This window comes from Brachyistius frenatus, unplaced genomic scaffold (genome assembly GCF_029030835.1).
Source record: "Brachyistius frenatus isolate BFR_SWC_R1_liver_20210118 unplaced genomic scaffold, ASM2903083v1 Contig_30, whole genome shotgun sequence".
In the NCBI taxonomy this organism is placed as follows: domain Eukaryota; kingdom Metazoa; phylum Chordata; class Actinopteri; family Embiotocidae; genus Brachyistius; species Brachyistius frenatus.
The window spans coordinates 236,928-512,500 of record NW_027210629.1 but is presented as its reverse complement, the minus strand read 5'-3'; the positions used below and the strand labels follow the sequence as shown (position 1 = coordinate 512,500).

General features: G+C 39.9%; 12 protein-coding genes and 1 long non-coding RNA gene across 24 annotated transcripts in view; 5 read left to right on the top strand and 8 right to left on the bottom strand.

Annotated features, from left to right (window-relative positions):
* Positions 1-36,206: 36,206 nt before the first annotated feature.
* Positions 36,207-95,261, bottom strand: stpg2 (sperm-tail PG-rich repeat containing 2). The gene is made up of 14 exons (XM_069699420.1): positions 95,132-95,261; positions 94,508-94,611; positions 93,934-94,101; positions 91,955-92,113; positions 88,399-88,514; positions 86,853-86,964; positions 83,027-83,134; positions 76,551-76,710; positions 72,930-73,093; positions 72,397-72,489; positions 49,686-49,851; positions 45,911-46,026; positions 37,126-37,323; positions 36,207-36,408 (listed from the first exon to the last, which is right to left on the bottom strand). Exons 1-13 carry the CDS (start codon positions 95,229-95,231, stop codon positions 37,159-37,161), a joined length of 1,731 nt encoding a protein of 576 aa, XP_069555521.1. The 5' UTR covers positions 95,232-95,261; the 3' UTR covers positions 36,207-36,408; positions 37,126-37,158.
* Positions 95,262-97,576: 2,315 nt separating this feature from the next.
* bri3bp (bri3 binding protein) lies at positions 97,577-103,747 on the top strand. The gene is made up of 3 exons (XM_069699425.1): positions 97,577-97,905; positions 99,040-99,142; positions 99,767-103,747. The coding sequence occupies exons 1-3, from the start codon at positions 97,729-97,731 to the stop codon at positions 100,186-100,188; spliced, it is 702 nt and encodes a 233-aa protein (XP_069555526.1). The 5' UTR covers positions 97,577-97,728; the 3' UTR covers positions 100,189-103,747.
* Positions 103,748-104,524: 777 nt separating this feature from the next.
* wdr31 (WD repeat domain 31) lies at positions 104,525-113,536 on the bottom strand. The gene is made up of 10 exons (XM_069699399.1): positions 113,274-113,536; positions 111,485-111,556; positions 111,029-111,161; positions 110,699-110,773; positions 110,426-110,570; positions 109,446-109,546; positions 109,204-109,271; positions 107,734-107,875; positions 106,982-107,144; positions 104,525-106,871 (listed from the first exon to the last, which is right to left on the bottom strand). The coding sequence occupies exons 2-10, from the start codon at positions 111,529-111,531 to the stop codon at positions 106,669-106,671; spliced, it is 1,077 nt and encodes a 358-aa protein (XP_069555500.1). The 5' UTR covers positions 111,532-111,556; positions 113,274-113,536; the 3' UTR covers positions 104,525-106,668.
* Positions 113,537-116,791: 3,255 nt separating this feature from the next.
* LOC138621390 (guanine nucleotide-binding protein G(q) subunit alpha) lies at positions 116,792-135,988 on the top strand. The gene is made up of 7 exons (XM_069699398.1): positions 116,792-117,824; positions 125,810-125,994; positions 129,274-129,428; positions 129,597-129,725; positions 130,484-130,613; positions 131,401-131,554; positions 131,842-135,988. Exons 1-7 carry the CDS (start codon positions 117,689-117,691, stop codon positions 132,030-132,032), a joined length of 1,080 nt encoding a protein of 359 aa, XP_069555499.1. The 5' UTR covers positions 116,792-117,688; the 3' UTR covers positions 132,033-135,988.
* Positions 135,989-137,964: 1,976 nt separating this feature from the next.
* gna14a (guanine nucleotide binding protein (G protein), alpha 14a) lies at positions 137,965-150,489 on the top strand. Its single transcript, XM_069699424.1, has 7 exons — positions 137,965-138,386; positions 146,696-146,880; positions 147,310-147,464; positions 148,391-148,519; positions 148,631-148,760; positions 148,887-149,040; positions 149,761-150,489. Exons 1-7 carry the CDS (start codon positions 138,263-138,265, stop codon positions 149,949-149,951), a joined length of 1,068 nt encoding a protein of 355 aa, XP_069555525.1. The 5' UTR covers positions 137,965-138,262; the 3' UTR covers positions 149,952-150,489.
* Positions 150,490-151,200: 711 nt separating this feature from the next.
* Positions 151,201-191,263, bottom strand: vps13a (vacuolar protein sorting 13 homolog A). 4 transcript variants are annotated; one of them, XM_069699402.1, is made up of 76 exons: positions 191,133-191,263; positions 189,972-190,015; positions 189,837-189,879; positions 189,653-189,748; positions 188,607-188,708; positions 185,797-185,906; positions 185,502-185,561; positions 185,278-185,337; positions 184,862-184,942; positions 184,430-184,487; positions 183,866-183,993; positions 183,610-183,716; positions 183,314-183,485; positions 182,864-182,926; positions 182,214-182,346; positions 182,008-182,102; positions 181,679-181,821; positions 181,158-181,359; positions 180,950-181,064; positions 180,357-180,493; positions 180,065-180,197; positions 179,609-179,726; positions 179,099-179,237; positions 178,269-178,377; positions 177,970-178,145; positions 177,333-177,489; positions 177,089-177,168; positions 176,920-176,979; positions 175,927-176,125; positions 175,609-175,725; positions 175,328-175,431; positions 174,873-175,040; positions 174,374-174,681; positions 174,126-174,273; positions 173,454-173,625; positions 173,094-173,218; positions 172,788-172,957; positions 172,282-172,538; positions 171,758-171,936; positions 171,474-171,617; positions 171,066-171,275; positions 170,776-170,919; positions 170,433-170,534; positions 170,019-170,171; positions 169,664-169,922; positions 169,157-169,317; positions 168,831-168,934; positions 168,370-168,682; positions 167,218-167,354; positions 166,664-166,958; positions 166,182-166,286; positions 165,870-166,016; positions 165,317-165,448; positions 164,970-165,103; positions 164,361-164,429; positions 162,516-162,648; positions 161,832-161,889; positions 161,349-161,520; positions 160,770-160,917; positions 160,456-160,602; positions 160,185-160,266; positions 160,012-160,081; positions 159,616-159,730; positions 159,403-159,516; positions 159,043-159,188; positions 158,852-158,933; positions 158,550-158,663; positions 158,230-158,305; positions 157,416-157,579; positions 157,177-157,222; positions 156,839-156,962; positions 156,417-156,531; positions 153,182-153,267; positions 152,505-152,628; positions 152,267-152,341; positions 151,201-152,030 (listed from the first exon to the last, which is right to left on the bottom strand). In XM_069699402.1, the coding sequence occupies exons 1-76, from the start codon at positions 191,230-191,232 to the stop codon at positions 151,980-151,982; spliced, it is 9,819 nt and encodes a 3,272-aa protein (XP_069555503.1). In that variant the 5' UTR covers positions 191,233-191,263; the 3' UTR covers positions 151,201-151,979. The 4 variants fall into 4 exon arrangements, with proteins under 4 accessions (XP_069555503.1, XP_069555501.1, XP_069555505.1 ...); XM_069699400.1 differs by having other exon boundaries at positions 182,008-182,346; XM_069699404.1 differs by lacking the exon at positions 164,361-164,429.
* Positions 191,264-193,255: 1,992 nt separating this feature from the next.
* Positions 193,256-194,563, bottom strand: LOC138621364 (C2 calcium-dependent domain-containing protein 4C). Its single transcript, XM_069699351.1, has one exon. The coding sequence runs from the start codon at positions 194,561-194,563 to the stop codon at positions 193,295-193,297; it is 1,269 nt and encodes a 422-aa protein (XP_069555452.1). The 3' UTR covers positions 193,256-193,294.
* Positions 194,564-205,047: 10,484 nt separating this feature from the next.
* On the bottom strand, positions 205,048-206,208 carry foxb2 (forkhead box B2). Its single transcript, XM_069699350.1, has one exon. The coding sequence runs from the start codon at positions 206,088-206,090 to the stop codon at positions 205,131-205,133; it is 960 nt and encodes a 319-aa protein (XP_069555451.1). The 5' UTR covers positions 206,091-206,208; the 3' UTR covers positions 205,048-205,130.
* A 6,290-nt stretch (positions 206,209-212,498) lies between these two features.
* On the top strand, positions 212,499-248,750 carry LOC138621393 (protein prune homolog 2-like). Of its 9 annotated transcripts, none has more exons than XM_069699405.1 (21): positions 212,499-212,831; positions 218,539-218,640; positions 219,131-219,333; positions 219,864-220,030; positions 221,858-221,992; positions 222,326-222,414; positions 231,110-231,259; positions 231,634-231,965; positions 232,077-235,640; positions 237,382-237,900; positions 239,569-239,657; positions 240,061-240,282; positions 240,641-240,820; positions 241,222-241,296; positions 241,439-241,538; positions 242,038-242,169; positions 243,115-243,201; positions 243,540-243,638; positions 244,280-244,321; positions 245,885-245,917; positions 247,488-248,750. In XM_069699405.1, the coding sequence occupies exons 1-21, from the start codon at positions 212,793-212,795 to the stop codon at positions 247,513-247,515; spliced, it is 6,387 nt and encodes a 2,128-aa protein (XP_069555506.1). In that variant the 5' UTR covers positions 212,499-212,792; the 3' UTR covers positions 247,516-248,750. The 9 variants fall into 9 exon arrangements, with proteins under 9 accessions (XP_069555506.1, XP_069555507.1, XP_069555512.1 ...); XM_069699406.1 differs by having other exon boundaries at positions 245,885-245,924; XM_069699411.1 differs by lacking the exon at positions 237,382-237,900.
* Positions 248,751-249,872: 1,122 nt separating this feature from the next.
* Positions 249,873-252,477, bottom strand: LOC138621398 (beta-1,3-galactosyl-O-glycosyl-glycoprotein beta-1,6-N-acetylglucosaminyltransferase-like). The gene is given in 5 exon segments (XM_069699423.1): positions 249,873-250,679; positions 250,682-250,709; positions 250,833-251,237; positions 251,903-251,996; positions 252,124-252,477. Coding segments are annotated over 5 exon segments (1,290 nt in total). The 5' UTR covers positions 252,432-252,477; the 3' UTR covers positions 249,873-250,224.
* A 7,431-nt stretch (positions 252,478-259,908) lies between these two features.
* Positions 259,909-260,599, bottom strand: LOC138621362 (uncharacterized). The gene is made up of 2 exons (XR_011310941.1): positions 260,476-260,599; positions 259,909-259,994 (listed from the first exon to the last, which is right to left on the bottom strand). It is a non-coding gene; the product is annotated as an uncharacterized lncRNA (long non-coding RNA).
* A 5,043-nt stretch (positions 260,600-265,642) lies between these two features.
* On the top strand, positions 265,643-270,940 carry rfk (riboflavin kinase). Its single transcript, XM_069699426.1, has 4 exons — positions 265,643-266,034; positions 267,212-267,363; positions 269,796-269,898; positions 270,144-270,940. Exons 1-4 carry the CDS (start codon positions 265,953-265,955, stop codon positions 270,320-270,322), a joined length of 516 nt encoding a protein of 171 aa, XP_069555527.1. The 5' UTR covers positions 265,643-265,952; the 3' UTR covers positions 270,323-270,940.
* Positions 270,941-273,870: 2,930 nt separating this feature from the next.
* Positions 273,871-275,573, bottom strand: part of pcsk5b (proprotein convertase subtilisin/kexin type 5b) — a 75,713-nt gene continuing 74,010 nt past the window's right edge. The window contains exons 35-37 of the mRNA XM_069699415.1: positions 275,171-275,271; positions 274,753-274,951; positions 273,871-274,301 (exon numbers count right to left, since the gene is read on the bottom strand). Coding sequence (XP_069555516.1) covers positions 273,871-274,301; positions 274,753-274,951; positions 275,171-275,271 — 731 coding nt within the window. The remainder of the gene's footprint in view (positions 274,302-274,752; positions 274,952-275,170; positions 275,272-275,573) is intronic.

The window sequence follows — 275,573 nt, the reverse complement described above, 5'->3', positions numbered from 1 at the left end:
CCAGGCAGAATTTCCTCACTTTAATAAATTGTCCTCACTCTTTTTAAAGACCCCTTCCAATGAAAATCAAGTTTTTAACCTAGTTAACCTGCTAGAAGACACATTATGAGTGACATCAGCAGTCATCACCATGGCTGGGCATTTCCTCTTTGGAACTGTAGTGACTGTCTGACAGTCTCAAAAACATAGATCCAGACAGCAAAGGTTTCATATGTCCAATCCCATCAACCATCGAGCTGCCGTCTCGGGCTTCAAGCGCACGGTGAAGGGGTGGGTGGAGATAGAGCTATTGACTTAATGAAGGCAAAGGTGTTGCGTTACATCTAAGCCACTTGTAAATGTGCCCACAGACATGCAGTATACACACACAGGTAAAACACCTTTCCTGATCCTTTAATCCTTATGCTGCCCTTGTGCAAACTGACATGCGTTGGTGTTTCTGTCCCTGCAGTAAACATATGGGTGCCCAACTCCCACTTAGCTCTCATACATACCAACCTTCTTTTCAGTTCCTTCACATCATTTGAAGTGACAAGATGGTAACCGCCCGTTAACACAGCATACAACTTACCTAATGCAATCACCGAAAAATACATAAACGCATATTCTAAAAGGAGTGAGTGCCAAGACTCAGCAAGTGTAGTTGACATGAATGTTCCTAGTCTCTAATTTCTGTCACAGGAAACAAAAGTACCTCAACAGGAGAGGAGCAGTGACTCATAACACAAATGGCCTTCATATATTGTGAGGAAACAAAAAGACCATGAAAGAAAGACAGACAGACAGACATTTCATCTCATTAACTTCATGCTTTCTCTTTCCCATAGTTTTTGCTTTTATCTGTTGCCTCTCCATACAGTTCCCTCGCTCACGTAGTTTCTGTTCTTTCTTTTGCAGATGTCCACAGCCATGGAGCTGCATGTCTCTGCTCTATGATTGTCGGCCCCACCAACAGTTCATGTTTTGGATCTCTAGGCTGTCCTTTTCTCTCTCTGTTCTCTTCTCACCCCAACCAGTCCAGGCAGATGGCCGCCCACCTCTGAGCATGGTTCTGTCGGAGCTTTCTTCCTGTTAAAAAGGATTTTTTTTCCTTCCCTCTGTTGGAGGTTTTACTCCCTTAATGAGTTTTTCACTCCTCACATTGTGGGAACCGTTGAATTGTTGGGTTTCTCTGTATAATGCTGTAAAGTTCTGCTGTATGGACTTTAATGTGTTAGGTGCCATGAAATAACCTGTGTTGTGATTTGGCGCTATATAAATAAAATTTATTTGAATTGAATCGAAATGGCTAAATTAGCACGTTGGTTCTTAAAATACAACTCTTAAAAAACTGTTTCTTTTTGAATCAAGAAGAACAAAAAAACTTGACCTCCAGTGGTGGCTGGGGTTCGGATGGTAGAGCAGGTTGCCCATTAATTTTAAGGTTGGTGGTTCAATCCCCAACCCTGACCTTGGATGGTAGCTCTGTTGCCATTAGTGTGAGTCTGAATATAAATGTGTGAATAGGAGGCAAAAGGTGATTTCTAAGTGCAGACCATTTACAACAGGCATTTGTGCCTTGTTGGTTTCCATCCCTAATTCACACAGGATATCGTGCAGTTAACATAGAAAATGACGAAAAAGACCCCAAAAATATTCTTCAATCCAAGTTTTATTACAAATTTGAAAGACATGTTTAAAATGCTTTTTTTTGTTGTAATTAATTAAGTTATTTTTATGAAAGAAAAAATAAGATCAGTCATGTAAAAATAATTACACCTGAAAAGTGTGAGGGGAAAAAAAAAAAAAATCATAAAATAAATTTGTTTACATCCTCTGAACAGTGTTTTCTGATGGTGCTACTTGTCCTGAGGGGATACTGATGCATAAAAATGTATTCATGGCAAACGCAGAAGGGAAGGGAAGAGAAGAGTGGAGCTAAAAGATGAGAGAAGAAAAGATATGATACTGATGTAAGGCAGAGGAAGAGACGCGCTGAGCAGATGGTAGTGTGCTCTCAGGTGTATGAAGACCTGCAGAGACAGATCTGTTGCACAGAGGGATGGAGGCAAAGATGCAGAGATAGGTGAATAATGGGAGGGACTGAACAGGAACGGAAGGTAGTGAGTAAGCCACAGAACATGGAGCGAGTCGACAAAAAAAAAAAAAAAAAAGCTTAGAGGAAGAGGAGGACGGAGGCTGGCGGTGAAGGAGAACGAGATCGGAAGAGAGGACGGAGCGGAAGCTGGCCGCAGTGAAGGGACGGATGGAGGCATGGTGAGCAGGTTAGAAGTTGAGGTGAGAGAGAGCGGGATGCAAGGTGACCAAAGAGATGAAAGCCAAGGGCTGGAGGGAGAGAAAGTTTGAGCAACTCGGATCAGTTGGCGAGGTGGAAGGAGGGAACGATGCAGAGGAAGGAGGGAGATAGAGGATAAAAGAGACCGTATGAGTTCTGGACAGCAAATAGATTAAAGAAGGAAAAGATATAGATATGGAGAAACGGACGGAAGAAAAGCAGAGAGCATGGATGAAAGGGAAACAGGCCACTTAAAAAGAGTAGAAAGGAGAGACTGAGGGGAGGGGCAGACAGATGGATGGAGAGAGGATGTCAGATCAGTTATGGTGGAAATGAGGAAAAGTAGGAAGAACTGACCAAAGGCAAGCTATGGCTGTAAGGATGGAGAAATATGAGGAATAAAACAAACACAATCACAATATATGCAGCTTGGCCTCCTCTTGTGCTCCTAGTCATTAAGGAAAGTTAACCAGCTGCTGCTTCCAATTTAACATACAGACATGTGACTGTTATCAATCCTCTCATTTAACTCTTTGCAAGAAATCAAATTTCCCAAAATGTTCAACTTTTCCAGTAACCATGACCATAATTGTTTCCTTATATTTACCCTGGGGCTTTCTGTTGCCTAAAAGGAAAATTTCAAAAATTTTTGAAAAACTGCTTTCTGGTTTCTTGCCGAGAGTTACATGATGACATTGATTTTATATCTGTATGCAAAACATAAAGCTAAGCCAGTGGCCTGTTGGTTTAGTTTCACACTGTCCAGAGGTACTGTTTCTTAGCCCTGCCGTCAAACATACAGTTTATTTTAGGACTAATATCTAATTAATGATTGGATTATTTGTAGATGGACCACCAGGAAACTATTAAGAAGGAACGACTTTAGCTAATTACAAAAAGTATTATTGACTTTGTATTTCATGACAGAAGTTGAATGGGAGTCTATGGAGCCAGAGACCTTTTTGAAGCTAACCCCTTGTGGCATTCAATGATATTGCACTTAAAGGCTTCAATTTTCAGGCCTGGAAGCTACGTCCACTTTTATGCACAGTCTATGGTTCGAATTAAACAATTCTTAAAAGAAATGACTTATACTAACATGTTCTATTACAACTGTGAGAAACCAAGACTCTCTCCACCTAAAACGCCCTGACAAAAACAGACCGGAGAACACAGTGATTCCCAAACTGTGGACTGACTCCAGCTGGCGGTATGGAGGAGCCTTGTTGAAAGGCCTTACGCTTCCACTACAACTGGCCCATGTCCCAAAAACTGTATTCTAATTTAATCTTATTACACACAAAAGCTTTACAAACACACCTCACAGTTGGTAATCCTTTAAATATTTTAGAAATAAATAACCACGAAGGATGTCGCATCATGTCCAACATGGAATAAGACTAGCTTTAGCTTGACACAGTTGGGTTCAGCGATCTGATCAAGACTAATGAGAGGAATTTTGAAATGGCTAAAGGAACCAAAAATACAAGTCATGTGAAAATGAAAGCGACAATCCTAGAGAGCGCTACAAGCTGCAAACAGTTGTTTCTACATACCCCCTGCTGATTTGTGAGAGCTGTGATTAATAAATGTATTCTCTGATTTTGAAACGGTACTCTTACACTGTTATTACAAAACATTTCTGAGGCTATTGTATGGTTAAATTAGTGAATTTCAATATATGAAAAAGAACTGCTGGTACCTGCAGTGTGAGGTGGTACTCGGGAAATTAGGTTCAGTACACTGTCTGGAAAGCTTGTGAACTTTGGATGTAACACACATAAACACTAGATGCACACATCGGTTACAACATGCACACTTGAAGCAGTCAGCCATCTGCTCACTCTCCCTCAGTCACTCTCTCCTTTTCCCCCTTTCTGTTAAGGTAATTTTATACAGATGATGAACTTCTCAATGTAGCTGTCAGAAATCACTTCTACATGCCTGTTTTCTGTGTCGTGGAGAGTGAAATAGAGTTAGACGGGTAAGGACAGACTGACAGAGAAATCCCATCCTGTGTTCAGCATGAGTGTGCCTTTTATCTTGCTCCCTCTCATTTGTGAAGGTTTGATCAAAACAATTACCGACGTGCACAAGGACTGTACTCGCATATACACACACATAAACATCAGTCATAAAAGTGGACTTCACAGACTGACACACACCAACACAGAGTCTGTCCCACATGAAGGCTGTCTCAAAGCGTGAGGACATGCTGATTGATTGGCGCCTGGGGGAAGCTGTCCCTTACCATTAACATCTCCCTGACTGTGGGAATGTGCAAATAGATATTTTGCCACCAACAGTGAGTGGGTATGTTTGAGCATGTACAAATGAGGGGTGTGTCTGTGTCCTATTACTGGCACTTCTGTGTGTGTCTGTATTTTCAGTTCCCCCCCCCCCCCAAGATATTAGCATTTCAGAGATTCTCCAAAGAAAAAGAAAGAATCAAAACAATGTCACTCCACGATCCAGTAGCTGCTCTGGACCTTGTGATGAGATCACATCCTCTTCTTCAGCTGAGTTTGTCCAGTTATAGAAGTGAAGGTGTTTAGATTTTTTTTATTTTTCTCAGGACTCCAAGAATCCATCTATGCTTAAAGTTAAATCTAAGAGTTAAAAAATAAACTTTTGAACTTGGAAACAGAATTGTAGTTGACAAAAACCTTCACTGAAAAGCTTCAGAACACCTCTCTAAAAGGCCTTTGTGGTGAGATTTTTCAATCTCAAAATCATGATCATGTGCTAAAGCATCCAGATAAATTATCATCCACTAAAGTACATTTTTGGCTCAAGTTCAAATTTGGAGCCTTTCACCCATGTTATTTATAAACAAAAAAACTGCCAAGCACTAAAAGGATTTTTTGTAATCTTCAACAATCATAAATCTATTACACCTTTGACATCTAAAAATATTTGGAGTCCAGTAGTTATTGATAAATAACTTGTGCTCATAAGTAATTTGTCCTAAAAGTGTGAGTGCAGCTGTATTTTAACATAACGGCGCTCTCATATTATGAATGGACCTCCTAAATATACAGGAAAAGGACATTCACTGCATTTGTTCCCCTCGCCTCAACTGTCTTTATCACAGTTTGGATGCTACATTAAACGCTCATCAAGTCTTCCGTGTTTACCTTTGTTAACAATTTAAATAATTAGAGGATAAAAATGACTAATTCATGCACACAAAGTGCTCATTACTTATTAAATTGTGTGCAGTATGTATCACAGACTTTTCAGGTTTGCTGCGTTAGTTCATACCGACAAGGAGACATGAAGTGTGAAATGTGGACATGATCGGAAGCAGACTAGTATTCTGTCAAAAACACTATGTCTGCAACTCTTTCCCCTGTAAATTGCATTATCAAGTAAGCATTGTTCTCTTATTACTTTATAGTAATCATATAATAAGCAAAGCTTATCTTTTTTTACATGAAAACATAGGTTTAAACTGGAAGACAGAGCATTTTGCACACAGGCCTGTAATGTGCACAACTGTGGAAAAGAACACCCACACCCCCAGAGGCCAAAAAAGCCCTTCCTATCTACATGTCAAATTTATATTGCTTTGACCTTTTCCCTGCGGTCCTCCTATTTCCGAGTGCATGCAAAGATTCACTAAATTGCTGAGGTATGCACCACCTTGCTTCTCTCTACACATTTGGATAAAAGGATGATATGGGGGGGTGGCAATATCTACACCCGCACTTTCAGCTCTTAACTCATACAGATGGGACACATGAATGGCAAACTGAACTCCCTGGAGCATTTTTCTTCTACCGTTTGTTCCACAGTAAATAAATGGACAAATATATCAGTGGTTTGAAAACTGGTTTGCTATTTTTGTATGTTTGTGTGCTCACTGTGTGGTTTTGCTTAAATTTGTGTGATTTCTCAAGCTGCAGAGAGGTCTGTACTTGTTTACCCTCGGCTTTTTTTTGTAATGATAATGTTTTTGGTGTAGAGTCGAAGGTAAATTGGAATCGTGATGAACTGACATTATCTTGCTGTGACCACAACTAACAAGCTACAATTATTCAAAGGGGCCTTTGTAAGCAAATAATTAGTTTCCAGGACAAAGTGGACAGTTTCTATCAACCCACACCCACAAAGAAGCAGCATCATTCTCTGCTGTCCACCTGAAGGTCACCAGATGGGAAAGTGGTGGAGGTATAGTAATTAAACATTTTGACATACAGTTTAGTGAAAAGAGTGGGTTCAAATGAAGGAAACAATGAAAGTTGTTGTAGGCACACTGTAGTTGTTTAAAAAAAAAAATGTTTAAGAGCATGTCAATTACATTTCAATTCAGTTTTATGTGTGTATGAAGTCAACTGTACATTCCTTTTTCTTTTCCCATGTAGAATATCTGCCAATCAGTCAATATCCTGGTCTCGCGTTACCTTTTCCACACGCACAGACTTCAACGCACAGACTCATCGACTTTAGCCAGAAATACTAGCAGAGGCAGCTTCATGCCTAAAATGAGGTTCTATTGTAGTTGGAAGAAAATAAATCCTGTTTTGAGTATGATATCCCTTTACTTCCCATTCCAGCTCTCGTATTTCCATGATCAAATGTAGTTTGAAGATCAGACAGACTTGTCTGGAATTCCTCCTGGTTAAAGATCTTGTATTGTGTGACCCACCAATCAGTCATGTTAGGTGCAAACCACAACAATGTCAAGATTCCCGATGACAAGACAGCGAGTAGTGTAGTGTGAGCAGTACAGCGATCTGATGGCTTTAAAAGTCATTCACTGCGTGCTAGGCTTAAACTGTAAACTGGAGCGATTGCTTCAGACTTGTGTCAGTACATCCCCCAATCTCCTGTCACCAGTTCATGTTTTGTCCCTCCTCAAACCACTAAAAGGTGGGTGGGTACCCAACAGTATTGACCTGAAGCTGAACCCCACAAGCCTTTGGTACCCAGTCATCTTGCCATGATGAGTTGGCCCCTGACCAAATTGCTCCTATCTTTACGCCTGCCCATTTTCTCTCGCATCCAACACACTGGTTGCGTTGTTATGAGATAATCAGCGTTGCTTCATCTGCGAGTGATCTTTTGGCTCATCTGTGCTTTCTACCATCTGAAGCAGTGTAACACAAAGGTTATTCTCTGTTTGTTAATCCAGTTGGAGCAAAGAGGAGGAAGAGCAGCGCTGTCTGAGTCAATCAATGTCACAGATGACTGTTTCTCACCGTCCTTTGATTCAATGTCCTCTTGTCACTCCCCCAGGGACAAGTTAGCACATTTATGTGAATGTACGTCTGTGTGCGACCTGAGGCAAGTGCCAGCATCTATGACCGGAATTCACCACCTCCAAGCGTGACACATTAGCTAGTGGCAGCTGAGGGCAAGGACACTATCTAAGGGTTACATAAAGGTCTGTGTGTGTGAGCGTATGTGCATTTTTACTACTGCATGCCCACACTGTACTGTATGCGTCAACAGTCCATGACACAACTGTCATTTAAATATGTCTCAAACATTTTTATTAGTAATTTTCTATGAATTATTTAACATAACGGAATTGTTTAATAAGACATGGCAAAACCATGAACCCTGATTTGAACTGCCACAGCATGTATTAACCATTATTAAAGCTGTATTAAACTGGTTTGGCCTCCTGCTTGCAGTGATGACTCGGTGAGCTGTCAAAATGTTGCTCCACAAAAACAATTTATGGAAAAAGGTGTCTTTGTTCTACCCAGTTGTTGGAAATTGGAAAACAACGTAGAGCCAAAACTTTTGTATGAAATGATTTTTTTTTTAACCGACATATACTGTAATCATGTCTTGGCATGTTGGGACCTTCACTCAGTCAATCTCAGCAGATTTTAGTGTTCAATTGGAAGAAATAACCAACTAAATGGAAAAACAAACATGAATGTTACATCTATAGCGGTGTAATATGTTTGTCTTTTTATGATGAAATTCTGTACCAAACCACTTAAACCAAGAGAAATTCTTCATCAGATCAAACCAATGATGAACTGGGATCACTTAGGCTGAATAGGAGTCATTTGTTTGCCCTTTTTTTTTGGAGGGCACTAAAACCCACTCCACTTTATATTAATAATCCTCAATCGACCCGTTAAAAACTCCCGATCTGAATTTAAAGAGCCTGTTGGCTGACATTGACCACTGAGGACAAATAGAACCGCTTTACCAGTTTTATTCACCTTCAGATAAAGAGACCTCTCTGCGGCATGCACTTCAAGTTTACCACGAGCCACAACACAAACGAATAAAGACAGATCCCCGCGCAAAGCATAAACACCACCTGCTATCCACAACCAACCTGGCTTTAACCAGCCAATAACAGTCACCAGTGTGCACACACAAGCACGTTAATACACATGAACACACTCACATGTATGCACAAAAATAATGCTGACTGAGAGAAAGAGATGAACACACACACACACACACACACACACACACACACACACACACACACACACACACACACACACACACACACACACACACACACACACACACACACACACACACACACACGGATAAGAGAATACGCACTCCTGCCAGGTTGGGCTCTCAGTAGGGTTATGGAGAAAGCGGGATGACTGGTGATGTAAGTAGCATAAATGCCTCGCTTCAATTGAATGGATCAAAGTAGGTCTGCAGCACTACTTATTCTGATCTATTGTTATAATGAAATGACTTGAGAATACATGTTAAGGGCTGCTCGGAGAGAAGAGGGAAAAAAAGAGAAAAAAGAAAAAGAAAAAAAAAACTGCAGAAAAGGAACAGAGCAGAGAGGAAGATAAGGAATAGGATATGCCGGGCAGGTTAAATGTGGTGTGGGGATACACAATAATAAAGACGTCTTGCTTTGGAAGCTTTAGTGCTCCTGTGAGAGCTGCAGACACAAACAGCAGGAGGATTATATACAAACCTTAGACCTTTCTTCTGCTCTCTGTCCTCTCTGTTGCGGGTTTCATCATGTTGTGGCTCCTCTCTTTTCACATCTTTATTTTCACGCTTGACGCTCCAGTGATGTTTTCTAATGCCTTCTTCCGTATACAAACAGCTAAGCTGTTTTTTTCCCCTCGATCTAATCTGTGTTCTGGTGTACTTCTGTTGAGTCTTTTCTTGCTCTGTCTCGTAATACAGCCATACTCACTCCCTAGTTTAAGACATTCTAAGATACAATGAAAGCTATGCAAAATAACAATTACTGAGCACCATCATCATGACTACAATCATCAAAGTTTTCATCATCGCCATATAAATTATCCTATCCTCACAGACGTCTCAGTCGTTTGTTGTCCACCTGTCGTTGTTCATCTTCTGGTCAAATTTGTCATGACGGCAGTAATGTGGGTCGACCTGTTTGCCCATCACTTTTGTCAGCATCTACTGGATAAAGTCAAGATTTACGGCACCAACAGGATTGTTTTTAGAGATTGATCATCTTCTGACTTTTACTCCGGAACATCTGTGAGTGTCAGTCACGCGTCCGTCAGACAGAGGATTGCTGTGAACTTTGACTCTGGCCAATACTTTTTTATTTGACTAAATATATGAAAACCCCAGTCAGTCGCAGCTTATTATAATTAGCAGTTTTTGACATGCGAACACTAATGTGGTGAACATCTTAAATACTATGACTTCCAAATATTTACTACTGATCACTGATGTCACTGTTAGCATGCTAATGTAAAGCTCAAAGTGTTGTTGTGCATATGTGTTGGTACACATAGCTACTGGCTCCCAGTCTTCTATAAAGTACAAGAGCCATTGAGCATTATTTAATCGTCATACCACTTCTGACTAATTAAAATACTCATTAGGCTTTGCGATTTCATAAAAGAGATTAAAAAAAATCTTTGAAAACTACTGATACAATGATGCTATTTTCTGCAACAATGATAAAATGGTAATTTAATTATAATTTGGAAGAAACACATTAAGAAATGTCATAACTTGATAATACGGTATATTGTCTGACGTCTAAAATGAACTGTTCTGTAAAGACAAGATATACGTCAGCCTAATTGAATTGCCTCATTTCCCGCACATGGTTTTGTGTGTGTGTGTGTGTGTGTGTGTGTGTGTGTGTGTGTGTGTGTGTGTGTGTGTGTGTGTGTGTGTGTGTGTGTGTGTGTGTGTGTGTGTGTGTGTGTGTGTGTGTGTGTGTTAGAAAGCTGTCACCCTCATTAAGTGTGGTGACCGCTGATAAAGATGATAGACACTGTTTATATTACACTACCTTTCTCCCTCTCCTTTAAATAAACACATAGGAAACACTTTAATTAAAACACACACACACACACACACACACACACACACACACACACACACACACACACACACACACACACACACACACACACACACACACACACACACACACACACACACACACACACACACACACACCATATTCTTTGCCTCAAATTACCTTTAAAATGGAGGCAACTTCTGGTTGATCTCCGCTCATACATAAACCTGACCCTAAGTTGTACGTACTTCTTCATGTGATGTCATCATTATTTTGTCGTTTTGGTTTTACTAAATCAAGGACACACGTATGCGTGTATGTAGCACGTCTGTGACAAAGTAAAGTTTCTGAAAGATCTGAGTTTAGAAAAAGTTACTGAAGAACAAAGCAACCTGATAGTGTCCCCTCCTCCCTTAGGCTCGACGCAAAGCAGGCACTTGGCCAAAGAGACGCAGAAAACAAAATGCTTTTTGTGATGACACACACACACACTTTTGATCAGAACAGCTTGTCTAGTGACTAATACACAAATCTTCACGGACCATTAACTTGCTCCAATTAAAACATGGAGCAATATGTTGTTTTCCTAGCAAGAGTTTCTGGATACTCCTTCATCAGCCCTCGGGGATGACACCTTGAATCTATTTCTGCGTCTTATCCCTCCGGTCATTCACATATGGTTGTTTGAGGCTTCTCATTGCTTACAATATGCTAAAGGAGATCTGGATACTTTAGAAAGCTTTTACTTGCATGCAAACTAGACATAGGAAATGAGAAATGAGAAACAAAAGAAAAAGTATGACTTTGTACATTTTCTCCAAATTTGCATAAAGTATTGTAGTATTGTAATCCTAATTTATTCATCAATGTGTGATTTTTTTTTTTTTTTTTTTTTTAAAGGACCTTAAAATCAATAGTCAACTGTATGCCACTCATTATTAATGCAGCTCCCTCCTTCTGCTCCCTCCCCATTTGCTTCACAAATGGTTGAATGGCATTTGGCAACTGTCTTAAGATATGTTCAAGGGTGTAGTAGATTGCCATCACAATATGGTTTGAAATGGTATTTAAATTGCCCATGCAGCACAATATGGTGTCAGATTTATTTGTCAACTCTTATGAGACAAAACTGTCACATCCCATCAGTCATCTCGCCCTCTGTTGTTGCTCATTGGTGACTTGATGTTTACTTTGTGTTTGGTGAGAAAGAAAATGCTCGTATGATAGCAAAAATCCTGACCAATGGGCATCATATATGAAACTGTCAACAGATTAAGGAGCTAATTGTTGCAGCTGATGATGACAACCATCATTCATTGGAGAGGTTGGAAACTTTCATATAGGTAAAATGGCTTTATATAATATTCTTCACATAGTTTTAATTTAAGATTTTTAATTATTCTTGCAGCCAAACATTTGATGACATTTCAGGTAATCAGTCCATATGTCATCACCCAAATGCCGCTTACTCTGGAGTCATAACACAGTCTGCTCATCTTCTACTAAAGCAAAGTTTTACATGTCAATACTTTAGAAACCCTAAAGAATAGTAGCTTCTAATGTTGGTTGTTCTGGAGTCTGAGTTATCACCACTAATACTCCTTTTATTGTGAAAAAATGGTTTCAGCTACTGTAAACCACACACATTGACATTTCAGTTGTAGGTCAGGAAAAATTATTTGAAGTTTCCACTAACTACAGGCATTAGATCATTTCCTCAAACTTATGGAACAAAGTAAAACATCAGTCTAACCCTTCAAAAATGCTGTGGCTTGTTTGTATTTCTTTAAACCCATAACAATAATATTAGGTGTCAGTTATTGCTACTATAAATAGTGTCAGGGGGAACTTGTTTTGGTGGGACATTTGCACATTGGGAGGTGAGACTTGGCATTAAAACAGATAAAGCCACGCGAAAGAACCAAGCAGGCCCGTCTTATTTCATGATCCAAATCTTCAAAACTTGCCATTTTCAGTGTGTGGGTTGCTAGCTCAAAGGTTGTTGTTGCTATGGGGACGGCAACACGCAGAAATCAGAAAAGAAGGAGAATGTCACCGGAAATAGTCGACCGATGGCATCATTGGCTGCAAACTGGACAGTCTGGAAAAGGTGGTGGAGAGGAGGACGTTGAGGAAACTATTATCCATATTGGATAATCCTGACCACCCTCTCCACCACCTACTGCAGGGACAGCGGAGCACTTTCTCCAAAAGACTCCTCCAGCTCCGCTGCCACAAGGACTGATACAGGAGATCATTCCTGCCCACTGCAATCAGACTGTTCAATAACTCACCTCTGGCAAAATCCATCACATAACAATAACACCGTTGTTTGCTTTTCTTGGTTGTTTAAATATTTTTTTAAAAAGAAAAGAAATTGCACTGTTGTTTAGTTAGTTTTAATTTAATTATTATATTTTATTTTATTATATTTTATTGTATATACTGTGCATTTTTATATTTAATATTTTTTTTTACTGTTATTTTATTTTTTTCCTGTATCTATAAATGCTGCTGTAGTGAAAGAATTTCCCCTTGGGGATTAATAAAGTAATTATCTATCTATCTATCTACCTATCTATCTTATGCCAAAATTATACATTCGGCTAGTCAGACTACCTCATAAATTTCAACTAGGAATGCTTACTCAGGTGTGGGTCCATTTTAATGTTAGTGTTATGTCAGAGTCTGAGGTCTAGGTCTCAAGCTAGGTTTCTTTTGAGATGGGTTTTGTCAGCTGACAATTTATGACGGTATGTCATCATAAACTGTCACTAAATGATTAGTCTTGAATGACGTATGCCACACACTGTCGCACAAGGAAGCACTAGGTGATATAAATGGCCGTAAAACATTGTTTTTGCTTATTGTGCTGGATGTTTAGGCCAAAGCCGATATCTCCCGTATGTGATGGGAGATGACAAGAATCTTCAAGGTTGTTAAAAGAATATGGAACAGAGCGCAGCATGCAGTCCAAAGCCATGGGAAGATGTCAGCATGTGTGCGTGTGTGCGTGTGCGTGTGTGCGTGTGCGTGTGCGCGCGTGTGTGTGTGTGCCCACATTTGAGTGTGTCAAAGAGAGAGATCAGGTGTAGCATAATCTATTTGAGAAAGACAGGTCTGGGGATTTACTCCACACTGAGCTTAGCTCTGCAGGGGGTTTAAGGGTTGTACAGACACACGGCACCATTGGTCATGATGAAGGAGGCAATTTGAAGTTTCACTCTTATTCTTCTGTACAGTTCAATATGCAAGAGAGAACAGCACAGTCCAAACACGCATAAATTGTGGCTGATATAGAGGGAGAGCGAAAAACCGAAGACGAATAGAAAAGGGGAGACATAAATATTACCAAAAAATGTTTTTTTAAGAAATAAAAGTAACATCTCCTTCACCTCTCGCACTTCTGAAGTTCACAGAGGTATTTTATTCCTCAAGACAAAAAAAACTCTTCAAATTGTGAAATATTTCTTCTTCTTCGAGCTACTTTGTCATGCTAACCTTGTCTGGACGCTTTACTTCACATTACAGATTCAGCACTGCAATGAAATGCAGTGTGACTGCAGTGGAGGCACCGAGTGCCTCATAGACGGCAGAGTAATGCATGCAAGAGGAAAATTATAAAGTTGTGGATATAGGATACAGGTATAAAATGGGGAGAAACAGGTGGGAGTGAGAAACATGCTTCTGTACAGAGAAAATCCAGCCAGCCATCGTACAATCTTGAAATGTCATGTCAAAAAATTTCTAATAACAGATTTATGCATGCGGACAGACAAGCCAAAGAGATAGGGAGAATAAGTAGAAACATAATGTACTTCATGAGTTAACCGTTGTGCTTTCAATGCTGCAGTATGTCTTAAAACGTGAATTTAAACGACGTACATAATGTAAGCATCATGCTGTTATGTAAATTTGAAAGTCAAGCAAGAGAAAAATCCAAAAGTTTCATGAGGATGCATGAGCCTCCATCCCTGATCAATAGAAGTGATAGCTGCCAAATGGTTATCACTGTCATATTTAAAGCAACAAACAAAGCTGAGGGTTTGTATGCTTGGCTCAGTCAGCCGACAAACACCTGAAAAAGTAGCAGTAGTAGTGGACTAAGCTTCAGAACAACCGTAATGGTCGAAGCATTATAGCAGCACAAGTAGAGGCACCAAACAATCCGTAAAACAAAATATCTTCATCTGCGTCCCTCTAGGACCACGTACTGTAGGAATCCATAGTTCCTGTTTGCGAGCGTGTTTGTGTACCTGCCTCATACTTATGGAAAGTGTCTTGTATACAGTACGTGACTCGAGGGGTGGGGTTGAAACAGACAACTGGTCAAAGTGTCAAAGGGTCACTTCCCTGGTCAGATCATTAAATTTCCACGTGCCCAAGAACACCTGGCTGGGGTTGAGCAATGGGTGGTCTGCTATCACCTATTATTATTGCTAATGCTGTGTTACAGCTGGTTGGGGGTAGAAAGGGCAGATCCCACATCAGATCATTAATGCCTCCTGCAGAGCTGAAGCAGAGAGGGGGAAGAGGAGGAGGAGGAGGGATGGAGCGAGTTAGTGAGGGAGATAGACAGGAAATGTCATCTAAACTTCAGGAGATCTGCGAAGGACTCACTACCTTAAGGCACATTTACACACCTGCCACAGGATTGTGGACATGAACACCATGCACAACGGTACAACACAATACTTAGAAATGGGCCGACAACAAATGTGCCGGCTTTATTAAGCCGATACACATCGGAGGAAATACAGCGTGACTTCGATTCAACAAAGAGAAATAAAAAAAAGTCACTCCGTTTAAGTGCCGCTAGGCAGCGGTGTGATGCTGTTTGAAGCACCGCAGGTTGTTGTGGGTTTTTCATGTAAAGTGTGATCGTCTGACTTCAGGCACAACACGTTCCTGCAAATGTTTCACAATAAAGGCCTTCTTATGGGGGGTTTCTTTCTTACAAAAGGCTATAAGGGCTTTTAGTTTGAGAAATAAAGGAAGTGTTGCATTTCTACTGACCCATGATGTAAAACTGACAACGCAAATGATAGCAGATCATAACAAGGCTTCAAGTGAATCAGTTAATACATCTTGAATGGAATTATGAGTAATATGACCATTCCATTTGTCTTTATTGGCCCTCTTGAATAAGACACACTTTGGATCTTCAAACAGATAAAATATGTACAGGAATTTCCACCAGATCAAGTAAACTGAAAACTGTATTTCCTCAATTAGAGAAATAAGTGGTAGAGCGGCGCTCCGGTGTGCTTGGTAGCAGAGTGTCATTTCACAGTTCCTATTGGCGGTGCGAATGCAAACAGCAAAAGGTCTTATAACCAATTTAATTCTGGGGAAAACTCTCCGGGGGGTTGATCTTAGAACTGTTTGGTCCGAAACGCCTATATTCGTACCAGCCGAGTATCAGTGAGGTTCACTTCAGGCAGAAGGTAAAAATAGAGTCACTGGATGGGATCTCAAATGGATGGTCAACCCGAAATTTTGCAGATGGCTATGTGAGCCAAAACATGGTACGCTTTGGGGTATGGTAATATACATCCCAATATCTTATTTCTGGCCCGCAGCTGTTCTGAATAGATTCTCTAAATATTGTTCATCAGTATGTTTTGCAAAGAAATGTCACAACCACAGACAACATGCAGAGAGAATTCTCAAAGATTATTTGTGGACGTGTCCTTTGTTGTTGCTATTTTAAATTTTCATCTATTTTCACGATTCTGTCTGTAATACCGTCATCACAGAAACTTTCCAGCTCTGCCTTAATGCTACCATCAGTTGCTGGTACATGCCAGGTGTCAGTCATAGAAAACACTTGGCCGAACAAAACAAAACGTTGCACTTGTTGTCACCCAGACTGAATCTTTTTTATCTCAGACGTACAGGGAAGAAAAGGGGAAAGGACCACAAGTGCAGGTCAATGCAGTCTAAATTTAAGGGTGAAGGGTCACTGGTGAGCCTCAAAAGGCTATGCTTTTGGGGGGGCGTGTCTATTTGAATGACAGGCCTGTGACGCAGTCAGATTTCCGCCATCAATTGGCGGAAATCCTCGGGTGTCAGTGGTGTTCCAATCAGATCGAGTCAGATCTATTCCATTCAATTCAATTTTATTTATATAGCGCCAAGTCACAACATAGGTTATTTCATGGCACTTAACACATTAAAGTCCTTAAAACAAGACTTTACAATATTATACAGAGAAACCCAACAATTCAACAATTCCCACATAAGCTAGGAGGGAAAAAAAAACCTCCTCTTTAAGGGAGAAAAACCTCCAACAGAGGGGAAGGAAAACCTCCCTCTTAACAGGAAGAAACCTCCGACAGAACCAGGCTCAGAGGTGGGCGGCCATCTGCCTAGATGTACCGCTTGCTCGCCCGTTCGTCCGTCGCCATCAAGCCATTTTGGAGCCAGAAGTGACCATTTTTGGACAAGCTGGGGAGGTGCGAGCGGTGAATCTGACTCAATTTGATTGGGAACCAGAGGACACTAGCCCACCCACCTATAGCAAAAAAAAAAACGTACTGCACCAAAAGCCTGTCAATAAAACAGACACGCCCCAAGACGTTGTGCTTTTTGAGGCCTATTAGCTAATTAATTATGGGAATATTTTCAGATGGACCGCCAGAAAACTAAAAAGGAGTGACTTTATCAAATGAACCCTTAATGACTTGTGTGAAAAAAAGTTATATATTTGTGTTTCATGAGAGAAGAGACGTCCACTTTTATATACAGCCTATGGTCTGAATGCAGCCTGGTACTGGACCTAAAGTGTGTATGGACTCAGCCTTCTTACTGCATATTGCACGTACATGTTCAAATTAGGTTCCATTCACTTTTCCTCCCCGTGTATTACTTGATGGTTGTATCCTTTCTTTCAAAACCGATTCACTTAAATGTAAACATGCCGGCACTTCTGAGACATTTTGTTTACATTCAAAAGAGAAAATTGCACAATTGTACACATACCTACATAATTTACATGCCTGCCTGCCTGCCTGACACACACTGCCTTCCAACCAGCCCTCACGAGTCCATTAACGACCACTACAGGAGATAATTGAACTGACAACAGAAAAAAGATACATATCGTGTCGACAAAAAGCCCTTCCACTGATCAGTGGGGGTCAGAGAGTGTGCTTGTCAATGACTTGCAATAAAAATGGAGAGAGAAATTGAGAGAAAGAAAAGGGGGTATTGAAAGAGAGAGACATCAATCTTCTCGGTGCCCCCTGTGGTCCAGGGTACCTGTCCTGTTTCTGACATCAACAACCAAGCCTTCTGGGTAGTAATCAATCAGTCACACTCCGACAAGCTGGCGGAACTGAATGGTCTGTGTTAGTGTGAGCTTGTGTATGTATATGTGTGTGTGTGTGTGTGTGTGTGTGTGTGTGTGTGTGTGTGTGTGTGTGTGTGTGTGTGTGTGTGTGTGTGTGTGTGTGTGTGTGTGTGTGTGTGTGTGTGTGTGTGTGTGTGTGTGTGTGTGTGTGTGTGTGTGTGTGTGTGTGTGTGTGTGTGTGTGAGAGAGTATTCAAGTGTATGAGTGTGTTAGAGTGGAGGGGGCACATTAGCCAGGCTAAGGATGAGTAAAAACAGAGATAATGGAGTGTGGAAGGTGGGGAGAAAGAAAGGCAACTGAGACCTCGGTGTGAAGGAGGAGAAATTACAACAAATTAAAACAAATTACAGTACAGAAACAACAATTTAACAAAATGATGGAGAGATTGAATGATTAAGAAACCGGAAAGAATAAAGGAGGTGGGATATAGAAAACTGAGACTAGCCATTTTGTTTGCATAAAAATCCCTCATATCTCTCTTTATGGAATTGAACTGCTGTAATTAATTGTCCACTTTCTTTCACAGTTTTTGGCTTACAGGGATGGGTGTTCGTTATACAAAATCAGAATAACAACAGATGTTTGAGTCACATTTTCAGGGGCTGTGTTGTCTAACAACACGTTTCACTGTGTATAATAGAAACGTCATCAACACACCGTCTCGCTTTCTCCCGATAATGACGTGCTCAATCAGATATTACACGGGCTTCGTACTAGAGGAGCAGGCACAAAGTAAAGTGGCTCCACCCCGGTGAAAACACTTGCGTGGATGTCCTGGACTTATGAAACTCCATTTTCTTTGAGCTTCTCTGAATAATTAGTGATTTCAGATGAGCAGCTCTTACAAATGCTCCTTCGTGTGTGTGTGTGTGTGTGTGTGTGTGTGTGTGTGTGTGTGTGTGTGTGTGTGTGTGTGTGTGTGTGTGTGTGTGTGTGTGTGTGTGTGTGTGTGTGTGTGTGTGTGTGTGTGTGTGTGTGTGTGTGTGTGTGTGTGTGTGTTGGGGTGGAGGGGGGGGTTACTACAGCTTTAAAACAATCTATTATCAAGTTTGCGAATAAAGTTATTGTTTAGTTCTTGAAACAACCATTGTTTCAAACTAGAGATTCACTAAATTGGGTTGTGCCATTAATACTCAACACACCTCGTATCTACTATAGTAAACATTGAGGCAATGTGTAAACAGGTTGCTAGGAAACGTTTGTCATGTCATCTAATTGAAACCTCATCAATGTGAATAGGAATTCAACGTGGCATCACAAGCTGTAACAAGTGCCTCTTTTACGGGGGAAATGATGGATTAAAGTCATCAAACCTTTGTAAATAGAGATATCATCATTTAAATGCACTTTAATCAAGTATCAGATATGACAAACATATTTCATAATCCTTCATTCATTCGTCAGTCTAAACTAGTCATATAAAAGTTAACACTGGCTTTCTCACTTGGTTCCGTTACCTCTGCAACGGTTACACATGAATATTCAGCAGCAACTCATCTCAACATAAGTAACTCTAGAGGAGACTTAGTAGAAGTGAAAAGCATTGTCAGCACACAAACATTCCCCTTAATCATTGTTTTCTTTACTCCAATTCTTTTGTCTTCACTACAATTTTGTCTTTTTACAGAATGTGGTCTGAAGTGATCAACTAGGCTTTGGGTCAAGAGGGCAATAAAAGAAAGCTGTAAGAAGTGAATGTGAAATTGAAAAGTTTGTTTTCAGTTCAAAATATATCTGTAATGTTGTATTCTGCTGAGATGTCAGTTTTCATGTTTTCTGAGTCTCCTTAAAGCCCCTTTGTTATCTCCCATTGAGACCTCCAACCCGGCAATACAATAAACTGGTCCTCGTAAATCACTAAGGTTCTCTATTGAATTAGCTCTGCAGCCAGATCAAATCTAGCATAATTGGTTAAATGCATTATGTTGATTAATCGGTTCTTTTGGCTGTAATAAAGTAACAAACAGAACATGGAGAGCGGATCATTGTTTTTTTTGTTGTTTTCTTCTTTGGTCTTTCATACTAAGAAATCTTCACGAATAGTTGGTTTCCCCCTCCTTTTTTTAATGTCACTCTCTCAGTCGGCTCTCATTTTTGATTGTTCTTCCACTCTGTATCTCAGGCTTCCAGTAAAAGCTCTTTCGACTGCCACCCCCTTCTATCTCATTATCTTCCTCCTGATCTTCTGATTCATAGGCTTTTAGGAATGAAAAACTTCACAAAGCCACAAAACTGCCCATTCTAATGAAGAAATTCACATTCTTTTTCTCGCTAATCACAGCACCGTCATCAGTAAAAGCTACTCACAGGCCAGGCTGTATTTAAAGGAATGCTATTGTGCTCTGAATAATGTTATAATTACTGAACACTTTTTAGAGAAAGAGCCACCTTCTTTTATTCCAAAGACACTGTGAATTTGTGCCACAGCGGGGGAAAAACAATTTACACTTGTCAAGTACTTCTTCAGCAAAATAATTTGCAAAAAAAATACAACTTTGGTTTTGTTCCCCACTGGTTTGGTCCTGTGGATGTTAGGTGTAGCAGGAACAGATGTATATTATGCCTATGCTTCACAGTGTCAGGGGTAAGCTGGATTTTTACTTACTGGCTCAACATGTAGGTGACAAATGTGGAGTCGATTTTTAACTTGAGCAATCTTGTTCTTGTGCACATTCGTAGTGATTGCAAAAATTTGATTAATTGTTATGCCGTATTATACTGTTCACGCAAACCAGACATTTCCTGCTGCTTCGTATTAAAAGCTTCCCACCTTCTCTGGAAGACTTTGACTGAGAAACGGACACGTGGAACTGCTAACTTCTTCACAAAGTGCTAACTAACGGTTATAAAACTATATTTATAACATTTGAATGATTTGGGCCTGTTTTACATTAAAAATGTTGCAAGGAAGAAATAACAGATGTTCAGTCCAGTTTTGGCAGGCTGCAGACACATCATCAAGATAAAGGACAACTTTTCCCTGTCGTCCTCTTGCACACTATCTGTGCTATCAGAGGATCTGTAACTTTAAGCATCCATCCAAATTCTAAACATCGGAATAAATAAAACCCAGCCTAAAAGTCTGACAAGTGTTGGAATATTGAGTGTTTCCAAGTAACATTACTGATGGGAGCATTTGGAGAATCAGGGATTTGAACTCCAGATATAACGAAGCTTTTGGTTCATGAGCCAGTATGGGCAGTCACGATATATAACATACTCAGTCACATTGGTTGAAGCAATATAGTTCAGGTTTGGGGGATTTCATTCCCTTGTTTTAACACAGCTTTAACACCCATGCTAGTATAACCCACTTTGTATAAAAGTATCCTCTAACGGATGCCATATGAAAGCTGAACTATTCAGTGTGCTGCAAAATTGACAGCAACATTTGTAGAAACATTTCTAAATGTCTTCTGGGCATGAAATATTTTACAACTCCTGTGCAGCAATATTATAAGACATTGTAAAAAATAATTAATAACATGATGATCTACCAAAGTGAATGAATACTTGAGGAAAAGGTTGTGTGGGTAAATTGTAACTCACTGAAGCTCTATTTATTCTAATGCAATGCAATGGAAAAAGTTCATTCAGAGACTACATACAAATCTGGCCTTATCTATTGCCTAAAAAAAGTTTGCTGTACCATTCATCTCATGGCACATTAGAATAAATATTTATCACATGTATGAAACATTTCCCTTGTCCACAGACATATTGCACACTCTGCTCCTGCAGCCATCATTTGGCAGCCGAGCATCAAGCCTACTATCCAATATCCATCCAAAATATCAATCTGTCAACTGACCAAGAGCTGCAGTGCAGTTATTCTAATGAGCCCTGCAAGCTTTGACAGCTTTTTCCATTAGAAACAGGCCTCTCTCTGCACCACCATCACAAACAGACCTATCTCTGTCCACGTCCTCACGCAGTCATGATGCTATTTGACAAATTATGCTCTTACCAGAGTCCTTTGGCAAGATACCAGAAGTATCTATTCCCTAAATAAAAGCTTTTAACAGAGAGTATCCTTCTCCACTTTAGATCATATGCAGCTCTTCAGTAAGATTCCGTCTGTTCTGTCCTGTTTGCTGCTTTTTCACCTTTTTTTGTTTTTTTGTTTTACTGTTTTGCAGCAAAGCACAGACAGATAGATATTTTCATTATGTGTTACAGAATACATTTGAGCCTGTTCCTACTATAAAAGGTTTATCCCATTATGTCAAACAGGGTCTCTCCACACCATCTTTGACCATTTTGTATAGACCGGTACTGCAGTCATTGTACTGAAAGTGACTGTATCATACTCATGTCACTGTCACCTCAAAGTCCTAGTGCTCAGAGACACTCTCTAAACTCCTTGTATACCAAATCAGCTTTTCAAGCTGACATAGTGGTGGTGACATGGTTCATGGTGACATGAATCAATTCAAACTTGTCTCCAAGTGGAGACAACTTGTCTCCAAACATGTGCTGTAAAGCATTACACCTATTGATGGCAGACTTGGAAAATACCTGCAATGACAAAGATCCCAGCTGTGTAACTACAACAAATGATGTTTATCAGAATTGAGATGCCGAAAACTTTTTTTTTTTTTTAGCTGAAAAGAGTAGAAAAGGCTGAGGCCAGCTGGACCAAACGCTCAGCTCTTCATACAGAAAGGAAAAGTGACGACAACATGTGAACCGCTCAGACGGATTACAACACGTGTGACACGCTAGCATCGTCCTGGACTGGCTATGATCCAAAATTACAATGGCTGCTTAAAAAAAAGACCTACTTTACAGAGAAATAAGCCACGACGAGAATCTCTATCACCCAGGGTCAGCATAAGTCACTGAAAACTGCATTGCATCAACCATTTAGCCTTGTAAATCAGAAACCTGCAGACAGTTGCTGCAACTCTATCACCAACAAATGCTGCATGGACAGCTATCTACATATAAACAGTGCACAAACTGGTATACATTGGTGTGTGCAAGTTTAAAAAAAAAACAAAAAAAAACTCTGCAATGGACCCACAATAGCCAAATTTTAATACACCAAAAAAACAAACCAGAATGATGTAATCTGAATGACATTCAAAACCATGTACACGTGATGCACAGTGAAATACTGTGCACATGTTGTGCACACTGTTTCTTTGTCGTTTTGACACACCCATTTTCTTTATGATTAAAAACAGAAAAACAGATACACTCACACACACACACACACGCGCGCGCGTAACACACGCACACACATGCACACACGCGCACACACACACGTAGCATGTCACTGATTGTTAGTCTCAGGGATGATATATGATATGTCAATAGACAATCAATATCTTGTCTTGTTGGGTAAATAAATGTAGTAGTCAGCCAAATGGTGATGGTGGCTGTATTAAAAGTTTATAATTTCACACCCATAAAGTCAAAAACAAGTTGTCTTTTAATTAAAACATATTTTTTGTTATTGAAAAAAAAACTTGCTTCTGTATCTCCCTCAGCAGACACGTACAAGTCATAGCAAATTTAAATTGACATCTGTTGTTTGTTTCTTTTTTTTTCTTCTTTTTTTTTAAGTCTTTTCTGTTTTTTATGCCTCATTTCCCTTGATTATTTCTAATTTATTTTAACTGTTATTCTGCTGAATCATCTCATTACAACAAGGGAAGAAATATTCCAACCAGAAACTAAACTTTTTTTAGTTTTAGTTTTGAGACATCATTATTCTGTGTCCCGTCATCGGTTAGGAATAGAGCTTGGGCGACTGCTGGACTGCAGAACAGCCGCAGTTCTCTGACCAATCACTCGTTATCACTTATATTCATGTGATACCTTTTGACAAATGAATCTGCAATCCTTTGCGGATCAGTCAAACATCAATTCTGCTGTCAAGAACTATTGACACTAATGATCTGTGATGGAAGGAGAAGGGAGGATATCGTTTTGTAAAACAACACGGGCACACACAGACATTATGGCATCCACACTCCTAATAAAACAGCTACACTCAATATTTTTATACTAACAATGGTTGTAGTGACCCAACTCTGCAGCTCTATGGAGCGTTTAACATCTTTGAAATTAACATTTTGGTTTGACAATTCGCCTCACCAATCTCATCAGCATCATCACCAGCTGCACAGGTAGCTGTTTTAGCAAAAAAGCTGTAAAAACCAACTGCAAACTGTACACAAAGTTATCAGCTAACTGGTAACGACATCAGAACCGTTATCACCTGTAGATCCAGCTACTTCCCTCAGATGTTGGTGGAGAACAAATATGGAGCTACGACAGTGACAGTATTAGCCTTTAATTTACCAGGTAACATGAGACTATGTGAATGCTAATGTTGGTCTGAGTCTGCATACATAAACAACTGCTGTGTATACTGTCAAATACAGACCGACCTGACGGGGTAAGCTTAATTACCATTGTGTGAAAATGTTTGGCCTGAACAAGATGTTCACTTATATATGAAAGTCACACACTAGTGTTTAAAGAACAATAATATGTCAGTCTTCTGTTTACAGCTTGTATCCACTAGCCTCAATTAGTCCCCCCCCCCCAAAAAAAAATGCAGTAAATGCACATTTAACACAAGTCAGAAATTATAGGGGTGCTACCATTATACAAAAAAACCTGAAAACGAACAAATACACATACAAATCAAAGGTAATAGCTCCGATGACTATTTTTCCAGGACATGAGGTAGTTACCATGAGGTAGGACTGAAACTGTACAAACACCGATAGATCTTAAGTACAAAGAGTTATAGGACTTAAATACAATTTTGCATCACAAAATCTGCATGATGCTTCATCCTACTTGTTGTTCAATGCGCTCATGAATTTATTTGATTAAAATCCATTCAAATATTCATTTGTTTGTGATGAAAGCCAACGTTCATGCCATCTCTATCACAACCACAGCCGAAAATCACTAGGTGGTGGAACATCAATTTTGGATACAGAGTGAGTGAAATGAAAAACATTTCAAACAGAAAAGCCATCTTCCAAAATTCAAGGTTTAGAAACTGCATTGTAGTGACACTGATGTAAATTATGTAGCAGCTCATTTCAATGCATGTCTGGTTTCATAATTCATAGCTATTGTCACAAAGGCAGTGTTTATTTACTGGTAATCCTGAAATCCACCTCACATGATTGCACAAGCACACATGTAAGTACGACCGCAGATAAAAAAAAAAAAATCCAAGTGCAGCTGGAAGAAACAAAAACGTGATTGCTGACAGCAAAATGAAATAATCAGAAAGGGTGAAATGAAAATCACATCTTCCTCATTGCTTGGATGTGAAATAATGAAATCCACTTGACCTTCAATCTGTTTGGTGCCTTCAAGCCCTTCTTTGCCATATCTGTCCATCAAACTCGTATAGAGACACAGAATGGATCAAGTTCCCATTTCATTTCAAGTGTGTGTTGCTTTGCATTTTCACAGAAAGTCATTATTTGGCAATCTGCTTCAAGCTTCAGTAAATTACAATAAAGTCACTTTTGGGCACAAAACAAAGACATAGAATCAAATCAGACCCTTCGCAGGTATCATGCAAGGCCAAATAAGGCAAATAAATATACACGTGTTCATTTTGTCTCCACGCCTACATAGCACACGGGTTCAATCTCATTATTTCAGAGAGCTGCTTTTCATCCTCCCCATCTTCAGATTCAGCTGACCTGACTTTTCAGACGTTGTATGTTTGTTACTGTCCTTTAACCTTGTGCATTTGCCCCCGATGCTCCCTCTAATTCCTACTCATATCCACTTCCTTTCCATAATACGCTTTAGTGACCTATGATCTCAAATCAAATACTGAGGCATCCGCGCTGTGCTGACACAGGCTCACCTCTCCGCTGTTTATCACTAATTAATATGATTTGTTCTCCCACCTGTTTTCATCATTTCTATTATTCAAACACTCTTCTGTGCATCCCTCAGCAAACATCGCAACTGATGTTTGTTGTTTTGACGCCAAGTGGGAACTAAAATAAACTTGGTTTCAAAATGAAGAGTTCCTATTGAACTTGAAAGAGTCTAAAACGAGCTTCTTATCCGGATGGAAGATGAAAGTCGTGTTGAAAAGTGGAATCAACATACACTAAACTTCACAACACACAGGCACACAGGCATGTTCAAAAATGAGACATTTGACTTTTCCCAGCCCTAACTGAAATAAAGATAGGGCTTCAAAACTGAAGATGCTGTAGTTGGTCTTGTTTCTGTGGAGGATATTGAAAGCAAGTGCTAATCAGGATGCGGTTTTCGTTCATCTCTGTCGCACACTAAGAACATTGCCCTGATACCTTGGTACAATTTTAGAGAAGACGCTTTGATAATGACACCGGGATGAACACAGACGACTGTGCAAATGAAATCAGACCTCTGTTCTTTAACTCGAGTCTCCTGATGAAGGAAGACAGCAAACAGAAAGAAATATAGCAGGAAATATAAATAATGGGATAAAAAAAAAAAGATACTGAGCAAATTATCACAGTAAGAGTAACTGCAAAACACAACTGGTTCTATCAAAACATGTAAATTGGGTAGGCAATGAACTAGAGCTGAAATGGTTAATTAAAATTGAAAGAGAATCAAGTAAGAACATGTTGATTGTCTGAAGCTTCTCAAAAGGGATGAATGCAGCTTTTGCCCGTTTTATATCTTTCGAAGCCGAATGTCTTTGGACAACTGGACAGACAAACGAAGGCAATTAAAAGATGCAATTGAAGAATATAGAAGCGTTTTTTTACCCTTTCTATAGACAATTACTCAATTCATCAAAAATTAACTGAGGCATTAATGAAAATTGTTGTCAGTTGCAAAATTATGATGAAGAATCACGCGAGAAAATATAATTAAAAGCAAAATGTACCATACTTTCTTGACTGCAAACAAACTAAAGTCCTCCACCACAAATCTGATAATCGATTTTTTTTTTTTTTCAACCAGAAATGTGCTCCAGTTTTAGCTCTTGTGTTCTGGACTGCTTATCGAACTGAAGATGTCACGTCTGCTCTGGATAACTGCAATGGATATTTTTCCACACACAAAAATGAATAATAAAATATTTTATTGACCCATTAATCAACACTAAAAACAGTCATATACAGTGCAGCCCTGCTCACTCATGCTGTTTGCAAACCTTAGTTTTACAGCTAAAATGACTTGATCAATTACAATTAACCAGGTCCTATTCAACTTGTAAATAGCTTGTCCTTGGGAAGACTGTGCATTTAGATGGGTCTTACAATCTTAAAGTAAGTCTACAACACAGTCCGTTCAACAGATGAATAATAAAGCCAAAGGAACAGATCTGTGTCATATACTCTGGAAAGTCATAATGATGAGAAGAATATCAGTTTGAATAATCATGAAGATTTGTTTATGTATATTTATATATATGTATATTTCAAACTCAACCACACACCTACAAGCGGACCGTCTCTCCTGTGATTCACTACTTTGCATGATTTGCCGCGATACAACGCTCCTGCTATCTGTTTGAGAACGCGTCCCGATAATGACACCGAGATGAGCGCAGCAAAATGTGGAAATGAAATCAGACATCTATTCTTGAACTATAATGCCCTGGTGGGGAAAGATAGATGAGGATGAGGAGGAGGGGGAGGAGGAGGAGGAAGAGGAGGAAGAGAAGAAAGAGGGAAGGTTTGAGAGGAAGAGAGTGCAAAGGTAAATTAAATTCAAAAGGAGAGAGGAGGGCCAGGCAGCAGAAGGTGGAAGAAATAGAAATAAATCAAAAGTGTGAAAAATAAATTATATACTGAGGAAAGATGGTAGAAAAAAAGAGAGGAGTAGGGGGAAGATGTGTGAGCGAGATGGTGGTAAGTGGGCTCTGAAGAGGAAATCAGTTGCTTTCTAATGGGTGCTGATTACATCTCCTCCTAAATGTCAAGAACATTTTCATTTAAAGCGCCCTGCTACTTAAAAAGGCATGATGAGAGGAAAACCCAGACCACACACACACACACTTGGGCTAATACATATAGAAACACAGGCCACTGATTCACAGGTAGATACAGGAAGGCAAACACCGGTAAGCAAACAGCACAAAACTGCTGCTTGGTGTGTCAATCATTCAAACACCGATCACTGTGTGTCCATGAATCATACAAAAGTGACACCTCAGCTAGAGCATATGTTGGCCTCATCAATAAAATCTGCACATGCACACACACACTTCTTTATCCTTCATTTTCAACCCACCCTCAAATCTGCTCTGAACCAATGAGGCGTTTCCTCCCACAGGGGTTTGGTAATGACTGCCAATCAGGATCACTGTAGCTCTGCCCAACAGCGCAGACCAGGAAGATAGATGAATGGCCAAGAGGCTCCCACTGCACTGGAGCAAACACAGCTTAGGGATAGACTCAATATGTCACAATAGCACACACATGCTTCAACACGCACACGCTTGCGCGCGCACACACACACACACGTGGGAAACGCTTGGTGTGTGTGTGTGTGTGTGCGTATGTGTGTGCGCGTGTGTGTGTGCGGCTTCAAACACATGAGCGCATTCTCGCAGTGTCTGAAACACAACATTTTAGGTTTTTACTACTTTAACAATCCTTTCACTGAGTTCACTTTCTCTGTTCAAACAACTCTCCTTTTCTACATTCAGCTCAGTCACAGTTAATCTCACATCAAAGAGCCACTATTGCAAACAAAACACATATATCACATCTCAGAATCTATTGTGGTACTAAAACACTGATGCAACAGGCAACACGTCACTCATTACACAAGTAACAAAAGATCCAAACAACAGATAGCATTACAATATGTGTCAGTATTAACCTAGTAGCATCAAGTTCACTTATAATTCAGTTATATATAACCTTGATTCTACTGCAACAAAAAGAAGAGTCCTTATTAAATGGTCTGTGATGTGTTACAGCATATATCACAGAAATGAATCAGCAATTCTGTTAAATAGCTGTTTTGTTTTTTTACACCATTATTGCTTAATTTCAACTGCACAAAATAAAACTATACTAATTCCAGCAAATGTAATACAAAACTAAAAACATGTCCTTTTGATGTAGGGTAGCTAGTAATATTATAAGCTACTAAAGGTTCAATCACTTAAGTTTTAGACAACAGATGTAGATTGAGTAGCCACATCATTACGATAGAAACATCTGGATAATCTGCTACACATTCAAATCAGAAGCCCGGCAATAAATGCAACATTTAAAAATGTATGCATTGCGGGGGTGTGCCATATCGAATCATTCACAATTATATTGTTATAAGTTTGAAGATGATAAAGAAATTCAAAGCATGGTAATGGTAATATAATGACTTGTTGATGTAATAACGCCATCCCATTACACCGTGTAACAGTATAAAGTTATTACGTCATTACTCACAGCAACAACCAGCCTGGCTGAAAGCTGATGTATTTTATACAGAATCTGAATCTCACTCGAGTTAGTGCAGTCTAAAAATGCAAGTCATTTTTGTGTTGTTTTTGCTGAATATTTTCAGGTAAACTCTTATGTTTATGCTGACATATAAAAATGGAGCACTTATTTTGTTGCACTTGTTGGTTCTTGAAATCAGTAATAGAATACTTTTCAGAAATAGAATTACTTTTTCAGAATATCGTCATTGCAGCAATACCCCAAAACATCTTCAGAATTCTTTAGGGCCATATCGCCCAGCCGTAATGCAGTATATGAAAATGTGTCTCAAATGTTCATCTCTTGTAGTGTATGTAAATTGGGTGGTCAAAACATTACAAACACCGTCACGCCCACACTATGGCAAAACTACAAAAATAAATATACTCTAACGCAGCTTAATTGGGAACAGCCAACTAATTAATCATGTAAATCAATAACAGGAAGAATTGGGTCTGTTTGAGAGCAAAGGGAGGCCCTGTTGTGGATTACAGTGTTCCTAATAAAATCCTCAGTGAGAGTATCATTACGTAAATTAATTAAGCAGCATAAACACTTCACTGATCTACAAGGTTATGTCCACATCAGAAAGTATGACTGCATGTTTACACAGGCCTAACTACAATATGCTTGTCAAGCAACCAACTACCAGCAGGCCGGCAGAGGCCGAGCCACGAATCACACACAGCCAGCGGGTTAATTCAAAAGTCAACGCAGAATTGAACAAATGTAAAATATAGGCCTAATTGTAGGCAGCGGCTTTAAGAGCTCAGCAACATGTAGAGTACAGACAGTAACATCAATAAGAATGCAGTCAGGAGGTAAATACTCAGACAGCCGTAGACAAACAAGTAACCGCCAGCAAACAAACCAGCCGGCAAAGACAGGAGATAACTCTCGCATTTGACGTCGGAGTCCATTTTCCTGTCCCTCAAGGAGAGTAATGGTCCATTTGAAGATGTAGTCAATATCCACAATGCAACGGCATGGTTGTTTTAGTTTGATTGCTGAAAAAAACAAATTCCCGATTTCTTCCTTTGATCGCTGCTGAAGCGAACTTACTACACGGTAGCTGTTGTTTGCAACAGTGGAAATAAAAGCTCCCCCTGTCAATTGATTTAAATTATATGTCTTGACTGTTGTAAAACTATTGACTTCAAAATATGAGTGACAGTGTCGTTGCAGGAGTCCAGCCACAGTTTGTAGGCTACATTACACTGACTCCGTCAAAATGTTTGAAACTCACTAAATCAAACAAATGGCTGCAATGCCAGGTTCGACCACACACATTGGAAAACATTACTCGAGCATTAGGATTCAGAGAGGCGCTGTTTCAGAGGGGTTTTTTTGGTTTCTTGTGGCGGACCGCAACAGCAAGGCAAGTGTCCTTTGGAGCAAGCCCTACGAATAAAAGTATTCTTCTCCTCCTTTTTCTCCTTCTTCTTTTCGAATTAGCCCACCAGCATAGTGTATTTAGTTGTCATTTCTTTGTTCTACCTTCTGACTTCCTTGCTTTCCAGGTAGACTAATTACTCTCCTGGTGTTTGACTTTTGCCAATTCCTGTTTTTTTGCTTTTTTTTTTTTACCTGCTCTGTGTTTTTGGTTTGCCTGAAACTTGCTGAACTATGTGAGCAAAGCTTTCAATTTACTAAATCCTCCAGCTTTCTGTGTCGTGCCTTTGGGTCCTCCCTCTTCCTGTGAACTATTGTGACAGATGATAATTTACATAATTACCCCATTGGAGAAATGGCTTATTATGGTGTCACTTCAAAACCACCTTAACACATCTGTGGAAATATTGCAAGGAATAGTTCAGGTCCCGAAGAAGCGGGTAGAAAAAGCTTTACAGTGGAAGTCAAAATGACATCTGGAATCATCACCTGAGAAAATGTGGTTTTATTATGTATTTTGCAACTGTGTAACAAAATCAATCTTCAAATATTCATTAGTTTGATTTCGAGCACGAGTTGTAGAAGTATGAACAGAAAAAGAATTAACCATCGCCTGTCCCCAAGTGGTCCAGTGAAGCAGCTCCTTTGTGGACCTGTGAACGTACAACAGTATGTTTGTGGAAGGGAGTAGTCTTAAAGACAAAACAACAAGTTTTATTAATAGAAACAAGGTATTGTAAACTCTTATTGATTATATGTTTCTCTGTCATTGTCAGCAACGTGTCTCACTTCTGTAGTTACACTATTAATAGTAAAGATATGAGCTGCCAAGTGGAAAAAACAACTTAAGCAAATGATTAAGGCAGCTCTTCTCGGATACAAATTTAATAATTAGTAACTCACAGCATGCAGGTGGAAAGTGAGAAAACAGGGGAGGGCATAGTGGTGGGTGGAGAAAAAAACAGGATGGTGATGAAATGACTCAGAGTTCGTGTGAGAGGGAGAGAAGGTGAAGAAAGTGGAGGTAATGCTGCCAAGATTATACTTTTTGTATTTGAGGTTTTTGGCCAGGAGCTGTTAATATGTGAGAATCATGCACGCATTTTTATGTCTTTAATTAATCAGGAGATCGCTCCATGCACCTGCACCAACACTTTGGGAACGCGTATCAAGTTTTTGCCCTGACAGAAAGATGGGAAACACAGAGGCCATCAAAGGTTTTGACCTCAATCAAACCAGGACATCGCATCTTATGAGGCCGATCTAATAGGGCGCGAAGAGTGGTCATCAATAATCCGAACAGTGTTTTCCACGTGATCCAAGAACAACAAAACTGTGTTTATTTTGAAATGCTTCACCGTCACGAAGTTGAGAATATATTTGGTAAATCTCTGTGTTGACGAAGTGTCTAACAGCTGCCTGACTAGTCATCATTATTCATCATCGCTACATTAAGAATCATCTGCAACAGCTGCAGACTTTCAGTTGAGCAGCAAACTGCCACTGATTGTAACCCTGTCTTGTTCTTCTCACTGTATCTTAATGAAGCCTCACATCTATTCTGCCCTTGTCAGCACTTGTTAACCTACACATTGATTCTCCTGCACTACTGTACATCTCCTTTAATTAAAGACACCGGCTAATCTGGCTTCCCACCAAGCTGTGTTTGTGAGCACGTAGCTGTCATCTCAACATGACTGAGGCTAAATATAGCCAGTTACATTTACATGTATTGACGAAATGAGATGTGAGGTCATCAGAGGATTGTTAAAACTAGTTTGACACCTGCTGACTTTCACCAAAGACTTTTAAAAGATAAATATTTCAGTGTACAGAAATCTGGGCTCAATCACAGTAAAAAAATAATTATATTCCAAATATAATTTTGTTAAGACCCACTGAGACAAGGGTGGATATAGACAAAATGTCAAATATTTTGACTTCAGTCTATGCATCTTTTAACCTGAGGCTAGACTTCAACTTGGAGAAAAAGAAAGCCTGAACCAGAATAAGAGAAAAAATGCAATGCAAGATTTTATTTTTCTCATGTGAAACCATAAAACCACATTTGTATTTTAAAGAGCCTTTTAATAAACTCTAGATTTTAAAGGCATAAAAGTGCTAACAGTAAAAATAAAATGCCCAAACAGGTTAACAAGTATGGGCTTTATGATCACAACTTATGATTACAGCAACTGAATATGTCAAAGAATAAAATGTGGTAAAAGCAGAAAAAAAAAACCACCTCTTTTGTTGTCCCTTTGTTGGGAATAAATCATTTTTCTACAATATGTTACCCTTAAAGAAGAAACTGTTGATGCAAAAGAAAGAATCAAATATGCCGTCACTGTGGTGAACTGATTATATAAAGTCATCCGAGTAATTTTTTTTCCCTCTTTGAACAGTTGAAATGCAGAGATGCCTTTACAAAACTATTCTTATTTCAGAATATGGATATTAATTTAATGTTAGGTTTGGCAAAAAAAAAAAAAAAAAATTCTACATTTGCTAACAACATATTTGGACAACATATGCACAAACAATAAAAACAATTATCTCCCAGAGTCAGTTATAGTCTGGAAACAAACTGCAGCATTAGCAGCTGCTGCTTGTTTGCATGTGTTTCATGTGTCAGACTCCCACTGTAAGCAATAAAAACCCTGATCAGCTTACCTCTGTTTTACAATTATCAAGAGATCTCTCAGGGACAGCGTCAAGTTTCAACAGAACTAATTAGATCTAATAAGGGCTCAAAAAGTAGAACCAGCGCTTGGGTAAAGGAGGCAATAAAAATGCTTTTGCCTCACAAAGACAGTATGAATAGTCTTCATGAGGGGACAGCGGAAGGACACAACACAATATGCCTTCATCCCACACGAAACATGTGTTGGTGCTGTGTGAGGGATGAGAACCGAACGGGAAAAAGGACCCATGTGAGCATCGATCACTTTTATCCCCCTGGTCTGTTTGCATATTTTAGACCTATAAACAACATGAATGATGTGCCGTGTAATGCACCATAATCGAGATTTATTCAATCTTGTGCGGAGGGGGTAGGGGAAGGAGATGCTCGCAATCCGAGGATCAGGAGCGGCTGTTGTGGCCGTGTGTGTGCGTACTTGGGTGTGCGTGCGCACTGTGATTTATTTGATTTAATTAGATCGCCGATGTAAAACAGCTCGCAGGGAAAGAAAAAAAAAAAAAAAAAAAAAGGTAAAAACGAGTGCCGAGAGAGGCATAAATAACACCAGGCTCTTATCCCATCCACTCTACCTTTTTTTTTTTTTTTCTTCCTCTGCCTCTCGCTTTCTTTCAACTCGCTCATTGTTCGTTTGCCCGTATACAATCTCTCATTTTTTTTCTCCCTCTTCCACTTGTCTCTTTTTCACTCACCTCATCCCCCTTTTTTTTTTTTTACTTTCTTCTGTCTCAGTTTTACTTCTCACCAACCTCCCCTGCCCCCCGCCTCCCTCTGCTCCGCTCCCAGCTGAATAATGATAGGGGGTAAACACCTCATTAGGCTAAAAGGCCCACAGGAACAATCAGAGACACGGTACTCTGTCGAAACTGCTCCTCTAAATGTTCAGAGAGACATTTTGAACACTGCAGGACAACGAGGCATCCCACACAGGAGAGGGGGGAGTGGGTGGGTTGAGTCATTCAGTGGAAAGGTTACTTCAAATCAAACGACTGAACTGTATCTTGACAACAAGCCTCTACCTGCACAGTGTAATGTGTGCGTCTTCTGCAGGTTCTTGTTGTTGCAGCCTTCCTCCCTTTCTTTGTGTTTAAGGATCGAGAACACACACATTCACAGGCAGCCACGAATAGCTGATTTATGGTGAGTGATCAGCGGAGAAAAGCAGCATAAATCTACACTTTTCAGTTGGAACAGCCAGTATGAGTGGTTTGACACCGTGAACCGCCTGCATCACCTCATCACAGCCAACCATCTCTACAGATATGAGGTCAGGAACTTATTTCACTTCATCTTTCATCCGTTTTCACATATATATATATATTGCCGGAGTAACTTTTATTCCCTCTTTTTTCTACCTTTCAACGTGATGGACTTTCCAACAAATATATCACCGTCCTTGATTTGAAAAAGAACGTGTCGCCACTGCTCTGTGGTGTATCTTAAGATTTCAGCGACCTCTGAATCACAGAAAAACAAGGTGTGCCCTTGTGTTTGACCAGAGCTGTTCTGTGTGAGCCCACTCAGTCGAACGTACGAGATAAATAAAGGTACAGTACAAGTAAAAAGACACATCCCATTTTACAGTGAGGCAAATGTTTCATCATGCCAAAGCAAGGCTCATTACCACATTATAGCTTGTTTGTTTACAAAAATTGAAGAGTAAAAAGGACAAGTTGAGAGACGTTATGTGCCGGATTTTTTTGGGGGGGGCTGGCAAACAGTCTTCACTGTGCGGTTGCCAAGAAATCAGCAGATAAGGTATAGTTTCCCCCACCACTACTCCACACAACTTTCAACGCTCTTCTTGATTCTCCAGCCGACAGGAGTTTGAAAGTATCAGAGCACTGTACACTTAGTATTTCATACTAATGCTGCAGCCACACATCATCTCTGGATGTTCAGTGAAACCAAGTCTACAGCACCAAATAACTCCATGACAACAGATGAGCTACCACAAACTAAACGTTGTGTGTAGATTCAGGAGGAGGATGTACATGCAGTTGCTTCTTTGGGTTTAAAAGTTATGCGACATATACGCTAATCAGCCAAAACATTAAAACCATTGGTGAATCCGAGTGAGAGGTGTTGTTTTATTTGAATGAAGACTTGTTATTTGTGGCGCTGTTGAACTGCACTGGGCTATACTGAGAGGGCATCCCTAATATTTGGTCCCTTAAAAGATCTAGGATGATAAAATGTTAGGAACACCTAAGTATTCGAACTGAGTACAGTTTAACAGCACCACAAATTACAGTCTCTAAAATATATCAACAACAACTTGTAATCCTTATGGAGGGAGGATTTACAGCTGGGCTGTTGTTTTATAACTTTACCCGCCAGTGGTGTTTAATGTTTTGGCTGATCGGTGCATGTGTTTGAAACAAATAGCGAGGCTAATTTGATGTATGAGTAAAGCATATCAGCGTGGCAGAAAATTGGAACCTGTTTTTTATATGACTTTAACAACTGTTTCTTTAGTAGTTATCACGGATATCGCATGCACTGGTTTGTTGGCATTAAATAAAACATGATTTCTGACAACCACGGCCTCAGGAAGCTAAGACGCATCCTGTGCGAGTTCAAATCGGGCTCAAGGCACGTAATCCCGTGCCACTGTTTACCCAGCTGTCCTCTTATCAGGCAATACAACCAGAAAAATCGTCCCACCACTTTGTCTCCTTTATGTCAGATTGGATCTTTTGATTGCTGCTGTATGAAAACAACGTTCCCTGTGGACAAGACGTCCTTTTAAAGAGCAACATAGTATGGAAAGACTCGAGGCAATATTCAGATTAATGGCTTTTTAATTGTTATTGATTAACAAAGGGGTTTATAAAGAGGGAACTGATCCATAAAAACAGCTAAATCAGGGTGTCAAACTTGTCATTACTGGAAATAAACAATGAAGGAACAATCAGCTGTAGATACAAGGCTCACTGTACCTATTTGACTTAACACACAATAAAGACCAGTCTTCTTCTTCCAAACTGGTGCCTAAAACAGAAAAAAGTAAAAAAGAAAAGGTCTGTTAAATTTTAGGTTGAAAAAGTGACAAGTTATTAGCTGTTCGAATTAGCCAATCAACTGTGAAATTTCCTGTGAGGGCAATTTCTAACTCTTGAAAAACTGAAGACTATTACCAGAAACAACAGCTCTAGGGATCGACTCTGTGCTGCTATTTATATATATATATAAATTTTGAGCTTAGACACACACACACACACACACACACACACACACACACACACACACACACACACACACACACACACACACACACACACACACACACACACACACACACACACACACACACACACACACACACATGCTAAAATGAACCGATTGGACAGGCTACGTTGGTTAACTAGGAGTAGAAACAATGTAATTCAAACAGAGAGACACTCAAACAACCTATGACATTTTTCAGGGATTATTGTCTTTATCTAGCCTGTTTAGAAATCCTCCTCAAGTTTATTTTGAGTTCCAATACACATTACCATTGCAATAGCTAGAGCTCACCCCATTTCCCTTTATTTAATTCATAAACTTAGTAAAATTACAATTTAATAATTGAAAATAAGCTCCCTAATTATCTATTATACATTCAACAGGAATGGATGTAACCATGAATATTCCTGAGAAATCAGCTTTCCCCAGACTATGAATTGAAATGTGATGACCTTAAGGCTGACCGTTTACCCTACTCACCTTTCACCTCTAAACTTTGACCCACAAAAAGCTCTAAGAAGGGCTGGTGGCGATGGAGGCGTTGGGTGTGACAGCGTTGGTCTTGTGGGCTGTTAGACACCCAGTGTCCACACAGGAGGAACAGCAGGGACTCAGAGGGTTGTTGAGCGTCACGTTGAAGGTGCCCTTCAGCACTGTGTTCATAATGCCTGGACTCAACTGGCAGAGACACAAACAGGGATGAGAGATGATGAAGGTTGATGGAACTTAAAAGCAATACTCTATGGATGTGTGGATGTACGCACGATTTTAGCACACAAAAAAAGAAACAAAACAACAACAAAAACAATTCCACAATACAAATTTACATGTAGACACAAATGTACGGCGTGGTAAATACTGGAAATGCCGACATCAAAGTTTACACTCTTGGGTTAATAATAATGGTTGCGCTATTGGTTTGTTGTATATAATATATATAGATATTTAATGTACTGTATATATACTGTATGTACTGTGCATTTTATATTTTATATTTATATATTTTTATTTTTTTATTATTTTTTTTATTTTATTGCTTTTCTATTATTTATTCTATTGTTTCTATTATTGCTCCTGTATGTATGCTGTTGTGGCGAAAAAATTTCCCCTCGGGGATTAATAAAGTATATACCTACCTACCTACCTACCTAAAAAGTAAGAACAGGAGAGAAATATTCCATTTCAGGACAGGTGTTAAGACAAAAACATATAAACACAAACTTTAAGACGTTCATGGCAATGTAGACAGAATAAAGAAGGAAGCAAACACAAAAGAATACATGGATAAGTAAATGTGATGATTTATTTAATTAATACAATCACCCCCCCTTAAAACAGGAGTTAATCAACTGTTCCCGGTGTTTTCCACCAATCACTTTGGTTTTTACTGCATTTAATAGTCTAAAGAAACGTCATAGAAACTGTGTACAGTGTGTGAGCCTGCTCACCAAAGGCTTTACAATGTCTCCCAAGAAATGGAAACACAAAAAAAAAAGGTTCCCACAATGTGTTTGCTCCCCTTACATCACCTCAATGTCGTTCACCTAACTATATGTCAAAGTATTGGGTAAAGCATATTATTTTCACTAAGGTGTATTGCCAGCCGACCTGTCCAGGGTGCACCCTGCCTTCGCCCAAAGTGAGCTGGGATAGGCTCCAGCCTCCCCCCCCCCCCGTGACCCTTTTTATATATACTATTGAATTGATTAACTTTAACTTAAAAAATAGCTCAGAAAAAAATACATGTAGAGGATTAAACAACAGTGAGCTTGTTCACACCTGGAACCAGCATGCGTCCGGTGTGTTGCATAGATCAAAGGACAGGTGTGAAGGATCGCCTACTAAATAAGCAATAGAGTTAGTTTTATTGTTCATTTAGCCACAGCAACCCGCTCAAACCCGCTGGCATGATGAAATAATCGGAGCCGGAATCGACATGATCGGGTTGCAGCTGACGGTTTAGGTGGTCAGTTACATCCTTGAGTGTTCAGGCATTTACAAACATGAGATACGTAATCAGTTTTTTTTATTGGTGTCACATTAAAATGAGGCTCTGGTGAGCAAGGCTGATTTCTGTGCCTTCAACTCCTCTCTCCTTACGTTTCTACATGTTTTCACGTGTTTGATGTACTTGTTTGTTCACCCAGGACGCATGCTAATGTCAGGTCTGACTATGCTAAGTGATCACCTAAGAGCAGGGCTCAACTCTTCCTGATGTGCTTCGAGAGAGAGAGAGGTCATTGAGGTTGAATTCACAAGCCTGACACACAACAACTCACATGAATTATGAGTCTGTCAGACCCAGGTTTTACCACGGGGAACATGAAAAAATCCTACATTGTAAAAAAAGAAAAACACTGCATGAACTTCAAAGTCTGACCTTAAAATCACCTCACCATAAAATGTAGGAAAACAGAAGAAGTTCTCTATCTTTCTTTCTCTCTCTCTCTCTCTCTCTCTCTCTCTCACACACACACACACACACACACACACACACAGAGGCAAAGATGCAGACATACACACACACACACACACACACACACACACACACACACACACACACACACACACACACACACACACACACACACACACACACACACACACACAGAGGCAAAGATGCATACAGATGCTGCATGTACACACAGTTAACTTATCATCCTTCCCACCCAAGTACTGCCTGAGTAGCCTACCGCTTGTGTGTATAAAAGCCCCCCCCCCCCACACACACACACACACACACACTACCTTCCCCCAACCTCCCAGCACACATGCACACATCAGTATGCCAGAGGTGCCTCAGCAGGATTTAGGCACACTGCCGGGGCTGCTCAGATCTCAGTATTGATCCCAATGGGAAAAGGGTTGCAGGTTCAACTCCAGGTCACCCTCGGGGTTACCCAGGAGGTCGAGGGGATGGGGAAGATCCCTTGGAAGTGACGACACCATCGGCATGGCAATGATGAGGGAGATTACGGGATGTTTCACCGGGTCAAAGAGGTAGAGAAGGGAGAAGGGATTTCTGTGGGTTGGTGACTGGTGGGGATGATTATGTTACTCAATATGTATGCAGACATATACAAGTGTGCACGTGAGCACAGAGGACGGAGGGCTGGATGCAAAGTCTTTCCCATAACACACACACACACACACACACACACACACACACACACACACACACACACACACACACAAAGGAGGCTGATTTTCTATAGGTGCATGCAGGAATTTGCACATTGACTAGACACAAAGCAATGCCTTTATCGCATACAAACATGCCCACGAATTCACAAATCACTAAACAGACCCAGTCCGTATAGCTACAAGTAACTTTGTTCATCAGTGCCTTTAAACATAACCAGTTGATATTAAATAAGGGTTTGGCTTGATAAAAAAAAAAAAAACGACATGTTTAGAGACAGATTGCGGTTAAAATGAAATGATGAGATGGGATGTCAATCACATCTCCCAGCCATCCACGGAAATTCTCCCGTCACAGAACAACATCACACCAGCTCAGGCTTTGGTACTAAAAAGGGATCGTCATTAGGTTGCGTGAAAGCAACACAGCAACACACAGTAGGTCATTTTGAGCATTTGAGATCAGTTGGATTTCATCAGTTCAGTCAGCCAACAAGTTCAGATTCAACTGTAATGTGAACGTAGGCAGCATCAGTGTTTGACTTCTCGGCTCTGACCATGTCACTGACAATAATTATTTACCACCCTGGGGAACGTAAACACAGTGGACATGTTGAGGTGGATGTTGAGGTTGAGGTTCAGGCTTCTAAAATGCTCTGAGAAAATCAGCAAGTGACAGCATGACTCTCAGGTGAGCAGTGTGCTCCAGGCATGAGGCAAGAGAGTGAGCGCTGATGACTTCAGGGCGCCGAGTTGAAAAAGGTGCATTGCATATGTGCATTAGTGATTTGATTTAGCTGTCTGAACTGTGGTAGCTTACAGGCCTAAAAGAACATTCCAGGAACGTTAGATTCACTGTAATAGAAGAGCACTGCCTGTGTTTACAGTCTACAATAAAGATGGCAAGTGCAATGATAGCCACTTTTATGGAACAGCAGGGATTAAAAGTAGAAGTATGAAGACTCACACCGAGAAAGCCCACGTGAAGGCATAAACAGTGCACCGTTACAAATGTCTGATGAAATGTCAGCTCTTTTAAGGACCCCTTCTGTTCTAACTCATAATAAATGTCAAATAAACTTCTTTGTATTTGGCAGGCTTATATATCTCTGCAAAGATCACAGCATTTAATTATTTGTTTCTGCTCGACGTCTGCTCCCTGTGTCTTTTTATATTCACCCGTTCCATTCACACTCCTGTCTCTGTTAAATTAAGCCCAACCAATAAGAACAGTGTCGTGTGTGAGAAAGGCAATCAAGCCTACTTTCCAGAAACAGGTACCGCACACGGTGCATTTAATGGGAACACTAAATGAACCCTCACTGTGGACTAATGCCGCTCAAGTAGACAGCTTTGTGACACCACGCACATATATGGATGAATGCACATGCACACACGCTGATGCTGAAATAGCAACTGTTCCATTACACGACCGTCTGCTTCCGACTGCAGACGCTCAGAACACATTTTCAGCTGTTGAATTTAACAACCCTCTTCAGCAACTCAATTTGCTGCTGGCTGTCTCACTTTTTCTCGTCCTCCACGCATTTCCGCCACCTCTTCGACACCGTCTCACCGTTTCTCTCACCACTCCCTGCCTCTCTGCATCGCTCTCTCGTCACGATCACCCGGCGCTCTGCCTGCTTATTCTCCACTCTCTATTCTTTCTCCTCCTCTCTGCACCACTTCATACCATCTTTAACTCTGTAAGGCCCGTGGTGTCATATAGATTCACAGTCACTCAGCTAATCACTGAGGTGAGCGCCTAAGCATGCGTTACACTGGAAGGAAAAAAAAAAAAAAAAAAAAAAAGATGTGAACTTACTAAATCTAAACTGAGCCACACGATGGCTCACTCACAATGCGACGCATCAATCGATGGGACATGAAATCACAGCATGTTTTATATTAGTGTATGGAGCTAATTATACTGTGCATATGAATGAGCTCCACGTGAACATCTGGTCTTTCATCCAATCACAGGAAATATGTTCGTATGGCTTCCTGCAACAGATGTCATGGAGAATCTCCATTTCAGCTTGAGACATAAATTTATGACAGAAAGCCTGCAGTACAAACCGGAGGAGTGGAACCCCCCCCAAACATTGGAATATCCCTTTAGTCATAAATTGCCAAAGACATTTCTGCCATTTGTAGTTTCAGAAGCATCGCCAGCTCAGTTTAGATGTGTAGGAGGGGTTGCAACGTATGTTTCTCCATTGAGCTATTATGTACTGAATATGTGCTCATGCAGATGAGGGGGACTGGGGACTCTTCAAACTCACATTCAGCACACTGGAACAGTAGCCAGTCTTATGCAGTGTCTCTACTGCATGGGACCGGCTCAACTCTATTCTACTCATTTCAGTAGCAGGGACTTTTGGGGATTTTGTTTTCCAAAGAGGATAGTACCTCCTCAGTGTAGATGACCACTATCGCAACGCCACATGAAACTACTGTGACGTCATCTTCGTCGTGACACACACACTTGTTGGATCCCTTCATTGGCATTCAGATGAAGGAATGTCTGCATCTCCTCAACTGACCACAGCGTGGTTTTGCAGGTCACCATTTCACGATGAAGTCCAGTGAATAAAAAAATAGCTGTCGCTCAAGTTGTCCACAATTACCCATGAGTGATGATTTTAGTGACGGTTGTCTCTGACCACTTGGTGGTTACCATTTACTGTCAAACTTGCATGTCTTTGGACTGCAGAAAGAAACTAAGATGAATCTAATATAGGGACAGGAAACACAAGCAAACTCCACTCAAAGAGCGTCTGACCAGCCAGTGGAGCAGAACCTAGGGCCTTATCTACAGATCTGAAATTCAGGTTTACAGTAGGTGGCATCATTAATTCCATAAAAAAAAAAGTCTGGTTTTAAAGATCTAATCATGTAACCACACTCCAACAAATTTTTGCCAATTATCTGCCAACATTAACTCTCTCTGCAATGACTAAAGTGGCTCCACACAAACACTTGATGAGTCAAAATGGACGATTTTACTTGAAATCTAAAACAAGGGGAGGGGAAGGGAAGGGACAGGAGGGGATGGGACGGGAGGGGACAGGACGGGAGAGGAGAGGAGAGGAGAGGAGAGGAGAGGAGAGGAGAGGAGAGGAGAGGAGAGGAGAGGAGAGGAGAGGAGAGGAGAGGAGAGGAGAGGAGAGGAGAGGAGAGGAGAGGAGAGGAGAGGAGAGGAGAGGAGAGGAGAGGAGAGGAGGATCATATTAGATACTTCAACAATTTTACTAGCTGCTGTCAGTGGAAAAATTCCCACAGCTACAGTTTCCCTTGTAAAAGAAAGAAATGGAGCAGAGAGACAGCATGAGAGGCAGAGGAGGTCAGAGAGAGCAGTGATAGAAGCACATCCACAAGCATCCATCCACAAGTTAGAAGTTAGAGAAATGTACAGTACAGTGCAAAAGTTTAGGCACCTTGATGTCTCCGATTCTAACTATCAGGGAGGTGCCTGACTCTGGCCAAATCCCTCACACGGCATGACACCCACCCCCAGTCTACAACCATAAATCAAAAAGTCATAAAAAAAAAAAAGAAGCTATATTTAGTGACAACAAGAACACTAGGTTCTCCAGAAACAATTGACTGTCTGAATCGACAGAAGAGCTGTGCCAAGTTCTCCAAGATGACTGGAACAACCTCCCTGACAAATACCTTGAAAACTGATGCTGTTTTAAAGACAAAGGGTTGTTACACCAAATCCTGATTTGATTTAGCTTTTTTATGTTTGCTATGCTTTGAATAAAAACTGATAAATGAAAATGTGTCAATATACATGCAGCACTTTTGCACAGTATATGAAAAATATATGCAATGCATTCTGCTTAAATTACTGAGGTTTACTACTTACACAGTATGTATATATATATATAAATAAATATATATATATAGTTACTATAGTAACTGTGATTGTATTTGCTTTCTCAAGTTTTTAGCTAAGTAACATTAAAATGAATAAAATCCTGTGAGAAAATGAACTCTCACATGCAATTGTACCTAGGTCAAGTCTTGTTGAGTATGATGCTACAAGCTTGGCACCTATTTTTGGGCAGTTTCTACCATTTTTCTTTGCAGGACCTCTCAAGCTCATGTTTTTAGCTAAGTAACATTAAAATGAATAAAATCCTGTGAGAAAATGAACTCTCGCGTGCAATTGTACGTGGGTGGACACACAAATGCACCCGTTGCTAAGTTATGATGCAATTTACATCGAAAAGGAGGAAGTTGCTATTTTACATATTTAGAAAAGCCAGACTCATTACATTACATTTAGCTGACGCTTTTATCCAAAGCGATTTACAATAAGTGCATTTCAACCGTGAGGGTACAAAACCCAGAACAACAAGCATCATCCAATCATAATGTAGTCATTATAGGGTGTACACGGGGGTTACAAATATTAAAATCTCATAAAAACTTCCAAAAAGCCGACAGTTCTCACCCCTACTGTGCTGATACACTCAGTTATCTCAGCCACCACTACATTGTTTCCCTGATGTTGAGATTTTGTAATCAGATTTTTTTTTTTGGAAGAGGGCAAGTATTTTAAAAAGGATACTTAGAACACAGTTGGAAGAACCATCTGTCTATCGCTATCTGGCACATGCTAACTTCAACCAATCAGGTCACAGTTGGCTGTGCTTCTTGCTGTCGTCACACCTAAACCACACCCGTAACTGCCAGTAGGTCCTCCTCTGGACGCTGACAGGCCCAGACCACCACTGGTTCAGTCACAAAAGGATAACTTGAAGTCTCATGATGTAAAATATTTTGAAAATTTAGAGTCAACTGAAATTCAGTGTTTTGGGGTTTATTAAGGCTTCTTTAGTTTCCCCATCAGAATCCTCATTAAGCATGTGTTATTTGAGAGCTCCTGCAAAGAGCAAAGCCTTTTCAGCAAAATCAAACTGTATAACCATTTGCAGTAAATTACAGCAAATTATTTCTCACACTATTTTAAAGGTCAGAAATTCCGTCGTAAAAATGAAGCATCTTTAAAATAATCTTCATCGGTGTGACGAGCAGCAAATGGATCAAAGGACAACCCAGGACAACAACACACACTGTATAATTGAAGCAAATTGGTTGTGACACCCAAACCACATTTACATAGCTAAATAATCAAAATATATCAGGGAGAATGAGAAAGGAGGGACATAGAGGTGGAAACAGGCGAAGCAGTGAGAAGAGAGACAGACAGTGAACTGGGGAGGAGAAGACAACAGAAATGAATCTACTCAGAGACAGCAGGCAGACCGGGAGACAGGCAGACAGAGAAAAAGAGAAAAAAAAGAGCTCCGTGATAACATTACACCCATGGACATGAACATGACAACGAACTGTGTAGTGAGGCTTGAATCAAACTGAGGTTTTGTCTTTGATGTTCACCAGTCAAAGTCAGCAGAGACTGGAAGCAACATTAGCTCTTTCAATCACCTCAGACACACACAGCACCAGCAGCTGAAATCCAAAGATGTAATTCCAATTAAAACACTCAAATAAAGCAGACAGATTAGACTCTGATTAGGTTTCATTACAGGTAAATCATGCTTCAACCACAACGTGCATTTGTCCCTGTCAGCAGTCTATGGTGGCTGCAACTTTACACTTTTCCCAGTTTAATTCACCCAGGCAGGTCAATTAGGAACAAACTCTCCCACAAAGTGAAAAGCTGTCTCGAGCAGGAAACCATATCATTCAACCTCGTGTTGTTGGTGGAGACAGGTCAAAAGCTTTGGATTTTTTTTTTTTTTACAAAGCAATCAATTCATTCTGCACAGCTCATGGTCACAGAAAAATATGATAGATTCTTAGAGGATTACAACATAAGCAGTGCCAGACATACAGTGTACTGCATCTTGTACAGACACCAGACACACAAACTGTGAAAGCAACATCTGTGTACACATACATCTCAGCACACTCTCATTTTTAGTTACCTAGAGACACCTTAAAATCCAGGGATATACATGCTGTAAATACACTTACTGTATGTCCTTCAACTTGCTAATGCTGAATGTTGTTGTCATGTATAATTGAAGTTTAGTAGGAAGTAGGAATGTTTTACAGGACTGACATGTAATCATAACAGCATCATTACCTGATAAGTGGCAGGTCCAGGGTTGGTGTTCATGGAGTCCTTGAATCGATTCTCTCTGGAGGAGATCAGAGTCATCTTTGAGAAGGATTTCACGCTGGGGTTGTACTGGCCGGGGCCTAATGAACACAGACAAAAGCTAAGCTTCAAACTACAGAATTTTATATTGAGCTGAGTCAGGAAAGGCGAGCATATACCCACAAGCATACAATGTGATGCAGACATACTGCTTCATTTGGGCCTGATTTACTAAGATCTCAAATAAAGGGTATTAAATTGCGTGTTTATTCCAAAGGTTTGCACATATATTTTGCACCTGTTTTGCAGGTGATTTACAGAGAGTAATTGCTTCTTTGATATAAGTTGCAAATCACTCTATTTAAATGAGGTATTTGCGTGTGTCATTGCTGGACAGACGATATGTCTAAATAATTCATGCCTCTGGCATTAAAAACTTCTACAGAGGTGGAAAATCACGTTCTCTACGTATTCTTTAGTTTCCTGCGTCTGCTTCTCACCACGATAAGAGCAGCCGTCTCCCCTAATGTGCGCATCTGATTAATACATTCCTTTCAGTCGTACTAAAATACACAACAATCACTTCTCCTATTTAGTAAATATAATTGTGGGTGCTAAATTTATGTATTTATATTTCCTGTCCCAGTACTTTGCACGTTAAAGTGGAAATGCCCAATATTACATATGTATTCAGGAAAACACGCAAAATCAACGTGTGTTCAATTACACATTTGGAAGACGCAATCCTTACTGCACGTCGTTAGTAGATCAGCTTGGACATTTTTTTGCAGGTGGTGTGGAGTTTGCACAGGATTTTACACACACAAACCTTTAGTAAATCAGGCCGTTTGTGCTTTACTGCCTGGCACCCAGACATTATATAGAGTTCACTCTGTATAGGTCAATGAAAAACTGCTCTGAGGTGCTTTCAGTGGCTGCTGTACAGATATCCATGCACATACAAACACATTAAGAAATACCACAAATATACAGTGCATCCGGAAAGTATTCACAGCGCTTCACTTTTTCCACATTTTGCTATGTTACAGCCTTATTCCAAAATGGATTAAATTCATTTTTTTCCTCAAAATTCTACACACAATACCCCATAATGACAAAGTGAAAAAAGCTTGTTTAAAATGTTTGCAAATCTATTAAAAATAAAGAACGGAAATATAACACGTACATAAGTATTCACAGTCTTTGCTCAATTCTTTGTTGAAGCACCTTTGGCAGAAATTACAGCCTCAAGTCTTTTTGAGTATGATGCTACAAGCTTGGCACCTATTCTTGGGCAGTTTCTCCCATTCTTCTTTGCAGGATCTCTCAAGCTCCATCAGGTTGAATGGGGAGCGTCGGTGCACAGCCATTTTCAGATCTCTCCAGAGATGTTCAATCAGGTTCAAGTCTGGGCTCTGGCTGGGCCACTCAAAGACATTCACAGAGTTGTCCCGAAGACACTCCTTTGTTATCTTGGCTGTGTGCTTCGGGTCGTTGTCCTGTTGGAAGATGAACCTTCGCCCCAGTCTGAGGTCCAGAGTGCTCTGGAGCAGGTTTTCATCAAGGATGTCTTTGTACATTGCTGCATTCATCTTTCCCTCCATCCTGACTAGTCTTCCAGTTCCTGCCGCTGAAAAACATCCCCACAGCATGATGCTGCCACCACCATGCTTCACTGTAGAGATGGTATTGGCCAGGTGATGAGCGGTGCCTGGTTTCCTCCAGACATGACGCTTGGCATTCAGGACAGAGTTCAATCTTTGTTTCATCAGACCAGAGAATTTAGTTTCTCATGGTCTGAGAGTCCTTCAGGTGCCTTTTGGCAAACTCCAGGCGGGCTGTCATGTGACTTTTACTGAGGAGTGGCTTCCGTCTGGCCACTCTACCATACAGGCCTGCTTGGTGGAGTGCTGCAGAGATGGTTGTCCTTCTGGAAGGTTCTCCTCTCTTTACAGAGCAACGCTGGAGCTCTGTCAGAGTGACCATCGGGTTCTTGGTCACCTCCCTGACTAAGGCCCTTCTCCCCTGATTGCTCAGTTTGGCCGGGCGGCCAACTCTAGGAAGAGTCCTGGTGGTTCCAAACTTCTTCCATTTACGGATGATGGAGGCCACTGTGCTCATTGGGACCTTCAATGCTGCAGACATATTTCTGTACCCTTCTCCAGATCTGTGCCTCGATACAATCCTGTCTCGGAGGTCTACAGACAATTCTTTGGACTTCATGGCTTGGTTTGTGCTCTGACATGCACTGTCAACTGTGGGACCTTATATAGATGGTGTGTGCCTTTCCAAATCATGTCCAATCAACTGAATTTACCACGGGTGGACTCTAATCAAGTTGTGGAAACGTCTCAAGGATGATCAGTGGAAACAGGATGAACCTGATCTCAATTTTGAGTGTCATGGCAAAGGCTGTGAATACTTACTGTATGTACATGTAATTTTTTTTTTCATTTTCTTTTTTAATAGATTTGCAAAAATGTCAAAAAAAAACTTTTTTCACGTTATCATTATGGGGTATTGTGTATAGAATTTTGAGGGGAAAAAATTAATTTAATCCATTTTGGAATAAGGCTGTAACATAACAAAATGTGGAAAAAATGAAGCGCAGTGAATACTTTCTGGATGCACTGAATATAGTATACTCAGTTTTTCAGGAGAAAAAACTGTACAAAGCAATTTCCACTTAGGGAGGGAACCTTCACACTAATTTCAGAGAAAGGCCTCAAAAGGAAGAAAATAAGCCTCAGGGGTTTATCCATTACACAACATTGCTTCTATAAACCCTTTATATTTAAAACTCTAACTGAAAACCCAAAATTTTCAGCAATTATGGAAACAACTTTTACAATCGATTTTGAAATGGTTTGATGGACCCCTCGGCTTTGGATCAGATTCATTGCATTTAGAGTTATGATAAGACAAATACAGAGGAGGAATTCATCACCAGCCCAACACGGTTTTACCGTAAGAAAGCAGTAGGTGCTCGGCTGACCTAACGACTAAACGCAATCAACTTATGATTACACAAACAAAGGGTGACATTCAAAGTTACAAACAAACATGAGCCAACGAAAAAATTGTAACTGCACAATAAAAACACCTTGAGCAATTGCTAATGTCACAGAGCATTATGAGTGGCACAGTCTTTAATTTATGTACGTGTGCTTCAACAACAATGAATAGTTAAATGCTCTTACTATCATCAGAAATGTGATCTCAGCAGACCCAGCTTGATGGGGAATATAATGTTCCCTAATGTTCCACATACTGTAGGGCTGTTCATAAATGCAAATTCAATAATGGACAAAATAGATTGTATGTGTGTGTCTACGCGTGCATGTGTGTCCATCTGTTTGTGTCTGCATATTTGCTGCTTCAGTGTGTGTGTGTGTTCTTGTACAAAGAAGAAACACTTCTGCAAACAGTCCAAATCTATTTATATGCAAATTGGATTTTGGTTAAACGGTTTGGGGTGCCTCATGGGTTGAGTCCCTTGGTGAAATGGGGCTAGTCATAAATTATCCAAGTAAGTCATGAATCTATCAATTTTGAAGCAACATTTTTCAATGGGAGTGTAACTGAGGTAAATATTAGGTTAGAGGCCCACAGAGATGGAGCTAATTGGACTGCATGAGGGTGAAAGGGGGGAGTTGTACAGTTTCAAAATGTTCAAAAACACTGAGAAGAAAAAAGGGACAAACGAACGCACAGACAGACAGATCACTCTTTATGTAATGTTGTTCAGTGTGTACATCACCTGGCACGCTGGGGTCATATCGTAGGAAGATATTTTCTCGCAGTGCAGCAGAGAGGAAGCAGCTCTGTCGTTTCTTAGCTCCTTCACCTCGGGGTTCTTGGTAAGAGTGGCCATTAACCTTCTCAAGTGTCTGAGTCACATTGTAACTGTTGGGTGGAGGAGAATCCTACAGGGAGGGGAGGGGAGGGGAGAGGAGAGGAGAGGAGAGGAGAGGAGAGGAGAGGAGAGGAGAGGAGAGGAGAGGAGAGGAGAGAAGAGAAGAGAAGAGAAGAGAAGAGAAGAGAAGAGAAGAGAAGAGAAGAGAAGAGAAGAGAAGAGAAGAGAAGAGGAAACGACGAGAGGAAACAACGAGAGGAGAGTTTTAGTTTCCATGCATATGTACATGACAAAAGTAGTCTTCAACCATGCTAGCAGCTCTGTAAAGTGATACCAAGGCATGCTTCTCCACAAAATGAAGAGCAATGACAGACACATGGGTGATTTCCAACATATCATAGGTAATTTCAGATATATAGCCATAACAATCTTGTTCTTTAATGAATTGCTAATAATTAAGAGCCAAGTCGTGGAGGCACCCTTGCTAATATGAACAGGTAATGGATCCCAGTTGTAGAAATTTAGATCTGAAATGGGAAATGGTTGAATCATGTCACCTAGTTAGAAAGTTGCTCTACCACTGCTGCAGAGGAATCTCAGTTACTGGGGATTTGTCTTTTCATTTTTTTTTTTTTTTTTTAATAATTGATGTCTAAGGCTGAATATAGCTGCACAATCCATTTATCCTAAACATAGCAGAGCTGTCATTTACCTCAAACTGTCATTTCCCGACTGCTGTTTTCACCGTCCCCTCCTAGATAGCCATCCATCTTTAATCATTGCTAACCCAGGCCATTTAGCTTTTCATTATAGACACAGCAGGAGGATAAGGAGGCAAGCACAGCAGGTGCACGACAATACAACTTCACAAATGCACAGAGATAGTCAATTTACAGGCTCACACAGAAACGGATTCTGTGTGACGCTGAAAGCATCTGAGGCATTTCTGAGAAGAACCCGAATGATAGTGAGGAGATCTTTATCCCCTGTTACTGTTTCCTATAGTTCAACTTGGTGTATGTCTTGGTGTGTGTCTGTGTGTCCACACACCTGTGGACACACACACGTGGACACACACACGCACAAGTACACGAAGACACACGCACCTGCCGAGGAGCCCTATGGTTCGTAATTATACCTGAATATGAAAAAACCCACTGCTCGCAGTGGTAGTCATCAACTATTGACAGCACTCAGGTTAACTTTAATTACACACTCTCGACATTTGGACAGCTTAATACTTACCTTCCTACCTGTACATTCACACACACAAACACACACACACACGTATACACACGCACACACACACACACACACACATACACGTATATATATATATATATACACACACACACACACACACACAACTTTTCTGTCACATTGCCCTTGACTGAAAAATATCTCAGCGCATATAGACTGTAGATGCCAGATACACATTTGTGGCAGGCAGTCAGCCAGTGACAAAGAATAACTGAAATTAAATATTGATGTGATGCTAGCACCAAGACAGGTCACAAATTTTGACTTTATATTTTTGATGCATGCAAAAAGTTATGTATAAAATTAAAGTCATAGTTCCAGCTTATCAAGACCATGTAGAACTGGAAATAGAGCATGAGAAAAATCATTAAAACAAGTCTTGGTATAATACTGAATAAACTAAGAGGTAAATACTAAATTTAATGGGATGCACTGCAGCAGAAATGCATCGATTGCCTGCATACAGTATGTCCTGAATTTGATACTGCAAAGGCACAGGGCAAATTAATGTTATGAATGAGTTGAGCCCAGCTAAAAATCCATGTCAAGCAACTAGTCAAAACAGATGCAGAAACAGAAATTCTTTACCCATCAAAGATTTACAAACGTAACTGAAAAAAAATATTTGCATCTGAAGTTGGTTCAAGCTGGATCTGACATTCTTGATAAACTTTTAAAAATAAATTATAAAAACCACAAATTCAGTTTCCAAACTAATATGTTAACGATGTAACTGTATAACTATAAAATGTGTTCACATTCTCCCCTTGAATAATGGGCAGAAATGTGTTTTTGCAGAACATCATGATGTCACAATAAAGTTGACCCATGACCTTGTGAATGTAAAATGCCATATCTTCTAAATTTCACTGCCGTGTTGGAGTTTTCCCCGGAGAACGAGAGGGTCACCTGCGGCCGTGTGTCTTGGACACTCGGGTGAAGAAAGGAGCAGAGCTGTCAACTGATCACCAGCTGGTGATGAGTTGGATCAGTTGGCGTTGGAGTGGGCTGGAAATACCTGGCAAACCCAAACATGTAGTGAGGGTGAACTCGGATCGTCTGGCAGAGGCCCCTGTCCTCCAGAAGAACTTCTCACACACCCCGTGGGAGGTTGGGCACCATGTTCAAAGCCTCCATTGTGGACACGGCCACGAGGAGCTGTGGTCGTAAGGTCATCGGTGCCTGTCGCGATGGCAACCCGAGAACTCTGTGGTGGACACAGGGGATGAGGGAAGCTGCCAAGCTAAAGAAGGAGGCCTTTCGGGTCTGGCTGGCTCAGGCGACTCCTGAAGCAGCTGAGAGGTACCGGGAGGCCAGAAGGGCTGCGGCTGCAAAACTCAGGTGTGGGAGGAGTTCGGGGAAGCCATGGAGAAGGACTTTCGGTTGGCCTCAGGGAACGTCTGCCGGAAACCAGTGGATTGCTCCCTCCGGGTGGGGACGGGGTGTCTGCCCCCAATGAAGGAGTTGAAGTATCTCTCGGTCTTGTTCACGAGTGAGGGTGGGGCGGAGCGGGAGTTCGACAGGCAAATTGGGGCAGGCACTGCACCGGATTGTTTTGGTGAAGAGGGAGCTGAGTCGAAAGGCGACGGTTTTAATTTATCGGTCGGTCTACGTTTTCACCCTCACCTATGGTCATGAGCTCTGGGTAGTGACCGAAAGAACAAGATTGCGGTTACAAGCAGCTGAAATGAGTTTCCTCTGCAGGCTGGCCAGGCTCAGCCTTAGAGATCGGGTAAGGAGCTCGGTTATCAGGAGGGAGCTCGGAGTAGAGCCGCTAGTCCTTTGCGTTGAAAGGAGTCAGCTGAGGTGTCTCGGGCATCTGATCAGGATGCCTCCTGGGCGCCTCCAAATGGAGGTTTTCCGGGCACGCCCAACTGGCAGGAGACCTCTGGGCGGACCCGGAACAGGCTGGAGGGATTATATATCCCAGCCAGCTTGGGAACGCCTCAGGATCGAGAATGCTCGATCTGCTGCCACCGCGACCCGAGAAAAGGGAAGGATGGATCACTTCTCCATTTTATTCTGTTAAACATTTGTGTGAAATTTTGTCATAATTAGCCTATGAATTTTTGAGTTATGGTCATCCAGTCGCCACGGTGGAGGCATAAAAATCTCATCTAAACAATACAGCTGAACAATCCTTCTGTTTGTCATTGTAGTGGCGTTCTCTGTGCAACCCAAACTGTTCAAAGTACACAATTCTGGATCACTTGCAATGAACAAGGAGGAAGAATTTCCAACAGTGTAAAAAGTATCCTATATTTCTTGGCTATTGGAAAGTGCCAGCTGCATAACTGGTGATTACACAATATTCTAGTCATTCTATCCAAAATTCAGCTATTTCTTGTCCTGAAAATACATTATGATAACTGATTCTTTTCTGTCTATTTCTACCTGCAGTGATGTAACTAGAATGTTTCTACAAGGATCAGCAGCATATTATATTGTAGCATTTATCAAGGTAAAAGATACTAAATGAAAGAACATTCTCCATTACATGGCCAGCCTCAAAAGAATAATAAAAAAAAAATGCTCACACAAATTGTGATGTTTCTTTATCTTCTTACAGTATAGCATTTCCTCCACATCATTCTCTCCCACTAATGACTCAAGTACACCTGACAGAGGCAATACTAACGATATGGTGGTATGTGCAGTGACAACTTTGACTAATGGCCAGCCACAACTTGTGTGCAAGTGTGTGCGCTAGCATTACATCTCATTCTTCATCCTCTCATTACTCTTAAAATCTTTCATTCTTCCTTGCAGGGCAAAATGCTATTTTCAGACTCTGAAATTCCATATTTCACATCTTTGCACTAGAAATATATATTTTGACTGTGTATGTGTGCTAATGAGTGTGTGTGTGTGTGTGTGTGTGTGTGTGTGTGTGTGTGTGTGTGTGTGTGTGTGTGTGTGTGTGTGTGTGTGTGTGTGTGTGTGTGTGTGTGTGTGTGTGTGTGTGTGTGTGTGTGTGACACATCCAAAACACCTATTACATATCCACATATTCATTAAATTAATCACTACTTCTGTGCTCTGACAGGCTGAGCTCTGATTCATGTGGCATTTTCATCTTCCCCAGTTAAAAATAGATTTGGTAGTTTACAATGAGTATTTGGTTTGGCTTATGGAAGCTAAAGCTTTGAAAGGTTGATGCCACCCTGAGGCTTATTTATGAATCTTTTCGGAACTAACTACATAAAACTGAAGTCAAACTTTCCACTGTGAAAAGGTAGATGTGCTGGTAGTTTGTGTTTTAAAAGCTGCAAATCCTTAAACTGGCTATTGCACTTTATCCTCAGTCTGCATCCTGTGCGGAGAATGAACAGGCTGGATTTCCCTGTTTGGAGTTTAACAAATAATAATGGTTACTTAGGATAAAAGAAACTTATTTGAAGGCAAGAGGAGCAGCATTTCAAGAAAGTCTGTACAAATACTGAACAATGAGCACATTCCTGAATTCATGGTTAGTTTGGTGTACCATGCAGCTGAACTTAAACATGAAGTAATATCGGTCAGTATTTCTCTCTTTTGCAGTTTATAACTTCAGTTGTTGTTTTTTTTAAACTTGTATAAGCTCAGCGTGTTTTAAATGTTCTATAAGTTGTTTCCTCATGTTCAATAACACTGGTTGACAAAGACTTTCTCCCATGTAACAAAAAACGTTATTTACGTACTTTTTCACACTGTATCTAAACATGTTAAAGGGTTTTTTGGTTCACCCATAGCATTTAGTTTTATTATACTCACTCGGACATGGAAAAGGGGTACCGATGAATGTTGATCCCCTTTATGTTGGCAAGCTATTGCTGGATACAACAGAGGGATGTTCCTGAGGCCAAATATAGGTGAAAATCATTTACTTTTTTCAAGTAAGTTTGTACATATTTTAAGTGTAACAACACCCTTATTTTTGATGAAGTAATGTAAACTCTGCGACTTAAAAACCATGCCTGATAGAAAAATTCAAAAAATATTTAAATTGAGCATAAACAATACTAAAAGGTTTGCCTATATCAGTTTGTGGGACAAAAACAAGTCAAATTGTGTTGCCTGGTGTTATCCTGTCCTCAGCTCAAATCCAAGTCTTCAATCATTTGCCATCTTTTGTACTAAACCAAACAGGAAGTATTCAAAAGGAATTCCTGCAAAGGTAAATGTTGGGATGCATATGCAACAATGAGTACTATGATGGGAAATCAAAATGTTCAGAGGCTGCTACTGCTGTGTGTGAATGGTAAATGGCACCATGATGTGCACGGGGTAGAGGGAAGCTATAACCTTATGACGTCACTTGATCAACATCAGCATCTGAATTACACACATCTTTGTGGCCATTTATCCGGGCACATCTGCGACTTCCCTGTATACCTGAAACTTTAGCAGAGTGCTAATGAAATTTTATGTCAAATTTTTTGGGGAACAGAAAGAAGTGGCTGGAAGCCAAATCTGGTGAGTAGGAATGGTGGGGAGCAATGACTGTGTAGTTGCATGCGAGAAACGTATGCGTTTTTAATGCACATTGCCATGTCGGAGAACCCAAGTACCATTGCGCAAGAGTTCAGGTCGTCTGCACAGAATATTTTCTGTCAGACACCTCCAAACCGCACAGTTGAACTTGGTGTTGACAGTCTGACCCTGGGGAGAAGAATTCACAGTAACGAATGTCAAAGAAAACCTACCTGGTTGCGTTCCTGACTTGATGTGCCTTCTTTGCTCTTGCACATTGAAATTTTGCCCCTTTTGAACTCGATTGCCATTCAAAACACTTCCTGAGTTAGACACAACATTTTATGTGCGCTCTCTGCTCACGCAACACTGGTCACAAAAACGTGTAACTCGGGTCCAGATGTTGCTCAAGAAACAGAACTCTGAATACTTACTCATGAAGTCTACAACTTCCAACTGCTCTTTGCACATTACTGTGCTGTACTCAGTTCAGACAACATCACAACAGGAGCAGTCTTTGATTTGTTTGATTGTCCCTCATAAATTCTTTGCGCCTTTTTCTTTCCTAAAAAATAAGCATTTTGGTCAGTTTTACAGGAAAGGTACAGACAATGTGTCTACAATGAGTAAAAAAACATCCAGAATGTGGGTCAGAATTGGGAGGTCATGTGTAAGATTTCAGCTTTCCGAAGGCACAATATAATCATAATTATATCTGTGGAGACAGACAGCATGGTTTATAATTCATATCAGCTTAATTATCGTGTAGAAGCTTTAAGGTACATGGCCTTTAGAGCAGTCCTTACTGTCTACATACAGAAATGCTTCTAGCAGATACAGAATTTCTGTAACAAGCATGACATTGAAAAAACTTTGCTGGGGCACCACTTTTTGTTTTACTGTTTAATTGTATGTACATGTGTTGTTTTATATTGTGTAACAAAATAGAGTCATAATATTAAAATACAAAGTGAACACACCATTTGTTTGCTTGTTTTCCTCCCAAAATCGACTATCTCTGCCATTGTGTCATACGCACAGCTGGTGTCTCATCACAGAGCCTGATAACCATCTGTCTGATTTTAGTAGTGGAGGTATGGCTGGTGTCGTAAGGCTTTAATGAGGTTTTAGACAGGTCTTCAATGTAGATGGAATGACAGAGGGAAACCATATGGGTCCCATTCGCTTCCTGTTCACACTTTATAGACAGCAGTTAGTCTAACAACTTGCTGACAGCTACAGTTTTCTGCTGTTCTGTGGTCCTATATATCTTGCTTTCTCTTTTATATATATTTTATCTGTGCCTCTCCTGGCTTATTTGCTGTATATTTGTCCTTCTCTCTCTTGCTCTTCTTTTTTCTCCAGCCATCATTTTTTTTCTTTTTTTGCTTCCTACTGCTTTACCATTTTCTCATTCTTTGTTTACTCCACTTGTCTTCCAGTAGTCAAAAACGGCATCCTCCTTCACATGTTTCCTTTTCTTCATGTCTATCATATCAACTCCTACCCTTGCAGACTTCCTCACTCTAAGTGCTCATCTGTCTCCTCTGACAGATTCATTTCTCTCACTTCACAACATCTCATGTGACATTTACATCTACACAAACATAGCTAATCGGATTCTGAACGCCAGTGTGGAAGGATTCCATTTAAACTCAGATGGACCACAGTGAGGCTAAGAGCAGTCCATTCTCAAACCAAGGCTCGGCCATCTCCTTCTGACTGACTTGTGTAAGCTTTCTGTGGAGCATGGCAGGTTTAGAGTCCTCAATAAACACTGACATCAACACCTGGGACCTTCCTGATCTGCGATATATCCAGCAGTGGTCCAGAAGGCCTGGTTGAATAAACACCAAGCCCAGGCCTTACACCTTCTTGGGCTTTGCTCTCCCCGTCGTCCCCCTGGCCGCCTGCCCAGCTGACTGTCTGCTTGGCTCCTAAAATCATCACCTGCTCCTAAACAGCTGTCCGTAGCCAAACACACACAAAACACACAGCTGCTGCATAAAACGAGTACATGGCCACATCTGCACGCAAATACACTATACACACAGCTGCTGGCCACAGCTGGTGCCCACGCTTTGGACAGAGAAATATACATGTAGGCATGCACATGCACACAATGGACACAGCTGCTTACCAAATGTGTCTGCTTCATCAACATGAGGAGAGAAGCGAAGAGAATGAAAGGCAGAAACAGAGAGAGACTGATTAACTGAATGACGCAGCACAAAGTCACGAGAAGAGAGACAAAAGAGTCAGAAACGGACAGACCAAAAGATGAAGGATTTAAGGTGAAGGATTTAAGGGGGGGGGGGGACTGTAAAGATAAAAAAAAAGAAAAAGAAAAAAATGAGGCTGAGAAAACTGCCAGTAGAAGTAAAACAGCCCTCAAAGACAGGATCAATTTAAAGTACCAGGCCGGGTCACATCTCAATTCCCCTAATTCAATCCAGATGCAGAAAATAAGTTTTTAATTGGTTTAAATACTGATCTCTATTCTGGGCGGTGTCACAGGTCTACAGGTATCTGCTGACGATTCCATTATTCTCAGATAAATAAATACAAATGTGATCCAATCTCTCACACGATACTTCCAAAAGCAGGTCGATACAAATGAGATTTGACAGACAGTGCGTCATTCCAACAGTAGTCAGAAAAGGTGCTTCTAAAAGGCTTCATTTATCTAAATTGTGGTATTTTACATTGAGCTCTGTAAAAGCTGCTATCTGACAATATTTCTTAATCTGACTGTGCTACTGATTTAAAACACAAGAAATAAACAGGCGACACATGAAAGGAGACATTATCTCTTGTGTATATGCGCCAGCTTTTTCCAAGACAGAGCTAATAGAAAGAGATCAGTTAAGCCTTCTCAATGCAGTGAACACAGTTTGCATTGACCCAAATGTGGACTTTCATTCTACCTGATGCTTTGGCAAGATCTTCCTCTGAAAGAAGATGGAAGTTTGATCATTGCTCAAATGAAACACAATATGTTGTAAGCAACATTTTCTTCTTAAGCTCAGAAAAGCTGGTCTGACAAAAAAAACTCAAACTCAAATCAAGCTCCATAAAATGCTACAAAGCAGACCTCGAGTTGAGAAATATTGGTCAATCACTACATGCGTAGGTTTTCCTGGCATCCCTTGTCCTACATACAATCAATTTATGGTCTTTCCCCAAGCTTAACCAAATAGTTATTTCAACCATAACCAAAATACGCCCCAATCTTAGCCAAGTCTTTTTTTGTCTAAACATAAAGATGTTCTGTGGAGTCTTCTTTTATACAAGGAAAGGCTGTTTACATTTAGAGTTTCTAACCAATATGTGTGGGTTTGGGGATTAAAAACTGTGTTGACTTTGGTAAACTTTTGCAAACACACATTTTTAAAACATTTTAAATCATGCACTGTTTACATCCATGTTTGATTGATTGCCTTTTAAGGTGCAACGCTATGTTTCTTGGCATGTTATCACCAATAACTTGTTTTTTCAGCAGGAACGTGTAGTGTTTTCACTGTGTGCTTGCACACGATACAAACGAAATAGTCTTACTTACTAACCAGACTGTAGCAGTGATCGAAAAAAACCTGCCAACTGACAAATGAAGTACAAATGTGTCATTTAGAAAGGCATATTTTCTGTTGTTATTTACATGCAGGTATTAAGGCCCGATGGTTTCTCTTTGAAATATTTGCTACTATTTTGGCCTGAAAATTTTAAACAAGCATGAACCCTTGGTACCAGTGTGTGCTATGCACGATAGATGCGCGACGAATGGTATCAAATGACGAGGCTGCACACAGGTAGTGAGAAGGTATGGCATCTACAAAGGCTCACTCTCGAGTTTGATGAATGTGCGAGCTGTTTGTTCAAATTCATTTGTAAAATGTCTTTTATTTGGAGTCAGTTTTTCAGTTGACTTATTTTATAACAGCAAGACAGCAGCGTGGTGACAATAACCAAAACCTCAGAGCAAGAGATGAAGACAAGAATTGCTCTAACCATATGTGATCTTTTCCTTCAAACAATAACTTAGAGAGCATCCCCACATCATAAAATCTGAAAGTGCTCTAGAGGCAAGTTCTCCATCTGTGCCCTATCACACATTTTAAGACTGTTTTGCTCCGTCTTTTCTGTCCGTCTTCCCTCTGATGCTTTCCTTTTATTGGGCCTCATTCACTAACAGTGCATAGATACAAATCTATGCTTTAACCGTGCGTAAGAACACGGGACGCACAAATCTGGGTTTCATCAATATTTTCTTTCCTGAAATTGTTCGTACTCGGTGAACAAATTTAGGATGACATTAGACAATGCGTACGAACAAATGATGACTGCCTGAGAAAATGTAAAGATACACCTTTTAACACATCAAAACAAACGGCATTCATTAAAAAAGGATTTAGTAAAGGACAATCTTGAAAACCGTTAATATACTAATGCATTGACTAAATGTATTAAATAGGCTAGCCATTAAATTGACGCCATTTAATCCTGTTTCCTTCGTTTATTTTGGGTCTGTGATGCGTTTTTTTCAGTCAACTTGAATATCGAACCATTTTTTAACCCTATGATCCTAGGCTATTTTATTTAGGGTAATTTCACTAGCTTCACTTTTAAGCTCATATACTGGTCATTGTTGGGGTTAACCATTCACCATACGCTACTGTGATATTTGCTAATACCTCTGTCGTAGTATCGGCCCATAAATACGTTGTTACCATTATTTTGTTCATATAAAGTGGGATGTAATTTCAGACAGTACAGAGGTCAGCTGTGATTTCAAAACTGGACTAACTGAAAACACTTCGTGTACAGAGGAACGCTGGGTTTAATCAGAAAGGGTACATTCTGCTGTTTATTTAGATATCCAGTACGTTGTGAAGCGATCGGGAGTTTGGGAATTATTCAATTAAAAGTAGCTGGGTGGAGATGGATGTAGCGCGTCATGCAGTGTAACGACGACGCAACTTCGATTATCTCCGCAACGCTTCGTTACACAGACGAGGCACCAACACTGTGCAGCTTTCCGGGGACATCCGCTTTGTCTGTGTGATGAATATTGGCTGTGATATTGCGGCCATCGGGTTCACAGGGTTACCCTGTGCCACGGTGCGCACTTCAGGGTACACAGCAGCCTCAGTAACAGCAGCCTACGCATCATCTTTTTTTAACCATAATTACTCCGGAGGAAACACTTTTGAAAAGTCTACCTTTTCTAACTTGCACCGCAAACACTATTGTTTCAATTTCCGCAGCTGTGAAACTGTTCTTTTTCATTTTTGGTTCCATCTCTGTCAACTTCTCTTCACTTCAGCGCTTTCTTCATGAAGCTGCAGACAAACGTCTGTCCTTATATGGAGAAACGGGGGCGTGTTAGTATGCTAATCGCAGAGCGCTGACACGCGCCTGTCAATTTAGAATTATTCTGATTCACTAACATACGCAAGATGGTGAGAACAAAATTGGCCGGAACGCACGTGTCATTAATCCCACGGTGATTTTGCGTGCGCACTCACTTTGTGCCAAAGTAAGAACATTTCTACGCACATATTAGTGAATGAGGGCCATTGTCTCCATGGTCTCCACTTTCACTTCATCTTTTACTTTACCACCACCCTCCTCCTCCTCAAATCTCTGAACATCACGACAGATTGGAAACAATGTACTGGACCTATTGAATATTATATTTGCATTAGTTATGAATAACTTAATATGAATATGTTCCACTCAAGGGAAATTAAGCTCACCACACCTTAACTAGAGGACAGGTGAGGTCAGAATTGAGCATCAGACCATTAAGCATGTGGTAGACTAAAAATTCAGTAAAAGATGAATACACAAACCATGAATTACATTTATTCACCATTAACCTATACTGGCATTTCACAATAACATATTGTGGGGAACATATTGCATATCTGAGTCAGCTGCTAAACAGCACCGCTTTGTACTGTGACCCTGTGCAGACTTTTGATTTTCTACTTATCGGATTTTCTACTTATCGGAATTTCTACGGCACCATCAACAGTCAGAATTTAGTATTCCAACAGACAAAATGCCACCAATTCAAATAAAAATACTTGATTTGTTCATGCCCTGTGGGACAACAGAAAGAAGTGTTCCCTGATTCGACATCCCAAATGGCAGGATGACACCATTTGTCAGGCCCTTCCCAAACTGTTCAAAAACAAACCTGTTCCATGAAATGACTTCACATCTTGGTCAGTTTAAAGGAAAGAATGTGGTTGGGGTCAAATTTATACTTCAGTAAGAATAGGTGACCTCTGTCATCATGGTTTTGCTCATAACCAGTGGTAATAATAATTAAGATGAAGCAATATTGACAGAACAGGAACAGTAGTCTCCTGTGTCGACCAATTTTATCTCTGAGGACTTTGTGGCTCCATAACAACATCACACTACTTCCTCCTTTACTTCTGATGGAAAAGAGAAATGACTTTGCCCAGAAGCCTTTATCACTTTAACATAAACACACATTGTTTTTTGACATTAGCTGAAACAACTGATGACTCACAGCCTTTTGCTCTAGCTCTGTTAACTAGCTCGGACCATTTATGTGATCTGAGCATCAAACTTCACTTATATCCAGTAAACTGTTTGAATGACAGACTTTTTTTTTTTTTTTTTTATCAATCCGAGACATCTTTAAATGGACGGCAATTTAACATCAATTCAATTGAAAAAGTAAAGCAAGAAAATGACAATAAAAGCCCAGACAGAGGCTCTTTAAGAGGCCAGACAAAAGCCTAAAATAGTCCCTAAATAATAAATGTAGAAGTGAAACTGAGACATACAGTAGATCAGACTAAACCACTGGACCTGCAGTTTTTACTTCAGACCGTTATATTTACTGTAAAGGGTAAATCTATTCTGAGACTCCAGCTGGAGACACATGGAGCAGAATACGCAAAGGAAGGTAATTGAATCATTTAAATATATTGGATTTTATTTATGTCATTTTTGACTGAAAACCATATTCTCTTGTCATCAGTTTTCATCCAGTGGCCTTAATGTCTAAAAACTAGACACACGAAGGGAAAGATCTGGATTAAGAGAGTTTTAACATTGCACGGTGTCTACTAAGACCTGCCACGAGTCAGCCAGCACTTGGTGGCTCAAGTGTTTAACATTAAGTGCGTTTTGTTAGACTTCCTCCTCCCTTTGCTTCACAGGTGTGAAGGAGGAAAGCAGGCAATTTCTTGGCAGGCTTATGATAATATTGATGGTGTCAGTGTAAGTGAATTGACTAACTGAGTTTTGTCCTTTAAGCTCATAACCAATAGTAACTCAGTAACCTCGATCATACCAGGTGGAACCATTAGTGATCCTGATTTACTGTGCGCGAGCAGAAAATATTTCAACTGGAGACAAAATGTCACACAAACCGAGACGAATGATTAGACAGGCGGGAAGGAACGAGGGAAGAGAGAAATCCAAAGAACTGGGGTTCCTGGTGAAATCAGTCAGAGGCTGAGCTAAACAAAAACACACAGGCACACTCCCACAAACAGTCTCTGCATGTGTTGCTAGCCAGCTTACAGCTAACATACACACTCCTGCGCAGCCATGTGCAGCAACGATGAACACACGCCTTTAGGCCATGTTAAGACATCAGAACTGCGTGAGAACATGTATCCCACTCATAGTTTTCAATGACGCACTGCTCTGTCAACAACAAAAAATAAACGCTGTCAACTAGCATCTTTATCCAGCTAAGCACTATCGGTCAAATTCAAAGAAGAGCATATACTTGCCAGAACAAATTGCCACAGTTTGCCTCATAATCACAGAGATGGAGGATTGAACAATTGTTTCCGTGATAACTCTTCAGAGCTGTAAAATAGTTTATAATTGTATTATAAAGAGCTGTGCAGTTGCGGCTTCTGATAAGCCTTCAAACTCATGAATCTATTATTCAAATCAGCCTTCCTCCCACACCAGTGAAGCCCTTTGTGTGTGTGTTGTTTTTTTTGGTGTTTTTTTTTAAATCAGCGCTGTTTTCAGTCTGAATGAACAGTTAGTAGATAAGGAGCTGTGTAGCTTTTAGCTTTTAAATGCTGGAATTCAATTTGGCTTAAAGATTATCCGAAACAACTGAGTTAAACTAATCAAAACACAGTTGTGCTGGGGCTTTATGTTCGGACACAACTGGTGAGGCAGAAGGAGATCGGTAGGTAGGCACGCAGTTACAGACTGGCAAACTAAAACACAAATCAATATCATTGCTTGTCATTTCCTTTTTAATTTTGTTTATAGCTACAAGCAGATGAAGGAGAGTGGGCAGGGTGCAGGAGAAACAAAAGAAAAAGGGAATAAAAATCTCTCTTAATAAGAAATACTCAATACAACTACTGAATATGACAGCAACACCCGTATGTTCCCTCTGACCTCCTCTTGAAATCATTCATTTCTATCCATTAAATTTATGAATGGTTCAGGAGATATGCAGCAGAGCATGATGGGAGTGTTATTGTCTGAAGCCTCGGGGTGAAAGTGTCACTATAAGCACTTCTTCTTTCTTCTCATTCAATCACTTAATTGTGCTTATATGTAACTGGTGTGTGTGTGTGTGTGTGTGTGTGTGTGTGTGTGTGTGTGTGTGTGTGTGTGTGTGTGTGTGTGTGTGTGTGTGTGTGTGTGTGTGTGTGTGTGTGTGTGTGTGTGTGTGTGTGTGTGTGTGGCACCACATTATATGTGTATGCATTCATAACCACTCGCAAATGGTCCCATGCATATATTTATACTGTATGTACATTCTAGGTAATATTGAGTTAACATGTATGTATTTGTGTGTGCATTCTGGTTGAGTCACCATCTTTGTGAGTGTAGAATAGTTTGCGTGTGCGTGTGTGACTGTGCTTGAATTCTCACAGGGACTCACATCATCATCATTACCCCGACAGCTGACAGTAAAATCCATATCAAATCTATAAGTCCATTTTCCTGTTTTCGTTCCTTTCTTTCATCACCCGACTCCCTTGTCTCCCATAAATAGAGGCTGCACCGTGACATGCCATTAGCTGTCCACGGATATATTATAAAAATGCAATGAAACACAGAGACAAAAAGTCAATAAGTGACAAACCCTGGGCTGCTGCATATTTTGCCACTCCACATACTTTGAGAATATCGCGCACATGGCATTGCCTTCAATGTTACTGTCACACTCTTTGTCTGACTCCTATGGCTTTTATTTTTATTTATTATCTTTCTGTAATGTCTCACTTATTTCACATCTTCTGTCTTTCCAGCTGTTTTCATTTCTTTGTCTCCATCATCAGCCATTATTTCTCTGTGTCCCTCTCTCCTTGGTTCCTCCATCTATCTGTCAATCTCACCCCCTTCATTCGGAGTATGATTTCACCTCCTGGTTTTTTTTTTGCCTTTCAGTTCATTCTGCAGAGCAGGGGGGTAATGTTGCTCTTCAGTTGGATAAATGTATGTTTAGCAAATGCCCTAATTATATCAACCAGAGCTAATAGGATAGATAATTACACATTATGCACAGGGGATCTTTTTCTCATTCTCTGTGTTTCCTTCATTCCCTCCTGCTGCTTCTTTTTATTCAGTTTCATCTCTCCTTTAATTCTCTGACTCTCTCAAGGCCATTATATGTAGTGTCTTTTTTTCTGAGAGAAGTATGTTGTTTTTGCACAAGTCATCGACATAAATTAGTTTTTTCTTGATCTTGTCAGTGCTCCACAATTATGTCTGTCTGTGTCGCTGGACCAGAAATGTAATACAGTAGCTGTTGTATACGAGTTTTATATTGTACATGACCAGAAACAGGTACGACAGAAAACACAGTCTCCACATAGCTCCCACTGAACAGACAGCTTTGAGGAGGTGCACATCATGCTTGGACCCTGTTTGATTTGGTTTGGAGAAAACTCACATATTTAGGTTCTGCGACAACTAACAGATGCATAATTCAGCCTTCACAGTTTCTAACAAAACTAATTTTACCAGTAAATTACCATAATCCCAGCAAATGGGATTTATTATCTCTCGATCCTTGTAACAACTGCAAAATTATAATGGCTGAGTAAGTGCACAACAGCTGCAGTCAGTTACCTTAACAGCCAACAGCTAAAGTTGCCAAGTGGAGGATGGAAATATCTCCTAAGTGCCTTCTTTTTCTATTTGTTTTCATTATTATTATTTCACAACGTTGATATATTATGAATCCTGTTTACAATCAATACCAGTGGTACATGTAATAAAAACCGTGTTTTAATATTGTCTGTCTGATTCCATCAAGCTAGTTACACTGAAACATGAGAATTATGAAGTGTTCTTTATTGTCAGTGCAAGAGATATTAGTGCAGATAAACTGAAATTGGTTTGACTGGCAGAGACATTATTGCTCAGTTACAGTTTCAAAACACTCGCATCAAGCCGACAGGCATGCTCGACCAAGAAATTTATATTGTGAAAAATCTGGCTTTTTTGTAGAAATTAGACTGAAAATTTGTCTTATTTGCTGATGTTATTGAGGGTTGTGAGACTTTAAATTGGGTTAAGACAAGTTTTACTTACTAAACTTTTCTGAAAATCTTTGTATTTTGATCACTATCATTTTAACAATAAAATCGCTATCAGAACAAGTAAGGAGAAAGTTTGAAGCTTATTGGATTGAGAAACAAAGGAAACTATTAAGGCAACCCTGAATGAGTACATTACCTCATTAATTTGCATTTGGCTACTCATATGGTTTGGTTTGGTTTGGTTATACCTCTGTGTATTGGAACTGTGCTGATTGTATAGATCTTCAGTGCTGTCAGGTTAAAGCGTTGTCTACTGTCATTGTTACAATTTTGCGTTCTTTCAGAATTAACTTTTTGGGCAAAGCATGTAAACGTATAAACATTCTTTCAAAGTCATATATTAAATGATTCTGGACAAACATGGATGTGAAATGGAACTTGATTAGTTGGCTGAGGCATAAATCCGCAAGGCGGTAGTTCAGTTTTTTGTTTTGTTTTGTTGTTGGTTTTTTTGCGATGCTGACACACTGAGATGCAAGCCACAAGTTTAACAAAAAAGTCCAACTCCAAACATCATAACTTCAGCAGCGGCGCATTCATCAGCCACAAGTTCTCTCCATTCTACTGTTGCCCACTTAAGAAGCACAGCTCCAGTCGTGTTAAAAGGCTGCAACAATATATTCATTGATAGACTGGTTAGAAAACAGAACAGAGAATTAATCAACAAATGTTTTGATGACTGAATTATCACAAACATTTGAAAGTTGCCGCCTGTCAAAAGTAAGGATTTGATTCTTTTCTTTCACTGTACTAAAGTGAACATCGTGTGGCTTTGGACTGTTGGTTGATGAAACAAGACATCTTAAGATGTCACCTTGGGTTGTGCAAAATTATAACAGGAATTTTATAACATTGTCTGATACTTTAGAGACAAAACCAATTATTAATGATTATTACAGAAAATAATTGATAGATTAATAAAAAATCAATGTATTTTTACAGAGAACTGCAACTCCGCTTCTTTGATGGATTTCTTACTTCACGGTGAGTCTTAGGCAACGGTTGAACATTATATTTTTCATCTGTGGATTGGGTGGAATTTTATTTATTTTTAATTCCTGGATAATCTTGTGTACAAAATGATTCAAGATTAACTGACAGTCATTTTATTTTGTTGCTGTATTTCATTGGAACTGCATTTCCATTTAAATGCACTGCCTACAATCCACTGGCAGTGCAATTAAAATTGCACCCCTTATTAAAATAATTGCTGACACTATTATTGAGCCATTAACCTTGCCATTGACAACCCCTCACTCTCACTCAGTATAACAGTGAGCATCCAACAGGACCTCTAGCAATCTCAACATCATTTGCAACAGTAAGAAATCGACAAAAATCACGTAAGGCAGAGACGTATTTGGGAAAAAAACTGACAGACAAAATGCCCTGTCAAACATCTCTCCTGTCGCTTCAAGGGACAAGGCAATACTTCACAGATTAATAGAAGAGGGAAGAGAGGAATTCCACAGCCTAAGGTTGAAATTTAGGTGCAAATTAAATTCCACCCTTATACTCTCCCAGCACTGCCTGAGGGTATCCCACGACCTCTGCAACCGAAAGGTCAATATCAGGAAGGGTTGGCCAAGAGGAAGTGGAATCGGAGGCAAAACAAAATCGGGATCAAAGCAAAAAAGGGGAGAAATACATGTAGAAAGTCAAGAGCAAAACTCGAGGAGGAGGGACTGGGGATCAAGAGAAATAATACAAGAAAAAGACACTGGATTAGAGTGGGAGAGAAAAGTAAACTCTCATCTAAACTATAATCATCTCTCCTTTCATATCTGTCATACCCCAACAAGATGTCTGATTCTTTCTTCTCCCCAGACAGGTAATCAACTCCTATCAGATTCAGACCACTACCTAAAGGACAGAGCTTCAAATATTTGAACTAGCTGGGGAGTGTTTGATTTACACAAACAGAAATTTAAGCATCCTTGGAGGGCACAAAACAAGGTAAGACGCCGCAAGATAAACTTAAATAAACCACAGAACGCCTGTTATTCAGTGTATAGTTAACCCCAATTTGGCAATCAAATCTTGATGTAGTGGATTTGGGAAGAGACCAATTTGAAATTCATAACATCTACAGAACAAATGATCATGAACTGCATATGAAAAAGCTCGACTTTGCCACAAAGCAAAATAAACACAAGATCTAGAAAATAAAAAGCAGAGCAGCTAATAGCAAAGACAGTGTAAAAAAAAAAAAAAAAAAAATACATTAAATATCTTTTGGAAGTCAGATAACAGGTCTCCCCAGTGGGTTTAATGCACTGTACCAAAACAACTATCGTTTCAACTGGCATGGTACATCTTTTACATTTGATTTCAAAAGACATGCAGTGTGAATAATTTCTCAAACAAAATGTTTAACTTGACTGTTAGACGGCGCTTTTAAGTCAAAGTACAGACAACATAAACTCCCATACATAAAACAGATAATAAAGATGTACTTTTGCCTTTATTCTTTTTTTTCTTTGTAGTCTTAATCCCTTCTCCTGGATCATGATTGTTTCCTGATTAGACTCTTTTAATATCCGTCCCAGTGGGGAGCCGTTACCACGGATACAGCCTAGGCTGTAGCGCAGCATGTGGCTAACTGTTACAGCTAAGATGGTCCCGGGTGATTTTTCATTAACTGGTCATAAAAGAGGCTCTTTGAGCCATTGCACAAGGCCTCAGATCTTCTCCACAGAGCACTGAAAGGGACTGCGCAGAAACCAAAAGTCGATGCAAGTCAGGGAGGAAAATATGGAGGTAATATTGTGTCTCTAAAAACGAGTCAAATAAGCAATTGGGAATTTTGCTGTATTTCTTCATATTCCCCATTGTTTTCTCCCAATTTGGAAAGTCCAAGACTCCGTCTACTGCAGTCTCTGTCACTGCTTATCCTGCTGTTTTCTTGCAGTGGGCTGCTGTCAGGTGCTACGTCCATAACATGCGGTGCCACCAGCCATCTTTTTCTTTTACCTCAATCGCAACAATTTCCTACCTGCAAACACGGCGAATTATGTTTGCGAGAACACACAACCAAGCTGGAGTATGTGCTACTGGGAATTGAACCAACTTAAAGCCATTATTAAATATTTAATCATCCCATGTGTCCAGCATTTAATGAAAGTCCTCCGCTGATAATTTGAACTTGCAGACCTCCAATATCCAGATCTACTAGCACAGTGTTAGCGCATGGCAACATCAAAACACCGACATTATGCAGACTCTATGTAGTATGGCTGTCAAGTTTTCTATTGTCTGCAGTAGATTTAGAAAACCAATGATTCCAAGTGAGCCATGTCATCCATCAGCACAATTTACTGCAGCTTGACAGGAAACTACAGTGAGCTGTTGTCATGAAAAATGGCAAACACTGCAGACAGATATATGAGGTAGAGACTATTAAAGAGGCGATCAGCACCACAAAGCTAAATGGATCACTTTCAGTTTTCTAATTAGTCTCATCACACTACTTAGTTCATTCATGATGTGCAATAGAATGTGACAAATCCACATTATCTGAATCCATAAAACAGCAGGGTGGAACATAGAAATAAGTTAGTGTCATTTGCCCAGAGGAAGCTGACCACGATTTCTGATCTCACTACACAAAAAGACCAGAGAATTTCCAAATAGGGTTTGCTGATATTAGTATGCTCAGTTATGCAGATTCATCGAATGATATTTTCAGGTGTAGCACGTGTCGATTTCTCAGGGTGCGCTGCTCATACAGTGTTCCGGTAGTTCTTAATCATGCCCCTCTGTACCAGGAGTCCTGCTGGTTTTATGTCCTACCAGGTAGTTAATTGCATTCACTTGGGGTCCAAGGTGTAAATCACTCCCTGAGTAGACAGCAAGAATGAAAACCAGCAGGGTATGTGTCTTGACATTGTGGACTGAAAACCACTGGGCCTGGTTGAGACTTAATCAGTGAAACATCCATGTTCACAAGTGTGCTTCAAAAAAAAAAAAAAAAAAAAATTAGGACTGTAAAATAATTTTCCATAAAGAAAAATATATTTTTTTGTATATTTGTAAAAGTTAAACATTATCTCATTATATCGAATAAGGGATGGAGAAAACCATTCCTGCAGATTTCTGTTAGATTTCTCTTTGAGAAAGCTAATGTTTGTCTGTTTACATGAGAAATCAGCTTTTAATCTGTTTTGTACACAAGTGCAGGACCAGAACTTCAAACATTAGAAAAACCATGTTGGCAAAGCGAGTCCCACTTAAATGGAAAATGTTACTAAGTAGCATCTCGACGCCAAAATGAGTTCTTCTCCGTTTCTGTAAATTTTAACTATTGAAAAGTTCAGACACTTTCCCACTGTGAAGAAAAGCATGGTGAGGTCTGTCACCTCACTATGCCATCATATAGATTCAAAACACACATACATACACACACACACACATACGGTACTGTGACAAAGTTATTTCAGCGCATGTAAATGCATTCTCCAGTTACGTAGTTTCTTAAGTGTAAGTAAGCACTGCTGAGAGAAAACACCTGCCGTGAAATCACAACAACTTAGTTAGTTAGTTATACCATCAGAGTTTAACTGAGTGAGAGATAAAATAAGAAAAATAAACTAAACCAATTGACTCTAATCTATGCACCTACAATGCTGTGCTCTCTGATGAGTGCCACATTACCCTTTAAACTCCATCTTTGCGTGGGTGGCAGAGTTTGCAGCGTTAAGTTCAGTTGTGGAGACCTTTGCCTCAAGATTTGGATAACACTTCTAACCTTTGGCGTTAATCAGAGTAAACACCAGCTGGTACCCAGAAGGGTGCTTGAAAAAAAACAAATATTGTATTTTTGAATATTAAAATGAAATGGCACACACTTTTTCAGTCAATTCACATAATTTTTTTCTGGAACAGTTTTTCAGTAGTCGAGTTTGTCAAATTAAATCACTAACCCTCCCATCCAACTGCCTCTCAGTGTTTCTCCATTATCCCATTATATATACACAAGTAAACACCATTCTGTGTCATACAGGGAAAAGAAATACAGCCTTCGCAATCTAAACATTGCCACGTTGCCACTTGTTGATGTTATGTATTTGTTGTATACATAAAGCTGAAGTGTTTTAATGTAGAATTTCAAAGATATAAGTTTTAGCAATAACAAAAGGTTTGTATTCCTCTGGGCTGGCAACAACCATACGTGAAAGCATTACATTTTACAGGGTGTCCCATCCGTCTGTACGATCCTGAGCTACTGCATTCGCAAGAATTGGACAAAATGAAGTTACAGTGACCTTGACCTTTGACCCCAGATATCAAATCACTTCATCCTTGAGACCAATTGGGCATTTGTGCCAAAGTTGAAGAAATGTACTCAAGCTGTTCCTGAAATAATGTGTTCATGAGAATGGGACGGATAGATGTGGTGGATGGGACGTTACAGTGACGCTGACCTTTGACCACCAAAACGTAATCAGTTCCTTCTTGCGCTTGTGCCAAATCCAGATTAATTTCCTCTGCAGAGAAGAGTTTTCCTACCACTTAATATTGAAACAATTCCATAACGATAAACTGTTTCTTCACTTTACTTTAGATTTTTTTTAAATGTTGATATTCAAGTCACAGCTTCAAAGTGAGCCTGAAGGAGTCAGTGGACTTTTAAATGACACAATTCACTGAAACCTCTTTCTGGGGGTTAGATAAATTAGTCTCTGTGAGGCACTCTTGTGTGACATTGCTTTAAGATGGCCACAGAGATACTTATTTTTTTACCTAAATAAATAAAATCACTTCTTGATGGAATATCTCCATAAAATAAAGCAGATTCACAGCAATAACATTAAAGTGTTCAAATGTATGTAAAATTATAAGAATAAAAGTCAAAGCGTGGTGTCCTTTGGTTTTAGTATTGGGTCACACTGAAAACAGTTTGATCATGATAGAAAAATAATCATTTTAAAATAGACGTCACTATACTTAGAAGTGGAAAGAGTCATCCATGTAAATAAATATTTGGTTTATAATAATGTCAGGAAAGTGGACGAAAGAGAAATGAGGAAGATCACAGGAAAAGGTGCATGGGAGAGGAACAAGAAACTAATTGTCACAGATGTGACCTGTTTTCTTCAGCATCTATGAGCATTAGGAGGAAGAGGAAAAGAAGCAGTCAAAGAAAATGAACTACTGCGGTGGCCCATTTATGAAAGTAAAAACTTGGCATGCCCTTGTGTTTAACTTCATCGCAGACTCTTCTGTTAAGTAGCTTTGAGCAGATTTGCAACCTGGATGGCAAAAAGTCAGACAAAGGCAACTGTGGGAGAAACTGTTCAATAAATAGAGAGCGTAGAGGAACTTACTTTTGCCAGCAGTGATAATGCCAGACGTTCAGTGGCTGATTTGAAAACAGCTGTGTGTTGCTTTTTGTAGCTCTCCTCTGACTTGTTTTCTGTCTGGACACAAAACATACAACATACACACACGACAATAAGGCTATGCAAAGCTTGATGTTTTAGCCCAATTACGATCAGTACATATATAGTTAAATGCAATAACTGCATTTTAGGCAACAAAATTAAAGAGAAGTTGCTTTCAAATGTTTTTCCTGAAATGCTTTTTTTAATTTGTTGTTGTCTTCAAACTGATGCGTTGTTTTTATGTTGCAGAATGAATACTGGACTGGTCTCACACCTCCCTGACGGTATCGTGTGATGGATGAGTTTTGCTAAAAACCTTTGCACAGTACTGTATCTCTAAAGAAAGAAAGAAAGAAAGAAAGAAAGAAAGAAAGAAAGAAAGAAAGAAAGAAAGAAAGAAAGAAAGAAAGAAAGAAAGAAAGAAAGAAAGAAAGAAAGAAAAGAAAATGAAATACTATACTGACACATTTTCCTACCTCATACTGTCCTGGACTTGGGGCCTCTATTGATTCCTTGTTGTGAAAAACAAAGCTGCGCTGAGCACTGGAGCCAAAGCCTCCCTTCCTGGTTTGCTCCAAAAATGCCTTTTTAAAACTCTCACCGGCTAAACCATGCTCAAACACATTGTAGGAACCTGGACCTGGACAGAGTACAGAAAGGGATTGTCATCATACGTTTATCAAGAAAAAAAAAAAAAAAAAAAGGGTTTAAGACAACAACATCACAGAATATTGGTACCTGTGAAACACTTTTTAAAGTCAATGAAGACTATTTAAGTTTGTGTACTTGGGGACAGTGGGACTTTGGTTTGTTTGGGATATTCGGCGTGTATTGTTTGTGTGTTGGGGTTGGCCTTTGTTTGTTACGGCCATCCGTCTTTGTTTGATAATTGCCGTCCGTGTGGGACGTGTCCTAATTAGTCTTTTTATATATATATATATATGCATCACAACCAACCTGTGTCACTTTATAAAACTGTATATTTTTGTTTAAATTTATAGGCAAGTAAAGGTAGGGATATTCCGTTTAGATCTTGAGTTTTTTTGTTGTTGTTGTTAATTAGGAGGTCAGCAGGCTGTAACCATACAGCAAATCAGGTCAACCCGTTCCCTTGAAATAAGCGTGTAGCATTCTCCTTTATTATTAGGTAAGGTGAATTGTTACAAAGTGTTTGATGGGGGTCACACAGAGCTTCCAGTGACTCAACCGACAGTCTCGTTAACTCAACAGGTAAAAGATTTGACTTCACCAAGGTTGCTATTAATGGTTCAGATTCCACCTTGGCCTGTTGATGGTGATTCAACTTTTAGTGAAGTTGAAACGTTTGGAGAAATTGGAAAAGTTTTGCATCCACTACACATTACAGGAAGATATTTAATATCACTGCAGACCCCATTGAAAACACGTATATCTACTATCCAAAGAATGTCTGCGGCAATTTTGATCGCATCTGAATGAATATTTGTGGACGGTGGAGAAAGTAATTTTTCAGGAGTTTTTGGATATGATAAAGCCTCCAAAAACGCAGTTGTTTACAGAGAATAATAATAACGCGGAATAATAATTCTTTGAAGAACAATAAGTCTTTCGCACCATCGGTGCTGGGCCCTAAATATGTCTGCAAGTGTGAATGGCTGCTTTAGGAAAAGAAAAAAAAAAAAAAAAAAGAATGATTTTGCACATCTAACAATACCATTGCTCTGTGTGCTACCACTTAAGAACGAGCAATTTAGATCCAAGTAACTAAAAAAAAACCTGTTCCATCTGCCAACACATTTTTTCCTAATTTTATTTGAAAAAAAAAATTCAAAACACAAGTAAACAGAAAAATACACCAGTTTTCAAATCAACACAAATGAGAAACATTTGTGTTTTTCTGGTAAAAAGACATAAGATTACAACAGCAAAAGTTAACATTTGCTGAGCAGTGGCAACAGCGGCCACAGAGGCCAAATTCTAATTACAGAATTCTGTTGCATTAAATTCTACTTAACGGCTTTGTGTCCGCGAGGGGATAAGCGCAGGGCCACCTACAGAATCTGAGGCTACAAGAAAGAAATTAGATACCGTAAATTGTACGGACGTTGAAAGATCTGTTCCCGTCAAAGCCAAGACAAAGGAAAAGATATGCTCCTCACATGCTAGGCTTTAGTTCTCTGCTGGCATTGTCCACAAGGGTACCAGGGTAACTATGCAGACCGTGTCAGCAGCGAAGCTTCAGTGTATGACGCCGCATTTCTGCAGTATCTGACTGCTGAGATCCTGGAGCAAGCTGGATGCTGCCCGCCGCAACAAAAAGACAAGGATCATTCCTTGTCACCTGCAGCGGGCCGTCCACATTAATGAAGAGCTCAGCAAGCTGCTGCAAGCGAAAAGTGCACCCTTTTTTTTTTCTTGAGTGAGATCTGACTCACTCTACAAAATAACAATGCAAGCACAGGCGCTGGGAGCACGAAGTGAGAATGAAAGACCTGCCACTCTCCCTGTTACAAGTCACTCCAGCATCAAAGGGATTTTGAAGCTTTAATTTTTGGGTAAAAAGAGTTACATATTGAGGATGAAAAAACTAATTATTTGAACTAAAAACAAGCAAAAAGGGTTCTGTACAATGTGTAGGCAGGGCCTTAAAATGAATCATGTAGAACACAAAGACACTACATCTTAGGAATTAAGTCCAGTTTCATGCTCTACAACCTATTCACTAAGCACTCTCACAGATCTGCACTTTAACATTACAATCAAACACTGGGAGATGTTTAGAGAAGAAACTGCAAAAATATATTTAATATTATTGTGGCCATAAAGTCTGAAGGTTATTTTATACATGAATGGCTGTTGTTAAGTGTAATATAGGCAGCCTGAGCAATAAAGGTACACAAAGTGCTGGTCTTAATATCTTATATATGTTGTTTCAAAGGTTAAATGCAAACAGACGTATGACATGACTCATACGTAGATAACACACACACACACACACACACACACACACACACACACACACACACACACACACACACACACACACACACACACACACACACACACACTTTAACTTGCGCAGCCCAAGTATATATTGTGGCCCATTTTAGCATTTTTCATGAAAAAAAATATATATATATATCTGTCAGAGAACAACACGATCTGCACCATTGGTCAGCCATATGCAGCAACTTCCATTTCGAATTAAAAGCCCCCACTTGAAAATACAAGCCGTTCGGCGCTCCATACACAGTCTAGGGTTATGAACTCTTGTGTTTCTTTCAGGGAGGGCTGTGGGTCACCATGATAGATGTATCCAAGTTGAAACATTGGGTTTCATCTTCAGTAAATCTTATATAAGAAAGCCTTTCAAATCTTTATTTGTAACTTTTTTTTTTAGACAAACACAAGTTGCGTGCCGTGCAGTAACTGTGTTGGACTAATGGCTTCTCTGTGTTCAGTCCCCTTGTTAGTGTCTGCATGTGAGGGGGCATCTTTAAATTGTAGCTACAGAAAATACGCTCCCCCTCTAACTACATGAGTCTCTACATGCACTTTGGTCAAATGCCTCGCCACCCACCACCACAAATAAATTCTCAACCTGTGCGAAACACTGCACACTCACCCCCACACGCACTTTTCATTTCCTTTCAAAATGTTGATACAAGATGCAGTAGTTCTTATTCTTGATTATTTCATAAAATGTGTTAAATTCAATACAATAGCTATCAGAAAACCCAGCGTTTTAAAGAACGTGGGTTATTAAAAAAAAAAAAAAAAAAAAATCTTTTAAAAAGCAACTCAAATGCCAACAAATATTGTCCTCAGACATTGAAAGGCAACAATTAGTTGCCAGAGATGTTCAACATGGTATTGCTTTGAAGAGACAAGCCATCTATGGTAAGAAATTTATTTCTGTATAAGAAATCTGAGCAAATTAACATTTTCTGTCTTTTTGCACAAATGAGTGCTGCTAAAGAGAAACTAGATTTCACTTGCAAAATATAACTGCATAGATCAAAAGAGGAAAATCACTTTGAACAGCATCCAAATTGAACACAGCATACAAAAGAAATGCACACACATATGTGCACACACATAACTACACACACACTGACCTGGTGTGGAGACATTTCTGTGGTTGGGAGTGAAGCGCACTGCGGTGATGCCAAATGGGCTTTTCGTCACTCCTGTGGTCCTCTTCAGCAGCTCCAGGGCACAGCGCGGGTCATTATATGCACCAACAGGGGGCGACACTTCTTTGATAGGGCTAAACCTCTGAAGGAGCCGGATGAAAAGGAATAACACAGATAAAGGACTAAGGGACGAAACAAGTGAAGTCCGAGCACACCCTGAAATCTTTCATATTCAAAGATTAAAGCACTTTTTATTGATCAAACGGAGATCAGCAGGGTTTTCTCAACAAAGTGTCCATCTGGAACACAAAAACAAATCCAGCTGTGAATATTTGCGTTATGCACAGATACAACTTTTATCAACCTGACCTTTACTTTTTCATTCTCAGCTGTGCCTCTTCTTCGTTCAGGTGGTAAATAAACATGCACTTTCTAAAATTAGCAGTGAATTCAGGTTATACATCAGTACTTTCAATTATGGCACAGCATGGCTTTGAGCTGAATGCTTATTCTTTAATGTGTTAGCACAGCTTTCATAGCTCCAAATAGTAGAACACAAAGACCAGCTGAGGTCAATGTCATTAGCTTTTTGTGAATTTACTGATAAACCGAAGTACTGAACAAACTTAAATTTTGACCTAATGCTATGCAATGTTTTTACAATTCATCCTGACAAGGACACAAATGTCATCGCAATCCATCGCATAGTTATCTAGATATTTCAGTTGGGACCATAGAAGTGGACTAACAAAGATCGCCATCCATAAATTATACTGCAAGTCGGCTGCTTTGCCTATCTCAAATCCAAATTGCATATAGAAACCAGAAAAGCTCTTCTCAAACAACTAAAACACACTAAACAAATTAAGAGAACACAGAAAGGACAAAAAGAAAAGAACAAAAAACAACAGTAAAAGAGAGAAGAAAGTGGTGGGATAGAAAATGAGACGGGGTAAACAGCATCTTCAATGCAAAGATAATGAAGCACATAATCAGGTACGTAATATTCTTTGACTGTTTTGCTGATATCAGAGGTGATTCAGCTTTCCAGAGTACAAAGGTATTTATCCGATAGCCTATTTTAACAACACAGGCAATCAAGAGACCAAACCGGATAAGTTGCCTTTTTAGTCAAAATTACTCAAGGTCAACCGCACTTCAGTGTTACTCTATTTTTCTCTTCAGCCACTCACAACTGAACCATCAAGCAGGTTGTTATCGAACACAATGGAGGAATAAAAAGAACTTGATCCCTTCAAATACCAGTATATTAACAATACATGTGCGCGCACACGCACACAAACACACACACACACACACACACACACACACACACACACACACACACACACACACACACACACACACACACACACACACACACACACACAGACAGAGCCTGTTCTTTAAAGGACATTCAGCGATTAAAAAAACAACAACAACAATGATCTTAAATGTAACTTATTTGTTGGGATCATGCCAATCATTGATTCACAGTTTCCATTTAAACAAGATGCAGCTTATGGAAAATTAGCTGTGGGCTAATGAAAATTGTGTTAGTAATGCACAGTTGAAATATTGAACTATAAGGCAAAAAGAAGTAATGAGAGACAAAAAGTAAAGAGGTATAGCTGAAGCAGAAAATTGAGAGGAGTGGATATTGACGGACGGAGGAAGAGTTTGGGTAAAAATTGAGTGAGCATTTGAAGAGAAGAAAGACGACTAGCAGGAATCACAAGACAAGCTGTTCCAAGGCCAAACCAAACTGTTTTCATTGAAAATCAGCTGTAGATCTGGGGGTTTGTGGCCATCTGTCAATCCAATTCTGCCCTGCTGGCTTTGGTAAAGTCTTATTTATGGGCACATTTTCTCTCCTGAACTAACACACAGCGCTTTGTTGGCACTTCACATGGACGCTGAATGGTGGACTTTGTTTCATTGTTCTGTCTCCTGTTGTTCCATTTTCAAGACATTTAATAAGAAATGCCAAAGGAAGGCTTTTAAAAATCACACCCAAAGCCAAAATGTTCTCAATGCAATTTGGCACTGTGGGCATTTCAGTGACAGAACGTTTTAATGACTGTTAATGTGGAATAATGAGGCCACAGAGTAAGCGCACTATAGTGGTAGTGCTCTTATGCCATTCTGGCACCCAAAAAAAATTATCCCTTTCACTGTTGAGGTCAATTTAGACAGAGCAGAATGAGAAGGCAGTAGAATTGTGACTGCATATAAAGCCATTGCTGACACCAATCCTCCTTGTGCTGCACAAGAAATGAATAGATGCATCACCGCAGATTGAAAAAGTTTCAACTTGGGTGAAACATGTACGCTTATCCTGAGGCTGTGTGAATCCAATTTCTTTCTCTGGTCACATGCTGTGTTAGTGCATTGAGCATGTGACGTCATCACCGACACCCACCAAGGAACTTCTGTGAGTTTGTGTATGTATTCATCGCTAGAAAAAAAAAAAAAAAGAGGAAAACTGGAGGAAAATGCAAGTTCTGGATAAATTTTGACATCAGTCAGAAATCGAGTTGTCAAATAAATATAGCAAAACAAAATTCTGCGCACACATTGCCGGTGTGTACATCGCTACAAGGCTAGAGCTAACGTTTGTTTAGTCATCGCACTGTGGTAAATAAACACAGACTAAACAAACAATCCAGGAGGCAAATTTGTATGAATAAAGCAATATAAAAATGTCCCAAAGATTATGACTAAACACACTGTTAAATCTAGAGTTTATTCTTTTAAATAATTATTTTTTATTTTAGATAGATAGATAGATAGATAGATAGATAGATAGATAGATAGATAGATAGATAGATAGATAGATAGATAGATAGATAGATAGATAGATAGATAGATAGATAGATAGATAGATAGATAGATAGATAGATAGATAGATAGATAGATAGATAGATAGATACTTTATTAATCCCCAAGGGGATTTCCTGTACCTATAATGCTGCTGCAGCAATAAAACAACAGTAAAAATATTAAATATAAAAATGCACAGTATATACAATAAATAGAATAAAATAAAATAGAATAATTAAATTAAAACTAACTAAACAATAGTGCAAAAGTTGTTTTTTTGTTATTGTTTTTTAACTGCATCCTTTTGGCAAAATCTCATATAAGACATTCTTATACTTCAGCCCTTACTTTCATGTACTGACGTGTACGAGGGTCACGATTTCTAGAATGAACAGTCAAAATCACAAAAAGCTCATTTTTGTCACTGACATAATTTGAATTTCAATATTAGATGAATATCTTCACATTACAAAATTGTTGATGTATGGTACGTGAGTCTGTAAGAAGGTTTCGTATGTTTTGCATTCTCAGGATGTCAGAGCTGAGTCAGCTGCAGAAAAGACAGAGTTTCTTACAATTTTGAATGGGTTTCATGGGCTGACAGCTATAAGCTTACTCAGTCTTGTCTTTTTTTCTTTCTTTTTTTTTTAAATCAGAAAATTTACAGCCCATTATATTTATTAAAATGCCTCATGTACAGTGTTTTTTCACTACCAAATTATAAAATAGAGTACTGTAAGTACAAGGGTGAAAAGCACCAAGAGTGAAAATTACATTACATTTCATTTATCCGACGATTTTATCCAAAGCGACTTACATTAAGTGCATTTCAACCATGAGGGTACAAAACCCAGAACAACAAGAATCAAGAAAATACAATTTCTTCAAGAAAGCCAAACTACAAAGTGCTAAAAGTAAGTGCCATGTTAAGTGCTACTAAAGTGCTACCTATTCAAGGTAAAGTCGGAAGAGGTGTGTTTTTAGTTTGCGGCAGAAGATGTATAGACTTTCTGCTGTCCTGATGTCGGTGGGGAGCTCATTCCACCATTTAGGAGCCAGGACAGCAAACAGTCGTGATTTTGTAGAGTGTTTAGCTCACAGTGAGGGAGCAACAAGCCGATTGGTAGATGCAGAGCGGAGTGAGCGGGCTGGGATGTAGGGTTTGACCATGTCCTGGATGTAGACTGGACCCGATCTGTTCGCAGCACGGTACGCAAGTACCAATGTTTTGAAACGGATGCGGGCGGCTACTGGTAACCAGTGAAGGGAGCGGAGGAGCGGGGTAGTGGGAGTGAATTTAGGTAAGTTAAAGACCAGTCGAGCTGCTGCATTCTGGATGAGCTGCAGAGGTCGGATGGCGCTAACAGGTAGACCTGCCAGGAGGGAGTTACAATAGTCTAGACGTGAAAATGGTCTCCAGGGACTCCATCATGAAACAAAATCTGAATGAAAAGGATGAAGTAAAATTTAAAAAAAGGCGGACACTAAGGAGAAGGAATAAGTAAGGAAGAGTGAAGGGAAATAGAATGAGAAATGACAGACAAAAGTCCTGTTAGCTTGCTAGACAAAGAATCAAGAAAAAAGGGAAAATACAGGAACAGTAGATGAGTGAAAGCAAGGGAAATCGAGGAAAAGACGTTTTCACAAAGTGTCGGCTCGAGGCTTTGATACTGGGAAATCAGGCAGTCGAAGGAAAAAGGAGAGGTGAAAACTAGAAGATTCTAACTGTTTCTCTTATCTTCCCTTCCCTCCCTCCTTCCCTCGTTTCCTCTCCATCCCTCCACAGGATAACAGTGTCAGATGGAACCGGACTCAGGGAGACGAAGATCTAAGAAAACTGTCGCTCTTAGTTCTGCTCTGGAGATGACTCGTGACACAATCACACACACACACCAACACACACGTTCCTTGGTGGTTGTCAGTGACGACATCAGAGGGTCGACGCACAAAAACAGCATGTGGCCATGAAATTAGGTCACAGCAAACTCTGACACACACACACACACACACACACACACACACACACACACACACACACACACACACACACACACACACACACACACACACACACACACACACACACCAGAATCTTGAATCGTTTTTCTCCTCAGCAGGAAACTAGAACAATGTTTTGTGCACATACAAAAAATGTTGGCGTAAATTTGCTTGTATGTAAGCAGCACTTGTGAACATGTCTTGGGTCTACTGTACATCTCTCTGCAGCTGAAATACACTCAGATGTGTGTCTGAATGTTTGATTGTGTGTGTGTGAGCATACCCCGTCGCATTGTGCGCGTGTTTGTGTGTCAGAGTGATCATTAAAACATCAGTCAGAGAGTTTCACAGAAGTGTATCTGCGGGCCCGTGCCACAGAGGAGGAGAGGCGCTATTCCTGAAACGTTAAACTACACATTTTCACATGCTTCATCTTTGCTCCTCTGAGCCTCTTAATAAACTCATCTTCACCCTCATCTGAAGAAACCCTCCAATCCCAACACATTCATTAAACAAGCCAAGAACGGCTCAGTGTCGTGGATCTGTAACTGATCTTAAGTATTCCATATTAAAATCCAGTCTCCTTTGCAAATTGAATATATTTGTCCAATGTAGATTATGTCTATGAAATGGTTTTAGCATGGTCTGATTGTTTTCTGTGTGTAGAGTGTTATGTAAAGTAATAAACAAAGTAAAGAAGAATGGTATTTCATCAGCAGACCACTGAAAAAGTAACCCACAAGCTGATGAAGAGAGTGGAACATTGTGGACTGTGGAGCAGCAGCTAAGAAACCAGATATTTCCCTCAGCAGTCGGTGCCGACTACAACTGTTTCCAAAGAAAGTTGGGACGCTTTGAAAAATGTAAATAAAAACAGAATGCAATGAGATGCAAATCATGAAAACCCATATTGAATTGAGACTAAATATCAAATGCTGAAACTGAGATCGTTTTTTGGAAAATGTAAGCTCATTTAAAACTACGACTAAATATTGTTGGGATGGGGTCATGTTACCACTTTGATGCATCACCTTACTTTTAAAAACACTCTGTAAATGTTTGTTGAAAACTCCAGCCACTCCTCAGTTCACAGTAAAATGTCCCATTTTTTCCTTGAAATAGGATTTCAGCATGATTTGAAAATGTTTCCAAATGACTGCTGATGTTGCTCCTTGTCTATAGAATAGGAAAATGTTTTTAACTAGTTATGCTGTCCCCAAGTGGCCAGAAATCTATTACTGCGTGCTTAAACCAAAACCTAGCTATATAAACTACTGGTGTTTACTTTTGGATTCACATAACTAAACAGAAAAATAATTTAAAAAATGTCAAGTTTGCCTTTTGAAATGATGAAACTTGATGGATACCATTATACACTCTGATCTTGGGCAGCATGACCAAAATTATTATTGACAAAAGCAAGTCTGATTCCTCCTCAAAAGATATTACTGTTCTGGAGTCAGATGCTAATAAATGTGAACAGACATGACATCAATGTAATAGGAAGGCAAAAACAAAAACATGAAATTGAAATAGAGCCTGGAGGACCAAAGCAGGGCTAAAGAACCTGCTCCGTTCAATCCGATTCACCTGAAAGTGCACCAACAAGACTGCACCCAGATCTGTTTGTACTGTACCTCAGCCTGTGAGACGAAGGGAGAAGTGAACATCAACAGGTTGCCACTGGAGTTGACGGGCTTCTCAAATTGACTTCTTATGTAGTATTGGCCTGGACCAGGAACTCCCTGATGGGAAACAGAAAGAGAAATGACACTAAATCGAAGAGGAAATTTAGGTTGGGATGCACTTACATGCTTCGGTAATATCAAGGAGTAAGTCTGGGGAAGTGAAAAAAGACAGAGGGGAAAAGGATAGAGAGTTACTTTGCTGTTTGGCATTTTCTGTGGTAGCTATATGCAGGGCACAAGGGTGGAGAAAAGAGGTTTAGGTACTATGCAGATGAACTAAAGGAAAGACAAAGCAGAGAAAAATGAAACAACTAATGAGTAACTTGTGAAAACAGAAAAAGCAGAGAAAGAAAAAGCTTTTTTCTTTCTCTGCTCTGCAGTTAAGTCAATTATAAAAAAAAAACAATGTTTTTTTTAAAAAGCCAGAAGAAAAACTAAGCATAAGGTCTGAATGTTCGTACTTTTGATTGGCACAGCTATAACAATCATGTCAAGTGCAAACTCAAGACTACTACACCATTTCAGTGCAGTAATTGTGAATAGAAAACCAGCTAACAGCACAAGACTTCACACTTAGTGATGCTGACAGCGAGAGGTAAGGAAACAAGCACACACGCACGCACATCCACGTGCCTTTCCACATTCCGTGATACAGAGCCAGGACATTTTTGTATTTGTGGTAAAAGCACAAGGTTGCAGAGCCAGAGGTGGTTTGACTAGGCCTGCACTAAACCGACACGGATTTCTGTGGTGATTGTTAGCATTGTGAAGGGGAAGTGCAGTGAATTTCAGGACAATATGTCCTCCATATGCCTAAAGACAGCTCAGTCTTCTTTCATGAATATTAACCACACTTCCCTCTTGGATGAAACTCATTTCTTGTACTCAGAATCAGATATGTTCCATACAGTATGTGGATTTACAGTAAGGCTGCCACTGAAAACGCTTTCCCTAGGATAAAATATAGAATATAGAAACTTGAGACAGAGAGGAAGCACTGCTCATTTTGGTCATTTTCAGCCCAGTTCTTGGGAGTCAAGCATTGTTTTTTCATATCTACTGAAATGTTAAGGATTCGGGCACCTTTTATCTTTCAATGAACTTTGTATTTGCAGGGTAATATCAGGGACTCTATTGGTACAACTCACAACTCTTTTGCTTTTGTTTGCAGGCATCCACACGATAATGGTTTGTTGAAGTGGTTAGCTCAGTCACTGCCCTTGCTGTGTCAGAATTACTATTTATTGGGAAACACCGAGACACAGACTCTTAAACTCTATGGGACACCAGCAGCCTCAGGCCATTAGAGGCAGACTGTCTGCCGATCTCCAGGAAGTAAAAGGTGTTTGTCCTGAATGTCCCCACTGTGGGAAATGACCCATCTGGTCAGTGTATGTATGTGTGGGTGAACATGTGAGTTGAGTTGCCAGGTACTAATGATGATGGATGGAGGTGCAGCTATCATGGTAGGGGGTCCGAATACAGCATGGCGCACTCAAAAAAGGGATAAACAGAAGGCAAAGTTGTTGAGTCAAAGTCACGGGATAAATTATAGCATGTTAAAAAAGATTTTGGTAATTTTAGCTGCCATTTATTATGTAAAAAGAGACAGAACTCGTGCATTAAAATTTAATGTATAACTAACTATGCACCACAAAAATAAAGTGACACTTAAAAGAGAGGAGGGGCAAAGCAAAATGCAAAAACTGAAAGGCTGGACAGAAAAAAACAACAACAACATATGCTCGCCTTTTTCTCCATCAAACCTCGTCCTACGTTTTTCAGACTCATGTCTCAACCAGTCTAACTCAGAGATCAGTGAAATAAGGCATTAAAAAGCGTTACACTGTCAGCACAGTCAAGTTCATATGCAGGTGAGTAACTCTCCTCCACTCATCCAACTCCACTGTAGCAATGTGTGTGTGTGTGTGTGTGTGTGTGTGTGTGTGTGTGTGTGTGTGTGTGTGTGTGTGTGTGTGTGTGTGTGTGTGTGTGTGTGTGTGTGTGTGTGTGGTTGCCAGTCTGTGATTAAAGCTTATGTTTTACTGCCCTCTGTGGGCAATAACATAAACTGATGAATCATAATTAGAGAGGGGAGAGGGGGTTGAATGATTTAATCTTTAAATGACTTGAATAAATCCAAAGTACTTACATTGACACTGTTCTCACTGTAAAATATGACTCATTCTGAATCTGCATTTTTCAAATCCTATTGTGATAAGAATCAATCTAAATCAGTGTAGAGAAGCACATGTTTAAATAAACAACATTACATAAATATGCTAAAACCGGCAAAATGTATTCAAATCTGAAGGTTAGAGGATTTAGTAAATTAGGGCAGTGCATGCAGTCCATTATTTTTTTCATGATGTCGTTATGACGGTTTTCCATTTACTTCACATTAAATATTACTTACAAAAGACAAAATAATAATGCTCTGAACTCTTTTAACACAACGATATGTATAGTACGTCATTTTTATGATTCAGAGTCTCCCATTGATTAAAAATGTATTTGCTGTTGTCAACATGGTCAGGAGGAATAGTACCGTCAGAACTGTTAGTGAATTACATCTCTAGCTTTTACAATTATTAATCAAAATAAAGCATTATAAAAAAAATGTCTGTATGTACACCACCTACAAACTAATAACATCTGAAAGACCCCCGCCTGCCTTGACAGCAGGGCTGTGCTCGGTGTGTGCCAGACTAAAGCTCACAGCTGCAGTTTCTTCACATTACATTATAGTCTGGAAACACTTTTCGCATTAACGTTTGCATGGCCACTCTGAAGGCTGGACCAATCAGCGACCAGTGCCGCTACACGGAGTTGTAACTGTGATGGAGCTTTAGTGAGCTTCGACACATATGGTTGTCAATGCCTATCGGTTAAAGGATGGTGAATAGTTTCAAAATGAGCCGAGGTCTACGCCCAGTTGGATATAACGACTGGAAACAATTGCTTGTGGCGAGTGGCCAAACACTTATAATCGGGCAGTGAATTTGTGTCTGGAAACGCCCGGCTACCACTGTTTTACTACTCTACTAATATCATAGAAAGCTGCTCAAATTAATACTTTATGTTAACAATCTCTCTAAAGACTACATGTAATATTGAAAGTAGGTGCTCATCGTGACAATACTCCAAAACTCTGCAGTTACTGTCAGCGAAACAGCATTTTAGTGTCTTGCAGCTCATTGTTTTGGTTTTTTTACGGGCTGTACCTTTACCTTTCCAGTTTACTTTAACCACTCATTTTTAATATCAACAGGAAGCAGTTTTACACAGAAAAGCTGTGATAAACCAACTCACAGCGACGTGTCTAAGCACAGGTTGGAAAAAAGCTTGTGAACATATTGCAGCATTCAGCAACCAAAGAGACAGATCAAGAGCGGGTAGAGATCAACAAGAGTAAAAAGGAGAATGAATATAAGACTTGTATTCATCCAGCAAACAGAATCATGACTCCAAAAGAATGTGGCCGTTTCTCCCGGATGTTTGCTAACACATTCACCATAACAACTTTATAAGCTGATAGTGTGTCAGTGTTGTATTGTGATTCCCCACATGCACCGGAAAACCCATAAATGCAGGTTCCATTACCATTTGTGGCCACAATGGCCACTGTTGACTGTCTCTTTTTAAAGAATGATGCCCGTCCCCAGCTGGAGAGCTTGACATTGATCCCAGTGCTTTAAACCTTTTTATCACTGATCCAAACTTGTATGTATATCATCACACGGACACATACATCTGCCAACACACACACACTCACCTTCTTTTCCTCTTGCCTGGGCAGTAGCTCGTGGTAGCGAGGGATGATGAGCTCGGCTCTGCCTCTCTGTTCATTTTGAAGGTTTACGTTCTCATATTGTGTTTCTGGGACTCTGGGACAGAATGGGGCAAAAATAATACAGTTCGAAGCAAAAGACAGACAAACAAATAAAAGAGATTAAAAAAAATAAACCACACAAAAAAAGAACAGAAGAAGAAATGAATAGGTAAAAATAGACAGATAAACTATTTTGAATGAGAGAAGAGGCGAGATGTTTAATGAGAAAATGAATAGGAAGAGGTAAACAAAGCAAAGACAGATGGGAGCAGAGGAGAGAGAGTAGGAATAAACTAGAGAAAAGGGGCTTCTCCGCATAATGTAATAAGAAACAACTGTACCAGGAGTAAAGACTGAATTATCACTCACGTTTAAATTATTCCAGTGTGTACATGTATATCATAGACATGTCTGTATGGGCGTCTATATGTCTGCCTGTGCAAACAGTATGATTGTTCACATGCGCGCCTTCCCTTTTACCACCAAATCAACTCCTTTATGAATAGCTGAGCTGGATGTGTGCCCACCCATGTAGAAGTGCTTAGTAAGCCCCATCTTCCGTGGCCATCAATAGAGATGCTATGTGAAAAATGTCACACATAATGCCCTGGCTGGAGGATCAAATCAATATCTCACTTTGGTGCAACAGCCTTTCAATTCAGCACACATCCTGGTTAGAGCTCAGGAGCAGTGAACTTCTGAGATTAGGTGCCCTGGAGCATCTAATCTAACCAGCCCCATGGCTTTTTATACCCACTTCAAAATGTGACGTTATGAACATTTTCTTTCCAAATACATGCATTGATGGTAGGCCATCAAATCTGACTAACTATCAATAACTCAGAATTAAAGAAGACGCTACATCTTGTTTCGCAAAGTTCCAAGGGGACTCCTACCTTTAGCAATTTCTATGGAGAACTCAAATGTTAACCATAATTTACATACTAAGAAGATTTAATTTAAACATTTTTTTTCAGACAGTTTAACTACACATTTTAAAGTGTACGTGTCACTTTGGTTTTCAATATGATACAAATTCAGACTTAAAGGAGCAGTGTGTAGGATTTAGTGGCAATTAGTGGCAATGTTGAAGATTGCAGCCAACTGAACAACCCTCGCCTCACTAGCTCTTTCCAAACGTGTAAGAGAATCTACGGTAGCTGCAAAAACCAGCAGAAAATGCAAGAGTCTCTCTCTAGATCCAGTGTCTGGTTTGTCCCTTTTGGCCTGCTGTAGAAACATGACGGTGCAACATGGCCTGCTCCGTGGAGGAGGATATGAAGGGCTCATGTTCTGAGGTAATGAAAGCACAACGAATCTTAGTTTCAGATTACACATATATTCCATTTCTGTCAATACATATCTCCGAATCCTGCACGCTGAGCCTTTAAGTGAACTTAAATCTGAAAGTGAAAGTTTCCAGCAACAATTTAACATTTGGGCATTTTGGGTACTCATTAAATTCCTTAACATGACAGGTGATACTCACATCTCCGGGTGATATTGTCCGGGACCTGGTCCCACCTCCACCTTCACCTCCTCTCTCTTCCCGGTCATGTTGCCAAAGTGGGCCCCTTTATACTTCTGTGCAGAACTCATCTCTAACTGGAGAAAGAGAAAAAAAATAGGGGAGAGAACACAGATGCCAAAATAGTGGCGGTACGGAGTGGATGGAAGAGAACATCATCCAGAAAGAAATGAAAAGAGATAGAAGATGAGTGGAAAAGGACGACAGCGAGAAAAGGCGATGATAAATGGATGAACAAAGCAGAAAATAGAATTGACTCATTCAAATGTATCTGGTTTCTCTTCCACCCCCGGCTCATAAAGTTGGGGGTGAATGAAATGTGAAGTTCAGCTAAATGCCAGAGTATGTCAGAGATCTAGTGGAGACCCTTCGTCCTTTAATATCTCTCTAAGTTTTACAGCCTGCTTTCTCTGCCTCCGGCCTTTCATGTAGAACCCGTCCACTCTGCAGCTTAACAACTGAGAGAGGCTACGCTGGAATAGAACTGGCCGGCTGCCGTCATACACATTTTAGAAATATTATATTGAGATTCTCTCGAAAGTATACTGGCCGGACATTTGTTGCATGTCATTCTGCTCTCTCTCTATTAAATAAATGCCAAATTGGAATTCATTTATAACAGTCGAGAAAATAAGACTCTGAGTTTCATGTTCCTGACGTTGACAGAAGTCTTCTCCTTGTCCCTCAATTTCGGGAAAACGAATGAAAAAAAAACTGCCCTTCTCAAATCAAAAATCAAAGCTGTTCAAATTCTTCTGTCTCTTTTCTAACTTCTTCCTTGACCCATCTGTCTGTTTCTCTTCTGTGAGGCAGGTTATGCGAGAACTGGCAGGGAGTCTCAAAAAGTTTCTAACTCCGCATGGCGCCTGTCTTCTTATCTCCACTTTAACAGCGACTGGAGAACGAGATCTGAGGTTCCGGCCCTTGTAATCTTCCAATCAAGTTTTGAGGAGGGCAGATGAGAAGCAACGATGTTCAGATGCCTGAAGTTAAAAAGAAAACATAACTGCTCTGTACTGCATGCAGACACATACAAGAACCGGGATGTTATCGCAGCTGGCACTGAGCTCAGAGGTGCAAATTGTTCTATTCATGTCAAGGGGAGCTTTTAGAAACAAAACAAAAACACAGCCAGTGTGTATAAACATACCCATTCAGTTCTGATAAAATGGAATAAAATAGTCAACCAGAAATAAAAGTTTCTGTTGGTCTGGATCCCACAGGCTACAACTGCTGATGGTGCTTCTCTCAAACACATACAACACCAAATTCTGATTCTGTGTGGAGTGACCAAAACCTGATTTCTTGTATTAAAAAAAAGAAAATCTTTGTCACGAACAAGACATAGAGATTGTTGACAAATTAAACGGGGAACTTTCAAAATAAATGAGTGAAGAACTATAATGCAGGTGCGGCCAAAAGCCTCACTTAGACGCCTTTTAGACGTGCTGTCGTGTACGGACCTCCGGACAGGTCAGGACGAGAGGTTTTTGAAGACTGCTTATGCGTTACAGAAAATACTGCGGAAAGTAGAGATGATGCATTTAGTTCTCCTTTTCAATATTCAATGGCTGATCGCCAACAGTATTCAGCCACTGGTTGTTAGCACAGCTGAAGCTGCTCCGCCCGGCTGTGATGGGTGAAGCAGATCATGGATATATGATTACTGTTTGGACTTCAGCCGCTGCAGGGGTGCAATATTTGGTGCTGTGGATAATGTTCAGCTGTTACCAGTTGAACCTGCAGTGCTTCTTTGACAGATACATTACCAACACACCACAGGGGTTCAGCAATACGGCAGCTTCAGTAAAACACTCAGAAAGCCCACTGCGCACACACACACACAATCGCTGCATGTAGTCAGTGTTACAACCATTAAAAACAAATGTGTCACAGCCGGAATCTTAGCAACCAAAGCCCAGCCACGGCTACAGCTGCGGTAACAGTGACAGCTGTGTCACACCAAGTCTCCCGTCATAGTCACAGACATCCCGTTATCGGCAGTAATCAGAGAGAGAGCTGATGGACCGGCTCCGCTAGCTTTCTTTTTCAATGCAATGATGCTGATTTGTGCATGACAGACACAGTTGAGGGTGCACTAACTGTCCCTGTGGTCCCAACCAGCCGTCTACACAATACAAGTTACTGTATCGTAATACAGGTCAGCCTTTATCTAAGCGTCAGAGGAAATGCAAATGTCAGAGGAAATGCAAACGTCATTGCGAGGTAGCACAGAACGTACGGCAGGGAAACACAACAAACAAAAAAAAACACTTCTCGCCATGACCTGTGGTTGGCGCTGCAGTTTTGTTAATTTATCATCCATGTCTCCTGGCTTTCATATCGTTGTAGTGAGCATGAAACACACAGCAGAAAGCATAATTCCTACAACAGATATTTGTGGTGGAACAGCTGCTGTGACTCCTGTCACGAATGCAGCTCGTTCATTCAATGGCCGATTAGAAAGTGCTGTAACCTCACTCTTTCAAATGCTCCCTTTCTTAACTGGCTCAGGTGCTCTGTCTCCTTTATACCAACACAGCCCTTCTTTCACTAGTGTACTAAGCTGCAACTATCTATCAATGATGTAAATAAACTGTTTTGTCGCGACAGACTTCAAGCAATAAAAGCAATAAAGATGTTTTTTGTGCTTCTCAATAACACTCGGATAGAAAACAAAGTTAGGTCCTTTTGATTTCTTCCTCATATCTTATCATTCAAAGGTTGTCCCAGCTGCTTTGAAGTTACGTCCTCAGACAACCGCTTAATTCCGCCTCTCCACACTTTTGAACTCAGTCAGAGCACGGGGTGGGGGGGAAGTGTTTGAGTATAAAGAATGTGCGTGTCAGACGGATGAACAGAGGGAAGGAGAGAGACAGAAACAGAGGTTGAACTTTCAAAGGGAGAGCAACAGAAGTTGAGACGGAAAAAAAAGAGCCATGGATGGATGCGCCGCTGATAGCTCTAAATCACAGCACGCCTCTGTGCCTGCGCCGGTGTGTTGACACAACCTCGGCCAACACTCAAGGACGCTGTTGACTTCCTCTGGTCATTAACAGATGAAAAATGACTTAATTGAGAGCCAGACCAGCAGGCGTGTGCATTATTTTAAGTGAATATTGTAATATAGCTTGAAGAATAATTACTAATGGCTCTCTTTGTTGGCATGTAAAATGGATGAGCACTGGTGCGCTGTGGCTCTTTTTTTTTTTTTTTTTTTTTTAAGTGAAGCTGCATTCATTAGCTATGGAAATGGGTTTTGGGCCAACTGAATGAGGTGTGGTGGGGGGGTTCAGTGGTGCATTAGATCTGCCTAACACTAATGGACCTCGCCACGTGGCAGACTAAGTACACTCAGACACGCACTTGTACAGATTAATGAAAGCACACGTGCATCCACAAATGAGCATTTCACACACTCTGATGGATGTATATATTTAAACTTTAACAGGATTGCGTGCGTGTGTGCGTGTGTGCGTGTGTGTGTGTGTGTGTGTGTGTGTCTATTTGTCCTTACCAGCAGTGGACTGTAGTAGGCTGGCCCCAGGGTTTTGTCCTTGGGAGGGGGCCGTTGCTTACGGAGCACACCCCAGGCATCTGCCTCGTAGCCACAGGCCTGGCCCGGGGAAGGAATGGATGGGATATCTGACTGATGAACCAGCCGGAGACTTTTAGCCTGCAGCCAGTGCGCAAAGAGAAAATGTAGAAGAATGGCAAGGAGAGTGAGGCAAAAAGTCAGGGTTTCTGATGGCAAGAAAACACTCTGGCTTACAAAGCAGCTGAGTTATGCCTGGGGCCAATATAGTGCAAAACTGAGGGAGGGACAAAGACAGAGAGAGAAGGAGAGAGAGGATAGGAAGCAAAAAAAGGACAAGAGAAATGGAGGAAGGAAGAAGGAAAGACAGATAAACTCAAAAATAGAGGTGTATGTACAGTATGTGCTGAGGGGAATGTCAACAAAGCTACTCTACTAACTTTCTAAAGCTGTGCGTGTGCATATATTAAATAACTATAGCAAGCATAGGAGAAGAGAGCCTATCGAGGCTCTTTCGTGTTTTCATGTGTGGTTAGATCCTGTATTGTAGTGCTGCAGTCTCTGTGAGAAGTGAGATAATCATTGGTATCGGTCTTGATCAGATGAAAGCCCTGAGTACATTACTAACTCATAGCTTATCTTTGCATATACTCTGGACATGATTTTAACAGCAGGGGGAGGGAAAGAGCAACCTAATCATCTCTAGAGTTCACAGCAAGGTTAAACTCAATATTTTTACTACTACAGTGTCACTTCTGATAAAGCTGGAGGCTACTGGACAGACTCCAATTTCCCAAACTTCAAACCCTCTTTTCCAAAGTTCATACGGCATATCATGCCAGATATTACGTGGGCTAAATAATAAAAGTGTTTGCTTTCTTTGTTTGTAGGCTTAAACTCTCAAACCTTAGACATTGGATGTAACTGCCAGCAGGAGGAAGAGTTTGGCTGTACCAAATCTGGATTCACAATGGTACAAGGCACTCTTTGTTTGTTGAATTTGATGACCAGCGATACTAAACCTGTCAAGGGGGTTTTGCGTACACCTCCTTGTTTCTGTACACTGAATGCAAAAGTGAAGGGTACACCATTATCTTTAGGCTTTATTCACTGCCACAGTGTAAGAACTAGAGTATCCACGGACAATTGAGGTCCAACTCTGCAGCATTACTGCTTCTGAAGACTGTATAATTGGCATATTCAGCCTAATAAGGCTACTGTGTCTTGAGATATTGCTGATATTTTACATTTACTGATTTAAGGTAAAAGTATTGTCACTGTAACAGTTGAAACCAAGTTACCAATTCTTACATGACTGTCAGATGTCTTTACAATTTTCACTCATTATCTCTATCAGAATCATGATTACTAAGCCTGTCACATTTTCAATGATGTGAGAGATTTTCTGTCTTAATTATAGATAAAAAAAAAAGTGTCATATTGTCTCTTTCCTTTGTTTCACCGCCCTTGTTCCAAATATACATTGTGATTCATTTTAAAATGGCACAATAAATGCATCATATGGTGGCTTTTGTTGTTGTTTGTTTGTTTGTTTTACAACAGGAGGGATGTAGCTCTTTTGATCAAAGCCTGGATAAAGTGTTTCCTTCAACAGTTTTAAAATAGCATACTGAAGTTTCCATAGATTGGTGTTGAGCGGTATTTGCGTGGATTCCAATATGTGGAGATATGTATGCCATCATTACACAAACTTTCAAATCATGGACAGCTAAACTCCATGCTTGTCCTTTGTTTTGGTTTTATGATATGACTTTTTGATCCATTGTGTGTCCCAATCAGGGAAAACCGAGGGCACAGTTTTTTTTACATACATTTCTTAGACAGAAGACATGCTGTATAAATATAACTCAAATGAATGACACAAAAAGAGTAAATCTATAATAAATCATGGTCAGTACTACTTATTTACTTTGCTGTCATATCTTCACCCATATGCCTACCATTTTTCCGCCACGCTTCTCAGGCTGTCCTACATTAGCCGTGGTGGCCCTGAGCGTTTTTTGTAAGGCAGGTAGCACGTTGTAGGTCCCGGGGCCAGGAACCTCTGACTCCACGTTATCGAAACGCTTGGAGCGGTTCTGCAAACTCTGGCCACCATGGACGTTGAGCTGAAGAGATGAGGGTTCAACAGAAAGGCAAGCAAAGACATAAAGGGACTGCAATCAACAAAATGTATTTCCAGCAAAATAAAAATAGTTTTGAACTAAATACTGAAAATTATACTTATTTATGAACCTCTGGACAGTCAAATTATTGGTTCTGCAAAATCATTATTAACTGCTTCGAATTGGCAAATTCCATGTTATAAAAGTTTAACAGCAAAATAACTTGCTCTATCTTCCTTCTTGATGGCATGTTGATAAAAGTTAACAAAAAAAAAACTTTACATTCTTGTCCCTCTTAAAAATGACCCTCTTTCTCAGGTGCCGGGCAGAACGTCCCATCTATGGCTCTCCAGGACACTCGGGCCCGGACTTGTTGGTAAATGAAATGATTCTCTCTACCCTACAGTACCTTGACAGGTGAGGTGTCATACTGTCCAGGCCCTGGCAGGCTCTCACAGGACTGTGTGAATCCTGTCTGCCTGTTGGTCAAGGACTGGAATGGAGCATAGCCATCTGCAATGAGAAGAAAAACTCAAACACACAAAAGTACAACTTGCTTATTAAATAACAGCATGATTACATGTTAAGGCTACATGTATGTTTGCATTATATGAAATACAGTTAATTACACCAGTGTAAAAACAAGTTGCATTGTGTTTTTAAGGAACGGAGCAGATGGACAAAATAACAAGAACGTTTTGGGCTTTTGTAGGTTAATGATTTACTCTGCCACAAGACTTCATCTGTCCTTCATCTGGAGGCAACATATGCAGCATTGTGAGCAAAACATTGTGACGTTTGAATGCTGTGACATTTTTCTAAAAAAAAAAAATTAAAAAAAAATTTAAATCCATATTTCAATTTAAAACTTTTTTTTTTTTTTTTTTAATTACGCTAGCAAGCTAGCAAGAGCTTATTTGAGGTTCATTTCAAAATAGTACATTTTGGCCACAGTTTTCAGTGGAGAGAAACAGTTGTATGTAGATTAAAAAACGAGACTATAGTTTTATTTTTTCAACTCAAGTCTTACTACCTGCTATTTGATAATGCCGTCTGATATCGTACGATCCGGGGCCAACTGTACCGGTAGGTGAACTTGTTGTGAAGGTCACTCTTGGAGCTCTTCCGTACATTTTTTTTTTTAGTTTTTTTTTTAGTTTTTTTTTTTTACTCACCCTGAACCAAAACGGACTATCGTCTTAACTAAACTTAATTTGTATACCACCCAAAGAGGGTATAGTTGTCATTTTAGTTAATTATTAAGCCGCTCCGAGGTTAAAGCACTCCCGCCCCTGCTCTCCTCTTTCTCGGACTGAACTATGCTCGTTACTCTGCATGCCTCGTTGCCTGGATACCACATGTCGTTACGAGGCGACCGGAATCCGAAAGCACGCGAAAGAGAAGACGAAGTGACTCGTGGTATTATAGTAAAAAAAAAAAAAAAGTAAGGTTTATCAGTATCTTTCCTCGTGGCGTTGTTTTGTTTTTGTTGTTTTTTTTGTTTTTTTTTATCAACTGTAGGCTCAACATGAACATGTTTAAAACTCTAGTAATACTTGTTGACTTTGTTTTTACTGTTATTGTTTTTGATGACTTATTAGTGAAATCGTGCTAAAAGCAGGCCTATGTGCCTATAAACTTTAAATGTTTTATAATTAGGCTAATATGGGCCATACTTATCTAGTGTAGGTTATATATTTATTTATAGTGCGTGCCAAGGAGCAACCGCAGCCCAATCCTACCATCTAGTGGGTGAATAAAACGTGGCAGAAGCATATATATATGCAAGTGAAGACCAGTTGAAGCTCATTCAAAGTCTTGCTTGTATCTGTGGTTAAAAAAAAAAAAAACTGTTCCTGCATTTGGCCTTAATGGGCTACCACTCCTGTTTTTTGGTTGTTGTTTTTTTTAGTTTTGACCTACTTCCTTCTCAGTGTAGTTATGATTTGTATAATGAGAACTCAGGAGGTAACAAGTGCCCCTCTGGAGTGTGCAGTGAACTCCATCTTTATTTGAACTTCTTATTTTGTCTCACTAGCAGGAGGTTTCCCTTGCACACTAGTCTCTGATTTGATAAATAAGTAACATTACAGCAGAGACATATCTAGTTCTGAAAGATAATATCTGTTGCTGAGGAGACGAGAACTGAAAGTGAATATCGTCAGTGAAACGGGGATATAATCAAAACAATTGGTATGCAAGTAGGCTGACCATTAACCCACCATCCATATGCTCACATGCAATTTCCTAAAACCCACACTACAATTTGACACCACAGATTCCCCGCATTTCCATACTAACCCAACAAGACTAAAACAGACGGAAACATGTGTAGCTGATTGAAAGCTGCATCATTAACCACTGACTGAGAGTAGGCTATGACACTTAAAATTTGTGAAGATGTTTTGGCAACTTTAGTTTACTAATTATCCAGTGTGTTTTCCCAGGAAGAGAGGATTTTTGAAAAATAAAAAAATGTTGGATCCCTTTTCTGTAAAAAAAAACAAGTTGGTTGCTTCTCAGAAAACTGCCATAAAACAGGACATGTAAGCATCTCTGCATTAAATGGGTAAAAAATTTTAGAGATCTAGAGTTAATGTAACTTGGTCTGGCCTTAGAATAGGTTTAACATATTTTTGGGATATGGACAAAAAAACACTTGAAAATAAATGATAAGAGATGGGATTAGACAATATCAGGGTAGAGATGCAGATACTAACATGGTTTCTTATTGTTTTATGCCAAGAAAAAATGGGTTACAAGGACTTGAGGGGTGGTTGTTCCTCTACATTCAATGGACAATCTTTTTTTTAGGCTTGTAGTTTAAATGTTTGGTTGTACACGCGGACAGACGGTAGCTTCTTAGTGCAGACACACCAAAATATGTTGGTGTTGAAGTCTGATTTGGATGTGCTGATTACTTTGTGTTTAAGCAGAATGAGTCTTTTGGACTGAGATTCAGGGAAGAGAGGGAACTAACTTCATCAGTGGGGGGCAGTGGAGGGCAGCAGAAAGCTTTAGAGGAGCCTAACCTGCTTCAAATTCACATGATGCCAAGTGGTGCCTTTACGGATAATAGGAAATGTTTGAAGAATGAAGGCAAATTGTTAAAAAAAAAAAAAAAAAAAAAAAAAAAAAAAAAAAAAAGGGGGGGGGGACAAATGGGACTCGACACTGGGGTGATGAAATCTCACTTATGGTATGTCCATATATGGCATTTGTCGGGTTATAGCGTTTTGGGTATTTCTATAAGTACCGGTAAATGTTTTTTTGAATATACAACATTTATAACCAAATTAGAGATCGATTATAACAGGATATTTATTCCGCCAATGCAGTGTAAAGTATTTACTTACCATTCAGCCGACAAAATAAAGGATAACAAAATCTCAGTTTACTCTCTTAAGCCTTTGACTTCGTCCAAAATCGCACGTCAAACCAGGATAGTGCGCGGAAAGAGGACTTTACGAAGCGTCCGTGAAAGCAACACGAGTTGTCGCCATCATCACAGCCAGTGAGTGTCCTCCTATCCAGCAAGGTGCCTCACTTTGGGCGGCTAAGTACCGAGTACCCTATTCACTCTGCGTTTAACCGGACCATTTCGGTATACACCTTTGCGCCTTTGGTGCCATGAAAGGATTCCGGTTTTTCGTGGTTTCCCTGGTGCTTTCTGCGTCTTTGCTGTGCACGGCCGAAGCGGGGAGGAGCAGGACCAGCAACCAGAACAGCTTCCGACGGGCAGCTAATGGCATCTACCAGACTCTGAGCAGCGTTTTCGGAGAGGACAACATCAGAGGGTTGTACAAGGTGAGTGAGGCCGTTTCGTGCCATGATTGCGCGGCAGGCATGCTTCGTTCGAGCGGCTTGCAGCAGGTGTCCGGCAGGGAGGCGGTCTGAGCCTGGCGAACAGAAAAGAAGCGCGCCCGGGCCTGCCCAGCCATTTTTGCGGATGCCATTTTGAAAAAAATGTGCCCTTATATATTAGTCGACGTAGCGCTGTTGTACATGCATGACTGTGGTTTGCATACGAGCATTTTGATGTCGGTATTTTGTTGTGAAACCGATTCATTTATCGTACTCAGTCCATCCGCGAGTGCATCTCTGGAAAGCCATACAAATGTCAAACAGCTGTTTCTCTAAGTGCACTTCCTCTCTCGTTGAGGAGAAAGCTGCTTGTGTGCTCTCATTGGCCCTGCTGCATTTCCTGCATTTCCAAATTAAAATGTTATTTTCCGGCGTTTAGCCGACAAACCAAACCGAATTGACATCATGTTTGGCTACCACGTGGTCATCTTCCTCTGGCAGCTTCAGCTACTGTCGAGAACATGTTGAAATTCACTCATTTACATGTGTAGTCTTCATAGTACTCTGATGTAGTTTGACCTAGTCTCTTGTATTAGACTGCTTTTAAACTGATACTGACTCGTCACGAGCAAAGGGAGTGGTTCCTATGAAGACTCTTGTCATGGTGGGGTAAAGCCACTTGATCCTGTTATAATGTTTAAAATCGGTTACCGATATAGCAGCACCAGTGGTGGAAGAAGTATTGAGAAGTACAGTGATGTGAAAATACTTCGTTACAAGTCAAATCCATGCATTAAGTAAAAGTACTAGCAGCAAACTGTAGTTAAAGTATTAAAGCAAAAGAAAACATTGTAATGTCAGATCAAAAGGTGTTATGTCATGTTTAAATCGATACTGTAGGTAGTAGCTGACGGGCTACTGTAAATACCTAAAGACCTAAATATTTGTCATGATGATTGATTTAGTTACTTTAAACTAATGTTGGACATTTTTTAGTATTGTTTGTTTTTTGTTGTTGTTGGTTTGTTTCAGTTACTGTGCCAAGATAATTCCTTCTGTAAACAGTTAAAGGTAAACCTTTAATGTATGGATGAGACACAAACTAACCACACTCCACTTTCTTTCATTATTTCTCAGTTCTTCTCCAAAGCAACGGAGCGGTTCGTCCATGGAGTTGACTCTTTTCTGGACACCGTCTGGAAGATCTGGTCAGATCTGCTGGATGTGATGGGCATTGACTGTAAGTCTTTAAATGTATATTCTAGCGATGCACAATATTTGATCTTTGCAGACATCTAATAGGCAGATATTTCCAGTTCATTTGGCTAATTGCAGATACTAATATATTCACCAATTTCTTCCACCAAATTGCAGAGAACACCAAGTCTCTCCTGTAGTGGAGTGAACAGATTATCATGCCAACTCTTATTGTGACGGCCCACTGGCAGATGCAGACGTAATGCATTTCAAAATATACACATTTAATTACAAGAGAAGTGTTGAGCACTTAGGCATGATTGAAGCAGCATTTTACCAGCCTGTCATATCAGCAGAATTGTTCATTTTATGCCGAGGCAGGTATTTCATTTCAAAACATTTATTGTATGGTTTGGTTGGTGCCAATATTATTGTACGTCCCCAGTATATTCATAACATTTCAGTAAGAAATGTCAGTGATGTATACAGGTAGACAAAAAGTGAAACATGAAGAAATTTGAAATGCCCTGAAGTGAAGTCGGCCCTCCCAGCTTCCAGAGAGCATCAACTGCGTTTAGGATTTCTTGTAGGTATATATATATATATATATTTTTTTTTTTAACAACTTTAACTTCCTCTTGTCCCTCTCTCGCTCTCGCCTGCGCAGCCTCAAACCTCAGCCACTACTTCAGCCCCACATCGCTCACCAACTCCCCAGCACGTGCCCTGCTCCTGGTTGCCGCTGTGCTCTTGGCCTACTGGTTCCTTTCTATGTTCCTCGGGGGTTTCTTTTACCTGCTGCACGTTGTGTTTGGACGCTTCTTCTGGCTGGCACGTGTCACCCTCTTTGCCCTGTCCTGCCTCTACATCCTGCAGAAGTTTGAGGGTGACCCTGAGCGCGCAGTGCTGCCGCTGTGCTTTGTCATGGCTGTGTACTTCATGACGGGGCCCGTGGGAACGTACTGGCGCCGGGGAGGCGGGGCAGGTTCACTGGAAGAGAAAATTGACCACCTGGACACTCAGATCAGGCTGCTCAACATCAGGCTGAGCCGTGTCATGGACAGCCTGGAACGCACTGGGGACCAGTAGACTTCCTGTATGTTGAAGGGTGAGTTTGGGGGGAGGGTTGAAGAAACACCAGATGTATTTGGTAACAGAATACTGTTTCCTGTGCACATCTGAAGCAACACAACTTCTGGGTATTTACACCTCTATTGTCAAATGGGGACAACAAAACTAGATTTGAATACAGTATTTTAACAACCTGAGTTGATTTTAGTGAAGAGATAAGTAAAAATCCTCAGAGGCTTGGACGGATGACGTGGAGCTTACACAAATCAACCAAACAACTTATTTTTTGTCTCAAAGCTTTGGAAGGTTTTTCTACATCTCTGAGCAAGTAATCAGAGAGATGTCAGAGGTTTTCTAAATGCCGGTCTAATTCTACACCAAATTAGAGTTAAAATGTTGGTGTTTGCTTAAACACCGTCAATGCTTGTGCTAAATAAATGAGCATATTTTATGTACGCTTGTTTATTTTGATCCTTGTAAATAACCTGGGGGTTAAGACTCTGTTTTGTCCACACATTTTTTTCCCCTCTTTTTGAAACCACTGACTAGGAAGGGGCGGGGTTTATGATACCAGGGACCGATGCAAACATTGTCATTTCTAATGTGTAAAATCTTCAAGATGTCTGATAGTTGTCCCTAGTAAGATTTTATTTATTCCATTTTCCATCCAAAGTGTTGAAATCATGTAGATCTAGTATATTTCGTTGAGTCACCGTTCCATAGTGACAATAGTTTAACATCAGGACCTCTTTTTCCTAATATGTGTGTGTGTTTGTGCATGAGCAAATGCATCTCAATGACTTACTTGAATGTGTGTGTGTGTGTGTGTGTGTGTGTGTGTGTGCTTGTGTGAGGGTCAAGCTTATGAAATGGAAAAGCATTGTATTAAAAGTCACCATCAGACTTGGGGAAAATGCAGACAGGCAGCAATATCTCAGGGACTCACCCATAGACTGTATGGATTCACCCAACACGTACGTCGAACTGAAATGAGATATCAAGAATATTAAAATCATGTCTTGATGTCTTTGAGTCTCGTCACAGTTCAGATATGGTTTCACTTTTTTTGTTATTTACAATCCTTGTGTTTTTGCCTTGTTTGATTCATGTCTGATGCCATGATCAAATCCAGCTTTTCATTCATGATTTTGATACTAGCGTGGAATTATTGTAGAGATCTGAACTGTAGCTAGTGCTTCTAAGAGTTAAATTGATAAATAGCGTTGTTTTTTTTAACAAATGCAGGAAGCTATTTATCCAAAAACAAAAAATCACCTAGGTCCTTTGAGTCACACAACACTGGCTTGAAATCTGTCTTGACACAAACACATCATTATGGGTTTGCAATTTTAGTCAGGTATAAATTATATTTGTTTGTCAACTTGGTTTCAGATTAAACGAGGTCCAGTGCCTTTGATCCTGTGGGGGGGGGGGGGGGGGGATTATGGCACAAAACCATTTCACCGTGCTTTTTTTTTTTTTTTTTTTTACAATTTATCCATGCTAGTATGTGATCATATCTCTTACCAGTATTCAATTTGCAGTAAACGACCGGCCTGATTGACTCGTGCAGTATGAGAATCTTTTAAAAACATTCTTTGTGTGCATCAGTGCAGCCCTCTAGTTCGTTAGGACTTTTTATATGTTTATTTCTGCCATTGTTTTTCTCATTGTGTATTGTCATAAGAGAATGTTTTCTATTCCCCGTCACTGTGGCATATCCTTGTCTACTTACATCCCCCTGTTTCCCTTTTTCAGTTCATTATGTCTATACTGCATAAACATGGTTTTATAGAAATGACCCTAATGCTGTGCAGATTTTTTTTTGGAGGGGGGGGAGGGGGGGACAACTTGGTGCTTTCCGTGTGTAATGAGAAAAATCGACTAAACAACGGCCAATATTGATACGCATGACATTCACATCCTCAGCAACTACCAGCTATGGGATGTATTTCTCATTTCATTCAATAGTAAGGGTACAATGTTAACATTTTTCTCGGAGAAGAAAGATGTTGTATCACTCCAATATCAGGTACAGACACGTACATGGACTCTGGATACTTTCCAGCACAGTTTGATGATTTCCAGTGCATGTGGATTTTCATGTGCTCAGTACAATGGCTATATTTCTATATTAGATCTGTTGTTTTGACTTGCAAATTTATTATGAAATAAAGGCTGAGTGCGAGCAAAATTCTAAACAAAATATACATTACGTACAAAAGATATTTGAAACTATGTGTATTAGTTGTTTGTACATTTTGTCATATTTTGCCCAAACATGTCAAGCTTGCAGTAAACCACCCCAGGTAGCCCATATATCCAGTGTCATCTGGGTGTTTCTTGCATGTTTTTATGCCTCTTAATATTAAGATATATTACAATATATATATACATGTTGACTGCCCAGGTAGAGAGCTCTTACAAAATGTGATGAATTAGCCAACTTGATTATATTTGGAATTTTATAACGATAAGTTTCGGTTTTCTGTAGAATGGAAGTTAACATTTGCACTGAACCGTGTCAACCAAATTATCCCACTTGAGAAGGCTGTTTGTCATTACAGGACTAAACTAAACACACTCTCTCTCCTCCCGTTCCAGCAGTGCTGTCTGTGTTTCCGACACGCTGGCACATTTTTAAATACGGTGAATAAAAAGGGTATTTTTTTTTTATTTTTTTTCCATTTGCAGAGGGGCAGCTCACTTTTGAGAAGGACTTGATTCTGGTGTCATGTAAGGTTAGCCTATCAGTCTGTAGCCAATGATCTGCGTGTGTTTAACTAATGTGTGATCTAAGAAGGTGTTCACTGAATCATGTATGTTATTTATGATGGATCAGGGCATTGTTGTTTGGTAGTTCAATCCTAAACATGTGATACCGTACTTCACTTACTACAGGATTTTCAGAGGTGTTTATAAAATCTTGTATTTTAAGACACTGAAAACTGTTCAAGAAAAATGAACTATAAGTGAAACTGTTACTTTTCAAACGGTACGCTGTTCTCTCATCTTAAACGTACTCAAAAGGCTCCAAGAGCGAGACTTTATCCTCCCTCTGAGATACCATGGAAGAGACAGTGAGTACTTTTAAGTTGCCACTAGTTGTAGATCTGTTCATGTATCACTTGTTATCACTTAGATGCTGAAAGATGGCAGTGGATCTTTTTGTTGGCATCTCTCGGCACCAGATTGAATGTTCCATTCAGACCATATTTATTCCTTGTTAAGAGTGTCGTTTGAATGACTTGTAATTCTGTTCATTTTAATGCACTGTATCCTACGTATTCCTATTATTCCATGTACTGTAGCCTGCTTTTTATAATATTCTGTGCCAATTATTTGTATTTGTCGATTTTTGACTAGATGCAGATTTTTTTTTCATGTCACCAATTAACATTTTTAGACCTTTTTTTATCTGAATATTTCTGTACTTAAGTGATGTGGCAAGAGCCAAACTGTTCTGCCTGCTGTTGTTTTCTGACTGTGTCTTTATGAAAAGCTGTTGGTGGGAAAGTGATTTTTTTTTTTTGAGTGAAACTGAGGTCCAGATTTGAATAAATTAAACACCACAGTATGACTGAGTGTCTTCCACTTTCTGACTCATTACTTATTTCATGGAGATGTGATTTCTCTCGTGTGTGTGTGTGTGTGTGTTTGTAAAACAGGGCGAAAGCTCTTAAATCAAAATAATGAGAATAATTTCAGCAAAAACAAAAGTGTATGCAAGCACGTAGAACCTTTGACAGTGCATCCACAAGTGTACAGTCTATTATATCTGAGATTAAATGTTTCTTTAAAGTTTCAACTTCTTTTCGATCACCTGAAAAATCACTTAAGATTCTTTTTTGTAGCATTTATAGTATTTGGTGATAAATAGCTAACAATGATATTTCTGGGACTAGGTGGTACTACTACATTTCGGGTGATTACTAAAATCCCATAGTTTTAGAATTATTTTTTTTTTTTTTTTTTATCAAGAGCTAAAAACAAGTATTCAATGATCTGTTGTGGCTTTAGTTTTGCCTGCACACATACATACATGCATACATAAAATGTACACACTAATGATAACCAATTCTCTTACTGTAAGAAAGTGAGCTAAAAAGCATTATTGATAAATTAATAAAGATTACAAAGAGCTGGTAAAAAAAAAAAAAAAAAAAACAGTGAGCCTCTTACCAGACTGCCATGGTGCCCTTGAGCAAAACAATTTATGTGATACAGTTCCAGTGAAAATTGGCCAGTGACTGGAAACAGAAAACAGGTTTTACACACTTTGATGATTCAACTTTTAAAACAGTGACATGACAGGTGAAAGTTAGACTCTCACATACGTTAAAGAGAGCAATTTATTTCTTTTAGATCTGTTTTGATTTGTAATTGGATGCGTTTCTTGCAGTGTAAGCTTATGAATGATTCATTAGAGCCGCTGGATGTTAACCAAGTTGTAACCAAGTTAAAAATCTCAGCTGACATAATGAACAAGATGTGGCAAAGATTTACATCTGTTCATAGCATGCCTTATTTATGTCTTTATCGTAAGCTATATAAAATCAAATTGACTGCTCATGTTTAAAGTGACAAATACCCAAAGAAAACTAAATCTTGTGTATACACAAATGTCGGATCACCCCTTGTTCACTACTGCTAGTAATGTTTTGACAGTCTTCCAGCAGACGTAAGTTTTTTTTTTTTATTGTGCCTCTCAGTTGTCTGTAATCTGTTGTTGCTGCTTCTCATCTGCCTGAAACAAACCAGATTTTAGTAAATGCTAAACCAACAAAACAGTATCTCTTTAGATTTGCATCCATGTGCTGTATTTAGAAGCACTTGAAGCACATTACCTCTCAACTAGGTATTTGATCCATCTGCTGACCTGACCATTTTGTCCCTCTGTTTTCACATGGAACTGGATGATGGAGCAGCCACTGTCTGAGGGAAAGATGGTCGCCTGGATCTCTATAAATCTTGATTAAACAATATATTAAGTAAACAACTGGTAGTAGGTTTTATGTTGACAGGTTGTAGGAAAACTTTATTTTGAATTTGCAATATTTTTTTATTCCCATTTGTGTATTTAAACAGTATTTTGTCAAAAAAGGGAATTACTCTGGTATTTTGCATAGTAGTTTTAAAATGGACATATATTGGCTATCAGCACAAAACATCCACTATGAGCAGTTTTTTGTTAAAAATATCAGAATCTGTATCTTTAGAAACCTTTATCAAATAAAATCTGCATGAAAACAAAGCATTTGTATACAGTCTTGTGTCATAGATATTCATTTGGTCTAACATTGGACATGTTAAAGCTGCAATACAAACTAATCAATATCATCAGCATACACGTATTCCTTAAAACTGTTTTGGTGGCTTTATAATTTGTTTGACAAACAAAACTGAAAGTCTGACTGTACCTACAAAATAACATTCAGAAAAAAACAAAAACTGATTGTCCTGCTCTAAGAGTGCTTCACCATTTCCAACGCCACTCCTGTTTTGGGCCCGCCTTAGTTGATATGGTAATTAAGTGCCTGAAGTTCTCGTACTGTTAATTAAACAAAACAAAACAAAAAACAGACATCCAGTGAATCTTTTGTGGCAACTGGTCATCCGGGCAGTTAAATTTTTCAAAAATATGTATTTCAAAACCACCACGTGATCACCAAGATTTATCAGTGCCACACAGTGACAGAAGTGTCCATGGTAGAAAGCTACCACCAAATACTACAAAATAAAAGAATCGAATCTCCTCTGCACCTGTAATTGACACGCCAACAGAAGCAATACAACATATGCATAAAGCATTCAGTCCGGTCCACTTACCTGTAAAAGTAAATCCCAGTTTTTTTTTTTGCTTGTCAACACTCAAAGCAAAGCTGGATCACCAGCCAGGCATAGCAGGCAATTTACACAGGAGCCCCAAACCACTAGTAGCACCAAAAGCCCCAGTGTGAGGGGTCTATTTTGGTAATTTAGTTAACTGGATAAGAACTTGAACTACTAAGTTACAATATCAACAAAGATGGGCCTTGCTGTATCAGTGAATTTTGTGGCTCCGTCTTTTAGAAGCACCATTTGCTCACATGGTACATATTGCTAAATAAAGTGTATTTGTATCCAAATCCAACGATATGGGAACCAACAGAAAATGTCTTCCCTGGGGCCCTCTACGAGGTCAATACGGCCATGACTCCAAGCATGATGTCTCCCCAGTTAAAAGGTGAAAAGCCCCACAGTCCAGTCCCCCAGAAGAGTAACATCCTTGGGCGTCCTCCGTTGGACAAAAGGTGCATTTTCTCCACACATCTCAATGCCATCTACTCCTTTTCTCATTGATCTCATCTCTCATTCCTCACGGTATGGCAGTCGAGTAGAGCAAAAATGTCTATAGAAAATTGTAAAAAAAACAAACAAGAATGAACTGACATGATGTCAGTGATACTGCTCGCTGAGTCACTGGCTGTTCACAGGTCAGAGTTACGAGTCACATTGTCAGAAACGTGCCACAACTTTAATGTCCAGGCAGCCTGCGCCACCTGAGCCGGCACCAGAGCCCTGAGCCTGGTGGCATCCCTGGTCCACTTGGATATGGTGGACGCCATTGTTGAAGCTGGCACACAGCAGATTGGCGGCATCACTCGGAGCCAGAGAAACCAGTGGGCCAGCACCGTCCAGAGACAATGTTCCGAAACAAACTGAACAGCAGATGACAGAGGGGAAGTTGGAGGAAAGTTAGTGTAAAAAAAAAAAAAAAAAAAAAACAGCGGTAGGTGTGTTTGTCTTCGTCCATGAGTGGGGGTATTACCTGCAGTGTTTTGATCCCAGATTTTGACAGAGCCGTCATGGGAGGATGTTGCTACTCGAGCTGTGCCACCAGGAGGCACAGGCAGAAACATGCAGCAGGCGGTGGTTTGGAGATGGCCTCTGTACTCCACCACTTTACAGCCAGGCTGACGCAGGTCCCAGAGCTAACAACACACAGACACAACTCTATTGATAACAAATGACAAGGCAATTCTAAATTTCAAAACTATATGCATAAACATTGGACACGTTTGAGATATTGGGAAAATAAAATGGTGAAAATCGATTTTCATGAGGGCGCCGACCCCTGGCTAGCTGGACCTTTGTTTTGGGTTGTATTCACCCACATTTCCTGTCTATATTGTCACTGTGACTATCAATAAAGGCATGAACGTTGATCTCATCAACAATGAAACAGACATGACATAAAATATGATCAAAATGCAAAAGGAAACTTTACAGACTTCGAAACAAGGTGATTCCACATGTAAAATATGTCAAACCCACAAGAAATAGATTCAGTGACCATAAGCACAAGGTCATGTCCAATCAGTGCTTAATTTGAGGGAGAAATAGGCATTTACTGAGTGGTCAATGGTGTCCCTGACGTAACAGTGCATGATTTTATACCAGCAGAGCTCAAAACAGTGAGGGCTTCCTTAATATTGACTTCATAAAACCCAGACAACAGATTACCGCACTGACAACCTCAACTCGTGTGTACAACCACACAAGCACCTCCAGTGGTCTCACCGTGGCCTCACAACCCTGGCCTCCAAAGCCATTGCTGCTGGACACCAAGTAGTAACCATTTGGAGAGACGTCACAGTGGGTCTGGATGTATTGCTTGGCTGGAAAAGTGTTGGTGACCTGCCATGCACGGCTGTCCCACACCCTGCACACATAAACAGACAAACGCTACTGTAGAGAGACACCCAAGTAAGAATATACTGTGCATACGCGTGTGCAGTATATAAATACTTGACCCAAGTATGTCATCTCAACAATGCACAACGTTTTGGCCACCCTTCATATTGCCCTGAGGGTCTTCTACTTTTAAACAGACGGGTGAGTACAACAGAACTTGTCTCGTACAGTCAAGGTGCTGAAGGTTTTAATTCTTTAACAAGGGCAATTCTGTTCCATACAAGCAGAACACAAAGTGAACACACCCTCAGTAGTTTAGTTTTATATAGCAGGATGAATTATCCAAATATCATTTGAAAATAAATCCTACATGTGCTCCTTTGTACCAATATTGAAAACATTTGGAGTCATTAGAAAACATTCTTAGTTTATAAATGTCCTGATTGCATGATATGATCAGTGTCTCATTATAAAGGGTTCAACATGACCAAGAGGTCAGGGTTCAGGGAGGTGAGCTAGGTGCCACTCTCCCAGGCTATTAGATGATAAAAGCAGCTGCTTGTATCATCAGAACCTACCAATCATTGTTTAGTTTAAGAAATAGACTTTTAGTGAGTGGCCAGTGGCATTCCTGCCCAGTAAAACAGAGGGTACTGGTATTTTATGACAGTTCAGGCACAATCCTAAGACTTAATATGATATTCTAATTGGCTACAGCATACTCGGTTATGTTCAAGTTTGTGGGACCAACTGATTTGCAGTCTTGATTGCAGCCTTTCAGTCAGAATACACATAAGACTTTATCTTATGTGTAATATTAAAGTCATACTAAGACAGACAGTTAACTCCAATGGCTATTTTTTTAATCTAAGCAATAATTTAGAGATGGGGTCAGGTCAGGAACAGGGACAGTGCTACAGGGTAAAGCCTCGGTGAAACAATCTATTCCCCAGTCCCAGTTACAGCCAAATGGGACTTGATCGTGCATTTGACTGATTAACAATCAGAGCTGTAATCTGCTGACACATGAAAATAAGAAAGACCAAACAGAATCCACTGGAATATACATTACATTTGTATTACACTGACAGGTAAAAAAAATTTTAAAAAAAAGGTTTTGACAGACATTAAGTATTCACATTTACAAAACTTTTGACCCTGCTTTGTTTCCAGATGAAGAATATTTCCTCACTGGTATCACAACTCCACAACACCTGCAATTGTTACATATTTTCCTATCAAGTTGAAATAATGTCCTGCAAACTTCAAACAAAAAGCATTTCCAGTGAATTTCACTGTTTGCGTCTCAACATTGTGCAGCTATAGGAAAAACTGCAGTCAAACATCTTTCTGTACCTTATGGTCTTATCCTCAGAGGTCTGGACTACTGAGGAGCTGGCTGGCACCCAACACACATGAGTCACCTGGACAGAGAGACCAGGAAAGTGGAAAATTTACACCTTGCAATGACATGAACACAGGATCTGAGTGAATGGTGTTTTGATTCTTTTTCTTGCATGCTCAGGTACACACCCAAGGCTGCCTACCATGCCTAAAGCAATTCTTATACACACCAAAGCACATGGTATTATTCTCACCAGGTTCCTTGAGACGTTGTGTCTCTGTTCACATTTTGCAGATTCTATATCCCACAGACACATCCAGTTGTCACGAGAACCGGTGCACAGCTTTCTCCCATCTACAAACCATAGTAAAAACAATTCCATGTACAGATATATTCGACATCATTTAAACAACAAGCATTTCTTAAGATCTGATTTAAAGCTCCTCTCAACTTCCAAAGAGCAGATCATTAATCAAACATAGAGGGCACTGTGCATACAATTACAATATCACATCAACAACTGAGATAGATGTACTTAGTTCCACAAAAGAAGTTCTGAAGAAATCTGTAATTCCAGCTTGTACCAACGTTCTTAGTAAATAGAACATCAGAAATGATAAACATATAATTCAGTCAAGTTGTGTGTAGCAGCATCATGAACATGTGATCAGTTCAAAGATATCCTCCTCAGCCTTCAATACCATCAGCCTTATTGAGAGGACTGTCACATCTTAAATTAGATCTTAGCAGGCCTGATGATGAACAACTCCACCTACAGTTTTGATAATACATATATTTTGTGTATTTAATGCTGCAGTGACAGGTGGCCAACAGGAACAGAGACATAAGTAGGAGGAGAGAATCATGGCTGAATTTTCCTGCTCTTTTTTGTTCCGAGATTTGTGAACTCTTTTCAGACAGTTCCCTGTTTTGGGATTGAAATGGCGTGCAACTGTGAATCAACTGATTGGGTAAATGGGTAAATAAGATGCTATCTGCACATAGATATGACAGAATATACTACATGAGTTGTATCACGCATTCTGACTAAATAGAAATCCCAGACTGGAAACTTTATCTTCAGCGCTATAAAAAGCTTTGAGACAACAGTTAAAACATTTACTAATTATTGACTCATTGTGTGTGTGTGTGTGTGTGTGTGTGTGTGTGTGTGTGTGTGTGTGTGTGTGTGTGTGTGTGTGTGTGTGTGTGTGTGTGTGTGTGTGTATGTACCTGGGCTGATAGCTAGTCCATTGACCACCAACTCATGCCCACAAAATTCCTGAATAGGTTCGTCCCCCTGGTTTAGGTCCCACATCAGGACAGTCTTGTCCCGTGAGGCACTAAAGATCCACGTACTACCAGGATAAGAAACCACCTGGTAGAGAGACGAAGGAAGGATTTAGAGGATATAAGACCAAAGGATGCGTACAAGTAAAATGTGTAACGGCTCTGAACAGCGTCACACCTTTATCAGTTTGCGCACACACACAGTATTGACGTTACCTTGGTAACCTCTCGGTTGTGACCCTGGAAGGACTGACACATCCGGCCTTGTTTCCAGTCGTACACCACCACAGCCTACAGGGGTGGACACACACACGCGCAAACACATGTCAATTCAGTCAGACAATAAGTCTCTAAAATGTTTTGCTTTCTTTGCATTAGGCACTCTGTGAGCTACTATTATTTTAAATCCCTTTCACAGTTAGATTTGTGACTTGAAGCTTTCTAAAAAGGTCAGACAAACAATTATTGGCAAAGCATTGATCAATCCTGTGATTAAATTCTGGATATATGGACTAATGTAATATACTAATACATATGTTAATTTACCTGGTCAGTCCCACCAGAAACACACAGATCTGGGCTAAGAGTTGTCACAGTGTTGATGGATCCATGATGAGCAGGTTCATACTGCACCACCTGACTGTCAAAGCTATTATCAGCCTTCTCCCCCTGAGACGCCCTGCACAGAAAACACCAGCAGTAAGAAACAATAAACACCCAAAACATATTGACATGTTTTTCATTCAAATCATGCTGGATGTCAAAGAAAAGGTTTTTTTCCCAAACATAATGGTGCCGATAATATTTTTCCTTACTTTTCTTTTATTACCGCACGAGATGAACATATTACATTCATACTAAGCATACTGATAGCACTTGTCTTCACACGATAATTTGAAGGTGTAAAATCTAATACTTTGTCGGTTTCATTACATATTCAAGAAGCTGCACGCTAACATCTTTGATGGTGTTTTATTCGTATTTTGGTAATACGCGTCTCACCTGTAGAGCTCAGACCTCTTGCGGAACTTGCTGTGTAGTTTACCCATGTCTGCCTAGGAACCTGCAGCCACACTGATAAACAGACACAAAAAGAAATGCTATCAAATTGGTGGGGGGCTGGGGGGGGGGGGCACGGGCACCATGACAACTAAATGTTGATGACTGCCTGTTGTAAGTGCCATGATGATGGGTGATGACTCAGGTCTTGTTGTAACCGTACAATACTTTGGTTCACGATCGCAATAATTTGATTGAGCATGCACTCGCTGTGAGAAATCAGCAGTACAGTGAATGATAAATGTATCATTTGTAATAAAATACATTCAGATTATTGTCGTAAATCGTAAATCCCTAAAACGAAATGATCAGTGCTTTGACTTGAGAGAGTGAGAAGCTTTAATGGTAAATCAGGTAAAATTCAATAACTTGATTTTGGTGCAAATCCATGGAGCCCGCATTGACTACCTCTCAGTAGTGCACAGTTAGGATCACGTGACTGCACTAAATCCTACAACACTCCAGCTACCCAGGTATTTATGCAAGGATTGTGTTTGTGGTCTTCAGCTCAGTATTCAAGACCACCATCCCAGAAGTCCTCTTCTCCACACTCAGAAACTTTCTGACAGGCAGAAAGCAGCCGGTGAGGCTGAGGAAAATCACATCCCGCACCCAAACAGTCAGCATCGGATCACCCCAGAGATGTCCCTGTACCACAATGACGTCACCTCCGGAAGACTGCCTGTTAAACTCCTGAAATTTGCTGACGACACACGAGAAATTGCCCTCATCAAAGAGGATAATGAGTGTGTGAACAGACAGGAGGCTGAACATCTGGCACCGTGGTGCAGGCAAAACAACTTACTATATGTATGTAAGGTCATTTATTCTCTACACAGCTCATATGGATTTCAGCACTCCTTGTATAAAATGTACAGGAAAAGTTCCCCTTGCATTGAGAGACGCTACACTCGGACTCTAAGCCCTCGGTAAAGATTTAATTCAATTTGAATAACGGAAAATACCAATATTCACGCTCAGTTGTAAATTCTACACTTTACTGTTTAACAATATTAAAATATGATTATAAACCATTTGCAAAGGCACAATTGACAACCTTACACCACACACAAAACACCTGTAAATACACGTTACTTATTCCGATTTTATTGCGTTGCTGTTGTTATCCCACTTCCAGTCTCCGTCCTGCCTTGTTTCTTACACCAGCACGTTTTACTCTTATTAATTTGGATATCAGCTGTTGAATGAGAACTGCCAAAGCAACTTCCTCGTGTGGAGTAACAGATTTGGCGAATAAACCGGATGATGTTCAGATTCACCTATGGACATGTATAGATATGTGTACATCCATCTATACGTATATCTTCTTCTTTTTTTTTCCCCCCACATTTTTTTTTTTTAATGCAAAATAGCTTACGTGAGACAGACTAGTGTAAAGGCAGATTAAACCACACAAACACTCGTTCTTACACATGCACAGCTAAGCTCCTCTCTCTCTCTCTCTCTCTCGATATACTGCCGTACCTCTCAAAACAAGCGACAGGAAGGAGAGGAATCAAATCCTATTAAGAGCCGCATCATTACTGTCACAAGGAATTAGTCACTCGAAAAACACCTGCTATGAACTGTGCTGATCATCATTAGGTAACAACACCCGCGGGATTTTAACCGTAGTTACTAATGGCGAAAAGCTGTTGACGAGTCGTGATACACAAAACTCCTGAAGAGGACCGGAGCAAAAAAAAAAAAAAAAAAAAAAAAAGTTCTTTACCTGTTGCTGGCAGGTGTGGTCGCTGGGCTTTTGCCGAGGCTTGGATAGCTAGCTCGCTAGCATGCTAACTAATCTTTATCTGCCATGCTAAGATAGACCTGTGCACTGGTAACACTAAAACGTGGTTGCGCGCGCGTTCAAACTCGGTTTTAGCCTTGTTAAAACGACAGCGAAGCGTTTCCAGCAGACAGCCATGGTGATACGTTGTCCTAACTGCGTGGAAAAAATGCACATAAGCACCTTTAAACTACAGCGGACCCATCCCTCCCTCCGTAGCGACCACAGAGCGACGCTTTCTCGTATCTAGGTGAGGGTGAGGTCACGTGACGCGGACGGGAAGTCACAGGAAGCTCTTTCTTTTACAAAATAAAAGTCTTGATTTTATTTACCATTGTTTCAACAACAACAACAAAATATTCATATTTCCGTTTTCACCGTTTATGCACAGTTTCTCTGGCAATGTGTCAACTCACATGAGTAGTGCCTGGTCAAGTCCGAATATTTATACATAGGATGAAATCAGTCAAGTGCGCTGGTTTATAACATAGCTGAAGTAATCTACCGGGGGGAACTGGATAAGAATTAAACTGCTGGACCATAGACCCTCCTGCTCTATGGGATTTGTCTCTACCATGTGAGTGCACCATGTAAGCAAAATATAAGCTGTAATAATTAAAGCATTAAAACCAAATTGTTCAAAACAGGGCCTCAAAACTAAGTAATATAGCAGAACCCCTACGACTTTAATCATCATCACTTGATTCTGTTCTTAAATGTAGCCTATATTACATTCCTTGGCAAAAATCCCAAGCAATATAAGAAGCACAAACCAGCTGCCACACAGTAATTTTATCCAGGTGGTAATTTAGCCTTGTGTAGGCTATACACTATTTCAGAGACTACACACTGACATCTGCATACACAGTTTATTGAAAAGACCGAGCATAACCTCACAGACATGTAGCTATTCACAGTTTGCCATGTCTCTACTCTCGCACAAGGTAATTGTAAAAGAAGGCAGTAGAAAAGTATTATCTTCTTTTCTTTGGTTGGATTTATGTTCTTTGGTTAAACATAAGTCCAAAATCAATATTTAACACAGTATGGCACTATTAACTGCTGTCATTCAACAAAATATTAAGTCATTTCATACAAGCATGATTTTACTTGATGAAAAATGAGCGGTGATGCAGTGATTACAGCATGGAACATGGTTTCTAAAAAGAGAATATCCTTTTTAAACATGATTATGCTGAATAACACTTAACAGGTTAAAATGTTACTGACCTCTGGCTGAGTGTCCCTTTAGAGAGCTTGTTGGTTGACCCTCATCACAGGCACAGGCTGAACGCCTCCCCAAGCTGCAAATCTGGGATGCGTCAGACAGGCACCTGCGACAGATAACGTTAATTCTCTAGGAAACATGTTACAGTTTTTCTTTTCATGTAATGTTTTCAGGTTCTTCAGTGTTGCTCCGATTTTTGTCTGCTTGGTATATGGGCCGTAAAGATAAGACCACCTTCGACTTCATGAGCTCGATTTAAACAAATGCATTAGATGCAATTAAGCAGAGTCACTGGGATGTCCCCATTTAAATGGTCTAAATGGGCCACTTAGTTAGGTTACAATCAACACTGCTCGATACCTACATGAGATGGCCTCAATTAAAACTTGTTTGCAGCAAAGAGTTTAAGTGTGTATAACTATAGTTCAGCTTTACAAAACTTTTACAAAGTATAAAATTTCAATAATTATTTCAATGTTAGTAAGTTTTCAAATATGGGTTTATATATGGCTATTCAAGTGACACGGTTCTCTAAAGTGCTGTTTTCTCTGCAGTCCATAACAAATACTTTAGTGCACAAGCACATGCTTAGGTAAAAAAAAAATGCGGTTCAAGTTTGCCTGTTGAAATGTTTGAGGTCCTCCAGTATAATGTATAATGTATAATCCTTTACTCACTTTAATGTGTCATTGAAATAAGGCAAAACAAAAGCAGCTCATAAAGACAAGTGTCTTCACTTTGCTATAATCTTTAACTCAGACTTAATGGTGCAGGACCCATTTGCCTGCCTCTCAGATTTATGTCATAGATTGTTGAAAGCATTAAAAGTGTGCTGTACAGCAGATCTTTTATGATGCTTTTAAAAAGTCACAGACTTTTTGGACAAATGCCCTTCTGCTCATTTACCAGAGACTTCTGTTTTCCATTTGAAGGTTTTTAGCTAATGATAGTAGCATGTGGCTATTTTCCAAACTAAGCAACAAAGCTGAATAGTGCAGAGAAGTGATTTGTTCATTCAGTAATACAGGTGGAACTTATCATGTGACCCACCAAGAAACAAAGCTGGAATCTTTTCAGGCAGGCCTTAAACACAAAAAGCTTTTAAACCAAAACTGACACATAAAGCTGGTCAACATGATTTGACAGTCATGGCTCTGGATCTTTTTTTAACATGTTGCTTGAAACTCAATCTCGTTACTGTATACATGTAGGGTCTAAAAAAAAAATCTGCTCATGGCCTGAATAAATGCCCAAACAGCTCATGCATTGACTCCTAATATGATTAAATCTCCTTTTTTTTTTAAAGGCATATGATTTACATGTAACAAGTAAACAGGGTGGATACAATGCTCACTTCTTAGTCCCAAAATTGCATCATCACACGGTTCTAACATGGCCTCGGATTCAAACAATAAAATACAAGAGATGACTTGTATTTTCAGAAGAGCTGAGACAGCTGCAACTGTCCAATTTGTAAAAAATAGTCAAATCTAACAGTTTCAAGGGAGTGATTACAATAAATTAACACAGTGTAATATTTTATGTTGAGGTATTACTCTACGGTGGCCAGTTTATTAGGTAGACTTAGCTAAAAGTAATGCAGCCTAGGACACGGGCTAAATAAAATAAATGTATTCAGCACAACACAAACTACAGGCTCCAAAATTGTCATAACCTTGAATCAACGCCTTCCTAAACAAAACCATGAACATCACATCCTACATGAAGGTAAACGATTGATGTATGAGACTGCATTAGTTGTAGTTTAGTAAAGGCTACATTAAAAAAAAACAACAACAACTGTATTTTAAGGAAGTCCTGATTAAAAAAAAAATACTTTTCCATTTAACTGCTTTTACTTACACATATTGATAACTGAGACTGCTTAAACATTTTCTCCCACAGTCAGCACAAAAAAAAAAAACAAAAAAAAACAAAAAAAACAACTGTATTTTAAGGAAGTCCTGATTAAAAACAAATACTTTTCCATTTAACTGCTTTTACTTACACATATTGATAACTGAGACTGCTTAAACATTTTCTCCCACAGTCAGCACAAAAAAAAACAAAAAAACAACAACAACCTGAATTTAAGTGGAGTTGCCCACTGTTACACTCCTGTCCGTGGAGATATGGGGTTCAGCATGTCCATTCATTTTCTATTCCACAGGTTGGGGTATAAACACTTGTGTGGAGCTTGTTTGACGTGACACTCCCCCACCACCACCCCCTAGTCGATGGGAGGCCGACGTCAGCCTGCCAGCGGAGGAGTGGATGGCCTCTGTAATAAAAATACATGAAGGGAATTGAGGAAAAGGAGAAGATTGGCCGGGGGGAAAAGGCAACCACACGGTGTTTATTCCTTTCTTCCCACCCCGGCTGCGGAGCCACGGAAGTGAGCGCTTGTTTTTTTTTTTTTGTCAAACCGGGTTATATTCTTGCCGCGTTATCGAGAGCTCCGGCTGAAATGATGTGTTGTGTGTGGCTTTCTTGGTTTTTTTGAGCACACAGATAACTGTACTGTATCCCAGCCTAGCGGATTGGAGTGAAAGTCCGCCATATTCTGCCTCACCACGCCCGGGAGTCGAGCCATTGGAAAATAAACGGACAGCTTTATTCATGTGTTTTTCTGCTTGCCCTCATCCGCAGACGGTAACCGGAACACAAGGAGTTTCGTGGATTGAAAAATATCAACATTGAGGACTTTGAAAAGAGGTTGGCCGGGCACGGATGACAAGGCTTAACGAGATCACACAGGAGGATGTGTCTTAAAATGATCTGTTGATCATATTGAAACGGAAAAGCAGATTATACCAATTAAGATCGCGCAGATATTCCACCGAAACCGCTTTGGACACTATTTTGAAGCTGCCGGAAAGCCCAGAAAGCGAACCGAAACAGGAGGAGGTGTGTGTGGGGGGGGGGGTCAATAATTTCTCAAATATCTTTTTCCTTTCCACCACAATCTGTGCGTTGTTCAAGCTCATTATAAGGGCGGCCACGCGTTATTTGGCATTCTGTTGTTGTTTTTTTTGCTTTTGTTTTGTTTTTACCAAATCTCAAATCTGGATGAATCAGTAAGAGAGCGGAAAAGTGTGCGTGTTTTTTCAAATAAGAAAAGGGGGAGAGAATGACCCTGGAATCCATAATGGCGTGTTGCCTCAGCGAGGAGGCGAAAGAAGCCAGGAGGATCAACGACGAGATCGAAAGGCAGCTCCGCCGGGATAAGAGGGACTCACGCCGGGAGCTGAAACTGTTGCTTCTCGGTAAGCTCAGCAGGGCTACACGGGGAAGGGACTGAGAGGAGTGGGAGGGGAGGGGGGGCTGGGGGATGCAAAGCCCAAATTCCTCTCTCTCACCCAAAATACCTTTGTCGGGAGGGGGGTCTATATGTGGGGCTTCCCACCTGAGTGAAGTTGGGAGTGGGTTGATTGAAATGTCTCGGCGTTAGAAGTCGAGTGTACAAATTGACAGGTCAGCAGAGGGAAGAGATGTACGGCTTCCAGTGTTGAAACCACCTGATTTGAATAACTGTGACACGGTTTGTATCGAGGAAACAAACGCTTACTAGTTAATGGCATTACCTTTTTACCTATCCACGCTTTCCCTGGCCTGACCGCAACGTGTGCAGCCAAGGCCTAAAGGGCCCATCCAGGTGGTGTGCTTATGAGTGTGTCAAATGTTGGCGGGGCCAAAGTCTGCGCTTTATTGGGCGTAATCAAAACACTTTTGCAGCTTTACACCCAACCCTGGCAATGATTATGTAACAGGTGCGAGTCTGTAGGGAAAGCTTGCTGTCCTGTAATAAGATAGAAACCTGCATGTGATGGTATGCTCATGCAGCCATTATGATATGCAGTATTCATTTATTTGAAATCATTCTGAAAGTGACTATAACCCAACATTGCAGTATGGTAAGAGATCCTTTGGCTTTTCTTGTCTCAATTTTTCAGTCACCAATGATTCATGATTTAATCTCAGAATTACAGTTCCCTGATGTGTACAAACTTCAGTCATAGTGTTGGTACTTGTTCATTTTCAGTGTTTGGTTGTGAAAGGGAGGGGGGGTATTAGTCATACCGGAGAAATGTGAAGAAAACAAGTCATCTACTTACCATCCAGTTTTGAATTAGATTTTCAGTGGAAAGCCCATTAGATGTGATGGCTGTGGTCCTGGAGAGTGGTGCCAGAAACCTCTCTTCCTGTTCCAGTGCACTTCTCACTCAGTTCCTTATTTAAAAAAAAGAAAAAGAAAGAAAATTGACCATTTAGATCCTCGGATCCTAGTTTTGCCTCCTGAGGGATGTTTAAGAGAGACTGGGTGAGGAAGGTTTACCCTCGGCCCTGCTGTTTGCACCAAATGATGAACTGAATTCCCCTTAACAGGATTTGAGGAGCTGACTGCCACCACCCTCACTAAATATGGACAAATAATTGCTTTGTTTTTGCCCCTTAATCTCTCTTAATACCCAACAATTCGCTCATTATGTAAACACAATAACAGCCAATGACCTAAACAAAAAAGGGATGGCGTGTAAGATCAAGGACTTAACTATATTTCTCATGACACAATATATTGTATTTATCAAATTATTAGTCACTATCCTTATGTGATGCAAAACATTTTACAGCACAGTCCAAAGAATTCATGATTCATATTCAACACTTACTTTTGAGTAGCAGCTGCTGATCAGTGGGTCCTATCAGCGAAAGCTATTAGATTGCAGAGTGGTTTAGTAGTGTGCCTCTAATGACAGGAAGCTTACAATTAATGTATTTCTATATAGAGCACGAGAAAACACAGTGAGGGCCATTAAGTGGAATAAAACGTTTCTTGCGCTGATTAACTTTATATGGGATCTCTACAACACAAAAAAAAACCTCACATTTTCCATCATGATAAAGTTACAGGGAGTAGATTTGACTTTGTGAAGCATTAATTTGTGTACATTTTGGACAGCGGTATAAACACCTTCCTGCTGTTTGGTGTTGTCATGTGAGAGATTTAAGGGATGGCATGGAGAGGCTAGATGGAGTGCAAGCAGGAAATGTAATGTGGTCGAGGCTAAACCAGGACAATTGACCTTTTTAACCCTTTTGGAAAGTAGAGACATTCATACATGCAGTAAGAAGGCACATGTCTAAGCTTCTAAACCAACGATGGCTTAATTAACCGTTTTGATTCAGAACTCATTGAATGTATCAGCTTACACACAGGGCTCTGAATTCACTGTGAAATCGTGTGTTTCTGTTTGTGTGTGTTAATACACATGGACGCCACCACTTCTACAACAAGTGTTCGAGTTAACCAGATGAAGGTGTGTGTGTGTGTGTGTGTGTGTGTGTGTGTGTGTGTGTGTGTGTGTGTGTGTGTGTGTGTGTGTGTGTGTGTGTGTGTGTGTGTGTGTGTGTGTCCGCGCGCGCGCGCTCTATATGGCTCCAATAACCCATATTCATTCAGTGTATTGTGGGTTTTCAAACTCACTCATTTCTTCGTGTCCTGTGAGACTTCAGCACAAAACTCTGGTTAAGTTTAGAAGTTTTTCAATTCCTCAGAATGTCCATCACTGGGTTTTTCACAAATCATCATGGCTTTTAAACTTCACTTCAAATCTTTTCAAGTGGCTAATTGCTTTGTGTCCGCAGGGACTGTGTATGAAACACACGCAACACAATAAATGAGAACATTGCAAGCGTTTCAACCATCCACTTTATGTCTCTGATTAGAAGGTTGTAAACCAAGAACAGAAACACACTGACTTTAACACTAGATGACAGATGAATAGTTTACTAGTAACAGTTTGAAAGAGTTGTTGCTGCAGGAGAGCAGTTTAATGCTAGATAAAAAAAAAAAAAAAGGCTGCACAGAGAAAGATGACTTGGGGAAAAGTCTAATTATAAGATCAATGTTCACCAAAGGAGAAGTCCCATAAGGATGGACATCTCAGCCACAACCAAGTCAAATTTATCTGTTCCAGAAATTCATCAACATGAACACATTCTTTCAAAAGAAAATTGTTGTCATAATCCACAAGAACACCTTGGACTTTTCATTGTTCACTGAAAAGTAAACACAGAAAAGTAATTTAGTTAAAGTGAACTCTTTAAGTGTGACATTCGGTCTGGCATATGCATGATAATGTTGTCATGTCATTGGCATCGGCTGATAAAGTTTAAAATGAAATATCGGCATCAGCCCAAAATTTAAAATGTTTGCTAATTGAATAGCCCGGTAAAAGGATGGTTTAATTAGGCCTAAAAGCTCAATGGTGCTCTTGTGTCTCTTGAGCGTGAAAGAGGGTGCAACAATATGTCTGCAGTGTGGACATTTCATAAAGGGTGCGAAGCAAGCTGCTATTTGCAATGATTACTCGGTGTTGGTCGTGTGAGGAGAAACCAAATTGCACTCCTTCAACACTACAATGATTGCCCATTTGTTGGAAAATCAGTTTAAAAAAAATCCAATACTGTGCGTCCCTTCTTTGGGGGAAAGGAAAGTGACAGAGTTGAAAGAAGGTACAAAGAGTGTTGACATAACTTTAGCTGAGATTCCAAAACTGCAGGCATGAGATGTATAAGATTAACTGATGGAGGTGTAGGACAGACTTAGTGGAGACTCGAAAGAAATAGAGATCTGTGTTTTTCGACAATGTCAATGATTAAGATACATACTCAAATTAATCTCTTAAGAGTATTTTTTTTTTTGTTCAAAAACATGACTACATGGTGGTTTTGTATGTTTTAGCACATTGGCTGACTATGCTGCTGACCATGTGTCAATTTTTGTTTTTTGAGAGATCTTTTTACTTTCCTAGCAACCAGTGTTTTCGTACAGTGTGAAAATCAAGGACTTTCTAGATAACCGTCAATATTTTTTTCACAATTGAGTTTAAACTTTGTTGTGGTTGCAACAAAAGTTATTTGGAAATTGCCTTACTGAGACCATAGTGCAGGAGGAGGAACAGGACAATTGAACACTTACTGAACATTTTTGTGGAAGCAAATAATGCAGGTGCGAGCAGGGATGTTATGAGAACTCTGCTTGTTGTGTTAGAGGATGCTCTGAAATCAAAGAGTCACAAATCAGCTGCAGAACCATAACCTTAAAATTAATATTCCCATGGTTCTTTCTGTTACATTCATTTTTTCTTAATGATTTTGTGGATCATGAGTACGACATACTAGTGCTACTTTTGCCTTGCTGGAATATATTTACTGTGCATATTCAGCACAAATTTTATAACTAAATTAAATCGGTCATGAAAATCCACACACCTGACTCCTTGAATTAGCTTTGAGGTCTGGAACATCTGTTGACACTCAAATGGGTTAAAGATGAATAATTATCAGGCTTGTCTACATCTAATTTAAAATTGCTCAATTACAAAAGTGGCACAGCCTAACTTCAATCCTCCAGAGACCACTGAACCTAGTTTTTGTTGCCACACACTTACACATGCATATTCACATACACAGACAGAACTATAGAGAAGCTGGATGACAGCCAGTACACTTATGAACAACTTTATATTATATCAAGACCCCGCTAGTCACAAAAACAGGTGCTAGCCTTTGTTAGTTTTGCGCAGCTGAACTTTTAAAATCATTGCAGCATTGCAGCATGTAGAGTCTGCAACTTTGTAATTTAGACTCTCAAATTCTACATCATCTGTAACAAATATTTGTAAAAGTGTTAATCCACCCAATCACTATTAGCTGCTTTTATCAGCCAAATGAAAGCTGTGGGAACTTTGTCAAGGCTACAACTGAACAAAGTCCACCTCAACTTTTTACAAGCCTTTAACAAACACATGGTTGTAATTGTGAAAGGAAGCCCTAGAGATGTCATATGATTCTTGTACAAATGCCACCAAGTTAACAGTGCAGCAACAGAAAATGCAGGAAACTGGAATTTTTATCATTTGGACTTGGATTCAGTTTCAGTATGAGAGGTCATGTCACATTGTAACATATCATAGTATCAGCATTTTTCTGGTATAAATCAGGTCTTGACATTGGCACGATGGTCAGGATGTGAACGACATATTTTTCTAACTTATTACTGCATTATTGTTTATCTAGCTGTCAGAAACAAAAATATTCATACTGTGAATGCTGCTGGAGAGAATGAGAATGTGGTCTAGTGAGGTATTTGGTACGCCACAGTATTTTTACATGTTATTTTTACAAGTTCCTTCTGCTTAATTAAAGGTGACATTTATTAAACACTAGTCAGAAGCCAAGCTGAGAATTAAGGCTGACACTAGCTGACACTGATGCTGTGACATATTCAGGAGCTATTGAAATGCACAACTTCCAAGACATGTCTGATGGCCAATAATCAACCATCTTTGTAATAATCGGTGATTACCTTAATGTTTTAAGCATTGGGCAGCTAACAGTCAAGTTTCCAATGTCCAGATTATCATATAATTAAAGAAACACAAAGACCAGATTGTGTTTTTTATTTTATTTGTTGTCCCTCTCTGAGTCCAACTATGTTCAGGAGTCCTGGGGCACTCTATACTGACCTCAGATGGAATACTGATTCATACACACCCGTCTTAAACAGGGGTTGATCCTGGGACACTGCATTGATTTGAAAGGTGACTCAGCAGCCACTAATGGCCAGTGCACACTCAGACATAGCATATTTGCTGTCTCTATCTTTTTCAGTGCTACTCGTCGGTATAATAGAAACGATCCATTAATACCAAAATGTGGTCAGGCGATCCTTGCTGTATAGCCACCCCATTTTTCTGTAGCCTAAAGTAACATGTATGAACTACTATAGTCTTGTGAGTACCTTACATGTGCTGTGTTTGAAGAGCCAGTGGTCGATCAGAACACAAGAGCAACCCAGATCCTTTGTGCCTGTCCAGAGCCAAAACCCATTGGCACAGTTAATTGAAGTTTGTGAGATTACTCACTGTTCCACTTTGCCTGTTTAAAAAAAATAGTGTCTCTATTTCCAGGGTGAATGCCACAGGGCCTTAATTCTTGTTAACACTATTTGCGGTCTCTAATAACTGCTACTTGCCATTGAGGTTAATGTAATAATTAATCATAAAACTCTTGCTCACCCACTGCCACAACAAAGGTGAACATGTCAAAGTGCACCAAGGATAACACAATAGTCTGTGCATTCCATAGAGCCATTAAAAGGAAGCATACTTATTCCAAATCGCATCATTTTACTTCAGATGTTGTGCTGTCGATTGCAACGTTTATGACCAAGAGGGTCAACGTTTTTGGCGGAATTTTATGATGAAGTAGTATGTTCATTGACTGTTAATAAAAGTGTTCACAGCTTCTGCGTCTATAAAATGAGGCCAGTGCCCAAGTGTCATAAACTGCAATACCACCAAAATTACAAAAAAGCCTCCGGCTCCATAGACTACCATTCAAAGGCTCTCATGAAATACAAAATCAATAATTTTTTTTCCATAAGTTCTCATGGTGTTGTTAGCTAAAGTCCCTCTTTCTTATTAGTTTTCTGTCCATCTGAAAATAACCCCACCATTATTTAGAAACTTGGCCTCAAAAAGCCATGATTTTTGGGGCATGTCTGTTTGATGGACAGACCTGTAGTGCAGTCAAGTTTCAACAATTGGTGGGCGGGAGTCAGATCAAGTCAGATCAACCGCTTGCTCCTCCCCAAATCGTCCAAATATGGTCACCTCTGGCTCAGAAACCGCTCTGAAATAACAAGGTGGTGGCGGCCGAACTCTGAACTCAAAGCTTCATAGTGACAGTTCACAAACCAATGGGTGACTTTGCAGTTGGTTGCCGCTTAAGTATGTCCCAATTGTATGCATACTGCATGCGACAGTGCATACTTTGTAAGGGTAGCTACAGTACATACTAAATTAAAGAGACAAAATGTGCAATTCAAATCGCAGCTGTATGACAGAGACAGACAGTTGCACTGGACTGCTGCACACGTTTCTTGACCACTGACATGCAAAACACACACACACACACACACACACACACACACACACACACACACACACACACACACACACACACACACACACACACACACACACACACACCTTTCTGGCAGTTAGCAGTGTGGTAAAGTTAGACCGCTCACTTGGTCTGCCAAGATTCTCAATGAACCAAAGAGAAAACTACACCCCTGCTTCTTCACACCCAAATAGCTCCTGTCACCACTAAGAGATGTTGTTCTTGGTCTGTCACCAGACCAAGCAAACAGGCTGAGAGGAAAGTAGCCAGCACATAATATTATATGTGTGACTAAGTGAGTACACACTGTATGTCTGTGTACATGTACTGTACATCTGTGCGTATAAATGTGGGCGCACATGTTTTTTCCAAGACTGCATGTTGTATTAAAGAACAATCTTTGTACACATGTACATTTTGAATACATTTTAGAATCATTTTAATTCTCAAATACAATTAAATCTACATTTTCAGGGATTACAGTATTTGTATTAATCAGTATTTATTTATTAACATCCGATCAAATGACTATCTGCTTTTATTTCTGTATTTTCCAGGCCCGAAATCCATTCTGATAAATACTTATGGACACAGCAGACAGCTGTTGGAACAGAAATGTTCATGTAAACCCACAATACTCAGTACCCAATAGCAGACAGACAAAGTTATTGACTAAATGCTTAACATGCTGCATTTATCTTCTATAGGACCAGCCTTTTCTCCTACTATTGGTGGAGACCAAAACAGAGCAAAATAAATAGTGAATATTGGACATTCATCACGGTCAAAAACGTGACTTAAAACGAGTACCAGTGTTTCTCCATGTCTGCGGCTGTGTAAATAGAAAACTGCTTCCTCATAAGGATTTCATATCCACATAACTAGAATCTCATCATCAGTACATAATTCCCCATTGATGTATCCAACATAATGCACTACTAACATTAAAAATGTATCTAGTGGTCACATTGAAAGTAGAAAAAGCATCACTGACAAATAGTACAGAATATATTCTGTATTTGGGCCCGTGACTGGCCAAGCAGCCTCTCCAACGAGATTTTAATGGCTGTCTTCTAAGTAATTGTTTTATTGTGATAAAACAGCTTTTGTCATGTTTTTGCCTATGGAGGTCCAGAAAAATCTTAAATGACTGGGTGTCCATTTAAGGAGTATGAATGCTGACACAGGAGATTAAATGTGTTGTCTGGCTGAATGAAACCCAGCACAAACCTACTAAATAAATAAACTCTTTGTCCCCTTTTCCTGTCTCCTTTCTCAGGCACTGGAGAAAGCGGGAAGAGCACATTCATCAAACAGATGAGGATTATCCACGGTGCCGGTTACTCCGACGAGGACAAAAGGGGTTTTACTAAACTGGTCTATCAGAACATCTTCACAGCCATGCAGGCTATGATCCGAGCCATGGAGACGCTCAAGATCCCCTACAAATATGAGCACAACAAGGTAGATGAGATCACTCGAGCCATTTCAAATTCCCCAAGTGAAAGGACAATGGTAGTCAAGGGTGACAGATGGTTTAAGAAATAGAGAGAGACTCTACAAAGTGGCCACAGCGTGCTTGCATATTTTTAGAGTGCCGTCTATCTTATGGGGAACAGCCATCCATAATCATTTCCTGTCCTTTTTACACTTCCTGTGTCCTTAAAGCACGCCAGTGCTCCATCATACCCTGTGTGTATTTGTTTGCTTGTTTCGGTGCACTCAAATCCATGCGTGCATGTACACACACAAATACATCTATACAAACAAATAAGAGAGGCCTGCCCTACACTACTCACCCAAATTTGACCTTAGTTTCTGTAACTATCACGTCAGCTGGGCCTTCTTTCGCCTTTTTTATTTGTCCGAGTTACCCTTGCCGTCATAGCAAGCTGTTGGTAGCTGTTACAGTGACCTCTTACACACAGATTATTCCCTGTATGAGTGACGAATGAAAGGAAATGGGAGTATAGGAGTCATCACCTTGGCAACACTTTTTTTTTTTTTACAAATCAGACCATTTTAGGTGACAGCTGACCAGGTGCTTGAGTTTCTCCGTGCTAGGCCACAGCCTGGTCAGGTTTTGTAGAGATTTTAATTTGGAAGAGTTGATGAACTATTTAGTAGATTTTAGTTTGAGATCCTGGACTGAGAGCCAGTAAGTATTTTATTCATAATGCACAAAACAAAATATGCTATTCAAAGTGACATGAATATAACACATTGATTGTGTAGATATTAAAAGTGTCTTTAATACCGTCACGTTTTATGAGCATCATCATTTCCTACAAGTTGCCACTGGCTCCTATTTGCTGCATTAGATTCCTGTTTCAGGCATTGCTTAAGTATTACTGGACAGTTCAGAAGAGTTGATTGATGCATTCAGTGATAATTTATATTAGAGGTCAGATGTTGTTGATTTTTTTTAAGTGCGATGTGTTCAGTTATAAGTATTTGGGTATGTATTTCTGAATAGTCTTAGATTATTGAGGGCTCCTTTTAAGGTAACAGGGTGCCACATGACAAAAACCACTGCATATTGTTTGAATTTCAACTACTGCTCAGGCATACAATGTAATGTAAGACAGCACACCTTCATGCTAGTGAAGACGCAGACTGTAAGAACCAGTCCAAAAGTGTATTAATAATTGCAAGAAAATATAATTGCAACAAAATACGTGTTATAGTTTTATATGTATATAAATGTAACCGTTTCCTTTAGATATCCAGTGAAAACTAACAAATTACTGTGGTTTATTGATCATCTGCGCTTTTCTGACCAAGCCACTTCCACATGACTGAAGTCACTCCCCTTTTAACACCTAACTCCTCCACTTATCAGCCATGCTTGTTGTTGCCACGTGTAAATTAGAACGCACATCATACCGTTACGCAGCATAACAATATGACATCATTATGTCAACAAGTTGGAATATTTCCATTATCACTATCTTAATTTTGTTTATCATATAGAAATTATACAGTTATTACTGTAAACAATATAATATGGCATAGCCTCAGGAGCCAAATCACAAACACCTGTTTGCCATGTGTGCTTTAGATAACACTTTAAAATGACACCACTACTTGGAGTTAGCTTGGTAAAGGCCATTCATCTCCGCTTGTGGTGGAAGATCTTTTTCCACACTTGCTTTCGCTTCCCGTCCCTTGTGTGCATGCTCATGAAGAATGAAACCAAAAGTGAAGTTACAGTGATAAGAGATCACTTTGTTTCACCCTCTTTAACACAATTTTAAATTTTGTTATATATTACCTACATAGGCTTAGTAAAGCAAATGCTGCTATAATCACATTTTTGAAAAGAAAATACAAGTAACAGTTTTTAATGTAGTGCTTTTTTTAAAAAAAAATCCCTGCATTTCATTGTACAGTAACTCCAGTTAACCACCTTCAAACTACAAAAATACATAGCATACCTGTCATACTATGCATCCAACATCCCTGTGCTCTCATACACGAGGTTAAAATGGGAAGTATTTTATCTTTGACAAAGGAGTTTACTGACATCACAAAGGAAGTGAAACCAGTCGATCGTGTTTACGCTGTCTCTCTGGGCTTTTGTAGTAAATGTCACTATCATAGGAAAGTGGGATTTATAACACATTTAAATAGGTCACTGTCCTCAGACGCTTACCATCCCATCATGTCCTACATCCATATGTCTCAGTCGTGTTCAGACCATCGAGCTGCTGGGTCTCTAAACTTGCTCAGTGGGCATCATGCAGACTCGATTACATGAGACACGATGAAAACAATGTTTAGTCGTCTGGCGCTGGCGTTTAAGGTCAGAAGTGACCTGTTAAGAAAATGTTTGTGCAGTGTTACTATTGACCTGTAGGTAGATCATCATTCGTTGAGTTAGTTAATGAAAATCTTCATCATTTAAGTGAAACTGATTTTTTTTTTTTTTGCTATGCTTATGTTTTTCCAGTACTGCCTGCCAGTTCTGTCATCACTATATTCTTCATTCTAGCCTACGGTGCGTCTACTTAAGCATCTTGTGTGGTTAATGAGATTTGGTTGAGTAGGGGTTCTATAGGTGGCTGTCATGTATAATAAATGCGAATAAACCTTTATGCTAATGCACTGTGTCTACTAACTCCACTTGTGGGAATTTTCCAAATAGACTTTATGATTGTGAAAATAAAATTAAACATAAATTAAAATGTATGACGTTGACCTGCTCTGCATCGCTACAAATATGGCAGAAAAGTTTTACTCTGCCATGTTAGCGTTACAGTTTTGCTGAATTGTCTTGTATAAGTATAAAAGGATTAATCATGTCTGTTCAGCCACATACACAATGCGAGCATGAAGTATCCCATCCTAATTATAAAGAATACCAGTGCAGTGCTGTATGTGAAACCGTTTCGCCATCCAGGCACATGTTGATCTCTTTCCATGGGACACAGGAGAGTTTTAATAGGAATCTGGGGCGGCAAAACTTTCCCCTTAATAGTACCAGTGGGATTTCAGCTTGAAATATTAGGTCCATGCTGAGCCCTGGGGGTGCAAGGAAATTTCTGGATATAGAATATGTGAGAGAGCGAGACAATTAACCAGCACTAATTAGGACTGCACAACCCCTACACTTATTGTTTTTTTTACATAAATGAAATTGAGTGACTTTTTGATGAATTAAGTTTGTATTATTGTTTGGCACTGTTGATATAAATGTCAGTCTCAGTCAATCATGGCATTTCTTGTTATGTTTTCCACCAGGGTAACGCCAACATTGTGAGAGAGGTGGACGTAGAAAAGGTCAACATGTTCGACAATCCTTACGTCGACGCAATCAAGAGTTTATGGAATGACCCAGGCACCCAGGAGTGTTATGATCGAAGGAGGGAATACCAGCTCTCCGACTCCACGAAATAGTGAGTAGAAACCGTTCACTTGATACAGGCGTCCGAATCAACTCAGGGTTATAAGAAATCTCAGGGGAGACTTTTCTAGATGTGTTTAAGGTAAATTAGACTCTCATTCTGTGGATGGTTTCCATGATGACAAATCCTGGATTATTTTTTTATTCCCTGTCTCTTTAGTTACCTGAACGCGTTGGACCGGATCGCTGAACCGTCCTATCTTCCCACCCAGCAGGATGTGTTGAGGGTTCGAGTCCCAACTACAGGCATTATTGAATACCCATTTGACCTGCAGAGTGTCATATTCAGGTGAGATGGGACACACGTTCAGGTTCTGAAAATATGATGGCGCTTTTGAAGACTTTTCAACTCTGGAATTAAGCAAAGCTCAGACAATGTTCAGTGGAACGTTTAGTCCTTTAGCCATTTATATGATAATATAATAATAAACTTCAAGAACTACTGATTGAATGAAAAGGAGATGGGAGTCAAGCCAATGTTTTAATGATATGTTCACACGACAGCAATACTGTGTATGTCATGGTGGAAAAGTGCAAAGTATGTTTAGGCACCTTTAGATATTGGCATGTTATCTCCAAATTATTTTAGAACCTTTAAAAGTCTCATATTTGACACCCTTCCTGTGTTTTATTTGCAGTTTTGCCACCATAAGAAGATATTTTTGTGGTTTTAAATACTAAAAATGATCTCAATATAGATTTACATCTTCTCTCGAAGCTTGTCTCTGGTGCTCTACCAAAACTGGGCTGTGTTGTGTCTTTGGAACGCATTGATATCAGTGACTCTTTCTTCTGATTGGCTGACTCTTTTTTGCATGATGTAAAGTAATAAGATGTGCTTAATATGTAATGCAGCATTTTTACATTGTGGTATTGCTGCTCTTGCTCATGATTTGAGCATTTTTTTTTATAAAGTAGAAATTCAAATGATGTGTCATGACATTTGAATCACCACTGGTCAAAATGGGCTGATCCAAACAAACTTGTTAACACTTTGAGGGCTTATAGTGACTCTTTTCTCTTTCCTGGATGTACCTTCTGTGACAGGATGGTGGACGTTGGAGGTCAGAGGTCGGAGAGGAGGAAGTGGATCCATTGCTTTGAGAACGTCACATCCATCATGTTTCTGGTAGCGCTGAGCGAGTACGACCAAGTTTTGGTTGAATCAGACAATGAGGTGATTGATCTACTATTGTAAACATAAATAAAATCAAACAAAATTAACAAACAAAAACAATTTCCCCTTTCAAAAAGCTTTTTTATTTCATATCGTGGAGAAGACGAGTTGTCTCTGAAGTTGAAAAGCTTTCCATATTTAAAACAATGGAAATCAGTTTCTTGTCCTGCTTGGCAGTGCTCCACTTCTTTTTCCCTTGGAAAGCATTTGTAAATGATCAGCCAGCTGTTTTGAATACCACCTCAGGCCACATTTCCTTCTTAAGAGTATATAGCGTGTGTCAGTTTGTTAAAGTGTATTAATGAGCAGGTGTGCATTCATATGCATGTCATCTGTTTTTGTACTTGTGTGTGTTTCTTCCATTGTTACTGTGAGCTTGCATATTGCAGAAAGACAAGACCGACCAGCTGCATGTCCTCTATCCTGGAGTCAATTAGATTAGCTGTTATAATATACAGAAGACTTTCTGTTTAACACACTATAGCGCTGTAATGTCTGAGGCTTGCTTTCCCGAAAGGTTGTTTTGTTCAATTAAACACTGAAATCAAATGCACAGGAGAAATTAATGACATGACTGCCCTTCTATCTCATCTTTATTGTTCTCCCACTGGCACGCTAAAACGTTTATTAAAATCTTCACTTAATGAGGATGAAAGACTGTGGTTTAATTAAGTGATTAACTGTCTCTCTCTTTCTGTATGTCTTCACCCCCTCACTACACACACACACACACACACACACACACACACACACACACACACAACATTGACACACACTGTGTGTGCAGAACCGGATGGAGGAGAGTAAAGCTCTGTTTAGGACGATAATCACGTACCCCTGGTTCCAAAACTCCTCAGTCATTCTGTTCCTCAACAAGAAGGACCTGTTGGAGGAGAAGATCATGTACTCTCATCTGGTTGACTACTTCCCAGAGTATGATGGTGGGTGTCAGCAGCATGGTAAACAAATGTTAAAACAAGTAGTGTCATCTTTTTAATACATTTTTAACTGCTAGTTTACGAGAAGAGAGAAGAGGAGAAAAATCATTGTAAAAAAAATTCCACAGGCATCTCCACAGGTCTACTTGCAATAGTGTCCAAAAAACTTCCAGGAAAAAAAAAAAAGCCACTGATAGATTGAATGATTGGTAAGCCTCGTGATGTTTTATGACTAGGTTGTCGTCACCACTAGCACATGTACTGATAGACCGTATTATTCCCCTCTCCAGGTCCGCAGAGGGACGCCCAAGCAGGGCGAGAGTTCATCCTCAAGATGTTTGTGGACCTGAATCCAGACAGCGACAAGATCATCTATTCTCACTTCACCTGCGCCACTGACACAGAGAACATCCGTTTCGTCTTTGCGGCCGTCAAAGACACCATCCTGCAGCTCAACCTGAAGGAGTACAACCTGGTGTAGAGCGGAGCAGGGCTTGCAGTTACAGCTCCTCAACACACACTGACTGACGCAATCTGTGAAAAGAGAGATCATATACACACCTGCATAAAATAATCGGAGAAAGAAAGAAAAAAAATCTAATGGTTGCATGATAGTAATTTATTTGCCATTAGTGACCTCTTGGTCCTCAAGGGTGAGCAGAGTAAATGTTATCTTGCTATTTAAGGAGTTGATGAAAAATCGGGAGAGGGGGTAGGATGTTTGCAGGTGTTGGGAAAGGAGCTGGAACGATGCAGTCTCCTACCTGCCATTTTATAAACAAAAAACTTTTTTTTTTCTTTTCTTTTTTTAAAGCCTCCCTCCTTACCTGTCGTGTCTTCATGAGCGTTTACCTCTTTGCCCAATAGGAAATCATGTAACAGATCTCTGATTGACAGCTTTTCCTTAAACAGACTGATTGGCATGTGTCTTGATAAGTAGGCATAAACTGTGAGTTTTAAATGATTTCAGATTGACTTGATATTGATTGACTTTAATCATTATTCTTATTACATTGAATTGACTTTGGTACCATTCAATGAGTAGAGCTTATGCGACTGTGGAAATGCATCCCCCAGGTTTGGGGGAAAATAGCCGGAGTCATACGCTGGGCGACAGTCATGTGATAGTTCTCTGTCATCGACAAAACCATCAGGCTCAGAAATGTGAGAGAAATTGGCTTTAAAAATGCTTTCTAAGCTTTGAGCGAAGAGGTGAGGAGGCACACGGGGACCTCTGCCCTGTCATGTGAAGATGAATCAAAATGGTGACGGTCACTTTAAACAGACTGAGAGAAGCTGAGGAGGTAATAATTTATGAGATGATATTATTAAATGATTATCTTCAACTGTGCCACATTAACGCTTTCTATTATGATAATATGTATATTTATTGCGCTGTTAACTACTTCAATGAAAAGTGATGAGGACAGGATAGAGCAGGGCAGGGCTAATGAACGCAGAAGGAACGGACTGCCTGACTTTACTCTCCGACGTATTGATCGACCAACCGATTTCTGCAGTTTTTGAGGTATTCAACAAAGTCAGTGGTATTCTCTCCCCCATACATACAGATCTCCACAGCGTGGACTGACTTAAGATACAGTTAGTTAGCAGGCCATTTAAGAGGAGGCAGCCAGCCACCGGATTAAACTGCTTGAACTGTCCAATCGCAACCTTGCGCATGGGCTATGAACCCCTCCCCCTTTGGCCTGTGGACTATCCAGTCACATTTTAGCTGTAGCTTTGTAATCATCCAATCACAGCCCGGCTGTCTTGACTGTTGTACTTCATTAGCAGTGGAGAATACATTTGCCTACTTCTTATGTAAAAGAGCAGAGTGTTGATGTTGAGTTTGTACCAAAGTAAGCCCTTCTTGTTTCTGATTGGCACCTCTTATTTGCAATTCCTCATTCCCAATTTACTTTGAGTATTTTTTTGTAACAGTTCCCTTGAACATAAACCTGTATTTTACATTTATTGAGGCATAGTGCAATTTTGAATGCTATAATCATTGTACATACATCTCTCTATATATATATGGCAGCATCTTTGTTGGCTTTGTAATCATTACTTTTTTGGCAGATTGAATGTGCAGTATTGAAAATATGTATCTATGTAATTGTATTGTATGTCTAATAGCTAATTCATTTTTGGAAGAAACAATATGTTATTGACATGTTTGTTTTTGTTTCTTTTTTTTTGAAGAGGAGAATGTACATTTTGTGTTTTTATTTCTCAGCAAAGAAACATTGTTCAGCTTCAGAACTGCTTAAAAAAGATTATTATTATCCAACAACAGATCAATTAGTTTGCCAGTACTTACACTAGCCATTTTGTTAAATTGACTTTTATATGAGAAACTGCAGACTGAATCTAATCTACAGGGCTAATTTTAATAGTTTAGTTCTTAACTGGCTTCAGGAACAAAGCACTTGTCAAATAAGTGTAATTACATCACTCATTGATTCTTATTCTTTTATATTTAATTTTATTACACTGCTTCTCAATAAGTATTGATCAGCTTTGAAATTCCTTTGTCTAACCTGCACATGTGATCCTCAACACTCCCCACCCCAAACATCAACCACCTTCTGTAGGTAAGATGTTTTATTTCTCATGGTGGGCGGGAGGCAGGTAAAGTGTTGATAAATATCCTGATAAGGATATTTAATTATTTGATTATTTGTGCTAATAGATGGGAATACCATCACTCTTTCCACTCTTCCAAATACTGATAGAAACTCAGTATTGTACACACACAAAAAAAAATTACATTATTTGGCCTAATTAGGATGGTACATTTACAGGTGCTTTTTAACATGTCTTTATTTACGTCATTTCCATCTTGATTGCCACCATTTCCTTAGAATGTACAGTATTATTTTAGATTTTATTTATGAGATGACAACACAAGAGAAAATACACAACAGTTCACGTGTACATATTGCCTTATTGAATAAGCTGTGCCTCTGGAGTCCCATGCAAGGTACCTGTGTTTTTATGAGAAGTGAAGCTAGTGCAGCCAATAATGTCCTGTTGTGCAGCCGGAAGATTGTTTGGTTTTGGCTTGGTGGTCTTTCTTTGTTATTCTGCGCTATAAGAAGCCCTGGGAACAGCTTTGAAGTGTAGCTCATGTAGCTGATATGACATAAATTACAGGACATTATAAGCACATCATGAGTCAATTGTAATCACAACACACTTTTTATGGATTTCGTAATGTTGTCGCATCAGATACATGTCTTAAAATCCATGCCACAGTGCATTATAATGCGTTGAACTGCCTGGTATGACTATGATTCAACAACAGGGCTCGTCACCCATCGGCACGTGTAGATTGTGCTTGAAAAGTGTCACAATCTGGACCATCGGCAGCCACCTGCTGAGAATTTAACAGCCGCTCTGGCAACCCTCGCTTAGAGCTCCCGTTCTCAGATATTTCAGCTGGCTGTTGAAATTGCATACAACGTTGGTTGATTTTTGCAAAAGGGCAACAGGCACAGCAACAAGTTAATGTCCTGTCCAATTCACAGTGTACTTGAAGTAAATCAAGATCTTACAGTAACCACTTATCAACAGCAGCGCCTAACAGGACACACTGGGGTCTTCACACATTTTACTGAATGTTAAAAAGGTATTATTCTGATTGTTGTTGCCAGAGGAGATGTTTTGAAGCTGGACTGTAGTTTAAATTTATCAGTGTTGATGATCGCTTGTAGTATATTTGGCAGTAATCAGTAACTTTTGTCCCTGCTGTTGTAAAGTGGGTATTTACACTGTCCCTGTTACTTAAAGGGAAAATCCTTGTTTACACAGTTCACATGCTGCTTTCAACCCACAGAGCAGAAACTCTACACCAAAAACCTGTTGTGTCAACTGATCTGAGATCTGATATTCATTGTCTTGTTTTGATTTTTTTTTTTACATAACAATGAAACAATGAAAATAGATGCTAACAAAACAGTATTACACTTGATGAAATGTAAATTATATTTGGATTTTGTCATAAATCTGCACCACAGATGAGTGTTTCCAACCTTTCATGTTCACATCATCACTCTGAGGGAGATCTTGTGAGTTATGTTGAGCCTGGATTTTCCCTTTAAGTGAGCAAAGATGCATAGTAGACGAACTCTGCTGTTTAAATATCATGCAGTATGTTCCAGAGCAGTTCAGTGTTACGCAGACAGACCTGCAGGGTTGGGGGGAAAAAATAACGTCTCTATTACTCAAGTGTGAGACGCATCATCTGATTGTTTTCAGCTAGCCTCCTTTTGAGTTTCCTTGCCTCCAAATCCTGAAGATATGAGGTTTAATGACAATTTTTGGAAAAAGTGTTATGATGATCTCCATAATAATTGTGTAAAATGTTTCCTGTATCCATAAACTCGCACTCCTTCAACATGTTTCTGAATGAAGCAACATGTTTCTTTTCAACTCTTGTCGACTCTGATTTTTATTTTCTTACATGTCAGTGATACAGTTGTCATTTCTGATTTGCTTTTAAATGTCATTACTGACTGCTATAGTTCAGTTCAAAACACAAAGCCTCGTGGTTTGTTGTGTTTTTACATTTGTATTACAAACCTCTGCAAGCTCTGAAAATGTAATTTAAGAGAACACAGGAGGGATTCTTGTAAAGTAGAATAATGATCTCTGTCAAATCCAGTTGAACGTACCCCGTGGACATTATCAAGCAACACGTAGGACAAAGCTTTCCTTTAAAATGAATGAGTTAAAAAGAAAAATGTACATGCAAAAAAATCCCTCAAAAAGAAAAAGCTGGCTGTGTTCACAGCTTTGTTCACAGCTTAGTCTAGAACTTGTGACAAATGAATTTCAGCGTAAAACTAGAATCATCACCACACACTCAAAATGCCGACCACAATTTCAAGTTGGGCCCCCAAGATTAATGTCACCAATTTCATATTTAACCAAATGTGAAATATGGTCACAATCTCTTCTATTCCTGAGTTCTGGTGTTGAAAAATAGGCAGAAAAGTTGCTTTTGCAGAACATTATGAAGTCACTCTGAAGTTGACCATTTTTAGATATAACACACGATCACTTCACCATTTTATTCTATTCGATATTTGCTTAACATTTTGTTATAATTAGTATGAATTCAGGATTTACAGCCACAAATGTAATTTTTGAGATCACAGTGACCTTTGACCACTAAAATCAAATCAGTTCATCCTTCTGTCCAAACAAATGTCTGAGCCAAATTTGAAGAGATTCCTTCAAGGCTTTCCTGAGATATTGCGTTCTGGACAATGGGACTGATGGATGGGTTGGTCACGGTAATCTTGAACTTCTTCTGACAAGATGGTCAAACTATTGAGAGACTTGGATGATTCCTTTACAAGCACCCCTTCTCACTGAAAGAGTAACTGCTAGTTTATTTAGGTAGTACCAGGTTCACAGTACCTTTTTGATGATTTGTCAATTCATTAATAAAAAATAAAATGCTTTCTTTGTAAACTGGATTAATACTGCTCTCAAAGAGGAGTTTGCCCTTCAATTTAAAGGAAAATCCTTGTATAATTGTTACAATAATGTATAATTTTCATTTGTAAACTTTTTGTTCATCAAATTTTCGAATCTCATTTTATATCGGCTGTTTCTATCAGTATATTCAAACATAATTGTATCTCCCATATATTTTCCTTTCTTTCATTTGACTTTTACAATGATTAAAATGAGCACTGATCTGAGAAACTGAAGCTCACTTCGCTGACCCCTGTATTCTAACTTTACATTAGATTATTATCTCAGCTTCATTATGATACTGGAGCGATACTACTGATGCCAGTTGACTACCATGCTTTCATTTTCCTCAAAAACCTTTGCCATCCTTCCGCAAGACCAGTTTTTCATAAAGCCTGGTTGTACTTCAAATACCCCATCATGCACTGAGTCAACCTTCCTGACCCCTAGCGGCCGTCAGAAGTCATTGTCAGAGGATGCGCTGGAGCAGGATACTTCACCTCCCCCTCTCAATTTACGCAGAGTAACTGTGGCGAGTGTTACCTGTCCTGAACCTTAAATGTCTGATGTAAAAAAAAAAAAATTAAAAAAAGTTTTGCCAAGATTGCCGTATTGGCAGCGCCGGCTCAAGAAGGATAAACCCCTGCCTGTTACTTTTCATGGCGTTTTCTTGCAGCCTTATCATTAAGGCCTAATAGGTAGGGCCGTGCTACTATTACTACACTACTCCTCTTTGCTTATTATGCATGGTGCCACAGGTGGCAGGGTAACGACAACAGTGCGCCGGTTGTGGAGACGGACTTCTCGTTTTATCCTCTTCTATTTGTGGCGAGTGCCACGCCCTCCTGACGCGCCAGGATAAAGTTCAAAAAAGTGTCCTGCAGCTCCAGACTCACAGCGGCACCTAATCCAAAAGGCTCGGCTCGTCCCTGTTCCTTAAAAGAGCAAAGGACTTCCCCCTTAAACGAAGGATTCTCTGTTTAAGCCACTAAATATTCCACCTATCTTCTAAAATAAACCGCTTTTCCCTTCCACACTTAGAGAGGAAGAAGAAGGCATCGATTTTTAAAGATGCTCTGCACCTTTTCCCTCTGAACCTTTGAAGTGTGAGAGGGGAGAAGAAGCGGCTGACTCCACAGCTCCACTTTTCTTTTCCACGTCCTGCAACCGTTTCACTTTGACAGCGGAGGTGCTGATTGGAGAGCGAGCTGGTCAGCTTGAATGATGGCTGGTTGTTGTGTATCGGCGGAGGACAGAGAGAACCAGAGGATCAACGAGGAGATCGAGAAGCAGCTGCGGAGAGACAAGAAGGACTCTCGCAGGGAGCTGAAGCTGCTGCTGTTAGGTGAGCATCACATCGCTGACCAGGAAACGAGCCTGGAGGGTCACCGAGTCTATACAGTCCTTCTCACCCATTCTTAGTGCCTCTTGTCCCATATAGGCCACACGTGAAACTCTGGTATAAATCATATGAAGCAGATGAGGTCGTAATTGTACCCTCAAATGATCTTTTCTGTGCCTTTGCGGCTAAAATGCCATAAAAAAAACAATCGTCCAACACTCTTGAATATGTTCCTGTAATTTTGTTATTTTGGGGGGGAATTTGGTGGACATTCCTTGTGGGAATCCTGAATTATTTGCCATCACTTCGCCGCTTCCTGACCACACCTGGACACAAAGGTAGTCTTATGGCAGGTGGGACTGAAGGCTGTCGACTGAGCTGTATTTGAATTATAATGTATTTGATTATGAATGAATACTTTCATTGATAGCATTGGCCATCATATCCATGCTCTGTATTTTAAGATGTTTAACAGCTCCATAGATGTCATGAATAGTGTGAAGAGGCATAAAGTTTCACATCCAACTTTTCACCTCATTCATATTATTTGTGTCTTTATGTGGCGCTATGGAGCTGTGTGTTATAGTTGTGCCATTGATTTTACGCACGGTAGACCGTTTGAATCTTTAATTAATTTGTCTACTAGACTCATTTAGTTCCCACCTGCCACAGAAATAATGTAAACCGTCACATGCAGAGAGAAACTGGACAAACTGAAATTTGTTACTCACAGCACATTACTTTCCAGTTAAACTCCATGCAGTAGCAGTTCACATTCCCTGTGTGTATTTACCCGTGTTTTTTTAATTCTCTGTGCGTTGGAAGTTTTTTTAGGGTTTGTCCAGGAAGAACTAGAAAAATGTGGGCATTGTCTTGGATAAACTCCAGTCTTATGCTTCATTCGAGAGAGAGCATAACTCAGAGGAAATAATGAATGAAAATATAAATGAGTTGTTAAATGTGCGATTTATTAGAGATGAGACGATAGACGATAAACGTATCTGCCATTGTATTATTCAGTGGCACAGCCTTGCTTCATCGCGATGTTTAGTGGGGGATTTTTTTTTTTTTATGGCGTTAATAGTGTGAAGCTGCTGATGATCATAGGAGTATTTATTTCTCCCTTCTGATCCTGCACTTTTTCCACTGTCTGCAGTGAATGAAGGATGTGCAGCTCTTCTCCTCATATCACGTCATTGACTTTCTAAAGCAGGCCTAAGGCATGAATGTTCCTGTATTATGTTAACTTATGCACTTTTGGCAGCAGCTGACCGATCCAGTGATAGTGGAAGCAGAGAGTATCAGAGCTTTGGACCCATTCTGTATAGGATGCACAGTGGTGTGTTTGAAAGCCATAACTAGCTGCTGGTGGTGCGCTTCATGCAAAACTTATGCAAATTAATGATGGAAGTGAACATTAGTCCTAGGTTGGCACCCACTGTTCTCTACGAAAGGGCTTTTACTCAAACAGAGCGTTAGGTTGCTGCCCACAACAGCTAACATAACATTCATCAGAAATCCCATTGAATTTGCTTTGAAAATTCTTTTGGCCTACGCATTATGGATGGCTTAGATCCGACACAGGTGGTACTTTAAGCATTAAGGGGACCATGTTTCAGTCTATGCTGTCTCCGTTCAGTGCTGCTCAGGTTAACAGATACTCCAAGACCTGCTGGGAAGTTTTTAATAAGTGTGTGGAGCGTAAAAAAACAACAACACAGGAATAAGTTGGTTACGTGGTTAAACAGAGACTGACTGATGGGCAAGAACGGGTGTGCTGTGCTTGAAGATGGTTAGTAACATGAGTGGGAAGGATGGACCAGCATGCAAGTTCAGATTCTTTTTAAATAAATCAAATGTATTCAGACCCCCTACAAAAACAAAACAAACAATAATAAAAAAATAGCACACAACAGCTGTCCTTCTACATTTTCTCAGAGTAAAACAAAGGAGCAAAAACACAAAGGAGCAAAAACACAAAGGAGCAACCCAAACCGACCAGTTTTCTGCCTTCTAAAACCTTTTATATCCTGTCACCTGTGGCCAATCAGGGAGGGTCTCTGCAATCAATGCCACTTTGACTCAGGTGTAATCAATCTCTTCCAATTAGGAGCTGCATGTTGTTCAATTGCACTTTTACAGCAGTATGAATCAAATGTACCTTTCAAGAGGCATAATCCAAACATTTTATCGTCAGATATGCTGGTTTTGCAGGTAAAGCAAAGTAATAAAGGCAATAAGCTGACATAAATGATAAGTGATTACAAATAGATACTGAGTAATCTTTCATCTTCACTACATCTTCACTACTCTGCAAAGTAGTAATCTTTATTGACATGGTCAGAGCCTTAAACCTGACTCGAATAGCTGTAGGAGAGTAAAACCATGTCAACATGGCTCCAGGCAGTTTAGTATATCAGTATTAGGTCATGAGGTTCAGCTGCAATTTGACTGCAAGTTCAGGGAAAACATGGATACAAGAATGTAGGGAGTGAGCAAAAGCATATGAAACATTAAACAAAGCAGAAATCAAGCAAATTTCAAGCATTTCTATGGCCCGTTAAGACATGTAGGACTGTACCCTTCAATAAATGTTGTCCATCCATCCATTCAAACTTAAAACTCATGTAAGCAAAAACACACAAAGTGAATGGTCTTGTTCATGAAGAGTAAAACAGAATAAGTTAATCTGTTTTATTGACACAGAAAGACAGAACATGGGGAAACAAACCGGACTGGGATTTTTTTTTTTTTTTTTTTTTTTTTTAAAGGTTACTCTTTGCAAAGAGAGATTCATTTCTCGTTTGTTTTTCTCAGCGTTTTAGAATTTGTAGCATCTTTCCAGCAACATCCGGATTAACTAATATTAGAAATAACCCTTCCCTTGTTGTTACGAGAAACACTGCCCAATGTTGAAGCCGCTCAATGCAGTAAGACGAAGGACCAAAGACAAACTTGTGTCTAACAGATGCCAAACATTGGCTTTAATTAAATGTCAAAGTGACCAAAGAACACTCAACCAATATACTGAAATCAGGTGCAGGAACGATGATGAGGAGTGAGGGGGAGTAAGTTACGCACACTCAAAGCTCCCGATGCAATTCAAATATTAGCAACACTGATGAAGAGCGATATGCGTTAAACCTCACTGATGTGGTGTTAATAAATGAATTGCATTGGGAGCTTTGAGTGTGCCTAATTTACTTTCCAATCATTCATTAAATGGCCTAAGCTGTCATGTGTTAATTTCCCTAACATTGTACATAAACGACAGTGTCACAATCCATGGTCTTGTACGGTTGGCTAGATTACTAAACCAGGCAAGTAGGTGAAAAGGCTTTCAAATTGTTTTTCCTTTATGTGTAATTTCATTGAAATTCTACTGCATAATGACACACGTCAACTGCCTGATTCACATCCAATACAGTAAACATGAGTCGGTTTATTTTCTTAGATGATTAATTGAATCAGAAGGTTTAATATTGTATATAATATATAGATATATACTGTACTGTATCTACTGTATATACTGTGCATTTTATATTTAATATTTTGTACTGCTATTTTACTGCTATTTTATTGCTTTTCTATTATTCTATTATTATCTTATTGCTTCTGTATGCTGCTGTAGCGAAAAAATTTCCCCTCGGGGATTAATAAAGTAACTACCTACCTACCTACCTAATTCAAAATATGCCCACTGGAGCCACAAAAATAGCCCTCCGTCAGCTGCGCTGATACTAAAACTGGTTTGAGCTCGGACAAAGTGCAATTTCAAAATTGACATCAAAATTACACTGTACAAGTGCATCTTTACCGACACACTCCTTGTTGCACCGTTCCACCCATCTTGGCGAAGCCAGTTTCATGTTGGGCAACGAAAAAAAGCAACTGGTCGCAAGTGTGTAAAAATCCCTTTGCACTGTGAAAAAAAATGCAAATGCACCTGGCTCTGAACCAGCATTGCGCCGGTACAGAAATAGAACCCCTTTTGTCTTATCAGAATCAACTTTATTGGCCAAATCCCTTCAACGTCTTTACTTCTGGACAGAGATGGATGTAAACTGCATTTTGACTGACTGACAGACACATCCAACCGCAAAGCGGTAATACTAGTTTTATTTTGAAACTGTTATTTGCTTGTGCAATAACAGTCTTTGACAACAGTATAGACGACAGGGGTTGTTGTAGTGTGTATGCTATCATACTGTTTAGACTTTAGAAAATCAGTTTGTTTTGTGACTTCTTCTTTTGTGCTGTGTATTTGCCTATAACGTCTCACCTGATGAGTAAGGTTCAGTTGCAAAGTTCGACAGGTGGTTGTAGTTCTTATCTCGGCGACATTAACACCACATTCATTCACACAGCCATCACCGCATCACGTCACCACGCTTTCCCCATCGAGGAAATGTGTGTAGGTGTGAGGTTGTGTTTGTATTTGTGGTCAAATCTGTATATGTGTGAAGTTGTCATGTCTGCTGCCTATCTCTGTAGAGCTACAGCATTTACCATCTACAAGGAAAGTGTAAAATAAAAACACACTCCATATGCAGATGTGCACAACGACGCAAGTGAAGACGAATAAACGTGTTTTTTATCTACAAAAACATACACCTGAAAATGGGGAAAGCTTACGCCAGGGTGCTTGAAAAGAGGCTCTGACCGATTGTTGAATCTCAGATTCAAGGAGAACAATGCAGATTCTCGCCCGGCTGTTGAAACAGTGGACCAAATCTTTACCCTTGTAACTTGAGGGGTCGCGGAATTGTGCCCATCCAGTCTACATGTGTTTTGTGGACTCGGAGAAGACAATGGGAAGCATCTTGTGGGGAATACTGCAGGAACATGGGGTTGCAACTCATTTATTACGCGTTTAGAGTTGTGTACGTATTCTTGGCACAAAGTGAAACACGTTTCTTGTGGGTGTCGTCCTCTGCCAGGGTTGACCGTTGTCACCAAACCTGTTTGTGATTTTCATGGACAGGAATTACTGGCACAGCCAAGGGGAGGAGAATGTCGGGTTTGGGTGTTTCAGGATTACTTCTCTGCTATTTGCACATGATGTGGTTCTGTTGGCTTCATCAGACCGTGAATTTCAGCACGAGCTGGGGTGGTTTGGAGCCGACCGTGAAGCGGCTTAGATGACAGTACCTCCAAGTCTGAGCCATGGTTCTCTGCCAGAAAAGGTGGATTGTTTCTTTGGGGTTGGGGCAAAGTTCCTGGCCCAAGTGAAGGCCTTATGAGCGAGGGAGGGTTGGAGTGGTAGATTGACAGGTGGATTGGTGCGGCATCAGCTATAAAGGAGGCACTGCACTGGACCGTTTTGGTGAAGAAGGAGCTGAGCTGGAAGGCAAAGCTTTCAATTTAGCAGTCGAACTATGTTCTGAAGCTCACCTATGGTCACGGGTTTTGGGTAGTGAATGCAAGTATCAGAGATAGGGAAAGGACCTCGGGCATCTGGAGGGAGCCTGGAGTAGCTGCTTCTTTGCGTCGAAAGGAGCCAGCTGAGGTGGTTTGGTCATCTGATTAGGTTTTCCATGCATGTCCAACTGGTGGGAGTATGTATGTATAAAATGAACAGTACAGATCCAAACAAAACACTGATGTTAGAGCCATTAAAATAATTAAATCAAATTTCCACCTGATTTCCAAATCGTAATCTGGACCAACATGTATCTGATTAACGAATCTGACTGGTTAACACCTAGTGGAAAAGTCCACTCTGCCTCCAATAGGACGGTGACTTGAAAGTCCAGGGACATGAGATATGTCACAATAAAAAATACACTTAAACCTGGAGACATAACGAGCGCATTCTCTTAAGTACAACAGTGCGAAGGTGCAGCATCGTGATTTGCCTGCAATTGCAGTGTTTACGTGCCTTTAATGCCCAAACTGACCTCATCTCCAAGAAACTTGACTTGTAAACAAGGTACATTCAAATGGAGACAATTTGTCTAAGCCTTGTTTTCTGAGATGCACTTGATGCCATGCAAAACAGCCAGGAAACAAGAAGACTGCAGCCACCACCAAGACCGATCGCAGCTTGGAGCCGGGGATACAGCTGCAAGGGTGTCCTCACACACATACACTGTCACACACACACACACACACACACACACACACACACACACACACACACACACACACACACACACACACACACACACACACACACACACACACACACACACACACACACACACACACACACACACACACACACACAAACGCTGCCACTTCCAATGTTCAAGCCTGTTAACAAACACATTTGTTAAACAAATGGATTCAGCGTCATGTAGTCTGAATGAAAAATTAGGAGCTTGTGCTGTTAAAACTGGATCGTGCAAGACAAGAAACCGGGTGTTTGAGTGTAGAGACATCTGTAGGTTTTTGTACCTGTGACTCCAATAAAAAAAAAAAATAAAAAAAAATAAGTAGACAGCCATTAAACTATGACTTAGAGTTTTAAAAATGTAGTTATTATCATGAAATCTAGTTTAGTGGACCTTTTTAGGGAGAGTTTCAGTGTGCGTCTGTGTGACTGCGGGTACAAAGTCGATACGTGTCCAAACACACACTGCTAACACATTACAGAGTTCCATAAAACAATCGAACACACTCATCAATTTGATCTCTTCAGGTCATAAAGACATAAACTAAACAGAGACCGAGTGTCTTGTTAAATGCAATCATGGTGGTTGATAACGTGCTTTTGCAAAATATGACTATGTATTGGTGAAACATTTACTTAACTGACATATGAAACACGCGTCAGTATTTTCCACGAGGCGTCCTTCATTTTCAGATGCATGTGGTGTATATGGTCATTTTACCACAAGTGCCAAGTGAAGCTAAAGTTATGAATGAAAGTGCCACTTAATTAGAGCGTGGTGGCCAGTCCCAGCTCACTAAACACACAGTCCACGCATGGAAATGGTAGAGGTAAAGGTGCTCTGCTGATTGTGCCTAGGATACACTTGTTTTTTTGTTTTTTTTATGTATCAATTATTGCATGGAACTATTTTCTGCTAGCCAAATTGGAGATTTGAGTGAAACTGCTGTTGAAGGATGTCAGCCTTTTTTCTGCACCCACATGTTGATAGGTGTACTTTTGGCAGTCAAATTTACATTCAAATTGTTCAGTTTGCCTGTATGTCCTGCATGGACAAGGTACCAATCGAGAGTTGTCATAGCACTTGCTTGTTGTTAATTTCCCTCAGTTGGGCTCTTAGTAACAAGCTTTGCAGAAACAGATGATCTTTTTATGAAGCTGTTAGTGAATTGTCAGAGCACATACTGTATGTCGAGAAGTACTGTTCAAAGGTACTCATAATTTACTTGCGATAATACTTTTGATTTACTCCTCTACATTTCAAATGGCAGTATTACACTTTTTAGCCTTTTGCATTTGTTTCCCAAATTAAAATGGCAGATTAAGATTATGATTGTAAATGAATAGGTTCCAACAAATGTGATCTGTATGTAGTTTTCATTAGTGTAAAATTTAGCTCTATCTCAACCCGCACCTAAGTGACATTTACACATTAACTATTCAGTAATGATACACTCTGCCTGCATAAGTACTTTAACATTTTTACACTTAAGGTACATTTTACTGTCAATGCTTACTTCCTTTTACTAGTTACACTATGAATGCAGGACTTCTTTTTTAAATGTGATTTTGCTGCTTTTACTTCCTGATCCAGACAGTGTAACCAGTGTAATCTGATTGCTTCTTGTCTGGCGTCACAGTAAAGATGGTTAAAACCATCTGAAACTGATAAATGGTCCTACTCATCTAGCTGTCAACCCTGCTAACAGCTTTCAGAGCTAAAATAGTCAAATTATGCACCGACCAATCATGGAAACACATTGGCCAGGACAGGAACACAACCACTTAAAAACAATAGACAAAATATTTCACGAGTCCGTTTCAAATCAACCCGGTATCGCACCAAAACATGTAACATACCCGCTTGGACTTATGGCACTTATGACCGTTTACCTGTCATGCAATGTGTGTCTACTTTTCAAGGTAGGCCTAACGGTCACACTGACACACTATCCTCTAGTGGACTGGCGGGTGTATTACACACTTTGTCGCGATACGGGGCTGGTCATATCATCGATCAGCGCCCTGTAACCTGCATCTCAGATTCCCGTCTCCTCACACATCCGGCACAAGTTTCCCCTTCCTCATTATTTTGTAGCATGTTAAATTGTAAATAACTATACAAAAAGTATTGCATCGTATATATATAAAAAAAAAAAAAGATGTTGTTGGATTAAACTCTCGCTGTATCTAACAGGTACTGGAGAGAGTGGAAAGAGCACCTTTATCAAGCAAATGAGGATTATCCACGGAGGAGGATACACAGATGAGGACAAGAGGAGCTACGCTAAACTGGTCTTCCAGAACATCTACACGTCAATGCAGACCATGATCCGAGCCATGGAAGCACTCAGTATATCTTACTCTGATTCCCAGAGCGAGGTATGAAGTCAAACTGGGTCGACTTCAGTTAGAAAGGATTGCTGGTTTTGGAGTCCAGGTTTATTTTGTAACATTATTGATGACTTTCTATGCATTTTTTTTTTTTTTTTTGGTCTTTCTTAAGCGCCTTTCAAACTGTCCTTACTCCACAAACTGTTTTGTTTTGTTGATTTAATCAAGTTGATCAGGTCAGGAATCCAGTGTTTGTTAAAGCATCTTTGATTTCAATTTTCTTGCGTTGTGCTTTGAGTCGGCTGGAATATTTAACATACGCAGCGAAAACGTGTAAAACGTTTTTTTTTGTTTTTTGTTTTTAACCTAAACTCGTGTCTTGCTTTTTGCTCTCATAGATCTGTTTCCAAAACATCACAGATTTAAGGGATGGACTACACTGTCAAACATTTTTCACATCTGTCTGTGTGTCTTTAGAGCAAGGCAAACTCCGTCCTGAATGTGGAGGTGGATAAAGTGGAGGATTTAGATCAAAGCCTTGCGGAGGCCATCAAGAGTCTGTGGAACGATTCAGGAATACAAGAGTGCTTCAACCGACGCAGGGAGTACCAACTGTCTGACTCCACCAAATAGTGAGAATGCAACATGCAACTTTGTGTTGCTCAATAGTGTGCGCACAGATATTCCACTCTCCCCAGCTCTGCCAAATAGTTTCCTTAGATATTTTTTTTTTATATTAAAGGGATTTTAGCTCTGCCAATGATGATTATTATTATTCCTCTTTTACTACTTTAATACTATTATTCCTCTACGTGGGCTTGCTCCCGTGTTTTGTGAGTATAATGGCGAACTGTAATGATCACGAGGAGCCCCTTCTGGCCACATAGATGAGTACCTATAGCGGAAGAGAAAATAGCATTAATAAAGTCCCTGCTTTTTGTGAAGCTATTGATAATCATGATAAAAAATAGAATTACATTTTTTTCCTCAGCTCGCTGTTTGTGCTATATTTAGAATTGCAAATTTGGTCTAAATTGAAATGTACTGTTTTTGTACTTCTGTACTGTAGCAAAGCTAACATTATTGTAAGGTTAGTTGACTTTGACCAGCTGCCAGCAGAGACAGCCACCAGCGAGCGGGAACACGGCGCTGCAATTAGATACAGCCAGGGGGACGCAGGCGCTAAAATTGATGTCGCTTTGATTGGTTGTTTCACTGTCAATCAACTGGTCCTAAACCCGTCTCTCACCGCCGACGGTGTAACAACCAATCACAGCAGAGCATTCCTCCCACTGGGCCTATCAGCAAACAGAATACAGGCAGCTTGTGAGAAGTATCAGTGTGCAAGAAAAAGTCACAGTACACAAAAAGTCAAATGTAGAAGTCCCTGTATTGCCACAGGCAAAGGCCCAACATGAGCACTGATTCCACAGAAACAAATGTGATGACAGTGATAACTGTACTCATAAATGACTGCGTGCATTTGGTTTAAATCTATTTAAATTCACATACCGAGCCCTCTTCTCCCTCCGATTGTTTTCTCTGCATATATTGCCAGCTATCTCACTGACCTGGATCGGATTGCCCAGCCCTCCTACTTGCCGGACCTTCAGGACATCCTCAGAGTCCGAGTGCCAACCACGGGCATCATTGAATACCCCTTCGACATGGAGAATGTCATTTTTAGGTGAGCTACATATACATCTGTAATGTCTTTTAACATTTTCCACAGAAACCTCCCACAGACGTCATGGTGACTTATTACGTGGTGGTCTTTTCTGTTGTTGTTTGACGGCAGGATGGTGGATGTCGGGGGTCAGAGGTCAGAAAGGAGGAAGTGGATCCACTGCTTTGAGAACGTCACCTCCATCATCTTCCTGGTGGCGCTCAGCGAGTACGACCAGGTCCTGGCCGAGTGTGACAACGAGGTGAGAGTTCGGGGTCAGCAGCAAACGATGGCCCATTTTTCATGCCTCCGGATCTCGAGGTGTGAATTTGATCCTTTAAAATGTGTGTTTACTGTTGTCTCTTTGTCCGCTGCAAATCCGTCTCAGAACCGTATGGAGGAGAGCAAGGCCCTGTTCAAAACCATCATCACCTATCCCTGGTTCCAGCGCTCCTCCGTCATACTCTTCCTCAACAAGACCGACATCCTGAAGGAGAAGATCATGCAGTCTCACTTAGCCACATACTTTCCTGAATTCACAGGTTAGTCCATTTGGATGCTCGTCTTGGATTGACGTGCAGGAACTGTAGGCCAGGGGTCATCGTGTGCAGGTGGAAAGGTTCTGTCTGTCCAATCATCACTGATGGTCTTTGCAAATTTTGTATCTTAATTGGTTTAATGTGGCTGGCAGAGTCAGGTTTGAATTGTGTGCACATGGCAGCGAGGTTGTTTTTTTTTGCATTTGGGTCTCGAGGCTGAATAACATGCATGTTGTTTCGGGTGCTCGGTGTAGAGTGCGTCTCGACTCAAAATATTCCCCCGTGGGATTTGCTCAAAGTGATGCACTGCATCTAAAGTCCTCTATTTCAACAATCTCCGCAAAAGCCTGAGACCAGATGTATTATGCAAAGATGTTGTGATAAACTTGTGATAGCGACATTGAAAATGTGTAGTAGAAAGCCAGCCGTCCTCTAACACGTTGTGGGAAAAACGCTGATAAGATGCTTTGTGAACTGAGAAAAAAAAAAAAAATCTCCAGACCAAGATTTGTCACATTTGGACCCTCATCATATTTGTAAACCTTCAAATATCAGAGATCCGAGTTTGATTTGTCTTTAGAAAATGATACAAATCATTTGTACGCCGATTTCACACACACACACACACACACACACACACACACACACACACACACACACACACACACACACACACACACACACACACAAAAGCAATCAAATAATATTCAACTTTAATTGCAGGACCTCAGCAGGATACTAACGCTGCTCAAGAATTCATCCTGAAGATGTACCAAGAACAAAACCCGGACAAGGACAAGACGCTGTACCCTCACTTCACCTGTGCCACCGACACGGAAAACATCCGCTTCGTCTTCGTGGCCGTCAAAGACACCATTCTCAGACACAACCTCAAGGAGTTCAATCTGGTGTAAAAAAAATTAAAAAAAAATTAAAAAAAAAAAGGCAGAACACAGCAGAGAAGAAAAGAAATACAAGACTTGTGGAAAGCCAGAATAGTTCACCGTCTAATATTTAACAATAATTTACGCCAAAAATGAAACATTTCGGGTTCTAATATTTTATTTCAAAAGAGCGAGGTCTCTTGTGCCTGTGCAGGTCCAGCCGAAGATAATATGAAACACCGCTGATAGTGTAGGTTACGGCGTCTGAGGTGCACCTTTGTGTAGATGTTGTAGTTTCCATTCTAGTCTTTACTGTATAAAGACATGCTGTAAATGGTACTTGACAGTAGAAATGAGAATGGGAAAATTAGCGGAGAGTAACTGACCCACTGTGTGAACTACACATTTGTGAAAATACACATAAATATGATTAGAGTGCTTTAATGTATAGTGAAGTTATAGATGTATTAAAAAGTTAATAAGATTAGCTCTGTTTTGTGATTTTAAGATGTATAGAAATATTTGTTTGAAATACTGCGCCGCCCGCAAGTGCCGTCTTCACTGGGGACATTCAGCCCAGTCACCGACTTGGTTTCGGATGTAAATAATACGAGATGTGCTACGAAAAACACATCACAGCTGTTTCTGTGAGTAGAAATGAAAATTATATTTATGGTCAGTTTCAATAAACAAATATGGGTATTTGCTAAAGAGTACAACTTGTCTGCTCGAGGTTTTCTTTGTACAAGAACAAATTAAGATGGCATTCAAATTTGAAACACACATTACATTTAATTTGTTTTGAAAACGGCATGAAAAAAAAAAAGAATTAGGACTCTGCAGTGAACATTTTCCTCCCCAGAAACAAAATGACAAACATGAATGGTAAATATGTGATCTTATCAAACTGCAATGCACCCCAAACCAAAATCAAACCTTTAAAATGTACATCAGGGTAAACAGCAGGTGATAATAATTAGCATTCCTGTTTTTTTTTTTTTAAATATACTTCCCTCTGTATAATTCATCAACACGGTTGGCATTGCATATGTGTGGTATAAAAACATGAAAAAAAAAATCACAAAATTACAACCTGCAATGCCGTAATACAGACTCTTCTGTGAGGATGGATGTATATACAGATAGGATATTATATTGTTTTATCAATATACAGCAGATTGTTACATGTAAGTCTAGTATAAAAATAGCATGCATCTCTAAATCACACTGAACAGTCTTTATCTTGCAGAAATGTATAAAAAAAAATAATAAAAAATAAATTAAAAAAAAGAAGAAGAGAAATAGAAGTAAAAGAAAACAAGGTCTTTAAGGATGCACATTTTTATTTATGTGTATCATAAAGCCTGACGCAGACTAATTTGAATTGGTTTCCCTTTTCTATATTCCAGTAAAAAAAAAACAACAACAAAAAACAGTTAAATGTGCTACAACAATAGTGGTTAACTTGGCCTCAGTGTCAGTTAAGTGGTTTTCTATCAGCAACTGTTGCAGTGACAAAACTTCAAATACGCTCAGTGAAAATGAAATTAGCGACTTAATGTGTGGTTGAGTTGAAACGAGCAGAACTGCGGCAACCTAAATCCCCGCGAAACTGGAAGTCCTCCGATTTCACCGGCTTCCCCAGACTCGAGCAGATATTACAAAATGCGTTCAAGGCTCGACGTTGGTTTTAATAAAATAAAGTCATTACAAATCTTATCTACGTGTGCAAAAGGATGAGTGCAAACAGAGCAGAGAGAGGGAGACAAAGTTTTGTTCGATGTATTCAGAGCTTCTGTGGTAAACAGGTGTAAGTCAGCGGTCCATTTCTAGCACTTCTGCTCACATGCACACAAACGCACGACTCACTCAGCCTTTCACTCCCGACACACCAACACTCAACACGCAGCATCAATTGTGCACGAAGGCAAACAACACGAGCATGCAGCAAAGAACAAAGGCACTGACACGCACACGCACGGGTGTGTGTGTGTGTGTGTGTGTGTGTGTGTGTGTGTGTGTGTGTGTGTGTTTGCATTTCTGTATCTTCTTGACGAGTCAGTATTTGGGTAAACTCTCTCTTGCATCCTCCAACTTGGTAAGAACCCACTGAGAACAAAGAGGAATTAAAGTTAGAATGAATTATTATTATTATTATTTTTTTATTTATTATTATTCCAATCACTTCATTAAGACTGCAGGCCCGACAAACAACTTTGACCTGGATGACACCAAGAAACTCATTTGACTGCATGTGCACGGATAAATACGAATAAAAACAAATCATGTATATAAACTGCACATATTGTGAGCTTGTTGCATCTTAGTCCAAATTGCCGACGTACCTTTGCTATCTCCGGAGTTTTGAAGTTTATGATCTTCCCGAACTCCCTGGCGTGGAAAACGGACTTCACTCTCTCCTGCCGTACACAAGAAAAGGTTTAGTGCATCTAATAAAGAAATGTTTAGAACCTGTAATACACATTTACAAATAAAAAAAATAAGTCTCTTAAAGGGAGGGGAGGAGGAGGAGGAGGAGTTGTTTGTGGTTTGGAGGATGATGGTAAGAGTCAGCGTTTGCACCTTGGCCTCAATGCGAAGTCGGCGGTCCTCTACAATCATTGGATCCTTGGTGAACTCGTCGAACAGATACTGCCACTCGCAGATCAGCTGGCCAAATGTGCCCTTGGTCACAAAAAATATTCCCCTGGAAGATAAATCAAACAAAACAAAGTTTGTAAAAGCGACGAATATCTTTGCGGAAGGGACGCACTGGATGGAGGAAGCCTGGCGGTTGGACCGATGGGACAAAAAAGTTGGAAACGACGCGCAGCGCGGGCGGTATTTTAGAGCGGCGGGCGCCGACGTGTCGGAGAACAAGCTTTGGTTAAAGGTTAAAGGAAACGCGTCGCGACTGAAAACGCTGGTTTCACCGGGCAGCTCCGCACAGCGTGTGAATAGAAAACAAGGTTGCGCTTCCATTCAGAAGCAGAAAGATCATTTTTAAGCGCGTGAAACATTACCGACCCCGATACCGTGGCTTATTTCTGAAGGGCGCGCTGTGCGGTCTTTCAAAGAAAATATATAACGTCGACACCCGATTAAAAGAATAAAAATGCCACGGTCCTAACTGAAGATCGTCGCTAAAACGACAGGAGAACAAACGTTAACGCACATCTGCGATTAAAGCTCCGTCTCGGATATGAGAAAGCAGTCGAAAAGCTTCTTTCATACTTGAATTAGACACCACAAGCACTCACCTCTTGGTGATCATGAAGAAGTCCGAGTCGTTGACCTTGGCATGAGCGAAGTATCTGTACTTGGCAAAACGTCCATTCTCAATTTTCTGAAAGAGGAAAGCGAGACGTTATTTAAACAGAGGACGAGATTTGAAACACTCACCGACCGATTGAAATTAAAACGAATGACAAAATGTCTTTGCTGCGCGTAAAGGTGCCTTCCAAACGTTTTCAAACGGCCGCACGCGAAAGTGAACGCGGACGCGCGAACGCGACGGGGACGGGAAAATGTCGTGGAGGAGTGACGGAGGGCGGGAGGGAAATGAAAAACGATGGCGGGTGGATTTTGAAAAGGTGAACATTTTATTGAGAACAAAACGTCAGCGAAGAGTTCGCGGTTGACGAAAGAATTATGGGACGAACGAAAAGAAAATGATTACGAGGATTTGAAAAAAGAAAAGAAAAGGGAAAAAAAAAAAAAGAAAGAATGTTAACGGGAGGACAAGTTTCTTTGGTGCATTGTGAGAAAATAGAAAAGAGTATGCAGAAGTGACGGGGTTAAATAATAAAAGACAAAGACTCTCAAAAGAACAAACAAAAGTAAAATACATAAAAACATATTCTCAAAAGCTTCTTTTTTTTGGGGGGGGGGTACTTCGATTTTTCTACAACTTCTAACTGAAACAGCAAAGCAGAAAAAACTACCAGCGCAAATCACCAACGCTCCACTACGGGTGGCACTACGAGTGGCACTACGGGTGTCACTACGAGTGGCACTACGGGTGTCACTACGGGTGGCACTACGGGTGTCACTACGGGTGTCACTACGGGTGGCACTACGGGTGTCACTACGAGTGTCACTACGGGTGGCACTACGGGTGGCACTACGAGTGTCACTACGGGTGTCACTACGAGTGGCACTACGGGTGGCACTACGGGTGTCACTACGGGTGGCACTACGACGCCACGCCAGCTCGCGGCTGTTACGCGTCCTCATCCTCCGAGCCGCTGCTGCTCCATTCGCTGCGGGCCGAGCGCCTCTGCGGACGTGACAAGAGAGAAGGGTGGAGAGTCAGAGCAGGCAGAAGCGGATGGAGACGCCCGTCCGCGGAGGCTCGGAGGTCGGCCGCGGCTCGACTTTTGTCTAAACTACATCTTCATTTTTTTTTTTAACCTCGCCCGGCTTCGTCAGCCAACCGGAGCACTCGGTTAGTTTCCTTTAAAAGTTACTCCGACCTGCTCGTTTGAACCTCTAAACGTGAAGTAAACAAAGATACATCCGACCTAAAAAAAAAAAAAAAAAAAAAAAAAATCACAATATGGGCGTTTGCTCCCGTCCATCTGCCACGGCGTCAAGTTCACTAGCTCCAGGGACGATGTACGCCGAGGCCTTTTCGGCCAGCCGAAAACAAAACGCGAAACACGAGCCTGAAGTGTAGCGTCTGCTGCGGTTTATAGCCGCGTATTTCTTTTCCTCTCGTTATTCTATTTTGGCCGACAGGGACACATCTGATACTAACACACTAATTAACGTGAAACGAACCTAGATCTGAAGCCGGTGCGACGGACGGGGTGACAGATTGAAGGGAAAATGGGAATAAAGGTGAGAAACGGAAGCATGCAGATGCTTCTACACAGAGAGTGAAGGGTCACTGGATGGTTTGATGACGATGATGTGACTCATACGGGACATTCTTCCCGGTGAACAGATCTGAAAACTCTGGAAGATTTTTCTTCTTTGTTTTTGTGTTTTTTTTCTTTCTTAAAAAAAAAAAAAAAAAAAAAAATCACAATGATTTCTGAAGTTTCACTGGAGTCCAATACCTTTAATTTGTCACCTGTCTGGGAAAAAAAAAAAGAAAAAATCCAAACAAAGGATCTTTACTACGAGCGTTGCTCGGACCTGAGACTCGCGAGCAGAACCTTCAACCCACTCCGTCCAGCACAGCTGCTGACGTCGCGGCGAAAGAAAAGCTTCAGCGGATGGAAACGCGAGGCTAAAATCTACGAGGAGCCCCTCCCGCTGACACGCGCAGGCTCTGAAGCGCTCTTAAAATGTGCCGATCCTCACGCGTTCAGACAAATGGATGCTGCGGTTTGTAAGCAAAGGCTTCGGCAATTGACAGATCGTGTTCCGGTTTTGAAGTGAAAAGGAGTAAATACGAACGTGTTTTCTTCTCTTCTTGATGAAAGACCTCCCCCCCTTCCCTCCCTCCCTCCTCTTCCTTTCTAAAAGCTTCAGCTTGTAATTCCCGAAGCAGCTCACGGTGGATTTTTCAGGTCTGCTTCAGATCATTGTCCCGTTACGGGCTGTTACGGTCAACTTCTTTTCAGTTTCACTTTCTTGACTGAATATGATGATTTTTTTTTTTTTTTTTTTTTTTTTACTGGAATCTATTGTTCCCTGTGCCGTGTGCGATGTTTGCTGTGACGCTGCCACATAGCCTTGAAGTACACAACTTCCACCCGCTGACTGTTCTTGTTCTTTTCATTAAATACTGCTTGTTTTTTCTTCTTTTTAACATACCTTCGGTGATTTCAATTGTAATTCCGTATGTCCGCGGCACTTGTTTCCAAAGCGAGTCTGGCTTATCCAGATGTTGCTTAGAATACTGCTGACAGTGCTTTTTGTGATGAGGTTTTGGATGTAGGAAGGTGCTCCTATTTAATGCTTGCTTGCTGCCGGGGTTGGATTTACTTCTTCTCACTTCAAAAATCAACAAAGTAAGTCATTTGCCCAGAGGTGTCCAAACATTCGCGGAGAACTGTATAATCATGTACGCTAAAACCCTGAGGAAAGCACTTCCATCCGGATGTAGCAGAATCCAACCCCCCCTCCCCCCATCCACCCTCCTCCCACCCCACCACACACACACACACACACACACACACACACACAAAAATGCAACACATCAGAAGGCACTAAACTAATCATGATATTTGAGTAATAGTCTGGATCATAAGCAGTGAGGGAGCCATACCGCACACTAGCTGCTTGAATTCATCACTTAGAATTGAGCCGATTTGCTTTCTCGGGATCTCGGGAAAAGCCAAGAAAATCACTCAAATAAGTAAAAGGGCGCTTGAAGATAATTATAATATGGCGAAGTAAAGGAAGAATCGTTTTAATTCAATGGCATTAAACTACAATTGTGAAATAGTTTTCCCATCTCAGTTAAAAGAAGACAATTAACCAGCTGCTATTTTCCCTGGTTTGACCGTAGACCAAATGATGAAGAAGAGATTTCTGTCCTACCTGGAGCATCGCACTCCCGATGCCCTCCCTCTCCTTATATGGTCGTATGACACCGTCCTCGTGTATGAAACGAGGGGGACGTAGAGATTGAACATCCTGTGACGTCTCCGCTGCCCTAAAACACAGGAAGAAACGCAAATGCAGTTTGAGACGCCGTGCGAACGGCTCTGTGCTGCATCAACACATTCACATTCACATGAACATACGGCCGCAGACATAAAGAGCCTCCGTGACGGCGTAACGCCCGGCTGTCATAAGAAGCTCGTTATTCCACCACAGATCCAGATATGCTGTATCTAAAAATCAGCAAATCAAAATGCAACGAATGGCTGCATACACTTTCAATTATAAATGCCATTTATCTGCACGGACACGGTTGTGTCAACACATCATCACATACTACAAACACTAAATAAGCAAACCTCTTGATCCCTTGGAAGGTAGTGCTGGCCATGTCAATAATGCCTCCTGTGGGTCTGGCTACTGCACCAACCAAACCTTTGCCAACACCTTTAAAGAAGCCTGCTGCACCCTCTTTCTGGGCTCCTGCAAAATAACACAGCATCTCATTTATGGGAGTTGATCTGAAGATTTTTGTAGCCAGCTCACTGTTCCTTGAATTGGAAAGAATTCACAGTCATTGGAGAGACAGTTATTTGCTTTTTTTAATTTAAATTTTTTTTTTTTTTTATAAATGACATTTTACACCGTGATTTGATTGCAGCCATACATTTTCATAGGTAGTCGGGACTCAACGTACCTTTAATAGGTTTGGTAACAATTCCTGTGATCCCACTGACAAATCCCTGAAAAAACAAAGTAAACAAGGCAGTATTACCACATAAATTATTCATTATGGTAGAATTCCCAGCAGGGCACCCTCTTTCCTTCAGGCCAGTTTATTGTTGCTAGTTTTATCAAATCATACAGCCTTCTTCTGCTAATAAACACAAACAGGAGTAATAATAAACAGTGCAAAACAATAAATGTTTTACGTACGGACACCAGTCCTTTTCCACCCCTGGTCAGCCCCTCTCTCAGACCACTGGGTTGTTTGTTCATAGCTTCCCGTCTCTTCTGCTGGTATTCCTCATCCATGGTTATTGCAGCGACCCCCTTTGCCATGGCACCTGTTATCCTGGAGGCTGCACCTGCTATACCCCCTGTACAACACACATGAATCTTTACAGGGGACTATATTGCATGAAATATATATTTGCTGTTACGCCACGTTTTCGTCATACTGGAATTTCTAAAACTACCATTTTCCAACTTGTAAACAGTGTTCACATCAAAATCTAAATCATATTTACTACTGGGAAGGTCCAATTGGTGGACTTGGTGATAACATTTTTTTTTTTTTTTTTTTTTAAATGTCAGACTTGCCAGCCAAAGCCAGTAATCATGGACGTTTGACACCAGCCAGAGTCTGCTGTTAAGGTAATGAAATACAATATACTGCACAGTAGCACTATACTGAACAAGCAGGGTGTTTTTTATCATCCTCAAACATCCATCTCTGCAGTAAAACAACTGTCGCTCACGCTTTAAACGTTGTCAAATTAAGCGTCTGTATAATAGCTACGCACTCGTCTTATTCAGGTATTATAGACAGCAGGCGCACTGACCAAGGCAGAGCCATGCACATACGTTTAAAATGACAGCTGAAAAGACATTACATTTTCAGACTATGTGAATTCCTTGCAACATTACAAATGTTGATGCTTATTTAGCAAAGGATTTTGTTGCTTCTGAGCTCGGGTCTTTTTCAAGGGAGATTAGTCCCTTTGAATTCCCCTGAAATTGTACTTACCTACAGCTCCTCCCACCAGAGCCTTCACCCCAAGAGCCATTCCTTCAACAAACTCCTCTGGGCCCTGGATGGCTCCCTGAAAAGGCCCAGATAACAATGAAACAGGCAGACACGGAGAGACTGTCTAAGCTGATGGCGTAACCAGAAGCCATATTGAAAATGTTAACCTGAACTGACTGATGATATTTTGATAGATGACACATCCTTAAACACATTGTAAATTAAAGGGTCATGTCAATGAAATACAAGCACTAAATTTGAAATGCCCGAAGACTGTCACATTATTTTACTGGTCCGTATTACTTGTATTACATTCCTACCTGATAGGGCTCATAGAAGAAAGCCTCCACCCCTTCTGACAATCCTCTGATCAGCCCGAAGGGATTTCCAAGCACATCCAGGCCCAGTACAAGCACATACATCTGTCTGATAGCCTGAAATATACATAGAACGAAACAACGCTTAGATTGATGTCTTTTTTTTTTTTTTACATTGTTTCATTGTTACTGCACGATAGGGAAACACAAATCATTTAAAAAAAAAAAAAAAAAAAGACAACACAAAAGGCCACTAATGTGGTTCTAGGTTACTACAGCACCGTCATTGTGCATGTGTGTGTTACCTGCTTGGAATAATGTCTGATGACCTCCCCTTGCAGCTGCTGAGTGGTATAAAACTGGAAGGTCAACTCAAAGAAGGCCAGTCTGAAACAAACAACAGAATCAGTGAAGTAGCAGGGATCTTTTGAACCAACACATAAATAAATGGATGCTATTATTTGTTGTCTATTTGGGTATTGTTGTGCACTCCTACTTGAAAACAACATCCTGCACATCAGTGAGAGTTGCTCCGATACTCTTCAGCAACAGGTTGAGGGACTGGACGGGGATGAGTTCTTTGTCTCTCTTCTCCTTCAAGCCATCTTCTCCTCCCGTGCTCAGAGACACACTCAGGTGCAGCTACAAACACACAAACATGTTTTAAAACTCACGTGACAAATATGTGCTGTAGATGTGCTGTTTCATGCAAAAAGGGGTTGATGTTGTTTTATCTGTGCTTTTTTTTGTTTCAGGGAAGGTCAAATTTTCTAATCACGGAAGGTGTTGATGGAGGAGACAATGTTTTGATCAGTGAAGACATTTCTTATGTTTGATTATCATTGCATTCACAAACCTTAATGGGGGAAATGTGGAAGTACTCGTAGAGGCTGATAGGAGACGTGTCAGCAGCAGAGGCGTGGTTTAGTTCTGTCTTTATATACTCGATGTCCTTCTCAAACAGTTCCACCTAAGACAAGCACATGGAGGTACAGGCACGACTGTTGAGTTGATAGAAATGATAGAAAATACAGAGTATGACAACTTTGTGTCAAAGCGTGTCACTGACCTTCTGCTCTGAGGTCATGATGCTGGCGTTCTCAGTGGTGAACAGGTCCAGGATGGCGTACAGGAAGCCCAGATCGAGCTTCAGATCCATCTCTTGAATCAACACTTTAAAGTACCTGCGGTGAATAGACATTTCAATCAGCCTTCTGGAGCAAAACTGAAAAATCATTAAAGGAATTATAGTAAAGACAGTACACAGAGTTAGACAGGAGCAGATCTGGAGAAGGCAAATATTATCAAACTAAATAAAATTATAATCCTGCCTTCTTCAGACAGTAAACAATGAATATCACATGGAAAAGTAGCAACTAAATTTCCCCACTGTGGCATTAATAAAGTCCAAGTCAAGTCATTAGATGGAAACAGATGAGGAAGAAGAGAGAAAAACAACATTTACTTGATGCGAGAGATATCAGAGTGCCCTGCTGTTCTGGTAACAATGCTGATATCAGTCAGAGGTTTGGGTTCTGTAAGAAAAAGGAACATAATATATTACTATATACCTCTAAACTGCAAATAAACCACAAATTATGGGAAATGAAAGAAAACATGGAAGGTGGATTAACAGACCTGAGTCCATGGTGATCGACTTTGGCAGTTTCACGGGGCAAAAAACGTAGGGGAAGATGGACCCTGGCAGCTGATTCTGGATCTTTAGGAGGAAAGGATGTATAAAACTAGTGTATAGATAAAAAGGAGCTAAGAACTCAAAATGAACGAAAATGCCTGTTTGGCTCACTTGTAAAACAATTGGATGGATGGATGTGAGATTTAAAAAAAAAAAAATTAGAATTAGAATTCAGAAAAATATGTTTCAACTTTAAACTGCACTTCTCTTCACCTGTATGCGGTGGATCTGGACACGGTAGGCGCTCTGTCGTGGTGAGACGCTGTACTCCACCTTCACCCCCGGCAGGGAGTGCCTCCTGAGAGGAGCTTCGCACGGCTGCAGCGTCCGCATATCCGAGCCATTGGGAGTAAAGGACACCTGGGAGACAATCACACACACCACAAAATACAACAATCAATTAAAGTCCGTTTAAAAACGAGTCTACAACCAACATGGCTGACATTAAACTGACAGCATTCATTTGTACCATTTTCAAATGTTGGATGAAATTAGGAACATTGAATATAGAATATTTAGACTGTAACCTGGAAGCTGTGTTCCAGGTCGACAATAGCATTGTCTACGGGCCCAGATTCAATGTACTCTTTGAATTTCTTCTCCAACATCTCCGCATCTTTAGTGCTCATGGTCTTCCATCGACTCTTCTTCTTTGTTTCCCAAACCACACTGGAGCTAAGACAAGAAAAGAGAAACAAGGGAATGTTTAATTCAAGACTACATGATTCAAAGGTAGAAAGTTCAAAAAGTTCTACAAACATTTAACACAGCATTGTCCTACTATAATTGGATCTTCTAATTATCTGACCTGAAGTTCTAATTTTGTTCCACCTGTACATCATATTAACTATATTTTTGCCGGAACACAAACAGAAACTGCTGCTGTGGTCAATTTCAGTGTGAGTCTGATGCTGAGCTGAGGGATGCTGTGTCGGGAGACAACACATTCAGTGGCACAATAACTAGGCTGTTTAAAACCGAGATCACCCAGCAAGCGCTACAACAAATCAATTCCTGAGGCGGTATGTTTTCTTAAATGACTATCTCAGCTGCAAATTACAGTTGTAATTTACTGTTTACAAAGCACACACACAATGGAACAGCACCTTGTGATCCCGATAAAGGAAATCTCTTGGCCGCTGCTGTTGTTGACCAGAGACACGCCAACGTTCTGTAGCGACAGGATGATTTCCTGTTCAGCCAGCTGCGCCTTCTCGTTTTCACACAGCAGCTTGTAGATCCGCTGATCCTCAGTGAACAGCACGATGCGCTGAAGACCTTTGAATTGGCAACAAACAAAAATCCCACTGTTTTATTCCCAAAAGTAAACTCTCTCCCAGCCCACCCTTCAGGGAGGTCAGAAAGCAACATCAGTTAGAGCACTGTGCCCAAACAGTTGGTAACAATTCAGTCATTCATTATTTAATAAATCAAAGATGAACACAAGCGCAGGCCGCCTTCCTGTCTTTATGTTGTTAACTGTATTCTTTCACAATTCAAAAAAGTATGGCAACATTTATGTACTGACAGTAAATTATGAAGATCATTCAAGTGAATATAAAATTCATTTCAAGATCTTTGTACTTTACCTTCATAAAAGGAAGTCACAAAGAGTTTTCCCTCATTGTTAATATCCACACACAGGTCCTAAAAGATGGAAGACAATCAACATACTGTTTAAACAACATCTGAGTATTTCATGAAAAATGTAACATACTGTATCTGTTGACAGCTAAACGCTGGTTAAACTGTATCTAGCCTTAACTTTGTCCTAGAGAATTACTATTCAGTTTTGCATTAGGCAGAAAAAAGTATGAATTAGACCCATTGTATTTCAATAGTTTTTTTGTTTTGTTTAATTGCACCATACCATCGCCACCACGTTTACAGTTTGACATTGAATTAGCTACAGTGATGCTACTTTGCTGGCCTGACTTTAAAGAAAAAATATATATATCAAATATATTTTAAAAGTATTAAATTATGTTACTTTAATTGCCATAGGGTTTCTAATACCCAAAAGACAACATGAATTTCAGTCAATTCAATCCTCAAGGGAAGTGTATTTATTAAATGAGCTCATTACTATCACTCGCTTTAGTTAACAGCACAGCCTTTTATGGAAATCCCTATGTGTGAATTTTTCATTGCAAATACTTGAGTGAAACTAAACTAATCTGCATTTCCCGATGGAGAGGTCTATGTGTGAGCTAATAAATATTGCTTTGAGGTCTTTTGAGAAAAATGAAAAATGTATAAGCATCACTGCGTACCTCCTCACTCCTCAGCTTCCCACTGTAAGTGCTACACTTCCAGCAAAGCTCTCGAGACCCGGTGGGCTCAGTCCAGGTGTAGTGCACAGCTTTCCCAGCCTCCAGATCCTTCTTCTCCGTCTCCTTCTGAGAGCTGCATGCACACAAAACCCGCCCAGACACACACACTGCATACATCAGTAACTACGAAAAATGAAAAAATATTCCACTTATTCGAGATGAAAGATGAACAATGAAAGATGACAGTACAGTGTAACAGTGAAACGGAGCCCATCCACCAAAAATCTACCACCATGCCAACAGTCCAATCCTAAGGACCCAGAGTACATAAGCAGTTCAACAGACAGAAATACGACGGTACACTGGCCAATCACCCAAAGGTCCTCAATATCTCTCCTATAAAGATAAGGTGTAAAAAATGTATGTTCACACTCGTTCTGATCACAACTCGGACGAAACAGAGCAGACATAAGAAAATTAAATAAAGAATAGAAGAAGTAGGGAAGCCACGACCCACGGATGGAGGTACAAAGTAAGTGAATACGATTTGAAGCAACAGAACTACTGGAAGCAGTTGGAGGCGTGATTCCTTTGGCAGAATCCCATTCAGTCAGCAGCATTCAAAACTACTATTTCTACAAGTAAAGATGATCACGGAGATCAAAGGACTACAGAATAAATAGCTTCAGATGTCTAACCTGCTCCTCTTACTTTAACACAGTGATCATTAAACATTTTAGATCAGTGTGAATTTCCAGCAGATCAATAAAAAAAAAAGATAAGTGGGCAATAAAGTAGGTCCTTTATGAATTAATAATTTAGTTACAGTGTCACAAAGTGGATGTCGTTGTCTTAAATACCGAAACATAGAGTATTAGTAAAGTATAAGTTGTAATGACACACATACTGCAAATAAATGTCAATAGTTCCATACTACATAATGATGTGATTTCAATTTCGACAAAGGAGCAGATTACACAGACAAACCAGAGTTGTGAGTTGAAGCAGTCTTCGTCCGCTTATCTTTACCTGCACTCTTCACCTGACCACACTCTGCTCTCAAATGTTTTGTCACAAAGCGCCTGTGACATTAGCCTTTTAACATTACACTAATGCATATGTAAGTGCTGCATCATTTGTGTATTTCTTCCCTGACCTGCTTCGTAAATTGTTAAACAGTATTTGGATTTGGTTTGATCTTTAAAAGAGGTGTCCCCCTTGGCCCCACTTTCATTATGCATAAGCGAACCGTTACACAAGATATCTAAAGCTTACGTGTCACACACGATTCTTAATAACTGTTAATTTACTGTTGTGTATGTTTACTAGATTAATTACTTCCTATTTATTACAGGGAATAATGTTGTGTCTTTTACTGTTGATGACAATGACAGTTTTCTTTGTGAATAGTTTCCTTTTACTTTACTGATTGTTTTTTCTCAGCAGCGTTGGTCTAATTATCATCAATAGTGTTTAAAGTTAAACAACTGTCTACAGTAAAAAAAAAACAACAACAACTTCAAAGCCTGACTTCCACCTTTCAGCTGTTACATGGTGAAGGCAGAATACAGAGTTACGTTCCCATATACTGTATGTATATTTTTTATAGCGCTCAATATTTTTACTTAACGAAGGAGAAAGCTGGCATCTCTGCTGCTTTGCTTTCAGACTTTTCTCAACATGTGTAAATCATCTGGCTCCAGCAGAAACTACAACAGCAATAAACAACTTAATGCAGCACTTCAGAGTCATGTGTTTCTCATTTCTCCATTTGTTATTGGTCATCTTTTGTCTATCTTGAGTTCAGAGTGTGTCAGAAGAGTTTCCCCTTTTATATTTTTCTACCTGTCCTCCTCCACTGAGAAGGAGAGGTCGAGCAGCTCGTCAGCCACCCACGAGGATTCTGTCCGGAAGCTGAATGACCCACAACACACAAACATAAATCACTATCAGCAATAACAAACACTGTTGGTTATTATTAACTTCACTGTTTAAGGCTGCTGCAACAGGAGAATAGTACCGTTATTCAACACTCATGCAACATTCATCAATGAAATGCAAACATGAATGTCGTGCATGAAGAAATCCAACTTTGCTGGTAAAATTAAAACCTGCTGTAGAGTAACATGAAAAGACTTCAATCAGAAACAACAACTGCGAGAAGACAGAAATAAAACAGAAAAGCTAAAATGAACATATACAGAAGCTGAGTAAAAAAGGTTTGGCACAACTGGCAAAACATCCTATTTAGATTTTTGAGAGATCTTCTTTTTACACTTGATAGTGCACTGCTTCCTCCTAAGGTGAATACGGTGCATCCACAACATCGTTCAAATAAAACTGAGCACTTTGAAAGGACGTATACAGACAACACCTGCAACAAAGAATTACTACAATATATTGTATATATAATACTGTAATTTCCCTCTAACTGTCTCTCTTGTGTTCTCTCACCTCTGATGGAACTGAAGGGTCTGGTCTTTGGTGTGGTTGATGATGAGGAAGGGGGCCGCACCGTTGTGGTACTCGGAGAATCGGATTGTGGCTGCGTGATCTGACAGGTTTACGTCTACAATCATCCCACCCACCTGCGAAAAAAACACAAACAACAGTGTGGGCGCTGTACAGGGCTTATTAAATGCTCTGCCAGGCGATGTGATCAGATCTTAGCAGGACTAGACATTATCAGCTCTCAAAGCAATGGAAACCAGGTCTTAATACATCACATCCTGTAAAAAAAAAAAAAAAAAAAGATATACCATGCACACACAAACATTATTCCTGTGTTTGCGTCTACTTACAGAGTTGTCCAGATGCAGCAAAAGGCGGTTCTCTGGTCGAGTGAAGTCAATGGTCAGAGGAGGCGATAAACAACCTTCTGCTTTGATCTTTAGGCGCTTGGTGTCGTTTTCAGGCCAGAAGGGAATGGCCGACTAAATGTAGGAAAAAAATACCATCAATAATCTGCTGAGGGATTCCTGTAAAAATGTTTTACATTAAGTCATTTAGTATTCTGAAACCCCAAACCTTCAAAAGGTTAGATAGTATTTAATAACCACAGGCAGCAAAATATCATACAAATCAATCCTCATCCACTTTGACTACTCGCATCACGTACATTCAGAGAGCTATCATCCTGTGTCTTTAATCTCCTGTACACCTGCTAATCCAATAGACACTTGTACTTGACATTAACAATTGTCAAATCTATAGGACATGACCACTTGTCATATCGATCTACTGTGTGTAATCATTAGTTGAATGTGTCCAGCGTTAATGTCCAATATACTCAAATTCACTGGGTGTAAAAGTTGCAGTATACAAAATAAAATAATATTTGGTTTTGGTTCTGACCTCCTCTGGTTGTGCCTCAGTCCAGTTATCTTGCCCCTCCTCGCATATGAAAACACTGTGCTGGGTTCTGTTGACCAGCATGTAAAAGGGCACAAAGGTCACGATGCGGGTCAGACTGAAACTGCTCGTATCGATCTTCACTCCAACCTGAGGACAGATAAAAATCACACAAATACAAAACATGACAATCATGTACTTCCTCAATAGCAAAACCACAAAAAAGTCCTTTAAAATGCCATCCAGTATGTGTAGCACTTTAGATTTAAAAAAAAAATGTATGTCTGACTGTCAGCATCTGTGCCAAAATCTTACCAGATAATCTTTGTATCTGCCTTTACATTTCACGTCTCCATGGCTACCGACTGTGTCCAGAGAAAAATCATCGGATAGTTCACTGTCCGAGATCATAAGACGGACCTGAGGGAAGAAAACTCAGTAAGAAATGACAGGTAGAACTGAAGTGAGTGCTTTAAGCAAGCCTCCGTATTCACGTGTAAACTGAAGAAACAGTGGCTTCAAGTTGGCTTCAGTGCTATATTTCAGTTCATGTATTTCTTTTGATAGATTTTGCCTGGTTGATTTAGTTGAAAAATCTGACAAATGATTTCTTCAGTAATTGAAAAACATGACTACATGTATACATTATTTCATTCTAACTATATAAGATTAACCTAATTAAAAATTAAGAAAAGCAGTGCCAGTTTCACAACTGAGGGGCAAATTCTGTCAGAAAACAACAGATAAAGAAACATCTTGAAAATGTAGTTAAAAAGTTAAACAGTCCTCTTCCCTACCTTATTGTTTCGCAGGAAGTAGCGAGGCTTGAAGGAGAAGAGCAGGGGCATGTCATAGTCCAGGGGGTGTTTACGGTGGATATCGTCAGCCTTGTACTGCAGCAGTCGGCCAGTCTTGTTCACCATCCAGTACGGTGAGTGGATCGCAATCACCGTCTGTCCTAGATCATACTTAACATGGATTGCTATATCCAACTCAGCCCTCTTCCTCTGCGTCCCTTCTCTGTTGTCTTCGTCATCCTCTCGCAGAGATTTGAACACAATGAAAGTGATCTCTTCCTGGTCACTCTGGAGACTGTACAACAGGATAATTTGATGATTCCAGTTAAACAATATAACTGAAGAGTGAAACAAATAACAGTGATTTTAATGGCGATTAAATGTATCTTCCTGTGTACTATCTGTATTTAGGACGATTATAATTGTCCTAAATACAAAATTATCTTTTCTCATATTAGTTATGACTTATTTACTCACAACATGTAGACAAAAAAAAGTCACAATAACAAAAGTAAAAATTTTAATATTTACAATAAATTAGATTTAAATCTGACCTGTACTCAGAGGACCAATCCTGATCCAAGTAGTTCAGTAGTTGAAGATTGAGACTTGACTGGTTGATGACTGCAGTGTGAAGCTGGGCAGAGTGGCCTGGGTTCAGAGTAGCATCAGGAGCAGAGACTCCACTGTTCTGTCGAGTAGCAGGCAGAAAGGAACAGTGATTATAACAGTAAATCTGGGGTGTCAGATTTAGGAAATATTATCATTGTTTTTAGCTTGGAAAAAAGCTAAAATTCTGAAAAGAGAAATTTGTTCAACATGGTGTTAAACGATGTTAAATTCCTTTGACATTATTTGGATTTTGGCAGAGTAGTACTATTTATTATGTGGAAGTCCCCTTTGTATTAGAAGGACCATAACGGTAAATAAGTATGTCTTCACTGCAAATCACATGTTACTGCTGAACATTTCCCAAGATGTGTCATATTTTAAAACTTTAACATTTCTGCCTTCCTTGATTCAGTTTATGACAACTTTCAACTTAATTAACTAAAAGGGCACTCTGAAAAGTGCAGACCTTTGCCAATGAGTTTATTTCAGACATAAAGTTACATACATATATGTAATATGAATGACATATGTATAGTAAGTTACATAATATGTGTCAATTTACATTTCCATGTTCACACCTTAGTTTAAAGAAAAATTATGTATTTATGATTTACTTATTATTTTTATAGTTACCATTATTTACTTATTTATATAATATTTATTATATATATAATGACCTATGTTTTGTCACTATAATACTTTACTTACATCTACTGGATTTTAAGGTGTATGACATCTTGCAATGTTGATGAAAGTGAAAAATAATTATTGGATCTGCCACGTGATTCAGAGCTACTCCGAAATCTATTTGGTGCTTCCTTAGCCCATGCTACACACTTCCACCAAGGTTAATGAGATGGTTATTCTGTAATCCTGCTGACAACTAGACAAACAAACTACACTGAAAACATAACCTTCTTGGTGAGGTGAAAATGATTGCTTCACAGTATTGCAAATCTCACCAAAGACGGCTTTAAAAAAAAGACGTCTAATTCAACGATGCCATAGTTTGACAGAAGCAAGCAAACCCACTTCCATGGTTCTTTTCAATCTACAATGGTCCGCCTGAGTAGTGTTTACCCGACATATCCTACCTTTAGTTTGCAGGCGATGGGGTAAGGCAGCAGGTTTCGTAGCAGGATGGAAGGCCACAGGTGAAGCACAAAGGGCACATCGAAATTCTCCCCGACACCTCCAGTGTTTTTGAATGTCATTGCATCCTTTAATGGCACGATGTTGACCGTCAACACACCCCCCTGGCTTCCACGGCGACGGCAGGTCTGCTGGAGGCGCGTCTCAGGCTGCTGGTTGCTGACATCCTCGTAACTGAAGCCTTCGGAGCACTCAAACTGCTCACTTTGATCGTCAGCTTTGTCCTCCATTATTGGCTGAAGGCTCAGCTCAGACCTGAGGGGGGCAGCAAAGAGTAGATGCGGATGAAGAAGTGTTTGTGTGGGACGGGAAAAAAGACAGGTGATTCAAAAAAGTCAAATAGAGACAAAAATTGATTGACGTGTGCATAAATGTGTAGGACTGTGTATGTGTTTGCCCTCACCTATATGAGTCCAGAGGTACACAGTACTCCACATCAGGGAGAGATGTACCCAGACATGTAGATCCTTCAAAAACTTTGAATGGTATTGAGAAATGATTGATGATCTGCATATAAAAAGACAAAAACAACATAATGAAAAATGGCATTTCAACTTGGTCTAAAATCCTATTCTAGGAGATCAATGTATTTTGACAAGAGAGTTTATTTCTGGTAATGCCAACTCACTAAAAAATACTGACTTTTGTACAACCTTTTATAGTTTTCCCAGACAGAGTAAACAAAACAATAAAAATGAATAAGTGTGTGTAAGATGATAAGTGATATACCTGGAAAGGTGAGCGGATCTTGATGTGCTTGCTGCCCTCCACAGAGTAAATCTGACACACCAGGAAACGAGTGACTCCTGAGTCTTTGTGCATCACACTGTACATTACCCTGCCCACCTTGATTAGAGGGATCACACTGGTTGAGGTGTGGCCCACTGGAGCTAGAAAGAGCAAAGGAAATAAGCTATATGAAAGCCTTTAGGGTTTTGATGTCTTTGCTATGTTATAAAGTTTGATTGTGTTAAATGCTAGAGAAAAGATGGCAGAGGTAAGGTGTTTTATCACAGACGTCAAGTTCTTTAACTTGTAAATCTTGTAAAATTTAGTTATTTGCTCTATAACAAGCAATCTAGGACACAACTTAATTGTTAAACACAGAATTCTTAGAAATCACATTGTATTACCTTTGCGTTCAAATAGACTCTGTTGCTAATAAGCACAGAGCAACAACTAATAATGGACTGCTCTCTATATACAGCATAATTGTGAGGGTAACGTGCAACTTACTGGGCTGTATGTAGTAGTCCTTTCCACTCAAGGAGATCATAGCTGAGAACTGATCTGCATCTGTTGTGGTTGAATAGTCCATCCCGAGGGTTGTTCCATCCTGCATCTCCACAGTGTGGTTGGTGCTCTGCTGTCCAATGGGACAAAACATTTCACTGTGGCGGACGGACACTGGCAGGCCGAGCCGGTTTTTCATTACAAATGGAGCTTCGTCCTTTTGAAAACACTCTGCTGTCTGTTTGGCAGCCTCTGCGAATGCCTGGGGGAAAGACAAAAACACACATGATATAAAGTATGTCCATGCCCATCTTCAGACGGATATTCACTGTAAAAATTATGGCAACTGTTTTCTTACAGTGCCCAGGTTACTCAGCATGGCCAGTCCGCATTTGGAGAGTGTGATGTTGAGCTGGTCTTTACTACTGATGACAATGACAGTCTTATAGTCAGGGACATTGTAATCCACTTCATCTGACAAGCCTGTGTACTTCACTGGCTTCTTCTTCATCTGTTTACAGGATAGTAAAATGTTAACACTTTCATACAGTATTTATACGTGCATGTTGTGTAAGTATGATTTGTGTGTGTGTGTGTGTGTGTGTGTGTGTGTGTGTGTGTGTGTGTGTGTGTGTGTGTGTGTGTGTGTGTGTGTGTGTGTGTGTGTGTGTGTGTGTGTGTGTGTGTGTGTGTGTGTGTGTGTGTGTGTGTGTGTGTGTGTGTGTGTGTGTGTGTGTGTGTGTGTGTGTGTACAAGCGAATATATCAAGTACCTTCAGTTCCAGTCTCCAGGGTCGGAAACCATCTCTTGTCTCATCTTCTAAAGGCTCCAGCAGTGGCTCCCACACTCCCATCACCTCATTGTAATAGTGAACCTGAAGACAAAGCACATCACAAAACATAACTAAACTTCAACAGCATGCAGAGTTTTGTACATCAGACAAGTAATGAGTGAAATATGTGTGGAACTACTGTGATATTACGGCAAATAAACATCAATATAACAATGTAAAGTATTCTATATTTCATATAACGTATATTGTTTTCTCTTGTTATTTTGAAAGAAAGTGTGTCTTTTTAATCCATACACATCTGTTTAGCTTGTGTGTGCGTCACCTCCAGGTTAAGCTCGCTGTGTAAATTAATGAGAGTGGACCAGTTTTTCACATCTCCATGGAATGAAGACTTGGCCAGAAGCATGGGCACAGTGCGGTGTCCCACTCCAGCCTCCAGAGTCAGACAGATGGATTTGATGGTCACCTGCAGTGATCGAGAACCAATGAAATGACGTAGCTTGTCCTTAAGCACCAAACGGGACGATTAAATGTCACCAAATTTGATAAATAAAGCATGAGGAAATTCAATCTGCACAACATTATAATTTGGGTCACAATGCAGCTAAATACCTGTAAGGACTCTCCCTGTGGTATCAGTGGGGACAGTGACCTTATGTCCTCATCCCCCTCCTCGTCCAGGAACCAGAGTTTGAGCTCCTTCCAGCCCCGTTTCTCCCACAGGTCCACGGGAACAGGGCTGTCCAGCTCTTCGGGGGTCTCTGCTACGGGAGTCAGTGCTGACTGGATGGTAATCACTGTGTTGATGATGATTGGAGATACCTAGGCAGAGAGTCACACAGCAGGGACATAAAACGGTTTTATACCAGGTCTGTAGTTCAAAATAAGTTGATATTAAGTAAATGTGCAGTTTAACCCAATTTTTGGAAAAAACCTTTTACCATTTGGATTTAAAGAAGGAAATCCATTTCATGTAACACCCGGACTCAGAACATATGTTTTTAAAGTAAAACCAAATACCTTCAGTGAGAGAGCGTTGATGGAGACCTTCGTAGCCTGAGGGGAGGTTGGAGACTGAGTACTGTGGCAGAACACTTGACACGGCTGCAGTACTGTGGTCACATTGTTCTTCCTCTTCTCTTGTAAGAAAGGACACGCCACTACCTAAAATAACCATAATCACATGTTTTCATTTAAATTAGTTAGTGTTACTGAACACTGATATTGCATGCTGTTGCTTATATCATTTTTCTAAATTCTTTGAACATCTTTTTTCAGTATTACATTACAATCAAAATATAAACCTTGAGGTCTTTAATAGCAGCAGTCATCTGTGATCCCTCTGCATTACTTGTCATCACGAGCTCACACTGCGTGGTCATCACAAGGGCCGGGGCGTCAGCACGTGTCAGGTCAGCCACAAACACAATCTCCGGGTTGCGCACCAAAACTTTGATCTCTGTGTTTGACACGACGGCTGGAGCTGAGAGCAGAGAGAGTGAAACATCAGTTTAGATCATCTGGCAGATTAATTGAATTCATCTTTTTAACTCAAGTCACACTTGTAACTCATTATTTACTCTTTATATACAAGTATAGTATGTAATGTATTATTTTGCAGTAAATATAAACAGTATTGTACAATGGTTGAAATTAGCTTTTAAACTCGTGATGCAAATTGTAAACTACAAATTTCCAAAAGCAAAAAAAAGACAGACATAATGACTGTTTAACTGCGTCTGAATAAAAAAAACTGGCAGATTATTATTATCATTATCTTGTAATATGCTGTCAGCAAACTAAATTAGAACCGATAATGTCAACTCACTGCACTCTTTAGATGTGACAGAGGAGTTGATGGTCTTTTTATCTCCTGCACCAGAGCTGCTCTTGGATTGAGACCCCGAAGCAAAGCCCTGCTGGCTGGCCTTGAGAAAAATATCTGCCACCGTGAGCAGGAACTCCATGCTGGCACACAGGTACACATCCTGCACCACTGTGTCTAGAGATTGGCCATCGCGGCCCTGACGATAGTTCACCTCCACCATCATGTTCTGCTCTGCTCCAGGACGCATCGCCATCATCCTGGGAGAGTACACAAAAGAGCTGTGATGAACACAATGTAATAATTTACTTTTACTTTACGCAGATCAGTGGAGAAACAGAAATAATAGCAACGGCTAACGAGACTGCAAATTGCTGTCCATCACCATTCAGAGAAGCTACATTTTACTTGGCATCCAATACATTTTTATGACATGACTATTATGTGTTACTGGTGGCACAGATGAGCCTATTTTCTGGGTGTTCAGAGTCTGAGTATGTATCTTGTACCTTGGGGTGACCATCTTGATCCTTGGCCTCTTGTCATCTAGAAGGCAAGCAGTGAGTCGGACTGCTGCCTTCATGGAGCTGTCGGAGAACATGTGGAGGGAGGTGGCGATGGTGCCCAGAGTAAACTCTGCCAGCTTCAGCTGTTCATCATGAGGGTCTAACAGCTGTAGCTATTAAAAAACATAAGGCATTTAGCCTCTGTTCACCACATACAGTGTGTCTCATTAATAAAGATGGACAAAGCCAAATTGTACAGTGTAGTCATGTTTTTGAGTGTTTGGATGTATGAGTGTATCTTTGCATTACCGCATTCTCATTAATGCTGTACAGGACCAGGGTCATGGAGTCAAACTTGAAGTGTAACTTGAGCGTGGTCTTCAGTTTGCTTTTTTTCTGGGTCTCCACAACAGCAGCTGTCACCACTGTGTTACCTACACCAACATTATCACAGCAAGCACAGAGCACAAGTTTAAGGAGTTTATTGGTTCTTGGTTACAAGGGCCCAAACTTTTTCAAATTTCATAAGATAGCTGGAGTTTTCATGATCCTGACCTTTCTTACTCTGACCTAAAATTATGTTTTCATTTTGTGGACAAAAATGTAAACATCTTTCCAAGAACCACTATACACAGACAAACACAAGCATGCATAACGACAACTCCTTACTGCTGGCTGGTCCAGTGTGTCCAGAGTCCTGGGACCCTTTGTTGGATACAGAGTCAGAGTAGCGGTCAGTGGTGGGCAGACCAGCTGGAGATGGAACAGCTTCAGACTTCTCTGACAGGTTCTCACTCAGAGTCCTCAGGACCACAATCATGTCATCCTTGCAAAGGATCAGCTGTTCGGACCAGACACAGAATATGATTAAAACAGTGCTTGTTAAAGCCTTTTTGAAATTAGATTTTCACTGTGACCTTCTCCCTAATCCTGACATCAAATATTAGAAAAGACAAACGGGTAAAGATGAAAGACAAACAAACTGTCAATTACTGATGAAAATATAATATAACCTGACCTATAGCCAGGTAAATTATTCATTTATCAGGGGTCATTTAGCAAGAAATTAAAATGTACATAGTTTCTAAACAAGACCAGGTCAAAACATAGAATTTGACTGCACAATGTATGAAACAATAGAGGGCTTTTGATTTAAAACATATGCAGGACATTGGCACAGCATTTGACTGACTAACGGTGTAACGTTATCACTCACACACTCATTCACTCAGTGACAAAACATTTTATTTATAGGGCTGGCATGCTGACAGTCCAGCCAACAACAACAACAAACTCCAGTTTCTGTAAATCAGCCATTCCTTCTTAAGCATCAGTACTTACACTCATTGGCTTTAGATGAGCAGTGATCTCTATGTCAGGGATGCTGTGGTACCAGTTGGATGAAAGATTTCTCTGGATTTCCAGGTCTAAGCTGACGGGTTTCAACAGCTGGCTCTCTCCATGAAAACCTTCATTTACATAAGTTGATCTGAAAATGACAATAACAAAAGAGGAAATACACATAAATCACACAGACAAGTAAACAATGTGTTTATAATTATGATTGCTATTGATAGCTGGTCTCTGACCTGTACATCTTGAGGTCAGTCAGTCTCACAATCATTTTATCCACAACCGGCGGGATCTTAGAATCACTTGTAAAGGGCTGCTTAGCAAAACAGTTATTCACAGACAGAAGTCCCAGATCAGCGACAATGACATTTGAGGAAGACGAGGACTGGGGGAGGAAGATGATGGGTGCATTGAAGTGAACGTTCAGAGAGAAGCGAGCGCTCCGCTCTGCCAGTTCCTTCACACCTGATGCTGCCTTTTCTGCAGCCTGGACTGTCACCTCAGCCAGCGCCCCTTTAGCCTCCTGGAAGTTATTGATAAATGCCTGCGAGGAAGAAAGAATGGACAACAAGTGTGGGAGAGAAATTAAGAAATCAAGGAGCAAGGTGGTCAGCATCTTGATTTTATTGTTACCTCATTGAAATAATTTAAATAACCTGAATATCGCAGGTGAACTAAATATGATAAGATAGCTAGTTAAAACTCTTGGATTATGTCAGAATGTGTTATTCTTACCAGTATGGAGGAGACAAACTTGTTGAGGAAGATGACCTGAATGCATCCCACTGTCAGTGAGACAGCAGTGTCCACTTTAGACATGTCCAGATAGGCATCTCCTTCTGTTGCATTTGTATAGTTTACCATGCGGAAGGAAAACACTTCTTTATCTTCTATAGACACAGCCTGAGAGAGGAATGACAGACACAGATACAGTTAAAACAAACAGAGCTGTATGGGACCAGAAATCAGAATCAGGAGTCAACTGGTACTCTTATTTAGAGAGATTTGTGTGAGTGGAGAACATTCAAGAATACCAGAAACACAAGAAGTAAAAAAATAAGAAAGGAAGAAATATTAATATCAACACAGAATATAATCATAATTGAACAGAGACACCTGTACAGTAAACGGTAAGTATGTATTGCATTGAGTACAAAGCTATATTAGCATAAGCCACTCGCAGTTGGTACCTTCTTGTAAAAGGCGTCTTTGTTGCAGTCTAGGATCACAATGTTCTTCAGGTTGGCCAGAACCTCCATCTGCTTCTTCTTCATCAGGACCTCAGAAACCAGACCTGGAAAAGTGAGAGGAAGTCACATTCTGAAAACACATTTCATTACATCTACCACTAGGACCAAATCAGAGCAGTTGCATCAAACTGCTGTATTAAAAGTAGTTATAATGGCATCAAGTATGTTGTGGAGAGAACTGACCACAGCACCTTGGTCATGCAGTTCCACTCTTTCCATACCTTCAATACTGATCTCTGAGATCCTGGCTTTCTGTCCTCGAATGAAAACTTTGAGGCAGCGGAGATCAGCCCTGATATGCAGATTGAACACATCTGCAAACTTTGAACTCTTTGAGCCTGTGAAAAGAAGGTGAAGGGAAATGAAAAGGGAGTAGTTAGAGGCAGAGTGTAATCATTCAACTTTGATATGGCTCTGAAGGTGACAAATCAATGTCTGCAAAAAAAAAGTCTGCATTCATTGTACACTGATCTTTAAGGTGAATTAATGAGGTTTCAAATTGTGAGATAATAACAACGTGTTGTGATTGTATCAGTTACTTTTTTTCTTGGCTACAGTGGCTTCCTCTTTCTTCTCTCCCTCCCTCTCTGCCTCTGCCTCGTCCACTTCGGGGATGGTGGGGAGTTCCTCCTGCCCTCCTTCTTTCTTAGTCGATGGAGGAAGGAGGTTGTTGAGGAAGTTCATGGTGTTGAGGAGAGCCTCCGTATGGAGATGAACATCCAGGGATGAGAAGGACACCTGATGAACAAAAAGGTAAAAATATTACTGAAAATGAATAAATGAAGATGAAGTGGCACCCTCTCTTTTATCAAATATCATTGCTGTTATTCTTCTACTTATTATTAATGCTTTAACAGAAGAAAGAAGAAAAGTTTGGTTTGAAATGTGGAATTTCATTATCTTCCAGCAGTGAACCATAGTTTATAATACAAACAGACAGCAGGCAGTACACTGGTTTATTACTTGTTGTGGCTGGCAAAGTGAATAGATACTTGTGTGTCTATCCCTCTAAAGTTGCTTATTTTCATAATCAACTCTTTAGCTGTGAGAGATATTTCGAACCTTGCTGTTATCTGAGCCAATGTGAGTTTCTCTGTGGCCAACCAGCCCAAAGTGAAACGTGACCCTTGACTGAACGAATAGCAGGTGCAAAGCAGGTGTGATCCTCTTGCAGTCAATCACAGCACATGCTGTCGCCAACACACACACACAGGGTTTCCCTGATTGTCCCTACACTTCCCTGCAGCTGAGATCACTCACATGGATCGTCTACGGCTCAAGATACATGCACTTCTACTTGCTTCCTTATATGTCTATGGTTCAGCGTGATTTGCAGGCAGCCTCTTGTGGACCGAAGATAAAATTTAAAAGGGCCGTATCCAGCCCACAGGCCAGTAGTAGAAAAGCCCTGTTATAGAGAAAACTGTACAAACATGCGAAACTGTAATTTGTCTCTATTACAAGACAGCAGAAAAGAACAAAGATGTGTCTAAATTGTAATGTAATTGCTAGTAGGTCAACGTTTCGCTCACCTTGATGAGCTGCTCCGTATTGTTGTATTGAGACTTGAACTCAGGGCCATTTTTATCCGCCTACAAAGGACAACCAGTCGTTAATGAGAAGGCTAATTACCCACATTTTGAAATATTCATTGGAGTTATTCTGAAATAGGTTTATTTCCATGTAAGGTATCACATGTACTTTGATATACTCCAGCGTGAGCAGGTCAACTTCTGTGTTGTCTAGAGTGGTGATCAGCTGAACTTGCTTCTCTTCAGAATCTACACAAGGAAGAAACAAATAAAAACTGCAGTCATGACTCCTTCTGACTTTAATTTACAAATTGTTACTAGAATGTTTGTGACGCCAAATGTGAGCCAAAAGTCTCCTGAACTAGCTTCACTAAAAGTAAGGAAACAACAATGTCCTGTTAATATCTGCTGACCCATGTATTCAGGACACTTGAGGCAGATCTCTCGCAGGTAGGTGTTAGATGTCATGTCAAAGGTGCACAGTTTCAGCTCAGTCCCCAGACCCTCTATCTCCAAGTGGAGCACTGTGACCTCCTGACCTCCAGACAGACGACACAACTGGACAGAAAACTGCATCAACAAAAAGAACAGAGGGACAGAAAACACATCAGAAAGACAATTAAAAAGGGGTGACAGAAATAGAGGAGGGAGGAGGACTATAAGAAGAAAACAAAGGAAAGGAAAAGGGGAAGGTAGAGTTAAAGATAAGGAAAAAAATATAATTTAGCTGTCAAACAGAAATGACCAGACAGATGGATAAACAGGTTTACTATTTATAATGAAATTTGGGGGTTTAAATTAATATGAGATTAAAGTTTCCATACTTGTATTGTTCATTACTCTCCACCGAAAAGAAGTGCTAATGCAACTGTACTGGATAAAACCTCTTCTCGTTTCAAGCAGCAAGGGAATCCAATACAAAGAAATACACAATATTCAACACTGGAAATCTAAATTAGTTAAACCTGAAGTTAATATGAATGAAACATTTAATGGGAAATGAAAAGTAAGGCTATGTTTGTCTTCGAGTTTATCAAGACCTTTCTGTACCTCACTGATCTCAAAGTTCATGATGAAGTCAGTCATGTTCTTCTGATGGTCCTTCTTGATGAGAGATTTTCTTTTGTTTAAATCTGCGTAGTGGAGCGGCATGGGATTGTCTGGGAAGAACGTCTTATAACCGATGGGAGAGCTGGGAGCGTCAAAGAACAAATCTTCTTCGGAGCCTGAACGATGACAGAAAGATATAGTGAGACAGAAGGATACAAGACAGCAGCAGGAGCAATGCAGAATGAGGAGGACAGCATTAAAAGGTGACTTTAATGTGCAGTGTTACAGCTGCGTCTCACCCAGTGAGGTGATGCTGATTGTCTCGCATGACTCGAAAAGGAGAGAGGAGCGGTGGTCAGCTAAATTCAGAGGTTTTCTAGGAGTGAGCTGAGGGGTGAACTGCTTTGGCTAAAGAGAAAAGATCAGAAATGATTAAAATGGGACAGTGTTGAAATTATTAAAGTCCACTGTAATCCTACATTGGTATTAATTTTATTTTTATACTTCTATTTTTTATTCCCTCTGGGCCAGTGATTATGAGCTGGTGGGTTGTGACCCCAAAGTGGGACATTGGACCAATTCGCTTATAGAAAAATAATTTTAAAAAAGGCAAACTTTTATTTGGTCTCCAGCATTTCTGCTACTGCGCTTTTATTTTGAAGGACAAACGTTATCTATTTCACCCATGTGCAGAGACTGCTTGCTGCCAGCCTTGTCACGACAGTAACAAATAAACAAAATTCTGACTTTTTGTTTATTTCAAGAAAAGTCAACCTTTTCATGTTATTCAAAATAAATCTGCCTTTTTATTTCATATTTCATACAATTCCATTCAGATTCTCAAAACTTGATGACCATCACCAGTTTAAAGTTGTTTAAAAAGCATATGCCTGTAATTCAAGATAAGTCTTCCTTTCATAGTTTTTATCCTTATTTGCACTTTTTAAAAATCTATTTCATGTTTCATTAAGGCATGAGTATAGTAAACCCACTATTTTTTATTAAAATAAATCTGTGTGGCTCAAAAATGTAAAAAATGTGGGTCATGACTTGATGGCTAAAGAAAAATGTGGGTCCTGAGGCTAGACGAGTAGAGAACCACTGTTTTAGCACGTCTCTCTGTTCATACCTTTGAGGATGAGGCAGCGCTGCGAGCAGCAGGTCTGCTCTCAGGCAGTGGGATACTTTCGACCAGCTCCAGGACACTTCGAAGTTTATCATCAGAAATACGAAGAGACAATAGAGGAAGCTCTCCGGATATCTTATACCTAAAAAACAGGCACAAACGTGAAAACACTAAGATGCATGTGACCTCTAACTTTAGTCTGCCTGACATCCTTAAACTTGGTCCTTATGGCTTTAAGGATCAAATTAACCAAAGAAAAATATGTTAAGAGTTTATTGTATTTAGTGAGTGGTTTACTTGGCGGTATATTGGAAATTAACAGTAAGCAGTTTACATTATTGCTGTTTTGTTTATTGTTGTTATCTGTCCTTTTCTTATAAATTAAAATGGGAAAATAAAACAAATATCATTTCCAAAATGATGATTTAAGTTTGTGAAAGACTTGTGTAAAAATGTTTCAATGCAACTTGCTGTCCTTGACTGTTGACCAGATATATTCAAAAAACGACTCACTTTGCCATGCGGGAGTCTTTGATGACCATCGCCCTGCAGAAAACCACTTTCAGATCCACTGGCTGCAGAATGTGCATTGGAGACTGTTTCTGTTTACGGGCCTTTTTCCAGTCACCATCTACCACACATAGATAATGTTTTACATTTCTATTGACTCTACAAACACACAAACAAAAATTGAAAATATTCTTGTTGGAGCAATCATATGTGTGATAAAAATCCTTCCTTCACCAACAAACATCCTAAAAGCTTTGAGACAATATCTTTTCAAGTCAATGTGCTGTCTTCTCGGCTAACAAGTGCAAACCTCTGACTTAAAGGCAGTTTATCTATGTTGTCTGTGTAAACTGTGTTACTTTAATTGAATAAAATATCAAATTATATGCGCTCTTTCAGTTTGTACAGAGACCCAGTACAGAACCTTTGACACATGTCACTGAGTTTATGTGTGCATACCTGGCTTGCTATAAAGGAACTGAAGGTTGCTGAGCTGTATGTCAAAGCTGTCGTATGCTCTGGACACGATGTCCTCAATGTTGCTGTAGCCCACTGACAGCTGAGGCAGATCCTTCTTGCTTTGACTGGATATCTGAAAAGACAGCAAAAGGAAAGTTTCTACAACTTTGGTTGTAATTGCGATGCCTTCGATTGAAGCCTCTGGAAAACAACTAATGCCAGTCAAAGATGTTGACATGTCTGGGTCAGGTTTTCAGCCCCCTGTAAGTCTTTGCACTTGACACTTTCTGACCTTGAAATGACCGAGATCCAACAGCAGGATGTTCTGAGTGCCATTGTAAAAGCCGCTCTGTGGAATAATGACGTAGGAGGCCATCAAGTTCATCTTCAAGTCGAGAACTTTCTGTGTTTCGATCACATACAATAAACCTGAAAAACAAGGTGTCCTTAAGTTACGTCATAGATACAATAACAGAAAAAAAAACAATAGTTAGCTTGACTTTCATAATAGTTCAACATAAAGCACTATGGTCTGCATCAAGTCTGTAATATACTACAAGTGTAATTAGTTGTTTTCTTTTCTAATTGAGGCTACACAGTTCATCTCAGTAAGATTTTTTTTTTTTTTTGTAATTTTTTTTTTACATTTTCTTCTTTTAATAATAAACAATCATGTTAAATGCACCTAAAAAAATATACATAAAAAAAAAAAAATCTGAAACTTCAGCAAACAACGTCCGGAAACAATCAGTTTCAAGGGAGTAAACAGGAATACCACAACCCAGTTGACTCAGCGGCTGAGCCATGCTGACCTTTGCCCATTAGAGAGTTAACTTGAGATCAACACTGATAATGTGGAAGTTTGTGCGTGTTTGTGAAACTGACCGGTGGCTGTGCGGTCTCTAAACTGCTCCAGTTTCATCAGAGTTGCGTTGGTGAGTTCATCTAGCTGCAGGTCATCAGGAAGCATGAAGAACACTGACATGCTGTTTACTGTTATCTGCACAGACACATAAGAGGAGAACGCATCTGATAATTATCCTTGTCATGCTTTTTTTTATGCTCATACATGCACACGTACAGACTCACTCACAGCATCATAGATGATTTCCAAGGGTTGTGATTCCACATGAAGCCGCTGGTTCGCACTGTCATCCAGCGGGTTGGTCTCAAACAGTATGCAAAGCAGCGGGGAACCTGCTCCTGTGGCTGCCTTCCTGGATGAAAGGAGGGTTGGTGCTGGCCGGTTACAGGCCAGGCCAGTGACCTCGAACAAACTGAGCTGGGCTGTGAGTCTGATAAAAACAGGAAACAAAACTAAAACAGAATCCTGACGAGATGACGCACTCTAAGTACTGAAAGCAAAGGAGGTGAACCTTTGCTGTTAAGTCGTAGTATGATATAAGTAGTAAGTGAAGAGCAACTACGAAGTTATTACTTTGTAATAAACCCAGTTGTCACACAAAATTAAAACTGCAATCTGCTTCTACTGGTTGAAATGATAATTTACCAAATAATTTCTAAACATTTTGAATCATCTTAATCATGTTAAAATTTTGAAATTATGTGAAAAAATGTTATATTTGCACTGGAAAACATAAAGTTAGGACAAACTTGATTGCTTGTGCTCCAGATCTCTGTGTGAGTGTGGACTTGAGCTCTCCCACGGTCAGCCTGATGAGCTCATTTTTGTCCTTGTCGTCTTTGATGGACACAGACAGCCTCTCCATGTGGAAATCAACCTTCATGTCTTCAAACTAAAAAGAAAATGACAACATAGTGTGACATCCTACAGTAGTATCTGATCAAATATTTGTATCATGTCATATTAATATTGTTATATATAGTATTATAATATATCAATATTATTTCCGTCAGATGGAGAGCCAAATGGATGTGTATTATTAGTTGATGAGTGGGTGACAAAGAGGGAAGTGACTCACGTTTTTTGGCAGGTTGGGATTAGCAACGGTGTCACTGTATCCAATGGCTGTGTAGAGTTTGGCTTTCTCAGCAGACGTTAATAGCTCATCAAAACCTGAGACAATGGGACAGGGCGAGAGGATATAATATAAATGAAAAAAAAAAAAAGTACGCTTAGGCCTTGTTGTTTTTCTACACATTCTTTTGTCCATTCTCGACATCCTACCTCCAGTCTTGGCCTCTTTTGTTTGTGTGTCCGCCTCTCCTCCCCAGTTCCACATCCAGTTTAACCAACCCTGGGACTCCTCTTCCTCCATCTTCAATCCTGGACGGTAAATACGGAGGCCTGCCTTGCTTGCCTTGGGGGGGAGAAAAAAAAGTCCCCTTCAACTTTTTAATTCTTAGAAACAAAAGACAAAACCAAATAAAATATTTATGCCCAGCCCACCAATATTTACGAGTATTATAAGAGGAATACTGTATTGAATATGTAAATGTTGCTGTCTATGGCACATTACTGTACAGACCAGGAACAATTCAAATGGGACACAGTCCAATCCTCAACTACTAGATTCTTCTAGTTGTTATATATTGTTTAGTCTATTGTGAGGAACATACATCAGACAAAAACATTGCTGCAGAGGTATAGCACTGTGCAGAATTTCTGTTAATATTTTTCTTCAATAAGTGGGCATTGATGGACAATTATTGATCTTTTTGATCATGATTCTTGGAAAGTTTCATTTTGGAGAATTAAGGATTGTAAGAACAACTGAAAAATAAAATGTATTAAAGCCATTACAGTTTGATACAGTTCATACCGAGGGTGAAGGCACCAAGTGGAGATGTCCACTCCAGGTAAGACATAAAGCTTACCTCCACTTCAGCCTGCTCTCTGGCCAATGTGATGTTAAAAATATCCAAGGTCTTCTCAGGCCCCTGAGAACAATCACGAGACGTGATGAGAGCGTTTAGAAGATTCTTTCAACGTCTTGCATGAATCCAGCAAATACTAAATGTCAATTGTTAATGACATCAGGGAAACTAATAATATTAAGAAGAAACTTCATAATTGTATCTATCTGAAATCAACAACTCATAACACAGGAAATCAATATGGATGAGGGGACACTTATCAGAATAATCAAAGACTGTTCTTCTAATATCATATTGAACTGTCTGTAGTTTAAATGTTTACCGAAAGACATAAAAGTGGGAAAGTAAACGTCTCTAAATAAAAGCAAAGCAGTACCAGAGGTTTCTCTGTCTACCTCCTGCCTCCTTCTATCTCCTCCCCCTCTATAGTTCAGTTCAGCTCTGTCCCACCTCGAGTTGCTTGAGAAGGTCATCGCTGGGTTTCTTGCTGGTGATCTTTATCTTGTAGAGCTCTCTGTAGCATTTTACCATCTGCCGATGCTGGCGAATGTGCTGCCATGACCACATGTGGAGACGTGGCTTCACATCCACCTCCAGGATACCCGTGATCACGTACTTCCACCTGGAATCCAGGAACATACAAGCATATAATGTACTTTACAATCTGTAATAGCAAATGCACAGCATGCAGTGGTGGTAAAATGGTAAAATGCATGTGGTCGTAAGCCATTCAAGTGATTTCTGACCATATGTGGGAATTGTTGTGAACGAGAGCCGTGGGTCTGTATTTCCTATATGGCAGGTTCCGCGTCATCATATCCACTGAGCCCAGCAGCTCCAAGATGCTAATGTACTAAAAAGACAGGAAGTCAGCAATTACACAATAGCACATAGTCCTGTAGTACAGTTATGATCTAACATTATTTATCTATAACTTCCTCCCAGTTTTAAACAGGCTTGAAAACAGACAAGTTTATACGCACCACAAACACATATACATACCTGTGGCCTATTGAGTTCAATGGCAACCTCACAGAGATTGACCATCAGGTCCATTTTAGGAAAAGAGAAATCCACATCTGACCTAGGATTCATCCGCAGTTTGGCATCCGCTGAGATGGGACAAAAAACTGTGGACCAGCAAGAGGAAATAGATTATATAAAAACTGTGAATGTAAGGACAGTTGTACAGGGCTTTATGTTTGTATGGGAAAAATAGCCACCTGTAGTTCCGGCAATATGAAAATGTATAATTTTTTCCTTAGTAAAGTTAGCAATTTAAAAAAATCTAAGCTAGTGGCTACAAGTGACACTCCAAACAACAAGAAATCTGTTGAGATGTGCTGAAAATCTGTTATAATGTGTTGTTGGTGGTGATTCAAACTATGTGATTTACATGTTTTTCTGAGGCACTGCAGTTTCAAAGCAAATCATTACATACCAAGTACCTATTCACTTTTCATTTGCAGAATTTTTTTTAATGCATATCAATTACATAGTTTAAGCTGGGCTTCACGAGGTGGTCTGGACAAATAAGTGAATAAAGGATGACCGTGAGACACTCACTGAAGTCGTGGTTGACAGGAAGTGAGTGGTTAATGTCCATGTTGTTATGGAGACGTTGCTGTAAAAAGGCACAGGAAGAGAAGATTAATTTACATTTCACTTGTTTTTCATCACTTAACATTTTTCTTATCTCTTAACGTATTTCATTTATTTTTGGTAATGTTTTTTACAATATGCATGAAAGAAATCTATCTATAAACATTTTACTGTACCTATCAGGCCTATTCTCTAAGCAGTTTGTTCATTAGAAAGTAATAGCGACTCATATTGAAACTGTTTTATTGCCTAAAAGTGATTACTGTCTGTCTTTTGTGTGCCCACAATATTGAGGAAGTGTGTCCAGCCTCAATGAGAAAGTAAGACATGGTTAATCTCCAGTCAAGTGGAGACCAGTGGAGACAAAGTGCAACATGTAATAACACGGTGACTCACCAAGGCCTCATCTGGACTGTAATTGGAGAAGAGTACCGAGTTGACATTCCAGTAGGCATACAAGTTGTCCAGTTGAACCAACTGAGGAGAAGAAAAATGCAAAGCAATTAGAGTTGTGAGGCTGCTTACCATGAAGATGAAAAGAGCGGACAGTGGACAATCATTTTGGGGTATGAAGAAAAAAAATATGCCCCAAGACCAACTGCTGTCAAAAATTAAATCATAGAGTCAAACTGACCGGTTCTAATTGTCAAAAAGGTTTTCAAAAATTTTGCTTAACTGTAAGTTCACCTGAGGGGACAAATACGAAAGACAAAAACAGGCAGTGTCACGCAGACTACATGTGATAATTCCTATAAAATATAAATGTCTAGAGTATCGGTGCAGCAGGCAGATAAAATGGTTGACTTTCTTACCTTGAAGAAAAGCCTGGCGTTCTCATCCAAAAGACTGGGGTTCCAGTTCTCATCAGATGTCTGTAAAGTCAAACTAACAGTGAGGTTTGGGGGCCTTAATGGAAAACCTTACTTATATATATATGTTTAAACCTATGTTCAAGTATTAATGAATAATTAAGAACAGCTTAATTGCTGATTGCAATATGGCATATATTCTGACGAGGGATACTGAAACACGTTACCTGCAGGCTGAGGTTTTTAAGTGACACTCCAAATGACAAAGGGCAGATTGGATTAGTGACCTGTGGGCAGGAAATGAGAGAAATTAAAGCAAAGCTGTGTCAAAACTATATTTACTCTGCATGATCCATTGTGTTGTTGTTGGGGAGTTATGAAAATACAACCAACTATTCTTTCCTTCACTTTCTTTAGAAACACAAATGTGAGTTTATTTGGGTTTGAGTTATGAATTTTGTATATACTTGTTGTATATTGTATATACATAAATCAATAATGTAACTCAGTTTGAATACTCACATCATCTTCATAGCGCACGTGGATGTTTGAGATTTTGACCTGCAGGTTTTTGATGACCTGGGTGACAAGCTTTTCCATGAAGGTGTCCTGCTTCTCGAGCTCGGGGTTCTCTGTCAAACATAAGCAAATATGAAAATGAGACACAAACTGGTTCCACAGCTTTCCTGAGGCTTTGCTGTAGGAACAAGGATTTGACTACTTTCTCCTAGAATAACAAGGAGAGGGTTTGAAGGATGGCTGGAGCGGCTGTAGCCCGGCTGGTAGAGCAGGTTTCCCACTAATTGAGAAGTTGGCAGTTTGATCCCTGGCTCCTGCTGTCCACATGCCGAAGTAAGGAATGTAATGTAAGCAACTTTGGCTTATATGGTTGAACATTGTTACAACTCCACTGCCTGCCTGTCATATTGGCTAACAATATAAACTTGTATTAAGTATTTCCATCCGTCCATTATCTATACCCTGGACAGATCGCCAGTCTATCACAGGGCCAAATAGAGACAGACGGAAACAAAGACCATTCACGCTCTCATTCACACCTAAGGGCAATTTCTAGAACCATTAATTAACCTGAGGTGCATGTTTTTGGATGGTGGGAGGAAGCCGGAGTACCCGGAGAGAACCCATGCAGGCACAGGGAGAACATGTAAACTCTACACAGAAAGTCCCGGATTCGAACCCCGAACCTTTTTGCTGTGAGGCGACCATGCTAACCACTGCACCACTGTGCTCCCCTGTATTAAGTATTTGTGTAACTGATATCAACAAGTGTTTAACTTTAGTCAATGAACTTTTATTCTTAGCCACATTTGGGCGGCACAGTGGCGCAGTGGTTAGCACTGTCACCTCACAGCAAAAAAGGTTCCGGGTTCAAATCCGGTCCTGGGCCTTTCTGTGCAGAGTTTGCATGTTCTCCCTGTGCTTGCGTGGGTTCTCTCCGGGTTCTCCGGCTTCCTCCCATCATCCAAAAACATGCACCTCAGGTCAGGTTACCTGGCGCCGCGCTAGTGGCAGCCTGCTGCAGCATCTCTCCCCTGAGAGGGGGTGCTCAGTGAAGAAATTTCCCCTCTGGGATTAATAAAGTGTATAAAATCAAAATATCAAAACTAATAATTAGCCCTTTTCTTAAAGGAAGCATTCTCCCAGTTTTCAGAGCAGGCTCAGAGAGTGGTCATCAGACACTTGACCCCGCCTCCAGCCTGGCCTTTCATAAAAACTGTAAACCTCAGAGTGAAGCGGGCTTTTTCTCTTCTTCTGATCAACCTTGATATTGATCATTAGTACCTCTGTGTTTAAGTTCTCACACTTTCTGATCGTCTTAGAATTACCACGCTCTATATTTGTATTAATCCCCAGTAAACTTTAAACCAAGTGAAGAACGCGTACTTTGAATTAAGTTTAATTGAGTTTAATTATCGCCTGCAACCAACAACGCCATTGTTTTATTCTCTCTCTGCTCCACTTGTAAGAAGTATTTTTGATAATCTAGTAAGGATAAATCCAGCCATCTCTCAACCCAGACAAAGCTCAGAAGATCCTTTTTGCCAAAGCTGACAGCTGTTGCATCACTGCACCCTGGTCATCGATCCTAAACAAGACCCATCGGTACCGGCAGATGAAGCCTGGACGGGACGTCGTGCTGCGGGAGTGGACACCCGCAGCACGACGCCAAACTTCAGGCCCTGACATCTGCACGGAGGTCTGCAAGAAAGAGGCTTGTCTGGAGGACTAGGACCACCTTCAGTAGGCAAAATATATCTGAGTACTTTGATTCATTGGGTTGATGTCTGACAGCTGATTTATCAAATTCTAAATTCATAATTTCTCATTTATGTCAGGAACTAGCTCCGTTTTTAATAGCCTAACTATTATTATTCCCACCATCACGCCGCTATAGTTTAGAAATCCTGTTCATCACATCCATGATTCATACACTACAATATATATTCATATAGTTTATTCTTGATGTAAATATTGTTCAGTAAATATCCTCATAGACCAAGCACTTGTTTTTGTGTATTTCCTGGAAGATATTGAAAGAAATCCCTGAATGCTGATGATCACTTGTTTATAGGCCTATACAGCCTATTAAAATTCAATCTTCAGTCTTTCTGCTAAACAGACAGTGGTGCCCCGAATATAAATCTAATCCGCTACACATACTATAGGTTTGTTAAGGACTACTGGAGTATGAAACCTGCATTCTGTTGCAATACTGATGTTAAGGTATGAATATAATACCAGCCATACTAATTTAAATTTCTTCACTCTAAATTTGAATGCTTTGAAGAATTATCATGTCTTTATACTTGTAAAAAAAATATAGCATTTAAACAGGTGGAGCCTCCAATATCAAGAAATATAGATATTTTCCACTACAAGGAAAAAAAAAACAGTTAGCTGGTGTGTTATTCATACAGTGTGAAACCTCAGAAAATACAGAGCTGTGAACACTACAGGCTGCACGGGAGCTCACAACCAGACACACCAGATGTCCAGATGCCTGCAAATCTCCGAACCTGCAACTTTGCTGCACATGCTTCACACTTGTAGTGTCGTTGTTGTAGTCTCTGCTCCTACTGTTCTGTCTACACAACCCAAAATAACAGTACTTGCTTCCGCCCATTTTCTCTCACAGCTTGAGTCAGAATGTCTCTGAAACCTGTTAAAAACAGGGTTTTTTGTACCCAGTTGCACACAGAATATTTGCTCACTTGTTTACACACACACACACACACACGCACGCATGCATGCAAGCACGCACGCAAGCACGCACACATACAGTCCCCTTAAAATCAGAGTTGAACTCTTACCTTGCTCAGCAGCCTTCAGCTTTGTCTCCTCTATGCGCTGAAGCTCCCTCTGACGAGTCTCCTGTAGCTGCTTCTCCTCCTTTTCAGCATCATACTTTATACCTGGCAGCAATGGGGACAACAAAAATGATTTGACTTTATTACGACCCCAAAAAATATATAAAATACAAAGATGCTTTAATATATTTTGTAGTTTTTAAAACACTAAATCTGAAATGAGTAACCTAAACATCTTCTCATTGAGGTGAAACTGGTTAATGTTGTGATGTTGGAGATGTTCTACCAGTCTTGTTGTGGCCAGTGAACTGTACTTCTCCGTAGTCTGCTGGGGGGGCAGCATTGGAGCCGGCGACACCAGCAGACTTAACAAACTGGTTAAGAAGGCCCGGCTCCATAATTGCCTGCAAACTGGACAGTCTGGAAAAGGTGGTGGAGAGGAGGACACTGAACAAACTGTTATCCATATTGGATCATCCTGATCACCCTCTCCACCACCTACTGCAGGGACAGCGGAGCACTTTCTCCTCCAGCTCCGCTGCCACAAGGACTGATACAGGAGATCATTCCTGCCCACTGCAATCAGACTGTTCAATAGCTCACCTCTGGCCAAATCAATATCACATCAATAACACCATTGCACTGTTGTAGGTTTGTTTAAATCTTTGCACTATGGTTTAGTTAGTTTAATTTAATATTATTCTCTTTTAATTTAATATATTGTGCATTTTTATATTTCATATTTTTTACTCTGTTATTTGTATTGCTTTACCCTGTATCTATACATGCTGCTGTAATGAAAAAATGTCCCCTTGCGGGATTAATAAAGTAACTATCTATCTATCTATCTATCTATCTATCTATCTATCTATCTATCTATCTATCTATCTATCTATCTATCTATCTATCTATCTATCTATCTAATATTCTTCCGCCACTCTGTGTGTCTACTGCAATGGTGAGACTCAATAGTATACTCTGGGATGTGTACAGTCAGTACTTAAATCTCATTCTTTATGTCTGTTGATGGAGATGGACAGTGATCTCACTTGCTGTGGGGACTATAAGCAGATAGACACCATCCAGTGTGGCCTCCACTGATTGCGTGTAGAGGTTCTTCCATGGAATCTTTAGCTCCAGACATTCTATTAACAAAAGCACAAGATAAGAAACTGTTCCTCTGTACCAAAGGCACTAAACAGTGTTAAATGGGGTCAGTGATTACAATCTCACCTATATGACCGGCTCTGACTTTAAAAGGAATGTCAAGCTGACTCTGCAACAAAGGAACAGTAAATAAGCATTGTAACACAAATCTATCATGAACACAATAATATACTGACAGACTAATATTCCTTACACACTTACCAAGGCATTTTCTTTTATTTCAAGATTTGTAAGAACAGCATCACCTGCAATAAAAGGAGTATTTGTTTAATGATTGTTACTAAGGCATGTACATGCTAATAAATCAAATGGATTGAGGTGTGACTCATAGGGACACCGTCTAATCTGGAGAGAAGGTCTTTGAACTTTGTTTTATGACTTAGTACAACACACAAAGCTATGGATCTTATATACTATTTAAACCATTCCTGACACACATATTCTCAGTGGGCAATTTAACAAAATGACTAAAATGCCTTCCCTGTGTTACCCAGCCATCCCCCCTCCTTCTCCTAATAGCAGAGAGTACAGGGGCAAAGGGGCTGTTTAGTCGAATATGTTAGTCCAGTCTGCCTGACTCATTGATCTGTTATCTGACTGAGGCTTTTGCAAGTTTGAATCTTTGGCCCTGTCCATGGCTTTATATAAATGAATAGCCTATGTGTGCTGTGTATTTGGTAAACCACAATGTATTGATAAATGCTCCCAATGGAACCCATTACAAAATTAACAAATTCCCTCCTGCATATGGTATTGTTTCCATAAACCCTAAAGGACATACTGAGCTTATCTGTCTTTTAAGAGGGGACATCTAAAGCACAATATTTGAAAAATGCATGTAATCTGTTAATAAAAGCAGCCGGTATTAAAATGTTATAACACATAATGGTAAAAGGAGGGAATTCATATTGTGATTTAGTTACTTGTTTTACCGGTTGGGGCAGGTTCAGCAGTGGAAACCGCTTCTCTAATCCTCTCTGTTTGCCCGGAGAGTGAGCAACGCTACAGACTTTTTTTTGGTGTGTAACACAGGGACGAGTCCTGACCTGGCTGTGACAGGGTGTCACCCCTGCATGAATGCACTCATCAAACAGACTTACAGCAGTAAATACGGTCTAACGTTAGAAGACCGCCGCAGTCAGAAACTAACTACATGTCTTTATCTATGGAGATACTGCCACCGGCTGTGTCGTCTCGTCCACGCTGGACAAGCAAAACTAGATTTTTGGGAAAGATAAACTGACACTAACAGCTGAGGGAGCCTCTCTCACACGTCTGGAAGCTAACGTCTATTAGCGTTTAGCTAGCGAGCCTGGCGAGCGAACTAGTCAACTAAAAATGACAAAACACAAGTTCAGTTACCTCCCCATATGCCAAGCTTTAGCTGTGAGCTGTCGAGGTTGACAACGTAGTCCCCTAAAAACCGGTTGAGGACGTCTACCACCAAGCTCTCGAAGACCATTTTGGCGTTTCTTTCACCTGACTGTCACCATGTTTACATCCGGAGGACTTGCTGGCGACGTCAGATTAGAACGCCTCGCGGTGGGCGGAGCTTGACGTCATGACGTAACTGCGTTACGATGAAATGACTTCTTGCAAAAATGACACACTGCAAATACTGTCTGAGGTAATTAAGATGAAATTACAGGTTAATTAAAGAGTACCAAGTACCCCTATGAAGGTATTTATCTTACCAGATTAAAAAAAAAAAATAATGACGTAGTTGCTGTTTTTATTCACTCTATTTGAAAAATACCTTAGCCGCAAAAACCGTCATAAAGTATATTGACATAATTTGCAAATCATATGAAAGCCATTAAAGTAAAAGATATATGGTCCTTTTCATGTTTTCATGTAGAGTCATTATCCTGTTCTATCGAAAATACAACCTAAAGTTTAAAAAAAAGAAAGTAGTGAGATTAATTGAAGTGCTTTAACCACGTAGTTTTTGAAGGAAAGGGAGAATAAGAGCAATGTAAAAAAAAAAAAAAAATGCGTTACTGGAATAACCAGATTTGAACTGTTATTCACTGTGCGTACAGTAGGTGTCGCTGTATTAATACCCAGAGCTCAGGTATACAGGTAGGAGGGTCACTGTTGTTGTCATGTGTATGACTCGGAAGGACATCACCGCTGTGACGCTAAAGTTTTTTACGTCTTTGTGCTGTTGGGTGATCTATCGACAGAAACTGGACAATTTATGCACTGTCGAAACGATACAAGAAATAGCCTGAAGATTTTTTTTATTTTTATTTTTTTATTTTTTTTACTCAACAAAACGCACAGCAGCTTGTAACCCATGTCAATATTTAACAGAAGCGAAACACGTCAGTCAGTGACACTCCTCGGTCAGACATCTCAATAGACCTTTTTCACGTCAGACATTTTGAGTTGTCATTGTAGGGAAAACTAAGGCGTATTAGCTTCATCCCACTCCCAGGGGGAGGTCCTGCTTTTGTGCTTGTTCGTTCACTGTCATGACTTACTGGGACACTTAATGAAACTGAGTCATCATTCAGACATCTGCTTTCTCTACAAGTCAAAATATATGCCGTGAAAAAGGTCTAAAGCTTGAGGTATAGCCTAACAGACTGAGCTCCTTCCCTGAGCCACTATATCAATATTATATCATGATGTGATATGAGACCGGATATGGTCTTACATCTTGGATACAGCATTAATGTTCTTTCTTGGTTGCATTATAATAGAGCGATGTCATTTTCTGAACTAGACGGTACTTTCCTATACCCACCTAGTCATTTTATGCACATTACTGGTGATTATCAGAAATCTCATTGTGTTAATATTTAGTAAAAGCCCCAATAGTCTTCTCCATAATATTGCTGCACTATCGACATCGGGTTATTTGTTCAAAAATGTTGTGATATTAGATTTTTTTTTTCCATATCGCCCAACCCTGATTCACAGTACACAGTAACGAGTCATATATATATAAACCTCTATGATGGTTTAATAAGTGAACAAAACATTGCATGGTACTGAGGAAGGCATGACTTCATCATACACTACAATTTTTACTATCAGTAGCACAATTAGCTAGTGTAATAAAATAACATGACAAGGATACTCTACATTGTTTTGATCACTTTGATGCTGCAGAAAAATCCAACAGCTGACATTATTCCCTGTATTATAGTGAATAGTTGCAGAAAACAGTTGCCTATTTGCACATCCTAAAGACACAGCAACAATAGCATTCATTGTAAAGTCAAGTTTCTGGCCACCTGATTAATGCAAGAAAAATATCTGGTTCTGCAACAGCTAAATGCTTCACGATGTTCACTACCTTCTTACAAAGTTATTCAGTGTGCCACAGGTTGTTGAACAGTATAGTAGCAGATGCGAAATATACACACAACCTCAACATGATACATTTCAGGGATCCTTTTTCAATCCTCTGCTTCTGTACAGGTTGTAGAAGATATCTTAAGACATCATGGTTTCATCATATCACATACTGTGTCCATACTCAATTCAAATTATACATAAAAAAAAACAAAAAACTATCCTTCTACTCTTTCATTATGAGTGAGCAACTGAGACAGTGGTTTAGTGATCATTCCAATCATTGTCCCTTTCCTCAGAGTTCCAGCTGCAGGTTTCTCCACCACTTTTAACCTGAGCTGCAGATGCATCAGGTCCTTGTGACTCAGTTCTGTGAAGAAGAAATCTTCATTGAAGACGGGGCTGCGGCAGTTCCTGATGGTGGCGCTCTCCTGTTGCTGCAACTTCCCCGGGGTCAGACACAGGTTCACTGCACAGTTCAGGGTCCGACGGTCCGTGTCCTCCACCAGGTGTTCCACAGACACCACATGCACTCTGACTGTGGAGAGGGATGAGAACTTGCTGCTGGACAAAGTGGTGTGCTCGGCGCAGAGGCGAACTCTGCCACAGCCGTGCAAGGGGAGGACAAGTTCATGCTGAAGTCTCTCCTGGCATTGCAGGACATCCAATGAGAAGAGGACAGGTGGAGGTAGGGTGAGTGAATTTTCCTCTAAGCTTGGAGGACAACTGGGAGAGGATGTTAAACTCAAAGCTACCTTCTTCCTCCTCCCTCTGGCCGCCTTGCTATCAATTAATGAAGGACAGGATACTGCTCCTTTAAGACGGCCACTGCTTGATGGGATGGAGAGGAAGGATTTGGCACTGTAAGGGGAACTGAGGGGAGAGGAATCACTGGAAGAATAAATTTCACTTTCTGTGCTCCCTTTCTCTGACAGGATTTTACGTGAAAACATTGGGAGAAACCTAGATAAAGTTTTCTTGGGCAGGCTTGCTTCGTTTACCAGCCTGTGTGCTGCGGTAGGAATGCCTCTATCAAACATGTAAACAGGAAGCTTTGAGTGGAACAAAGACTCTTTCCTTCGAGTGTTGGGGCTTTCGTATATCCCAGCCATGCCATAACCCTCTGCAGAGAATGGCAAAGGTTTCTTTGTGGCTTTCAAAGCCACTAATGCGTCAGCATTTTTTGTCTTCACATCCTTCGTATTTACATGTGCAGTGTTTGCACATGTGCTGCTCTTAGGTTTCTGGCTCAGTCCGTGCAGGTACGGTGGGGTTTTCTCAGCTTCTGGCAGTGGGCTTCTCTTGCAGAGCCGTGGCGGTAGGCAGAACTCTGGGATCTTGTCTGGGGTGAGGATGTTGTCGTGCAGATTCAGAGAGAGGCAGGTCTTTGAAGGGGAAAAGAGATCCTCCTCACTGTGTCCCATGTAACGACTCAGCTCTAGAGGAATGCTCTCCACGCTCTCCCTGATCTTCCCAAGGACCCACATAGTTATTTTATGATGATTTGATGATGTGAAAGTAAAGTCCAAACTATTTTCCTTTGACAATAAGAATAAAACATATATTTGGCAAACAAGTATTTAAAGTTTAGAACAGAACAGATGATGTTTTCCGAGTGTTGAAATGGAAAATATTTTCCTCTCACCTGTCAGTTTGTGATGTGTCCTTTCTCGGCAAAAACATCTGCATGTGCGTGACGGTTGTATCAGAGACCGATTTTTAAAGGTGAGTGGAGGCTCTGCATCACTGCTCTTCCGCCCCCGCCTGCATCAGAAAACATCCCGTACATACACTAGAATACACATAACAAACATGGTGTATTAAGTAACTCTGTGTTCCTTGGAAACTGGGTGGGTGGCAAATATGGCGTCAGCTTTGCAAGACAATTACCATCATCACTGAAATGTGCGTTTCTGTTGTTCTGTAAAAGACAGAGACCATAATCCCAAAGTATTAAATGTAAATGCTCTGAATTTCACTTTAACGTACAACATACATGTTTAAAACTGAAATTAGCCGTTTAAAAAGGACAACTTTATACTACATCAAATACATTTGGTATCTGAGGTTAAACATTTAGGATATATTGCATTTCAGTATTCATTTCTACACCACTAATGTGTGACCCCACACTCCAAATAAAAATTCTATCTATCAAGTGTTCAGTAGACTGAAATTCCCGTGTGTGTTTTTGTGGCCATGATGACGTACATATTTTCTGCTTTTCAGGGAGTTGACCTCTCGTTCAAAGGCAGTTCAAAGACAGGAGCACCCAGTCCTGCAGACAGCACCCACTGCCTCAAAGACCCTGTGACCTTTAAACAGCCGGTGATGCAAACACACAACTGACCTGATGTCTATTAGACAGCTCTGAGTGAGTATGCATTCTTAGTGAGGTCAAACTCAACCAACTGCTGGTTGAAAACAAAATGAAAGTAGTCACAATAGTCCAAATATGAGTGGATGGTGAGAAACATTTAGTTAAAAAAAAAACTAAAAAAAAACGTACACTTCAATATATATATATATATATGACCAATATTCTTTATAAACAGTTTAACAAATGCCATGTCTATACATGTAGACCTGGCTCATCTACACTCAGTTTAACAAAAGATGACAAAGAAGCCTTTAGTTATTGGTGTTCTTGGTGGTGGTCATTGCACGTTTTGACAAAACTGTAAGCGCTACTGTATGTAACATACAGGACAGCATCTTTTTGTCTGACTGCATTCATTTTATTCAACGCACTTTTAACACTCTAAAAAAACATGAAATGGCAACTCAGGATGAATTCATCCTCCTCAGAGATTGAATTAGATTCAGGCATTTCCGGGGTACAAATGATTTGGTTTCTGTATTTTTATTGTCACAGATGGAACTCTGTGAAAACTCTTTACTCTGGGGAATACACATTTGTCGTGTTTTCTCTGCCTTTCTGCCATGATATGACTCTACTTTTTCATTAATATCCACATTTCAAATGTTATTCAATTATGACAATGTCTTTCTAATAAGTAATGACACATTCAGTCTGCATTACCAAGCATTAGTCTGGAAAATACACTATTTGAACTGTTATTCCCCCAGATAATTTGTCAGCTGATCCAAAAGGCATTTTATTGAAGGGTGCCTGTCATTTGTACAATGATTTTATAACCACAAGAGGGCGCACATGGTTCAGATTTATCATTTGACAACTTCTGTTTGTGTTGGTTAAGATGTTAGTGAGATACAGTTAGTAGGTTGGTATAGCCTCATTAGCATTATAACATCTATAAAAATCATTTCAAAAGAAATGGAAACCCGGAGGTTAGTCAAATTTATTCATCCAGACAAGCGCACACAAACACACACCAACTCTCTAGACATCTATCCTTTGTTTAATTAAAAAGCTCCTATCTTATTGTTCTAATTAAAGACCAAGTGAGAGACAACATACCGTGCTTGTATGTCTGCCTCGATGCATACAGGGAGTGTGTGTGTGCTTGTGTGTGGTTGTGGGTGTGTGTATGCATGTGTGAGTGTCTTTGTGTGTCTGTGTCTGTGTTTGTGTGTGTGACAGAGGAAATATCAAAATGATGAATACTTTCAGTCCAGGGTCGCCGGAGTATCAGGGGTCAGGAGGCTTTTCGTGGTAGTGAAGATCAACTTTATTACACCAATAAAAACCCAGAGTGCTCTCCATAATGGAGAGATAAATGATTGGGAGTCAGAGGAGGACCTTGCCTTTAACCGCTGTCACAGCTGCAATTAACGCTAACGAGAGAACGGTACATTGTTGCCAAATGCTCTACCGCTGTCAAGTGCATTAGTGTTAAAAACTCTTTTGTTCTAGAGCTCCAGGCCAACATTTTTAAGATAATAATTCATTTGTTTTTATTTTGTGGGCTTCATTTTGTTAATTTGGTGTGCAGATTGTTAACCATAATGCTTTAAAGTCCTATCCATAATGCCCATTGCATTTTATTCTTCAGAGCTTGAAGACTTTAGCAGGATTTAAACTCACAGCCTTAGAACAGTGGTTCCCTCTTCACAGCAATTGAACCATACTCACTTCTGTTCCCAGCTTCTGAGAAACATATCAGCTGAAGCAGAGTGAATCTGTGTGAAGTGCTCTCGCTACAGCTACACTCGATTGCAACTCAACTTCCCTCATTTAAGCTGCACACACACACACACACACACACACACACACACACACACACACACACACACACACACACACACACACACACACACACACACACACACACACACACACACACACACACACACACACACACACACACACACACTCACTCACTCACTCACTTACTCACACTCACACACTGTTGTTTCAAGGCATTGCACATACACTTTGATGCATTACACAAACATTTAGTCAGACCCAAATTTCCGGTATAGGCCTTGCTCCCTTCACTTAGAGCAGCTATAGATGAGCCAACTGACTCGTGGCCGTTGCATAATATTGACTGCTACAGCTTCTTGTTATCATCCAAAAATTAACCCAAAAATGACCCAAAAGAAAACTGCCATCCTTGTTAATAGTCACTCTGTGTTCATGTACATTATAATTGATGTTATGCATCCCTTGCCCCGCTGGAGGCTGTAACTTCATCCTACTAACCACCTGCCCGGGGCTGAAAATGAACTTTCAGCCTTCCTACTTCACAAAGAAGGTACAATGGAAACTTCAGCTCTGTTTTTATGGAAGTGAACTCTTTCAAACCTGATCAGTAAGAAAAATGATTCTGGGGTGCTCTAAGTGATTCACTTCAGTTGCTCAATGTGGCAGAAAAGGCCTCTGTTGTGCAAAGATCAATCAGACAAGTCTTTGTTAGTTTTTGGTTACTATGTCTTTAAACCAGGTCTTTTCGATTTCAAATTTCAAGGAGTGAATCATTTTCATGCTTATTGTCTTCGCTGCTAAATTTAAACTGTCTTAATGATTTGTTTGATATTCATATCACATACCATAAAACTGTATCTACCCAGAATAATAGAGAATGAATAAAATTGTTGTGCCCCATTTTTAAAATGTATGACTAACACATTAAAGACAGTATAATTAAGTGGATTCCCAAATACACTGAGTTGGAGGCTAACACGGAAGTAATCCTGTGCAACAGATGAAAAACTGAAAATGTTAAATACCTGCAGCAATGCAATGAGGAGGATACATTTGAACAAAGAAATATAAATTTGTTTACTAGATGACATTTTTGAAATGTTTCAAATTTGTTGGCAAATACATTGAAAAGACCAAAGTGAGACAGGTAGCATAAAAAGTTTGCATCCATAATACTCATTGAGGAGTTTGAAAGGAGCTCTAATTGAAACTGACCTCTTATTGTCACTCTTGTAGTGGTCATGTAACTAAACGAGGCTTGTCTAGATCCACGGCAGTTTTAGCAAGTTAAACCTTTGTTATAAGGTTTTCTCTGTCACACTGCCAATTATTATGTTTTGACATTGTGTGATGAGATTTACAATTTCAAGTACAAACTCAGCAGGTTGAGAGCTGATGACACTCTTGTTAATTTCCATTTCACTTTAATCTCTATTATGGAGGATTCCATTGAGCCTGTATGGGCACTCCTTCTCTCACAAAGCACTTAACCTCTGATCAAACTGCTGAAGTTTTTTGGCCACAGCACTTCTTTGTCTGAACCACTGGGAGAAAATGAGGAGGTGGGGAAGTTGGAGAGGAGAAACAGTGGGAATGAGGCCAGAATGGGTGAACTATTGACCTGCTTTGAATTGATAATAAAATGTAATAATGGCTAATAAGGTGTAATAATTTGGGCCAATAAAGATAGATGGCAGATTGAAGATGATATGAGTGACGTCAGAAGACCTTACTTTGAGGACGGAGCAGAGACAATACACTTCAGCCAGGGGGATGGATAACATTTGACCCTGGATCAATGAATCAATGTGTAATTATTTAGGAGGACGAGAGTGGTGGAGGGGTGCTGGATGAGAGAGAAATGGATGAAGGAATTAAAGTGGAAACTTTTGGAGAGGTGGAAAAGACTGGAACAAAATAGAGTAGCGAGCTAGAAGGAGATAAAGACAGCAGTGTAATTAAGAATCAAGCGAGCTGCATTGTAAGACACGATAGAGGGACAGAGTGATAGAGAGTGGGAAAAAAAAGGAAAAGAGTCCAATTGGAAAGAGAATGTGATACATTATGGAGGAAAGACTGAGAAGAAGAGTTATATAATGTGCAATGGTCCTGGGTGACCTGTCGTTAGGACTCTCTCCCTTGACAGCTTCCCTCTGTCTCCAGGCCTGATGCCAGTATGCTAATTCCCCTCAGATGGTCTTTTCATTGGTTGATGCTGACTCCTGTCGACACATGTCAGATGACTGTGCCCTTATCCTGCAACTAAAGACCAAGGTAATCAATATGGCTAGGCAACCATTACATTAAGAGAACAGCAGATGAAGCCGTATGCCGGCTGCCTCCTTGCAGTGAATCACATGTACTATTAAAATAAGTTATCACGTGGACCAAAACTGCACCAAGTGAAGTATGATACAGTTAATAACATGAAGACTGGTAGGATAAATCTGAACGTAGTGACTGCCTTTCCCTTAATAAAGATACCCTCGAACAAAACCTGTAACCCCAAACTGCTCTACTGCAGCTGTTCAGTGGTCAGAAAATCAGACTGTGATTATATTGACCTGCTTCAATGTGACACGGAGAGCTCCTAAAAAGAAACTAACGTCAACACCAAAACTTGTTTCTATTTTTTTTTTTTTTTTATGTATGTAATTGATGTTGTACAACTCAACATGATCTTCTCAATCCCCATTGTAAATAAAGGATATTTGAAAATTAATATGTTCATATTTTTAATAGGAATTTGCACAATTTGATTTTAGATTTATTCATAGCTGGTTGATTTCATCAATATTTGCATAATTTGAGTTGATTTTGCATGTTTTGAGTGATAGGAGGTTTTTTTGATTGCATGCCAGAGACAGTCCCCATCACTGTAAGGGGTTGGACCTTTTGTAGGTTTCTTAATTGAAAATGGGGATGAACGTTATATTTGTAAAAGCAATAGACAAATTAATTATGAAATAGATATAATGTCTGGATATTAATTATGTGAATTCTGGACATTAATTATGTGAATTAATTGGACGATCAAGGGAAATTTTAAATATACCATCTAGAAGTTTGTCAACTTAAATTTAATGACAGAATAATATAGTTATTAATTATCTCATTTAATTGTCCTTGAGTAACTCCTTTGCTATTAGTTATCTCAGATATAACATTTAAATTCTCATTTAATTAATATCTTCACTATCACAATCTCTAAATTGTGTTTTATATATACTGTATGTCAATGTATTAATTAACTGATTAAGTTAAAAAGTCCACAATTATTCACTTTAACACTGTACAGCCGATGAGATCATTGCAGCACCAGATGATACCTATACTTGCACATAACCAAAAGACACATGAAGTCTTATTAGTTTTTTACTCTAAAGGGTGAAAACACAAGACAAACACTTAAATTCCACTTCTTCTCCCAAAATCCTCAGTACATTTTATTTCCAAACACTTTCATTAATAATATAACGTGTATGATACTTTACCACAAAAGAACCAATTCACAAAAGAACAAATGTAACAAATAAACGTAGACAGCCCATAAACATTTTAAACAATTCACTGAACAATCTATTTCAATAATTCTATTTAGTTATTTTATTTATATATTATTATTATTATTATTATTATTATTATTATTATGGACTCCCAGGATTATCAGTTTCATTAGTTTGAAGAAGATGAAGATATTTAGCTATACATCTTACACATTTATGTCCTTTTTCTGTACTCACTTTTTTTTTTTTTCTCTGCCTCTTTTCATCCAATCCTTTTGTTTCTTTGGAGAAAAGTGAGTAAGGTTGAGAAGATTTCCAGCAGTGGGAGTTTTTCTAATGTGCTCCGATCATCACATTCACATTCTCCAAATTATGAAACAATTTGATGCATTTTAACTTTTAATAATGAGTTCTTTATAAAGTTCATTTGATTTCTGCTCTCCATGGTAAAATTGTTTAACAAAGTGAATATTTGCTGTAATGTAGTTTTGAGCCTCCGTCTAGCATTGGAGTGGATCCACTGATATTTTTAATGATCAGTCAAGCAGTGTCTGAACAAGGAATCATTGTATGGCAATTATAGGTTTAAAGAAATTAGAACAGATTTCTGCCATCTGATGTTCCCAATATATTGAATAAAAGACTACTGTCTGGAACAAAGAATAATATTGAAGGTTTGTGTGTGAGCTTGAGCTAGTGTGATCGGCAGATCATTTCAGATGAATTAAGCTGCTCATCATGATGGCCTGCTCTTGCTGATCATTAAGAAAAACGCATGTAGAATTTGCCACCCTGGCCCCTATGAAGTGTGGGTAATTACCGCTAATGTATCATCGTCTATTCAAGACCGAAACGATACGTTTCAGAGGGCTGACAGTGATACACCTCTGACCTAAATGTTTTATTCATTCATAAGACTCCTATTATTCATTTTGAACTCATATTTCACACGATGAATAATTTTTCCAAGAATTAAGAGTTCTTTCATATTAATGTTCAATACACTTTTATCAGTGTTAAAAGTATTTCAAATGCTGTAATATTTTATTTTTTGTTGTTCAAATGAGAAGTAATAATGTACACGTCAACCATCCAAACACATTGTCATTTTAATAAATGTATATTAGTCAACTTTGGCACAGACCACTAAGTTACTGAACATGATCTTTGTCACAAGTCATCAGTGTTTCCAACAGCATTTATTAGGTTTTCTGTAAGTTTTCTGTTGTTTCTGTAAATTGCTCTCACTTCTCACTCAGTCTTTGGGAAACACATTAGAACCAGCTTCTAATGAGAGCCATGACATGAAGAGTTTAAAGAATAAGTCTCCAGTCTTTAGTTTTTATATTTACACGTCTTAAGTTGTAGAGAATCACCAGCAAATCAGATGTTAGTAAACTGGCTTCTGTTTCTCTATATTTTTTGAATTAGCCCATATAATTTTTTTTAATTAAACCTCATTATTTTAAGGACTACAAATGAACTGACAGTAATTGCTTTACGGCACACAGGAGACTTCATGTTTTTTGTTCAATTTGAATTTTGGAGTGAGACAGGACTTTGAAACAACCATAACTTCAGTCATTTTCCTTTGAAATACCGTAATTTCTGTTTGATACAGTTTGATAACATTTAGCTCCTCATTCATATTCATGTCTGCAAAAAAACTTCAGACTGGCGCCATGATCGATTATTTAATGTCAAACTGGAAGAGAAGCATGAAGTAAAGAAAAAAAAAATTGAGTTTTTTTTTTCATAAATGTTTTAATATATAACATCTACTGATTACCATAAAGTTAAACATTTTTGCTAAACAAACTCTATGACTTGGTGATGGTACAAATAACATCCAAGTGCAGCTGTTTCCTGAAAGAATTACATTTAATCTTTTGGAAACACATTGCTACCAAAATTATGCTTCTTAACACCAAATCAAACAAAAACCCACAACCATCCGATCTCTCATAGGATGTGATCTAAAATGAAACCTGCATACCAGTGTTACGAAAATAATAGTGTCTTGAAATTCATATCTTTAATTTACAACTTGCTCTTTGGACTGAAAATCATTTAACATACATCTTTAAATGCTTTGACACAACCAGTGCAGTGTCTACCATTATATAATTTAACTGCACATATACCTCCTATTACCCCGCACATAAACACATGATATGCACATTAGGAGACCTCATGTGATATTATAATTCCAGAGGCATCTAACTCCAGTGTTGTGAAGACAGAGGATCATGGAGGGTAGTAATGGTTGCATTATTACTCCTCTTATTGTGTCTTAATTAGTGGCATTTAATTATACACTAATGCAGTGAGGGCTATTAAGGACATTGAGGCCTGCTGATCAGGGAATTAAAGAAACACACACACACACCTACAGGCAGAGGCACACTTTTCACACAGACACTTGTCGTGCCGCAGAAATCTCAGTTCCCTTTAACTAGGAATTACAGACACCCTGCAGAGGAAGTGTGTGTGTATGTGTAAATGAGATAGAGTGAAGAATAGGCGGTGTGGCAGAGAAAACTACAGAGAATTACCAAAAAAGGTGAGCTAAAAAAAAGGAAAAGGATGAAGATAAAATACAAAATAGAAGAAGAAAGACTGAATAAGGCAGGAAAAGATAAGGGTGCTATTATGTGCATTCTGCTCGTTAGCAATGACACCCAAATAGATTTAAATTTTTCACTCCCACGCCTCTCCTCCACTGGTGCATCTCAATTATTTGTTCAGAGGCTGGTTTGACAATAGTGTCAGATCTGGGAGCCTTTGGGATGCTAAACAGGGAACAGGAGGTTAAATATAAGTCATTTTCAGTGGGCTGAACCTGGTGCTTTGTGCTTCTGGAGAGGAGAAGCTTCAAAGCTTCATTTAAACAGAGCAAACAAAAGAGCAAACTTGATCCGATCTCCCTGCCTGCTTTTGAAGTTGTGGAGCTGCAGTCCAGAGTGCTGGCTGCTCATATCCATCTTATGAAGATCATACAGACCTCTCCTGGACATGCATCAGCACATACCTACTCCAGATGTGATTCTTGCCCACACGTGCATGAATGTGTGGACATTGCCTGTTAAAAAACAGATTTCATATGTAGTCTGTATATATATATGTATGTATGTGTTTATATATATATATATGTTTTTTCACAGGTATTTCTTGACTTTGATGAACTCACATCATATTGAGATTATGAACTTCAAAAATATTACCATATTCTTGCTTTTTAATATTCACCACAGATTTCCCTTGTGATCAATCAAAATGAGGTGTTCAAGCGGGGTCTTAAATACTTTTGTAAAAACTGAGAGTCCAAAAAGTTCAAATTGCTTTTATGTTATGATGTTTCATTTAAACATCATAATTCAGTTAAAATGGGCTAACTACTGCATCATCACACGTTTCACTCTTACAACTGTTGCTGTATGTCCTATATTACAGTCAAATCTATATTAAATTAAAACAAATGAAAAACAACTAATTAAAACAAGGGTTAAAAACTGCTGGTATAAAATTGTGGAAAAAACCTTTATATATAATAAATTATATATTTAATAGAGCAACTGGTGGTGTATACCCAGTGTTTTAACTGCCTGTTGTATGGGTTGATACAGGTATTAAATTATTGTATAATAGTGTGTAGAGTAGTAATTATTACACACCCTATAATCAGGACAATTGAAATCGTAAAAGTCAGGACACACAAGAAAAAACTTGATGTCATAGTAATTTTAAGAAAAGTCTGATGAAATTCATTTTATGTTTCCCTTCTGTTAAGATGTGCAAATACTGATCCCAAAAATGAAAGTGGAAATGTAATTAGAATGATTATTTAAATAAGTACAACACCAAAGAATCGATTTTAAGTTCTTTATAAATATCTTCAGATAAATAGTGTTATAATACAAGCATAACATTTCAATGCACTGCTAAGTAACAAACAAAAAAGTGCAACAGGCCTAATTAAAAAAAGAAGAAAAAAAAAAGATGGCCTATTGTCATTCGTCAATAAGTCTGCCATGGATAATAGATTAGAATAAAATAAGTGAAATAACAGCAGAAATAGAAACAGAGTTGTTGGTTTGCATTTGGAAAGAATTTCAGACTGTTTATCTCCTCCAAAGCTTCTCCAAAGCTTTCTTTGGGTTTAGCGTATCTTGTCTGATTGTATTTATCAGTGCCACATTACAGTATGTGGTAAATGCCCTCACAAATTGTGCAAAGAAATTATGATTTCAGTCAACATGGGTCTAATGAAAAATTCATTACATAGCACAATGTTAAGCTTAGTTTTTACAACCCTCTGACAGCTGCATTCAAATGTCTCTGCTACGCCTTTCTGTCTTATTTTCTCTAATGATAATGTCTTGTTAACTTTTCAGAAATAACCCGTAATTTACCCAGTTAGGACAGCAGGAGTGCCGGGTGCAGTGGGTTGCCTTTCCCTTCTAGCAGATCGCTTTTCTCCATCACTGAGGCCGGTGAGCAGAGCGGCGCCGTGCCGGAATGCAGTCCCGTCAAGCCGGGTACGGGACCCAGGGACGGGGTGGGTTTGATTGGCACGGGAACGGCGGGCAGGGTTTGCCCGTTGGCATTGTGGTAGAGGCCCTTTGCTGACACACTAAAAGGCGCATACTCGGATGATGCAGGCACAGGCACGCCACCCATGGACTCTGACAGCATACCGACGTGCGGCCACATAGAGTTGACCACGCTGCTGAGCTGCGGGGGCACCGGGTAACCCAGGTGGTGCATGACCGAGGTGAGGGGAAGCCCGCTGGCCATCACACCCTTGTAGTCCCGCCCTATAATGTTCTCAATGGCGAACGGGTGTTTAAACCCACCAGGCTGTGCGCAAGTGATGCCCCCGTAACCCTGAAAGTGAGGGAGCCGTCCCACGCTTGCCGGGGTGGCTGAGTGGTCGTGGTGGCCGGATGCTGCGCCCAGCTTGCTGCCAGGGTGGTGATGGTGATGGTGGTGAAAGTAATGCATCATTGGGGAGCTTTTGCAGGTCATATGCTCGGCACGCAGCACCTTGAAGCGCTTCCGTCTTCGCAGGAAGCTGCCGTTTTCAAACATGTCACCACAGTCCGGATGCAGAGCCCAGAAGCTGCCTTTGCCTGGCTGATCAGGCCGTCGAGGGATCTTGATGAAACAGTCGTTAAACGAGAGGTTGTGTCGTAGGGAGTTCTGCCACCTCTGGGTATTCTCTCGATAGTATGGAAACCGATCCATGATGAACTTATAAATGTCACTCAGAGGCAGCATCTTTTCAGTTGAGTTCTGGATAGCCATCGCTGTCAGTGATATGTAGGAGTATGGTGGTTTCTGGTCGCTGTACGAGTTTTTCCCAGGACGGGGCATGACTGGTTACTGTTGTCTTGAAGTTTTGATTATTAAATGAAAAAAAAAGTTGGGTTATATTCTAAATAATCTCTATTACGGAGCTCGCTTGGCAGTCTTCACACCAGTCTCCATCTGACTGATCTGTTCCAAAGTTCTGAGTCATCAGATTAGATTTCCTGCGTTTTATCGACTAAAAAAAATGTAACCAAAGGCCCGCTGCTGTCAAGTAAGATCCTTGAGAGGCTTGTGTATTAGAATTAAGTCTCTTTGTCTGTCTCTTCGCCAAATTAAACTCTTGAAGCTGTGCGTAAAAGTCGGTCTCCGTGCGTAAAAGTTGAGAGGTCCTTTGAGTTTCCCTTGTTTCCGCAGCCGTTGAAGGATGTGAGGGGCCGGTTTGCTTTGCTGTCTGTGTGGTGTGTGCTCCTCTCCTCTTGTGCGATGCTCCCACTCGCCGAGCGCCGTTTTTGTAAGACCCCCGCAGGTCGTAAACTCTATTATCTATTATCCAGACACTTAGGGGACACGTCAAGAGAGAGCAGAGGGCTGTACGCGCGTTTGTGTATGTGTGTGTAGTGGTGCTGGTGTGGGGGGTTCGAGACAGAGAAGAGATAGGGGTAAAGAAATTGAATAAAAATGAGGGGAGGTGCGTTCAACGCATGCGTTGGCTTCTAATCTGCTGTTTGCCAATCAAAGAGTCCCGCGTAAACTGACAACACAGAGCCGGAGTGACAGATTTTAACCACTAAACTGTGTTTAAAGTGACGGGTCTTTAAATGTCTTTCCGCAAGTCGCTGAATTCAGAATAACTCCATGACTGCTCCTCTGTAGTTTACCCTGACCTTTGACCTCTCCCGTCAAAAACTTTTTGAATGCATCAAGGTATAGTGTTATGATGTTGAAAGGTCCCATTGCTTTGGTTATAAACATTGCTGTCACCTCAGAACACGTCTCCTATGCCGAGTTTGCCGAGACAGAGAATGTGGATTTGAATTAAACTATAGCTCATTTCACTTGAGGAAATAAATAGTAAAGAATGGAATATATAAATAATACCGCTTTATTAAATGTGCTCGATTGCACTTTCAGAGTTTGCCAACAATAAATCATGTCTTCCTTTGCGCACAATCATCAGTGCGCTACTCTTCTGCTCTCAATTACACAAGCGCGTTCACACACACACACAAACACACAGCGCGAGCGAAGAGAGAGGGGCGCTGTTGTTGATTAATTGCTGAGAGGGGAGTCCGGCGGCTGTCTGTCTGTTCAAACACTCTCTGGTGAATCCTACACGGATGTAAACAAACTTCATCCCCTGCTCTGTTCGGCGGAGAACAACAAAAGCTGCTCCCCTTCCTTATATTTTTTTTCTCTGGCCAGGTGTCATGACTGGGTCCTTGACGGCTCCTGTCTTCCTCGGTGCCCCTGTGGGCCCTCGAATACATTACAATAATTAAGCCTTCCGTGATTTAGCCTCCTAGGAGAGAAGTCCAACAATGTAATTAAGGGCAAGCTCGCTGTATTAGATATGAATATTCAAAACTGTGTCAATTAATTACCCGGTGTATCTCTCCTTTTATGTCTCAGTCCTTCAAGCCCACTCAAAAGGTCAACTGTGTCAACGGAGAGCATATTTTAAGGACATCATGTAACAGCAAGGGAAATAACTCTTTTATGCCACATCGCTTGACAAAGAGTGAACATTTATATATTCTTCTCTAAATAAAAGTCGTTTTTTTGTTTTGTTTTTTTGTTGTTGTTTTGTTTTCTTTGCATTTCCAGGCGCCTGAAAAATGAGATTTGAAACTCAGAGGCCCTCAGAGGCCAACGCCGGTAAAAGCATCCGCTTAAAACGCCCGGGAAAGATCAATATTAAATCTGTTTTCACAAAGGGAGCCGTTAAATAGACACCGTGGCTGATCTGCATAACAAAATTAATTAGGTAGTCTACGGCAGTCTTCGCCTGCACCCAACTCCTGGACAAATAACTAGTTGTAAAGCACACCTTCTGGGCATATGGAACATATGCTGGAATTATCCTTAATTGACTAATTACATAAATTACTCATTAAGTTTACAGCACATCAATTATAAAAGATGTATCAATTAATTTTGCATAAATTACAAGCGGCACGCTGCACGAAGAGGGCGGCGGAGGGAATGAGGGTCGCCAGGAGGGGGTCTACTCTGAGGTGGAGGGTTTCTGTATGTGCGTATATATGTGTGTACGTGCACGTAGGCGCGCGTGTGAGTGACGGCCGTCTGTTTGTTTCCAGTCTCTAATAATTATTTGTTCAGCTTAAGGGCAAAGATATTCTTTCTCTGTCTCCCATTCGCAAAGGGAAAGTGTAGGGGTAATGGCAATTATACTAATAATAATAATCTTAAAGACCTCTCTCCAAGTCATAAGGGGCGCATCGTCGCGGAGAGAGCCATTAAAATCAATTAGTGAGGCCTATTGTTTTCAATGGCAAATTAAACTTAGGACTGTAGTGCAGACGCTGTGAGGCTTACTTGCGTAATGGGAAATTATTTAGAGGCAAATTACGACAGATCCTAACGTCGATCAAAAAGCGAGCAAGTGGGAGCATTAACGGATCAAAACTGCTGTGTCTGCCTGTTGCCTTCAAGAGTCAATCAACTCAGGTGAAACTCATCCTTCTTCACAGTGGCAGACTTTGCATGCTGCATATAAAAGTTTGGAGTTTTTCCCAAACACTCCAACTTCAAACTTCCAAAGCAGTAAGAAAACTATCACCAGAAGAAAAAAAAAATGCCATTATAATTTCAGAATTTTACATTAGAAACCAGTATCTACATCATTCTCACATACATACTGAATTTGCGATACAGCAAATTTTGAGCTCATCACATATTGGACATGCAAATGTTAGCAAATTCAAACCAATACATTTGCAATAATACTTTCTTTTTTGTCTAACCTTTCAGACTATTTTGTGGGGCTGTTGTATGGAAAGTCACTGTATTGTAAAGTGATCCTTTAATTTTGTCAGACCAAACATTCTTTATTTTCCCCTTAATTAGTTTCTTAAGGCAGAAAACGGACTCATACACTGCACTTAAAATATGCCTTCATTTAGTCTTCATGTGGTTAGCAATAGTGCTTCCTAACTGTCAGGTGGACAGATCAAGAAAAGATGTGAAAAGGAATTTGGGTATATTTGATTTTTGTTTTATTTAATTTGAAAGTTCTAGGAACTCAATGAAGAAATAGTATACTGTACATTGCTGCTGGCAGTGTAGATTGATTACACAGGATACACCTGAGCAGCAACAACATGCTTTATAAACTTATGGGCGGTAAGCAGTGATTGCTTTTGTTATGCTTACTCTGTCATTATTCACACTACTGTAATTCCTTACCGACTCACATACACACAAACTTTGTCACCAACAAGACACTTGATGAGTATATACAACTAAATTCATTATTATGACCTAATCATAATAAAGAGGAAAAAAAGCTATTATACAATGTGAGAAGCAGCAGGGAGCACCAAAATCACATTTGCACATGTAAATGTTGAAAAATTAAGAGCAATCTAATATCTGCTGAAAATAACAGAGAACTCCACATTTAGTAATAAGGCCCTCGCAAAATCTTCCTTTGTAAGGGGTTGCTTAATTTAGAGAGGCTTCAAGCGAGGTTCTGAAGTTTAACCTTTCATATATTTTTTAAGTGTCAGCTATCTTTCAAAATGCCTGTGTGACTACAGACTGAACACATTTGAAGAATTTGTATTCTACACACTCATCATAACAGTCTAAGAGCTCTCACTAACCACCAATGACTAAACTGAACTTCACTGAGGGGACCTGTACTTACCTTTTGTCAGCAACAGGTGCAAACCTACAGCACATTTCTTTGTTTTCCTATACTGTCTTTGGTCCTCATACAATTCACATTCTTTCACTGACTGCTGTGGTGTTGTTAATTTCATGTATAAATCTTAAAGGAGTCTCCATGTGACCAAACTAACCCTGATAATTCTACAATTACACAGTGACCATACTGAGGTATGCCTTCCCATCAACTGTCATTAAAGGCTATCAGCTGCTCTATTCACAGAAGTCATTCATCAACATGAGATTTCATTGCTACAAGAGCTGATTTCAGATCTCAAAAGAAACACATTAAACCGGCACCTAAACTTTAAACTCCTCAGGTATTTTGCAATAAAAATTGTATGTCATTTATAACTGGTCGAACAGTAGCTAAATAATTGTCACATATTATGAGCACTATAGGAGTTAGTCAACTGTAATTTTTCAACCAAAGAAAAACAATCAACATTTCAAATTTTTGTGGAAGCCTATTAAAAGGTCTCATTATGAGTTTAGGGATGCACGATAATATTGGCACGTCATCGTTATGAGCCCAAAGGCTTTGAAATTAAATATTAAATTTTAATAGGCTGGTAAAATGATGGTTTAATTAAGACAAAATGCTTGATGTCGTGTCCCTGGTGTGACGGTGTTCTTGCATCTCTTAACCATGAACTAGGGTGCAACAATATGTCTTCAGAGTGGAGGTTCAATCCGTGTTCAAGACAGCAACGTTTATATTTACAATGTTTGCTCAGTGTTGTTCATGCGAGGAGGAGCTGCATCACAATCCTGCAACACTTCAAATGCTCATCTTAAGACCTTTCATCCCGGACAGATCTGTGAGGAACAAAGAGAATATGTGCATATGTCGGTATTGCCAACCAGCCAACCGTGTTGGAAAATATTGGCATGTTGGATATTGGCAAAAAATCCAATATTGTGTATCCCAAATATTAAGTCGACACTGAATAAAAACACAGAAAAAAAGTGATGGAGGGATCCATAGTGCATTCTCTGCTTTGCCCAAAATATTCTTTCAATTAAAGTGTTTATTCTATGAGGGGTTTATGAAATGCACACTGGGAAAAAAATTTTTTTCCAAAAGGTAACAAAGCTGTGTTTTGGGAAAGTAGCTACACCAAAAGTGTGATTAAATGTCTTCTCACGTTGTCTTACAGACTGAATAATCAATAAGAGTTTGATTTGAAGTTTGCGACTGGAGGTCATGTTGGTTTGAATCGAGTAAGCAGTGTTCGCGCAGTGACAGTGCATTAACACAGCTTCCATTTAGAGCTGAGTGTCACTGTCTTCACCACAAATGACAAACCATGATGTTCATAAAGATCTACATATTGCCTGCTCAAGTTAATAGACTACTGCAGTAAAAGAGTCAGGTTACCATGGATTCCAACATTTGTGGTGTTTAGCTAAAAGTCATATAAGAAGGCACACACACATGAATACAATTTTGCTTGTTTTGGGGCATTATGTCTGATGCAGTGGTTTATCTGACACTTTGTCATTTTATGACCTCTTATAAAAAAAATAACCACAATCTGATTTTGAGATCATCATCCAACTTCTTTTAATCTTTTAAGTACACCTATGTATATTATATTGACATTGGTCTGGTCTAGCAGGATTTCCTTTTGGTGCATGAAGCCTACACAATCACCAACATGGCAAATTTGGTCAAAGCTGCAGGTTCGCAACATGTCAGTGAGTTGTGGCAACAATTAACTGCAAATTTGTTGAGGCAGATAAAAAAAAAAAGAGGAGCAGGCACTATACAATTAGTAGTTAATGTTGTGAGTCTGTCGAGAGGAAACCTGTGTCGAAATCTAAATTGAGGACTGTTATTATTTTTAATTTGTGTTCATTAATTAAGTTGTGTTTAATCTAATTATCATAAACTAAATGACTCTGGGGACAATGTAGCATTACTCCCAGATATAGTAGCAGTTGGGACTCAAACTGTATATAGGAAAGAGGGTGGTTTGTAGGGGGCCAATCTGGGCCCAATAACTTGGTCCGGGTAATCGGGGCATGATGTCCAGAGAGAATGAAGACTCATCAGTCAAACTGTTTGGAAAAGTGAGAGATATAAATCCAGAGGCACCACGGACCAATGATAAATAGTCTATTTTAAATGTTAAAGTTTCAAGATTGCCTAATTTCCTGTGTGTGTGTGTGTGTGTGTGTGTGTGTGTGTGTGTGTGTGTGTGTGTGTGTGTGTGTGTGTGTGTGTGTGTGTGTGTGTGTGTGTGAGAAAGGGTTGTTCATCACAGGGTCATCCTCCAGGTTAATTAAAGTGCTTCCTGTCAAACACTCACAGCAGCAAGATACTGCAGTGCTCTTTGATTGCCGCTGTGCGTTTGATCATGTTGCGGCAATTTTGTTTTCGGTGCAGCAGAGGTAAGGTGCTGAGACCACCTCTGAAGCTATCTGGCAATGAAGGGGTGTCATATGTGATGCAGGAGCGCTGAAATGCAACCTATCATTCATAATATTCAGGACATTTGCATCGGCAGGTGTAGGAACCATGTACGCGATAGGACAGGGATGCATATGTGTCTAATGTGTGCGTGGTAGGGGGGGCTTCCTACCGCAGGGAGCGCGGTTGAATCACTGACCGCGCCTCCCTCGGATTTCCTCTTCCTACCGTCACACCCACTGCTCGGTGTTGTGGGTTCACCCCGTTGAGAAGGGGAGGACCGACGGCTCACAACAGCAGAGAGTGCTGCAGTGCGAGCGCAGCAGGGGACTCGAAAGCGGAGGAGAAAAAAAAAATAATCACCCACGAATCAGCAGCCTTATTGCCGAAACTTGGTCTATGGAGAGATCTGCAGCAGCACCGTAGCGACGCAGGCCGACATGGAAGAGTATTTGCGGAGGGTCCAGAGCAGACTCGGGGTGAGTTAAGAGCCTTCAGCGGCGTTGACGCCAGGTTGTGGGTACAATGAATGAGACCATGACGGGAAAGCTGCTACTGCTGTGCTACAGGCTGCGTTCCTGTTGCTGGAAAAGCGCACTGCAAAAGCCTCTCCCGTCCCTTTGGTTCCCCCCTCCCCCTCCCCTCCCTCCCCCTCAAAGCACCTGTAGATCTCCAAAATGACAGTACAGGGGGAAAGAAAGGCGTGTTACAATAAGCACGTTGTGTTTACGGGGACATCAGTGTGTGAATTTGAGCTGATTTCTAATGAGGGGGAGGCGTGACATCAACAAGTTTAGCCAGGGGCTGTCCTTCCCTGCTATATGGCTGCTCTGCAGATACTGACTCATGATTTGTATTTGATCCAGAGCTCAATATCTGTTCACACATAAAACAGCCTCAGGCAAATACTAAACAACCTAATCTATATATGCAAGACTAAATGACATCAGAGCCACTGTGGAGAAGTATGTTGTGTCTTTGGGCCACGACTACTTGCATATAGTTGTGTGCAGTTATGTGTTATTCCTTATACATTTCTGTACATATTTTTGGCCGGGACTCATGTAATTCATCAGAAGTTGCACAGACGTTCACACTCGGGAGCCTTTCATGATTCAGGTGCATGCCTTGAGGTCATGGGGCCACTAAAACTGCTCTCTCTAGGATACATGAGCTTCTTTAAATGGTATTTGCATATTATCAGTTGTAGTGCATGGTCAAAGTGTCTCTCAAACGTTGTCAGTTCTGTACCCATATACTGCAAACACACACACAAAAGGATATTTGTTTCCAGTTATTGGCTCCTCTGCACCTTATATTTTGGCTGAGCTTAACACCACATGTTTTTAATTGAATTTCTATGGTGAATATCGAACTTGCCCAGGAGCCTGTCAATGTCAGGAGCTGATCATAAATAACTCTCTCATTCTGTCTGTCACTGAGGAGGATACCCACTATTATATACTAAGTTCGTGGTTTTGCTGTGTGTTACTGAAGTAAGATGGTCCGGTTTCACAGTTAGGTGGGAAAACATAAACACACACACCCGGACACAATTAACATTTATCTACTTATCCATATTTATACACACACATGAAATCATACTATACTGCACATCCAAACAGTTACAACTGATCTTTACGTAATTATCAGACGTTTCCATTCCACACGCAACAATTCCTTTTCTTTAAAGATGAAAAAAAAAATCTATTTCACCTGGAGGTCCATTTAGTAGCTGTTATGGAGCGTTCAATCCTGTCACATAATCTTCATCAGTAGATAAACACTATGTGTTATCTATGTGTGCAAGTCACATAGGGCAGCATGTGTATGTTGTCAGAGATTTCTGGTGCAGTAAACTGCCACAGAGTCCAATCTGTATATTTCCTGTACATTTCTGTAATTTCATATAGGTGTGTAATGGTGGCCATAATCGGCATGAACAAAATAATTTTTAGTCAAAGGGATATTGGAGAAAATCTAACAATATGTTCCCCAATATGCTGTTAATATATTTTGTACATTGTTGATATAACCCAGGATGCATGCTGTCTTTATTCTTCCTCCTGTGCGACAGCATTCAGAATATTTTGCTTATTCATGTAAACAGGTGTCCGTCAGTAGAATACAAACCTGTGTATGAAGAGACTGAATTCTTAAAACGATTTAAGCGCTTTTATGTGGGATGTACTTCTCACAAACATAGGAAGAGCAGAGAGGAGATCAAAGAAGCAAATCTGCAGATCAGAGCACAGCAGGGTAATTGAGTGATAAAGGGGGCAACTGATGAGTGTCATGGAGGTTTCAGATAAAGTGTAACATGTCATGATTAACAACCATTTCTCCCTCTCATACACATACACACACACACACACACACACACACACACACACACACACACACACACACACACACACACACACACACACACACACACACACACACACACAGGTGCACTTTATCTCTCTCTCGCAGCTCTCCAACATAAACTTTGATGATTCGCTCTTTTGCTGACCACTCTCTGCTCTCTGTCATTCTCCTTGTCTCTCTCTCTCTCTCTCTCTCTCTCACTACTCTCTGGATGGCCATGGTCCAAAACAGCCATAGCTCTAATTGGCTTGCCTTTTAGGACTTACTGAACCTATCTTTCCTCCTCACTCAGTTTTTTTCTCTGTATAGGTCCACAGCTTTATCTCCCTCACTTTCACATCGTTTGGCATAGAGCTGAAGCAATGTGCTGAGTGCACTTCCAGCATCTGTCCCTCTCAGGCTGCACACCAACACACGTACACACACATAAAACGGGGTTTTAGGACTACCTCGATTACCTTTAAGCAATTACTTATTTAAAACAGGCCATTTCTAAACTGTGTCTAGGGTGCGCTAATATTTGTTACTATTCATCCCTGTAAATGTTTACAACATCACATAATTGTCAAGATGTAAAACAAGACTCCAAATTGGTTTCACTTTCAACGTTTTATTGGCACTCTTAAGTTGAAAATGAGAGCTGGTTAGAAAATTGCAATCACCTAAAATACATTTATTAGAACAGCAAAACCAAAATATAAATTTCAAAATGTCACCTTGTTTCAGCAGGGGTTTTTTTTATGTTTTTTTATCAGTATAGATATCCTATCTTTCATTGATTGAACAATTCTGATAAGGCTTATAACCCTTAATTTAATTTATCATTTCTTTTGTGCAATGGACATTGCCTTTGTCTCAATTTTTTTTAACATCAATTTAATAAATTATAATGTAGGCTTTATACAAGTGATAAAACTGACAGTTGGTCAGGGAGTGTATGAATGTAAATGATAGAATTTTTTTAAATTATTTCTTTAGTTATACCTCACAGCAAGAAAAACCTGCCTCTCATTCTCAGCCCAGCTCTTTCATTCTTAGACTCTTTTCTGTCTGTCTGTAGTTTTCTTTATATGTTTCCTGTATCAGGAATGATTCCTCGGGGTGATTCAATTTCCTCCAGAGACATGTAGTTCAGGTAAAAATTTAGACTCCCATATATACATTCAAGGGTTGTGTTTAATTACCCCCCCCCACACACACACACACACACACTTTTATAGAAACAGCATTTAAACAACTAATTGTCCTCATTTCAGACATCGGTTTGGCCAAAAATGTAAAAAGCAACTGCACATCCAATGGAGATTAATACGATATTTTCCAAATCTCACCTGCAATGACCAAAAGGAGGGAGGAGAGGAGTTGAATATGGCAAGACAAGGCGATAGAGCTCAGAGAGAGAGAAAGCACTTAGATTGAAAGATATCAGATGTCTAATACATGCTCGTGCACACACACACCAATGTTCTCCTGTTGCAGTAGAACAGACACTGGCCTTTTCTCCTGCTAATGCATCACTTCCTTTTCTCTGGCCATCTAGTATTGATTTATTCTCCCTCTCTCCCTCCCATGAAGAAATTGGCTGGAGACCTCATACCCCCCCCCCCCCCCCACCACACACACACACACACACCCCTCCTCTATCTCTCCTCCTCCTTTCATTCCCTTTTCGTGGTGTTCTCTCCCTCCATTTTTACCTTTTTGCATCTTCTCTTCTGCTTATCTCTGATTCGTCCATTCTCCCTATCACATTTTTTCACCTGTCTTTCCACACCTCCTCCACATGCCTGACTTGCTGCCTATAGTTCACCCATCCCACCCTTTTTTTTTTTTTTTAATAAGCCTCTTTAAACTCTTGGCCTCTTTCCTCCAATCTCACTACACTCCTTCCCTTCTCATTCTTAGTCTCATCAATAGCCTCTAACCTTTCTACTGCCCTCCCTCTCTGTGCTTTGGTCTTTCATTTCTTCACCCCTCATTAAATTTATCCATCTGGCCTCAATGGCGAGGCCCTGTGAACAGAAACAAGACACTAGCTCCATCTCTTCTGCATTATTACCAGCACTTCACTTGTCTAACTGTGGCATTAAGCTCCCTTAAATTACCCGGCTCCACTGTATATTTGATATGTCAACATATTTGCTATGTTAGTTAAGCTTCCAGAGTGATATTTAAGAAAGCAGGATTACCCAATTATATTAAAGTAAGACATCATTATGCTATGTGTAGTGCTCATAACACAAAGCTTTTAGTCTTTAAACGCATTAGCCGCACATTCACATCACTCCTGATGATTTTCTACAGCACAACATACCTTAAGTGTGTTATTTGCTACTTTCAGGACAGCTACTGACTTTTATTTATTTCAGTGCAGTTTAAAATTGACCTGCAGAGACCTGAAATCTGCTTGAAATTAGTCCGTTTTAGATATAAAGACTGGCATCAACTTGTCGGTTCTGACACACAAAAAGCTGATGTGTCAAATATTGGGTGGAAGCTTAAAGGACGTTGTGACCATAAACTTATCCGATTGCGTTAAAATCCTGCCACGTGGAACATGAATAGACAAGGTTTACTTCAAGTCTTTGTTGTTGTAATGCTGCTTTTCCTTCTCTGCTCCACTCTCTCCCATTGTAGCTTCGTACTAGCCCATTAAGATGAGCAGCAGATAGACGGGATATTCATTGTATCCAAATTTTGCTTCGTGATTAATGGTGCAGGCTGCAGGCTAGGCTTGTACTACTGGTGATTCAGCGTATCTGTTTGAGATAAAACATTAGAGATTGACACAGAAAGAACACACAGGCAGGCTTTGGATGGCTGTGGGTGTTTTCGTTCAAAATTACTGAAGGTGATTAGACTATTTTGTTTATTTGATTTTGGTATTTTTAATTATTACATTTTTTTTATTATAATGTTGTTGTTTTTTTTAATGTTTTAAATCTCTAAAAAGTTTTATTGGAAGCTTTTCACTTTTTCAGAAAAATAAATCCATGTCCACAGATTTGATCTTCAGCTTTGCCCTGTACCCTGTAAGTACCTGTATTTAAATGCCAATGCTGGAATCAGGTTATGCAAGTCAGTAATAGTTATGAATAATAACTGCCATAATAATTTCCAATCAATAAATGAAGGGAGAAACATAATTTTCTGCCTGTTTCACCCAGAGATAAATGTTTTGTCTCTGTAATGGAGCTGTCATTAATGTCCACTTGACCTACATGGGGAGTGTTTGTCCTCCATTGTTTACTGAAATGAATGGAACTCATGACTTCTCTGATAAACCACATTACTCTGACTCAGAAGTCAAAAAAGGTCCTCTCACTTATTTAGACTATTTCTGTTGCAGCTGATTTTGCTACTACTGTAGTGCATATTGCATCGTACTCTCTTTCAACCATGAGCTAAACCTTGCAACACCATGATTTAATTATTAATGCATACTGTTGCTTTCAAAATGCTGCAGTCATCGAATACGCTCATGCTGGCTCATTGAGGTTCAACTGATACATTACTGTATATATCAGCTATCAAAGCAAACAATAATGTATAGTACTGTCAACTGCTTCCTTTTTTTGCATGTTGGAAAACAAAGATTAAGTATCACAGAATGTTGTCTGTCAAGCAGAATAGAAAAAGACACAAACACACTAACCTTCACTGTGTGTGTGTGTGTGTGTGTGTGTGTGTGTGTGTGTGTGTGTGTGTGTGTGTGTGTGTGTGTGTGTGTGTGTGTGTGTGTGTGTGTGTGTGTGTGTGTGTGTGTGTGTGTGTGTGTGTGTGTGTGTGTGTGTGTGTGTGTGTGTGTGTTTTCAGGAAGATGGATCAGAGGGTCCCATCCATGCTGTTTTAGGTGGACCAGAGCCAGATGTTGACACGGTAGCTGCAACACTGGGCTTAGCACTACACCTCAGCCAGGTAACATGAATTCTGTCTTACAAATTCATGAAAACCACAGATTTTTAGAGGCTCAAAGCTGAAGGGAATACCTTTTGTTAAACTTCCACTGTGTCCCAAAACCAAGATATTTACAAATTCTATATACTTACATACTACAGACTAATTGTCACTGTTTTATCAGAGTGTAAAAAAAGAAAGTATAGAGATTAATCTGTTCTACTCAGATGTTCAGTTTGATCAACTCCCACTTTTTTCACTGTTTACATAGGGTAAATATACTTTTCCTGTTGTGGTAAAATTTAGCTAGCTAATTTAAAGTATTCTCAGTCATCTTAAAAATATATGAAAAATGTGATATATAATCAGAACATTATTTAATTGATGTGATGCCGTAATTAGAGTATGTTTTGACGCACTTCTGTGCAACAGTATCTGATTCCAAGTCTGTTTCTTCATTTTAAAATGCATCTGCTTTAAGGTACATTGTGTGTGTCTCTGTGTGCTCCAGAAGGCATCATTAGGTGAAATGTGTGTGCCGCTGCTGTGCGGCCTGCGGTGTGACGCTGCGTTGCCCGGGGAGACAGTGAGGTATCTGCAAAGGGTGAAAGTTTGTGAGAGCTTGCTGTTGTGGAAGGAGGACATAGACCTCGTGAAACTTAATCACACTGGAAGACTCTCACTCACTCTGCTGAGAAGCGGATTGCTAGACAGGTGAACACACTCTCATATGCAAATCACATCCAGACCAACAGACCTAGGTCAGTTTGTGGATAACTTCAGCTAATGTTTAACTTCTTTACAGATGAGACATGAGGGAAGTTGTTAAAAGCTAGCATTCATTTAGGGTATTTTATGTTTCTTGCTTTAGTGGACCAACACTGATTAGTGTGTGCACAGGTGATGCTTAAGCACACACACACACACACACACACACACACACACACACACACACACACACACACACACACACACACACACACACACACACACACACACACACACAAACCACAAACAAACCACAAACCACAAACCACAAACATACAGGTGCACTGAGTTCTAGCTGAGAGAACTTACAGTATTTGTTGATGTGAAATGAGATTAAGAGTTTGATTTTATTGAAGTGTGTATTTCAGGCCTGCGTGTGTTCATCTCTCATGACCCAGAGGAGAGTTGTATTTATGCAAATGACTCACAATCATCGCTCCTTCTCCAGCTTTACCCCCATCTTCTCCCTCTCCTAGCTCCGAGTACAACACTTTGGAGTCCAGCATCCTGCGAGTGGTCCATCATGATGGGCAGCAGGACGTGGGGGATGATGGGGCATTGTCCGCGGTGACAACAGTCGCCAGAGAGATTCTTCAAGAGGCAGCAGAGCACATCACAGCAGCGCTGGGGGAGATTCTTGGAGGTGAGGGAGGCGCAGGCGGCCCCCCAGGGGGAGTAATGGGGCGTTGAAGGAGGACACACACAAATCCCCTGACATGACTCGCTTAACACCCACCAGGAGAGATGGAGAAAGAGAGAGAGATGAGGGGTGGTGAATGTGAGTAAGGAAGAGCCCAAAAAGACATGCAGTCCCATAATGTGACTTTTTTAATTTAACTTCGTCTGTTAAGTTGTTTCTCTTTTGTCAGGTAGATGTATTTTCCAACTAAAGGAAGAAAAGTTGATACAAAATATCAAAGAGAAATTAGTAAATGTTTCAAAGAGACAAAAGACAAGCTAATAATAGAGCAAATGTACAGAAGTAGAGATGGACAAAGAATGAAACTGTGTCTGTGTACTGTAAGTATTAGAGGTAATAATCACTCTACATAATATGTGTATCTGCATATTCGTGGGTAAAATAATATTTTTAAGTAATGGTATCTATTTTATGTAAATGATAACTACATTGGAATAACTTAAAGCATTTAGTTAAGCTGTTGTATGTGTGTATGGCTGTGTGTGCATGTTGTTAAGTCAGTCAAACAGGTGCTCCAGTTGTCGGTGTTAAGCAGCTGTGTGAAGGTTTGGCAGCAGAAATGACTGTTCAGTCATGCACTGCTGCATTTCTCACTGTGATTTACAGAGAGACTGACTAGAGACTCGACAGACAGGGGAAAAGTGAATTTAGGGGCATAGAAAAGAAACAGCAGAAGCAAAGTGAAGTGCAGAAACAGAGACAGAAAGGAGAGCTAAATAGTGCAGGAGAACAATGTGCTGTGAGTTGTGTACTTCTCATGTTTCTTTCCAAGAGTTCTTTGGACGGTGAATTTTTAGGTTCATTGATTCTTAAACTGGCCTGTAGCTGAGCTCTATTCCCAAAGGTCATAAACTCGGTGTAAAGAATCAATCATAGAGGGGTCTCGACAACCTTTATTTGATATAGCGAACTGGCCACTAGCTATTTACGGTTATTTTTAACTTAACTGATTTACCGATATCCACTCACACTGATATCCTAAACTTTTATTTACAGAGGCTTCATAGAGGCTGACTTAAAAATTAAATAAATAAAATATTCAGTGAGTGTGTAGTTATAAAATGGTCAGTTTCCACATCAAACTTCCAAAGGGATAAATTAAAAACAATCTTTTGTACTGTATATTTCTTATAAATTATCTTTGTGGTACAAGTTGATGAGAAGGAGGCCAACAGCAAATTTTGGTGGATGATGGATAACATATATTTGTATTTAAGCTCACAAAGTTATAGTTCTAAATGTTGGTGTTGCGTTTCATTAGATGTGAATGATTCACCAACTCTGTTGCCTTTGTGAGTACAAAGTCTAATCTTTGCTGAACTTCCCCAACAAATAATTACAAGTGTAGTAAATGAACACAGTGTAAATCTATAAGAAGGCATTGGGTCCAGCTCAATGTCAGTAATTAATTACTGACATTGATTATTATTGGTAATCAGGGGTTTTCACAGACAGCTGAAGCAGCTTACAGTGTTCTGAAATGCACAAAAGAGAGGTGACATTTCACTCTACAAAAGTTTATCAACTAAATTATCTCAAGAAAATATACAGAGATAATATATGATGAGACACTATACTCCCTCAGTGTAAATGGGTCGTTTTGGCTTTAGACCAAACTGTGTTATAGTGCTGGTTACATTCCCTGCACAAGATGTCTTCTGACAGGCAGAATATCATTGCTGACCCTTTAAGAATTGGCATGTTGTGCTTGAAACTTACGTGGACACGTTGATTGCAACCTAACCTGTATGTGTATTTGTGTGACTACAGAGGCAGTGCGACTGCAAAGAGAAGCTGCGTGGAACAAACACGGCCGTCAGTCAGCACAGCTGGAGGAGCTACTGAGATCCTTGGAGCACTGGAGTGATGTCACTGCCGGTCAACACGATGAAGCGAAGCTACAAGGTGTGTGTTTGAACATGTAGAGTAGTTAATTGAACACACAGTAGAAATAATAGAGTTTAATTTAAAGGCTTGAAACAAAAAGCGGACACATTTCCTACCATTAGTTCGGCTCTCTGTTGGTTCTGTTTTCGACTGTATTTCCAGGTCACATGACTGCTAAAAGTTTAGTGTATTCCCTTTGGTGTAGTATTGAAACATCCTTTTAGTTACCTCTCATTTCTAGAGAGGGCATTCATGTTTGAGGTTTTTTTCTGTCTGTTGTGAAACTGTTTTGTACCCTTTTGTGTGTGTTTCATATAACTGTTAGTCTGTTTGTGTGCTGACTGGATGCAGACTTGATGCAGCTGCTGACAGTGGAGCTGAAGGAGTTTTCTGATGGAGAGACGACCATAGCGCTCACTTCACTGACCACTGAGAATGAGGTACGTTTTTTTTTTCTTAACTTTATTAAATACAGTTATCCTGTGTTATTGAGCCACATTTAAATGGAAATTCTTTAAAGCATTATTGGCTAATTCATACACTTATTACTTGAGTTAATAGCCCCATTAGTCTGACTGTTTCTTTTTAATATATCATACTGATTGTACTGGGATATTCTCTACTGCTGTCCACTTGTCTATGTAAGTTGTTTTCAGTAAGGCTCGTGATAGGTCATGTTATCTTAGAGAGTTGGGAGAGAAAAACTGTTTCAAATAAAAGAAAACAAAATGACATTTAATTTAGTAAAAAGTTACTTTTGATGGCTTTAATGTTTTTGATACATCACACCTGTGCTGTGTCAATTTTAGGAGTTGTTGTAGTCTAGTGGAGGAGCCCCTCTGATGTTGTGATGTTCTGCATTTGGATGAGATGTAGATGAAGGCCTGAGAGCCTCACAAGCACTCGTGTATCACCTTCCTCCCCACTGACATCCAAAAATCCAACACACACACTGAAACATACACACATTTTCACACAAACAGTGTGCTTTAAGCCTTCAAGTCTCCCTGCTGCAACCTCTAATGTGTTCACCGCCCCCACCCCCACCCCTCCACCCAAAAGCACCCCCCCCCCCACCCAAAAAAAAAAAAAACACAACAGAAAAATCATTCATTATTTCTTTTATATCTCCTTCTCACTTTCAAAGCCCATTTTTCTCAGCGGCTGCCTAGTGTGCGGTATTAGGCTATGTGTAAAATAAATGATGTCTGTAGCCGTAGGGGTATGGCTCTGCCTCCCCCAGAAAACTACCTAACGTCCAAGGAACATTAAACACCCAGATCCTCGTTTAGCGAATAAATAACCATTCATTTGAATGGCTTTGTCTGTGTGTGTGCACCGGACTTTCTGTGCATATTTTACCAGCGCTGTGCCTACATGCTGTGTGTCAGGAGTGAGAGAGAGAGGGAGATAGAAAGAGAGAGGGAGAGAGAGGGCCCATTAAAGACTTAATATAGAATAAATGGCCAGGGGCCTGCATGTCGCCAGCAGACCCCAACTCCACAGCGTCATGGTGGGTTACTAATGACCTGAGATCGGGCTCCAAAATGAACTCCTTATATGCATGTCATTTGCAGTGTGTATATATTTATATATTATTTTTTAATTGTGTTTGAAAAGAGAGTAAAACGGTATGAGTGTCATTTATTGAGGGGGCTTAGGGAAGTTCTGCCTTAAATGATTCTTTCCAGAAAACTAAATAAATTAGATTCAATTAGTCTTTAATGGTTTATGTGCTATGTGTTTGTCCAAGTGTGTGTGTGTGTGTGTGTGTGTGTGTGTGTGTGTGTGTGTGTGTGTGTGTGTGTGTGTGTGTGTGTGTGTGTGTGTGTGTGTGTGTGTGTGTGTGTGTGTGTGTGTGTGTGTGTGTTTGATCACAGTTAAAGAGGACAGAGTTCGATTTTGGGGTAAAAAAAAAAGTCATGGCAGTGATTGCCTAGTTAGCAGAAGAAAAAGCTTGTGGTGTGTGGTGTAACGATATGGACACATCGTATAGGCTGACTAATGTATGTTTGTATACTGTACAAACATACATTAGTCAATCTGGGTGCTGCTCTATTATTGGAAAGAAAAGCGCAAATGAAATGAAATTCCTTCTTTCAGAATGACTTCAGTTGAAACTGTAACGAAAAATATTTCTGTCATTTCCTCAAACAATATTTCCATGTTTTCTACCAAGGGCACAATATATTACTTAAGAACTATCACGAAGACATATCACATGATGCTGCACATGAGCAACAGTGATATGAATATTTCTGTGAGGCTATGTGATGCATTTTTATAATACATATACAAACAGCTTTACTGAAGGTGTCATATTACATTTAATTAGCACAGTGGAGATAAAGCTGTAAAATCAGTGATCCACATATTGTTGTGTACTGTAAATATTGTTGTATTTATGAAAGATACTTTTTTTTGGCTGCCAACAATGGCCTGTTGTTTAGTTGATACATATGTCAAGTTTTTGGTATTTTTCTGTTGTTTTCATTCAACTCGTGCTGCTACAACTGCATCTCAACTGAGCATGTTCCCTTGTTGACATCCACTTTCGTAAGGTTCTTTGTGTAATATTTCCGCTTTCCAGAAACGGAATATGTCCAACAATTACCAGCTAAAGGTTCTGAATCTGAGTGAGTCACATTGCATCAAATACTTCTGCATTCAGAACACAGGCTGTGTTTTTATTGTTGAGTACCTGCCATTTATTTCTACTATTGCCTCACCAACTGCACCTTAATTATCACTGATGTTGTAAGAAGTCCTTGTAAAGAAGAGTTGCAGCGGTCACATCCACTGAAGCTTCCTTGTTCTAAGGTAGCAGCATTGTATCAGCTAGTTGGAGAGACATCACAGGAGCCAGAGGTGGTCAATTGACTTGCTCAAGGGCGCACAGTTGTTATGTAGCATCACTTGTAAAAGATATGAAAACTAGTGGCTATGTTGGTACAAGGTAACAGAGATGTTGGAGCTCAAATTATTTGACACAAAACACTAAAAACACATTGTTCACATATCAGTTGCAGTGAGTGTGAGTTTTTCATAGCTCAGAAATTAGCGCTGGCAGATGAAGCTTTGGTCGGATGAAGAGTTGTCATACTGTGGAGTTGATGAACTGTGGGAAGGACAGGAGCCCACTGCCACACACAAACACACAAATACAGCCATTAATATGTGAATAATGTGTTTTTGCCTGTGTTATTATGGTCATCAAAGTACTACAATATGTTCTGGAGTTCTTTGTTTTCTCTTTTCCAAGCTATTTCCTCTGCTCTCTTCTGCCATTTGTGTGATAGTAGAGAGGGGAAAAGTTCTAGTTTGACCTCTCACATAAACGCACACTAATTTAGTGTTCCAGACAGGTACAATAATACTTTTAATGATGTTTGTTTTCTCTGTATAGTAAACAGGATTTCATCTATTCCTCTGTGTGAGTGTGACCACTGTAACTGTGTGCGTATCAGCATCCTCATTCATTAATTTTCTGCCACTTATTCTGAGCCGGGTGGCAGCAGGTTAAGCCCTTCTCCCCAGCAAAGCTTTCCACCTTCTCTTGGGGGATCCCAAGGTGTTCCACAATCCAGAACAGATACTGTATATAAAGTCTGTCCATTGTGTCACACATCTACACCAGAGTCTCCTTCTAGTTGGGTGTGTCTGAAAAACCTCCAAAGGAACTGACTGCTTTCAATGCGATGGGGATCCGGCTCCACTCTATAGTCCTTCTGGATGTTTAAGCTCCCTACTTTGTGTCAACCCAGCCAACCTACAGAAGAAACTTATTTTGGCAGCTTGTGTTTATGATTTTCCATGATTCTTTAGTTTGGTATTCAAAGCTCATTACTAGGAGTGCGAACGTAGGTTGAGCGGAAAGTTTAAGGCTATCAGTCCCTTTTCAATTCTGCAATTACTGCAGATGCTGCACCTGTCTGTCTGTCCATTATCCAGCAGAGAACCATAGCGCAGGACTTGGAAGGGCTGTCTATCATCCCACATGCTTTTCACTTAACTGCATACCATCTCAGTGTGTCCTGAAGGTCACATCCTGATGGTGCCAACAGAACCACATCATCTGCAAAGAGTAAAGAGGCAATTCTAAAGGTTCCAAATCCAGACCCTGTCCTTCCCTTACTGTGCCCTGAGATCCCACCCATTAACATAACAAGTATAACCAGTGACGTGGGACAAACCTGACAGAGCCAAACACCTGCTGATACAGTAATACATATGAGTTAACATTATTTTGGATGTTTTTTACTTTTTCTGTTCTCATTGATTTTATATTTTGAGTTGTTCAGGTAGATTTGTTTGTTCTTCTTTTTCTGAGTTTGTGTATGTGTCCATCTCTCCATCTGAGCTATGCTTTAGGTTTTGTTCTGGCGACGTTGATTGTCTCTAATGCGTTGTTTGTTCACAGTCCTCCGGCCCTTCTGTTTGTTTATGCAGGGCCAGTTTTGCCCTACGCCACTTGCACAAATAATTATGCTCGCTAATGAAGGGGCCCGCAGCCACGGCACTCAGTAAATGCCTTTCTGATGAGAGGCACTAGGAGACAGCAGGTGCAGGGCGGGCCTCCCAGGGACTAAGATTGAAGACCAGGAAGCCCTGGTGCCCCGCCCCTCTATCCCTCCATTTTTCTATTAGGCTACTCTGTTTCTGGATCTTTCTGTCTTGTGCCATTGTGATGAGCATATTCATAAAGCCCCTACTGTTGTATCCATGTCAAATTATGGGATGGTTCAAATACCCCAATTGTTAGTCATAAAAATGTCTATTTACAGTAGCCTGGGATATGTTAATGCTTCTTTCTAACATAGTGTTAAGTTGTGGATTCTTACACAGTAATACCCTCATGGTATAAACACATTTGCAGGATTCAAAGATACATAGGCCTATGATCTGAAATTGTTTGGCTGCAACACACATTACACTGTGCATTTCATGTACAAAGGTATTGCAATTATTTACACACGTTTGTAACACTGCTGCTCGCAGTATCTTTCACTGATGTTTCTTCCTCATCATCTTTTATAAAGAAGGAAGAATCTTCTGATTCTTTCTCTTCCCCCATTTTCATTCTCCCCCTGTGGCTTCCTCAGGCTTTGAGGGCAAACAAATAAACAAAACAAAACATTTATAGACTCATCTTGGCCCCAAAATCCCCACACTTAGAGCTGGGTGAATGAAGCATGCGGAGAAGGCCCATATGAGATAGACAGAAAGACAATTGGGTTTCTTTCTCTGCAAACTTTCATACCACCCTCCCCCTTTTCCCTCTGTCTCTCCAAAAACTTCACAAGCAGTAATACGTGAGTGTGTGCGTGTGTGTGGGGGGGAGGGGGGGGATTGTGTGTGTGTGTGTGTGTGTGTGTGTGTGTGTGTGTGTGTGTGTGTGTGTGTGTGTGTGTGTGTGTGTGTGTGTGTGTGTGTGTGTGTGTGTGTGTGTGTGTGTGTGTGTGTGTGTGTGTGTGTGTGTGTGTGTGTGTGTGTGTGTGTGTGTGTGTGTGTGTGTGTGTGTGTGTGTGTACACAAAAGCGATTGGCTGTTGGTATGCGAACACGTGTGTGTGTGTGTGTGTGTGTGTGTGTGTGTGTGTGTGTGTGTGTGTGTGTGTGTGTGTGTGTGTGTGTGTGTGTGTGTGTGTGTGTGTGTGTGTGTGTGTGTGGCAAGTGGTATATGTTGCACATGTGTGCACGCATTTGCATGTGTGTGTTTGAGCAGGGTGGTGTCAGCTCGCTCCTTGCCACCCCATTTACTGTAGCTGTACCGCTGTGATCACAGACAGATGTATAAATCAAACCTCGCTTGATGGATTCATCAGGGTGGCGAAACGATCGCCTGAGAAGAACTCGCAACTCTCTTAGCATTCTGTGTTCTGACAGAAAGGGTATGCAAAGAGCCTAAATGGATGAACGCTTGATTAATTCTTTGCCGGAGATGTTGGCGACAGCAGGAAATGTGTTTTTGCTTTGACTGTGTTTGCACGGGAATTTACGCACGCGGGGCGTGAGTTATGAGGCCAGAGTTTTGTACCTAAGGCTATTGTGCATAATGACGGCAGGTTGGGAGAACTGCAAGCAGCCGCTAAAGACTTGCTACCTGTGGAGCAAAGACAACCAATGAGCGAGGGAGTGTGTGTGTGTGTGTGTGTGTAGGGTCGGGTGTGTATTGGGGCCTAGTGTGGGAGGAAGATGAAGCTGCAAACTGTGTTCGAGCAAGATATGAAGAGGCAAAGTGTGACATAAAAATAGGGAAGCAGGTGAGGGAGAGAAAAAAAGAAAGAAAATTTGGGTAAAAGAAACATAAAAAGTTAATGCCACAGGAAAAACAAAATAACGGCACAATGCACTACATTCTACAAAAGGGATGTACTCCCTTTTGCACAACAATGCTGTCACATGTATGACATGATCCTAAACTTGGGTTCAACCTGCTTTTGAACATTCATAATATTGGTTACGTACCCGTACTTGGTTATTTGCAACAGCAAATTAATAGAATAGTTGTTTTTAAATTTATTATAAAAGCTGAAGTTAAAATGCAGAAGTCAAAACTCCAGCGACACTTACAGTATGTGGAACAACTTTATTACTTTACTATAATAAGGAATAAAGGTTTTCCATATACTGCAAGTGTCTGCTGGAGTTTTGATCTCAATAGATTATTTTTCCCTCTTTGTGCACCATGACAGAGGGTGAAGCTACACCAGAAACATATTCTTTTTTCCAGGAAATGCTGCAGAAATTCTCTTGAACTACTTCTATCCATGGTCATCACATTATGAAAAGTTAACGCAGACCCTTCTTCGCTATAAAAATGAGCATAAATCAGGTTTGAGGAATTCTTTCAATTAAGACTTTTTTTTTTTTTTGCTGTTGTCACAATCATCATATTACCACACTTCCAGAAGAACAAAGTTCTTTGATCTAAACACATAACTCAAAAAGGTCAGATAACCTACAGCATGTTGACACTATCAAACATCAGCCTCACTGCCGATTAATATCAGTTCAACCCAGTTTCTGGTCTTAACCACTTCTTACTTTTTACATACTCATCATTTCTACACGACTTGCTCGTTCAGAACTAAACGTTTTCTGACTGATACTAATTGCCAATAATACTATTTTTTTTATATTTGCTTGAGCTCATCTGCAATTCGAATGAGGAAACAGACACAGTAAAGCTTTTCCAAGGTAATGTTTAAAAATAATTGCATAATTATAATATTACAAAACGTTTGACAATCTTTTTAGTATAATACAAATGTTATTTGTAATTATTGTATAACGAATATAGCTTCCAGTGAGTGACAGCTCTCTGCAAAACTTCAAAGTTATTAAAACAGTAAGTTAAATGTTTAAAGTAAAAGTCTTTATCATCTCTCAGCTGCCCAGAAGCTCAACAATTGAGAAGCAGATTCCTGTATCTGGATCCTGAGGTTCCTGGAGACAGTTAGCAAGTGGATTTTATATCCAACATGTTGATAATTTATAAGAAAAGGCAATCTGTGTATCTGGGGGTGGCAGAGGGAGAATGAGGAGGGGCAGGCGATATGAGTAGTAATTTACTCAGTTAAGAGCCAAATGGTAGACAGACTGTGGCCCTGCGTGTTATCGCAGAGATTTGCACTCGGCTCGTTTTCTCACTATATTTCCCTGCCCGTGTGTGTGTGTGTGTGTGTGTGTGTGTGTGTGTGTGTGTGTGTGTGTGTGTGTGTGTGTGTGTGTGTGTGTGTGTGTGTGTGTGTGTGTGTGTGTGTGTGTGTGTGTGTGTGTGTGTGTGTGTGTGTGTGTGTGTGTGTGTACGCAGTTTTGTGCATATGCACACAGTTGGGTGTGTAGTTTCAGAGTGCCAGCATCTTTTGAACATTTCCGTGTATATTGCACTGTAAATGAAGAAGACTTTATTGCTTTACTAGATCTCACGTGTGTACATACTGGTACATGTTTGTTCATAAACTGAGATTACAGTCGATGACTGTAGGTGGATTTAAGTGTGTATCTGCAAGTGTTAGAGTTACATGTGCTTTTACTTGTGCTTTTGAACTCATGTGAGTGAATATGTGTGTTTTAACGAATCTTTGGAGGCTTCATTGAACTCATCAGGATATCAGTGTTGAGAAATGGCGGTGTCAGTGAAGTGACAGTTGTGTGTGTGTGTGAGAGGATTGATGGGCCTGAGTCTGACAGCAGCCATATTGTGGAGAGAGAGAAGGATGGAGGGATGGAGGGAGGAACAAGGGGAGGAGTATTGCAGCCCCCTCATCCTTACAGGTTAATATTGACTCAGCCTGGGCAGAAACAGTGCCTGAAGCGCTCATCAATCACTTTCAGTGGACAAATGCGCTCACACATACACTCATGCTCAAACAGTGAGGAGGACCAAACACATCCTAATAACACTGCACAGAGGAAGAAAAAACAAGCACATGTCCAAACATAGGACTATTTGGACAGGTCAGACAACAAGAAAAGAAATGTGTTTTACAGGAAGGCCATACACACACATGAATATCAAACTTTATATATTAGTTTTACTCTAAATGCCTCTTTTGTTTAAAAGTTCTACTTAAACAAGCACAACAACAATTTTGAGAACTTCACAAAACAAACAGTTGTACAAAAAAACCTCAATTAATCAAGCAAATATGTTTCCAAAAGTATCACTTTGCACACTTTCTGCATAACCCTGCGTAGCAAATTATAGTTGCCATAACATTGTTGTTGTTAATCATTTCAGAGAGAACGAAAAAACAAGTTCCCTTGACAAACAAAACAATTAATTAATGCAACTTTCCATCCATCAATCATTGTGTGTGTCACTGAATTACCATAATCTGTGCATGGTAGCTGTTTTAAGAGCAAACAGTTAATTTCCAAACAATAAATCACAAAGTGTCTCTATACCCCTCTGTGCGCTTTGACAGCTTTGTCTCTCATTGCTACAGATGAAGGCTTACTTGAAAGCACTTAAATTTTACTAAATTAAATTAAATCATATGTGCAATAAAAGGCAGGGTCTATAAAACTTTCCCATACTAGCTGTAACCAAAATGTTTGGAAACCTTTATTAGTAATTATAAGATGACTGTGATCAAATTAAATGTTTGTAATTCTTCTACACTTTCAGGACTGGCATGGTTACTTGGATGGGATGAAATCGTTCAGTCATCGCCATGGTTACGATGGTCTTGTGGTTCTCTTGTCCATCAATGATACAGTTCATCATCCCCGCCAGCAGGTGGCTGTCTACTCCAACAACTCAGACATGTTAAACCAGGTAAATCAGCTGAAAGACTACTAACACAGCCCCTTCTACTGAATGCCAAGAATTAAATATACTGTAAGTACTGTCCCAGTTTGCACAGCTTGGTGATAATGATTGGTCTGTTTGAATTAGAGTTTCAGCGGCATGTTTTTTTTCATGGGTTTGTTTCAATTTTAAATGTTTCTGTATCGCAAGGTTTGTTTAGAGAATTGGATTGGGTGCTGCCCTACAGCAATGATCCTTGGGAGATGATGCTTTGAATCCAGACTGCATGTACTTGTCTATTAGGCAGACATCCTCACTCTTAGAAATATATAATTTAAAAAAAAACAAGACAAATCAGACAAGTTAGGTAGGATATTAAAATTAAGTGGCTCTCATTGCAGATCTGCTCTGAGTTGGAGGAGTCTTCCAGCTGGTCTCTTTCTGGTGAACTGGATGCCAGGGAGAATCTCCAGGTCTACCACATTCCTATAAACACCTCCGCATCCTATGGTACTCCTCCCGTGCTGGAGGAAGAGATCCGGGGCATCCTCAAGGACTTTGTCGACCGGAGGAGTTCTGTATTAGCCTGCCACCCCAGCAGTAGGACGTCCTCCACAGAGGGAGTAGCAGGCAGCGTGGAGTTCTCCCAGGGATCATCTGGCATCAATGACATGGATGGTTCTGACATAGAGAGAGCCGACGGAAGCAATGGAGATGTGGTGGCAATAGCAAGGTATAAAATGTATCTCTAAATTTATTTTTGTTTTATCCTCTTCAGTGAACGTCAGAGTTTTGACGAACATTGAGAAAATTAATTGACTGTTTGTTTTATCTCTGCAAATAGGGTGATGGAAGATGGTGAAGAGGACACAGGAGGTATCGGTGCCGGTGGGGAGCTTGTAAGCCCTGACAGTGGTATGACCACCATTCGTAGCAGCCGCTCCTCCAAGGAGAGTTCAGTGTTCCTTAGTGATGACAGTCCAGTCGGTGAGGTTATGGCAGGTGGAGGTCCAGTAGCAGCAGGGCCAGGAGGACTCTTCCTGAGAAACCCCTCTGCCCTGGGCTTGTCATCCCTCTCCCCTCCTGTCCCACCTGAGAGGAGGAAGCACCGCTCTAGCAGAAATAGGAATGATAACTTTGACCTGTTCAGTTTTGACCCACTACATGGCAGCGACCACTGTATGCCAGCAGGAGAGGAATTGGTAAATCCTGGAGAAAGAGGAGATGAAGGCAAAAGGAGAGCAGGGAGCTCCAGCCTATCAGAACTTGAAGAGCTAAGCATGGTAGATTTATCTGCTACCAACTCAATGGGAGGGCTTGAAAGTAGAGATTCCTCCATTGACCACCAAGGTAAAATCCATGAGAATGAGATGATTGACTCTGTGGTTCCTCCAACCCCAGTCAACAGTCTGGTAGGTAGCCGCCCTCCCAGTAGCTGTGGGGTCAGGTTTTTCCCGGAAGATGTAGTTGAAAGGATCAATGGCTTACAGCACAAAGACAGCGTATCTTCATCCTTGTCAGAGACCTGGGATGAACTTGGTTTTGACACCCAAGGAACATTTTCCTTAAACAACAATAATGCCTGGAACAGGCCCAAAGACTCTGAGAGCCCACAGAATCTTGTGGAAGAAGTTAGAGGCAAAGACTCAGTCGGTGACATGACAGACAGAGAAAGCAGTAAGGAGATCTTGAAGTCAGAGAATGCCCACCAGAAGGGAAAGAGTCTTGAGCCTCAGCTTAGTTTGATCACTGAGCAGACTCAGTCATATGACAACTGGAACACAGATTCTGTACTTAAGGAACAGTGGGGCCCCGTTACTTTGGCTGATCTTCAGTTGACACCACCAGAAGATGAGGTAACTGGAAAATGCAAAGCTGGTATCATGGGAGCAAAAGAAAGAATGGCCTCTTCATCAAGAAAGGAAACAATCCTGAACACTTTAACGCCAGACACATCTAAAGAAGAGGACGAAGGGGCCCAAGCAAAAAAAGGAAACCAACAGATGGAGCTCTTAAACTTCTGGACGTACTCAGCTCAGAAGGGATTTCTTAAATCGGATACCGGAACCACCATGTCTTACCCTGAATCACTTGATATGTGGAATATGACAATCCGGGATGACAGTCTCTCACTTCTCACAACCCCTGTCAACTTGTCTGAAAACTCAAGTTCTTTCGGTGGGATGAATCCCAATTTTAAGAGTGGTCCATCTGTGGAAAGCCCAATGGGATACGCTGATGGTGGAATGCAAATGTGGAACACCACTATACAGGAAGACAGCTCTTCCACAATAACAAGCCCTGAAGGACCTGAAAATGAAAAGTACCTCAGTCACATGGGATCATTGGATGTCAATGATTGTCTCGATATACATGCGAGCAAACAGGCAGAAGAAGAAAGAGCTAGTGAGAAGGAGAGTGGAATGCGTAAAGTACAAAGTCCTGAAGAAGTTGGATGGAGAGGACATGAATACAATGTGAAAATAGTCATAGAGGCCGCGGAGGGTGAAGAAACAGGGGACAATGACATGCAGAGTGTTCAGAGGCAACAGTCCACCCTGCAGATCTCGGCATCTAAACAAACAAAAGACGAAACTTCCACTTACCAAGGCACTGACAGGTGGGATTTACCTGTCAGTGGCATGGTGACCTCCACCTCCGAATATGACAATGTAGGAGCTGGTGCATGGAGCCTGACATCCTCCCCTGATGTCTATGGTAGCCCTGTTGTAGACATGATACAGTTAGAAGGGCAGTCTAGCCCGTTTATAGCTGTGACCAAACCAATTCAGAGGCACAATGAATATCAGAAGTCTGATCCTGTGAGAGAACAGCCAGCCAACCAAGTGTTCCTATTTGAGGGAACAAGTGAGTTGGGTCACATGACCAGTAGTCAGGGAAGTTCAGTTGACAGAAGCAGAAAAGGGTCGGAGGAGGTCGACTGGAAAGAGAGACCCAGTAGTCATTCCCCATTTGTTCTGGTGGAATACTCCACCACCACTCAGCAAATTTCAGAGAGTCCCGAGGGAGCCGCTGAAACTCTAGTTCAAACGGACCAATCATTATCACCAAACTATGCAAACTGGGACAGTCCATTTTCAAAGAAACATGATGGCTCAGAATCAACTTCAGCATCACATGATCAAGCAATCAAAATGACCCACAATGAAGATGAGTTTGCTATTGAAAGCCCAGAAGGGGAAAACACAGAGAGCAATGGAAATGTGGCGGGCAAAATAACAGAAACTATATCTCTGAGCTCCAGCCCTGGGGGGGTGAGGGACGCGCTGAATAGCCCTGACAGCCTTCATGCAGGGAGTCAAGATAAACTTGGTTCCAGTTCTGATTCATTCTCAGGCCTAGAAATGGAATATATCATTGTGTCTGGCACAGTGAAAGAAACCAAGAGAGAGTGTCATGATATGCCAAAACAGGGTGACAGGCAATCAAAAGGAACAAGAAAGTCCATGGAGACATTTAGCATGCTGTCCTATGCTGCTAAAGTACTGCAAACTCAGGCCCAAAGTGCACATCGAGATCATCAGGAGAACACACTGCAAAGCAACCAAAACCAGATCAGAGGTCTTGACGGTGCAACTAGTGCAGATACAGAGGTGCCAGAAATGATCAGTCCCAGTCAATCAAAAAATAACTCTGAAGCTTTTCATCAATCAGATTCAAGACAAACTGTTTGCAGTCAATCACAGGTAGAAGAGGGAAACTATGACAATGAATCAAGAGTTGGGGCCAGAAGTGTGTCTCCCTCATTAAGATATCCATCAGATCATTTCCTGAAAACCAGAGAGGAAGTTTATGTCCATTCACAGATCTCGATGGAAGATTCAGATGAGGGTGGACAGTCACCATCTGCACCTCTATCTTGTCCCACTTCCTTGGGCAACTTTCAAGCCTGGGGAGGCAAGTTAGTGAGGCAGGACACATCTCAAACCACATCCGAACAACAATCCCCTGTTTTCACCAACAGTTCGGTCTCTCACACGAGCTCTCTGATTGGCACCCCAATAAGTGAACTGTGTATTTCTGCTGACAAAGGACTTGGATTACCATTTTCTGGAGATTTAATGGAAGAGGAGAATGACGAGGAGGAGCCAGAGGAGGAAACTGAAATAAGGCAGACAAGCCTTCCAAAATGGACCTCAGAAGTACAAAGTAAGAGGGAAGACCAACAACAGTTGGAATCTTCTGACTTGCTGAGTTTTACTGAGGACCTGATTGGAGGTTCTTCATTTCAAGAAACAGATTTTCAAACACAGCCAAAGAGGAATGCATTTCTAAAGGACACAGTGGATTACTATAATGGACAACATCTAAGGACAGATGATTGGTCTATTCAACAACAGACTGCCGACCACGAAGCTTCCCAAGATAGTTATTCACCTGTTTTAAGGTAAGCAACACACCGGAATTAAAATGCTTATGCCCTTTGCCCCAATACGGTGGAAGTGGAGGGAGTTTAACCTCCACATCAGGAAGATGCAGAGATATCTCTACAGCATTGCTGGTTTTGTTCATGTTTCCTGCATTCAGGCACCTAACAACCAGTGAATGAACATGCACACATGTGCCTGTCCTGCTCACACTCACGCACACACACACACACACACACACACACACACACACACACACACACACACACACACACACACACACACACACACACACACACACACACACACACACACACACACACACACACACACACACACACACACACACCGATACACACCGACCACCCCTCCCCTCACTTCCCCTTAGTTCTACAATAGATTTTTGAGTCTTTTGACAATCTTTTCACAATGAAGTCTGTCCAATGAATATTCGAATCACTGAACAGACTGTAAAAATTAAGCTAGAAGGCCCTCCTGAGGAATAGAGTGTGGAGATCCGTGTGTCTATTTGTGTGTGCATGTTGGATGGATGAGTGCCTGACTGACAGAAAGGATGAGAGAATAAATGAATCTGCCTGTATATAATATATGTGCGAGTATATGCGAAAAAGAAACACACCGCATGTGTATGTGGGTGTATTTCATGTGTTCAGCAGCAAGGTTTGATCTGCTGCTGTGTGTGTGTGTGTGTGTGTGTGTGTGTGTGTGTGTGTGTGTGTGTGTGTGTGTGTGTGTGTGTGTGTGTGTGTGTGTGTGTGTGTGTGTGTGTGTGTGTGTGTGTTTATAAATCTGTTTACGCCTCATTAAATATGCATTACCTGCCTCATTACAGCAGGATCCCCGACACAGCTGATGGAAACAGCTCCCCTAGCTCTCTTACAAGGTGTTGGTATGAGTGTATGTATGCAACTCTGTGTGGGAGTGTGTGCATAGGTAATAGCCAGTGCAACAGAGAATAAAAACTGTCTTTGTAGCTTCAACTTTACATTAGCAAATAGTGCAGATGTCTTCTATGTCTGTGTTAGCCTCTGTGTAATTGTTTTTAATACACTGTATGTGAAGCAGACTCTGGGTACTATTGCAGACAAGGATGGAATAGGGTTTTATATGAGATAGTGTCCCTCGATGTTTAGCTGTGAGGCAAAAATCAGATTTTATTTTTGGATTTAAATATTTCTGAAAGTGTCCAGAGATAATTCAGTATTACTAAAAAAAAACAGTCTCCTTGAGGTCTAACACGTGTGTTTTTAAATTTGCATTTCATTCCTAAAAAAACAACAAAAACCATACATTATAGACGGTATGTAAAAGTAGAACTAGCTTTGGGGCTGAAAAATGAGGCCAATGTAGAAGTGCTTTAAACTGCACTATCACAGTGGTGCCATCAGAGGTGGGCTTCAAAATTACTCTGGCTCTACAGACTCCCATTCAACTTCTCTAATGAAATACAAAGTCAGTACGTTTTTTTCTACAAGTCATTACGGTCTCATTCACTAAAGTCACTCCTCCTTATTAGTTTTCTGACAGTCCATCTGAAAATAATCCTGTTATTAATTGGGTATTAGGCCTCAAAAAGCAGCAGGTTTAGCTGCGTGTCTGTTAATTGTGTGTTTAATGTATAGATTAAAGTTGTACCAAAAAATGTTGCGTAGATGATATGGGTATCACTGTACTTCATGTGTATTGAATTTTTTCTGAATTTTTCCTTCTCTTTGTACTGATCCCTTATTCCCATAAAAGATACCAGGAAGTGACCTCACAACTGTCATCCCAGCCAACCAATGAAAAGGCTGCATACCAGTGGACAGGACGTCAGAACACAACTCAGGGTCAAACCCACTATGGGTACAACTACCACCACATTGACCAAAGAACTGCAAACCAGTGCACCTACTCAGCCTGTGCAGATACCAAATCCAGCAGTCAGCAAAACACCACAGACGTGTATGCTGAGTTTACAACTGATGCCGCACCTATACAGTACAGAGCTGAGCAGACGGAGAGCTACTTTGAAGCTGGAGTTGATGCCCAGTACAGCCTGGATGATGCAGGTTTCAAGTGTCAGTACACAACTGAAAGCCAGTACATAGGTGACTCCAGGTCTATGTGCACGTCTGAACTCCAGTACTCTCAGTATGAGTCAGACCACACTCATTATCAGTTTGACCGGCAGCCATGCTACCAGTCAGATGCCCACCCTGAGTCAGAAGATCATGCACGGTATGTGCCGGAGGGATATGTTCATTTTCTCTTGTCAAGGTGAGCTTCCACTCATGCAGACTCAATTTTTACCTTCAGTAAGTTCAACGGCTTCAGTACTGTGTAACACACTGCTCTCTGGGATCTAATAATATCTAATACTGGTATCAACTAAAAGTCCATCCCCTTTGTAAACTAGCTTTGGCGAGTCGGTATATCATATCAATATAGTACAGATAAAAGTTTTTTTTTTACTGGTCTGTGTAAAACGTTGAAACATTACTAAAGTGGTTTTCTGTCCATCCTAAATGAGAGAAAGTGGTAGACCAACAGTGGATCTGCATAGGTTTTCCAAAGGGTAAGATGCAATACTGTCTTTGACCACAAGGAGGCACTACGTATCAATTTAAAACCATTATCTAACCTTTAGCAGTCTTACTTAAAAAAAAAAAAAAAATTGTTAAGAAAGCAGCCAAAGGTTGTCAAATCAAGCCTAAATTAGCACGTTTAAAAATATTTAATTTATAATTTTATCACTATACAGAAACTGATAACCACAGCAAAAGGGTTGATGGATCAGTGGAGTTGAGGTCCTGTTTATCATGTTATGTTCAAGTCTCTTACAACAATAGTCACATATCCAAATATTCACTTAAACAAATTTTTCTTGCTCTAATAATTTCTCCTGTCCATACTGGCTACTTAGGTTAGGTTAGGTAGTTAAAGATAACTTCCTAACAAAACATCCAGTGGATGAGATGGGAAAAAAAAAAAGTTCCATGTGAAACAATCGTCTCGAATCTAAAGGCATATGTCTTAAAAGACAGGGAATGTGTCAAAGTATGGCTTCGCCAAAATCAAATTTCTACAGAATGTCCAAAATAAAAGTATTTTTCTGCTGTCAGTATTCAGTTGGTGTGAATTTGCATACATGTACTTCCTGTATGTGCATTTGTGCGCGTGTTCAGCTTTTTTAATTGTTCCTGTTAGCAGTTGTGTTGTGGCACTTGTTTTGCCCCACTTTGTAATTCTGATGACCCCCTCTTTGGGATACACGACCCCTCCCCTGTTTTTTTTACTCTGTGTGTGTGTGTGTGTGTGTGTGTGTGTGTGTGTGTGTGTGTGTGTGTGTGTGTGTGTGTGTGTGTGTGTGTGTACACGTGTTTGTCTGCGCACATACACTGCAGACCTTTCCATAATCAAGTGGTCATGTGACTTGATTGTGGAAAGAGTGGTACAGTCCTCATGTTGGAGGAAGACAGGTTGAGAGGAAGGTGGGTGACCTAAGATAGATTTAAAAAGTACAAAAAAATATTTGCGTGTCTTTGTGTCAATAATTATGTGTGCTGGTCTCTCTGTACTGTTCCCCTCTATTGTTAGCGGGCCTTATGCTAATCAGAGTCTGTTAGAGGGGCTGTGGATGGGGGGAGGTAGCAACACTGCTCAGTATTGTTTCCTCAGCCCACACGTGCACCCTGGGAATGAAGCAGCGAGTCAGTTTCTCTCCCATCTGTTTTGTCGCTACTCCAATCTTTTATGTCAAATGAACAGATTTTAAACTCTTCTCCATTCAGTGTCATGGGAACAGTTAGGTTCTTTTACTTTGTAGATGATTGTGTTTGGCTTGTTTGCCCCAATACTGTGTGTAGTTGTGCCTCTGGTGGCAGTGGTTATAGCAACGATAATTTACGTTGTGGCTCATTACTGTATTGCTGTGCCTCCAAGCAGACAGTCCCAACAGGGAGCTGGTGCAGTAGGGGTGACGATGAAGACGGCCTCCAGTGAGGAAGCTGCAGATGAGCTGGATAATAGAGAAGGTAAAAAAAAAAAAAAAAAAACTAACAGACAATGTTCTTTTCTTTTTTTTTTTTAAGTCTTTTGGAGTTTTTCTTCATCTTACCTAAAGTGTAAAAGGTTTGAGGTCTTAAAGATAAAATTGAAAGATGGCTATTAATGATTATTGTTTTGTGGAGCTTTCAAACACTGTTGTTAAAGACATATTTTAGCTGTCTGAAGGAATATTGTTTTAAGAGGATTACTTGGATGTACTGACAGATTATTAATACAAATGTAACTGTACTCTCACTTTTGGAATTTTGTCTTCTGTTGTTAAAAAAATAAAATTGTGAGGCGTTCAAATGATAGTTCCTAGCAATATTTTGGAAAGAAGCAAAACAAAATAGAAAACTTAAGACAATTAAACTTACTCTATCTGAACAGACCCTCCCTCTTCAGTGGATACATCAGGCGGGTCTAATCAAAGGAGGAAGTTGGCAGCTCCACCAATGAACGTGTCACTGGATCGCAGTGAGGGGTCTCTTCTCTCAGAAGATGCCCTGGATACAGAGGATGAGGCATTGGATACTGGGGATGAACTAGATGTCAACATAGATGAGCTGGACACACCTGACGAGGCCGACTCCCTGGAGTTCAACAGACATGGTGAGATTCGTCTACAAATAATTCTACATGCACACGGGAGACAACGGACAGACACGTGAACACACGTTTATTATTTATTATAAACAACAAAAGAAGACAAATCATTACAAATTACAGGCATACTGCACAATTCAGAAAGAATAGGCTACAGTATGCAGTCACATGCAATATGTGCTAGTTGCAGCGTACATTGTTTACACACATTTCGCCATCAGTCAACAGAGTTGTACAAGAAAAAGAAAATCAGAACAGTGCTGGTCTTTCTGCACCAAAACCACTGTCAAATCTCTCCCATATTTATTGTATAATTATGTTATGTCATCTTGTAAAATGTTCACATCATGTTTTTCACAAACAGAGGACTCAGAAGATTCTAATCTGGGTGCAGGAGCACCATCAAGTGATCCAATCGCAGACCACACAGCAGCTGAGGAGAGCAGTGACAGCAGGCTGTGGAGGAGTGTGGTGATTGGAGAGCAGGAGCATCGCATTGATATGAAGTGCATTGAGCCATACAAAAGAGTCATTTCTCATGGAGGTATGTAAACATAAAGGCTTCCAATCAGTTTCTCCTATATGTTTCTTAGCTTAGGATGATTTGAAATCTGCTTATGTCCGCTCTTCAATTCCCCCCATCGAGTTTTGTCTTGCTTTGTTTGGTAGAATCGTGCATTTACTTGATTATTTTATGCTTTGAACACTTTTTTACTCCGAGGAAAGAACTTGAATTAGTGGGTCAATATATTTTTAGAAAAATTGGACGAGAAGAATGCGTGGGTTCTCTCCGGGTACTACGGCTTCGTCCCACCGTCCAAAAACATGCATCTCAGGTTAATTAGTGATTCTACAAATTGCTGTTAGGTGTGAATGAGAGCGTGAATGGGCTTTGTTTGTCTGTCTCTATGTGTTGGCCCTGTGATGGACTGGTGACCTGTCCAGGGTGTACCCTGCCTTCGCCCAAAGTGAGCTGGGATAGGCTCCAGCCCCCCCATGACCCTGTTCAGGATAAAGCGGGTACAGAGGAATCCTTTGCAAATTTAAGAAAAAGCGTTTGAGAAAACAGTTTCATACAGATGAGAGCACAGGTTTGTGCATTTGCACTGCCAGAGACACCCAGTGTAACTGTTGTCTTTGTGTCTGTGTTTTGTGTTTTCAGGTTATTATGCTGAACAGAATGCCATTATCGTGTTTGCAGCATGTTTCCTTCCAGACAGCGACTGTGACAATTACAACTACGTAATGGAAAACCTTTTTCTGTAGGTAAAGCTTCACTACAAGCCCATGTGCAACATGTTTACAACATCATCTCATTTCAAAACTATGGGGATTAAGTTGCTGTAGTGGCAGTCCCCACTCTTTTAGGGAGGCTTTCCTCAAGATATTGGAGCCTGATTGGAGCCTAGTTGAAAATTTGTGCACACTAAACTTGGAAAGGAATTTCCTTATGGAACTGGCTTCCTGCACAAGGATAATGTCATGTTAAAGTATTAAGGGGAATTTCCTAAACTGTTGAAAGCAAGCTTTGGTAGCACTGTTTGGCATAAAATATCATGATATTCTGTATCTGTAGTCCAAACTATATAAAATAGCCTGAGACCAGAACTACACGAATAAATGTGCACGGTACTTTAAATGTGAAATTCTGTATATTATAGCTTTGAATTAACAAGAAAATTGGTTTCACTTTTTGTTGCAGTCCCTATGTATGCATAAATGCCAGTCTAACAGTGTTTTCAATTGTCTCTGTATTTGTAGGTATGTAATAAGTACCTTGGAACTAATGGTGGCAGAAGATTACATGATTGTTTACCTGAATGGTGCCACTCCTCGCAGGAGGATGCCTGGATTTACTTGGATGAAAAGGTGCTACCAAATGATAGACAGAAGGTAATATTTACACAAACAAATTCACAGCGAACTTAATGCATAATATTGTAATGTTGAACATTCTCCCACAGTTTTGTTCTCTGACGACAGATTTGATTATCACATACATTACATGTGTTAATGATATTATTATGCTATTCTTCGGAAAGTCTAAAGCACACCATAAGGAAGAATTTCAAAAACATTTGTTTCCTCAAAATAAAGAGGAATCCAAAGCATCCTTGAATAGAAAAGTGGCAATTAAATCAGCAGCACCTACCATTTAAGTTAGTTAAACTAGTGTACTACCTCAATGTTGTTGTGGTGCCCATCAGGCACGATTGTATGTGTGTAACAGAAAACAAATGTAAACGTAAAGATCAGTTTATACAATACAATTTATGCAATGACATTTTTTTTCCAGTTAAGGTTGCATGGTGAAATAGTATTCTATTCTAATGACCAATGATATTTGATGATGTTACAGTAATAGGTGACATCTAAGTCATATGAGAGCCTGTGGCATGTTAATGATACGTAACCAAGAAAAATTCAAACATAAGCTGCCACTTTACACAACTTGACAAAGACTTGGATATTATGTACAGTATAAACTCAGTGATTCTTTAGGTTAGTTTTATCATTTATGTATGACTTCCTTTCTTGTGGTTAATATTCATAATATTTTTGAATATCCCTCATTAGTTATTGGGATTGTTACAGTGAGTACTACTTTTTTTTTTTTCCAATCAATGACTTGTTGATTATATGTATTGAGTTGCTTTTTAATGTGATCCAAAAATAAAGATGAGTGATGAGGCCATTTACTCTTTACCAAACAATAATTTAATCAGGATGCCAAGTATTGTCAATAAGTCATTATTATTAAAAAGTTAGTAAGTTATTGTTATCACTGAAAATCTACTACTCTTTAACACCACCTCTGCCTCTCCTCTTGTCCCACAGACTGAAGAAAAACCTAAAGATGTTCATCATCGTTCATCCTTCCTGGTTCATACGGACTTTGCTGGGAATCACCAGACCCTTCATAAGGTCTCATTATTGTCATTTACATGGAGAAAACAAAAAATAGAACACTATTAACTATTTTATATTGATAAATACAGTATATCTCGGCTCCCAAAACATACTGGGCAGAATTAAAAACAAAGCATCATAAAGCATTTCACTCTCCCCATCCTTTGGCATATATTGAGATCTGTTAGCATATTGAAATACGACAGCTCTGTGGCTCTAACTATTTTCAAAAGGATTATTTAATCACACTGGATATCCATGAGCCAATTTACCCCACCACAGTGATGTAATCAGCTCACTTAAATAGACATTACTGAAACAAACCTTTATGACTTCTTTGTTTTTTTCTACAGCTCCAAGTTCAGCAGTAAGATCAAGTATGTGAATAGTCTGCGGGAGCTTGGACAAATTATCCCAATGGAGTACGTCCACATTCCACCCAGCATCGTCAAGTGAGTCACACTTTATCAATGTTCAATGTATGAATCTGCACTTTACTTTTGTTGGCCACACAAGGAGAAAACAGCAATATCTTGCTCTGTGGCATATTCCCCTTGTGTAAACAACTTGCAGGTGGTCATTAGATTTTTTGTTTTTTTTGTTTTGTTTTTTAAATATATTAACAATGTTGCCACGAGTTACCGCACCCTCTTTCCTCACTATGATTTTGTAAAATGTTGTGACACCTTTTCAATTTAAAATGGAAATTACTACTTGTTTGTCATGTCTGTAGAAGCTGAGACAAACCGTCAAGTCTTTTGTTTGTAGCAACTGTGTAGGCTAAAATAACATAAGTATGTACAGTATACTTAATATACTCAGTATAAGGTACTGTATATCATTAAGCTGCAAACATGGTTAATGCTTTATTTGAGTCTGTACCTTTAGATATTTTTGTGTGCTTTGTCTTGACTTTCTTAGGTCTTAAATGCCAGTCAATTTAATTTATATTTAACCTCATCACATAATGTATACTTTTTAGCAAGTCCCATCCAGAAATACACACTGACTTTCCTTAGAAATGGAGAACAAACAGTGCAAACTTGTATTCCAAATGCCTGAATTAGGCATGTTTCTCTCACTCTGCTCCAAGGTATGACGAGGAGAGGGGTATACACAAATTTGCATGCGTGAGGTAAATCACTTAACCTGCCTGTATTGACCCGTTGGTTGTGTAAAAGTTTCCCTGAAAATCCTTCAACGCTACAATGAATTTCCTCATGCTCGAACTAACCTTTGACTGACCTTTGGCTGTCTTCTTTTTCAAAGTGAATTGAGGCAGATATTGATTTTCTTTTTTTTCTCTCTTAGCCTGTGATGTGGCTTTCCCTGTAAATTGGTTTATTTGACCTCTCATCTGTGACATTATCAGAGGAAATGCAATGAACATACAGCATATACACTCTGATAGCTTGTACTTACTACCAGATATACACTGTCAAGCCCAAAGCAAGACAGGTCTGATGTTGTGAGGAATTTATGCAATGCATAGAGGAATAAACAGGAGAACACTGGTTTCTTTGTCAATGCGAAAGGTTGCAAAGGTTTCAGAATTTTGGTGGAGTGTACAAACCAGCAGCATAGACTGGGCTTTCTCATGATTGGCAGCAAAATGTTTCTGCAGTGTAGAAAATATTTGCGACAGTATTGTAACTGCAGCTGACGGACTAACTAACTAATAGCTTCAAGTTAGCTACAACTATTAGCACAAGGGAATTTTTGCGAAGAGCACCACCCTTTAACCACAAACACTATGACAAAATCATTATGGTAGTGGTGTACAGTACACTGTTGTGTGTGGCTTTGAACCAGATTGCTACAACAACATCAACAAAAATTAAATCCTACACGTATTGGCATTAAGGTATTTTTGAAGTTGGTTAAGGTTGGGGAAGGGCAAAAAGAAAGCAACATTGACCTCTGGTACAAGATAATGTAAACTATGGACTTTGATGTCAAAGTTACACACTTTGACCACAAAACTGTCTACCTTGATTTTCTTCTTGGGATACTTTTTACAATACTTTAACAGCATCACACTACTTTGCTACTGAGAGGACAGTCGTGTACACAGCCACTGCTCACGCGTCAGGAAAATGTAAACATTGGAACAATGAACTATGTTGATTTTCTGGTGAAAACCAACACAATAGCATGTAGGATATCATACATGACATTTTATGTGTGGTTACTTTCTGTTCAGCTGAATAAATGAGTTATCCCGTTTTATAGAGTCTGTTTGCAGCTCATGGGCTCCCTAAAACCCACTCTTGAGGATACTTTGGTGGAAATAGAGAGGGTATGAAACCCTGATTTGACGCTGTCCGTTATCCAAGGGGCCATGTCTTGTTCCATTGTGTCCTTATGCCGAATGCCACAGAGCATGTGTGGAGTCTGACCAGACCTAGCACTTATAAAAGTCTGAACTGTCTAAAAAGTCTTTAAATGTTTAATGTTGACTTTTATTGAGGAAAATTATTGCACCTCATTCATTGCAGTCCATTCCTTTAACCTTGAACACTCACCTCAGAGCACCGACGCTTGTTTTGCTTTCCCTCTATTTGTCCTTCTGTATCAGTGTTGATATAGGTGACTAATCCCCAATACTTGCATGTGCACTGGCACTAGTCGCCCCATCACTTGTTAACCTCCCTCAGTAACATTTGTTTTCTGCCTTTCAATCCCAATGCTAAACCAGACTGGATACAGAATTGCAGGACACAGCAGCTAAGTAAGTGGTAAGCCAATGTTCTCTGTCAGTGAGAGTATGTAACCGAGACAAAAAACATAAAACGAGGAAGTGACCCAACTGAAAAGCATTTCAACACTGCAGAGCTAAAGAAAGAATTAACATGTCACTTCACATGTCTTACCGTAGGATAACTTTGGCCAGTGGTGATGATGTGTTGAAACTCCGCATAAACTGTGTATTTCTAACAGAATAATTAACCTGACTCACCTAAAATCATCTCTGGTCAACTAACTAGTAACTAAAGACAAGGACACATAGAGACACTTATTTGATAAAGAACAAGAGGAAATCACATCATATTTACTTCATATTTTGTACTGCTTTGATATAGAAAGAATGTAAGTTTTGATATTTTTTGTGAATATTTTTAGCTAATTTTGCTGCAGCATAACAATAAACTACTTGCCTCTAAAGTCTCACTGAATTCGTCAGGCTGGTAAGACTGCCTCACAGAGGGGTTTCCAAATATTCTGATGCTCTGACTGACGATGTTATCCATGACTTACAAGAACTGATTTATTAAGTAAATGTTTGTCCGGTGTTTAAGGTAAGTGTGTGTCGTGGAAATTGTGTATTTTCACGTGAGAAATGAACAAATAAACAATAATACAATTAACTATCTTTTGTCAACTTAATAAAACAAGATCATACAAGAATATCAAAGAATCACAGTCAATCTATTTCAGCTGAGAGGACAGGCTCATGCACTCAGTGTGCAAGGTGAGTCTTACAAAACTTACAGATACAGCCACACATTTATAGGAAACATCTCGTCAAAACACAAGGACATCTTCCACCATGAGATTGGAATGTTTCCCTCTTCAATGGACATAACTGAGCAAGCACCTCATACACTGATGTTCTATCAGTGTATGAGGTGCTATCTCAGTTGGAGGTCAGCGGGAAAGTTACAGAGAATAATAGCACGTAGGTCATTACATTTATAAAGTCATGATTAATTTTGCTCCGACAGTGTGCAATATTACACAGTCATGGTGTCTGCTCCGTTTTATAAATGACAAATTAAAGGAAATTGACAAAGACAGTAGAATGAATAGATATATGAACAACCTGATCCACAGCAAACTCATCAATCTCTTTTAAGTTTTATTATTTGGGGAGTAAACCATCTTTCACAATGCTCCATTGAATCTACTTCATAAATAGAAGAGCCAGCCTGGTAGCCACTGAATAAATGTAGATTTTGCAGTGTTGTTGTTAACAGAAAAACCTAGTGTGTAGTTAAACTATGAATTATGCTCATTGTTAGTCAAGGTACTCGTGTCTTCTTTTAATTACCATCATAGAAATATGTGTATCTGCAGCTGGGACAGCTTTAGCGCAGCTATGCCCTTTATGACTATAATTTACCTTACTATTTGACCACTGTTTGATTTTCTTACACACAATGTACAGTAGTTTATATATTTATATATATATTATTATTATTTTATTTTTTGCTTTACACGTTTAATTGTAATGCGTCAATGAGAAATATGTACAGTATAACGGTTATTTTGTTTTCCTTCCTATCTCCTCTCTCGTTCAGAGTCGACAAGGGGAACGCAGCTGTTTGACAAGATACTTGGCTGCCGTCGATCTTCTCCCTGCATTATGCTGTACTCTACCACAGCATGTCTGAATATACAAGCGAGCCTACAGCATGATGCGTACGGCGCATAGTTGTTACACCAACAACTAGCAGTGGGTCGAAAAGGAAGATGCTGCTGTATAAAACATCTGGCAACGGCTTGATTATTCAGGAAAGGTCAAATCTGAAGGTACTGAATATACAGTAAAACTGTATTCGCAGTGCACTGTGATAAAGGGAAGATGCTTTATATTGTATTTCAGTACTTAACACAGCACTTGATTATGCTCCCCATTTTGTTTTCTGTTACTTTCCCTTTAATTTGAACCAGGCTTTAATTCGTATGTAACTCAATTTAGAGATATTAGCTAATGTCTTTAGAGGTGTTCCTTACAGGCTTTGTTACATTCATGTATTAACAACATTCATGTATTAATAATTAACCCATGGAAATCCTAACTGTGGATTTTCTAAAGCCATAGTGAGGCTCACTTATAACAAAATACATGCAAACAGAAGTTGTATTACATCCCATTTGCTTGCAAATACTATGTGTGTTGGACAAATAGGGGTCTTGTAGCTGTGTCAACACACTGTAATGTTAAGTGATTAGCTGTACTTTTAGGTAATCAGAGTTTACAGAAATATTATCCACACATTAAAAAAAAAACGTTATACTGTGCAAGCCTTTACCACCCTTACTGACATGAAACAGAATGGCCACAATGGTTTTTGAATAGTTTACAAAGGTGTAAGCGGCTCCTGTCACAGTGGGGTTTCACAGTGTGTCGCCGTCTCGTTCAGCACCTCATTCAATCATTAAAAAGCTATCATCGGTTCTGTTGACACAATGCATCACTGTGAAAATATTGAGACATATAAGGAAGCAAAAAAAAAACAGTTTTCAGTAGCTTCTGTAATGCATGCTCTCAGTTTTTAGATTGAGATTACTGTGATCTAACTACACACCCAAACTAACAGTCTATGGGTTTGTGTGTGCGACAGAGATAGAAAGATTGTTGGGAAGTGATAAAGAAATATGGTATATTCACATTGATGATTAGAAAAGTACAAAGTGGCCACTGTGCACGTTGGAGCATGTCTTCCGTTTTTTTTCTTTTTCTTATATTTGTACATGGTGGCTTGCACGTTAGTCATTTGTTGTAAAATATGTCGAATTATTTACTTCATTAAAGATGTGTTCCTCCCAAACTGTCATAATATTGAATCACAGTGAATTCATTCATCCTTTTTGACACAGATCAGTGAAAAACACTGTTTAATATGAAAGTGAATACAAATCAATCACATATAAAAGCACAGTACCAACTGCTCAAAGTCGTTTTGCAGTAACAATGGAGTTGTTATTCTTTAAATGCTTTATGATAGGTGTACACCACTTTGGGGAAAAATGCCACAGCGCGTGGTGCTCTGCAGGTGTTTCAGTGCTTGTATGGTCAAAGAAGAAGGCGCTTCACTGTAGTCTAATACCAAAAAGCAGGGGATGTCATATGTAGGTTCCAAACAATCAACCCCTAATTATGCTTAAAAAATTTTTTTAAAAAGACGCCACTAAGTTGTATGCATAGATCTATGGTTACCTGACAAAATCATAGATGCAGACTGTAGATTGAATGGTTACATAACTAGAACATGAAGATAAATCAGACCTCTTGCCAAATTCTCTCCAAAGTTTGAAGCCATAGCTGCAGGCCCCCCAATTTGTCTGAGAGCTGTAGTCGCCCCTGAGAAAGCAGTGTTAGTCTCACGGGATCGTGTGTTGGCTTTTGAGATTTAAGTCTTTAGTGTCAGTGATACTGCCGCAACAAAAATCTCTGCAGCCAGATGGCTCCATTGCCACACTATCTCGTTAGAAATAACATCACTGTTAGTTGTTGTACTGCTCTTAAAGCTGCTTCTCTTCTCCCTACACCGGAGGACGAGCAGCCATGTGTCTGTTTGACACCTATTAATCAATTCTGCAGCCCCAGACCTGATCTCAGAAATGCTCCCTTCACAAATGCTTATGTGTATGGTGGCGCCTCCTCCAAAGATCCTCTCAGAGGTTTGATTACAAATTGGTTATGCTATAATCTCCCAGCATGGTACCCTCCTATCTGAATCTTTAACTTCACATTTTCTGGCCAAGCTGCAAACTCACGGCTCTTGGAAAAGCCTGTTAATTGTCTTAAGTAAGAACAGCAACTATATACTGATAGCCGGAAAGCCTTTAGGGTTGTTGCCAATTTTGGCACATTATGGAAAACAGGCAGTTCCTGACATCTACTGGCAAACCTGTTCGCCCACGACAAACGGTGATGACAACCATGCCAATCGCAACCTGTTCCCCAATCCCAGCTGTGATCCTCCCCGCCACTGTGAGGACGGTTATGATGATTCTAAAGTTTGATTTTAGATTTGCTTGCTCAGACAATAATCAGCATAAAACCCACTCAGGCTCCTGGTCCTACTCGCAAGTGATAATATAAGACAAGGACAACTTATTTTCATGAATTGTATGTGCATTTTTCTTCTCCCTTTAGCTTGTTTTATTACCCTGCAAATATGCAGAATTTAAATATACCTTTTTCTTTTTTTTTATCAGCAACAGATAATTGAAATGGGTTGTGAAGCTAGCCAAGCTCTAATAAAGTTAAAGGAGCAATATTTTGTTGGTTGTCAGAAAAGCCTCCACTTAATGTAACTCAGACAGCGCCGTTTTTCTCAGATATTTCTCCAAGCAGTAGACAGTGATGGGATCTGTGTCCATATCAAACTTATTGGCAAAAAGGTGATGCTGCTGAAGCATCCATTGCAGGTCTCCAACACCATACACACATATTTGCCTGACATGGTTACCTTGACACTCTGGGTACGCTGCCTCCGGGGAACCCTGTGACCCCTCATGCAAGTTCCACTTCACCAGCCGTGCCACTGCGTTCATATCCGTCATGTCATGTTTCGGGTTGGGCCACTTTGAGCCAGGAACACCGGGGATTCGTTGAATGGTTGCCCAGATGAACTCATCAGGACTGTAGGTGTCTTTGGCCCACTTTAACAGCGCCTGTATTCGTCTGTCTTCCAACACACTGCGGATGTAACCTCGGTTAACCACAATGTAGGCATTTCCTGACAGAATGGGCATGTTGAAGGGGGTTGCTCCTTTGCATTTCCTGTCCTCTGAGACATTTGAAATAGTGAATTAATTTGACGGTGATGATCATTTAGGTCAGTCTAAAAAAAAAATTACGATACCGAAGTTACTGAATTAACACACATTGTGAAAATCTGCAAAAGAAGTACCTGGATTTTCCCATCAATTATTTGGTGAACAATTGTCACCCTCCATTTCTTTTCATTAGGCATTTTTTCTGACTCCAAGCTGTTGCCACCCTTTAATGAACGCAACATCCTTACAATCTCCAAGTTGGTTTTCAGAGGGAAATCCTGGCCACAAAGGTTGATGAAGTATTTCCATTTTGTCTTGGCATGATAGAGATCAGCCATACAGTTGAGGTCAGCCTGGACGCGTGGCCACCCAGAATAGACCACATTCACAGCCTGGCTGACCATGAAGACATTTGGGAAACAGGAAGCAATGGCCCTGATAGCTGCTAAGACTGAGGCCTCTGATTTTATGTCCACATGGATACAATAAATATTTTGAGGTGTATAGATAGCTCGCAGTAGTCGCTCAAAGTTCTGCACCTAAAAATGAAAAAAAAAAAAGGAATTCAAGTCTGCACCAGTCTCTGGTTCTTATCGTGCATTCAGGCAGATGGAAATTAGGAAAGTTTCCATTACATAGTTCATAGTAAGTCCTATTTAAAAGTGCTGAGTTGACGACAGTAAAAAAGGCAGCATAGTCACCCCCAGGAAATGTGCTTTATTTCTACTGTCAGACTACAGAAAACTGACAAACAAGCTCTTCATCATCCATATAAACCAAACCGGGGATGTATTGGAGCACAGGAGGTCAAAACCTTTTGTACACTAAATTTCTACACATTTCATTGTACTGCTGTTTTTCGAAATTAATATTTAACACATCTAACAAACTGGGTCGGCCAGGCTAACTAAGTCACCTGATTTGTAACAAATGTCTTGGAACTCTCAAAAACCGCCCGACAGGTGTATTATCCCACTCTGAGCTTTTAACTTTCCCACTTTCCAGTTGCTTGTGAACGCACCATTTTGCTCATTGTTCAAAGTTTTTTGGTTTTTGTTTTTTTTAGAAGTATTGAAAGGGACACTCCAACAACAAGCAGCAGAGCCCAAGATGTCCCTATGGTCTTTCTTACAGAGCTGTTTTCACAGACTTGGAATTGTTGACGTTTACTGGAATTTCAATTCAGTTTTTAAAATTTGCTTACCTTGTGATGTACAACCATAGAGTAAGCCAAAGGAAAGTCCTCTTCCTCCTTGCTTAATGGAAATGTAAAGTAGTTCCTGCTTAATTTGAATTTCCTGGAAGTAAACAATTTTGAACAAACACTGTTTGTTAAATTCAATTATTAGTGTTAAATTCAGTACAGTTAAATTTTTGCTTAGAGTTATACTTCATTACTGAAACCTGTAATTTAAAGCAACGCACCTGCAGTCTTGGGTTGCATCAATATAATACTCATCAGAGATCTGAGCCCTCTTTCGGAAGTCTTTAGTGATGGTCAGTAATTTGGCCTGCTTCAGTGCCTCCCTCTCTCCCTGGAGGATTGCTGAACAGTTGCACAGTTGTTCTGGTCCACCGTCAACATCTGTATAATCCAACTGGCTGTATCTGAGGATGTCAGGAAGACCCCGTCCTGTTTTCACTTGGCTGAGCTGGGAAAGCATCCATAGTGATCCCAGTACAACCGTGAGCTTCAGTAACAGTGGCAGCCAACCTCGTTTTAATTGCTGCATTGTTTAAAAAAGAGGATCTAAAAACTATGATGATTTTACAGTGTTGGTGTGGAGGTGGGGCATGGTTGGGCTCAGCTGCAGGAGGGACTGATTGGGGAAGTGATTCAGGGAATGGTGCCTGAAAGAGGCTTAATTCGCCCAGCTCAATCGAATCGCTGATTATCCCTCTATTCCTCCTCAAAAACCAAGTAGCAGGACACCAGAGGGCTCACATTCCTGGAGAGACTGAGCAACAGGCTGGCTGCAGACCTGACGTGTGCTCAGATGCTCGGCAGGAGAGCACACAGTCATGGATATTGTTTGTGTTTGAATAAACACGTCAGAAACTGTAGTTTGGCTGGTTGTTGTTCGTTTGTGCTGAAAGAACCCACGGCGAGATGGTTGTCACAGCATGTTTATATTTCTTTATATTTATACATGCTCTACTGGGGTGTTTTATTAATAATTTAGCTTGATTTCTATCTCAAATTTAAACTAAAAATGCCTGACAAAACATTTGTCCTGTGGCACCAGTAGGTGATTAAAAATTTTTTGCCACATTTTGGGATGTACTCCACATCTGAAATGATGTGTCTGTCGTGATGTATAACATTGTGTAGACAAGTTCCTCTCATTATGAAGCCAGGCTGATTAGTCCATATGTTACTGCACCTGCAAACAAGATAAGAGAAGTGATATGAAGACATTCATTCTTTTGACAATTTTTTTCCAAAATTCTAAATTGAACATAAAGTAAAGTTCATGTTTCCATGTATATAATGTTGACATAATATATTAATGCTTTTAATTAATGATAACTGAATTAATGATAACTGAAATGCAATCACAAACAATACCAATAACAATGCATATTTTAAATAAGAAGTTTAAATTTAATAAAGGTTAAATATCAACTGTTTAACGGTATTAATCATAACTGTATGTTTCTGTCTGTTGCCCATAAAAACATTTTAAATCTTCTTTCATTTTTTTACATTTCTTTTGTTTCAGGAATAAGGATGCAACATTGCCCCTGGAAATCAATTCAGAAAAGTAATAATATAAAATCCTAATTCTGCCAACCACGGCATTTGTTATATTCCAAATGTCCACGCATTATCAATATCTGCAGTGATCAAATTATCATGCTGGCAACTTGGACTAAAACCAATGCCTCAAGATGAGGCTGTAATATCCAAAATACTTCAAAATACTGAAACTGAACATATATTGTCTGTCAACTGAATAACCTACCAAGAAACTATGAAAAAACATGTTGATAGTTGATGTATGGTTGAGAGTTCAGGCAGTTCGTAAAGCCTTCTTAAAATTTGAACCACTGAAAAGGTTTAAATGAGGCCACCTGGGTTTGTTCATCTGGGTACGATATATTTAACTCCTCAGTGGTGATGAAAAGGCCCCTCTAAGCATACTTACCTTTCTTATATAGGCTGCAAATTTTTTTTAATTTTTTTTGTCTCTCTCTCATTCACTGTAGAGTAAACGCTTCTGTCCACACACAATAGAAATTTGAAACCAAAAGACGTGGGTCAGTAAAGAACAGTATTTGTTACTGTTAGGAAAAATAGTAACTCATTGTCAGTGTGTAAATTAAGTTACTGTTATGTGTGAAAAGTTTCCGTTAGTCTATGTAGATAACTGTAGTTGAAAGGTCACTACTACATACACAAATCACAAGTTCCTCTCTTGCAACAAAGGAACTGGCTTATCTAGTTTAGCACACACATTGATTAAAAGCAAACATACTCATATAGGGTGCAAAGAGCATTGAACCCCTATGCACTCACGGTACACAACATGTGACCTTATCTATAGTAATGTAATCACGTGATGTTTTGTAACCACATACATACAATAAAAGGAGCAAAGAGGGAAGTCTGATTCGGAGTTGGCTGATGCCAGGTGAAGAGCTTACAACTCTAAGACCCTGCACGGACTTCCCTTGCTGCAAGTAAAACTCAGATATGGTGCCGAGCCTTGTGTTTGTCTGACTGTGGGTTTGATTCTTATGCTATCAGCGCTATGTTACGGTTCTGAACCTAACAGTTACTATATTTTGTGATTTGCCGTTTTTCTCTGTAAGAGAAACACTATCGTTTTCAGGTTTTCACAAAGTTTTCTCTTCATGTTTCATGTTCAGTCAAAAGTAAAGTATAATATTGACCCATTAATAACTATGACCTAATTTAGTATGTTAACTAAAAGCCCCTTAAAATATCATATTTATTGTTAAATCTTTTGCTGTGATGGCAATTTTTTTAATTTCACATATTTGTTATTTGTTGGTACACAAAGATGATTTTTCTTTTATGAAAAAAAATATTGATATGAAATTCACACTGGAGCACATATTGAGATTGAGGCCTTTTTTAATCCAGCCATTTCTGTATCATGCTGTCCTATATTTAGTCATTAGTCATTTTATCATTTTTTACAGACAATAGTGGAAATATTTCTATGATCGCATGTAGAAAAAAGTGAATGCACTTAATGACCAGATAGACTCAAGTAAGAATTAAGTATACATTTTTTTTACAATGTTCTTTTATGGAGAAATCATGAGTAATATAGCATTATGTTTACAGTATATTGTGACAACACACATCACATGTGTTCACTGTCGGATTGAATGGTATGCTCAAATCAATCATCAGGGAGTGTGTGATTATTAAACAAAAAATAAATCCAAACGAGAAGTCTTCATACAATGGTAAAAATAGAAAAGTGGAACTTGCACTTCCGCTATTACTTCATGTGAACAAAAAAAGGATGTGAACAAAAACTTCGTCTCACACATTGACCTATTTGAAAAGATGTTACTGGATCTGAGTTTAGCTCAGCTAATATGTGCAGTGCTGTAAAGCGAATTATCAAATTCCACATAGGACATTATTGGGTTATTCAAGTAACACACCTGATCATATTGATACGTTGTACATTGTTACCTATAAGATTGTTTATTTTCAATCTCTTTTTTACATTCGTTTTGTCTTGGGTATACACTGTGAAACTAGTGCCTCAAGAAATGTATTCTTTATTTTGTGTAGAGTGAATCTGTGAACTGTGATATAACACATCAATTTTAAAAGGTCAAACAAAAGGGTATTTAACCTACACTATTTAGGGCCTGTCGCTGCTGCAATTGCTGGATGTCCAAGCAAAGCTTAAGTAAAGATTTTAACAATTTCAGCAGGCACTTAATATAAAACTTGAAATTACATTGTGACCATGCAACATGTGAAATAAAACAGTGTACAGTAATCTGTTGGTGAATACTGGAAAACAAAACTAAATTCTCTCTTAAATTCACTAGGAAAAATGTAATCTGCAGAGAATCCTTCCTACCTGTGATTTTATGAGCACTGGGTCAGATCCGAATTTTCTCTCCATCTCCTACCTGTTCTTCCTCTTATTGCTGTCTGATATTTTGAACATTTTGGGTACACTTGTTCTATTCAAGTCAGACCACACTAATGGGAGGCACATTAGCAGTAAAGTCCTGACTTTCTGTCAGAATTTTTCAAAGTAAAACCTGTTTCATACACCTAAGCCTGGTAAGTTTTGACAAAGAGGAAAGAACAGCAGACAGAAAAAATATTTTAACAAACATACAAATCTGTTTCACACTAAGTGTTACTGTGAAGTGCTTTTCTCTGCAGGTTTGGCACTGGTAAGTGTAGCTTTCACTTACAAGATCAGCAGGATTAAGTATACCCTGTGTTACAGTTTCATGCTTTTATATTGAAAGCCAAGTTTAACTGATTGATTGTTCACGCTAAATTCTACTGTCTTCACACAGTCTGTGTACCTGAAAACCATGTAGATGAATGGTATTACTTCACTATGTTTTGGGGATATTTGTGGGGGAAATTGTTTTAAATTCAATTTTTAATCAAATTAATATAGGCTATTTCAAATGATGATACTATTCTGTCTTTATAATGGCTCAAATTTAAAATTGCACAGCATCTCTGCTTTTAAGTCAAGTGTGGCAGTCACATACCAGGTCTTCAAGCACAAGGATGAATCAACAATTAAAAAAACTGTAAGTTCACAGTAGTCAGACATGCCAGTACAGACGGCTACACAGATGAATGCTGTCAGACTTTATTGTCTTTCTTTCTTATTTCTTAATTGTGCCAGAATGACAAGATTTCAAACTGATAAAAAATACAGTTTGTGACTTTTTTTTTTTTTTTTTTTTTTTTTTTTTTTTGTGCAAAAGAAACCATATAAAGAGCAACAGCCGGGAGGAAAAAACTTCCTTTGGACAGGAAGAAAAACCTCAGACAGAACCAGACTCAGAGGCTATCTGCCTCTACTAGCAGGTGAGGGGAGAGCAGAGAGAGAAAAGAACAGCATAGCAGCGATCCAAGACAATCACTTGTTGGTGGGGTCAGTATTTAAGTCCAGTAAGGAGTTGGTTTATATGGTGAAACTAGAGATTTTATTTTAAGCTATGAAAATTGCAGACCGTAATTGATAAGGTGGAATAACATGATTATCATAAATAGTTATAAATGATGTCACACATTTGAATTATGATAGTTATTCAAGTGTCACAGAACTGACACAGAACATTTCCATAAAGTTAGTTAGCGTTAGATGACAACACCTAAATCTACTTATTGTGTTATTATTCCCTGCAGGGTGTCAAGGTGGTATATCTGACTTTTTACATGCCAGGAAACATGTTGACATATTTATCTTCAGTCTGCTTTATCTTGTACAGGCCGTTGAAAATGTATAAAACAAGTTGGTGTCTCACAGTTAATCACTGTACACATGGTGTTTACCTGTAGTTCCAGTCCATATATTTATTCTGCCAGAATTGTGCTCATGTTAAGACTGACCCTTGTTTTAATAAGGCATTTTCTGAAGATAGATGTATCTTGAGATCGCTATCATGTTATGTTGTATTTTCCCCTCTCCACCCCATTGCTCTAATGTGGATTCATATTAGAACCTTAATACCAGACTGAATCACTGGAAGTTTCAAAATAGCCAAAAATACTAATAATTAAAACTGCAAGCAGTGATGTACGGGCCCTCGCACTCTGGCGCGCCGCCTCCCTGAAGCCGCCTCCCCGACCTGCAGCAATGGAGGTACCACGTGTACCCACTTAAAGGTGCTATTTTTGTCTCGTTTCCTGTTTCCAGCACGCGTTTTGCAGCGCCCACTCACAAAACACATATCACGTATTGTCTCACTACGCCGGATGTATGTGACACATTTTGTGAAGTTTCAAGCATCCTTTGACCTTAAACATCAACTTCCTGTGTCACGGGGAGACATCCAACTTTGTCGGTCTGACAAAATCCCTAGGAGGAGTTCGATAAAGTACAACATGTCAGAATCTCCCAAAATGGCAACTAAATTCAAAATGGTGGACTTCCTATCCAGTTGACGTAACGGTGCAATGTAACTTTTTTGTGCGTCTAGGTGTGATACACGTGTCCACCGGATTTCATGAATTTAGGTAAATGTGGCCGACGGGGCATTTCTTTAGGGGGCCCTCTCCAGCCATTTGGCCGTGCCCACTTGCGACTCCACTAGAATACAATTTTTTTCCCCCAGAGACATGTGTGTATCCACTTTCATGAGTTTTTGAATATGATAAATCCTTCAAAAAGGCAAATCACTTTACATAAGGATAAGAACGTCTAAAGTCCAAGAACATTTTTACGAAAAACAATTGGGCTTTCACACCTCAGGCCTTAATAAAACACACACACATTGTTTGAACAACACACTGACCCTTGTGTGTTCAGGCTGTTTGTAGATGTCATCAAATAACATGAATGACACAAATCAAGGAACTTACCGTCGATGGTGTAAAACATATTAGTCGTGGGTTACGTCCATACAGTCTACGGTTACGTCACGGCGTTCAGGGTAGTTTAAATTGCATAAAAAAATATAAATATAGCAGGTTCAAAAAAGGTGACCGATATGACAGTCAGATCATTTTGATGTAACCAAAAGTACAAAGTGAAGAGTCACAGTCTGTGTACAAGACAAAGGCTCCAATGAGAGTCCCGCCCACATTAACACAAATGAGTGCAACATGAGTGACATGCCAGCCTAGTACAGGTAAAAACAAGAAGTGGCAGGTATATAAAACACTCCTACTATAATTGTATTTTATAACCAATTGATTCTCTTGGTGGACTATTTTTGATCCGAGATTAATTCAGCATAATTTCAAAATATTAGGAGAATCTTGGCTAAATTCCCTTCAGGTCTACAGACCTGACTTTATGTTCTGTATTTTGACTTGCAAATTTTAGTGTCAGATATAAAACACTGCAACATTAAAAAAAAAAAAAAAAAAAAAAAAAAAAAAGGGGTTTGCCCACAAATAATCCAAACAACCAAACTCACTCTTCTTTTATTTGTCAGACGTCAAGCAGTGTGAACTTCCCTCTATTCACGAAGCTTTCAGCTGACTGCTAAGAAACAGCAGCAACAGTCTATTTCCACAAAGCTTTACAGCATAACACATCCCACATTCTTCCACAAAAATATTTAATTACCTTGTAAAAAAAAATGTCTTCAGTTGCATTATATTTACTCTCTCTTAAGAAAAAAAAATCCAGAACTAATGAATATGTCATTATTTCAGTGTGGAGGCTTCAGGTTGCACTTGTGGAAGCTGCCAACTAGTTTGGCTTCCAACATATAAAAGAACGGGAAAGTTTAGGTTTCATCCAAAAGCACAATTTGTCCACCAAACGTCACTCAATATCATCTTGATTGAATATCCCCTGTTTTATAAACCTTTGTCTTTGGTCCACATTTGTTAAATTATTGAACTCTCGAAGTAGATGTTTTGAGTCTAAGCTCACGAAATGTATTCTGGAAAGTCTTCCTGTATGTTTCTGTTTCTGTCTTCAAGCTTTGTTCAGCTGAATCCTGCTGTTTGTAAGTGTGGACTGACATCTGGTGGAAAATGACTTTCGCCAGTACAGGGTTGTCGTTAACGTGCTGAGGGACAAAAGGTGAATATATATGATTCACAATTTTTTATTTTTTATTTATTATTATATATTAATTAATTATTTTTATTTCAATAATATAATTTAGATTTTATAATATTAATTTTATGATATTAATTAATGTGAATAGTATACGATAATTGAAGGTCATATTTCACCTTATGAATCTGTTTCATTCATGAATGTATTGACACTTTTAGACTCGTCAGACAGTGTGTGAATCATTTCTGGTTGGTCTCTGCCATCAATCAGTGTCACTTTTATAAATGAGCTTGTGTTTGCTGTATCGGTCTGATGAAATAAACAAAACCTGAAACAGAGTTCCTGTAACTAAACACGTGTCGTCTCCAAGATGCCACGTGGACAAAGTCTTAAACGTCCTTTAAAAACTTAAAACAAAACAAAGAATCTGTGTTAATTATCCAAAAAATGATATGAATAACATTTCTTGAGCTGGATGTTAATCACAAGGAGACACTTCTTTTTCAATTGAATGTTTTTATTCAGTGTGTGTTCACTGTGATGCTGAGATTTCGTTACATGATCTCCTTTAAGACGGAGGATCTGTGAGGGAACAAATGAAAGACTTCATGTTAGATGTCAAATTTAAGTGACTTAGCACACACATATATACACACACACACACACACACACACACACACACACACACACACACACACACACACACACACACACACACACACACACACACACACACACACACACACACACACACACACACACACACACACACACACACACTGTTATGCTATGGCAGGATGGCTCCTTTAAACCAGCACAGGTAAAAATAAAACCGTTCCTATTTTCTTTTAGGCCCAAAATCAAGGAGAAATGTAAGTGTACTTAAATACTGTAACTGAAAGCTTCAACATTGATGGAACCTTCTTTAAGACTGCAGCATTTTATTGGTGGTATCATTGAGGGATGTTTGAGCTGTTATGTGTCCATACATCCACATCCCTGCTTCCTCCTCCCCTTCTATCATTCCCCAGGTGATATTCTCCCTTCCAGCTACTTACAGTACTCACACACGCGTACGACACCTCCGGGTACTTGTAAGTGTCAACGCAGGAGTCCTCAAACACTGAGCTGCTGGCTCTCATGGTGCAGCTCTCTTTCAAGTTACATCTGCGGATGCAACGACATGAGAGCATACGAGTATCGGAGCAAATTAAATCTGGGCTTAGCTTTAACTGTTAAAACGTTTTTGGTCGAGTTATGAAATCTAAAAACGATCCCTGGCATTGCGGAAGTATGTTTGTGTATTTGTTGAAATTGTTAAAGCAGAATTAATTTTCGATATTTTCGATGGAAGTGCAGAAGGAATTGAATAAAACCAGAGTGAAACTGCTGCTACTGGCAGTTATCATTCAACCAATCAAATTAAAGCACCATAATAGTTCTGATTATTAATCGCTGCACTCAGAGAGGTTTCTACTTGGATACAGGTCAACGATGGTTTGTAGAAAATCGCATCACAAAGATCCACCAAAGAAACACTGTTGTGTCAACTTATGTTGATGTGACACAGAGAGCTTTATTACTTATTCGGTCAACATTTATGAGTTTGTGATGTTTAAGAAATGTTTGCTCACTGGTTTTCTGTGGGAGGATTTGAAGTCCATGACCTTTGACCCTTTAAGGAGTGTGTTTTCCCCTTTAATATTTCCTTGTGAGTGATTGTTTGCTGATATTTTATTTTTGTTAGTCATTTACAGAGAGAGGGATGTTTACTTAAGTGGCATTTACACTTTTAATATGTTTGTTTGATTGTGTCGCTTTAGAAGGTCATTTCAACTAAAATTCCTGTAAAAAAGTGCAGCTGAGTACCAAACAGAACTAGATGATGACAGATGGATTCCCCCTGGGTCTGATGTTAGGATTAGATCCAGGTGGGTCTCACGTTATAGAAGACTACAGACACTCTTCTACTGCACCTGTAGCTTCTCCACTTCTTTCATTCATTCAGTGCCACACCAGGTTTTGGCTTCAGTAGTGTTAAGTCACTCATCTGCTGTGTTCAGTATCACATCATGTGTAATCATTTGTCAGAAGCCAATTTGTCACTAAAACAACATTTTTGCAGCAGCAACACACTAAAATGTTGCACCTTAAAATGCATGTGTTGTAATATCATGACAGTTGTGGTCCTTGCAGTCCAGGGGGGATTGTAGTAATGGCCTGTTGAGTTTGTTACTAATGACGGTGTGTTAGCGCCTCCGTCTGGATTTTGTCTTCCGCTGCACACGCGGACAAATAAATCCACGATCCACATTTTCAGCCCCACTGGAGTTCACTTTAGTAACTAATCCTTACTGTTTTTCCTTCTTTATATGTTCTGCTTGACACTGAAAGTTTAGTTTAGTTAAATACATTTATTTGTGCAACTGCAAAATGTGTAAAATACATTATTTTCAAAAAGATAAAAATTACAAATCTCCAGAGCGGTGGAGGAGCAGCATTATTAATTCTTATACATGAAACTGATATCTAAATACAAGTTGTCAAAGCTTAACATTTTCTATTTCAAAAGTACACAATGATGATACTGTAGTGATTTTCTATCCAGGACTTTCAGGCGTGTTTGTAAACTAACCTAATAAGTTTTAACACATTCCTGCTGGCCTGAAACTAACATGATATGCAAAAATTAACAGAAGAAAAAAAAAATCAAGAGTGTGCATGTCATTATCCAACACATCTGTATATCCCGTTGTTCCAAAAATAGAAAACTTCCTTTAAAAAATGACTAAATGGAGCTTCATATTAATACTGCTTATTTTCCAAAGTAAAATGTCAAATATGATTTTCCTCATAATAGATATTTTACTTTGTAAAGGACAATGGTCTTTAAATAGGATCATAAAACAGGATAGAAGACATAATAGAATAAGATGACATAAACAGTCCCATGTAGCATGACTCACTCTCACCAGGACCTTCATGTAGATTGAGGGAACAAGTTTAACATTGCAGACCGTCTTCAGTTTCTGTAGCGTATGTTGCTGTGAGATGATGATCTTGGCTGTAGATCAGCAGGAGTGGAGAGAACGTGTTCAGTTTCAGGGTTATAACAGGATTCTAGAACACATTTACTCTGCAGTGAAAAGATGTTTATCTGTTCATCCACATATTGTGTCAGTCTGAGGAGAGAAATACATTCACTTAAAGCAGAGACGTCTTGTACATTTGTAGATGTGACTCAGTCAAACAGTCCTCCATCACTGAACATTTCAGAGAACAACACACTGCTGTCTTACCTGCTGCTGTTCACACCGCAACATCTTCAATGATTCTGCTCCAACTGTTGTTTCCTTTTTGGTGAAAAAAAAAAAAACAAGACATTTCATTGTCTAAAACAAACAAAGTGTTGTTATATATTACAGAGCAAATTACAGTGACAACAAACCTACCCTGCTGTGAAGTGGCTGCATTTCCTTGTTTGACTATACCTACAAAACCAATAAAAAAAAAAAACATAATCAGTGTCATTACTTGGAGGAAATTTTATCATCCAACAAAACAACAATAACATTTTAATAAATGCAATTCTTACCATTTAGACATGCGTTCTTTGTTTTGAGAAAGTAAATTATTAATACAAAAAAAAAACAATCAATAAAAAAAGGCGCCAAGACGCTGATCACAATTCCTGCCACATTTAAACTCGCCGGGAGACATATGTGTATCCACTTTCATGAGTTTTTGAATATGATAAAGCCTCCAAAAAGGCAAATCACTTTACGTAAGAAGGAGAATGACGACTAACAACCAACATCTTTACGAAATACAATAGGGCTTTCGCACTGATGCTCGGTGCTCGGGCCCTAATTAAAACTGCAAGCAGTGATGTACGGGCCCTCACACTCCAGCGCGCCACCTCCCCGCATCAACTACATGTTTAGGTTATTGTGACCCGACTTTACGTTCATGAGATCAACCAACTCGACATAGAGTGTGAAAGTATGAAAAGTGTAATTTCCAGTTGCCAACAGGGGGCGCTATGACTATGAGCGAATATTACCCCACAGGGGTCTTAAGGGCGGGACTGTTATCATACCTGTGATGTTTGGAGAAGGTCGGTCCATGTACATAAGATTTAAAGCAACTCGTAGTTTCATGGCGAGACGCTCAAAATGGCCGCCTCTCACGGGCACACACATGGACGAAAACGAATTATTTTGATAACCTTTAATCCCAAACATGTTTTCTATTCATAGAACCTAAATTCAAGTCGGTCCCACAAAATCCCTAGGAGGAGTTCAACAAAGTACAACGTGTCAGAATCGCCCAAAATGGCGACTAAATTCAAAATGGTGGACTTCCTGTTCCTAATAATAAACACCAGATTGTCCATAATACAATGGTGCGAAAGCCCTATTGTATTTCGTAAAAATGTTCTTGTATGTTCAACGTTCTTCTTCTTACAAAAAGTGATTTGCCTTTTTGGAGGCTTTATCATATTAAAAAAAAAACTCATGAAAGTGGATACACATATGTCCTCCACTGAAAAATGTCGTATTCTAATGGTATCGGCTCGAGAGCGCCCCCTACAGAGATGCCCCGGCGGCCACATTTACCTAAATTCATGAAATCCGGTGGACACGTGTATCACACCCAGATGCACAAAAAAGTTACATCGCACTGTTACATCAACTGGACAGGAAGTCCACCATTTTGAATTTATTCGCCATTTTGGGAGATTCTGACATGTTGTACTTTGTTGAACTCCTCCTAGGGATTTTGTCGGACCGACTTGAATTTAGGTTCTATGAATAGAAAACATGTTTGGGATTAAAAGCTATCAAAATAATTCGTTTTCATCGATGTGTGCGCCGGTGAGAGGCGGCCATTTTGAGCGTCTCGCCGTGAAACTACGAGTTGCTTTAAATCTTATGGACATGGACCAACCTTCTCCAAACATCACAGGTATGATAACAGCCCCGCCCTGAAGACCCCTGTGGGGTAATATTCGCTCATAGTCATAGCGCCCCCTGTTGGCCACCGGAAATGACACTTTTCATACTTTTACACTCTAAGTCTAGCTGGTTGATCACATGAACGTAAAGTCGGGTCACAATAACCTAAACATGTAGTTGATGATGTATTGAGACATTCGTTCGACTTTGTCAATGGGCGTCGCTGTGACGATGCGACAAAGTTGGATGTCTCGCAGTGACACACACAGGAAGTTGATGTTTAAGGTCAAAGGATGCTTGAAACCTCAGGAAACGTGTCACATACATCCGGCGTGGTGAGACCATACATGTGACATGTGTTTTGCGAGTGGGCGTGGCCAAACGGCTCCCCCGCGCCCCCTGCTGGAGACAGGAAACGAGACAAAAATAGCAACTTGAAGCGGGTATACGGTCCCTCACGCTGCACGTCGGGGAGATGGCTTCGGGGAGGCAGCGCGCCGGAGCGGGAGGGCCCGTACATCACTGCTTGCAGTTTTAATTTGAGTTAAAATAACATTTAGGCCCAGAGAGTCAAGGGCTTGGTCATGGATAGGCCTCCTGTCGCCCTCTGGTGGTGTGTTTCATACATCAATTGAAGCCGACAGACCCCTAAAATAGTTAGTTTATCATTCTGATAATATAAAATTGCTGTTCTAGGACACAGTCACAGATTAGTGAGGGGGAGTTTGTGAGAATCAGGATTATGATTGTTGTCAGAAAAAAAACAGCATCAACTGTTAAAAGGTGCACAATGCTGAGCAAAATTGTATAAGCATAGCACACTTCACGTTTGTTTGTTTTTTGTATAACTTAGCAAGTGTTCCCACCGTGTAGGGTCAGAGTGATACTTTGGTTGGGTTTTTTTTTAGAATCAAAACATCCAGCCAGATATCTGCGCCATAATACCTTTGATGGGTCAATGAATGCCTCATGTGTAATTTCCTTTTTTTACCTACAGTCTACGTTTGTACACAGTTTATGGTAATTACTTTATTTCCTACAACGCGTCACGCCTCCCGCTCTGGTCACGCGGTCAATGACGTCAGTTAAGGCATCGCGGACGCAGATGAACCGTTCGTGGTCCAATCCGTATAATACATACAATATAACCCGCTCTCTGTGAGCTACCGGCCCTTCATTTTATCCTGCGAACGGACATATCTGGTGCCGAGACTGCCGTCTCCCGAGGACTGGACAAACTACAGGCTTTAACAACAACAACAACAAAAAAAAAACCCGCTTCGGGACCCGTGTGGTTCTGAGGAAGCTAACCGCCGTTAGCATTGCTACGATAGCTGGTGAACTTTCAACGTCGCTGCTCAGCAACGAGAATTCAACTTGATCCAACTCGAGCAAACCAGCTGAAGACACTGTGACGGTAAAACAGTAAGGAAGGACTTTGAACTTTTAAAGGGCGTGAGTTGAGCCTCCTGCAGGGTAAGTTGTTGCGGCTTCGGGAGCCGGTCCGACTTCTTTGTGTTGTTCGAGGTCATTCCGCCGCGTTAAATCCCACGGAGAGCCAGCTGTTACCGGGACACGAGCCATGAAGAGCCTCCCGTACTTTTGCCGCGGAGAAGTCATCCGAGGCTTCGGGAGAGGAAGCAAAGAGCTGGGCATCCCCACAGGTAACGTGAGCACGGGACAGGTTGTCGTTACGCGCTTTTCTCATTGAGCTAACGCGAAAAGCTGGTTTACGGAGATGACGTCGAGTTAAATCGTATTCAGAGAACTTAACTTTAGAAAACACACTTAACATTGAGCGTTTGTGGTTTCCATTAAATTGTGATTTGACACGTGATCACGGTTCATTCATCTGCCGGTTTACCGACTCGTACCGAGCGGGACTGGTGACGACACCTTTTTACGCAATTTGCGTAGTTTGACTAACAAAACAACCTGACAGATGACCAAAGCTGTTATTTACCGAAATAATAGCTCTGAAGTCATGACGGCTCTCTCCAGAAACGTGTAGTAATATCGTATCTAACTCGGGAGTAAACGGACCAAAACGTGCAAATGAGTATTGAGCTGGTAATGACCCAAAGAACATCTTCCGGTGTCAAATATATTGAAAAGCAAAACGTAGGTAGGTAATTTATCCCCTTTATTACTCTGACATCACAGAATTGTTTGAGGATCCCTGAAACCAGTTTGAAGTATTGACTTTAAATCAGACTTTAGTCCATATATTCACACAGCTGCAACGATTTGATCAGTTGGTTGACAGAAAATGAATTGCCAACTATTTTGATCATTGATTATTGTTTTTTATTCATGTTTTCATAACACAATTTTATGATTTCAGCTTCTTAAATGTAATATTTGCCCCTTCCTTTAGCTCTTCATGATGACAAACTGCAAAAAGTCTTTTTTTTGTTTGTTTGTTTTTTAAGAAACTGAAACCATATGGTCAGTTTCCCATCACCCTTTCTATACTGTAAATGATAGACTTGGTTAAAAGTAACACTTCAACAAGATGCCTTAAAAACAGTGATGTTACTTGGTCTGTGCCAGAAAAGGACAATACAGAAGTTTGTTGATTAGAAACATACAGATACATTGAGAAAATAATGTCAAAAGAATTTATGGATGCTTTTTCTTTATAGAACACTTTGTGGATTTAAAAAAATATATATATATTTTTTTTTACTTTACTGTCCCAATAAGCCGTTGAAATGTTCCTCTAAATTGGCATTGTTGCATGGTTTAAAACATTGTCTTTATCTGCTTTGAAGTGTTATTGAGCAGGTCGTTAACTTCTTAAATGGTGCCCTTTTTCTGACTCTTCCTTCTAATCTCCAGCCAACTTCCCAGACTCGGTGGTGGATAATCTTCCAGCAGATATCAGCACAGGGATCTATTACGGTTTGGCCTGCGTCGGCAGTGGTGATGTCTACAAAATGGTGATGAGCATCGGCTGGAACCCTTACTACAAAAATACAAAGAAATCCATGGTAGGTGCAAGACAAACTGCCTGTTGAGCTCGTCAGAAATGAAGTGAGTCTGTTGTAAACCTATCTAAAAGTAGAGTCAAAGAGTCTTTGACAATCCAGGGTTTCAGTCCAGTAGTGGTCTGGGTCACAAGCTCACTTTTTCCCTCCACAGCTTCGCCTGGAAAATCTGATTTTGCGCAATAATATTTGAACTGAAAACAGGAACTGTTCATTGACCTTATTGTAAACATGACCGCTTATTTGATTATCTTTGCTGGTTTACGGACTTTGAAAGTTACAATCTGCACAATCTCCATTTTGTACCGTTTAGCAGCACCTGTGAACCTAAACAGTAGTTGCAGCTGTGTTGTTAGACCTTACTTCCAAGAGATCTAAACTGTCACCTGTGTGATGTTGGGACAGTCGGCAGTTTCAGAGGAAGCCTGTTGCTTTAGCTCCTTCTACCCTGTCTGCTGGACGAACTACTACTGGGTGATGGAAAATGCGTTTATTCTTCTGCACCCAGCTCGTAACAGTTAACGCTTTCGCCAGCGGGCCACAGACTCGGTCACCATTGTTTTACCTCGTTCAGCCGTTGCAAGTGACTTGACAGACATTTAATCATGCCCGACCAGTACTGGACCTTTGGGGCCAATGCAGACACTGATATTAGGAAGAAAAAAGTTCCATTATCGATATATCAAACACTTCGAACAAAGATATTGAATAGAGGCAGGACATTATACAGTTAAAAGATAAACGTTACTGTCTAATGAAGTAATGAATTAATACAAAAATTTAAAAAAACAAAAAACAAGCAGAACAATGTCTAAATTTGCCTGTTCTGCTGACTGGTAAGTAAAAAAAAATTAAAAAAAATTGAGATTTTAGCTGTAACATTTGGGGGTCGCACTGAAAGGAACTTTTTGTTGTACTGTCTCTGGAGGAGCCTAAATACTGTTTATTGATGTGTGACTAATTAGTTGCAATAATTTAAGTTAATGCATATATTCCCTTTAATATGACTTTATTCATCTTTAGAACAGGTGACAATTTATTAATTTTCACTGAGTGGTCATGTGGATTTTGCAACGCGCGGACAGGATGAGGGGAGCTGGAGCCTCAAACTAAGGCTTCATTCATTGGAATTCTTTCTGGAGACGATATGGGCAGGAAGATGGCGGAACAAATGAAATGAGATGGTTTAATTGGTTGTAACCTATTTGAAAAAGTCCAAAGCATTCAAAAAAAATGTGTTCCATCTAATTAAAGCTTTGGAAAAACCCCTCATATATTAATCTGTATCTGATGGAAACTGTTGAGCCAATTGAGAGTTTAACGAGCCGGGAAAGTCCTGCTCATACATCCCAATATAAATGTTAAGAGTTTTATTTTTTTATCTGCAGCCTTGCTTCTTGTTACAGTGGGAGGATGAGAGCGCTGTGTTTCGTCAACAGTGATAGGAAAAAACGAGATGTTTTGGCCATTAAGTCCATTATGAAATGAATACTCGTGTTGTAAATGTTTAAAGAGGGTGGGTAATGGATCAAGTCAACAATGTAACGCACTTGGAGCAACACCACAAACCGCTGCGTGATAGTACTGTGGATTCCAGGCCCGAAGGTTTTAGCCCTTAAAGTACGTCAAAGCTTGACACTTGTGGTTACCACTTTCGCGACAGACAAGCTGCAGGATAGATCAGGCATGCAGGAGGTAAATGATTGGAGCTGGCCTCGACTCCCGTGTTTGAGTTAAATAAGTAAAGAGGATTTGTGTTTGTTGTTGATGACAATACCTTGGCTTTGGGATGTTTGATGTCAAATTTCAGAACAGACTGCTGAGTTCAGGTGCAGGTAGGTTTTATAGCAGGAATCGACCGAACACTGAAGATTCCTACTCTGCAAAGTATCAGATAAAACTACAAAGAATAGATAGAAAGATGGATGGACGGACAGACGGACGGACTTTATTGACCGTTACTGTAATATAGCTTTTAGATATTCTTTTGTTACTTATACATTATTAAGTGGATTTGTAACTGTATTGTACTTTAATTACTCATAATAAGGCGACTAAAAATGGCAACTATATTTTCAGATTCAACGAATAAAAGCTGATGCCATGCTGCTCGCCACTTTTCAAATGTAGTGTTAAGTCCCGTATAGATTACTACTGCTTTCAGCCCAATCATCTTTCTAAAGTATTAAAGTGACGTTGTACATTGCGCTCACACTCCATACACCGGCTTTTTTTATTTTTATTTTTATTTTTTCACATTTATTTTGCTACTCCTTAATGTCAGATGCAGAAGCAGGGCTAAATGCAAGCCATTCACATATTGTTCTGGTTTCATAACACAACAAGCAACAGTGTGGTAGAGTTTGTCTTTTGCTGTTCTCTTTTTAAAATGAATGTAAATGTTTGTTGTTTTTTTGTGTTTTTTGTTGTTGTAGGAGACCCATATTATTCACACGTTCAAAGAGGACTTGTACGGGGAGATTCTCAGTGTCGTCCTGGTGGGCTACATCCGTCCAGAGAGAACCTACGACTCACTTGGTGCGCTTTCTCTTAAACACCTTGGCTGCAATCTTTCTAACATGATCTCAAAAACCTCAATATAAATATAAAATGTTTTTTTTCCATGCACCCATATTTTACTTGGTACTTTTTCTTTTTTCTTTTCCCGACCATGCTTTCTTTCCTCTTCTCATATTCCTCTTCTCTTCTGCTCACTTTTGTCTCGCACATACTCTCTTGACTTCGCTCACTTCTTTCCTGCACATCTTCATCCGTCTTTACAGAAGCCCTTATTGAGGCAATCAACAATGACATTGAGGAGGCCAAGGTGAAGCTGGACCTCCCGGAGCATCTCAAACTGAGGAACGACAACTTCTTCACCAGCATTGCCAGCTCGTCCTCAGTCCTACCCTGCACCGCCGCGTCCACGTCCACGTCACAGACCATCATGAATGGTCACTGACAGCTGGCTGGGACAGCAGGACTCTGCGCGTACTCTCGCAGATCAGAACAACAGGGAGGTTTCAGAGCCTCGTTCTGAAACCTCTCGGGTGATGCTATGGCTCCACGTGGACATAATCAACCAATCATTTTTATTGTATTGTTCTTTTACCTCAATGTTTCTGTTAAAAAAACAGAAAAAAAAAAAAAACCGTTGTAGCTTGCCATATGGTTTTGTTACAGGCAGTGTGTCCCTGAATAAATCGTGTCTATTTGTGTGTAGTGACACCAGATTGCCCTGTTTGGGTCTCACTGGTCCCGCTTTATATCTGGAATCTGTTATGAGAGAAGGCACTGAAAAAAAAAAAAAAGTACACCTCTTGGGGTGGGGATGACCACAAATACAGGCAGGTTTGTAATAAACTCTGCACATAGTCTAGTCGAGGTCTAAAACACATGACATCATCCAGTTCTTTTCTGTTGAGATTTGTTTCCGCCTCAGATGGTCGAAGTAAACGTTCCATTATTATCTGTAACAAAAACATGAGTCATACAGTTTGAAGAGATTATGCAACAATGTGGCTGAATGCGAGGCATCTATGTGAAAATCGTGATTAAAATATGAATTGATGTAAATTTATTGGTATTGCCACTGGTTTTCTCCTTTCACCTCCCTCTAGAAAATCTCCCTCTCTTTCAGGTGCCATGTATATCACTGCCCTAAAAGTGTAAAGCTTTTACACCAGACCGGAGATTTAATACGTTGCGCAGAAGAAGAAAAAAAAAATCGTAATGCTGGTCGACGGGAATGATTTCATAACCTGCCTGCACGGTTATTTATTTCATGAAATGTGTACCAATAGACCGTTTCAAATCGTTTCATCATATTCACTTTAAATACACACTTTAAATGTCTCGCCTTTATCCCCTGCTGAGTCCATAAAGAATTGGGGATGATCTAAGGAACACTAGGGCTGAAGTTTTTATGCACTTTGGTTAGTTTTTTTGCTTTTGCCACTGTACCTCGCCGCTCTCTCTGTTTTTATTTCAGATAGTATACTGTCGATAGATGAAGGAGGAAAGAAAAAGCTTGTGAATCCTGTTCTGTGACCGTAGATCTACAGGCGGCAACAGCTGTTGAAGTGTATGAACATAAATTTAAAACATCCAAATGTGAAGTCTGAACTGAAAAAAAAAAAAAAAAAAATCGACAATATACAAAGTATTCTTAATAAATATATATTTTGAGAGATTTAGATTTTACTTAATTTTTAAAGACCCCGTGAAGTTGTAATAAATATATTCAGACTATTGACAAAAACCCTGAATGAGGAGTGTCTTTAGAGGTGTGTGTTTAGCTTTTCCAAGGAGCGTGACATACGACTCCAGCAAAACCACAAGTATCCACAATTCTTCAAACCGGTGTTAAAAGTGTTTTAAATGACGAAAGGTGCGAGTCTAAATATGTGATTTTTGTATTGTATGACATTATTTTAGTTTATTAAAGTTATTTAGGAAGTAAAAGATTCAACTGCGGGCGGTGCAGTGGTTAGCACTGTGCAGCGAGGAGGTTCTGGGTTTGATCCGGGTCTGGGGTCTTTCTGTGTGGGTTCTCTCCGGCTCCCTCCCACCGTCCAAAAACATGCACCTCAGGTTAATTGGTGATTCTACAAAATTGCCGTATATGTTGCTCACAAAACCTGCATATATTGTTCTGCATTAATGGTGTCTTTCCTGATCTGATGTGCATGCTAACCATAGGCTACCATGTGCACTAATGCATCCCTGTATCGTCACTGATGCTGGTTATTGAACTGTGCGTTAACAACAAGGTGGTCACTCTCCTCTTTTAGCCCAAAGGACATGGCATCCATGATTACCATAAATGATATAAAAACAATGTTGATTTGTCAGACCGTTTTCCACTTCGCCTCAATTCCTCTTAACTGAGCTCGGCCCCAGAGAAGGCGGCCTTGACTTCAAAACGAGCATATATTTTTTAATAATATAATACAATTCTCAGTTTCAGCATTGGATTTGTTATCTTTGGTGTATTTTAAATCAAATATGGGTTTACATGATTTGCAAATTCTCTCATTTTGTTTTCATAAAAATAAAATTAAAAAAAAAAAAAAAAAATCATTATTTACAGCGTCCAAAGCTTTTGGGAAACTGTTCAATTTGACAGTGTTGAGGGTGAATTCACACAACGTGGATCAAAATCCAACTTTATTATGAAAAAAAAAAAATCGTCAAGTCAGTTCAGAAAAAAATTAAATCGTAATTACTTTCCAGCAAATGTATTATCATCTCAAGGAGACAACACAGGCGAGATGTGCAACAGCGAAGTCAAAACATTAAAGAATAAAAATATTTTGAGGGAAAATCAGTTATGATAGACTAAATATAAGTCTGAACATACAATATGCGTAGACACACCACATTTCACAGCAGCCTAAACAAGAAGAAACAAAGTAAACTTTCACTGAATCAACCCGAAAGGATCCAAACTGTTCCACACAAGGTTACAGATCAGACGGCGCTTCGATGCGAATTGACGTGCGACAAACAGTCAAGTTCAACAAAGACACAGCAGCACAGAACGGTAATATTACAACACTGATCAATAAATGCTTTAAACCAGATGGTGTAAAAACAGAGGAGCTAGTTTACGTAAGCATTCTGTCCAGCTGTGGAGTAACATTCTGTTTGTAATTAAATGTGTGTGATGTGCAACAGTGTTTTGTTCCTGAAAATCATCAGTTATGTTGACATAATTATTGGGTCTTTTCTTAATATTGAAATTTCATAAGACAATAATTACTGCATCATTTTATGTTGTAAACATTCAATATTTTCTTCAAATGAAATGATTTATTCTGAAAAAGTAAATAAAACACTTGGAAATGTATATGATTGCAATCATATAAACAACTTCCCCTGAGGTTTGGGACTCAAAACAGAAATCAAACGCTTCTTACAATATGTTTTTTTTTTTTTATTTTTTTTAGGAAAGTCTAATCAAAGGATTCAGCTGCATCCAACACTAAAACCAAATTCTTGATTTTTAAGGCTGAAGACAAGAACAGATTTAAGATTACATCCAACTCGAACCCTGCAGCCAAATATCAAATGACTCAGATGACGTTCACTGTGACTTAATTAGCAAACTGAATCTAAATGCAGGTTTACCCAAAAAAATTTTTATACTGACATCAGATATTTTATCGATTTTATATTTCTATAAAATTGTCCAGATATTACAAATATTAGAGGAGCGCTTGCAAGGAATATGGATAATGAGGCTGGTTACACCCATAATTCTTCTTTTGACTAACATGCTGAACCTATCATAAATATAACATATTACTTTGTTCCACTTGTTAAATGTGCTGACGTAATACAAAGGAATAGAACTTTTGGAAAAAGGATCAAATAAATACCACGTATGATGTTTATGAACTTGATCTGTCTTCGGTCAAAATAAAAAAAATAAAAAAATTCACAGCATATTTAGACTGCAGTTACGTGTCAGGAAGAACTCTTTCTGTCCATCCGAGGTCTCTCTTTTCATCTGTACGAGTAGCTCTCATCATCATACTCTAACTCAATCTCATCTTCATCCAAGAGCCCATACTTGAACTTCCGATACACTGTTCCATCTTTTCCCATGTACACAATGTCATCATCATCATCATCGTCTTCCTCGTCTTCCTCGTCATCTTCATATTCAATGATTCTGTCGCTGTACTCTCCAAATGATGAGGTGGTGGCTTGTGACACAACGGCTTCATTGGTGTCCACTTTCTTATACCCTCCGGCTTTGAACTTGGCCGTAATGGTGAGGGATTTAGATCGTGCACTGAGGAAGAGGAAGAGCCCTCCGCCCACAGAGAGGATGAGCAGAACACAAACGGTGACAAAGACTTTGGCTGTGCTGCCTTGGGGCTCTAAATCACCAGCTGTCCTCGTCACAAGGTTGACAGACAGGGTGCACTCGTCTGAAAGGAAGCAGGGAAAATGTAATCAGGTTACATGACACAAATGCAATGTGTATACGAGGTTTGTTTGTGATGTATTCCTGCCTGGCACAATACAAGACTTTCCACTGAAATGATGCCTTGTCTCTTGTGCTGGAGGCCAAGAGACTGGAAAATTCCTTGTCATTTTGTATCCTTCTAAAATAATGGAGATGCCTGTTTGGCAGGAAGATGAAACTTGTGTCTTGTCTATGGGAAACCTATCAATTAAATAAATTATACAGGATAACCATTACAAATGGCAGATGCTCTGATAGAAGACTGACTCGCACAGTAACAGCATTTTCCACAGACAAGTATGAACACAGTATCTATTCAAAAGCCCAGTGGAGGAATTTGCATTGGCAAAACAATGGCTTGGTAATGTATGTGTTTAACTTGACGTTTGTTTTCGGCATGTGTCCTCGTTTACCGCGTGATGACTCGCAGTCACAGCACTCCCTGGGTATGGGGCTCATCTCATTTGCACAGCAGCTCAAGCAGCGGCCATCATCAGACATGATCTGGAGTACAGGGCAGACGGTGCAGTTCCGCCTGCTCGGACCTCGGCAGTCCACACAAGATGGGTCACACGCTTTACAGTTTGGTTTGTCAATCTCTGACTGAGAGTCCTCGAGCAACAAAAGAAAACCAGAAGACTGAGTGCCAGGTTCACACATTTCATCTGAAGGTACTTCTCCATAAACCTCAGAGCATCCTCAACAAACTAAAGCTAAAAATAGAATAGGATCTTTATTGTTTCCTGAGGCAAATGTGAAAGGTTAGTTTATAATATTGTTTGTAACATAAACAGTCGCTGTAAACGAAGTAACAATCAAGCTGCCTGTCACCTGTGAATCGGCATAGAAGCCAACGAAACACTGGGATTCACAGATGCCGACCATGAACGTGTAGCCGTCATAACAGGACTGGCAGGTCAAAGCGCCCTCACCTGCAAGGAGAGCGATAGCACACAGTAGGAAACACCAAATGTCATCACAAGGCTGAAATGGAATTTCCAAATGAAAAGCATGTCAAAAGGCACAGCTGAAGAATGTGCTTCATGGCTTGGGGTGGAAAACATTTATAAATAAGACATTTATTATAAATGTAATAAGACAAGCACTTGTAAGGTTATTGCCCCCCAAAAAACTGTTTCTATCATTTCTTTACCTTTGGACTATGTTCCACTATTATTATAATAGACATTATTAATTTATATAATCGTGACTTAGAATGCTGCGACAAGGTGGT

Excerpts from the sequence above, each read along its gene's own strand:
- stpg2 (XM_069699420.1), bottom strand. The coding sequence starts at position 95,231 with ATGTACGGAAGAGCTCCAAGAGTGACCTTCACAACAAGTTCACCTACC. Across the intron at positions 49,852-72,396 it reads CATTATCACTGCTGGCAAAA|GATTCTCCTCCACCCAACAG; the intron begins GTAAGTTCCTCT and ends CCCTCCCTGTAG. Across the intron at positions 46,027-49,685 it reads ATATGACCCCAGCGTGCCAG|GCCCCGGCCAGTACAACCCC; the intron begins GTGATGTACACA and ends TGTGTTCATTAG.
- bri3bp (XM_069699425.1), top strand. The coding sequence starts at position 97,729 with ATGAAAGGATTCCGGTTTTTCGTGGTTTCCCTGGTGCTTTCTGCGTCT. Across the intron at positions 97,906-99,039 it reads ACATCAGAGGGTTGTACAAG|TTCTTCTCCAAAGCAACGGA; the intron begins GTGAGTGAGGCC and ends ATTATTTCTCAG. Across the intron at positions 99,143-99,766 it reads GGATGTGATGGGCATTGACT|CCTCAAACCTCAGCCACTAC; the intron begins GTAAGTCTTTAA and ends TCGCCTGCGCAG.
- wdr31 (XM_069699399.1), bottom strand. The coding sequence starts at position 111,531 with ATGGGTAAACTACACAGCAAGTTCCGCAAGAGGTCTGAGCTCTACAG. Across the intron at positions 109,547-110,425 it reads TGGACTAGCTATCAGCCCAG|ATGGGAGAAAGCTGTGCACC; the intron begins GTACATACACAC and ends TATGGTTTGTAG. Across the intron at positions 106,872-106,981 it reads CTGGGATCAAAACACTGCAG|TTTGTTTCGGAACATTGTCT; the intron begins GTAATACCCCCA and ends TCTGCTGTTCAG.
- LOC138621390 (XM_069699398.1), top strand. The coding sequence starts at position 117,689 with ATGACCCTGGAATCCATAATGGCGTGTTGCCTCAGCGAGGAGGCGAAA. Across the intron at positions 117,825-125,809 it reads GCTGAAACTGTTGCTTCTCG|GCACTGGAGAAAGCGGGAAG; the intron begins GTAAGCTCAGCA and ends CTCCTTTCTCAG. Across the intron at positions 129,726-130,483 it reads CTGCAGAGTGTCATATTCAG|GATGGTGGACGTTGGAGGTC; the intron begins GTGAGATGGGAC and ends CTTCTGTGACAG.
- gna14a (XM_069699424.1), top strand. The coding sequence starts at position 138,263 with ATGATGGCTGGTTGTTGTGTATCGGCGGAGGACAGAGAGAACCAGAGG. Across the intron at positions 138,387-146,695 it reads GCTGAAGCTGCTGCTGTTAG|GTACTGGAGAGAGTGGAAAG; the intron begins GTGAGCATCACA and ends TGTATCTAACAG. Across the intron at positions 148,761-148,886 it reads TGGCCGAGTGTGACAACGAG|AACCGTATGGAGGAGAGCAA; the intron begins GTGAGAGTTCGG and ends AATCCGTCTCAG.
- vps13a (XM_069699400.1), bottom strand. The coding sequence starts at position 191,232 with ATGGTCTTCGAGAGCTTGGTGGTAGACGTCCTCAACCGGTTTTTAGGG. Across the intron at positions 165,449-165,869 it reads CTGAGGCACAACCAGAGGAG|TCGGCCATTCCCTTCTGGCC; the intron begins GTCAGAACCAAA and ends TCCTACATTTAG. Across the intron at positions 162,649-164,360 it reads TTCTCAGTGGAGGAGGACAG|CTCTCAGAAGGAGACGGAGA; the intron begins GTAGAAAAATAT and ends GTGTGCATGCAG.
- LOC138621364 (XM_069699351.1), bottom strand. The coding sequence starts at position 194,563 with ATGTGGGTCCTTGGGAAGATCAGGGAGAGCGTGGAGAGCATTCCTCTA.
- foxb2 (XM_069699350.1), bottom strand. The coding sequence starts at position 206,090 with ATGCCCCGTCCTGGGAAAAACTCGTACAGCGACCAGAAACCACCATAC.
- LOC138621393 (XM_069699405.1), top strand. The coding sequence starts at position 212,793 with ATGGAAGAGTATTTGCGGAGGGTCCAGAGCAGACTCGGG. Across the intron at positions 221,993-222,325 it reads CGATGAAGCGAAGCTACAAG|ACTTGATGCAGCTGCTGACA; the intron begins GTGTGTGTTTGA and ends GACTGGATGCAG. Across the intron at positions 231,966-232,076 it reads GATGTGGTGGCAATAGCAAG|GGTGATGGAAGATGGTGAAG; the intron begins GTATAAAATGTA and ends CTCTGCAAATAG.
- rfk (XM_069699426.1), top strand. The coding sequence starts at position 265,953 with ATGAAGAGCCTCCCGTACTTTTGCCGCGGAGAAGTCATCCGAGGCTTC. Across the intron at positions 266,035-267,211 it reads AGAGCTGGGCATCCCCACAG|CCAACTTCCCAGACTCGGTG; the intron begins GTAACGTGAGCA and ends TCTAATCTCCAG. Across the intron at positions 267,364-269,795 it reads AAAATACAAAGAAATCCATG|GAGACCCATATTATTCACAC; the intron begins GTAGGTGCAAGA and ends TTGTTGTTGTAG.